Source organism: Pezoporus wallicus, unplaced genomic scaffold (genome assembly GCF_028554395.1).
Source record: "Pezoporus wallicus isolate ANWC-B61680 ecotype Strahan unplaced genomic scaffold, APGP_CSIRO_Pwel_v1 contig_13368, whole genome shotgun sequence".
Taxonomy (NCBI): domain Eukaryota; kingdom Metazoa; phylum Chordata; class Aves; order Psittaciformes; family Psittacidae; genus Pezoporus; species Pezoporus wallicus.
This window is the reverse complement of record NW_026641141.1, coordinates 169,953-458,310: the sequence shown is the minus strand read 5'-3', so window position 1 is coordinate 458,310 and position 288,358 is coordinate 169,953. Positions and strand designations below refer to the sequence as shown.

The 288,358-nt window shown below is 44.3% G+C and overlaps 2 protein-coding genes across 7 annotated transcripts; one reads left to right on the top strand and one right to left on the bottom strand.

The window, feature by feature from the left end:
- The first annotated feature begins 89,287 nt into the window (after positions 1–89,287).
- On the top strand, positions 89,288–141,059 carry NCALD (neurocalcin delta). Its single transcript, XM_057422153.1, has 4 exons — positions 89,288–89,357; positions 131,643–132,039; positions 138,834–138,939; positions 139,222–141,059. Exons 2-4 carry the CDS (start codon positions 131,662–131,664, stop codon positions 139,317–139,319), a joined length of 582 nt encoding a protein of 193 aa, XP_057278136.1. The 5' UTR covers positions 89,288–89,357; positions 131,643–131,661; the 3' UTR covers positions 139,320–141,059.
- Positions 141,060–151,424: 10,365 nt separating this feature from the next.
- On the bottom strand, positions 151,425–221,199 carry GRHL2 (grainyhead like transcription factor 2). 6 transcript variants are annotated; one of them, XM_057422147.1, is made up of 16 exons: positions 220,899–221,199; positions 207,915–208,104; positions 204,843–204,910; positions 202,922–203,306; positions 199,609–199,661; positions 196,080–196,236; positions 193,526–193,637; positions 185,865–185,959; positions 176,390–176,548; positions 170,417–170,504; positions 170,190–170,329; positions 167,951–167,982; positions 166,464–166,555; positions 161,618–161,703; positions 155,792–155,856; positions 151,425–154,603 (listed from the first exon to the last, which is right to left on the bottom strand). In XM_057422147.1, the coding sequence occupies exons 1-16, from the start codon at positions 220,916–220,918 to the stop codon at positions 154,489–154,491; spliced, it is 1,857 nt and encodes a 618-aa protein (XP_057278130.1). In that variant the 5' UTR covers positions 220,919–221,199; the 3' UTR covers positions 151,425–154,488. The 6 variants fall into 6 exon arrangements, with proteins under 6 accessions (XP_057278130.1, XP_057278128.1, XP_057278129.1 ...); XM_057422145.1 differs by having other exon boundaries at positions 166,464–166,558; positions 220,899–221,198; XM_057422146.1 differs by having other exon boundaries at positions 166,464–166,558; positions 196,080–196,233; positions 220,899–221,198.
- Between the last annotated feature and the right edge of the window lie 67,159 nt (positions 221,200–288,358).

The following is a 288,358-nucleotide window of genomic DNA, read 5'->3' as shown; positions in this document are numbered from 1 at the left end:
AGCTGGGAGGGGTTTGTGGAGGTAAAGAAGAAGGAGAGGAAGGAGAGCAGGAAGAACAGCGGGACAGGGACATGGAGGGATGGACGGATGGATGGATGCATCTAAGTCAGAGAGCCATTGAGCATAGGAGAGCTGGTACAAGTTTGACTGCTCGTGAAGAAAGGCTGGAAGATGGGATAGGATGGGCAGCTTAATGCTATGGGGACAGAAACAGAAGAGCTTCTTCAGTACCATGGTGACGTTTGGTGGGCATGACCTGGGCCTGGAGAGGTCCCACCTTGGCTGCTGCTGGGAGAAAGAGCAGATGGAGATGAAGACTGTCCCGGCAAGCTCCTCGGCATGTGTTTTCCCTTTCCCTCTGTTGAGAGACCCTCATGAGTTTCCCTGGTTGGGGTTAGTAAGCAAGACCTTCTTGTGTACCCCTGGGCAGCCCCTGGAAGGTGCCTGGCAATGCACAACCCTGCCCCAGTCCTGGTGTGCTGCTGCTGCTGCTGCAGCACTGCTGCTGCTGCTGCAGCACTGCTGCCATGCTCCTGCAGCTGCATGATGGTTGGGAGAGTAAACAACTAAATCAAATCTTGAGAAATCAAAAGGAAATGTGGTTTTCAAACAACACAGCTATATAAACGTTTCAAAATGAGCTTTAGTGCTGTGGTTCTGTGACCCCCAAAATGAATTAAATTGCTTTTACACCCACCAATGGAACAAGACTTGATTAGTTACAGCTCTCTTTCTTCTGTTTCATTAAATATTATGATTGTCAACAGCATGAATAGAGCTTTTGTTTGATAAAGAGATAGCCTACTAGTGAGAAGCGTTTGCTAAATACTGAGACTTAAAAGATTCATTTTTTCAAAGCCTGTGGTTCTCATGCACTGGAATTAATGGTTTTCAGGTCTAATGAATATGTAAGGTTTCCTGCTGGTGAAAGGATGCTGAAATGTGCTGCTGGTGGAGCATGTACATTTGTGGCCAATCTCCCTGCGGTGTCCTGGCAGTGCTCTAGGCACAGCACCACAGAACAGCAGTGTGCAGGGTATCAGCTGGAAACTGGAGTGCTAAAAAAGTGCTGTACTCAGATCTGCTCTAGCAAGCAGGCTTTTTTCATTGGTTGTGAAGCCAGAATTCAATTCATACCTGTAAGTATGCACTAGATTATTTGAGAGTATCATCAGGAAGAAAATAACCGTGCATAGTCCCAACTTCTCTTTCCCCATGCAGGCCTCCTTGTTATGCGTTTCCAATTCACCTGTTCTGATGAAAAGTTGGCTAAGGGGACTTGTTTTGTCAATACAATAGTCAGACTGTCCCTGATCTGAATTACAAATCCAGCAGACATGGCAACCTGTGGGTCTGGGTTGTGACTTTCCTCCTGAGAAAGGAGAAATACTGACTTTCTCCTCTCTGAATTTCTCTTCTGCTGAGTTTCTGCCTGCTGCTGTACTCTGCAATCTGCATCGGAGAGAGGCAGTGCTTTGCTCTGCCTGCCTCTTGTGGGACTCTTGTAGAAGGTGCTGAATCCTCAGAGATACAGGAGGAGCTGTGGACTGCCCCACAGATAAGAAGCGATGTGAAAGTCTGGGTTTTTTACTGCATCAGATTAGTTTCATAGCCTTTTAAGTTTGCTGTCTGTAAGAACATTCTGCTCCATGAAATGGGCTGCATAAGGCATGGTAGCAGCGGGAGGTCTGTGACTGCATTTCCCCATGATGTTCTTCTGCTTTCACAGGTGAAGTTCCTTAAGATTCATAACTTGCCTTCCTGCATCCCTTCTTTCCCATTTTCCCTTTCCTATCACTGTAGCTTAGAATATGTTAATATTGCTGACATTATTGGAGCATTCATGACCTGATAAAAAAACAGCTCCACTGTACTGCCCAGAGATAAAATAAGCCCTGAGTGGTACCATCGGCCACTGATACATTACTTATGGCAGGGCCTGGTAGCACTGTCCCTCTGGCAGGACCACAGGGCAGCAAGCATGCCCATACTGCCCAGCAGGGCTGCATTGTGTAGACCTGAATGGGAATTCACGTCTACATGTTTCATTGACTCCATTGCATTACATTGATGACTTGATGAGAAAATCAAAATGTGCAACAGGGACAACGTGAGATGACACTACATTTCCAGTGTCCTAACTTGTTAAAATAAAAGCATTTGTTCCAGTTATTGTTTTCTTTTACTAAATCAGAAGAAAATGTAAAAAATCACGCTTTCAGTTTCTCTGCAAGGAAGGTCAGAACCTCATTGAAATTACATGAGATACTTTTGATCAATAGAAAAATTCCTGGTTTTGAAGGCAGGAGAGCAATTTGAAGTAAGACAATCTAAACTATAAAGTTACTTTAATGAGACATTTTGTGACCTTGTGTTCTTCAGAGCTATGAAGTTAACTATGTTTCTGGTGGGTGGCTATACAGTGGAAATGAAAGAATATATTGTGGTGGGGGTGAGGGTGCTTGCTTGTTGTGATACCTAAGTGATGATTTAAGGTTGTTGAGGATGTTTACGTTGCCTTAGAGATTGCTTCCTTGAGTTATTTGGTGTCATTCATAAGAATTTGGATTGGGGTTCACATAGAGTTGCTGAAATGTAATATGCTGAGCTGCAAATCCAACAGTAGGATATAGACACAGTGACCCATATTTATCCTCTGCTAAATACTTCTGGTTGCTTCATGTGAATCCTGATCAGTTTAGTTCATAAAACTTCTGTTCATTTAAAAGTCTCCAGAACTAACTCACATGGGCTTTCTTGGATGGGGACTTGATGATGCAATATGTAAATGTGAGAATCCTTATGCTCATTTTGCCTTGAAGAACTTGTCCAAGCCAGGACCCAGCATCTGCCATTTTGTGTCTGCATGAGCAGTGGTTATCTGCTGGCTCCTTCGAGTTGGTGGGCATACCCTGATAACGAACAGGTATTTCAAACAGTAGACAAGCTCTTTTCTCTGGGCATATTTGCCTTAATGATGTAGACTTGTTAGCCTTTAGTGATGCTAGAGAGCAAGGAAATAACAGAAATTAGCTTCCTTCCTCAGTGTTCAGAATATCTCATCATTTTGCAGCCCCTGTGCCAGCTGTGACATACTTGCAGGCTGTGAGACCCCATTGAGAGATGAGCTCCTGCTGGGGACTGGGGACATGGCCAAGGCCTGGCTGTATGGGGGCCTGTCTGAGCTCTCTCAGACCTTATGGTGCAAACCAAGCTCTGGTTAGTCAGGTGTGTTCAAACACAGCACCTTCCTGCCTTCCTCTTGAAAAAGTAGAAATCAAAGTCCAGGTGTTGGCTGTGGACACTTCATTAGCTTGAACTTTCTTTCATCAAGAGGGACACCATACTTCTCCCAGCCCAGGAGAAATGGCCTCATGTAACTGAGGTATATGCTGGTGCCAGAACTGAAAGACCCCATTCGATTCACCCCACAGCCTATATGGTAAAAGCATGGTGGAGCTTTAAACTGCTGAGAAACACCTTTGTGGTGGTGTTCCCATTGCCAGTGCCCCTTTTTCCAATATACCACCTTGTCCCTGGCCTCCAGCTCCATCTCAGCTCCTGAGAAATCCCTGGTGTGAAGCACAGAGGATGGTGCAGGCAGTCGGTGGAGATGTGCCATGATCATGAGTTTGCTGGCCCAGCAGATCCAGGTGCACACTCTCTGGCCATGGGGCAGCAGGAGGATCCCAGCACCGTGGGAGAAGCAGGAGCAGCCCCAGTGCCTGCAGATCGCTGTGTCGCTGCTCATCTTGCTTACAAACCACCCAGCTCTTGGCTATTGTTAAGCAAGGAACATTTTTCAAAAAGACCCATGTTGTTTGTTTTAAGCTCGTAATTGACTGTCATTTATAAGATTATACATGAATGAAGGAAGAACAAGCTTAACAAATGCCCCAGGTTTACCCTTCATAGCATGGAAATATGTCTCTACTGTTTACAAGTGCTCCTTGTTTTGCATTTGGAGGCCGGATCTTTGACTTCCTTTTGGACTATTCTCCACTGGAAATGAATATTTGCTGCCAAAATAGTCCACCTTTTCCTGAAAGATTTGGTATTAATAGTTTTGACAGAACATCTTGTTCCTATGTAATACAGGAGTCAGTCTGGCAGCTGGTCCTGAACAGGGGTACAAAATACAGTTGCATAACTCTTATTTTGAGATGAAATATTTGCAGTTTAATAGAAAAAAGTGAGCTTTCGCCAGCAAACATCTCCTGAAGCTGGGAAGAAGTGTTGGTGTTAATGGTGTAGCAGATTGCTGTGCTTGCTTTCGCTTAAGGAAGCAAGTGATTTTTACTAAAATGTATTGCGTGGCTTGGAGTATTTCAGAAATGCAGTTGGGATGCTTCCACTCCCCAGAGAGGGCTTTTCTCGTCCCTCCCCCTGAGCCCCTGCCTGTGTGGGCAGCCCCAGTGCTGGCTCACTGCTGCCTGCCTGCCTCAGCCATAGCTCTGATGTGGGATGGGGACCAACCAGAGACCCTGCTGTGCCTGTGATGCACAACTTCCCCAGATGCCTTTGCTGAAATATGGTCAAGCTTAGATGCTTTTGACCTAGCACATGTAATAGGAGCAATCCCAGACTTGGCTAAAAGCTCCTTTGGCAAGGCTCATGACATCTTCTAATTTATTCTTTCTTGGTTTCCATTGTTTGATTTCGGTTGCAATTTTTTATTAGCAGTCATGGTAGCCATATGACAGGGGATGAATAATCTTTGATAAGGGTTATTTGTTTCATGTGGTAGGCAAAAAAAAAGCAATTTATATTGTTGCAAGACTTTTCCCAAACTGAGCTCAATGATTAATGCTGTAGACTGTAGTGCAATAAGTGCAATGGCATTTGTACGTTGTGACACCAACAGTTCCGGACTGTTAACAGGCAATTTTATTTTGGTCTGTGTCTGTGCTTTCTGAGTAGCTGTATGTGAGAGACTGAACTGAAATCAGCCTGACACTGTACACAAATATTTATAGGTATTATTTTAGTTTTCTAGCAATTAAACAATACTCTAATTTATTCTGCTAGGCAAAGATTTCCTCCGTGTACACAAAATTACACATATATATACCAGAAATGTATCCTCTTTCCTCTTCTGCATTGTAAAACACATTTTACACGTAAAAGATGAATGCAACTGTAGAAAGAAGAGTTGGTAGTGGCTTTAGAGGAATATCATTTTTACCAGTCCCTGTGACTGGTAAAATTCTGTAATGTCCCCTTTTACATTGCTGCTTAACTTTCCCTAAATTAATGGAGTGGACCAATTGATCAGTTCAGGCAGGTTTTAACCTGCTACTGTATGTGGTATAAGAAACTCGGCAAGATGATTGGCAGAATTTAATCATTTTTGTTGCTGTCTCCTTTATAAAACCGGCTCAGTAGCTGGGTTCCATTGGCAGTCTGGGACTGGGTTTCTGTACTACAAGTGAAAATAAGTTTTCTAAGTTGAACACAAACTTATTTTGTACCTACTGACTGATCAAAATCAGAAAGAAGGTACCTGGAAGATTTAAAGCTGAGAATATGAAATTCGTTTTAACACGAAGATATAATCCTTTTTACCTATCCTGATTTTTTATTTATAGACAACTTTTTCTAAAGAAAACAGCCTGACAATTGGTAAAAAATAAAAAGCATCAAGTGCCATTTGAGAAGGGGCATAAAGTGAATAAATGGTTGGTTCTGCTGATAGCTCTTGTGTTGATTTTAAACTCGTTTCTGAAGAAGAGGACAACTGGAGATAAATGAACATAAAGCAGAGAGAGGGACAGGGCACAAAGCACAGGGCTGCACTCTGGCTCTGGTGTTTGCAGTGCAGTTATTGCAGCTGCAGGAGGATTATGAAGATGAGTGTTTCAGCACAAATGACCATGGCCCTGAATTCACTGGCGGGTTTTTACCCTGGGTGCTACCTATCCAAAGATTCGCCAACTGATTTGCAGAAATGCACAATGACTGCAGGAATGATGAATTTGTCTTGTCAAAATAGGTCAGTAAAGGCATATTTCTCTGACACCATGCCATAAATCAGAAGATGGAAAGCAGAGGGAAAATATCTTGCTAGGAGTTCATGATGGGGAAAAGGGAAGCTCTTACATGTCGTGTTTTGAAAGCAGCGACAGTGTAGTAACCCCTAAGGGTGTGTTGGAGACCTGCTGATGAAAAGAGCTGCAAGCCTCAATTTTCACCTTTTCTTACTGATGCCTGAAGAAGTGGCATTTAGTTTTTTTTTTACAGTGAGCAGCACCTGACAGAAAAGAACAGCAGTTTGGGGTTTGTAGCTTGTTATAAACTTGATCTATGTTTGTAGCTCTCTGTACATTTGTCTTATTTTTCTCTCTCTGCAGGTAGCTTCTGAGCAGCCAGTGTAGCCAAACGGTTTGTACAACACTGGAAAGCATCCTGCTTGTAAGGGTAAGAGCACATCTTACCACTGATTTCAGTGGGCTGAGCCCAGAGAGAAAGCAGCAGGATGAAGCAGATCTATTAGATATGAATGGTGTGACTTTTCAGCATGGCAACAGTCTCATGAGGATTTCATTGAGTGCAGTGAGTGCATCTTCTGTTAGTTATGGAGCTGGAAGTGAGACTGGTCTAACAGTATGTGTATGGGAGTGATGCAGGCTCCAGGGTAACAAGTAACCAGTACTCCAGGGTAACCAGTAACGAGTGGTGGCCCTCAGGGATCGGTGTTGGGACTGGTCTTGTTCAACATCTTTGTCGCTGACACAGACAGTGGGATTGAGTGCGCCCTCAGCAAGTTTGCCGATGACACCAAGCTGTGTGGTTCGGTTGATACCCTGGAGGGAAGGAATGCCATCCAGAGGGACCTTGACATGCCTGTGAGGTGGGCTGATGTAACCTTATGAGGTTTAACCATGAGAAGTGCAAGGTCCTACACCTGGGTCAGAGCAATCCCAGGCACAGCTACAGGTTGGGCAGAGAAGAGATTCAGAGCAGCCCTGCGGAGAAGGACTTGGGGGTGTTCGTTGATGAGAAAATGAACATGAGCCGGCTTCAGTGTGCACTCGCAGCCCAGAAAGCCAACCGTATCCTGGGCTGCATCAAAAGGAGCGTGACCAGCAGGTCAAAGGAGGTGATCCTGCCCCTCTACTCTGTTCTCGTGAGACCTCACTTGGAGTATTGTGTGCAGTTCTGGTGTCCTGAACATAAAAAGGACATGGAACTGTTGGAACAAGTCCAGAGGAGGGCCATGAGGATGATCAGGGGACTGGAGCACCTCCCGTATGAAGACAGGCTGAGAAAGTTGGGGCTGTTGAGCCTGGAGAAGAGAAGGCTGCATGGAGACCTCATAGCAGCCTTCCAGTATCTGAAGGGGGCTTATGGGAATGCTGGGGAGGGACTCTTCATTAGAGACTGTAGTGATAGGACAAGGGGTGATGGGGTAAAATTTAAATAGGGGAAGTTTAGATTGGATATAAGGAAGAAGTTCTTTACTGTGAGGGTGGTGAGGCACTGGAATGGGTTGCCCAGGGAAGTTGTGAATGCTCCATCCCTGACGGTGTTCAAGGCCAGGTTGGACAGAGCCTTGGGTGGCCTGGTTTAGTGTGAGGTGTCCCTGCCCATGGCAGGGGGATTGGAACTAGATGATCTTAAGGTCCTTTCCAACCCTAACTATTCTATGATTCTATGGTCTTGCACAAAACCCAGTGCAAAGATGCTTCTGTACTGCTTGGAAGACACGTGTGCACATCCAGAGCAGACGGATAAGCATCCAGGTGACAAAGACTTGGATGGTCTGGCTGGCCCTAGACTGAGATGAGCAGCAGGGTGAAGTAGCTACTAGGCAGTAAAACTAAGCCTCTCTGATATCTTCAGTAGAAGGAAGGACATACTAACGTTGAGCCCTTTGAAAGTTGGTCTGAAATGCCAGGGGCTGTTTTGACCATGTAGTTCAAGCAAGACCTGAAAGAGGAGTGAGAGGATCAGGTTGAATGCTCAGCCACACCAAGGCAGGAGGTGACAGGGACACTAACGTTGACACTATCCATAAACAGGTGAGGGAGAAAAGTGAACAAGTTACTTGGGAGAGGATAAGGTGGCCCAACAGTATCTGTGTATGAGCAGCTGTAAATAAAGCAGACTACAGTTCAGAGGCATGTTGGTAAGTATCAGAGCAAGCAGCCTGAACTGTTCTAAGGCAACAAGGGTTTTTGCAAGGATCCCACGATCACAGCTGCAAGGTAAGGAACTAGACTTGCTAACTTGGTCTCTTTCAGTCATACAGTTTATGTTTATAAATTTTAAGTAATTCATACAGCTACATACTAATTATGCATATACATTTGTAGGTATTATCATACAGTATGTGACTGCATCACTTACCCTCTCCCTATGTGTAAATGTGTGTATGGGTATATGCATCTGCCTGTGAAGAAAGGCAGAGAAATGAAGGATACGGCAACTGAAAATGTTTATATGTTCGTAATTATCATCATGCAATTTTAACTCTGTATCTACTTCACTGAGTGTCTTTCTAACAGTAATACCTTCTCATTTTTTATAGCACTGTAGCTGAGAACAAAGAAGGGTGACCACATCCTGCATGACTTTTAAACAGTGCACCCTGGCAAGCGCTGCTGAGTACTGTGGTTTTACATTTGTCAGCTGCTGTGAGCTTTAGACACCGTAAATTAGTCATTAGTCTGATGGGTCACTCATTTCCTCATCCAATCTTTTCTTTTCTTTTTTTTTTTTTTTTAATTTTATTTGCATGTTCACTCCTATTGCAGGAGGGGATGCTCTTTCTGAAGTGTGGGTGCATCCCCACAGACAGAAGTGCTGATGAGGAAAGGAGACTCCTCTGACTCCAAGCTGCGTTTTCTCTCACTGATGTTTTATGAACAATCCTGTTTCTCTAGCAGGTGCTGGAAACTCAAAAATTGGCAGAGAACCCTGTTCTACTTCATCTCCTTTTTAGGTGAATGGTGAAAAATGAGGTTTTGGAGGTTTGTCCTATGTTACTTAAGATAAAGCTTAAAACAATACTTCTTGAATAGGTTCTGACTCCCCCTCTCCAATTACTGTCTTATTAAGGATCCTTGTCCATGGGTCACAAATCCTCTTGTACAGCATCAGCACTGTGCAAAGAAAGCACTGCAGGTCTGAAGGTGTCCTGGCTGTTTCTGAGCAATTGCTGTCCTAAGAAAGCCATTCTGTTCTTGCCTGATTCCATGGAAAGTACAGAGGGAGGTGAAGCTGGGTACTTCGCCCCATTGATCCTATATACTAATCCTAATGTATTAGCAAAATATTTAACAGTATCTTTCACCTCTGTAAGTATGTCTGTAATTATGTCTGTGCAAAACCCCACTGACAGGGTTTAAAGCTTAAAAATGAAAGTATCAGTGTCTGGAAAAAATCAAGCTAAGCTGGTAGGTTCCTGTTTGGAGAAGAACAGGAGGTGAAAGTAATAACCTTGCAGTGAATCCCTCACTTTTTGTAATTGCCACTAATTCAGTTTTTCATTGGTTTAACTGTTGCAGATCTGCAGTGTGATAGTTATCATGCTCACCTGCTACAATTAGGTTAGAATTGAGTTTGTTTCCCTGAAGGTAGGTATTGAGTACTCATACATTACTTTTTTTCTTAAATAGAGGAAAAAGTGATGACTTCTAAAGGGCTGTGTGGTTCATACAACACTGCTGATGTCTCCATTATTTTTGTTCTTCAAGTGATGTGTTACTCCCATCCTGCTAGTTGCTATTTTGTCAGCTTTCCTGGAGGAGGTTTCTCTGGAGTGTATTTATCTTTCAATTAGCAATGTTTTCTTTGCAGCCTTACTGATTAATTTATTTTGCCTAAGCATAAAACAAGTTGAATATACAGAATTGCAAATGTAGGAGTGAAACAGCAAAGACACTTCAGAACATTTTTCCAGCTTTATCTCAGATAATTTCCTGGGTTCTGCTTAAAAGCCTTTAGTCAAGTGCTCCCAATGGCAGGATGTGGGCCTTGCTAATTTGGTGATCTTGCATCTTACAGTAACATGCTGCAGTGCTACCTCTTGTCTGAGAGCTGTGCAGAGCTGTTGTAACTCCACCTGTATGCATTACTTTGCCGTCTCACTAACAGGGATATTAACTGCAGTGTGGCCATGGCCAATTTTAAAAACATATTTTGGCGTCTAGATGTATGCAGATGAAACCCTTGTAAGTTCTTACACATCTCATGCAAGTGGGGACAAGGGTGCGGAGGTGCTTTTGAGAGGTTCCGTGAGTGCACACCCAAATCCTAAGCTGTTAGCACCTTGTTTCCCACACTCAGCCCTTGGCAGTGGGGAGCTGCACAGCTGTGCACAGGAGCTCCTTCTCTTTCATCCTGTGCATTTTGACTGCTTGGGCCATCTAAGTGACCCTTCACTTGTTGACCCAACCTAGTCCTTCAGCCAGCACTTCTTCAGGGGGCAGGCTGCAAGCCTTGCAGGGCTTCTCTGATTTGGGAAGATACTTCTTCTCACCTTCAAGAATCAATGTTCATCCACTTCAGTTGCAAAGATAGCCTTGAAAATGCAGACTATTGATTAGGGATAGCAATGCACATCTGCAGGACCGCTCAGCATGGCATTTTTCCTTAGGCCACCCTTTTATAGATAAAGTGTCCATATGCAGCCTTAGTTCCCACAGCCAGTGTCTTCAGTCCTTCCAGGTCTTGTGTAGGGCAGTGTTTTAATATCCTGTCATTGAATAATAAAAATAGAAACGAGTTTTTAGGTTGTTCCGGCGTCTGTGGTTGCCTTGTAGTGCCTCTCTTACACATCTCTCCTTTGAACTGCTTTGGGCAGCCACATTTACAACTCTCATTCAGATGTCGTGCAGCTGGTGCAGAGCAGCAGTGTTCTGGGGCTGTGCTGGGGTGTGCTGGGGTGATGTGTGCTTGAGTGTGTTGGGGTGTGCTGGGGCTGTGTGGGGGCTGGGCACAGCCTAAGGCCAGATTGAATGACTGATGCTGGGAGAGTGAAGCTCTCAGAAAAGACTCCCGTGAGAAGCCTTTGTGACTCTGAAGTTGCATGCTTTGCCTGTGATAGGCTTGCACACAGCATCTCATCTTTTAAATGCAGCTCCCTACAAAGACAACACTTGTCACTCTCCCCTAGCTACATGAGAAACAGTCCTACCTGATAGGCTAGTGTATTCTGTGCCTGATCTGCTAAGCTCCTGGGAACAGGCTCTCTGCTGAGGATGGGAGTTTGAAAAGTGCCCAAGCTGCACCACAGACAGCTTTGAGTCCTGGACTCTGAGTGCTGAAATCATAGGTTTTAACTGGAGAGCTCCTCCAGCTGTGATCTGCAGCAGCACCACATTATTTTCTTCACTTACGGTAAGTATCTTCATTCCTCACAAGACACAAAGTGTATCTTCGATAAGCAAGGCCACACTGCAGGGGATGGACCCTGAAGTCTGGCACTGTGGGCAAAAGCAAATTCTGTCCTGAAAGCTGCTCATTGAAGGACATCAAAACCATCACAGTCCCACCTGTCTGCATGATTCCAGTGTAAGCACCAGCATTTGTCATTGCCTTTATTTCTGCCCTGATTGGTTATAAATAGTGGTGCTCCTTTTCTAGAGCAATTTGTACTACTCCTTGTCTCTGCTTCAAAGGCATTCTGAGTAAACAACCTTATTTTAACAAAGCAGATGGAAAACTTTTTATAGCTGTAGAGGCACTGGCAGTATATACACCCCTCAGCTAGCTCTGTTCTGCAGTACTGCTCTCTGCTGCACTAAGGAAACATTCAAAGTCACTTAAGTGTTGGATATAACCCATCCCACTTCAGAGAATGTGGATTATCGAGGTCATAATATTGCTGAATTAGTTTTACAGGTACTCCAAAGGTACCATCTCTCACTTCTCATTAGAAGCAGCTATCCAAAAGCTGAAAGCAAAGCAAAGCCATCAGACTTCCATGAGAAAGAAAAGCACCAGCACTCAGGAATCTTGTACATGCCTACGTTATGCTGGTTCCTCTGTGCTGGCCTGGCCCTTGTATCTTCCATCCATGGGATGATGCTCACCTTGTGCTGGAGCCAGCAGCAGCACTCAGATAGCTGCTGCTTTTGAAGAAGTGTCCTCCTGCAGTGCAGGAAGTTTGGCACTGGTGCCACAGGAGGTCAGAGAGTCCATTTCCTGCTGTTTCCTCCATCCCCATGGGCAGATGCACATTTTTGACCTTCTCCTCCATTCCTGCAGAACCGTATCCTGGCCTTCAACAAAAGAGCACTCTTGCTGGATGGGCGCATCATTAAACATGCCTGGATGGGTTATTGTAGTTAATCTCTGCCTTATGGCACAGGTCCTTCCCAGGTAGCTAGCATTATTTCTAGCAAAAAAACCACACATATAAGAATACTCCTCATTACTCTACAGAAAGTCAAACATTTGTTTATGCAGCAGATGTGCTGATGAAAGGCTGGCCTCAGACCTGCAGTGATTTTGTTACTTCAGACCCTATGGGGGAATGGACGTACATCCCTGAGTGCTGGGCTGAGTTGGAGGGAAGGACATGCTGTTTCTGAAGCCAGACTTTCAAGTGCAAGTTAATCACCTGGTCTGCACTTGTTTGAAGGGAAAAGACAAAGGGGAGTATGAGTAAAACATTGTTATTTTGTTATGTGAAGTGGCTTGAAGTAATTTCAACATTTGGTTTCTTGCCCATGACAGGAGCATTTGAGAATTTCCAGCTTTTGTCGGGAAGATGTTACTTTTTTCACTGCTGATTACCCTCCTGGTGTGAACTTCATTATTTCTTACTCAGAAGAAGATTATTGTAGCCATTTATTTTCTGGTTAAACTGGTGTAAATAAAACAATTTCACTGAAATGATTGAATTTGCTCTTTAACGTATGAAGCACAGATGCAGAATACACAGTTCATTTAAAAAAAGTCTTCCTGCTCCCAGTCAAATTTATATGAGGAAACAATCAACAAAAATATACTTTTTTGCTATCTGTTCTGGGAGAAAAACATAACGAGGCCATATGCTGTATGTGTCCATATTTTGTGGGGAATTCATGCAAGCAAATGAGCTTCTGCTTTTTGCTAGGAGACATGGAATTGTCCCTTTATTCCCACTGAGGGGCTTTCAGTGTTCAAGCTAATTATTCCTGTTGATAATGAACCATGAAGAAGGCAAGCAGCAAATGACAGTGCAGATGCTTTCCTTTTTGGGGGGGAAATATGGAAATGAAAAGAGGTCTAGGTAGGAAGCCTCCTCTGCTGATTGTTTTTGGGCTGGATAAATGAGCAGAGAGTTCCCAATCCAGCCACCACAGGGTTGCAGTAAGTGAGCAGAAACCTAACTCATTTTGAGCACACAATTACATGTCTGCTTTACTCCTTTCATGAAGGGTTATATGGCTTGGTTCTTCTTTCGATGTTAATTTAATTCTCATCAGCCTTTTATTGTAGCTCAGGGAAACAGGCATCAGTTCCTTGCAGGATGATAAGGAGCAAGTAATCACAGTCACTCCTGCGCAAGTGAGTAAAATGGCTTCTTTGCAATTGTGGTTAGCCTAAAGATGCCATCCTCTGATTTCTTACAGGGTGGTATTCCCACAGTGGGCATAAATACAGAATCACTTATTACATTTTGGACACCTTTTTGGTAAATCAAGACATGAAATTGACTGTGACAAGTTTCTGAAAAGCTGAGAAGCTGGTGACATTTTCTCTGTCTGTTAATAACATGAAATGTCTTCTTATCTTAAATGTTAGCAAAGTGTTTATTGGTCACCAGGGACTGCAGCTTGTGGTGAGCTTTCAAGAGAAGTGCCAAAGCCTCCCTGGTGCAGAAGGGTCAGGAATGATCAATTCTCTCCTGAAATATCTTCAGTGTTGGTCATTTGGGGCTGATCAGTGTGAAATAATTTAAGTTATAAAATAGGGACACACCACATCTCTTGCCTTTCCACTTCAGTGGTAGGATATTTTGGGTTTTCTACCTGCTCAGTGGATGACATGGAAACAAACGGCCATTTACCCTTTTTCTTGCAATAGGTGTTCTCTCCCTGCTATCCAGAAATAATATAATTTAATTTCTTGTTTGAGAACTAGAAAAGTCATTTCCAAGTGAAGGGAAAATATTACTATGGCAGACCAGGTGCATCATTATGGTCTATTTTTCTAATAGCTGTAATCAGCTCATACTTCTCAAGAAGTTGTACCCAAAATGTGTGAGGTAATATGTGACATATTTAAGTACTGTCCTGTGTCAGGGCCTACTGACCTGTCTGTGGCCCGAGATGACAGCATTGAAAGAAAGGTTTAGACTAAGCAGCTTTCAACTGTTATTGCTCATATAATTTTTCTAGCTTTCTGTAGCTGTATCGGAAAAGGTAAAGCTGCGGTTTCAACCCAGACGTTTACAAGGAAGTGTTTTTTTACTTTCAGATGCCATACTAGATGGCATGATTTTCATCAGATCTTATTAATGCCAATACATTTCAATGTGCAAATATGCAAAATGCAGGAAAGGAGCCGGTGGTCACCAGGGGACAAGCATCTCCCTGCAGGTCAAGGGCTTTTCCAGCTGCAGGGCAAGACCATCCCTTCCTTCCTTCACTTTCGAAACTGCATGACTCTGGGGTTGATTGCAAGCACCTTGCTTCAGCTACAGCAGCAGCAAAAGCCTTTCCCTAGACTGCCCATGAGGCTGCAGAGGAAGGTTGTGCAGATGCATTAAGAAAGAGAAGAATACCTTATTGTTTGCATTGGCCAGTGAAGTCAGATGCTATTTGGGCTCTGCTCTGTCAAGCAATTAAAATGATGGATTTAAGCATTTGATGTAAACTCTCTCACTTACAGAGAACATACAGATGAATTGTTTTTTTCCAGATGGAGTATGAATAGGGCTGAAACAGAAGTTGATTTTATTTCTTCTGCTCCCAGGTCCTACTCCTGCCCTGCTAACTTTTCAGCCTTAAAGTTTCTTTATTTCTCCCTCTGAACACACTGCTCCCAAGTCTTCTTCTTCATCTGCCTGGCCTCCTGATACCACTCACTCACTGCATAAATCCTCCCTTTACCTGAGGGGTTTCTCATCTGCCTGTGTGATCTGCTTTTTTTTTTTTTTTTTTTTTTGGGGGGGGGGGGGGGTTTCCCTGGTTTGGTTATTGGACCCCACATGATGATACTGACTATGTCTCATATTCTGCTGTGGTAAAGGCTTGCTCTCACACATCAAAGTCTCAGCTATAACAGGTCTGCAAGCATAGTTCTCCTTTAGAGTCATGTTGACCCAAAAGCAACAGGGATCGCTCATTTGTGCAGGAGGTGAATTTGAGCTACCCACCTGCATACACTGGCAAAAACAGCTTTACAGGCATATTGTCCTTTTGTTTCTTATTCCCTCATGCACCTACACATTTGCTGACAGCCTTCCTTCCATCCTTTCTCCAGATAGCCTCTCACCACACACCTCATAAGCAATCAGGGGCTCTTGAAGTGCTCACACAGCCCATGCACCTTCCTTTTGGCCACCTTCTCTCAAACTGCCCCCCCCACTCCTCCCACCCCTCACGCCTTCTCCTCCAGCCTGCCTCTACAGGACAGTTTACCTACTCTTCTGCTGTTTAGTAATTACTCATTTTTGTTTTAAACACCTCTGCAAGCTGACTTTCCTATTGCAGGGTGCAGCATCACAGACTGAATATATGAAACCATTCTGAAAGCTCTACCCCTTTCCTCTCCAAATCAGTCACCAACCAAGTCCCAGCCACAAACATGCATCCTCCACAAACATACCACCAGCATTCCTCCTCCATCCCCGGGGAGGCAGGCTGCCTAAACCAGGAATAATAATGCAAGAAAAGTAGGTCATCTGCTGTCTGAGAACATGAAATACAAAATTCAGCCACTGAGTGCTGGATGAGCACAAATAAGAAAGTTAAATGAACTATCAAATCAAACGGATGCAGGGCAGAAATTCCTTTGAATTTTAATACAAAGTGCTTGTCTCTTCACTTGTCTGTGAGTGCTGGCAGGCCTGGGCTGCCCCTGCTCTGCTGCTGCAGGCAGCTCCAGTGGCTTCTTTTGTAATCCGCTGACTGGACGTAGCAGCAAGGACTGTATTACCAATCTGGATCTGAAGGCACATTATTGCACTGCATGTTACCATGTTTCAGCATGGTAATTCAACATTTGGCAAAATGTTTTGGGTTTTTTTTTAAATACCTTTTTCTGCTCTTTCCCTATTCATTTTGCTGGGATGTGTTCTGTAGTATAATTTATTTTAAATGTGGCCAGAAGACACTGATTTTTCCTATGCACATACAGGGACAGGAAAGGGGATGGAATATATCACACACACAAATTGCAGTCCTTCTATTCCAGCACCATCTTTCCTGGGTGGAAGTGCCTCTGAGAAATGGAGAAATCCCATGAAATAATCAGAAATGGAATAATTTGCTCACCAAGAATGAGTCTTTCTAGCTGCCATTACTTCATGGGGACTTATGCCCTAAAGCTTAAAGCTTTATAGAGGTGCATGTAGAAAGAGCTGAAGAAAATTGTGTTGCCTTTGTCAGGGCTGCAATTTTACAACCAGCAGAGAGAGCACAGTGTCGCTGTATCTAGCCAAAGAGTCCCAATAATACTGAAAGATGTTATTATTAGCGAATCAGTGAGTACTTCACTGTTAGCCTGCCACAAAGCTTCTGAAAAGCATTTAATGGACTTTGGAGTTGGATTTCCACTGCTCTGTGATTGGTGCCTGACTTTCCCAGTGTGTTGTGCTTTGCCTGCTCTCCATTCTGCTTCCTGCCCTTCTTTAGGCAGAGCAGGTGCGTTTCTGCACACCTCAACTTTATGCCTCACTCATGCTCCACAACCTTTTTTCTTTACAGTGTCCTCTGTTTTTTCTGGTTCATACTAGACCCATCTCCTATTTGAAAGTCACACTTTCTTTCATTGAGTTAAATCCTGAGGAACAAAAAAACCTCTGATGTGACAGTGCAGTGCTGTAACAGCTGAGGAGACTTGAACAGTGTGAATGATCAAAGATGAAGGGGGAAGAGAAGCAGTTTGCCTTATTTTCATGCTTTCATCAAGACTGTTTATAGCATCTTTGACTTTGCATTTTCCTTGGGAACTTGTGTAGAGGAATGTTGACAGCATGAATGAAGTTACAGTTCTTCTGTGCAAAGCAGGAGCTACAGGAGATGCAATTAATGCTTCCTGTATCAAACATTTGGCTGGAAGGTTGGTGATTCACAATTCTTAATTTTTTTTTAAATCCTAAATCAATGTAAGCACAAGGCATACTTGATGTAGAAACCATCGTAATGCAAGAATAATGCAATTCCCTGTGTCTTCAGATTTGGTCAATATGACGTTCACTGCAGGTTGCCATAGAGATGCAATATTACTTTCTTAGCACAGTGATGTGCACTGAATTCTAATACTTTCATAGGAGTGGTATAAGTGAATAAAAGTTTTTATGGTTCAGAAAAAGCTTTTCTTGCTCATCCTTCAAATAACATTTGAAATCAAGGTTTTATTTAATGAACAGATTCCTCCAGTTTGAGTAAATTCTGATGACAGAATAATAGTATTTCATCTATGTAACTGTGTTTAAGTGTTCTGGCATACGTTCTGACATTGCTTATGAAGGATAAGCAAAGTCATAAAGGATAATGACTTTGCTGTTGCACAAAGGTGCGCTGGCTTCACTAAAATGGGGGATGAGAGGAAAGGAAGAATGAGAGTGATGGAAAAAACAAAGCTTCCCAGACCTAAAGTGTCCTTCCACATGAAGGCCTGAGTCTACACATGGCCAACTGCTTTCCAAAAGCCCATGAACAGTATTCAGTTATCATGAGAGTCAGTTCTTATGAGAGTCTCTGAACTCCTCATGAGATATCGTCCTTGAAACTGTTCCCTGAATTTATGGGTTAGTGGAAATAAAACCGGCTGCTGCTGAAGCCCAGGACCAGGCGCAGGGGTCTCCCTGCATGACATGGCAGCCGGAGGGGATGAAATGCAAAACACCAGCGTGGCTGCAGATGTCAAGCTCCCTACTCTCAGGTCAATATAAAGGAAGGAAGGAAATGTTTATGGCTTGTTGGAGTCAGAGCTGTAGTTTAGATGTATTTCTGGTGACAAATCTGAGCCAGAGGAATGTGTAGAGAGCTCAGGGCACTGAGGGAGCGTCTCTGTGGTCTGGCTTTTCTTGTTTGGTGGGGAAGATATGTTTTGTTTACTGAAACAAAGCACACTGGCTGAACATTAAGAGGCTATAGGTTTTTGTTGCTGAAATTATGACTTACCCATCTGCTCATCCCTTATGTAAATGTTGCTCACAGAAGTTCTCCAGATTGCTCTGCAACACAGCCATGATGGTTATCTCTGCAGCTTGCTGGGGCAGCAGATCTTCAGCTAAATTGTATTAAATACTGATACTTAATTTGTCAAGAGTGATCAGAAGCAGCACAAAATGAGTTTTTAGACAACACTGAAAACACTGTCAGAGCTTGAAATACGGAAACATTCCTGGGCAAGAAAAATATGTACCTCACTGAGCAACTCTTTGTGAAGGAAACCATCAGTTTGGTTACTGGCCCATTTCCTTGTTCTCTAGGGGTAGAGGATGCTGTGGGGAAGTAAGTGCTGGGCCTTCCTGCTGGGCAAATATCTGGTGGGACCCCCTCCTGGAAGCCAGTCATGATGTTGGCATTTGAGAACTTGCGCATCCGTCCAGAGGCCACGTTGCCACGCTGAGGCTGTGCCCGCTGCCTGGGCAGTTCACATCACAGCACCGGGGCTGCTGCGTGGGGAGCCCCGATGACCATGCCCCCTGACAGTGTGCTCGCTTTCAGGGATGGGGGGGACTTCTGAGTGCACTGAGGAACCCAAGCCCACCCACCCTGTGGAGCTCACAGCCACACACAAACCTTCTGCCTCTGCCCCCTCCCTCTGCCAGCGCCAGAGCACCACCTCTAGGAGGGACGACGTGCTGCTGTCTTGGTGAGCCAGTTTCCAGAGGGGGATGAGCCAGCACAGTAGTAAGTCAAATTCTCCCTTTGGAGCCTGTGAAGCGGGTGGCTGCTGGCATCTCCAAAGGCCAAATGTGCCAGGGGAAGAATAGTGTGTGCTGATGTTTATAAGGCAACTAAATGGCTCTGTATGAGACTCCCCTGGAAGCCTGCCATGGCTGACCTCGTTGCCTAAGGGCAATGTTAAGGAGTGAGGTTGCAGAGGCAGATGCTTTGGTGAACTCCAGGTTTATGATTTTATAGTGTCTTGCCCTTGCTAAACACTATCTACCCTCTAAAGTCCAATTGTTACTTGCCAGAAGGTGTTCTACAGGCAGTGGTTTTAAGTTTTGCAGACTACCCTGTAGCTGTTCCACCCAGTGGCCACATTTCCTTGAGAAAGACCCACTTGTGGCTGCTGCCAGGAGCCAGGGGAGCTGCCTGCCTTGCTGCCAGCGCTGCCTTCTCATGGGCTCTGAGCTGGCTCAGGAACCACTTGTTCCTGGTTCAGAATAAGTGGCTCAAAGAACAAGATTGCACCTGCGTGCTGTGAGGTGACTGGCTCAACAGCTCTCACCTCGTGGTTTCCCACTGGCTCTGGGCTCCTGGATGGGGGATGCTGCAGTGGGCCGGGCAGTGGTACTGTATGGTGTTGTGTGAGGGACCCTGCATGCAGCAGCACCCTCATGTTAGAGGCATCCCCTGGGCATTCCCTGGGACTCCCCTGGGTGTCCCTTACAATTATCGTCCTGGTGTTTCAGTGAATGCTGCTCTGTGATCCTGTTCATGTGTTTGACATGCCATGCCAGTCAAACAGCTGATGGTGCCCTGAGCTCTGGATGCTAGGAGTAGCACTAGGGACAAATACAGAAGGTGCAGTTGGGGACTGCATTTTGGATGGAAGCTCTGCATTGCAGATACAGATTTACCCCGAATTAGGAACGCATTTGCTTCTCTTCAGACCATTTTCAGAACAGTTCACAGACAGAGATTGCTTTGGCAGTGCCGCCTTTCATTAGCAGCAGGTATATTGACATGTGAGAGCCAAACACAGCCAGAGTATGAAGGCAAAGCTCCCTGCTGATGGTGATGCTGCTATATCACACAATGGCAAGCAGGCTGATGTGTGTAATACCATGAGCTGAGCTAGGAAAGAGCACACAGCACTTTTAGCCCCACAACAAAGCAGCACCTATACATGCTGGTAGCATCTGGATAGGTATCATCTCAGGAGTCCAGGGCCTGTCCTTTAAATGTTTTATTAAGCTCATGCTCTATGCAGTCTTTATTGTCTGCAGTTAGAGATAGAAAAGTTAGATACAGAACAGCAGCAGGTTTAGGATTTCCTCTATGTGGCTAATTAATGCCTCTACCATGGAGCTTGGTGCTCTGCATGACTTGTGAAGACTGGGAGTGTCCCATATCATACTATGCTACAACTTGCTATTGCTGCAGCCTGGTTGCCGGCTTTAACTGCTTCACCTTGCTCTTATGTATCTCTGAAATGTCACTTGTGCCGGATGGCAAGCGAAGGTGACAACCACAGTATTCAGTGGCATTTATGTGAGACACGATGCTATCACGAGAGGGCTTCCTCCTGCCAGGACATGAAAGGGCAAGGTGCTGAGCACTCACTTCCTCTGAAACTGAGCTTAACATGATCAGAATATTATAGGGTATTTTTTTTTTTAATCTGAATAATTGATTTACTAATTATTTGGTATCTAATTGATTTAATGTTGAATGATCGCATCAGAACTGGACCATGCTGGCTGCTGTACAGCTTCCCTGGTAAGAGCCAGGCCAGTCCCTCCAGGCTAAAGACAGCATGGACAACCAGATAAGAAAGTAAGTGTATATTTATTCAAGGTCACACCAATGTTTGGGAAATTATATCTCCCTCTCCTGTGTCCCAACCTACTGCTCTCTTCCTCAAGGCAAACTTTCTTTCTACTACTTGAGCAGACACAATCCGTGCGCTTATCTGAGGTCCAAATATGCATATGATGTAAAGAAAATTTCTAGCCCCATCCACAGTGAAAACCCAGTGAAGAAGTTGGTGGGGTTTCTAATATCTGGGTGTTCGTGGTCTTAAGATCATTATTTCACTGTATTAAAACTGCTGTCATTTGTTTAAGCATTTATATACCATCTTAAAATTCTCCTAGTATTTATTTCCAGGATCCTAGATGGTTAAAAGCTTGGGCTCAGTCTAGAATGTAAGTGTAGATATGATGGTAGGCTTCCTGTTTCTTTAAGAAGCCTTAATTTGTATCAGCTCATTTGATTTCCTTTACAGTAATATAAACCCACTAGTTTTTACATAGGGAGTGAAATATTGGCAGTGCCTGGACACTAGTATTGCTTCACATTGGATTGCAGAATTGTTTTCATTTTCTCTTGGGAAACCATCTGCTAAGAGGATTCTTAACCTTTTTTTGGTAGCAATCTAATTCAAAAGGATGGGCCTTCACAAACACGAAACCCCGAGGTGATAGTTTGTATGTCTTTGCTACAGGGAGTTAAATTCAATTGCACTCCAAAGGGTTATTAAAACTGAAGTATTTTAGGAATGCAAACTCAGGCTTACAAGCCCCACATGATCTAGCAATGTATTTTTCTTCTTTGCAATGCATATTTGCAGAAGTCAGAGCTGTGCTTCCCCCCCTGGAGCCTGGGAAACATCCAGCAGCACGTGAGTGAGCACAGGGCTGTTTCTGAGGAGCTTCATTATGGAAAGAAGTTCCTGATGAAGGACTACCCATGGGTAGGAGTGTTCATTCTTAGGGGCATCATCCCCACTGACCACTTTGAGTTTGTTTTTCAAATGATGAGGACTCTTCTTTCTCCATACCACGTGCCCTCACTTTTCACTGTCTCTGTGGGCTTGGGGAAGAGCTCAGTACCCCACAATGGGCTCTGAAAGCCCTGAGTGTGTGTCTTCACAGGACTGTTTCATGGTGGATATAAAGTGAATGCTAAAACCTGGGGTCTGTGCCTGGCTCTGGGGGCCAGGGCTTGCCCCTGCCTGCTGTGCAGCTGAGCTAATGGAGCCCATTGAGGTCTGTGCTGCAGGCTGTGGGCATGACTGGCAGAAGCTTGGGTATGATTTTTTAAACTGATGTAGCAGCATTCTCTTCAGTCCCTAGTGCATGTCAATAAAATCAGCCAGGCCTTATATCTGACCTAAATCTGTGTGACTGCTGCAGAACTGGTACCTGCTTGAGGTCTTGCATTGCTGCATCCACCAGCAAGGTCCCAGATCAGCTGAGAATCCCAAGCATTTGGAGATATGAATGCTTGTGGGTAGAGCACAGATGGCTTAATATCCTGGTGTGGCTGAGACTTGGCACCTAGGCTGTAGTGGGTGACCCGACCTCCTGCTTTCCTAGACTGTGTCCCTCTGCAAACCCTTCCTGTGGTGAGCTCATGGCGGGTACCTGGAGATGTCCATGCTGCCCCAGGAAAGCGCATGCTAGGGAGAAGGGCACCTTTCCCACTTTTGTTCTTTGGTTAGTTGGCAGGTGGGGAAAACCAGGTGAAGTTAAGCACTGTCTTTTGCCACTGGGTCCAATGGGTAGAGCAGTGACCCAGGGAACTGAAAGCATGGGTTTTACATTCAGAAGTCTTAATAAGACAAAAAGCCCTGCCAGTAGGCAAGCAGGATAAGATCTCTGTAACTGCATTCCTCCTTGTAGATCCAGCTACACGTGCATTCCAAAACAAGAGTACCATACCCCAGTCCTAGGGCAAAACTGACAACTTCATATCAGTAATCTCTGGCTGTTTAGAAACACACTTAAATGTTGGCTTGACCTGTGGGTTCACAACCCAAGCTAGACAGCAGCACAGCTGGAACTACTGTGTGGTGTTAAAATTGCCTTACACTTTCCATTAACGTACCACAGTTTCCCTTCCTTTTGACTTTGCCAGTTTCCAACTGTTGGGGCCAAAATTTTACATACCAGGTGTCTGCCCCAGGCTGGGAAAATCTGGAAAACATTCAGTGAAAAGGATATGTTCATTTCCAGGGATGAGGCAACAGGAGCATTCAGGTGAGCTGCCCATCTGAGATACCTGGAAGGGTTTTTCTCTGAGAGGCTCCTAGGCTCTGACTCTGCAAGCAGGGTCTCCATCTCTGCCATCCCACCACGTGTCAGGGAGCAGCTTTCTGCCTGCTCCAGGACAAGGTCTCAAATGAGGGGAGGTCTGTGCACACACTCCTGTTCCGGCAGCTGAAGCAGATGAGATTTCCCAAGTGTGGTGGACACCTGCCTGAGGCTGGACAGTGATCCAGTTTGTGCTGCCCTGGGCACTGGAATGAAGGAGGAGAAGCTGATCCTTCCCTTCACAGCCACGATGCAGTGCCAGAAGGAAGGCACAGATCATGGAGGAGGAGCAGGAGATGATGGCAATCAGGGAATCGGACAAATGCACTGATTTTGCTGCCAGGACTGCCAGAAAAAACACTGCTCCTCATCCTGCCCTTCCCACACAGGCAGCACGTGCTGTACCCTTCAAAGGAGAAAACAGAAGGTGCAGACGCTGACCTGAGTTGTTACTCCCTGGATCTGCCCGACCAGTATCATCAAGCTTCTGTCCTGCACAACTCTGCTTCAGTCCTTGCCTTCTCAATTCCCTGTATGCTGGGGCAGGTAGATTAACTGCATTCGGGTAACAGAAAGGTGGCAGCTTTGAGCCTTCAGATGCTAGGGATCAAGCAGTGCAGGCAGCATCCAGCCACCTTCACACTTCCTTCTGTGCACCCATGCTGTGAACAGGCAGTCCCCTGCCCCTTGCACTTGTACCCGGTCAGCAGTAACTCTGCTTGATGTGGGCAATTACCCAGAGCAGTGCTGCGGGAGTGAGGAGAGTGGGAGAGGTGAGTTTTATAACACAGATTAAAAATGCCGTTAGGAAATGGGACTGGAAAGTCTGCCGCCATGGATAGTAGTTTAGCAATAAGTTTGTTGGCTTTTTTTTGTTTAATCTGCTTTTTCTTTCCTGTTTTACTGCGGCTGTGTCCCAGGTGGAATCCTGCGTGGTGGGTTTTGGAAAATGACAGTGCTGCGTCCAGCCAGAAACTGTCTGCAATGTCTGCAGCAGTTATGGGCTGCCATCCACCCAAATGCCCACCACCAGGAAGTGGCAAAGATGCAGATTGTGTCTGAGGATACTGGGAAAATGTAGGACTGAAAAACATCTTTCTCTGTGTAGACACATGCAGCCATGATAGTGCTACTGATTCCTTCTAGTGTATACAAGGGTGCTAAAGACTGCTTTAAACCCAGCTGAGTTAAAACAAGCCTTTTTTTCCCCAGAAGGAGAGATCATTAGAGTGCCTAAGGGCTTGTTCCCAAGGCTGTATGTGTTCTTGCTTTCTTCTCTGTTTCTTTTTGATTGCTTTTTGGCTTCTTAGGCTGCACTCTCAGTCCAGCCTTGCTTGTTCGTGCATTCCTAGTTTATCCAATTATTGTGTTCTTCCTGGTAGTGAGGAAGCGCAATAGCCTCTTCGCTACCTGCAGCAAAAGCGAATGCCGGAGTAGAGTGTTTGTGTATGTGTGTGTGTGTATTTGTGACTACTAAAAGAAAGAAAAAGGGAGCAAGTACGGTTGCATAGAGAGCGTAGGTTGTTTACAACATTCTCTAAAGCCCTATGCTAAATAACAGAATATATTGTGTAGGTAAGAGTGAGTAGGAGGGGGTTCCTGATGGAACTACTCCTGCAGAATGACTCTTTGGTGTAGACAACTTTCCTGATCAGTTTATTCTTTTCAGAGAGATCCTGGAGATTTCCTGGTATGGTCCTACCATTGCTTCTAGCGCTGACCACACTTCAGAGCTGAGGCATCACCTCCCACTGTAACATCCACCTGCCTCAGCACTCCCTCTCACTTCCTTACATTGTGATCCTCAGTTTTGGGTCCAAAAGCTGTTAGGAGATGGTAAAAATAAAGAAACTAATCAGTTCCCTGCCTGCACTTAAACAGCAATGCTGAACACCAGAATAGAAATCGCTTTCCAAACACAATTAACTGCTGTGTATTGGCTATGCTGTTTGCAGACTGGTGGAGGGTCATGCAGTGCTGACTAGAGGGATTGTAGCAAAGTTTGCTTTTAATCAGTTTCTAAATGTTTTCACCTTGGGGTGTGAGGGCCCTATTCTCATGCTGTCTGTGCTATTAACAGTGCCTGCCTGGGGCTGGAGGAAGTTTCCATCACCACCACATTCGCATAACGTCAAAAACCACTGAGGAGTTGCAAAATAACAAACCCAGGCACTGCAGCTCCTTCCTTGGGGCTTTCTGCTCTCCTGCCTCTGCTTTCTTTTTCACCACCACTGCTGTGGAGACTGAACGCTGCTGCCCCCCAACGCCTTCTCCAGAGGTAATCCTGGGACCCTGGTATGCTCAACACCCTGCTGAGTACTGCAGAGGCTGGAGTTAGGGGCTGAGATGTGACCAGAGCTCCTTTGAAACCCCACAGAGACCTGCTCCCTCTGTGCCCATTGCAGCAGTGCCTTATTGGGATTGACAAAATCCAGCTCGCCTCTAGTGCGTTTTTCTTGGGGCTGGAAGGAAACCTTCTCTTTGTAGCTGATGACTGGAAGGGCTAACTAACACATCCGGGGCTCTGCTCCCCTTCCAGCTCAGGTCACAGGCTTTTTATAGTGCTCTCTTTTCACCCCAGACATTTTACAGGCCTCATAGGTTGAGAAGTTTGATGTTGTGTTGGTCAAAGTTTTATCGCAAGGGACTGGCATAAGTAGTTGGTGATTTCTGCCACCAGAACGATTGTAAGTCTTTCTGTAAATACACTGAAGACAAGGGCTGGCAAGGTGAGATCGTTTGGCCTTAAAATGGTGTAAGAGACACGTCCTGGTGGAATTTTCCAGTGATCCTTTGTTAGATCTCTTACTCAGTGCTCCCCTTTGCAGAGGGAATGCCCTTGGGGTGGCCCTGAGACAAAGTGGGGTGCATTTCCTTGTTTTCAGTGTAGAGGAAGTGTAACCTGTGGTGGGATGCAAACCAACAGGCAAAGGAGAAGATGACCTTTTGGGTTTGTTGTTCTTCTTTCTGTCTGCAGTGAGTACCCTTCATTTCCATCTTATGGACTACTCATTTCTACCTGAAGAGGAATTGAAAGCACATAATTGAAGAACTGGCTGTTAGCTAGGTGAAGTCTTTATGCTTGTCACCTCAGAAGAAATAAACCAGATTAAAAACTAAAGCTGACATGCTCTGGAACAAATTATATTGTCAAAACTCATGTATTCCTTTAGGAAAATAATTTACATGATGGTCTGATTTCTGGGGTGACAGTGAGAATTTGAAGCTATAGGAGTTAAATCCTACAAACTAAAAAATGACACTTGAAAAAAACCCATCCTAATCTGAAGCAAGGATGTATATAAGAAGGCCAGATAATGGCTGGGATAAAAATTAGATTTCATGTTTGAGGACATCTTTAGGATTCTATCTTTTTCAGGAAAGAATAGACTAATGAGTGCAATAACAACTGGCAGCTCTTTTCTGGCCATTTTAAAGTACTGTTCAGCTTGGAAGCTCTTAAATGAGATACATTACATCTGTCAGAGTAATGTACAATAGATCTTCTACTGAGGCTCTACATGTCTGTGGTCTTCAGTGCAATATTTCTTCAGTTACACGGTCATCAAATTGTTTATAGAGACAAAATGCTACCCAGTCAAAGCAAATACTTCAAAATAGCTTAGCTATTGTTGAGATATTTATTTGAAAACATGTAATTTATCACTTGGGTACTGTTTTGTTTTGGGCAATTTAGCGTGAACAGCACGGTTCCTGATTCAGCAGGAAGATCAGTATCAGGATCTTGTTTTGGAAAACAGATCAGGTAAAGCAGTAGTCCTCATTTTTAACCAAAAATCGGAAATATAGCGGAGGTTAATATGACCAAGTACTGGCTGCTGCTCTAGAACCAAGGAATTTGGGCTAAAGATATATCTCATCAGAGTTGTGGGATACACTGAGAGAATTATGTTGTTGTTTCAAGACTTGCCAAATACTTTTCAGACGAAAGTTGAATTCTCAAGAGCCCTATGACACTCTTACAATTTCAAACACTGAAACTGCATCTTGCAGAACTGAAGGTGCCTTCAGTCTGATAAGCATCAGCTGTCTTCCTTTGATCTAAATAAATATCGCCCGGCTGGGGCCCCCAGCACCTATACACAGTGCTGCTGCATCTTGCTGGGAGGAGGGACATGCACAACAGGGTTTGGAAAGAGAGGATGCCTCTTCCCATCTAGCAGGTGGACAACACCGACTTGCAGCTCAGCCCTTCTCCCCTCCATAGGGAAACTCAGCACCTGCTTTAGGTCACGTAAGTAGTTGGTGTCAGAAGATGCTTTCTGTGGTATGGCAAGATCCCAGCTGAGTGTTGTGAAGAGTCACTTCCCAAAAGAGGCCTAGGATTGGAATAGAGATATATAAAGCCTTCCAAAATGCTTTTCTGATGTGAATGGATAGGGCTGAGGGCAATTCTTCTCACCAGGAGGCTCCCCAACCATTCCCTGTCGGAGCACCCGGGTCCCAGCCAGGCTGTGCAACCCCCGGCAGCAGGTCCCACAGACATTGTTCTGTCCTTTCTGGGCCATAGGGAGTAGGAACAAGTGAAAGGTAACACAGGACATGAGAAATACTTTTCATGGGTGCCTGCAGTCAGAGCAAAGTTCCTTGCTATATTTCAGCTCTATGCCATGAGGAACCCATCATGTGAGACCTGCAGCATTTGCCAAGTAATGTACCTATTGATTTGTGAGGAAGATGGTTTCTGTACTAGGCTGGATTTAACTTTATGCTGAAACCTTGCTGCATTGATTTATCTTTGCAGGCTAGAAAATATCAGAGAACTTTGTTAATGATTTTTCTTGGTTATTACAAGTTTAGTGAAAGATCCAGTAACAAACCAGGTCACAGATCCTGTAACCTCACAGCAGCTGGTCCACAAGCCTTGCATTTTTTCCCTATAGATAAAATGCCTGAATTAATTTCCACTATATGTTGTGTTCCGACAAGATTTCCATGGCCATTGAATCCTCCTGTGGATGGCATTTTTTAACACATCTGATTTTGTTCTCAGATCACTGTTAAAATTGTTGATTATGATGGAAGTTCACATTAAAGCAATTTACAAAGAGCAGCAGCCCAGCTATATGTCAGCATGTGGGTGTCAGGGCACTTATTCCTGATGCTATCCTGCCATGTAAGACTTGCACTTGGGACTGTATCTTCCAACATCTATGAATGCTGTTTTGCTTGACTTCTTCAGTAAGTGGACCAGAGCATTGTGTAGACTTGGTCAGAGGAAATCTGTACGAATTCATTTTCCTCCTTGTGTCAGCTTCACTGAAAGCACTGACAAGAGAGAACTTCATTTCTGTTTCTTTGATGGCAGATGCTGAAACAAAGTAATAATTTAAAAAGAATGATTAATTACTGTTGTGTTTGTTAACTTGGTGCATACAAGTTATGGCAGCAAGCTGGTTTGGAGTGCATGCCCTTAGCTGAATGGCACAGTACTGCACAACTGCTCTCTGTGCTATTTCACCCCTGTGAAACCCTCAAAGGTTTTAATTCAACTTTTTGGCAACTTAAGATGTCACTAGTATTTTTTTTTTTAATTTAATCAGGTGTGTTCTTTTTATTTCTGCCAATATCTCTGACAAGACACACATGTAAACAGGTCAATTTGCTTCATGTGTTTCTGCTATGCATTTCAGCCTGATAGATGCCTGACAGTTACACAGGTATGGGAGTACAGTCTCCTGGGCCCTCTGCTAAATATGAGGCTGGCATGTGCCACTGACATCCCAAGAGCTGCTCTTGGAACCAAATGTTTTCCTGTTGAGATGTTTATATCGGTGCTCATGGCACGCTAAGTGTTCATTTTCAATATAATTTATTTTAATATCATAACTTTGATTAGGATGCAGTGCTTGGAACAGGTAACCAGATTTTTTAAAAATTATATTTTTGGGCAATACATTTGGGTTCTCCCGGTTCATTAAATACATAATTGCAGTTGCCATTCAATTATCTTTGCTTTAAAGCTTTGTCTTTTAAAAAGAGCAAACATGTCTTCTTCAAGCACTAAATAAATATGAAACATTTTGCCCCAAAGGATGAGCATCATAAATGAGGGTAAATAGGACCAGAGTTCTACAACAAAAACTGTTAAACACCATAAATATCATGAATGCCATGTACCATCTGCTTTGACTCAGGACTCTAGCAGCTCAGAGGAGTTGTGCCTAACCCTCCTGGCAGAGCTGAATTTGTGTCTTGTCAATGAGTTGTCTGCTCTTCAGCAGCTGAGAGGCAGTTTTTCTACAGGATCTATCTGCACTTTGAATTAAAAAGCCACAGCCTGCAGCAGCCACAGCAGGAGCAGGCTCCTGCCTCATGCACCAGCATGCAGGTTCTGCTGAGAAAGGTGTCTATGGCCTGGCCTCTCATAAATGTTATTTAATGAATTTATTGCGTTTGGAGGTGTCGTGGTTTAAACCAAACCAGACAACTCATTCACTCACTTCCCCTCCCTTCTTGCCCTCCCCCTACTCCTGGAGGGACAGAGAGTCAAAAAGAATGCAACTCCCACGGGTTGAGATAAGAACAGTTTAGTAACTAAGGTATAACACAAATCACTACTGCTACCACCAATAATAACAATGATAAAGGAAATAACAAGGGAAGAGAATACAACATCTCACCACCAGCTGACCGATAACTCGCCCCCTCCCAGCCCAACCAAGCACCAACCGATACCTCCTCCAACCCCGCAGACTACCAGCCCTTCCGGGTAACTCTCAGTTACATCCTGGGCATGACGTGCTGTGGTATGGAATACCTCTTTGGTCAGTTTGGGCCAGGTGTCCTGTCCCTGCTTCCTCCCGGCTTCCCCTCCTCCCTGGCAGAGCATGAGGCTCACAAAGTCCTTGGCCAGACCAAAACATCATTGTTATCAGCTCTGTTTCCGAGCTGAAAGTCAAAACACAGCAGTGCACCAGCTACCAAGAAGGAGAAAAATGACTGCTGCTGCTGAACCCAGGACAGGAGGAATATATGAGTCTTGACAAGACAGATGTGAGACCCCTCATCACTTCTGTTTGACTTGTTGCAGTAGCAAAGAGCTGCAGCAGTTATCTCCAGGCTGAGATGATTGACTAGAAGTGATTTTTCACCAGGTGACATTTGCAATAATTATATGGTGCTTTACTCGCTCGGGAGGAAATAATCAGCACAACCTTCGAAAGGCTCTGCGGAAAGAAGCTCTTGTAAAAACAATTATTTGAACCTCCTACTATGACTGCTCCCAGTACAGCTAGGAAATGAGGGGAGTGCACTGTGCGTACGGTAACTGCTGCTGGCTGATTAAAGACAAGCAGAGCCAGGCAGGAGTAAACTCGAGGGAAATCAGATTTCCTTCTGAAATCCTGCATGTTTTCAGCACCTGCTTCTCTCTGCCAGGCTGCAGGTGGTGGAAAAATCAAAACGAGTGGTTGGGGGATCAGATCTACTATGCAGGCTGGAGCAAGGCTAGAGGTCTGACCCCTCTGCTCCAGCCTCTGGGAAGAAACCTTGGGTACCACTTCATCCAGGATTCTACAGGGGCACGTAAAACAAGTAATTATGCTTTCTTCCCCAAGGGCAGGACTTTCCCCATGCTCCCATCCTGCTGTGGCCCTGACAAATTATCCATTTGTACAATGGCAAGACTGGGAAGCTTTCTGCGGAGCCAAGGGTAGGTGGCCCGTGCTGGGCCAGCATCCCCTATCATGTCCTGGGACACAGCCTGGTCACTGGGGAGCAGTATCCCCATTATAGCCTGCAGTAACATGTTGGACCCACTGTGTGTTTCCTTCCTTCTTCCATGCCAGTGACCATGAGGAATGTTTTACCCCCTGGGTGCCATGGGGCAGCCAAGGTTTCCAGCAGATGAAGGGGTTGGGGTGGGAGGAAAACTCCTTAGAGGTCCCCCGAAGCCTTGCAGCCTCATGGTGCAGCTCAAGACCCTCTTGCCATCCCTTGCAGTGCCTGGTATGCACAGCATGGGGTGCACTGCTCTGGCCCCCAAACAGAGCGTGTGACAGGAATCTTCTTCTCACCATGTCCTCCTAATACCAGGTTAGCAGAGCCATCGCCATGGCTCAATCATCAGTTTCCATAGCACAACATGACTTTCCTGAACTTCAGTGCAGCATTGGAACCTTGCAAGGAAAGCGCCAGGCAGGCAACTGCTTTCCTACGGCTACCTGCAAAGGCTGTGCTTTTGCAACCCTGCCCACGAAACTTTACTCCATCAGAGCGACAGACCCAGGACAAATCCTCGCGGTGTATCTCCTCCCCCTGTTATAGTGGTCCTGGCTGAAAACTAATCCTAGGTTGTCTGTTGAGGTGCCAGCCTTCTGGGCCACTTGGTTGGGATTTCAACAGGGTGTTGGCTGCCTAAACACCCTGTAAATGAAGGATCCTGGGTGCCTTCTAGTCCTATCCACTTAACCTGACTACTGCCTAATGCCTGCTGTGAAAAGCACCCCCATGCCAGGGGTGTCTCTCCTGCCTATGGGCACAGATATTGCCCCACAAGCGCTGGGTCCAAAGGGACCTGCTTCAATCACAACAAAGCTGCAGTGTATGCCAGCCCAGGCTTCAACTTTCTGAACTCAGACCTTTTTCACATAGGGTAGCACCATCTAAAAATAGCAGCCTACAGCTAACTGATGTATTGAACAATCTAGCACAAACAGCTAGCACAAAGTTTTCCAATATAAGTCATTCTTATGACATGCCCACACCCACCTTCTTGTTGTCAAGCTCAGACTAGCCTGGAATATTTAAAATGGGATTTTTTTTTTTTTCAGTGAAAATGTCCTTATTCTTTTATAACAATAAGAAAAAAAAAAGTCACTCTGAACAGACTTTAAATAAATCATAAATAATCATTCCCAAGCTGAGAGAAAGCTGGGAAAATGACTCATTTTGGGTGATCCTGAAAAAGAAGCCAGAAGTCCTGTCTCTCGTTCCAGCCAGGAAACTGTGCTGTATCATCAGAAAAAACTGATTAGCTTTTTATTTAAAAGGGGGTTCCTAGACATGTTATGTGAACATGGCACCAGAGCAACCTGCTGCTGACCCAGTACCCCTTGGCCTGGGAGACTGGTCCCAGCCTTTGCCTCACAGAAGAGGTGCTGGGAAGGCAGCCCATGGCACATCACTTGACAGGGAGAAGATATCGTTTTGGTTCATCAGCTGCTGGAAAGAAAGCAGAGTTCTGCTTTGGGCCACCCCAGGGTTTACACATGCTGCAGACATCCCTGGTGCTGGCACGGGGCTGTGCAATGCAGCAGGAGCTGCTGCTGGGTTGCTGAGCTGCACCCATGCCTTGTTTTGCCATACCCAGCCACATCACCAAGTCACCACAGCTAAGGGCAGCTGAGGGTTGCTGGATTAGAGCTTTGGATGAGGCACATTGTTATTTCTACAGCACCCATCCCTGGAGGCACCCTTCCCATCGATACAGCTGCTGGCTGTGGGAGAGCCAGCCACTCGAGTGGGGAGTTATAGCCACGTTTCTGGCCCTCCTTGTCTTCTCAGCAGCAGTGGGACAAAGTCCTCTGCAGTACTGGAGGTCCCTCTGTTTGCTCAGCTCCTTGGAGAGCACTGTCTGTGTTTGCTTATAGCTGCCTTGTGCAAATGCTGGCTGCACTCCAGTGGGAGTCCCCGAGCTGAGCCCGGGATGTGCCTTTGATGCTAGGGGTTTCCCCCCTTCCCATGGACTGTGCAGACTTTCTTCCACTTTAGGCTCTTCTTCAGGAAGAGACCCTGAAGGACAGCAGAGTTGCTTTAGCCTGCCCTGCAGGTAATGCAAAGCCTGTGTTGGTGCCCCCTTGATTCCCAGTGTCCTCGTTAATAAGACTATTGCCCACTGTTTTCCAAGGAGTGCACCCTTGTAAGGCGATGGAAGAGGTCTGTGAGCATGCCAATGCTTGGAGTTAAACTCCCCACACCTTCTGAACTGGAGCCCAACCATCTGCTGTACAACTGTGGATTGGTCAGAAAGCTGCTGGTGACTCAGTAGAGGAAGCCAAGGCATGGGTGGTCTATTTTTAGCTGTCATTAAATGTACTAAAGTGGCTTACTGCTGAGTTGAAGAAAGGACGGACAATCCCTGCTTGCCCTATTTAGGGAATAAATGTGAAATACTTACATCCATTTCTAGAGTCTAAATTATAGGTGCTGCTGAGGAGAAGGCTGTTGGAGAGGAGAAATCTCTGGCCATCCTTCTGCATGGCTCAGGACAGCCTTTCCTTTCCTGCAGCATCAATCCAAAAGGCAATCAGCATGTCTGCAGAAACAGAAGCAGAGGAAGACTGTGGCACTCACCTGGACACGTGCTGCAGCTACCTGGCTGTGCCCAAGTCTACTCAGCCTGTCTTGAAAAGGATGCAAATAAGTGATGGGTAGCAATGAGCCCAAGGGGACTGTTAAGCTCTTGTTTTACAAAGGGGAGCAGTAAGAAAGAAAATGATAAGCCAAATTTTGTGTGTGTATATATATATATATATATATATATATATATATATATATATATAAAATAGATAATGAATCTATAAAAAATAATAACATATGTATACTATATGTCTGTAAAAAAGTCTCTGTTCACCTTTTATCAGAATACAAAAAGATATCCCAGGAAACAGTTTGTAGATTCACAGCCAACAAAGACATTTTACTCACCCAGCAGAGAATTAGCCTGCAGATATAGCAAACATCAAGAGCGTAGTAAGGTTGCAAGAAGGATGAGCCATTAGTGTTTATGAAAGGACACACAGAGAGATGTTAGTAATTTTTGACAAATCCCATTTCTGCCTGAAATGTCTTCTATTACTGCCAACAGTAACTCTGGCTGAAAAGGAGAAGGAAAAATTCACTTTTCTTTGTATGTGGCCTTGCCTGTGCCATGCTGGCACAGTTCATTCTCTGGTCTTTGTCTGCAAGGCTCCCACACAACAGAAAGTGAGAAGCCTTTCAGATGGGGTAAAAGCTGACATCTTGAGGGGGGGAAGTTGGCAGGGATGAAGTGCTGTCCCCACAACTGCCATAAGGCTGCTTTGGAAATGGGCTGGCCAGGGCTGCTGCTGGGATAAGATGGCATAAAGTAGTGACCAGACCAGTATAGGAAATGAGGAGATGTTAAGAAAGGCAGGAAACAGGTCTTGGTAGGGCACCAGCATGAGAGTGGCTGGGGGTGAACTGAACTGAGATCTTCCTTCAGGAGGGATTTGTCTGATGGGAACTGCATCAGAGATTGGGTGGAGACATTTGGATTTGGTCTGTGGATTGTTGCCACAGTTGCATCTGTTCTTTAAAAAGAGACTAAGCCTATTCCACCTTCATCTGTCAGTGGCAGTGGGAAAGGCTGCTTTGCTGCAGGCACTGCTGCTCCTTTAAAGCTTCCAAATGCTCCTCCACTGAGATGTTGTCAAGGTTTATTTCCTTGTGGTGGCTGTGGTCAGAGCAGCGTGATGGGCTCACAGCGGTAGGAGGCAGAGCATCTGTACTGAAACAGCTGCAGAACTGTAAAATGAGTCAATACACCTAAAAAAAGAAAGCTTGTGGAGAACAGAAAGGAGGAAGGGCCCCTAAAATTGAAAAGGAAGAGGATAAATAGCCTTTTGGATTTACTTATTTTCTAAGCATTAGCAGTGAGCAGTGGAGATCTAGAGGGATCCATGCAGTGATCAATATTCAGGGGAGAGGGGAGTGTTAATGAAAAGTTCTGGAGCTGTAGGGATGGTCTGCTGGCTCTCCAAGACTGTTCACACACAGGCCTTGCCTAGCAGGTACTTGTGACCCACCCTTGAGAGCATCCTCATTGGCACTGAAGCAGGTGTAAAGAGCTGGTGCTGCTGCCCTGCCTGTGCCTGAAGCTATGCCTGAGGGCAGTGCTGCAGGGCAGTGGCTGAAACAGCCACTTCCAACCCCATGCTGCACTCCTGGTACTTGCACCACTGCCATTCACTGTGGCGTCCTTATCCACACCTGCCTGCCACTGATCACTTTTGTGGCTGGAAGAACAGGGCTTGTTTGTCTGCTCTGGCAGAAGAAGACACAGGAGCTATGCAGAAATAACACTTTGTGCTTTCCTATTCTATTAGTGGTGTAAATGTTGGTGAGAAACTGAACACTGAATGTTTAAAAGAATACTATGCATAGGAGACATTAGAGCTTACATGGATTTGGTGGCTGAACCACCTGACAATAATCTCTTTAACTTGCTGGGCCAGGAGGAGACATCTTCTGTCACATCTCTAGGAATGCCACAAGATAAAAAATCAATATTAAAGTCAATATTATTAACAATATTCCCTGCAGAGAGTCTGTCTGGGATTGTGTTTTCTTGTGGTTGGTCTTTCAGTATGAGATGTTCCTCATGGAGAGCTGCAGTTTCTGCTTGCCGTGTGTTTCCAAAGCACCAGTCCAAGACTGGTGAGGTGCAGCACCAACACCAAGGCACCAAGCCTTGTGCTGCTGCAAACCCCTATATGAATACTGCACTGATTCCTTCTTTTCAAAAGCAGCCTTGTGATCCCCTTCTCTCAGACTGTAAAAGACACTGTGCTGGATGTGAGCTGCTGTGCCAAGCCTGGTGCTCTCAGCTATGCTTGGCTGGAGGCAGTAGCATCAGTGCAGGCTCTCAGCACCCAATGTCTGCGGCCATTTCAGAGGCATCGCTCCCTTCCCTCCTGCACATTCTGGCAATTTGGGTCTCCAGGTGTACGGGGCTGCTTTGCAGCAGACTGATTTTTCCCTGGTGGCTGCCCAATGTTTTGGATCTGTTTGAATAGTTTGACTATCTGTTGGATAGTTTGAATGCTTGAAATTTTAGAGGCTGATTTCACTCCTCTGTTCTGACTGTCTATAATCATTCATTGATGGATCCTCAGTTAGAGAGAATTTCCTCTTCATTTTTTATTGGAAGAAATTGAATATTGATAAGAGCAGTGATTCTGATTGGTGGAGATGGAGAAGTTCTCTCCTGCTGCTGCATCTCTCCTGGCTTCACTCCAGTTTCCATCTGTGCAAAACCAGAGAGAGGACTGTGAAACACCCCAGCACACAGCAGTGGAAATGTCTTCCTTTTTGGGGCTTCAGCAACTTTGGGTGGAAAACTTGGGTTATTTCAGTGCTGGACATTACACAGCCCGCCTTATCTCTGATGCTATTTCAGTTCCTGTCTGAGACCCAACACGATCATCACATTGCCCCTGCAACCTGTCTTTAGGGGCATTTTTGACTTTGAATCACTCAGTTGTATAATTTGATCCTTCTCTTGTACTTGTCATGAAGTTGCATAGTCCAGGTACTCTTGCCGTGGGATCTTTTCATTTATATTTTCCTCTGGTTTTTGTTTTGCACAGTTTTACTTACAAAGTTCTTCATGAAGCTGCATGCTACTGTAGACAGTTGTTCATGTGTGTATGGGTGCTGCTTGCCATGCTAGAGAAATTCCCGTTGGCTCCAAGCATACCTATTTCGTCTTAAAAGAAGGAGTTTGGCTCTTTTTGGCAGTTGCTATGTAATGGTCTTTATTGTGGAGAAGGGATCAGTTGCGTGACTGCTGACTTTGTAGGTGATGTGTCCCTGTCTCAGAGCTGGATGTTCTGTTGCAAAGTGGTTGCTTGTGGATTTGTATTTTACCATTGCCACTTTATTTACCATCACTCCACTCTTTGGACATTCATTTCCTTCTATAGCTCTGAAGAGAAGCATTTTATTTAATTATTTTTCTTCTGTTATGTGGGAAAACACTTCTTCATCTGTCCGACCACTTGCACTTTGAAACGCTTTGCTTTGTTTTCACTGTATTGCTCTGTCTTGGCTGACCCAGAATGGCTCATCAGCTTTAACTGGTGAGAAAGCACAGGGTGTGTTTGCTTTTCCCTGAAAACCACTTTCTGCTCCATAACAAAATTTAAAGGTCAATAAAATGCATTAATAGCCTGCCTGAATGCAGCTGGTACTGAGGACAGCCGGGTGCGGTGCAGCCTGCCCTAAGGCAAGGCAGCAGGGAGCCCACCACCCTCCTCCCACTCTCTAAAGGCACCGTGTGTGTTACTTGGGGCTGGAAATGTTCACTTGATGAGTAACCCGGTGAGCAGCTGATCCTCTGCCTGCTGGTGGGATTTCTGCTTGGAAAAGGACATAGAGTATCTCCAGGAGTGGGTACAAGCTGTCTTTCCTCTTGACAGCCCCTCCACAAACTCCCAGCAGGGATGCGGGACCAGCAGGGCTGCCTGGAGGGGAGCAGTAGCTGCCTGCAGGAGGCTGGCAGAGTGACAGCACGATTTCAGCCCTCCTGTGGCTTAAAGGGGTAGAATTCACACGTTTTTTTTTTTATTTAGCTGTAGCTGAGCCCTCGGTGCTGCTGATTGTGCCCATACTGTAACTAGACAGCCACAAGCTGCTTTTTAAAGCTGCTCAGCCAGGGGATGGCAGCTTTGCTCCTCACCTGGTTTCTGTGACCCTGTGAGCCCCCACAAGTGTGCTCAGGTTGCATCTGGACTGGGCTGTGCACAAACCAGGGGCTGTGGAAGAGAGGGGAGAAATGCCACCTGGGGATGAAGCTGGCATCTGCCTTGTAGCAGGGACAGTGCCCATTGTTTGAGCCTTTCTGCTGAATATGGACTATGGACGAGCACCTTCAGCAGCTTTGGTGTTGGCTGGTCTGGTCTGAATTCTCCTTTGTAGTCCTGTCCTGTCCCCGAATGACCAGAGCTCCTCCTTTCCTGCTGACTGATTCCTTTCCATAAATGTTTACATTCAGATATTAAAGTTGTAGTGAGCAGAAAGATCAGTGCCTTTAATGCTTTCCTCCAGGATGCTGCTGAAGAAATGCTCCAGCCCCTCCACGCCTTCCCCTCCACTGCAAGAGAGACCTGCAGTTTTCCCAAGCAGGACTACAGCAGACTCTTAGTGCTTCCTTACTGGTTTGTCATGGCAACAAAGTCTTCCTGATCTTTTTGAACATTTTGTCTTCTCAGGGACCTTCAGGACTCTTAATTACAAATTTGTTTCAAAGTTCTGACTGTTAAACAGCGAAAATAGCAAAGTAAAGGTGTCTCCCATTGTTGCATTTTCTAAGTGGGACTTGCAATAACACCATGTAAGGGCTCATGTGGTCACAGTTGTGACCCAGGCTGTCCAGATTTCTCAGCCACGGAGGTTGATGCAATGGGTCTGCAGTAGTGAAACTGATCAAAAGTAGGGCAAAGGACCAGGGTGAGTTTAAGTACCTCAGGAGGGGGACAGAGAGAAGCCTCTGGCTGGCTGGGGCTGCTGGGCCACCAGTGGGATGGCCTGGGTGCAATAGGGATAAATATGGATACAGTCTGGGAGGAGATCAGCTGGGAAAGCCTGAGCTGTCTTTATACGCTGCTTGCAGAAGGACAGGTCCCTCGACTTGAAGGAATCACAGCTGGTATCTTAAAGCAAGGTGTACATCAACACCGTAATGCACTCCCTTCATCCCCTGCTCTGCTGGAAGCCCAGGTGAACGGTAGCTCGGCATTCATGTTCACTAATTGGCAGTCACAATTAGCATACCTCCGTGTAATTACAGCTCAGCACCTGGCCATGCCTATGAAGATGGAGCAGAAGCCAGGCTGGTGGGTGGAGGGTTCCCCAGAGGCCTGCTGAACTCGGGGTTGGACTATGCATTGATTACAGCTGTGTGTGAGTGGGTTAAAAATAACTCCAGCTTTCCAGAGGAATGTGTTTGTTATGGAGTCACTGAAAGGCTGTAGTAAGAGACCCGGGAGCAAGCAGCCACTTGGGAGCATGCCAAGAGACAGAACTACTGGGCAGGGTGCTCCCTGGAAAGGCAGGCTGGGCGGCTGAGCAAGGAACCTCCTCCTGTTTGTTTGCTCTCTGTGTTCAGGGAAACAAGACTGTGTATGTTATGTATGATAAATAAACATTCCTGCACCAAGGAAATAAGCTTGACTCTCCTCATCAGTTGTATTGTAGTTGAAGCAGCTTGGCAAGACCCCACCTACTGGCTAATCCTCAGGCCAGATAGAGGTTTAATATGTTAATTAACTACTTCGTTAACATTAATATGTTAATTAACTACTTCATTACACATCTGATTTTCTGTTTTAAGCAAATTGCTAAGGAGGCTTGTTTAACAAGTACAGTTACTAGTACATCCTGTTCATCACATGAGATCTCAGCAAAATTGGTAGCTTGGGTGTAACAGTAGAGCTAATCACTAACATACATGAAAGAGAGCCAAAAAACTGCCAATGGACAAGGAAAATGGCAGCGAACTGAAGTAAGAGACACACACCCCATTATTCTGCAAGAGATACAGTGCTCTGAGGTTTCCACACAGTGATCATAATTAACTCTTCATGACAGTGATGCGTTAGGATGAGAGGGGACTACCAAAAGTGTGGGATTCATGCAGAGACTCAGGTGAGTGTTTTCACAAAGAAGCTCCCTAAAATACATCCCCAGTGTACAATGGATGGAAAGGAAGGAAACAGTGACAGTCACGTTGGTCAGAGCAGCAAACCTGTGGTGTACTTTAGGTGTATCAGTGACTAGGCATGGCACGTGTTGGAAGCATTGCAGCAAGATGAGTTTTGAGGAGTTTGAAAGCAGATGTGATAGCTGCTGGGTGTGTTTTTCTGGAGTATCCTTCAACTTAGTCTCTTTTTTTTAGGGGGAAAAAAGTAAAAATGGAAATAAAAATAGAGATTTTACATTGGCTATGAAGCACTGTGTTGCTTCAGAAGTCTGGGCTGGAAAAGAAAAACCTGTACAGCAGAAATGTTGCTTGAAAAATAATTCCTTCCATGATACTTCACATAATCTGAATGAATTTTTCCATTGCTGCCTTTAGTTACATAGAGGCTTTTCATACACCCAGGTCTGTTGATCTCTAATACAATTGCACAAAGGAGGCATCTCATTAACTCTCATTCTGGACTGAGCATGTCTTGATGTGCAGATCACTGACAGCACAAAAAAAATCCTTTCTGACTGTGTAGGTAGGGGTAATAGCAGTACTGACAGTGTGTACCTGCTGCAGACAAAGCAGAGGGGATCCTCCATCTCCTCGGTGTTTCATCTGAGGAGTAATGACCAGGGAAGGTGATGAGTGATTGTGGAGCTGCAGCTAATATAAAACGCTCCTGTGATACCCCCTTACCAGAATGACGACACAGTTCCTACAATTCAACACACATTGCAGTGTTTCAAGTCAGACTGTTGATAAAAACACTAACATTTAAAAATTCCTGCCACTACCAGCTAGTCATTGATTAAAATAATCATACCTTTATAAACGTTTTCAAGCTCTGTGGGTACAGAAGGCTTCTCAAACATTTAACAATTCCAGGCATGAACAGTTTATCTGAACGTTTTACTTGCAATATTGCAAACAAAGCACTGTTGTGTTAGTGTGGGGAGCCAGAAAGCAAAACTGAAATACTTCCATTATCTAAAGTGGCTGGAATTTAACTGCATAAATGAGAAGAAAGTTTCATTTAATGTACAAACTTTATAACTAGAGGATGCTAGACATCAAAGGTGGGATATTTTAAAAGAGAAATTGATGGTCCCTGCCCATGGCAGGGGGGTTGAAACTTGATGATCTTAAGGTCCTTTCCAACCCTAACTATTCTATGGTTCTATGAATTCTATGTGTGTATGATGGGCATGCAACTTTGTGGTTTTGCTTTGATTTCTTTCTCTCTGCTCTGAAATCATAAAGGATCATGATGAGAGGTAAAATGACTCTGTTAGAGTTAAATGCTGGTGTTACTAATGGAGAAAAGATAAAAAGCAAAGAACAAATGCATTACTATGATGGTTTGGGTGCTTCATCATCTTAGTTAGTGTCCTTCTCTTTCCGTAAACTAGGAGAAGATGGCATTAGGCCCAGTTTAAGGTAGGATAAGTCTTGCCTCTGTAGATAAAAATATGATGGCTCATGCAGAGATAGAGGGCAGCTGTGCAGGTCTGGGGTAGCTGCTGCTGCGCCAGAGCTAATCCATCACATCAGATCCGCTGAGCCAGCAGAACCCATAGGTCTCCCCTCCTCTTTTTCCCTGCAGGGCTCCAAAGCCACACGAGTACCTGCCCCAGCACCGTGTATGCTGAGGAGCATGGTGAGGAGGCACACCCGCAGGCAGTGATCCTGGTAAGGGACATCCCCCATACCAAGGACTTGGTGGGCGCACAGGAACCTCCCCAGGACCCTGAACATCATGGAGCTGTGGCTAGTGGCACAGCTCTCCAAACTCAGCGCAGGAAGAAGCTGCTTTGCCCCTGCTCATGGCTCTTGCCAGTGCTCAGACGCTCACTCCAGGCTGGCACAGCCCTGACTCAGCCACAGCAGCTTCCAGAGACAGGCAGCAATGGTCTGCATCTGCATGGCCTAAGTTCCAGACTGGATCAGTCCAAGAAATTTTGTCTCTCAATAAGTGATGGCTGAAATTAGGCCTGAAGAAAGTAAATTTTTATGTCAAGTGGCACTCCTTCATTATGCAGATTTTTCCAAGCTGCAGCCAAACCAGTCCTGTGCTTCTTAATTGCTTAATATGATAAATCATGGCTTTTGCCAACTGCTTGCCTTATGTATTTTATTCATTGTAAACATCAGCTCTGAGAAGATGGAAGGGCGGCTGCACTGCATTTCTACAGCCAATCTGATGGGCTGTGAAACTATATTTAGCTTGCTCTCATTAATGTGGCTGAAATGGATCTCCAAGAAGTTGTCTTTTATACCCCTTCTTCAAAATGAAGACTCTTTTCACCATTTCTTCAGGGAAACTGTGTTTCTGAATCTATTATAAAAGGTTATTCATCTCATCTCCTGAAGACTTGCATATTGTCACAAAACATCATTTGGCCTCTTTCCGTGCTTTCAGTCCACTGTTTCAGGAATCAGTCCAGCTTCTGGCAAGACATGGAGGCTTCTCTCCATCTTAACTCCTGCTGCATCATCCCAAGACTTGTTCTCTGTGTGTGTTTGTGGCGCTCAGCACCAAGCAATTCTTAAAAACTGGAAAAAATATTGTTTCTGAAGCCACCAAAAGTTAAATTTCAGGTATGAGTAAATTAAACTTTTTTAAGCTGTAAATTAAGGTATAGGTTGAAGGTGGCAGGCACGTGGTGGTGCTAAGAGCTGTAGAGCCCTGATAGGCAGAAGCCCTCTGTCCTTGGGAACTCACAACCTGATGGATGTGAGCAGAAGGATGCTGTCTGTGCAGGGTATGCAGGAGGAAAGGGCAGGCAGTAGATGGAATAGGCATGATCTTAGCCCATCACCAAACCCAGTCCTCGTGAGGGTATCTGATCCAGAGCAGCACTGGTGGAAGAAGCAGCACCAAGTGTATTCCCACCACCAACTAGCCACAGGGGGTTTGCTTACACAACTTCAAAAACACTTCCATCCAGCACTGCCTTGTAAACAGAACACTGCTTTCATTTATTTAGGTTCATACATATTAATGTTCATATACTGACTGCTCTGTCTGATCTGCTTAAATCAAGAGATAAGCTGAATTTCTTATCTTGTTCTTCTGCAGTAGGAGTTGAATTTTGAAGCAGTACATTTTCCTGCTGTGTTCCAACTACATTTGAATTAAACATGGTCATAGTAGTGGAGAAAGTATCAATCTCTATATAATTGTACTGAGGGTGGTACATAACACAGCACTTTAAAGTGGTGATCATTAGAAATAACTGCTTGGGACATTCTAGTTGAGGAGAAGAGAATTCAAGCCATCCGTATTAGCACAGTAAAATATAAACATCTCTGTCTTATTTATAAACTGCTGAAAATGTAAGTTGTTTAACTTCAGGGGATTTAACATCACTTTAGAATTGTTTTCCCTCCCTCTGGTAGTGCACAAGATGAACAATGCCTGTTTGAGTTTTGAGATGATGGTTCCCCTCTTGCAGATACACTATACTTCGTTCAGAGAGAGCAGATCAGAGAAATGAAGGTCCACTTACAGAAGTACATATACAAGATGTGATCGTAGCTGCAGAAATTACAATTAGAGTTGCACATAGCAGTTGAAATACCCTGCACATAATTAGATAAATGGGCAGTTCCCCTGGCCGGCAGCTGCATGACGGGTGGCTGCAGCTCCCTGCACTGCAGCTGCACGGGCATCTTTGGTATCCGTTTTATGCACATTTGTTTCATGTGAACTGAGGCCACACTTCCTGTGCTGAAAACTACTTTAAAATTTATTTCCATAGACATTCCTAAAGTTATTAGATTTATTCTTGTATGTTGTGAGCAATGCCTCTGTGCTTCCTGGCTTCTTTCTTCTTTTTCTCCCTTTTTCTGAAGGAGCTGAATAATTCATCATAGAAAGAGGCACACAGGTTTTCATTTTCTGTTTTAGTAAAACAGTACTTCAAAGCAAGCACTGTCAGGGTTTTGCTCATTGTGACTCAGATCTGTGGAAAAGTCACTGCAAAGTCTCTGGGCTCTCATTTTAGTATGGCCGTATCCTCCTCACCTGTAGGTCTACTCTCAACCTTGTGTTTTCTCAGTATAATCTTGAAAAAAAAAATCCTCAAATTCAGGGAATTCTGCCAGTACAACCTCTGGATAGTTTGACTGAAAAACATCTCAACATTATGGATTTTCATTCTCTGGTCACAGCAGAAGTTTTTTAAAAGAACAAGGCTGTGACCTGGAAATCCTTACTGTTGGAGTTTGGGGGATTTTTCCTTTTTTTTTTGTGTATGTGTGTTTAGCTCATGCTGAATAACTTTGTGGGTTTCATCAAAGTCATCTGAGAACTCTACAGCTGAGAAAATGATGCATTTTTGGAGATATTATTAGCAATAAAACTGCTGATACAAGATTCCAAAGCTTTACCTTGTTCATCTCAGTCTGAGTTAAAAAGCAAATTTTGTAGATGTTCAAGAGTTTCACAATTCTGAGTTTGTAACATTGGCGGTTGAGTACTTCACATTAGACCCACATCAAATGCAAGTGTATCATCTTCAGAGTGAAGGCACTGATCAGCATGGATTGAGTTTGAAATGCTCTTCATTGCTGGTGACCTTCGGCACTTAAATCTGTCCAACACTTGATGTTCCCGTTAACCTGCCATAAACTCATAAGCCACTTGGAAAGTGTAAACACAGAGGGTCCCTAGCAAAATGTAAATCCTGTGTTTCTGATAGCACTGGCTGGAGTGAAAGGGTCTGGGGGAATGAAGAGCTGTGACCTGCAGACGTGCTGCAACTCCACTGACCACACAGGCTGTTGGCAAAGTGTCCTGGGTTCAGCAGTAGCAGCCATTTTTTCTCCTTCTTAGTAGCTGGTGCAGCACTGTGTTTTTGACTTTCGGCCTGGGAACGGTGCTGATAGCACCGATGTTTTTAGTTACTGCTCAAATGTTTGGTCTGGCCAAGGACTTTGTGAGCCTCATGCTCTGCCAGGGAGGAGGGAAGCCGGGAGGAAGCAGAGACAGGACATCTGACCTAAGCTAGCCAAAGAGGTATTCCATACCACAGCACATCATGCCCAGGAGGTAACTGGGAGTTACCCAGAAGGGCTGGGACTGCGGGGTTGGAGGAGGTATCAGTTGGTGCTTGGTCAGGCTGGGGGAGCGAGTTACCAGTCTGTGGGCGGTGAGATGTTGTGTTCTCTTCCCTTGTTATTTCCTTTATCATTGTTATTATTGGTGGTAGCAGTAGTGATTTGTGTTATACCTTAGTTACTAAACTGTTCTTATCTCAACCTCGGGGAGTTGCATTCTTTTGATTCTCCTTCCCATCCCTCTGGGAGTAGGGGGAGGGCAAAAAGGGGTGCAGTGAGAGAGCGACTGCATGATTTATGGCTGACTTTGTTTAAACCACAACTAATTCCGGAGGAGTAGATGGCAAATCTGTTCAGAAAGGCAGGATAAGGATGTGACGCTTTCACAGCACTTGAGAAATACCTGTGCTGTTGAGGCCTCCAGTTTGAACATGTCATCCTTTCCCAGTGACTTAGGATGACAAAGAGTGGCCAGCAAACAAACTGGAGCATGGCTACCCTGCCCTGTGGATGACATGCCTCTGAGCAGCCCTAGGCTCATGAAGTATGAGCAATTAACAATGACTTGTTCATTTCTGAATAGCAGCAGGGTCTTAACCGAGCTTTTCCAGAGAGGTTTTCCTCCCGTTTGCCCATGCCAGTCTAGTTCTGCTCTTAATATATTCAGGAACTAGATCACAGTCTTGGAGCCTGTGTTGTGTAGACACAGGCAAGTGTCTACACAAGTGTCTACAGAAGTGTCAAGACAAACTGTCAGACCCACGAAGAGGTCTGAAATAATGCCTCTGCAGTAGTAAAAACCCATTACTTCTAACTTGGCAGCCTGTAAGTTATGGGATGTTAAGCACAGGGCATGCTTTCAGTAGGGAGAGGTTGTTATCTCCAGATCTCTCACAGTGTCTTGGCAAATCCAGATCTGAAGGGGACCACTTCAGAGGCACCGGGTAGCTTTGTTTGGTTTTTGGCTCTGCTGTTGTCAGATAAGTGCAGTGCATACTCAGGTACTCAGTGCACACCTCAGATACCCTCTCGGTTTTGAGTACTTACTTTTTAAACCGTGCTGTTTAAATACCTGTTTTTTTCTCAAAAAGGTTAGCAAATCCTCCTCGCCTCCTGTGTCTTTGGGCATCACTGGCATTTGTCAGGGGATCTGACAGACTCAAGAGTGTAGTGCTTTAAGGCGCAGAGATATGGCTCTCCACCAAGAGCTATTATTTAGGGCTCAATTAATCTTTTGTCCATGCTTTGCCTTCAGCAGCTGAGTGAAGCTCCTCACAGTGTGCACTGTGTGCTGTGTGGTGGGTTGTTGCAAGGACTGTTCTGGCACTTGTCTAACATGCCGCTTGTCTCACTCTTTCTTGCATTATCTTCTTGCCTAAAGGTTCTTATCCAGCCGTAGCTGCCCCCAGGATTTCTCAGTCCCAGCAGTGCATATGGTGTTTATATAGGCTCAGAGGGGAGCTCTCAGTTGCAAGTGCGTAGGGGTTGACAGGGCCCTTTGTGTCTTCCTTACGCTTTGCATGTGAATTTTGTATTGTTTCCAGACAGGGTGAAGCTCAGCTGTGTGTGGTGTCTGGAGCACACTACATTTTTTTGTTTTCTTTCTCTTAGAATTACAAACTTGAAAGATGGTGCTATGCTCTTCTTAGGAGAAGCTGAGCTGATTTATCTGACTTCAGTAGCCTTACACAGGCACTGGAGACCCTTGTGCATGCAGAGCTGCAGAGGATTAAGTGCAGGGCTGCAGGCTTAAGCCAAAGGCCAGCTGTAACCAACACAGGTTTTTCTCACCTGAACTCTCCAGCTACAACAGCTAAGGATGTGCAAACTTTTCTGTGAAGCTCATCCATTTAGGGGATGGCCCTTATGCCCTTAAGGAACAAGCGAAGCACATTTTGAAGCAAATGCACCTCAGTGAAGTGCCCACAATGCTGCAGGGAAGGTGCTTTAAAAATTTAAACTTGGTTTGTAAAATTTTTGTTTGGTGTAGCTCTTGCTTTAAGTATTAGAAAAAAAAATATCAAGGCTCTGTGGGTGATGCTCAAAAATGTACTTCAGTCACTTTTAAAGCCTTGTAAATTTTTCCTTTGTAGTAGTAGATCCCTCATTTGCTTCCAGGCTGGGGTGAAAGCTAGGTTGCCCTGAGCCATGTGTGGCAGCTGGTCAGGTCTCCGTGCCACTTGTCAACTGCTGCCACCAGTGTAGTCCAGTGCATTGCTTCTCAGGGGAGTGGGGCTGCTGTTTGTGCTCACCTCTTGCATAATCAGCACATCAGTTAAATATTTAGTCTTTGTGACTGTGTCAAGTTCTTGAGTTGTTCGTGATCTCGTGGATCTTTTATGACCAATTCTATGTATTAGGCAGCATTTAGAAGAGGTGTTTTGATTTGATACAGCAGTGATGAGTGTCTTTCCTCATGCAGCATCCACTTGTGCCTGAGACAATTACCTCTTCCCTTACAAGCTGTCAGCCTTCTCTACAGAAATACATGCCTGAGAGAGAAGGGAGGCAAGGGACAGAATTCAGTTTACATGAAGATACACATGTAGAAATGCTTAGGAGTGCCTTTGAGGCTGGGAAACATGCAATTTTTGAATGCCATTCTTTCTGCTCCCTTACTTGTGGCTTATTTCCTCCTATTTCTGTGAAGCACAGAGACTAAAATACAGACTGAAAACAGGAGAATGGGACAGCCAAGCCAAAAATTGAAGAGAAAACTAGTCCAGCTTGGGATGCCCTTGGGAAATCAATAGAATGGGAAAGCTGATCCTTTCCTTCCTCCCATTTTCTAATTGAAAATGTTGGCCTCATCCTTCACCTTCTTTATTCTCAGTTTGCTTGACAGACAAAAGAGCAGGTTCTGCTCCCCAAGAAGATTCTGGCACTTCTGCCAAGCCAGCTTTTTGAGAGCTTTTTCTCTGGGCGCACGCTGAATAGGAGCGCTCAGGAAATGGGATTCCCATCTAGAGTACCCAAGAGAGCACATGTGTGGCTGGGGACCAGTCCCAGGCTGAGGGTCAGGCAGGATTTCAAATTGCCCCAGGGGCATGTGCATTACCTATGCAGCAACATCCAGGAATAATGCAAAATACAGAATATTGGTAACATATTCCTGGTGTGTGTGAAAGGAAATAGTGTGATCCCTGGCTTGGAAGTGGAGGTTTCCAACCTCTGTGGTCATGTTTGATACTACCAGGAGCCACATAGGTGTAAGATTAAACAGTGCCTCTCGCCTCTAAAGAGTTTGTGGTCAAAAGAGAGGGCGAGAGGGCAAGAGTCAAGACAGAGACTCCTGCAGGAGCACATAGAGTAAGGACATACTTGTGCTTCCAAAGTACCACAGCCTTGTTCTCAGGTGTATTCTCACTTCAAGGAGGTGTCTTGATAAAGAACCACTCTGCTCGGTCAAGGCTGAAGTTTGCTTCTCATTTTGAATCTGATATGAATGCCTTCCCCTGTCCAAAAGGACCCAGCTCCCTTGAGAAATCCCATAAACACAAGGATGCATTTACTTTTTCCTGCTGCAAGCCCTGCAGCTGGATACAAGATGGAAAAGAATGAAGACTTTTCTTACCTTGCCACCATGAGCTTAAGAACCAGTTCATTTGACTCTTAAAGGTCTGACAAGAGACACTGTCTCTGGCTAATCAGGGTGGTCTTCCAGCAGTGGCGTTCACCACCCCAGGAGCATCCTGCAGGATGGACATCAGCCTGGTGGGATAGGACACATCCTTAGGGATGGAGGTGATCCACTCCATTTGGCTTACCATCGTCAGTAATGCTAGGGAATGTAGGGAAGGATGCAGCTTAAAACAAACATGAGTTCCCCCAGCACCGTCCCCTCTCTTGAACACAAGAACCAGCCCCAGCCCTGGTGAGACGTATGTGACAGATCAAACCAGGCTCTGGCCAGAGGAATCCTTTCCTAACAGGGACTCCTCTACTGGTGTAGGAGTCCATGGGACCTGTGCAATGCTTTGTGTGTCTGCTGTTGTGGTTCTTTGGTTTCATACTTTAAGGTAGCTGATAAATGCTTTGACCTGTTTGATTTTTCTGTGTCCTTGCTACAGCACTGTTTTCTCCCTTTTTCAAAGCTCTGGTAATTCTCTGTATTGCTTGGTCCCCTGAGCAACTGCTCATTTCATCTTGGAAGGAAATTAATTTAGCAGTGTTTTTTAAACACTCATTCTGTGGCAGATAATGCTAATAACATATGCACTACTAAAGCAATATGTAAGTAGTTCATTGTGCTACTAAATAAAATCTTAGCACCCAGGGTTTTGATGACGTCAGGTAGGAAATCTTTTGCTCTGTTTTTTTCCTGTGCTTCATTTTCTGGTCATATATGCTCTTTATCTCTGGTACGGTTTGACTGGTGGATAGCTTTCATTTATAATGAACAAAATCACTCTGTGAATCTGTGATAAACAAAGGCCTCGCATAAGTGAAATTTACCGGGTCAGTAAGTCATAATAGCACTAACAAAATAAAATAAAGAAATCCAAATATACTCACTGCCAATCATGAGGTAGTGGCTGGTTGGCTGTATCTGAGCCTCTAAGAGTGCCTCTGTTTTGCTAAGGAACCCTTGGGTTCTGGCTGAGCATTTTAAACATTCTGATTTTTTCTCTTGAATTCATAAAAGTGTGCCTGTCATCTTAAAGATATTTACCCCTCACTTTTTGTGTTTGTTTTCTTTCACTGGTCTGGATTCTGATATTAAGATACTTCTGCATGGGTGGTCTCAGGCTTCTTCTGAAGCCTGCTCCTGCCATTATCCTGGCAAGGGAAAAAGCTCTGAGAAGCCTTTCCTGATAAATCTAAAGCCATGGCTTTTTCCAAAATGGCCTTTTCAGTTCCAAGAGAGAGCAATAACTATTTTAGCTACATGCTCCATTAGCCCAGTTATGGTTATGAACCACACTAAGGCTAACAGCTTCAGCTAATAAAATGCACAGTCTGAGCCTCAAGAACATTTCTAAGCAGTGAAGAAAATATGAATATTTATTAGGGGGCAGATATAGCTCTTTTTAAAGGGGGTGGGAAAAAAAGGGGGTTAACCATGACCTGGGGTAAAATACTGACCTAAATGCCAGGGTTTTACCCCAACTATCTTGCCTTGTGTTTATTTTTCATTCCCAAACCACAACAGATAAGGAGTATGCTAAACACAGGGCTATGTGCATGGTTTTCAAAGTGCCCTGTGGTATCACGTTGGGCTCCTGCCCTTCTGCTCTGCCTGCACCAGGGGGCACGACCTTGTCTGGTGAACAGCACAGCACTGCCAGCCACTTCTGAGGCCAGAGAAGAGGTGTTCAGTTGTTAAAGATATTCATCCTACTGCAAAAGCAGCCTGCACCCACACTGCCCTTTGGGACAGCAGGTGTTAAACTAGTTGTGAGAGGCTGAGCAGGAACAGGGAAGGGCTCTAGGAAGTTGTGGGCCAGCTGGGCACATTTTCTATCTCTCCCCTTTGACATCTGGTAACATTAAGTTTCCAACCCCAGATCAGATATGCTGGCTGGTAATAAACTCAGGTGCGGGGCAGCAGCTTGCCTGATGAAAATGCGTAATTACATTTCACTTTCCCTGACTGGAATTCTGATTGCCACAGACATGATGAATAGGATTTTTTCTTACCATTGCTTAAAGAAAGCTGTAACCCCCAGGAAGTTATTTAGCATATGGGAAATGTAAACAGACTTTAAACCACTGGCAAAGATGAGGGATAGCAAGTGACTGAGGGAGAGGCATCATAAGAGGAGGTCTGACATTTTACAAATGTCTTGGTGAATAAGCTGGGGGATAAGGAAGGAAACAGGACACACAACACTGCAGGTGGAAGTGCAAGGCATGGAGATCAGTGAGAGGAACGTGGGGAGAACTGGGAAACAAACTCAGACCTGAGATATCTTGGAGAAAACAATACCACCCTTTCTTTCCTCAGCAGAAAGCACAAGACTAGGGAGGAGTTAACATGAGCCAGATGTTCATGTTGATTTATTAATTTTATTACAAGCAGTGGACCAAACCATAGCTGAGTGTTGATGTGCCAAGCATGAAGGAATTGCACTGGGTTCTCAGAAAGCACTTTTCAAAAATAAGCATTTTGTCTTCTTCTCATTTGAAATTTCTAATGCTCAGTTTTGAACTGGCACTGTGGAAAGAAGCAGGATTCAAGGAAGGGGAGCATGGTTGCCATCAACGTGAACAGCTATGCGGCTTTCCATGCGCAACATGCTGCATGCGGTGAAGTCTGTGGTAGTCCAAAGAACTCCAGTGGCACTGGAGCTATTAAGGCTTGGGCTTTCTCACTGCTTGGTTGGCTTGGGTCTTGTGGCCACTTGACTTTGGTGACCTGGAGAGGGCAAGCTTTGACAGGAGCTTCTGCTGCACTGGGGACACCCATGGGTGTGCTATGTCAGTCCAGAGTTTGAATCCTGCTTACAGCTGAAACCCTGAAGCCCTGGGACATCTCCTGTGGGGAGCAGACAGCACTGGGGCTGGCAAGGGGTTCTGCCCTGCTGGCTGCTAGCTCAGACCTCCTGCCTGTATCAGGGCATTTGCCAGTCTGGCACCTCACAATGAGATTTTTGGGCAGCGTTAACAATATCAAATGTACTTGGGCAGCCCGTCAGATCAGTTGTCCGCTGTAGAGCAAAACACAACTCCAGCCTAACTGTGGGCCTTTGGGAGGAGCCTCATGATATGCATAAATAATTGAAAATATGCTGTGACATCTAGCTAATTCTTCAAAATGTAGATAACTGTGCAGTCACAGTGAAACCTGAGAAAATGTATGATTTCTTCAAAAAGGGAAGTCGTTTGTGAATGTTCAAGCCAAGTTAGGCATATGAAATGATATGAGAGGATTTTCTACTCATTAATAACATTCTTCTTGCAACTTCAGTTATGGTGACTTCATGATGCCTCCAAGACATTTCTCTCAATTTCCTCTGCCAGAAGAAACATTGCTGATAAAATATCAGACTGTGTGTGGGAGCACTTCAAAAATATCTACGTACGGCCTGAAACAAAATTATTCAGTCAGGAAAAGAACTTTCTTTACATCTTATCATTGTGTAGATGGAGGTAGCTGGCAAGGTGTGTGTACAGGTGTGCAGGGGCAATGGATGTGACTGGGGGAACTGGAATAGTTACAAAGAGGTTTGGAAAAGATCCAATTAAGAATCAGTTGCATTTCTGCAACCTGTATGTGCTCCCTGTGCTAGGGCAGACAAGAACCCTTTATCACTGTGCCCTTCCAAGGGAGGGTCAGGTCTGCTTGACTAGAATAGCTCTGGAAATGCAGAATTCTTCTGAAATGTACTATGCATTCAGGAAGCAATCACAGCACAGCTCCAGAGATATGTTGCAAGAGTCCTGCAGGACTTAATTCTTCTGAAGACATTTGTCATTATTTGGTATTAGTGCAGATGTCTTACAGAACTTTTTGTGCATCTTACAGAACTCCTAAGTTCTGTGCATCTTACAGATGCATCTTACAGATGCATCTTACAGATGCAACTCCTAAGTTTTGTGCATCTTACAGAACTCCTAAGTGCAGATGTCTTACAGAACTTTTTGTGCATCCTGTTAAGTTACCAAAATACAGAAATGAGGGGTGAGTAGGTAAAAAATGTTGATGATCAACGCTAATGGGAAAGTCAAATGTACTAAAATACTCTCAGCTGAAATGCATCATCCAAAATTCTTACCGGTTTGAGCTCTGCTGAATGACACTATGCAATGATTATTTTTTTTATCATTCCTTGCATGTTGTGCTGTAATTGATATTTTTTTTCTGGAGCCGTCATGCAAATCTTGCAGTAAATAAAAGTTGTAATACATCAGGTTATGAGTCAGCAGCTAGAGCAACACAATGCAGTTCACTGGCTTCGAAGGGTAACTCTTGCAACCCAGGTTTTGAGGGAAGATTTAAGAATTCCTGCATACTAGGCTAATTATTTTGAATCACATGCTGCTCCGCTTTTCTGAGGAGCTCCTGTGGGAATTGAGTAGACTGCATTTGGCTTTTTGTCATGGTTTAAGCTGGAGTGTTTGAGTTGTTGCTCTGAATGACTTGTGCCTGCCGCACCAGACAGTCAAGGGTTTTCAGCTTTAATGACTCTGGGAAAGAGAGCATGCCACAGCTCTCCAGAGTCTGCTCGTCAGTCTGCGGCTGGTGTGGAGATGACAACCCAAGGGGCTGGGGGCTATGTACGTCAGTACAGAAATAAGCTGTTAAAGCTGTGACAGAAGATGTTTGTGTTCCAAATGTACTTACGCTTTTTGGGTTTAGTACATCATATCTGTCTCCTTCAAAACAAGAATACATGCTGAAGCTACATGCAAGGGGGAAAGGCTTGTTCATCTTCTGGGAAACCACTTGAATGTGTGTATACATGAGAACAGCTAATGCAGAGCAAAGCAATCATTCTTTGGAAGGACTGAAAGCAGGTAGTTCATGTTATGAGTACCAGATGTGCCCTGAGTGTTTCTGTGCAAAACCAGCCACCACTCCAGGGCTGCATCACCACTTTGCCTTCGCAAACAGACCCAAATCTGTGGGTCCAGCTGGCTGTATCTTCCACCATGTGAATCTGGAAGACAGAGGAAGTCTCACCTGTAAAGGGATTTCTGCTTGCTCTGGCCTATTTTACCCTTCTGATAGGTCTCTTCCCAAACCCTTTCACTCTGCAACTATCCAAATGAGATTAGTGAGGCTCATGTATTCAATTTCCTGTGCTCCCTTGCCTGCCCTTGGAGAGAAGACCATGTTTGTATGGAGCCTACATACAGACTGAGGAGGGCAGGGTGTTGAGAGAACAACTAATCACACATAGTTAGGACCAAGTCAGCCCAACAAGTCAGGCATTAGTAAATCAGACCAAGGTTGGTTTCATTAGCTAGTGAGAGTATTTGGGATTGTGGCTGGAAGGTGCCTAAAAATGTCTCCTTTTTTTATTTGTAGTACATGGGGACAATTATCTTCTTGCACCCCCAAGAAATAATCCATGCACAATCTGTATTACAGTTTGTGAATTGAAAATATGGCCAGAGCCTAGTCTAGAGAGAAATGCATCTGTCATATCAAAGGGAAATGAAAAGACTTCAGGAAAGACATATTTTTCTGCAGGCTCACAGCATTTTGACTCCAATTCTGCTGTAGGGTTTTCCCCACATCAGCATCTTCTGAGTTGATTATGCCACCTAATCCATCTCCCCTTTGTTCTCTATGAAGGTGGAAGAGAGCCTTTATTTCCCTGGAAAATTAACTTTCTTCCTGATGATTGTTATGTAATCCAAAAATTTGACTTCTTGAGCTTTTCTCTCCCCAGATTCACAAGCTCTGTCCATGCTGAGAGAAGGGACCCTGGAAACGACAGAAATGTTTGTGCCTTTGCTCCTAACATGTGACTGATGCAGACTGCCTCCCTCGGCATAGTGCATTTCAATACTCAGGGTCTGGTACATCTGGCTGCTGTCTACCATGATAAGTCTGGTTTCAAAGGTGGCTTTTTCCCTTTGTGGCTGGTGGAGATACACTAACTCCAGGGACCACTTTTGTATGATATGTCTTTTATGTATGTGGCCCTGGAAAGATTTATCCTTGGCTGATATATAAAAATCTGCACTTCTACTTCAAAACTGCTTGCTCTAAAAGTAACAGAATCTATCCTCTAGCCATCCACACATATTCAGGATGCCTAAAACAGAGATCTTGGTCTTCCTCCTAAGCTGCATTTTCCTCATATATTGGGCGAACACCTTGCACTTGCAGTCTGCCCATCAGTGTCAGGTTGGATGGCTCTGCAGGTCCTCACATCCAGGTGATGCCCGATCCCCACATCATGCAGATTCTTTTAATGCAATTTCTTCACATTTCTGTCTGTCTGTTCTCCCTCCTAAGACTGTTACCCAGATTTTCAAATGTCTCAATTATCACAAGGTTAGTGCCCTACCATAATCCACCCAGATCTTGCTACAGAGCTTGTTTTCCTAGCTTGCTGTTTTGAATATGCCAGCTCTCTCTATCCATCCCACCATCAGTTTCCCTCCTCTCCTACAGTGATATTCCTTTCCTTTCCCAGGCATAATCTCTCATTTACTGTCAAAGCATCAGTGCCTTTCCCAGCAGGATCGCCTCCCACCTGCTCTCCCACCATCACTTGCATGTTCAGTTTTGTTACAAATGCTTATGTATTGCTTGTGCTGGAAGAAGTTCCTTGCAGGCATCAAAAATGCTTCTTTCTCATCCCTGAAACCTTTCTAAGCAAACTTTTAAACTCTGACACCTGTAACCAGGTCAGCCTGAGGGTTTTTATGAACCAAACACTTTTTGAAGTCCTTCAGCTGTGGAAATAAAAAGAAAGGAGCATGACTAGATGGAGAAAATAGTCAAACAGTCTCCTTTCCTTTTGAAAATTCACCCAAACTTAATGTTTGTTAATACTAGCACTATGTATTAATAAATGGTCAAGTGTTGGGTGCTTGAACAATGTGCCTCTAAGAACATGGTATTCATTTCAAAAATTTTTCAAAATACTTCATATGTTTATGTCTAATGGCTCAATAGTACATTATTACATCTGGGTCATTTCTCGATCATCACAAAGCACCACTTGAACACCAGCCACCATCACGCTGTGCACCTGCTCTGAAGGTCCAGGTGAACCCTTGGACAGAGCTGTGTGGAGTAGTCTGCTCCATTTTTCACAGTAGCTGCTCTGAAACACCTCTTTCCCCAAAGTTTGAGCAGTCCCTGCTTTCAGCATACCAGGGAAGGTGACACCCTTCGACCAAAGTAGAAAGCCCAACTCCTCTGAGCCATCATGGTCATGGGGCCCATGGCTCAGCAGTGACCAAAACCCCAGCCCTCCTGAGCCCCTGTCCTGAGATTTCAGTACCGGTCTGAGTACCCTAGCTCCCTGTGATGTGCTGCAGTGCTCCTTAAATGCTCCACATGAGAAAGAAGAAATCATGATTAGCAAAAGGCATGCTGATCATGTAAATGGTTTAATAATCTTGGTTAGTTCCAACTGCTTACCCTGCAGTGCCTGGCAATGCAGCTAGGCACATCTGGATCAGATGGCAGGGCATAGGGTGTAAGGGTTCCATGAAGGAGCTTGTAACAGGTGCATGTGAAATCAGAGGTACTTGCATTGGGAGCATGAAATGACATGTCTGTGAGGAGGAACTGAGCTGATCTGGGCTCCTCAGTTTGGAAACAGGATGGCAGTGGGGCATATGGTGCTACATAATACTCTGGTGAACTGCATGAAGGAAGTGGATCGGAAGGGATCACTCTCTCCTAAAACTCTTGAGTCAAATTTTCATGGGCAGCAAGCTACGAAAAAGCAGACAAAACATTTAAACCAAAGATCCCAGTGGCACAAGGTCTTCCAAGACCGTCTAATTCTGTGTGCAGAAAAGTTCTGTACATGACCACTTAACACAGTGCACCAGATGTGATCCATGACTCAGAAAAACTGATGTGCTGGTTGCTGGAAGCTAGAAGTCTCCTTCAGAGGATCCAGGGCTTGCTGATTATCTGGACTTTTTACTTTACCCTCAGCATCTCCTAGTTACTCTTGAGACAGGATGGTGGGACCCACTGTAGATGTTCTTACACACTAACAGCTGCATTTGGCTTAAAAACTGATGCTAATGAAATCTTGGTGCCTTCGGTGTCAGGTCCTTTTCTTTCCTACAGCTTCTTCAAAGTGCAGGAGCTAAAAACAAAAGGTATGAGAACTTAAAAAGCAAAAACTAATAAAAAGCTTCAATTTTTGAAATATTTTGTGTATTTCTGCTTTATTCAGGAAAGTTTAGAACACCTCCTTCTTAGGTAATGTTAAAACAAAAAACCACATCAAACATCTGATCATTTAAATGCCAGATTTGGGTTTGGGTTTGGTATAGGATTGCATGCTTTAAACTCATGTTTTCATCCTGCAGGCAGGACTGATGACTTCAGGGGGGATTTCTCCTTTGACATTCTAAAAACATAACCCAGAAATACAAGTAATGTCTCTTTTAAGGGAATATTGCCAAGAACAGTGGAGCTTGATAAAAGAAGACACAGAGTATGGCTTGTGTTGGAATATCAATATAGTTTTGATAGAGATATTTTTTGCTACTTTGCCCTCTTACAGCAAAGGAGTCCTCATTGCTGTACTCACCCACACACTTTCTATGGCTCCAGGAAATGAGACACGCAGCAGGTTTTGATGGGCTTTGTCTTGGAATGGAAATTTGTTCCTAGAATTAATCATTCTTCCAATCTGAAGCCAGTAGAAATTGGTCTTGAATTTCTGATCATCCCTCGGTGCTAACAGCCACATGAACTTTGAATATATTGCTGTATAAATTACAGTTTCGGATTGTACTTCTTGGCAATTGGCACACAAAGGAAAGAGAACACAGTTTAATACCAATGCAAAAATTGCTTTATATAGCTTAAAGCTGTCTTTTGAAGCATATTTTATTTTTAGCATTGCATCCATTATCTCCAAATATAGACTGAGGTGAAATGCAAACAGGGGAGAGAGGAACGAGTCCGCACATGTGGCTTTCCTGCTCCTGTGCTGTGTTGGTGCTGCTGGGAGCTGGGTCCCTGTCCTGCTGCTCTTCAGGTCCACCAGCTAGCTGCTCCCATGCTTTCCACTCCTTCCCAAAACCAGGGATTTGACCTGCCCTGTGCTGGGCCCAGCACTCCCATCCTACACCCACATGCAGGAGGTTGCAGTGTGGCACAGATGCTGGTGGGGCCAGGAGGAGGAGTGTGTGGCACGGTGCTGGTGATATTTTGGCACAGAATCTGGTGAATCAGAGATGCAGTGAGATGTGATGCTCCTCCTGCCCAGGCACCGGTGGGTCCCTCCCTGCTTTGTGCAGGACCTGGGGCAGGACAGACTCACCCTGAATGATTTCACAGGCTACACAGACTAGAATTCTAGCTCCCATCATAGCAACCTTTGCATTTCCTTGGGAAGGACCACCCATTTGCACGTTCTCCTGCTTTCTCATGCCTTGCTTCTACAGTCTCTTCTCTCATCCCCTAGCCCTCACGTCTACTGCCCTATTCGTGGGACACACGGGTGCAATGCTTGGGGCAGGGGTCTCTCAGCACTCCAAACCACTGCAGTGGGACAGAGCACATCACCTGTCTGCAGGCTGGAGTGGGACCTGCTCCTCAGCAGGAAAGGATGGGAGGTGCACAGGGCCTGAGGAAGAAGGTGCTTTGGCAGTACAGTGATGAAGACACTACCGTGATGGAGGGAAACCCTCATGTGAGTTTCTTCACTAGAGGGCATAGCTTCAACACCAGCATTGAAGAGCATTTCTCCTCCTTTGCTTGTTCATAAACCGGTGCTGGCCACCTCTTGGGGTAATGAGCTTTGCCATCCAGGTGGCTTTTTTACACCAGGGATGAAGGCTCTGCCTGGGGATGTGGCAGACCTCTGCCTGTGTCCCTGCTGCTGGTGAGCCAAGATACTGCACTGCATGGAAAGCAACAAGCTTTGCCTCAACCCTGGGCTTCAATACTTGTTCTGGTACAGGTACCACAGGGACTCGAAATTGAGTTTCCTTCATCCTTATAACCATTTGGCCATGCAATATCGTAGCCTGCTTCTCTTGCTTGTTTTTGTCTCCTCTTCATGCTGGCAGCACTGTGTGGGCTTGTGAACCACCTAGCCAAAAAAACAGCACCACAAAAGATGCAGCCCCTGGTCCTGGCTCAGGGGATGTAGGCAGCACTGCCTGGTGTGCTCTGTGGCACAATGAGCAGTGGCTGCTGTTTCCATCAGACATGGGTGGGAGGCCCAGGAGAACCAAAAGCTGCTGGTGGAATCAGAAGGGAGGACTCTTTTTAGCCATGTCATCGAATGACAGCTGCACTTCAGGTGTTCACCCACATTGTTTTCTGCTCCTTTGACCCAGATGCTCAGCGTGGCTTGGTGGGGAATTGCTCAGCCAGAAGCTCATAGTCCTTATCTGACTCCTCAGTGCAAAATTAAACCACTGCTGGAGGAAGGAGAAAGGCATGGCTCATGCCCCAGCTTGGTGGGATGATGGCGAGGAAAGGCTCCCCATAGCCAGGACAGAAAAGCTCCAGCGAAATCAATGAATTGGTGGCTTTGCTAGACACCATCACATCAAAGGCATTGCTAAGCTCCTTGTCTCTTCCTCCCCTCTGATTTCAGTTCACTTTTCTATGGTTTTCTGCCTCTCCTACATTTAAACTTCTTTTCAACCTTGCACTTACCTCTAGGCATTCCTCAGCATTTGGACTGACATTCAGGATAGCTCTTTTTGTTTTCAAATTGATTAAGTCACCTCTTGAGCTCTTAGCATAGGTGCTGTGTGTTACCTGGCAATGTTAAATCACACATGGGTTCTGCCAGAGAGATTAGAAATAAATGAGAAATTGGATATATTTCAATGCTCTCCCCACAGAAAGCCTGAGCTATCAAGTGTAGTAAGGATTCCCCAGCAGCCTTGTAACACAGCTTAAAAAGTAAATAAATACGCACGATTAAGCTTTCCTTGAGCTCTCCTTGTAATGGTGTTGGTGCCTGTAATGCTGCAGGCAGGTACCTCTAAGGGAATTCTATTTCTTAAAACCTCAGCCCCGTGTGCCTTGTCACCTGACTGTTCTGTGACTTCACACTCATCTTCTGGAATTCTCTGCGACACGGGACGTGACGGACCAGGGACATGACATAATACAGATTTTCCAGCCCTGATCTATGGAAAAAAGGGGCTTGATCCCATCCTGAGCAGCCAGACAACCCCCCAGGTTATGGTCTCATGATCTGTACCCACACTGCTATGCACCATGAGGACATGGGGGCAGCAGAAGTCCCTTCCTCCATTCTCTTGTGTTAAACCTGCTCATCTGCCTTTTTAAATGGTAATAATTATCAGCAAGCTAATTACTTTCCTTGTGCCACAGGCCTGGAGGATCGCAGCCATGTCTCACCCCTGATGAGGGTGATTTTGGGGACCTCCTCCTGCAAAGGTCAATGCATGGTTTGCATGTGCTCTCCCTGCAGTGACTCTGTTGCTCTCCTGGCTCCTTGGGAAATGGTGTTTTCAGCCCTGGGAAGGGTTTAACAATCCAACCTGGACTTAGTGAGTGAACTTTTACAATCTATGAAGTATTTTATAGATTTTACAGTAATTTGGTTTTATAAGGTACATCTGGGCAAGAAAAAAGTGCTCTACCACCAAGCCCAAGCTGCCCTGGAGTTCTGTTTGCTGGTGGGAGGTGGTGTCAGCTCAGCTGTTTGGAGCAGGAGGAAGGACACCTGCTGAGCATCAGCCTCTGGTTAAGCTGCAGCTGAGAGGTAGGCGAGGGAAAGCGGTCCTTCCCCCAGCATCTCAGCAGCCCTCTCCTTAAACCTCCCTCCAAGGTGATCCTCTCGCGGCGAGAGAGGCTTACTTATCTGTTGATGAGTTGCAGCAAAGACTTAAGAGATTTTTAAATGCTCTTGCCACTGACTGGCTGCTTCATTCAAACAGGAAATAAATTTTCCTACTCATTATTAACAGTTTGTCACTCGGCACAGAAAGCCTAACAATGGGTTCAGATCTCTCTGCATAGCCTGGATCTTGATCTGACCCCTGTAGCCCTGAAATTCTTCTAAAAGGCATTTTCTTCTTCATACATGGGGCTGTGCCAAGCCAGAGGATGATACTTCCATTTTAACTGCGTGGTTCAGGAGCTGTTCAGTGCAAGGTGTGGCTTCAAGCAAGAAGGCAAAGGTGGTGGTAGGTGAATGGGAGTGGACAGCACGGTTGTGGCGAAGGCCAAGGATGGGTCACCCTCTGTATGCTGAAGATGCCTGTCAGCTGGTGGAAGAAAAGGCAGAGTACCTGGTGTACCTCACCCCAGTCTTACCTTGACCTGGTTCAAAGAAATCCTCTGCCAAGGGATTGTCTTCCCTGCTGATTTAAATAGCAATGTCTTCATTAACCTAAGCCTTGCCTTGAGCCTTGTGGCTGCTCTTTCTCTGCCCAGCCTTTTCTGTTACCCCTGTCTCAGACTGACAGTCTAATCCTTCCTACACCTGCACTGGTGCTAAGGACTGCAGACCCAGGGAGATGGCTTAAAGCCCTGGCATGTGGTCCATGGGCTGTGGAGGTAGACCCTAGGAGAATTTCTCCAGTGGTCTACACAGAGCAGCAGAGAGCTGCTTGAGTCCCCTTTGCCTAGCCCATTCCTCCATCATCCCCAGTACATCCTTCTATCCCTTTTTCCTCTACCTAAAACATGGAATTCCCCCATAGAAACCTGTGCTGCAAAGAGCCTGGGCAGCTGTGTGGGTGTCAGGGAACAAGGGTTGATGTTCCCTGGGACCAGTGACAGTTACTCTCTGGTCTTTGCTGGGAGCTGCCCCAGATACACAATGATCCCAGCAGCTTCAGATATAGGACCCAATCTAAGGGTGAAAAGATCTTCCACTGTCACCCAGAGGTGTCACAACCTGCTCCCAAGACTCTGTATTTATTTCATCCAAAGAATGAACAAACTAATGAAAATATGGAGCCCTAGCCTTGAAACTGGCCCGGGTACCCTGGGCTCTTTCTGCTTCGCTTACCCCTCCAGACTGATTCTCCATGTATGGGTGGCCAGGTGGATAAGCTGGGTCAAGTGTGAGGTTCTTCGCCACTATGGTGTCTTGTACTTAAGGGGTGATTTCATCCCTCACCAGGAAGGCCATGAAAAATCCCATCATTACGGGTGTGATCTTACTTGGGCCCTGGGAACAGGGTGTACTGCCACTGTGTTTTGTAAAGCCATTGCCATTTTCAGTGCCACTGTGTTTCACAAAGCCAAAGCCATAGCCATTTTCAGATAGGCATGACAGCCCTATCTCACCCCCTGGGGTTTCGGGAAGGGAGGGAAATGGTCCTCACTCTTGCATGCATAATCCCGTTAGCTAACACCAGCAGGCAGAATGTGGAGCCACGAATTGCCTCCACCATCTCCAAATGACCTCTGAGAAGAGCCTTGAAACCGCCTAAGCACTAAAAGACAGTTTGGATGACCTCCAGTGAATGTACAGCAAAGGGTGAACCCCACAGCTCCCTTTACTGTGAAGGAGAAGTAGTATTTCAGCACAACAATGACAACCCACATTCACGCAGAGGTCTGAGCTACAGTGTTTGCATCTCTGCTAAACTGCCAAATAACCTCTCAGCACCCAGACCCACCTGCTGAGCGATAAGTGCTGTAGGAACGGGATAATTTAATTCCTCTCTTTGCTGGAGTCAAGCAAAGTAACAAAAAGCCCATTCATCTCTTTCATTAAATCTTTCCTCCTTTTTTGTAATCAATATGGGTCAGATCTCTTTTATGGAACACAAGGCTCTAATTCAGCTGAGTAAAAAATATAATGTAATTCTGAGAATCCACAAATGCTCTAAATGTGATGAATTTAACAATGTCAATTGGTAGCTAGGAAGCAGAGAAAAATACTTCTGTGACCATTAGAGATTTAATACTTACTACTTTACTATTTACTATTCTAGAGTAAACAGTGGTAATTTTACCTCACATATATTGGCAAATCCAGTGCTTTCTGATAGTGGAGAACACATGTTCCTTAGCCCTTTATTGTGTTGAAATAGGCATTGAAAAATAACTTTTGAGATGAGGAGTGATCTGATCCTTTCTGTTCTTCAAATGCATTCACACCCGGCACTGCTCAGTAGGCTAACCTGGTCTTCAACAAATGCTTCACAGATCTTTCACAGTTATCAAAAGCCCAGTTTCAAGACCACAGAGCATTTCACTCCTAAAGCATAGCAAATCAGCCAGGAGAGTGTGAAAGCGACTCTGGGCACTCTCACTTTCGTAGGGTAATTTACTTTCAGATGAGCAGAGAGAGGTATTAATGGACTCCGCACCATCCTCTCTGGCTCAGTGACAGACTCTCAGTCTGCCCAAGCCCCAGCCAGCAATTCAGTCTCCTCCTGAGGGCTCCTCAAAGAGGTCAGAGGATGGGAGATATCACAGCTCTGGACAGCCCAGTGGAGCTGACGCCCTGGGCCTGCTCCCTTCCCAGCTCCTTCCACATGCCACATGCAGGGCACTAGCAGCACCCTGCGAATCTGCAAATCCTGACCTAACTTAGTCTATTGCCCAGCATTGCTGTTCCTTTGGGGTTTACAAGCACAAAACAAGCTCCATTCCCCACTTGAGTTCAAGCTGCAGTTTGTATCCTTTTTCCTGCACTCAGCCATGGCTGGAGAACTGGAGATAAACTGCAGTTACTCTCAGGGTAGGAGCTGCCACTACCAGCAGTGCAGAGATGGGCCAGAGGAGAGGCTAAAGCCTTTCACTGCACACCATAGAGCAGACTTCATCCTTTAATTTTCTTTCCTTTATAGTTATTCACACATCCAAGGAAGACAGATGCTTCAGCAGAAAGGGCTGCCGAATGGCCCCTGTGTGGCTGAAGAGCTGCCTAGTGCTGCAGGCAGTACCTGCCTGGGGCTGCTGGCCCATGGGACACCATATCTCAGCAAGCAGGCGAGTGACACCCAATCATACCTCTTATTGTGGGGTGATTGCTAAGTGGAGGCAATTATGGAGCATGTCTGGAGCATGACATCTAAACATGTGTTTGATACTTTGTCCTAGAATTAGGACAGAATTACACCACTTTCCATTCTGATTAATTCTTTTAGCCTGCAACTGACTTCAGATTTGCATAAGCAGTGTAGTTCATGCTTTCTTCTACCAAAAGCCAAAAAGCAGGATATTTTTTAGCTATTATTTTGCTTTCAGTATTTAAGCTAATTTCTACAGTGCATTTGTCATTGTTCAAGAACAGCTCTGTCATTAATGCCAGCTCAATAGAATAGCATCAGAATGATGATGTCTTGTTTGAATTTCAGCTTTTCTGATAAAGTAAAAAATCCTGAGCCCTATGTGTAATGTTTTCTGACCCTGCATGTTGCTCTCTGCCCTAAGGATGCATGGGTCATCCTGTGAAAATAGATCTATTGACCTCCCCCCTGAGTCCTGAGCCTGTTGCTGGCACTTTTAGTGCTCATGGTTTTAAGACTGTTTACCCAAAACAGAAGCTTGCAGCTCCCATAACAGAAACACCACAACATTACAGTGCAAGGGCTTCAAGGTGGAGGTAATGCTCTCTGCAGGCTCTAGTGGGATGCTCTGGAGTACACGCATCTTCCTGTCACTGCCTGTCACCTAAGCAGGATAGAAGGAAAAGCACAGGCAAATCAATTGGAGTAAAGGAAGACCTGCTTTCTGCCCTCTAACTCAAGCTCCTTGGCTAGAAGAAGGGGTCTCTTATTTAGCCCAGCTCCTAGTTCATGGAGTACTTCTCTTTTTTGCCATACAACGTATACACAGTTCTTTGCTATTCTGTTACCTGCCAATAACACACACACACACACACACACCAAAGGGATATTTTCTTCATTTTGCAAGTGTAATTAAACAGCCTTGTTTTAAAGTCACATTTCCATATGAAACTTTTGTGCTTGTAACAAGTAGCACTTTCACCCAGGCGTGCTGCTAAGCATTTACCTGGTGGGGAGGAACCAGGGAAGCATTGCGTGCTTTTCTGCCAGAGGGCAGATGGTTTCCTGTAAACAGCAATGGGCAGTCAAGTGCAGACCCCTGACTGTTCAAACTGTTGTTTCTCTGAGAATGTTGAAGGATGACCTTATGCTCTGGGATGCTATAGTTGGTATTTCAGTACAGGTTTAAGTGTCACTGCTCTGGGTTCTGTGTAGTCTCCCTAACCCCAAGTGTAGGACTTGTGATGGAGATGAGGCATCTCCTGGTTTTCCCATGTGTTGCAGCTTAAGATGCTCCACCTGCAGCCTCCTGCTGCTGGTGACAGCGACAATCCTCCCTGTGTACCTGGATACTTATATGAGAAGTAAGCCTTACTAATAATTTCCTCATTTACAAGGAAAGGCAGACTTACGTCACCAGTAAAACAAGGCTTCCTTGCTGTAGTGCTTGTCCTGGAGATCAGCAATGCAGGTCTGCAAGTCATCAATGTGAAGGTAAATTAAGGAGCATGGTTCCTGCACTGCACTCCCCAGTGCCAAGCCTGGAGGAGCACTGGGCAGCCCAGCAAATCTTTGTCACTGAAGAACTTGCAAAGAGCAAGCAAGGGACTTAGCTGCTTTGCAAATCAAACCCTGTAATTTGGAACGAAGCAGGACACTGTGGCCAGCAGCAGTCGCAGAGCAGGGAACCAGGGAGCTGAAGAGCAGAGGTGGTTCTGCATGTCCAGTGTGGGCTGTGTAAGTGGTGGAGAGGGGAGAGCGTGACAGAAAAACTGAGGGGATCCAGGGGATATGAATCGGTGCAATAGGATGCTTCTTTAGGGAACAGAGCACAAAGGAAAAAATGCGTTTGATTTTGAGGATGAGGAAGACCTGTGTCAAAACAGGAGACACATGAAACTGCTTCTCAAAAGCCAGAGCTCCCTCTAAGCTCAGTGCATGCACTGAATAAAAATAGACACCAAGCTCCTCTGCTCAGGAGGTATCAGCAGGCTCACCGTGGCACTGCGGTTTTGCTGGTTGCATGCCCATTGCGGATGCTCAGGTTCACACCAGTGCTGTCACGGTGTTACAGACCTCTTGCTGGGCTGCAAGACAACTGGCAGAGCCAAACCCCAGTTGGTGTCCCTATTGCCCCTTTAAGTTTGGACTGCAGTGAATAAGAAAGAAGCTCAAGTGAAGGTTTATCTAGAAGCTCACACTGACGTTTTTATCCCATTACAGTCACATACACACTCAAACAGCACAAACACATCAGGCCAAGGGGCACCAAAAGAGTTCAGTTTCAGTCTCCTCTGCAGCTGCTCGGCCATGTTATATCTCAGTGCCTTCACAGAGTATGCTAGTCAAATTCAGACACAAAAGCTGTTTCTCCGCTCTCCTCCCTTGATTAAGATGCATGACCAGATTAAAATGTCGTAATTTCCGTGAGCGAATGTCAACAATTCCTGAAGAGCAGTGGGAAGCTGCTGGGATGTGCTTTCAGATGCCTACTTGCTGAGCTCTGAATTTACAGTATTGTTTATCAGATTTCTCAGTATTTACACTCACTTTCCATTCCAGTAAACAGATGACATATTATATGATACTACTGTTCAAAAACCCCAAGGAAATGAAAACCAGAAACTCTCTGCAGCAGAAACCCGCAGACACAAAAGATGCTGAGCTTAGGTTCCTTCCAATGTCTTTTTACTCTGTCCATTATTTATAGGCAACACAGTTCATTTGTATTTAAAGTAGCTACAAACACTGCTGGTAGACAGGCATTGCTCAGTAGGGTCAGACTCTCAGTATTTTTAACTCAGAACCTGTCTTCTACAGTGACAATTTCCAGATGCTTTAGAAGAAATATTTCTGTAACGGATGATAATAGGAAAGCCAGCCCCCAAATCAAATTCTTCTTTACTGAAGGAACTCAGCTTGTGACAAGGAGCCTGAGGAATACACTCTGTGTTTTGAAACGCAGTTGACTGGAGAAAGAGAGCATGTCCCTGTTTGTACACCCGTGCCTGGCTCTGACTGAATCCTGTGTGACTCTGGCACTCACTGGCATCCTGGAGCAGGTTGCCCAGGTGAGTGCCTTTCAGTGAACGAACTTGAGATCATTTACTGGAGTACAGTACCAGCAGTGCCCTTCATCTACTTCATATCATTTTTGCAATCTTCTTTACCTATGTTGACAGGCAAACCTACAGTGCTTGGTGATGCCATTTCACACACACTGGCAGGTGGCTCACCTGCCCTCTGCACAGTAAAGCCCTTTGGCAGCAGCCCAAGACAAAAGCTCTTCCTTAGAGGGTATTTTGTCTGCACTTTAAAAGCAAGGAGGACAATCCATGAAATAAGGAGGTGTTTCCAAATCTGTGCTGCCTCAGGATGGAGAGGCTGGGGGTGCCTGAGGGGGGTCCACGAGCCACACAGGATAACTCTGGTGAAAGCAGCTTCAGAGGGGACAGTGACTGAGTTCCTTGCTAGGACAGGCCTATGGTATGTGGCTTTTACCCTAGAAAGGGAAAATCCCACTTGCTTAATTGCAGGAAAGCTGTTGTTACTTTTGTATTGCACTCTCCCGTCCTTAATTAAATGGAATAATTTTACTTAATGAATTGAGCAGTACACCTGCAGTATGCAATATAGATTGGAAAAAATGTTCATTTTAGTTACACTGAGTTTATTCAACTGTGTTAATGCCAATAACTCCATCTGGCTGGAGCAGCAATCACAGTTTGGCATTTATTTCAAGGTATTCTAAGCTTTAGTTTCTGCAAACTGAAAGGAGGTGAGCCATCAAAGGGAATTTGATTGCAATGTTTGATTTAGCAAATTAATCTTGAGCTTTGAGAGCATGACAATAGCAAATAAAGCTATATCATCTTCACCTGCATTACATTATATGGGGACATTTCCTTAAAATGGAACTGTTTTTGGCAATTGCTCTGATTCAGTAATTCATACATCAAAGAGTTAAACAAATGAGGGGATTTGAAGTATTAAATTTGATTGAATATTAATGTGATACTTTTCATAATACAGACTAGCTGCTAAAGAATTCTCTTTAAAGACCATCTTTGAGCTCAGCCATGGTGAAGTGCAGTGTGTGCCTTTTTGTAGTAGGGGATAACCTCTCCTAAGAGGCTGTATTCAGTGTTTGCAAACTTAATTTTAAAATATCTCTATGTAGAGTAATTTTAGTAGAGGATCTGCTCTGATACATGTTAGCAAGAGGGTGACACTCCTTGTACTTCCATGGTAAGCCAACCTAGACCTCTACAGCTGCTGTTATTCTTGTGTTTCCTGTTTTGTATGCATTTATTTTTTGTTAACAGCAGAAGTTTTCCTCTTTCCTAGAGCACAGAAGAAGACAAACCATCAAAGACAAGCACATTCACGGAGGTGACAAAGCCATCGGTATGAGCTCATTCATTCTGCATCTGGACTTGAAGCATCTGCACAGCGATGAGGGCCCTATCTGAAAGAGCTGTGCGTTACTTTTTAAGGGAATGAGCAAGTGTACAACCTCATTAACATGAGTTACTGTTATTAAATGGCCAGGAGATATGAAAAGAAGAAGCAGGTTGGCAAGCTCTTGTGGTTCATGTGCCAAATGAGTATGGAATTGAAGAGGTTGCCATGAAAAGGAAACTTCTTCCACTAGTGATTTATACTAGTGCAAGAAACACTAGTGATTTATAGTGTGAGCGCCTAAGCATAAACCAGAAATACTTTAGGGGTTAAGAAAGACTGAGATTTAATATGTATTTCTGTGATGGTAAAGTAAATTCTTCTTTTTTTAATAACATCATCTGTAAAGCTTCTTTTTAAAGAGGTCAGTCCACTAGATATACAGCAGATACGGGATATGGAAAGCTCAGCTTTCTAAAAGCCACTACAGATGTAGTCCCTAGCCCGGTATCTGTGGCTAATCTCACAACTATTCACATATACTCTGCCCAAGATACATGATTTACAATATAAACCATAACCCAAAACAACCTTTTTATCAACCATCTGCTGCAGTCTGAGGTTTACCCAAATAAGAATGGTTATGGTGCTTAGTGCTCAGCTGATTTTGTGGAAAGCAGAAAACACATCCATTCCTCATCTTAAGGTCCAGGATATTCCATGACAAAGCTCCCATCCCTTTGTTAGAGAGCCCCGGTCCATGGGAAGCAAGAACTGAATTGTCTAACATTTATGGGACATAGCTGCAAGACAAACAAATCCCCTCTGGCAACCAGGCCCTTCTGTGCGAGGTGATGTTCATACGTGCTCAGGACGGGACTGTTCTGTTCCAAGGACCTCAACAGACTTGGGAAATGAAAAATTATAGGTGACTGCTAAGAAATGGTAAGCAGAAGGATGTGTACATTGCATGGCCAGTGCTCAGCCAGGGCTCAGCTTCACTGCAAAACTACATCCCTAAAGGAGATAACACTATGGAGGGAAATGGTGGAAAAACAGTTAGTACTAATGGCAACTCAGTAAATTAAACTTGCAGACTCAATTACATGGCACTCCATCTTCGTGGGGCTGTGGTGATCCCCAGACTGGCAGATAAATGGGTCTGGAGCATCCATTCACCAGCTGATGTTTGAGTTGAAGAATGGAGACACAAGTCCCACCATCGTAGCAGATGTGTTCACAGTCCCAGGGCATCCTTTAGACATGTGTTTTGGATACTGGCTTGTAGGTCAGTGTGGTGGATTGGACCTGGCTGGCTGACAGATGCCCACCAAGCCACTCTATCACTCCCCTCCTCAACTGGACAGGGAAAAAAACATATAACAAAAGGCTGATGGGTCAAGATAAGGACAGGGAGAGATTGTTCACCAATTACTGTTACTGGCAAAACAGACTTGACCTGGGGAAAGACATCACTTTATTACCCCCCAAATCAGAGTGGGACAAATGAGAAATAAAGCCAAATCTTAAAAAAAAAAAAAACAAACCAAAACAAAAAAAACCACCTTCCCCCTACCCTTCCCTTCTTCCCTGGCTTAACATGGTCAGTTCATCACATGTTGTTTCTGCTGTTCCTTCCTCCTCAGGGGAGGACTCCTCGCACTCTTCCCCTGCTTCAGTGTGGGTCCCTTCCATGGGGTGCAGTCCTTCAGGAACAGATTGTTCCACTGTGCATCCCCTATGGGGTCACAAGTCCTGCAGCAAACTTGGTCCAGCACAGGCTCCTCTCTCCATGGGGTCACAGGTCCTGCCAGGAGCCTGCTCCAGCACGAGCTTCCCACAGGAACACAGCCTCCTTCAGGCATCCCCCTGCTCTGGTGTGGGGTCCTCCATAGGCTGCAGGTGGAGACCTGTGTTGGTGCCTGGAGCTCCTCCTCCACTCCTTCTGCATTGATCGGCGTCTGCAGGGCTGCCACTCTCACGTTCTCACTCCTCTCTCCAGCTACAATTGCTGTTGTGTTTCTCCCTCCCTTCCGCCCCCTTAAATATGTTATTCTAGAGGTGCTACCACCATTGCTGGTGTACCATCAGTGGGTCCATCTTGGAGCTGGCTGTTATTGTCTCTATCAGACATAAGGGAAGCTTCTAGCAGTTTCTCACAGAAGCCACCCCAGTAGGCTCCCATCTGCCAAAACCTTGTCACACAAACCCAGTACAGTCAGACCAGGGGGAGAATTTCTCACCACATGCTGCCTTTGAAGGAGCATGGAGGGATGGAGGATGCAGAGGTTGAGCTGCATCTCTGGATTGGGATTGGGATGCAGCGTCATAAGGGGCAGAGGGAGCAGGCTGCACACTGCTCTCTGTCCTTGAAGAAGGCAGACTCTGTCCATCTCCACTGCAGCATGAAACAAATGCTGGAAAAACCCTTGAGAGGAAAGCAGGGGTCTGGTTTGGATCATTGCTGTGTCAAAGCCTGCAGAATAGGGCCATCATTGTGCTGGAGGACAAAAACTGTTTGTCAGCCTCTGAAGAGCGCAGAGAGATGGTGGGAGCTGGGCTGCTGCCCAGGCTTAGCGTGCCCCTGCAGTGGCCTGCATTTAGTCCCAGATCATCCCAGAGAGGTTGAGCACTTTCCTGTCTGCTCATGGTGGTGACCATGCAACTCATCCCAAGGCACACAGCAGCCCTGACAGGGCAGGGGGAGCAAAGAAACACCCGGGGCAGAGAGCTTCCTTTTTTACTGACTGTCACAGGGGCGGTGATGGACTGTTTGAGCCTGCCCCACTTGACCCTTCCCTTGCAGGACCCCTGTTCCTCATTTCTCTCTGCGCCTGCTGCTGTCTGCTTGGTGCACCCCGGGTGCTGTGGCTCTGCTGGCGGCAGCCCTGGCCCCAGCAGAAGCTCTGCTCCCCAGCAAGCGGCCTCCTTGCAGGGTCGGTGCCCTCGCAGCCGCGCAGGGACATCAATCCCCTTCACTCAATGCGTGTTCTCCACAGCAGCTTTATTTACAGGAGAAGATGCAGGAAGAGGGAAGCTGAGCGGTTCTGGTGGACTCGGGCCAGTGGCTGGCTGCTGAGGCATTCCTCTATACCTTGGTGCTTATTTTTGTTTAATATCTTGCCCTTCTGTGTTTATTTTGCAGGTGTTTATTTTGGAAAGGGCTCTGTTTACATTTCTGTTTTTACGTGGAGCGCACATATGGTGATATTTGCTTTGCCGGGACTTAGCATTCCTCCTCCTCCCCTTCCATGCAGCCCTCACTCCAGCTTAGCTGCTGGTTACAGCCAGCAAGTGAAAGGCTCCTTTTGCTTTCAGCCTGTGCTCCCACACAGCAGCCCTCAGCCTTCTCACGCAGGCAGCTCAGACAAAGCACATTCGTGCTGGGAAGTCCTCTGAAGCATGGCTGATACCAGCACTCCCCACCCTCCCCACCTCCGGTACATCAGAGGAGGACAGATGTGATGTTCTTCACACATAAAGCATCTGAATTGCTTCACTGCAAAAGGCCTTTCTCCCTCCTCACCTGGGCTCAGCCTGGAGCCTCACATACACCCTGGGATGTGCTCGCACAAACCTGGCTGCAGTTTTAACCCTGGTTTGTGCTGAAGTGGTGAAAAAACAGATAAATCAGATCTTCCATGTCCAGCCTGAGAAGTTAGCCAGGTGGAGTTTAACTATCTCTTCAGCAGGAAGGAAGCCACTGAAGACCTTGTACATAAGGTTTGTCCCTCCATGCCAACTAAAAAAGCTCTGGGTTATATCATCTTTCTCACCAAACCCCACAGTTGAAGTTTCTAGGAAATGGGGAATAATACTCACCCAGCCTTCACTTCTGAAGGAGCTCACTTGTTTTCTCCAGTTTCTGTTTGCAGCAGGCTCCTGTCAGTGGTACCCTTTCACTGGCAGTTGCAGTGAATTTCTGTTGTTGGAATCTTTGGGTTCTCCACTTCTTGCCTGATGTGTGGGCTTTCCTCTGCAGGTCCTCTCTGACAGTAGGCCACCAACCCTTGCCCTTGTACAGCAGTTTCTGTTGGGTTCACCCAGAGCTCTAAGGATGGGAAATCCAGCTGGTCAGTTGAGGGCATTGCAGATCTCTTCAGAGCAAAACTTGGAGTGATGCTGAGGAAGGGCTTTGTGAAATTTGCAAGTTCCCTTCTGTCTGAGAGGACATAGGTGCTAAGACCTCTTGGCTCAGGGGATCTCCCACCATGTGAGGATACCTTCCCTTCTACCCTGGGCTTGCTACACTTTGCCTGTCTTTCCCACAGCTCTGCTGGTGCAGGAGCAGCTCAAGAGCTTGGAAAAACTGGTGCCTGGAAGTTTCACTTATGAACCCTCAGCACCAAGCTCAGGAATTGTAGAAAATATATATTAACTAAACATTATAGATGATTTCTGTATTTTATGTGCAGCTGATCTTTGAATACTCCTAGGTTGTGGACATCCCTAGAATTGGCTATTTGCAGAGATCTGTGATGAGCGCATTAATATTCTTTGTTTAATCTTGCCACTGAGCTCATGAAAAAAACAGGAGCAAATTTGCATTCATCTCCCTCCTGCCCTTGTCTGCTCAGAAGAATGAAGCACAGGGAAGCTACCATCTTGGAAATACAAGAGTAGCAAGATCAGGATTTGAAAACTCCATGGGAGTTCAGAAATGAGAGCTAGAGCTTTCATTCCTGATGTGCTCCCTTCATTCACACAGTGTTAGTTGTCTCAACAGTTTGTGAAGGGTTCATGTCTCCACTGCCCAGTGAAGATACTGCTTGTAGCCTGATGCTGCAGGAGTGTTCATGGTGTAAGTCAGGGTCCTAAAAATGGTCCGCAGCTGCTTTTCAGACTGTAGTGTCAGCGCAGAAGCAAAGCGGGGAGGGCTCTCAAGTACGAAAGACGTGGTGCCTGCTCAGCCATTAAGACCGGTGGAAATGCAGCCACAGTCTCTGATCTTTTATGAAAACACACTGATTAGAAATACAACTTCCATGAGAAGCATGAAGTCTAGTGCAAAGATAAGCTAATGTCTGGAAGCCTGTGACTCCTTCACTTAGTGCTGAGGCATCCTGCACCAGGGGGTATCCCTCTTCCAAGCCTGAAGCCTGGACCCCAGCAGCAGTCCCTGCTGTCCCAGCAAACCTCCTTGCAGCTCTGCACAAGTGCTGTTTGGGAGGACCCCTGTCCTCTGTCTCCTGGGAGACCCCAGGGTCTCAGGAATCCTGATGGGCCCCAGCAATTTAGTGATGACTCCTCCCTTGTCCAGCCCTCATCTCCCCCATGGCCATCAGACCCCTCAGTTTGCTCCTCAGCAGCAGACAGGCGGTCACACTCATTGCAAGGAGACAGGGAGTCACTCTGGAGAGCCTGGCGACCTCATACTGGTTTCTGTGGGTTTTGTGACATACATGGGACACAGATGTGGTCAAAATGCCTTTAAGTGCATGCACTAGGAAGAGATAAATTGCTCTCTGAAGGTGCCTGTCTCCCCTCTGTGACTGAAGCAGGGGATGATAGCATCATACCTAGCCTTTGGAGATGGGCATTAAGGGCAGTGATTAAGCATATCTTATATATAGTTATACACTCATGCAATTAAAACTCATTTCAGACCATTATTGGTGAGCTCTGACACTTGAAGAGCATGAAAATATCCCCCGATTTATCCTGGTTCCAGACTGAAGGGATGCCCAATTTAGGATTTTTAATAGAATTTCTCATTACGTGTTTGTGACTTCATACAACCTCTGCTATATTCACATCAATTGATATCTATTTATCTGAATTTATTTTCAGAAGCACTTGCTCCCCTTTCTCTGCATGCCCCACCTGTGTTCAGATCAGCTTTTTTGGCTCAGAAATGTACAGTTTGGGTTCTATGCTTTCAGACTCAGCATGTTTCAAAACACTTAGTGACAATAGGCATCTTTTAAAGTTAATTACTGAAGAGAAAGTGAATGGAGTTTTTTTCATATTCCTGCAAATATGCCCCACGCCTCTATTTCAAATATTGTACTTGTTAGTCACTCAGGCCCTTATCCAACAACTTTTAATGTCAGTGGAAAGGATGATGCTGGCTGCAGGGACTGTTGGATTAGGTTTTACAGTGCAATAGCACTGACACCTGCAAGATTTTTTAAACTGCTTTCATTACCCCAAGCTGTGGGGCTGGCTGTGTCCCTAGCTCCTTGTATAAGAGGACGAACAGCGTAGGGGGACCCTCTGGCACTACAGTCCTCATTGCTATCCAGTTTCTCAGCTTCTCACTTAACAATAATTGAGAGCTTTGGTCCTCATAGCTCCAGTGGGGGCTGTTCCCAACTAGCAAAACTATATTAAATAAGCAGGCATGAGGCTGGACAATCTTTCAGGGCAGCTGACAGTGACTGGAAAACCTTTGTAAAGGCTCCTGCCACTCACTTCCCAAACACTCCTGTAAGTCAGTGATTAAGTGCTCAGACAGCAGATTAGGGAGGCTGTTGGGGACAGTTCTCCCTAGCCACTGCTGGCAGCACAGGCAGAGGTGTAAACAGGCGTAGGCATCAGCATGTGTCTCCCAAAGGGCTGCAAATGTGTGAAACAAGGCTCTTAAATCATCGTGTCAGTGCCTGAACATGCCAGAGATGTGGTTTTGTTCCAACACAGTCTGGTGAACAGTAAAATTAAGCCAGGTCTTGAGGCAGCTTTTGGAAAACACCACAGCCAGGTGCTGCCTCTGATGCCACCATACCTGCTGGAGCGGGGCTCTCCTTAGCAAACACTTGTCATCCTCTTTCTTTTTTTTTTCCTCCTTTTCCTCCTCCTTCTTCTCCTCCTGGCTGCCCACCCAGGGCATCCAACCTCCCAGCGTTCAGCCACAGCCCAGTTGCACATTCCCATCCCCAGAGCCAGCTGATATTGGCAGTACATCCCTGCTCCTTCTTGTTATTAAGCTGCTACTAATATAGAAAACGTTCCTAGAATTTAGCTGAAATCTTAACATTCTGCATTTAAAGAGGACTCGCTGTTCCACAAAGCAGCTAAAAGGCTGTGCAGAAGCCCTTTTACAGAGAGGTTGGTCTGGGCTGTGGGACCTCCTTGTGTGCAGTAAGCCATTCTTTGTGTTTGGGTACTGGTGTCTGGCTGGAGGGACTGGCTGGTCAGAGACCTCAGCAGGGAAACCCGTGAGAGATCATTTCTCATCACTGAGCAGCCTACAAGTGTGCTGGACATTTCTCGTCCTTCCTGCCCTCCTGCTCCTATGACAGATGCTGACACCTTTTCCTCCTGAGGTGTACTGCTTGAATACATCTCAGGATGTATTCGAGCTTCATTCATTCATCTTCTCATCAAAAGGGGGACAGGTTCACTTCTAATTAACACTCAAAATAATTTGCAATGCTCTGTTCAGGCAGGGTTTTAAAAGGCATGGTGGGAGGATTAGAAACAGAAATATATGGACACCCATTGCTTTCCAGTGTAGGTAAACTTTCAGTAGGGGGTGAAGCTGCTGGGAGGGGGATGCCAAACCTGCCAGTCCTGGAGTGTCTGTGATGTCTGCAGTGCTAAGCACACAGATGCCGAAAACAAGCCCCAGTCTCCTGAACTGGTTAAATATGTCAGCACAGTGGAGCTGGGCTGAAACACCTTTAACAGGCTGATTCTGGATACATTTCCACCCTTCTTAGTCCAAAATCTGTCTTTAGCTATGGTGAGCTAAGTAGTATGTGTCTGAAAAAACAAATCGTTTCCAAATGTTTCAGGGTTGTTCATAAACACTGTCCATATAAAGAAGCCTCTCATAAATGTCACTGAGACTTTACTACTAACCTCTGATATAATTCATTTACTGAAATGAAGGTCTGACTTGCAGCTGTAACTCTGTACCCTGAGCCACTGAAGATGTAAACAGTATTTAGATGGAGCTACATCTTTCTTGCATTTCTTGAGGTGCTCTCGCAGGGTTGTTTTCAGCTTTGGGTACTGGCATGAATCCCTTCAGATACTCAGTGTGCCCACTGCAATGGCTGTGTTCCTGCAGTCTTTCATCCTGCTACTGATTACATCTGGACAAGTTCCACTGGGCAGGAGAGCCCAGTAAGAGAAGGAATTAACTCTGCATGTTGAAGGCTCTGGCAGAAGGAGCTGAATCCCACTTACGCTGCATTTCTGTAATGGGGTCTCTGGTGGTACCACTAATGAAAATAACCACCCTACTTAATGCTTCAGTACATTCTCCCCTTTTCCACAGTAAATATCATTTGTATCATGACAATGTGGAGGGACCAGAGACCTTCAGGCTGCCCAAACTCCACTGGTTTTAGTCCTGTTCAGCCCTGGCTCCATGTGATGCAACTTGAGCCCATCCTGGATCTGGCTGCTCTTTGGCACTCCAGGGAACCTCCAGTCATCTGGGCAGTTACTCCTTACTTACACCCACATAAGTAGAAATGGGAATGCAGAAGATATGTTTACTTTTTTTTTTTTTTTTTTTTAAGCTGAGTAGGTAACAAAGCCAGAAACAGAGACAGCTTTGGTTATAGTGAAACGCTAGATTTTTCCAGACTTCCGACGCAGTTTTATCCCACAAGCCCTAACTTCTGGATTGTCACTGGACTTCCTGCTCCTCCACAGTAAGAGGTAATCTCAGTACATGCATGACAGGCAGGAATTCCCTTCAACCCAGGGCTGTGTGCTGGTGTTGGTTTCCCTGGGCTCCTGTCTGGGAGCACGGGCTCAAAGTGCTGGGCTAGGAGATGAACAGAGAACAGAGAATGGTAAGGACCATTTCAGCAGGTTCAGCAGTTATCTGCGCTGTGGCCCAAGTATATTGGATTGTACATTATTTGGAGAAAGACTAGAAAAATCTGCTAAGCTTTAAGTTCAAGACTAAGAGAATGAACCAGCATCTGGCACCTCAGCGCAAGCTCTACTCACATCGCCCAGGAGACCTTTGCACAACAAACCGTCCTGACAAGAGAGACTTGAGCTGGAGTTGCAAGCAGCAACCAAACTGAGGAAGGTCATTTGCATGAAAAGCTTTAAAAATGACTGATAACCTTTCCATTTACGTTGTCTCTTGCCTCTTTTGGAGTAAAAAGTTGAACGACCAGCTTGTGCAAGATGACAAGGTGCTGTAGCTCTTCCTGATTGCAGCAAACCCACTTGAAAATTCAGAGCTTCACCTTGAAGAATGCTCCAGACAACACTGGAAATATTTCCCCATGCTTGATAGAGGTGTGAGGTACTTCCTGGAAGTATGGTTTGTGCCAGAGGACAGCGAAGGGATGTGTAGCAGGCTGTGAGCCCCAACGGGATCAGTCCTAGTTGCAGCATGGTTATACTGGGTCTGATCGGGATGGAGTTAACTTCCTTATGTCAATCTACCACAGCAGTTAGTAACAGGCTTTGGAGTTACTGTGCACAGGGAGCAAATTAGGCCAATATCTTTCCCAATATGCAAAATACTCTGGGATGTAGAGAGCTCTTCTGAAAGTCTCTGCTTTTGTTGTCTTATCCTGGTGTTAAAAAAGCTGTAGCTGGCTGAAAGATTCACTTCTTTTTCTTGCCAACTTGCCAATTTCAATAATTTTGACACCCTGTGGTTTGTTTCTCAGAACCTTCAGATTATGTGATCTCCAGCAGGCCTCCTAGCACGAGTAGGGCTGCAGGAGAGGAGTGTGGCTCACTCAGCATGGCTTCTGCAATGGCAGTATACCAGGCTGGGAAATGCATCCAGGATCTGCTGTATTGCATATTAGCAAGAATGGAGGAGTGCTCCTTTCGCCCTGATTGTCAATCAAAATGGGATTTCTTTGAGCATGCTGTCTCCCTGAGCATGTCTTCAACTTTTGTCTCGCTTTCCCCTCCATCCCCCAAAGAGCTTTTGAAACCGCTGCCTAGATCCGGGCTGGCAGACGGGTAGAAATTTCAAGGAGAACAGGTTCTTCTATATTTTGTGAAAACTGGTAGCTTTGTAAAAGAAACCAAAATGAACAATATCCCACCCAAGGAAGCACAGAGAGACTCCAGGTCTTCTTTATGCAGTTTAATCTGTTAAGACATACTGCTAAAGCAGTCCGGCAGAGGTCCACCATTGCTACCAGCATCATTTCTGGTTCAGCTAACATGTCCAAAACTGTTAACATGGAATAGCAGGGGGTCAAAGACAGAGCATGGCTGGCCTATGGACCCTTGGGATGAGCTGGGCACCCCATGGAAGCAGATTGGAAACAGCAGGGAAGAACTGGGAGGATTTTGGAGCTGTCTGCAGATGTGGGAGAGAATTGGGTGCCCTGTAATGAAGAGTCATATGGACATGGAGCATGTCTGGAGTCACAGCAGTGGGGAGTGTAGTGACCATATGATGTGACTCCAGAGGAATTTGAGTTTCACTCTTGATCCTTGGAGATAACACTTTTCCAATAATCAGATAATAGTGAGTTTGCTTCGGCACTATAAGGAGAAAATAAAAAAAAAAATAAATTTCTTTTTTTGTTTACTTTGCCCCCTTTCATAGTAAAATGGATTTATTCCAACCAGTAGTGGGAATCAGTTCTTACTCATCCTAGGGGCTTCCACTGTTCCCTCTACTAACAATATTTTCATTTTAAAGATGCATTTCTAATGGCTTATCTGCTTTGCTGGCTGTTTTAAAAATCAAAGGCAATGATCATGATAATGCGAGGCAATGGCTTTTTCCGTTTCATTTTGTCCTACCCCCTTCTTTGGATCAACTACATTGATCTAGTTCTTGCCTGTCAGTGTGAAGGTGGCACTGACTTCTCTGCTGTGTAGATGCCATTTACTATATACCCCCAGCTTAACTGCCTTATGCTCTCTGTGTTTATTGCTGCTAATCCACCAAAGACCTTAAAATCCAATCGAATTTGCCCCTTGGCAATGTGAAAATCTCCTTCATCCAATTCATTTTCCAACACAGAATTTCCAGGAGATAAATCCAGGCTTATTTTATATTGTTTTTGTTTTTGCACTGCCTAGTTATGAGATGTTGCATGACAACAGCTTAAAACAGTGAGTAATTACGAGCATAGTGGAACACGCTTCTTTTGCCTTTTAGGAATGATTTCTGCCTTTTTCCAGGACAGAAGTACCTTTCAGTAAAACAATTCAAAAGAGATAAATATGCAGACAGTTAACAGAAGTCAAATATTTGAACTGCTTTCCCCCTTCATTGTGGATTGTAGTTTCAAGGAACCCGCGCTCTTTGCCAGACACCTTGAAAAGGAAAGTTGCACGTCCAAGTCATAGAATCATAGAACCATAGAATGGTTTGGGTTGGAAAGGACCTTAAGATCATCTACTTCCAACTCCCCCGCCATGGGCAAGGACACCTCACACTGAACCATGTTGCCCATGGCTCTGTCCAGCTGCCAGAGATGGAGCATTCACCACTTCTTTAGGCAACCTGTTCCAGTGCCTCACCACCCTCACAGTAAAGAACTTCTTCCTTATATCTAATCGGGACTTCCCCTTCTTTAGTTTAAACCCATAACCTGCTGCCTTATTGCTACAGTCCCTGATGAAGAGTCCCTCTCTGCCATCCAACCTAGCAGTAGAGTGAATGGGAAGATGTGTCATTGCCTGCCTTGTGTCCTCAGGGCAATGCCTGTAGGAAAAGCTGGATGTATTTCGAATCAGTGATGGTACTGCTCCATACCCTCATGCCTTCTTGGAAAATGCATTTTAGCCCCACCAGTCTGACTGGAACTGAAGGGAATAGTATCAAGAACTGCCTTTGTTTCCTCCAGCCAGGTAGGCTTCCCATCCCAGGCATCTCCATCCCTTCCTAGTTTGAGTTTCTCCATCCAGCTCTTCCTCTTTGACACTGTGTCCATCTTCCATGTTGGCATCACATTCCACCAGCAAAATACTGGGGTTTGTGCCACATTAAATCAGAGCACTCCTAAGCCTAAGTCTCTGAGGAGCTCTGCAGTGTACACTTGCCAGCCCCCTCCAGGCTCAGCAAGGTGTTGCCTGCTGTCCAGTTCCTTCTCACCTCATGATTCTTGTATTAGTTTGCATCATCTCCATTTTCAGTAATAATTTCTTTTTGGTGTCCCTGCCCATGGTGGGGGGGTTGGGACTAGATGATCTTAAGGTCTTTTCCAACCCTAACTATGCTATGATTCCATATTGTGCCATGTTGGATGGTTTAGCAGAGTCTAGGTAAATCTCATTTTTTTTGACCAGTGAAATCCTTTTCTCAAAAATAGATATTGGCTAAACTGGACACATCTGTTTAAGAAAGGTATGGACTTGTATTCTCTTTCTCTGTGTTTGTTCTCCCCTTAAAGTTTTGCCTTATGCTTTACATGCTACATAGCCCAGATAAAGGGGCCCACATTTGTGCATATTACTTACAGTTCTTTTATTAGAGACAGCCTGAGAAGTAGAACTATTTGTTAGAAATACTTGCTGCCAGATTTACCATTTCATTTGCCAACTCTTTCATTATTCTGTGATTCTTAAATATAGATCATCTGGTCTTTCGATTCAGGCACATTAAAACTCTTCAAATTTTATTCCATTTCAGGTCAGTGATTTTCATCCCCATATTCTTAGTCTAATTAGCAACCCTGTCTTTGCCCCTGTGCTCACTGCCCTTTCTTAATGCAAACTGAGATGAAGGATTAAGTTTGTTTGGGACTATACCTAGATCACCTTCAATTTGGATTTTTTTCTGTCTGCATAACTTCTCTCTCTCCTTCTTCTTGTCTTTCAGGGCACTCTCACAGCATTATACTACTTGGGTGAGTTTCATTTGCAAAGTTAACACTGTTCTGGGGCAGCTTTTTCTTGACCCATTGCAAAATTTTCAATTTCTTGTTCATCAGTTTTGGGTAACAGTTCATTAAATTCAGTATTAATAAAATATTACTCTCTTACCTGAATCTTCCTGAAGGAGATAAAATACGCCTTGCACCTAATCACCTTCTGGAGAGGAGATTGCAGGGCTTTGCTCTCTGGCCATGGGATAAGACTCCAGGGAGAAGGGCAGAGAAGGAGCAGGCTGCAGCAAGAGGTGCCCCTCAATCCTTGTAGGGTCTGTGATCCCCTTGTGAGTGGGTGGCTGAGCAGGACTGGGTGGCAGCAGTGCTCAGGCTCCATGGGTCAGGAGCACAGGTTCTTGCATCTGTCCATATTTGTCTTCTCTTTGCCTCTTCTTAAAAAGTTAATTCATTCATAACCTAGAAGCCATCCTCAAACAGCTGGGTGGCGTTCACCCCCTGACGTTAAAAACAGGGTATGCCAGCTGGAAAATAATGCTCTTGCCCGCAGTGCAAAGGCAGTGCAGGTAAGGGCTTGATGCACAGCATCCAGCCATGGCTGGCCATCTGTCTCACTGAAGCCATGTCCCTCTTGTTATGTTGACAGCTTCATGTTTGCTCTGGTTCGTTTTGTTTTGCCGAGTTAGGTTGCTGGGATTTAGCACAGCTGGGAGACTTGCATTATCCCACTCAGGGATAAGATGGGAAAACAGCCTTAGCTTTCACTTGCTCCAAGGAGGCTGGGGACATCTGTTGTGGCTGGATAGGGTCATCTCAGCAAAGGACTGAAAGGTACTTCATGCAGTGAGGCCTCTCACTCGAAGGATGACACAGTTCTTGGTTCCTGTTAAAGACAAACTAGAGCATTAAATACAGCAAGTATTGGTAACTGGATCTTACAGCATTTGGTTGCTCCTGTCTTACATTCATTTATTTTTGGGGTATTTCTGCATGGTTTTGGCAGGCAGTTGTTGGCTTGATCTTGCATGTGCTCTACAGCAACTAAACACTGAGTGTGGTTACGCTCTTCACTTGCTTTTAGTAGCTTTTTTTTTCCATGCAAACCATACTCATGAAGCTTCCAGTCAATTCAAACCAGGGACAGAGTGAGCTCAGACCTGCCTGCAAAACACTGCAAACCCATGGAGACTGCTAGGTCAGCTAGGTCAACAGAAAGACTGACAGATTGGGTGGATTTGTGGGAGTCTTGACTATATGTTCAGATTCACATAAACCACTGCTGGGCTCAGAGCACAGCCACCATATGCTTGTTTGTTTACCTGGTGGAAGCCAGCCATGAAGTTGCCTCATGTGCAGCGTTGCTTTTATAAATGGGCATGCTAGGAGAGCAAGCTGTGGTGCCAGGTCTGGTTTCAGGGAAGAGCACTCAAGAGAGACACAGAGCACCAGCCGGTGCCTGAAAAAATCTAAAACATGGAACAGATTCCATGTTTGTCATCACCTGTGGGGAAGGGGTGGGAGATGATTAGGGATGGGCTGTTTTGCTCTTCTCTCCCCAGAGATCAGCACCTTTGGGTTTTGCTGCTGCCACAGATGCCCGATTGCTTCTGCTGCTTCATGCCCACTTCCTGTTGCAGTGCCAGGCTGTGCCGGGGATGCAGAGCCTGTGGTATGCAAACAGCTCATGCGCTTGCCTTTGTGCAAGTGCTGTGAGCTTGCATCACAGGTATGTAACTAACTGGTGTCCTTCTCAAACCAAGGTCAGGGACACAGGCAGGCACCAGCAGTGCAGCCTCTGGGGCTGGAGAGATGGAAGCATTGGGTGCTAGAAAAGGTGAAAGGGAGAAGTGGGATGTGAAGGGATGCAGTTGGCTGGGCTGCTGCCAGAGTCAATCCTCCTGATTAGCTTGAGAAGAGCTGCTGCTGAAGTAGCAAGGATCCTCCACGTCCCAACACGATACCCCCTCCAGCTCCTACTCCTGTGTTTAGGAAATTTATGACAAATTTATCACCATTTACCTCTTGGGTATCAAAGGGAGAAAGGGGAAAATTACTTGTTATCAAGGAAAGGGTAAAGATGCCTGGTGTAAGCCAGAAAACTGATGCCAAAAATGCTTTCATTCCTATCTATCTCCTCAGCAGCTACTGACAGTAGGAAACCTTTCTCTATTATCTGTGGAGGAAAAAGTTAAGGAAGCTCCAGACAGGAACACTGTATAATGATGCATGCAAGGACAGTGAGTTCCACTCCCAAGAGCAAAAGTCCAGGGCTTTCTTCTAAACTGACCTTTTTGTTTTGCTCCAGACGCTGCCTGACCACTGATAAAAAGCTGGGCAAGGCTTTACCCATCTAGCGTTGAGGAGCAGAGATTGGCTGCTGGGATGCGCTGGGTGACTGGGAAGGACATGGACATGTCCTGGTCAGGACTGGCAAGGAACTGGAGCAGACTCAGATTTTAAATTTTTAAATTCTAAAATTTTATTTTTTTTTTTAATTCAACCCAATATGATTTTCCCTATGGGCAGGTAACAGCTGGGTGTCAAGCTGGGGCTGGGCGAGGGTGGGGCAGTGTTGAGCACAGGCTGAAGACCCACCGCTGGGGGGTTCCTTTAGGGACAGGGTGCAGGAATCTGCCTGCTTTGCAGGGATGTGCACACAGGCACCAGCTGGGCTCCCCAGAGTGGGCCGCAAAACACCACTGCAGAGGAAAACAGGTCTCCAGTGCCAAGAGCTGACCTGCCTCCAAGCTCCTTGGAGCCATGGGAAGTGCTGGGATGGTGATGTGTCCATGAAGGAAGGATAACGTCACGCTCTTGTTCCTGAGCGTGGGCACTGAAACACCATGTTAAAGGTTCATTTTTTTAATAAATGGGGCTATTCACACGCTGGTGTATTTTGCAGGAGTGTGATACAGTATTTCGGTTGAGTGTGCAGGCTGCTGATTTGTTACTACAAATTAAATACTAGCAGCTACTTGGATAAGATAAGCTACACAGAAGTGGATAGCAGCAACTCCAGGAAGGGAGAAGAAAAATAGGGAGTGGAAGCGCAGGAAAAGAAAGAAGAAAACAGCAAAAACATTTGAAATTTGCCAAGTGTGATAAACACTGCAAACACTTTTTGAAAAACTGGAAATGTTCTTTTTTCATATAGGTGGGACTAAAATACAGATGACAGAATTCCTGTCACTGATTCCTGTTCCTTTCTCCTTAGTGGAGAAAGATTTATTTGGGAGCAAAAGGGTATTTCTATCTTGTTTCTTTGTTTTTCTTCACTCACTATCGCTGCGTGCATGGTTGGTTTCCATGATGGTGTCAGGCACTTGGGCTCTGATCCAGCAAATACTTAAGCACACGTGTAACATCCCAGCCAAGGTTATCCATGTGCTTAGATGATTTTGGGTCAGGATCTTAATATGTCTGAGGCTCAGATGTGACTTCCACACAGCAAGGAGGAGATGCAGAAGAGCCAGACAATTAGAAAATGTTACTGTGAGACCACAGAGATCTTCACAAGGGGCTAAGGGGTAAATTGCTACCTGAAGTATTATTTTGGGCTGGGGGGGGGGGGGTGAATTGGTAAATCAATCATTCTCCAGAAAGTGCTGCTTTTGGAAGCAATCAGCAAATTCAGTCCAAATGAGACAGCTTAGGTTAAACTGTGCAGAGTTTGGGAGGAGAGGGTGGGCAGAGCTTCCTGGCCAGGCAGTCACCAAGGACAAGGGAGGATGACTGCCTGTGGGGCAAGCAACCGTGACCCTTCCTGCCCACACAGGTCTTTGCTGAAGCCCTACTGCAGATGAAGACCTTTGTTTCCAAATAACCTTGGCTTGTTTTAAAAGTGCCCCAAACGTTTTCTTTGATCCAAAGTGCATTTGTTTCTCCCTGCATGCTGCCAAGAAATCAATTTTTGTTTGATCCAAATGACTTTCCCCTGTTTTCTTTCAGTTTGGCCCCCAGATAAGTGCACACAACTCAAGTGCATCCATTAACAGGAAGCATTCACATTCAGCAGCAGAGCCTTCTGGCTGGGCCCTTAGGAGGTACTGATCATGATTGCTAGATGATGGGAATTTTTTCCAGCTAAGAGTATTTCTGTTTCCATCTGCTCTCTTAAGTTTCTGAGCTGCCCTCCTGGTGCCTCAGTGCCACTGAGGTGGGATCCCTGCAAGGGTGATTCGCATCCAGCACACTTGCTACTCCCTGGAGGTGTAAATGATGTGGCAGCCAACCTCAACTCCTCTTGCTTTCCCAGCTGTGGTTTGGGGGACAGCACAGGCCTTAGGTCCTTCCTAACAGGCATGAAGGGATGAGGCCACCCTGTGGGGGGAGAGACTTAGCACTGCAGGCTCCAGCGGCATTCTGACAGCAAGTCTCCAGGCCAGGGAATGGGCCCTGGCTCCTTTTAGCTGCCAGAGTAGATGTACCCCTGGAAATGTACAAAATGGCAGAAAGTGTATTGCATCTTGCTCGTGGCTCAAAATGCTTTCCCATCTAACCACCAAGCAGTGCAGGGTGAGGCTGAATTAAAGGCATTGCAGGGAAAATCCAGGAGAATGAGCAGAAAGAGGAGATGATGTAGGGACATTGGCATATGGGAGGAGATGCGGAAGAGATGCACCAGCCCCAAAAGTGATTAGCTTCTGTGAGGAGGCAGGTGCAAGCAAAAGTTTTATAAGGCCATGTGAGAAGCTATTGCATATCCCAACACAATACTGCCTAAGGGTAGATGATGGCATTATTTAGGCTCAAATGCCAGGAAAGGTGTTGCAGACCAAGTGATCCTTTCTACAGAATATATCACAAAAATCTGACTCATGGTGCAAGAGCTTCCACCACCCCTCAGCAGCACCTATCAGATGTCTTTGCTTGGGAACAGGTCCTCACTGCTGATGCTCACACCCTCTCATCACTCCAGTCCAGTGGCTAAAATGGGTGCTGTGTGAATCTACAAAGCTGCTGGTGCTGTACAGGAACCCAAAGGTATTGCTTCTGAAAAGGAGCTTCCTTCATTCACGCTTCCTGGGAACAGGAATTAGTGGCACTAAAGAGCCGTGACAGACACATGTGGAGGTTAGGATTTTCTTACACTGCTGCATTCCTGGGAAACCATCTTCCACCTGATTTGACTGTAACAATAATTCTTTCACTGAGCCACTGTCAGTGAACAGGGTGGGCTGAACCACTTTCCCTTCTTGTTTTTGTTTCAACCCCCCTGTGCTGGTAGTGCCATGTTAGTTGTATCAAAACTAAAATGTCTTTTCCTGTGGGGTTTTTTCCACCCTGTTTTTCTACAAGAGAAAAAGTCAACGTAACAGCATTTTGCTGAGCCCTGTTTCTGTCTCTTTTTTATCTGTGTAACCGATGCCAATGGAAACATTAGCTACTCTTTCAAACAGCAAGCTGCAGAGGCCAGCAGAATACATGTGGGTTTGTATATATATATATATATATGTATATAAAACATTAAAATAATGCCTACTTGCTTTTTTTCTTCATTTTATTTTTTAAAACAGAAAAAAAAGCCATAGATGTTTGAGGGAAGATTTCAAGACGAAGCACTTTTCTGAGTGTTGTTTTGGTCAGAGGGAAGCCAAGAGTAGATTCTCAGCTGCTTACATGGATGTGGCTCCTTTCTGAGAGCAAGGACTGATACCAGGGAAGTTCTAGTCTTTTGTGGGTTCAAAGATCAACCCATATAGAGTTTCTGCTCCCTGCATGACTTCCATTTTATGGGCACACAAATGTTATCTATTGTTAGCTCTGCAGAGCCAAAAGAAGTTGGGGAGGAAATGCTGGATTGTGTCCCACCTTGTAACACCATATTTGTCTGTAATTTATTACAGAGGTCCTGATACATGTATTTTATAAGCAGGTTTAGGTATTACATATATCTATGTATATATTATGAGATATATGTAATACACATTACTGCAGTCAGTGAAGCTCTAGCAGAGTGTCCATCACATTAGGGGTGAGGCAACCAACTCATGTCCCCTGGTAGTGCTCCCCACAGGCTCCAGACGTGGAGGGGTTGAAGAGAGGAGAACAGAGACCTCTCCTCTGTCCCCAGTGCAGGACAGAGACCTTTCCCCATGATGCATCATGTCCCTGTAGCAGGAGGAGGAGTGTGAGTCTTTGTACGATGGTCCCAGGTGGATGCAAGGCATTTGTTCCTCAGTAGGCTTTAAACTTTAAATATCTTTTATGTATTTTTCCAGTCTGTGCCCATGTCTCATTGCTTTGCATTCACTTGGATGATTGACACTACAAAAGAGACTGCTTTGACACTGGGGGCTTTACTGTGGGAAAGTTAATCTTATTCAGGGAATATAGGCTTTTGTGCCACTTTTAGGAGGATTCGGATCTCCAAGTGATGGATGCCATTGCTTTTGTTTCTGTGTCCATCTATGTGGTTTAAGGTCTCCCTTGTTCCTTGTCCCAGGAAGCTTGGTGGGTTACAGCAAGTGCTGGGGAGAAGCAGAAATTTCAGGTGCAAATTCAGAAAATCTCCCTGTTGTGGAGACATCCCCAGCCACCATCTATGGGGGGGCACAGCAGGACCTCTGACCAGCCCTGGGAACTGGAAGCAGCACACTTCAGACTGCAGTTATCATATGTTTTTCAGAGCCTTGGTCTTTTCTTTTTTCACTTAGCATCTTTCAACCAGCTGAAAATTACAACCTTCCAAACACATAATGAGTGCGTCCTTACAAACACCATGAATGATTTAAAAACCTCTCTGGGCTCTTGTCCTGCAGCAGAAATACCCCATGAAAGAGAGTGGAAGGGTTATTTTTATGCTGGAAGACAGAGGTGCTTTGCACAACCATGTGTTTGTAGGTGTGGGGACCAGACTTGGGGAACAGAGCAGGCACGGGTCCCTAGGTGGTTTATGTGGGGAGCTCCCAGGAACCCTGCCTAGACACCTCCACCAGTCCTTTAGGGCATCAGCAAAATGGCTATTGAAAAGTTTTGTGACCATTAAAATGCATGTCTTGTGTAGTCCACTTTTGTGGTAGGGACTTTAGAAGAATAAAACCCATTAAAATCTCCCCCAGGTGCACACTTTTGACAGACTAATAGGAAGTGGTGCACTAGGCAGTGTTGAGGGGTATCTTTTTTAATGGCAATCCCCAGCTTTCTGTTGTATTGTACAAACCTTGCCATTAAATGAAAAAAATAACCCATCTGTATGTTATGGTACAATTTTATCAGTAGGTATTGACATGAAGTTTCACCTTCTATAGTGGATTAATATGTGTGATTATATGTAACTTGTAGTAATCAGTGGGGGTTTTAAAATTCATTGCATTATTCTTGTTCTGTTAAAGAGTCACGGGTCTCCCAGCAAATTATGAATACTTTTAAGGCATGGATTTTAGGCACTGAGGCTGCCTTATTTTGTTGTAAAACTCTTTGAGCCCTCTTTACTGCTTTGCACTGAGGCCTGGGGTGCAGCTCCTGATCCCAGAGGCCTTTGCCCCTTAATATGAATGGCCTCAGGAAGCCCCAGCATGGTGATGGTGATGGGAAGGTGGTCTGTAAGCTGTGCTGGAGGGAGAGATGCACATCTCACTAAATGCTACATAAACCAGCTCTGGCTGTTAGTGTTGAGCTAAATGTCCCAGGTGCCTGCTGCTCTCACACTAGAGAGGGATGCAGAGGAGGGCAATGGGGCTCTGTAGTCCCTGCACTGCCCACCAGTCAGTGTTCCCATCATCCTCCCTCTGCCTCGGATGGGGGAAGCCATTCCCAGCACCCCGTCACCATCCCAGGTTGTCTTTTCCTTTTTAATACTTTCTCTTTTGCCTGTTGCAGAAGGGCCAAAGTCAACTTCAGCTGCGGATGCCCCAGTGTTTGCATTTGCAGACCCCATGTGGCTTTACATCTGCTTCTACTTTCACCAGAGCTGTCTACTGCAGTTTGTTCCTGGTATTTCATATCCGGGCACTGGTCAGTAACTATCACCAACTCAGTTAAGTACAGGAGTATTTTCTTGTTGCTGACACTTTGTCTTTCCTCCCTGCTTCTTGCAGGTGAATGTGTTTCCCTCCTCCTGGCATCTCCCGCGTTCTGCCCCTGGTGTGTGCATGTGCTGCGGGGCTCTGGTAAGGCAATGTGCAGAGAGGGAAAAAGGAAATTTGGGGGAAGAAGTGGATTTCAGCTAGAGTTACAAAGAAATCTGAGACACTGGTGTCATGTCTTTGCCTGCAGGATAAGGCTGCAGAGGTGCGTCGGAGCCAGGTCTAGGCAGGCACTGCTTTGTCCTCTTCCTGGGACGTTTTGCCAGGAGCAGCAGGAGAAGCATCACAGGCAGGTGAGCAGGAGGGACTGGTGGCCGAGGCTCAGGGACTTGAGGCCACGCTGGCCAGGAAGCTTAGAGGTTTGGCCAGCAGCCCCACACGGCTGCTGCCCCACATCACTTCAGTAAGGACCGCTGCTGCCTCACCCCAAACCCGCGCAGAGATGCTGGTGACCAAATGTGCATCTCTGTGACTATGAATAAAGCCCCAGCTGCGTGTCATTTTGAAAGACCCTAATTTTAGCTAGCCAGTGCAGCGCCCGGCTGCGCATCACTGAGGTGCCGTGGCACACGCGGAGGGCAGAGCTTTCACCCTTCCTCTTGGGTGAAGGGGTTCTTTCTGTCAGAGGCTGGGGACGCAGGAGGACGGGGAAGAGGGAGGTGCATTTTCTCATGGGGACAGGGTAAGGAGAGTGCCGGGCATGGGGCCGTGCCCCGGCGCAGCCCGCTCCAGCGAGCGCTGCGTGCCTGTGTTCAGCGTGCGCGCAGTGTGACAGATGACCTATGGAAACCGTTTCGGAGCACTGCTGGGGTTGCCAGGACAACCCGTGCTCCCTGGGCCTGCGCCTGGCCATGTGACAGCCGCCTTGACGTCAGCTGGAGGCAGAGCCTGCGGTTTCGGCCGCGCAGTCAAAGCCGTGTGAGCCCGGTGGATGCAGGAGTTATCTCCGCCGCCGCTGCCGCCGCTTCTCGGGCTGCCGGAGCATGGACTATTAACAACTTGCATTTCTGCAGTGTGAGGTAACCGTTTGCTTTACGTTCTCATCAGGTATTTCTTGTTCTTTCCTAAAAAAAAAAAGAAAAAAAAAAAAGAATAGAAAGCAGCTTATCGGGACTGGTATTTTTTTCACTTGTTTGTTTTGGCTGGAAGTTTGCCTTGATGAACAAGCCCGGCACCATCAGATAAATGCAGAGCGGCTTCCAGTTACTAATTCTGTGTGCAGACTGCAAAGTGGACTTAAATTTAGATTAATGATCCATGAAAGGGGAAGAAAATGATATTGTTCTCATTTGACACTTTAGGAATACAAATGAACACGAGTAATCCTAGGCTAATGCGTTCAGGAGTTGTAAGAAATTCTGTTTAGGTTTTCTGTTGATTGGGGCATCTCTACAGCTTTATAACTCCGTTGGAGCTTAGATAATTAGGTTTTTAAAGCTGCCCAATTCAGGCGGGTTTGTACCTAACGTGTTCGCTGATGGGGAAGCCCACAGCCGATGCCGTTAGTTACAGCTTGAAATCCAACTCCCAAAGTTCGAGTCTTTAAACCATCTTTGTTCACACAGAGTCCCTGCATGCTCCCCGGGTTTTCTGTCCCTCTCCTGGGGCACGCGGCACTCTTGACCGTATAGCGTTTACAAAGGGAAGGATCAAGAGCTTCCTGAAAAATTGTCTGAAACATGCCCAGAGAGCAGCGCTGCTGAACATGGGCTTTTACCCTTTCCCTCGCATGCACACACACGGCTTGGGTTTTGCCTTTTTTTTCTGTTGTGGGTTGAGAGCGTTTAGAATAGCCAAAAAAAGAACTGCAGCATGAACTGCATCACAGTCATTGAAAAATGAAACGCTATTTGGGTCCTTTCGTCAAAAGAAGAGCTGGTTTGGGTCTGTTTCTGTATTACATGTACTCCGAGGGGGCTGTTGCGGGGAAAGAAATCACAGGGCTCCTGAAGTTTAGTGCCACAGCCTGAGTTTGTTTGTGTGGGAACATATAGATTCATTTTAAGAACAGATTACAGCTGAAGCATCGTGTGCGTTGTTTCCTGGAAAAGTATGCTCAATCGGTTTTATCTTCTCTAATTATATGCTCCTGTTCCGTTCCTCCCAAAGTTCAAAGGGTTTATTGATAATGGTAATGATTTTCTAAAGCAGCTGCCACCCTGAAACAATCACAGAGCTACAAAACAATTTGAAACACAGAGCAATAAAAGATAAAAAATTCTATGAAAATTATTTGAATGTGACCAAATGCAGCAGAAGCAATTGTTTCAGAAAGGGAGGCAAGGCAGAGATTAAAACTGAAAACACTTCTGTAAGGAAAGTTATGGCTTAATGCTCTGGATTTCACTGCATTTCCTATTATTAACAGAGCAACAAGGATAAATGCATCTGAAACCTCTAAACCATTCCACTTGCTGTTATCTCATATGCTCTTTCCAATTTAACTCTTGTGCTTAGAATATCAATGTTAGGGAGGCTGGAATATTTTTAATTTCCTTTATTAAATTCTTTACCTGATGCCAATGCATCAGTGCATGAGGAATCTTGACTGGCTCCTTGCAAGTGAGTTTAACCAAGGTTTACAGGAGTCTTGGAGCTTCCCTGTGGAGGTGCTAGCACCCCATGTGCAGCCTTCCTGTGGGGAGTGGGAGTCTCAGTGTTCTCATAGGGGTGCAAACCAGTGTGAAGAGCTGTGTTTTGGCTGATGGTGGTCCCTGCCCCTCACCTGCATGGGCGGGTCTCCTCAGAATCTGTGGAGTGGGGCAGGAGGGGAGGGCAAAAGGAGGCAGTTGATGTGACCCACCAGCCTGTTCACCAGCACACACCAGTGGGGTAAGTCCAGTGAGGGACTGAGGCATGGAGTCTGGGGATTGATTCCTGCTGAGCAGCACCTGCCATTCGAGAGAAGTCATTAATTTCCAGTCTGGAGAATTTGGCTTCATGTATAGCTGCAGTCTCCTGGTAGGTTTGACTTGAGTTGTCAGTGTGGCAGTGATGCTCACGAAGGGCTGGGGCTTCACCTCATTCATTTAGGCTTGCATACAGTGTCTTGTAGCTTTTGATGCCTTGAAAACACCTGCAAGGGCAAAAATAATTGATGCAACTTTTGCTGAAGAGCTGTTAATTAGAAATATTTATAAACAGCTGGAATGGACATATCTTGCATTAGTGGTAACTGAGCAAGTCTTCTAAAAGCTCTAGCTTGACCTGAGAGAGGAGGATGATTAATTCCTTCACATTTTACCAGGAGGGTCCCAGCCATGGTGTGGCAGGAGGCAGCTGGTGAGTGCTGCTGAGGTTTCACAGGGGTGTGTCCTGCTTGGCAGTGACCACCTCTGCCCCCTCTCTTTGAGCCTCTGGGGGCTTTGGGAATCCCATCAGCCCAGGCAGGCTTGTTTGAGCCCCAGAGGTGGGGATGGCTGAGATGTGGTCAAGCAGGCAGCTTCAGGCAGTGCCAGAGTGTGCAGCTGGAGGAAAAGGCAGAGGGGAATAGCAGGGGACAGTGTCTGAGCTGTCCCACGGCTGCATGCCTCTGCTCAGTGGTTTCATGCTCTCGTTTTCGCTGGTCAGCTGTGTACCAAATCCTTTTGACAGACACCTGGATTTTACCCTGTATGTGTGTGAAGTTGCCAGGCAATGTAATGCTAAGCATCCCAAAATCTCCGCCCTGCCCTGATTTGACCCACCATTAGAAAAGAGCAAACAGCCTGTAGGTTCCTTCCTACCGCTGAGAGAGGGGAAAGGTGGCTGCCCCCCATCCCTCATCCTCTGCCCAGCGCCGCAACCGTGACACTGCCAGCTTAGCTGGACTTGAAATCCTCTGACGTAAAGAGAAAAACGTAAGACTACACATGGGCTCGGTGAGAAACCACCTTCTTCTGGGGTGGTCAGATTGACCCTCATACCTCCCATCAGCCTTCATATCATTTACAAATGTCACCCCTTTGCACACACACAAGGAGGAGACGGTTTCTATTGACAGCCTCCTTGTCCATGGAGAAGGGTGAGGAAACTGAGAATTCCTAAAGAATTCAAGCATTTCACCTTAGGAAATATCTTGGCTAAAACCAGGACTGAGATTTCCTTAAGTCACTTCTCACACAACTGGATACATACAGGGAAATTAAAAAAAGACATGATCTGTTGATGCCTCTAGCCTAGTAATAATAACACACTCAAACCTTTTGTGTGCTCTGCCTTGTTCTGGTTGAGTTGATGGGCAATGACAATCTAAATTTAGGTTAGAAGCATAATAAAACCTAAAAACAACTTGCAAAGCAGAATGCTGAGTCCTTGCATTTTTCAAACAGAATGAGATTTCTGTCTTTTTAAAGGTCCTAGTTGTTACTCAAGGCAATAATTCAAGGGGAATAAAATCCCCTGTATAAGGGGGAAGAATTGTCAGACTAGGAACTGATGTAGGATTATGGAATTTCAGGCTCTTAAATTACATATTGCTGAAGTTGGTTTCCACCCTGCTAAAAATCGTTACATTGTGCTAATTTAATGTCCTGCATCAACGTTAGCAACAACTGGTTTAAATGATAACTGAGCTGCAGTACAGATTTGGTATTTTAATCAACAGTTGCTTTTCCAATTAAAAGCAGATGCCATGGGTATGGTACTCTGAATGCAAAATAAAAGTTGAGCTGGTTGTCGGTTCCAAGTTAAAGCAACAAAAATCCTAACTCTGGAATGTTTTTGGTAGTCATATTTTAGAAGTAATCTTCCATGGTGAGCCAAAATCTGTGCAGACAGTTATAGTCAGATAACAGTTAAAAAAATAGACAATGTTTTGGCTGTACTTTCACTGCTGTTAAATTTATCTTCTTAAATAGCAGCTAGTATGAGTTGAGGTTTGAGAAACAGTAATTTTGTAATTATTTTACATGGATCGAATTATTCTGTCATCAAATTTGCATTTCAGACAGCATTACAGTATGAAAATATAATTAGAAACTGTACTTCAGGAATTGCTGAATGTGGTGTTTCCTAGGGGAGCACTGTGAAGAAGCTGCCCTCACTACAACTTTAGCAAATGTCAAAATCCTATAGGTGGAAAATGTAAAGGCTGAGTTGTAAAGTTCTTCTCCCTTCTGCAGTCTGCAGTCACTGTGAGCTTTCTGCCAAACTTCATTTTTCTGTAAGATTAATTTCCACAGAAACATCTGATCATTAAAAGCTGAAGTGCTCGGATCCTGCTCAGCTGAATTTCAGCCTGGCTGTGCTGAGAGCTGCTGAATTGCTTTCAGCCACAAAATGACACTGTGATAATGTAAGGATCTGATTAACACACAGGAAAGCCAAGAAGCTTGTACTTCAGGCTGAAATGCTGGTTTTAATCTGCCCAGAGCGTGGAATTCCCAGCAATGCCTCCTATCACAGGACAGAGCAGAGGCTGGGTCTCAGTTTACATCTATTTCTCTTCTTTTGTAATTCAAGACTTTTTGCTGTGCATGTTCACAATGTTATGCAAGCTTTTAGCTGTGTAAATCTCATTGATGTCAATCCTTACCTTTTTTTTTCTATCCTTGTTATGATCTTTGGCTTATCATAAACAAATTAGCTGTAAATGAGCATATCTTTTCTTTTTAGTTGTGTTGATAAATCCTGTCCAACTTTGTCAGAGACACACACTTCGGGGAGCATCATGGCCAGTTTTTCTGACCACCTTGTTGGGATGTTGGACAGGACCATATGTGGAGCAAAGCCTGTGATGCGTGGAGCGAAGCCTGTGATGCACAAAGCAAAGCTGGAATTGGGAGGAGGTAGAAGCTGACTGTGGGGCATGTTTGATGCTTCAATGTCCCTATAGGTCTCTCGCAGTCCTGCTGAGAGACAACCCCAGTGCTCTTCCAGAGGAAATGTCAGGGCCAGGCAGGAAAAGGAGCAGTGTGGACCTGTGAACTCAGGACCGCATGGATGATTGGGCGGGCTGGTTCCCAGTGACTCAGGGATACAGGTGCTCCCAAAATACTCTGTGGAACAAGACCACGTGCCTCCCAAAGCCACCTTCCTGCACTTACCTACAGCCAGCCCTGGTGCTTTGCATGGGCACAGGGGGGACACCTGCCCCATTGGTCACATTTTGTGTGATACGTGTCTTGCAGTCTGGATCAGGTATTTGCAATGTGAGCAAAGGGCAGGATTTGCAGCGTGTCACTGACAATGACCTGAGAAGGCATTTTTGGGTGTAATAACACAGGTTGGCTCTTTATGGACAAATGGCCTTGCCTGGGGATCCGTGCGTGAGTCCTGTTTTGCAGGTGGGACATGAGCAGCTCCTGAGCATCACACCCATAGTTTTGCAAATTTCATAGAATCATGGAGTCATAGTCATAAAGGCATGGAATTATGGAATGGCTTGGGTTGGAAGGGACCTTACGTATCATCTAGTTCTAATCCCTCTGCCATGGACAGGGTCACCTTCCACTAGACCAGGCTGATCAAAGCCCCATCGAACCTGGCATTGAACACTGCCATCGATGGGGCAGCCACAGCTTCTCTGAGCAACCTGTGCCACTACCTCACTGCCCTCACAGTAAAGAACTTCTTCTTTATATCTAATCTAAATCTACTTAGAACTCCAGAGGGGTAGGAGACTTTCAGCCGGCTTTGTCTGTGCACAGAAGCAGGTGGACACTGGGGCTGAAAGCTTTGAGACAGGTTTATACCTGCCACATTTGTCACAAAGCCTCTTAGCAGTGTGCTGAATTTCACTGTCAAGAGAACAGGGCCCCAGGAGTGTGCCAGAGCCACGCTGACTCTGTTGGACCAGGTGGGACAGGGCAAGTGGGGGAAGGAGAGCCCTGGGCAGGACTAACTGACCAGATAGGAGAGCTGGGTTTGTCCAGCCTAAAGAGAAGAAGGCTTAGGGGAAGCTGTGTTCCAGTAGTTAAAGGGTGGCTACAAAGAAGATGGAGTCTCCCTTTCTACAAGGAGTCACATGGAAAAGACATGGGGTGATGGGCACAAGTTATGGCTGGGGAGATTCCAACTGGGCACAAGAGAAAAATAATTCACCATCATGACAGTCAGCCATTGGAATGATTTCCCCAGGGAAGTGGTGGACTACTGAACATCCCCACTGCTAAGATTCAGCCAGACAGGGCACTGGGACATCTAGTCTATGTCATGGTTTGCCTAGAAAAGTTGGACCAGATGATCCTTGAGGGCCCTTCCACCCTGGTATTCTATGATTCTATGGTCATTGAGCTGATAGTGGGATGAGGCCAGGGGCAGCCTTGCCACTTCTTGGTTGTTCTGCTGTCACTGTTCCTGCACTGCTGCATTTGCCCCAGCAGGGACCTCTAGTAAGGTTGCCCAGTGTCGCTGGGCATCTGCAGTACAGGCCAAGAGTTGTGTGAAACAGGACTGTCTGAGGGAGTTAGGAAAGCTAAATGCTTCCTCTTAATAGTGGTGCTCTGTCATTTTGATGCCATCTGATATGGCTAAACAGGCTGTGGTCTCTGCTCAGTACTGGGTACAAAACAGCACTGGAGAAACATGGCGTAGTCAACCCTCACACAGTAGGTGCTACTGGAGGACAAAGGTGTTTTATTCGATTAAAGAGCTTCATGCTTGTTCTCATGTTATAGACCAGATTTTGGAGATAGCCAAGACTACATGTACAGAGGTTTTATGAGACAAGCAGATCAGGTAGTTTATAGGGTTTCACTTCAGAGAAGACAAGTTAAAGGCAAAGAAGGTCAAGTTAGCGTCTTTCCTTGCTAAATTCCCTTGCTCCTAGAGCAGGTAGATTCCCTGATTATGCCTCACATAGCCTTTCTGCATCTCCTCCAGGACTGCAAAAACACAATGGATCCCGCTCATTTGAAGTATCTAACTTCAGCTGAATAATACTCAAAAAGACTTCAGCCATGAAGCAGTTCAGCCCTAGAACTTTTAACTCTAAAGAAAATATTCTGCTCGTGTTGTGTGCATGTTCCTAATGGCAAATCCAAGAGACCAAGGAAAAGCGAGCACAAAGCCGTTGATTATTTCCACAACTGCTATATGCTTCCTATCACAACACTATTCTTTTGTGCAGAATGGCAGCGTGATTGCACAGTCCTCTTTAACTTCACCATTTTAGCGAGCCCAGGTCCAATTAGAGCAATTATATCTCAGCAGAAACACTGTCTGTTGTTCTCTGGACTTGTCTGTCAAGCGTCCTATTCAGAGCTGTTTATCTTTTGTGAGGTTTTTCATGTAAAGTCGGTCTGACCCTAGAACAGCCTCATCTGAAGGGCACCCTGCATTTTTTGTATACTTATTTCACAGGCTGATGTGAATAATAAGAAGAAGCTGGCCAAGGACACCTCTTTCAGTCTAACCACAACCTCCTCTTGCTTGAACATTATTGCTGATTTGATACAGCACGCAGATTTCACTTTCAATTATTTCACTTCACCTTTCACTTTCAATTAGTTTACTGCTAAAAATTGAGAACACTGTCAAAATTTGCAGTTCTTCCTTGCCGCATTGAAGGGTTTCCTTAATCAAAATCCCCACCGTGAGTTGCAAGGCATGTAATGTTTTATGGCATGTGATTTTAAACCACTTACAGCTCTGGGGTCTATTTGGGACTGTCTGGTCTCCTAGTTATTGAAGAGCCTTTGCGTACTTCTGCAGAAAGACTATGTTCTGCTTTACCTCTGCTGTCTGAGCCTGACAAAGGGGCTGAGTGACTCCTGCCAAGGAAGTCCCCCTTGTCCCCATGAAGGTAAAAGCTGAAGAAGCAGAGCTCTCAGTGAAAGGCAGAAGTGCTGAGGCTTGGGAAGGTGAGGGGCAGTGGAAAGAGGAACCCTTCTCTTCCTGAACAAAAAATAGATTTCTATTTTCTCAGGCTTCTCCTGGAACTGAAAATCCATTGTCTGGAGTCACCTACCGGAGACAAGATGAGCTCTTTTCTGACAATTCAGAAGTGAGATTGCCTGCGAGAAAGCATCCCCCATCGCTGCCACTGGCTTTGTGGCATCTATGGGAGTCCCGGCAAACATGCATAGCAGGGCAGTGTTGCTTTAGGAACTGAAAACATGAGCCCAGGCCTTAGTCATTCTTCCTCCAACATCAACAGGGCAGTGATTCTGCCATACTCATTTCCTATTTTGCCTGTTTTCTGCTAGGTTTTAGCCCACGGTGGAAGATGGCTGGTTGCTTTTGTCAGGAGGACCTGCAGAGCTACCTGCAGTGGTGTCACAGATGTCACCAGTGCTTTCCCGTGGCACAGGATGCCACAAGCAGGAGAGCCATGCCGGTGCTGACCGGGGCTGCAAAGGCACCTTGCAGACTTGGTCACAACAGTGGCAAGGGTGAATGGGAGCTGACAAAACAGCAGTATAACATGCTCCACCGCAGCTCCACTGGAGTCTTGGTGAATTTGTTAAGATAAGTTTATGTTTACCTGGATTTACAGCCATAGAGATTCAGTTTCTCTTTTTGCAGCGGTGATGGCCTTTTCTCTGTGAACCATTGGCAGTGGGCTGCTGTGCAGGGCTAGACCCCCACAGTCACCATGTCCACATAATGCTTGCAATGCCCCAATTAGAAAAGCACAATTCTTTCAGAGATGACAAAAGGTGACAGAAGTGGTAGTAAGGTGACTGCTTGCCTGACTTTCACTCATTTTATTAGACACAGAACCCCCACCTGACTTAATTCAAAGTGTCTGATTAAAAATTTAAGTGTATTTCACTATCAATTCACCCTATATCAGCTATTATTCCACTGTGGTGTTGCTTCCATACCAAGAGTCTGTAGTAAAACACACCTTTGCTGCATGTGGCTCCCACAGTGCTTGCAGATGGCACTTAAGGCAAGGCATTGCAGAAAGAGCTGGGAGAGAACGGGTTAAGACAAGCCAGTTACCAGTTTGAGGCATTTTCAAAAATAGCAGCTTTTCTTTTGTTTGTTGAATGCCCTGTGCTTTTCCAGCACTGTTCCCATTATTCATTTCTTTCCCAAAATAACATTTTTAAGCAGAGGAATGGCTTAAGTGGAGAGAGGAGGGGATCTGCAGCCTGAGACGGACAGCTGCATGTGCTCCTGTGTCTATACCAAGGGGACTCAGAGCTGCCCTTGGATGCTAATGGCAAACTCTCAGGCAGGTGGCAATCCCAGTATTTCAGGCAATTTCACCTCCTCAGGGTCAAGCCTGACAATTCCTTCCTGAAAGACCTCAGCAGTGCTTCTTCAGGGCAAGCTTTGGGTTTGCATGGCTTGCAGCTGCCCTTGCAGAGGAACGGTTATTATTCTTCTTTCAGAGGGGAAGCCTGAACATGTCAGGATGGCTTCCGGCTACACAGGGGATGTGCTCATAGCCAGCACAGTGGGAAGGTGCCCTGGCAGGCGGCATGCTTCTCCTAACCAGGTTCTCTGTAGCCCAATGTGACCGGAAGCATCTCTTGATAGTGGATGCTTCTTCGAAGGAGAAGGAGGGGAAGCCTCTGGGAAGATAAGCCCAAGGGAGCCTGGCCCCAGGACGAATGATGCAGGCAGATCCCACTGAGCCAGGATGCAGCCCTGGCCCTTCAGGTGTCTGGTCAGTGAATGCTGACCTGGGAAAGCAGCTGCTCTGGAGGGGCTCCCTGGCAGCACCACCAGGGCTGGCTGGGGACACCCCTCTTTCATCCCTCATGGTCAGGCATGCAGCCAAACAGCCCCAGAGACAGGTGCTGGCAGCATTCCCCGGGGGTGCCAGGAGACGGTGGAAAAGAAGCCCTGAGAGCAATTAAAAATTAAATGCCCGGTGGCAGCACTTGCTGTCACTGCATCCAGCAGTTCACCTCACTGTGGATGGCTGGCACCCAAGTGATGAGCAGGAGGAGAGGAGCATCCCATCCTTGCTGTGCTCACTGAAGACCAGCCAGCCCTCTTGCTGCCCTAATGGAGGGTGGAGAGGAGCTGCCACGTGCTGTGTGCGGGACCCCCAGCTCTGCCCCACCAGAGCCAGCAGTGCCTGCCTCTCTGTGGAAATCCCCAGAGTCATAGTGAAAGGCACCACGTGAGGAGGTGGACAGACCCAAATGAGTCACACACTGCTTGGACAGATGCTGCTGCTAAATACGGGGTGCTGGGGAGCTGGACTGGCCATACCACAGCCCTCTGTCTGGTCTGAGGTCTGGAATAACCCCAGCAATGGGCTTTCATAGTGCGGGTAGAAGCTGAGCCTACTGGCACTGGCATTTGGGGTGCCAAGGTCAAGCCTACCACGGCTGATATTACGGGATACAAGGGCCGAGCCTCACTGGGGTTGGCATTCACGGGTTCCACTGATGCATATGTAAAAAGCAGCATCCATTGTGGTGGAGAGCAGGACCCACATATACACAGTGTCGGAGCAAGGCTGTAGGCTCTGTGTTGCTGTCAGCAGAGGGTTGCCAAAATAAGGCAGAAGCCTGGGTGCAGAGCTGAGATGGAGATGTTTTGACCCCTGCCTGCCTATCTCACCAGAAAGCATCAGCACCTGGCAGATGTCATCCCCCAGTGCCCTCCTCCTTCCCAGCAGGGGCTGGACTGCCCACCCCACCATTCCCACCTCCCCTAGCCCTTCCTGCTGGTATTTTCCTCACCAGTGGTGCATTCGGCCTTCCATGGCATCCCAGTCAAACTCCTTGGTCTTCAAATGCCTTGAAAGGCCTTCAGAGCCCCAGAAAGCCCATGAAAGAGCCTGCGGCCACTTGCAGACCATGTCCCAGATGATTCCGACTTTGGGTATAATTCGTAATCCCTTCTTAATACCCCTTTCCCAGTAGGTAAACTTGCTCCCCCCCAAGCCTTGACATTTCTTACTTTATCACTAACATTCCAGTAAGTGACAAGCTATCTGGTTTCATAAGATAATGGCTGTGTTTGTACCATGGATGCTGGTTGTGTCCATGCTGCACGAAATAGGGAGCATCCCCAGCACTGGAGCTCAGTGATGAAAACTGCTCTCCACCTACAGCTGCTCCTATTCCAGTTTTTCTTTCCACCAATTCATATCCTCCCAGTCTGGGACTTAGTCTGTGCCACTGGGACCATCCGAAGGGGCAGATGGTATACAGTCACTCTTCAGGAACGTGCAAATTGAACTAGAGTGGATGAGGGAACTTGTACGCCAGTTGGTCCCAGTGCTGGGGAATGAAGTCAGATGCATTTGTGTTGTAGTCACAGGTGATGTGGTAAATGTCATCATGCATAACTGGGTGGGAATCCTTGGGAAAAAAAAAAAAAAACAAACACACACCCCCCCCCAAACAAACCTAGAAAAAACAATAAAAACCCAATAAAAAAACAGTAGAAATGTGTTTTTTTCTGGAGCCCAAAGCTGGGGAGAGATCATGAGCTGTGCACTCTTGCCATGGCCACCAGCAGGAAACCAGCCCACTGGAGCATGACAAAAAGGCTGACAGCTCCAGTCTGTCAAATGAAGTGGTGGGGTTTTAATAGGACCAAAGCAAAAGAAGTGAGGAACGTGACTAGAAAGAAGGATAAAGAAAAACCTTCGGTCTACAGAGAAACAGGCTTTTTACTCAGCCATCTGTATAGAGGGACATTATTACATACACTGCTGACCTGACTGTACAGAGGTTTCTTTCCCCCGTGTGTGGGTTTGATGCTGATTTCCTTGGTACACACTCTTCATCCTGCCTGGTTCAGTTATAAACCTTTTCTAGTTTACAATCCATTTATTTAAAGATGTGAAAATTGCAGAGGTGAATATCCAGTACTGTACTGCTTTGCTCCACAGTTTCCCCAGAATGAGGGAATTGTTATCATCTGTATTAACCTTCTCAATGAGAGACTGACATGATCCACTTTTCTAATGCTGTGTTGTGCCTAGTATCTCTTTTTTAAGCCCCCTTGCCTGGAGCAAAAACTGTGCTCTGCATAATGCTGCTGCTGCTCCCCAACTCCCACAGCACCTCGCAGCACTGCATCTGCTGTGCAGCGTGCTCAAGTATTTTGTATTTCGCTCTGCAAGAGGGAAGTGAGGTCCAAGGGCTCTCTTTGTAAACCTGCAGGGCTGAAAGAGGCAAAAAGCAAAGGAGATTTCTGAACGCAGTTTTTTGGTGGTGCTTCTGATTTTGTGGAGTTCAACCTTCACCTTTTCGTTCTTGCGAGAGCCGGGGAGCATTTACCTATCTATCTCCTTCCCTGCAGCTTTTCAGTGAGGTTTGGTTGTTTGTGTTACTTCCTCTGTTAGACATGGAGTGTTTTCCACTTTCCTGGGTTTCTCAGTCAGGTCCGCTGCCCATACCTCTGTTCTGGTAGCAGCCTCCTGTCCTGGGGACATCGTTGGCTGTGCAGCCACTGGAATGGGACTTGCCTTCCACCTTGCTGCACGTTGGAAATGCAGCTCATTTATGAGATACTGAGCGGAAGTAGGCTATGTCACTTGGTAGAGGGCAAAATCTGTCACTTTGGGACTCTTTAGGCTGGGGTCTTCCTTTAAACCTCTCCACGGACTGACTTGTAACCCCAGGCAAATCACTTAATGTCAGTGGCTGTCCCAGTCAGATCAACGTGACCATGACTATGATGTCATGGCAGGTCCTTTCATCCTTTCATTGCATGGCACTCTGATTTTATTTGCAGCTTTACATCAAAGCCCTGCACAGCAAGAGGGTATTGGCTGGGTTTAGTAAGGCAGAACACAGCTTTTAGTGAAGCAGGGCATGGCCATGATGGTTTGAAAGTGTCAAGTCTTCACCTTCCACTTGAAAACAGAAGTTACTGTGCTCATATTGCTCCAAATAATACGGGGGATTTAGGAAGACTAGCATTAAGACATTTTTCAGAGTCGTTGAATATGTTTTAATCCTTATTAGCCTTGAGCAAACTCACGGAAGGATAGGTATGATTAAAGATCTGTCCTGTGCAGCCTGCCATGCATTTTTAGCCACACAATTGCTCTCACTAGTGAAACAGAAATATGCCTTTCTAAAGGAAAGTTCAACAACAGGAAATATTTCTTTCACAAAACTGTACAGAAGTGTTTTTTCCAAGCATCATTAGGTGATGGCAAAATCTGTCTGAAGTTTTTAGTTCCACTAAGCACCTGGCTCTAATGTACAATGTTCATTTTTTAACCAAAATGTGATCCTGTTTTAAAGCAGAGTTTTTTTGTCTGGTAATAAAAGCCTGTTCAATCATCTGTGTGTTTCATCAGTGTTTGCATTCCTTATTCTGTATCATATTTTGCGTAGTGCTTCAATCTTTCCACTGAAGCATCAGTGTTGTCCAAATTGCCACTGCTCAACTGGACATAACTCCCTATTCCTTTCTACTTCAAGCTTGTTATCTAATTCTGCTGGTGGGTAATTTTGGTCAAGTTTCACAGCATGCTAAATTTGTCTGTGCAGACAATACAGTGGCAGGCTTTTCTCCCAGCCATTGCTGCAATCACCCACCCCACCCGCTGCAGAGGTTTATGATCGCTGCCTCTCAGGCATCTGGCACAAATGGAAGCAGCACCATTGTGTGACATGCTCATTACTTCAGGCATTAGTCTTGAGAAGTGCTGGGTAATTGAATGGTTTGTCATGTCTGTTTAAGCACATTATTCCTGAAACTGCTCCTCCTCCAATCAATAAAAGACTCCATAAAATTGTTTAAACATATTAAGAAAAATGTGATTTGCTCCAGGAATCTTTATTGCATTTTATTATAAGCAGCTGAATCTAATATACAAAGAGGATCATTTTAATTATAAGTGGGTAAAAGGAAGATCTATGCTACATTCCCACTATGCAACTATAAGCACCATGCACCTTCTCCATCTAATGCAGTTACATAAACTAATTAGGTTTGGTGTTTCTAATGGGAACAATGGTTAACTATACTACACAGCGCCCAAGAGAAGTTGGCATCAGATGAATTTGTTAGGTATTGTGGTATCTGTTCTCAGCTATTTTTTCCTGCCCTGAGGAGACTCATGAGATAGATGATAGTCAAAATGTGGGCAGAGAGTTCAGATGATGGGATGCCAATCTCTCCATCTCATCTAAAATCAGGTTCACTGCTCTTTGTCCTGCCCTCTGGGCGCTCATGGGATAGCAGAGCACTGTGGTGTTCCTCTAGCTGCAGACCCATGCAAGGCTAAGTTTTGTCTGCAACAGGAAGTGCCTTTGTGTCATTCACTACTGTTTTGTTCTGTATTGCTATTTCAAGTCCTGAGCAGACACTTTCTGCAGGAGGAAAAAAGAAGACTCAGTCCAAGGTGGTGTTCTGGAGCAACAGCTCCCTTCCACCTGTGTTCTTCCCATTAAGTGGACAGTTGACAACTTTCTTGACTTTTTCGCATGTAAGCACCTGATAGATGAACAGCAGAATCAAGCATCTCCTGTACCCTGCAGCATCCAAAGGGTCATGTGTTAGTTGCTGCAGGAGCAGCCCTCCTTAAAACTCTCATTTATAGTGTTTGAAACGTAAAGAAGATACATCAAAGGGTGATTGCTTGACTTCACGAACGAAGATTTGGGAAGGGCTTTGCCCGTGCTTACTACAAGCATGCTGATGACTAAAAAAGCCAATGTGGGATAGGCAAATCCGATTGCAAAAAGCACAGCGAAAGGTCTCCTTGGGTGGCATAGGCGAGGCACAGTTCTTTGTACATTGTCTTTTCTCCTTGAGACTAATTCTGCATGTGTTCTCAAAGGAGACAACAGCATTATGTATGGTGTGTCTCCAGGTCTCCCGATTGGAGGCCAAGGTGGACCACTGATGGTAGTCAATATGGCTAAGGCTGAGGTATTGTTTCAGGGAGTCCTTATATTTCCTCTTTGGGGCACTTCTCTTGCGGCAGCCGGTGACGAGTTCACCATAAAACACAATCTTAGGGAGGCGGTGATCCTCCATCCTGGAGACGTGCCCTGCCCAGCGCAGCTGCAATTTCAGCAGCAACATCAAAGGGTGAATATTGGGTTATATGAAGTACTTTCTAACCGTGAATATCTGAGGGTCATTTTAATCCCTGTGGAGGAGTGGGTGTGCTGAAGGTCACGAGGAAAGAAGGAGGCCCAGCAGCAGAGTGATATGTGATGCAACACCAGAAATGTGTGTTTGGGAGAACAGGGATGTGGAAGTGCAAAGCCTTAGCAATGAAGCAGCAGCTTGTGGCTGTGGGAGCAGCCCCCTGCATTCGTAGCGCTGCTATGTGAAGGTAATAAACAAAGGGGTTACTCCATGTCTGTCATGGTGTGGCTTAGGGGGAGCACAGTCTGTCCCCCCCATCGCAACTGAGACAGTCCTGGGCATATCCTGAAGCAGAAGGAAGTCAGGAGGTTTAAATGCCAGCAACTTCTACACCCTGATGTTCCTCTGTGAGTCCCAGTCAACCCAGGAACCTTGAAAACTGACCCCAAGTGGTCCAGGAGCACAGGACCAGCTGATACGAAAAGCCATACAGAAAATCCTTTCCTCCCCCTTCCAGTCAACACTGAAATGCAGCTGTCACGCTGTAATCTTTGTGAAGTGGACAGATGAAAAATTATACAGCATTGATAAGTTATTGTGTTCCCTGTAGAAGACAAATGGATTACATTAAGGAAGAAAAATTTTGTAGAAAGTGTGAATTGTTCCATCAACGCTGAATAGAAACTGGGGACATGATTCACTTTCGAAGAAAATGGAAAACTTATTATTTCACAGATTTGGACAACATAATCTGCCAATCCTCTTGACTCCAAGGTTAAGCCCAACCAGCTGTGAATTTTACTGAGGTTACTTGTAAATCTTAATTTCAGTTAAATTTCTTGCAATAATCGTGTTGCTGTTCCCAGTGCTCTCTGATGCTTGAATTGACAGAGCTGGCCGGCTCTCCCGACCTGTCTGCTGCATCCTGGCACTCACTCCTTTGCTTGTATAACCCTCCACTCACATTCCTGCTGCTCCACATTCTGGTGTGCGGCAGTGGGAGATTACGTACAGCAGAGGAAAACAGAGATATTGTGAACATGTTTACTTAGCGTTACTGCCTTTTTATCTTCTCTTGGTGATCCTTTGTGCCAGAAAGACTCTGCCTACTGTAAGAAGTGCTCTTGGTTTTTAGGATGCTGTTTCTCTTCTAGAGGAAGGCAGGGCAAGAGCGGACCTCCTCACTCATCCAGCCCACTGCAGGTATCTACACCATATAGAGCCTATCTGTGATTTTTCAAACTCTGTTTTCACATGGGCTAGGCCATTTGTCTTGTGATCTTCAGAAAAGGCCATTCCACAGACTTCAGTGCTCTAGTGGTTAGAGATCTGCTCTTATTCCCAGCCAAAATTTATTCATGGCTAGTTTCTACCCATTTGTTCCTGTGCCAGCATTGTCCTTCAGTTTAAATAGCTTTTCTCCTTCCCTAGTGTTTACCCCCTCTGATGTATTTATAGACTACAACCATATCCCCTCTTGGCCTTTCTTTAGCTAGGCTAAACAGCCGAGTGCCTCTGGCCTCCTCTGAGAGCACAGGAGGCACAGCTTTCCATTCCCTTATTTGGCTTAACATCCCTGCTCTGCAGCCACTGCGGGCCAAATTCCCTTTTCCTGAGCATGTTTTCCTGGCCACATATTACAGCAACCAGGTGAGCCCTCATATCTGCAAGCCCTCGTACAACCTGCTGTGTTTCCATTAATAGCACTGGTACTTCTGCCTCCCAGACTTACCCCGTCAGTCTCAGTAGGTTCATTAGGAAGCATTGTTTGTCTGCTGCAGGTCATATCATTTTTGTATTTTCCAGTTATCTTACAGCTGTGTAAGATCATCAGCTCTTCCTTCTGCTTCATCATTTCTAGTTAAAGCATCAATTCTTCCTCCTAGTTCCTCAGAAATTGAACTTTGTAATAAAGAAATTCATCCCATTGTACTGTTTCAGTGCTAAGGTCTTCCCGTTCTTCTTGTGTGGTAGCCTGGCTGTCCAACAGTGCATCTCACCTTGGTGTCATCAGCAACTGCACTGCTTTGGATGAAATGAAGATGTTAAATACGATTCATCCTGAGACTCATTTTTGAAGAACTCTACTGTAACCAACTTCCACTTGGGATTTCCTCTTGCATTTCCCCCAGTGATCCTTAAAGGGGAAACATTTATCTGACACTGTCCATCATATCCTCCAACAGGAATGATTTACTCTTATTTTACTTAAGTGGTTTTGAACTGATCTTTCTGTATACATCTATATATCTGTTAGAAATGAAACTGATGTGCTGGTCTGAAAGCCAGTGCAGGCCGACTTTCTAGGGGGCTTCCATATAAGGTCTGTTCTGCCAAGAAACTTCAGTTCTAACCTCTAACATTTCTACAACTTTAGTCTGAGATGTCTCCTCAGCAGGACTTGCCAATTGTGGTGCTCAAGTCCGGGTGTTAGCAGACATGTTTTGCTCTGCTTCAGTCTCCCAGTGGGTTATGAAGCCAAATTGATGATTCAAATGACTAACCTCATTATTTAGGCTTAGTACACTTTTTTATGGGAATTTGGAATGGGGTGAAAATTCTTTTGTGCTCTGGCCTGTCTTCCTCAGATCTTGGCCTGCAGAGGAATAGCAAAAATTGAATTTATACCCTTTACATTCAGTATGGGTGAGAGTATAAATATCTTGTAGTCCTAAAACAACATTCCTGCCAGTTCTTCAATAAAGACTGAAAGACTTCTCCTCCAACTTCTCCATACAATTCCTCACAAAGATCTGACTGTCTTCTTTTCTTCATTGTGCCGAAGGGTTTAGAGACTTTTGGAGGGGTTAGTGGTAACCTCCCGCACACCAAAGAACAAAGCTACTTCTGTTTGAGGCTCAAATAAAGCAAAAGAGGAGAAGTTACTGAATATTTGTCTGCCCTTTTGATGTCAGGAAAAGCAGTCCTTACCTTCCTTCCCTTGAACAGTTCAGGTTTTAGCTATCTCTCAATGTTATCATCTAGTTCTTCTGAATGTGCTGAATAAATGAGAACTGAATGATTCTACCATTAAAAAGATGAAAAAAGCCTTCAGAAATACCATTTCAGTCTCATCAAGCCTCTTCACTGCATTATAATTTAGCTGGTTTTATTAACATTAGAGCATTTTCTAATCAGAAAAATAAGCCTTCACCTTAGCGTATTGAAGGCTGGCTGACAAGCCTTCACCTTGTACGTACATCTGAGATGTAAAGCCAAGGACCAGATACTCCCATGATACTCCAGACTTCATCTTATTTGCTTGGAGGACAGTTATCCTGGCTGCAGCTCTAAGAGCAATCAATTCGAGGAATTGTCTGCTGAGCAATCGGGCAGAAAAGGCTTTAATTTGGCATGAGGTTGCATTTTCCAGATCTTTTTGCTAAAATGAAGGAAGTCCACAGCAACAAATTACATAATTCAATTTGACATTGGATGCTGAGCAAACTGAGACTGTCAAGCAGTTTTGTGAAATGAGCCTTCAATATTTCTGTTTCTGCCTGAAATCAGCCCAAGAACTGGAGTTTGTTCAGTCACTCTCCAGAGGTGGTATTGACTAGACTTCCGTAGTCAATATTGCTGGAGACAGCAAAATTTAGGTTTCTGAATCAGTAGTTTTATGTCCCCTACTTTCTGTAGGCAAGTAATGTGATAATTTGATATTAAAATGGTCACCTCCTGAGCTGCTGTCAAAGGAAGTAACTTGGAAAAGATTGTTTCTAGATTCAAGGCGTTGAGTGTGCACCTGCACACATTCTCTGTCCTAGTCCAGCCTGCTTGCTCTGTTCAGGCAACAGGCTCTGTTCTGGGGGCTCTGGCTGTGAATTTCCAGCAGCAGATCCCTTCCACCAAGGAAGCTCCCTGCTGATCTGCACCCAGCAAAAGAGAACACTTCTGCTGGTCTCTGCCTCGCCTGTCAATAGAGGACACTGGCTAAAGATGAGCAGACCCAGGCAGCTGTTTTCCCAGCACATAAGGAGCTCATAATATCAATCAGAGATGTCCCTCGGAGCTGCAGACCCCAAACCAGTGCACCAGTCAGTGCAGAGTCATAGTGTGCAGCCAGGTGCCTGGAGCCAAATTTCTCCCCCTGTCCACTTCTTCTTTCCCAGAGTATCATCTGTTGGTGAGAAAACTTGAATGTAGGAAGCATCTGAACGACAACCATAGGAAGGGTACTGTACCAGCATGCAGCTGCTTAGCATCTCAAAGGGAAGACTGAATTCCTTGTATCTGGCAATTGAGATACAGGCAGTCACATTATTGGCAGAATTAGTTCATATTCTAGTCCATCATGTGTACAGGTAATGCACTCTGGGATTAAGCTTCTGTAGCAATAAATTTGCTAACCTAATTTTAAAAGATAAAAGCTCCAGTGAGGCATGGCTTCATAGCATACTCCATTCCATTCAATTTCTAACACTTAGGAGGAGCAGGCAAGAAAGCCCTCCCTCAGGTAGCTGCTACATGCCTCTAACCTCCTTCAAAAGCAAATCTTCTAGGAAGAAAATAGAGCGGCACTAAAACTCCCCTCCCTCTGGGTACCAGCATCTGCTGTCAGTCTTAGCAGCTCATGTGAAAGGTCATACGGAGCAGGACTTGGAGAATCCCTTTCAGGAAAATAAGAAGTGCTGTTCTGCATCAGAAGACCTCCCTCACTCCATCCTCCCCACTTCTGCAGCAGTATCTGACTGCCCTCTTGCCCCCATGAGTGCCAATAGCTGTGTGCACTGCCAGCCCAGCCCCTGGATCTCTTACTGGGCTGGAAACAGGAAGCTTCTGAGTACTGATAGCACAAGAGATGCTCATTCCCACAGGCTGTTGCAGCTCAGCATCAAGAAGTGGCACAGAAGGAGGAAGGATTGAGTAGCCTGTGGCACGGTGGTGCTGGGCAGACACCTCAGGGCTTTGTACATGTTTCAGGATAGGGATGATTGAACGTGCTGGACGTTGTATGAGGTGGGATGGTGTCCGGGAATTGCTCTGTACCTGCAGGCCTCCTGTGACAGCAATTCAGGGATAGATATTGCAGCTGGTAAGGAAACCCCAAGAGCTGGGTGTTTCAAACTGGATGGCAGCTCAGATCTCAGCAGAGGAACCACTGAACCTCGGCAGTCTCAGAGGTGGGAATGGCTCTACCGCAGTGTGGCCAAGACCTAGAGAAGAAGTATCTGCCTGTGCATGGGGCTGCTGTGCAAAAGGCAGTTAGGTATTTTGTGCCCCCCAATGCATCACGGCTCTTGACAGGTCATTGATTTTTCACTCAAGATTGAGCTGCCTGGTGCTGCTAGCGGGACCAGAGTTTCTGATGCAATTTAACTGACTTAAATCTCTCATCTGGCTACGCTGCAAGGATGGCATTGTCAGAAACCACAGGCATGAAATATTGGTGGCAGTAGCTTTATTTCTCTTGGCCATGCTGGGAGAGTTTGCAAGCTACTCCAAACATTCCCTAGCATTTGCTTGTCTTCATATTTGAAAAGGCAGTATTTACACTGCAGGTTCTAGCAATGTGCTTAGTATGTGCTAGTTTAATATCATTTTAAGTAATTGATCAGGACAGAAAGAAATCCTTGTGTTGATATGCTGTCTTCATGTACGAAGGCTCAAACGTGTGATGCTCCAAATGGTGTGCTAAAAGCATCTGCAGTAAGGTGTGGTTGTCACACAGATGCATAAAACAGTGCACTCAGGGAAGTCCTTTCCTTCACTGCTGGCTTTTGGCACAAGCAGTTTGAGTCATCCTGCATGGCGCCTGGAACTGATTATCAGCTCTGTGTGCAGCAAATCCGTATTATCCCCAACCACCTCTGTCTCAGCTTGTCCTGCCCCAATCTGCTGTGATTTTTATTTTGTTGAGCTTCATTTGACTAATGGCCATTTTCTTCTCCACTTGTGTGTGCCAGAGTAGCTCCAGTGCCTGGTGGAATGCAAGGTGGTGGACTACCCAAACCATGGCCCCAGGCAGGACAGTGTTAAAGGAGGCACTGGAGGCAGTGAGCAGGGTTTGGTAAGGGCAGGTGTTTTTGAGGAATCTCATCAGTTTCTGTCAGTTCTGCCTTGGCCAAGACAAGAAGGTCTCCAGGCTCAGCTCTTCGGGATCCTCCAGGAATGCTGCTTATAGCTGCGGGGCTTCACCCTGGTAGAAGCTGCTATCACATCACTGGTGTAGGAGAAGAAGACAGATGAATGTTAGGGGAAGATATGGGCCCCTTTCATCATGCTACATGATCATTTCCACAGAAGCATTTACCAGCAATTGCTCTAATCCATTGCCAAAAAAAGAGCAGTTTTTCTTCCTTCAAATGCAAGTGAATGTAGCACTTGAGTCACACCATGTTCTTATAAATGGTAGTTTCTCACAACAAATGTGCTACATGCATAGGAAGAAATCATAATAGAGGGACCAGAACACACGTCAAGGCTTTGATTGTAAACTTCCAGCTCTGGGAAGGAGATGAGCAATCTTTATGTTGAATTATAACTGCAGATATTTCCTTTTTCCTAAGCTAGTGTCTGTTACCATGGCCACAACCTTCAGAATTTTCTGGCTATTTACACTCATTAATAGGAGTGAAAGAGCAGATGTTTAATTACATTCTTCTTATTCCATTCACTAGCGTACAGCTGACATTTTAGGAATCTTCAGTAAAAATAAATCAATTTTTACTGTTTATACTTTTCCTAAAGAAAAATAGCAGAGGTTAATTAATATATACCAGCATGCACTTCAACTTCTATGTAGAGGTGAAGAAATCAGTGTCTTGACTCGTTAAAGACAGAATATTAGACTGGTACTAGCAGCACTCGGGGGTAGATGAAAACCATGCGGAAGAAAACAGACAGGGAGTTTCCATCTCTTGTCCTGGCCACCAACAGCCCAAAAGGACTGAGCGTGTCCTTTGAACCCTCTGGTTTCCACACAAAGAAATGCTGTTGAGGCAGGGCCCCTCTCTCTGTATCTGTACATCACCAGCAGAGTCCTGCACAGATGCTGCAGGACCTCCTGGTGAGCCGCCACCAGTCACGACTGTATGTTCCCAGTATCACCACTGTGCTGACCCCCCCACCCCTCCCCGGCATTTCTTAAAACATGAAACCTTGCAAGAAGCTTCTTTGCCACATTGTAGCGCTTCCAATTTGTGATAAGAGACAAAAATTACCCAGGAGATTGTTTAGTCAACAGGACTGCAATATGAGGTAACTTAGACAATGTTACCTCATGTGTCACAGTATAGATCTCTCCATTAAAGCTTTTTGGACAGAGAAACCCAAATACGGGGTTGCCTGAGTTTAATATTTTATCTTTAAATGGTGACTCAAACATGTCATGGGAGACTTGGCATCTCTCTGTGCATGTGTCCCCACTAGACTTTCTCTGGGCAAAGGAACACCTGGTTTCTGGTTCACAAGAAAGATCAAGTGTGAGGTAGGTGCTGAGTGCTGCTGAGATGGGTGTGTAATTTGGTTTATGCAGAGAAATGTGATAAGAAGGCACACTTCCAGGGACAAATAACTGCAGAGCCAGGAAGGACTTCCGGCTGTTTGGCTTGAGCATGTTTGCACGGAGGGGCCCTAATCCTCATCTCACACTTACTTTCTATGTCTAAACTTATTTGGATCTATTGCCATGCTGCTCTGTAACTGAGCTCTTCACCAGAGACTTCTTCAATGTGCTGAAGTGTTGGGAAAGTGAATGCCCTAAAGGAGTGGTTCCCGAGATGTGAATTCAGTTCTGCATATGCAGGCTGCTCTCCCATTCCCTTCTAAAGACAGTTGCTCTAGTCCAATGCTGTTTAAGTCCATCATCAGTATTTTCTTGACCTAGAGCTGCTAGGTATCACGTTTTTGATGAGTTACAAGTTGTCATTGTTTTGCTGTTGTTGCCCAGCTCCTCTTGAGCTAGTACCGCTTTCTGACTGGAAGCTATTAATGTACTAAATTGACCACAATCTCAGCAGCAATTATGCTGATGAACACTGATCTAAAGATCTTGCAAACCAGGGCAAAGGACAGTGCTGTTTTGCCCTCAAAAGCAGAACACAGGCTATGGAGGGAGATCCAGCATGGCATTCTCACTGAAACCCCAAATGGAAACGGAGATGCTAAAAGCGGGATTTTAGGTCAGGGTCAATGACTGCAGAAAGTCCCACAATGAGAGATGTGGTCAGCGTGTAGCTGCTTATCACAATCCCTGCTACTATATAGTGCTTACAGCATCCCCACCGCACCACTGCCTCTAGGCAGGCAGGGGAATAGCTCACTGATGACAGATGTGCCTCTCTGCCGTGGTGGGGAGCAGGCTAGCTGTCCAACACTGCCTTCTCCTTTGACCATGCGCAGGTTGGCTGCCATGGTTTTGCATTTATTTTTGGCTATGAAGTTATTTTTTAAGTTGCAGTCCATTTTGATGCTGTAAAAACTTGCCTTTGTGTATGAAATATCTGTAATTAAATGTGTCCCCTCATTACTTCATGCCTGCAGGGTACTATCCGCTATCTAAAACTCTAGTTTTCCTACTTTTTCCCATTCACCTGTTTCTCAAAGGTAGCATAATTTCCCTGGTGGTAGTAAGTCCAGCTGATAGAGGGCTTGATCTTTGGGCTTTAGGAACTGATTCTTTCTACAACAGTAGTAATGCTACAGACATATCCTAAATAACTTGGTGAAAACTTAATACCATGCTGCCTAGCATGGCTGAGTTGATGTAGGAAAGAAATAACGTTACCCATGTGGAGGAGGAACATAAGCTCCCTGGAGCAGGAAAGGAAGCAGAAGAGGATTCGTTCAGTAGGCAGCACATTTTTAGGCAATCCCTTATTCAGGGCACATTTTTAATTTACAGTAGTGGAAAAAGCAAGTCCCCAGCTTCCAACATCTGCTTCACACTCCACGCTTGACTGATCACATCTCTCACTGCAGCAGCTCAACAGGCCTGCAGCACCAAGGTCACACGAAGGTGCAGTCAGTCCTGTGCAAAGCAGCTCTGACGGGTGACCTAAAGTTTGTCCCATCTAGCACATCTGAAGAACCCATTTGGTTCTCTACTCAAGTCATTCACAGTTCAGTCTGGCATCCCACCTCTGCAGCCTGATCTACACTCTGATTTATACTCACCTATCTGGTAACCTAACCAGGGAGTCTCTTGTTTTGTTCTCTTGAAAGTGTCCATCTTTCTATATTATTTAAGCTAATGGTGTGTGTATATACATATATATATATACACACACATACACACATATGCACACATATATATACATATATATTCTATATACATAATTCATACATGTACATATACATAAACTACATCAAAAGATAAAGCGGAATTTTCAAAGTCAAATGCTTGGAAAAGTCGCAGTTTCCGTGATCTGTGCTTTCATCTCTCAACTCTTCTAGCTTGCAACTATTTCCATGTAATTAAAGCATATATATTATTGCAATGAGATCTGCCTTTCCTTTATGTTTCATTTCGGTAACACACCTTAGAAACTAGTTGCAGAAATTCAAGACCAAGATCTCTGTGAGTAAGGAAGATCTCTTGAGATGATAGGGAATTTACTTTTAATTCCAAAGCTGTGCACCCCAAACCTTTTATTCAGTGCTTCTTCAAATGTAGAGTCTTTACGTGCAGCTTGGTGGAACCTCCCCTGCATTGCACCACAACTCTCCCCCTGCAAAGCAGTTTGAGTATTTCTGTGTGTGAGCGTACAAGGGGGACTTACACATATTATCACCCCATCAAGTGCAACTTTGCACATTGACTTGAGTGTGGGTCTGTGAGTATCTCAGTAAATATCTGGAGAGCTTCCTATTTTGAACAATCCGATCTAAGTGTCTTTCTTAGAAATAATAAGATTCATCCAGACATCTTTGTTCCATGGTGATTATGATGCGCTGTTCAGTAGGGTCTTGGTGTGTTTCTAGATCATCTCATTGAGGAGCCATAATTTCCTCTGTGAATGAGATATTCTAGACATTTTTCAGTCAAATTTAATTGAATACACTTTTGATCTCAGCTAGCTCTGTAAATGAATGGGTTTGGAATATATGAGAGCTACAGAACTCCCAGATGAAATATGTGGTTTCCTAAGTGGCAATTCAATGGAGACAAGAGTGGTAATCTGCTAAAATAGACTTCTGCAGAAAGAAGAACCCAGTAGAGTAGTGCGTTTTTGTTTGAGTCAACTTTCAAAGTTCATGTATTTAATTTTTTAGGAAACAACATACTGTTGATTTTAGTGATGATATTTTTATCCCTCTTTGCACCAATTAATTGCTTTGCTTAAATCTGGTTGTTAGATCTGGCAACAGTACTGGAAAAAACAGTCTGTGCTTTGTGTATAATGTGTGTATATGTAACACAGGAAGATTATACAAATTTAAATAAACTGTTTTTTCACCTCTGTGACTATTAGTATGTTGCTAATTCAGCAGTTATATATAGAATGAGTCAGAAATGACAGATGGAATCATCCTAGGGTTTTATCAAACCTCTGTCAAATTTAGCATTTTTTTCTTTCCAAAAAGTAGCTTCTTTCACCATTTCTCCAGCCCAGCTACTACATACAGAGGCTACTTTGAGCATCCTGTGTGTATTCTGAAGAACAAATAATTTAATGATAAACTTGAACTGCCTAACCTATCCTGAATCTTTCCTTTTTTATGTTGGGCCCACTTAGAAGCTAAGCTTATAAAGACTGACATTTATTTAAAAAAGAGTAAAAATAGATTCTAAGTGAAATGTGTAAAATACTAGGATGTCCATGCTCATGATTCTAGGGGGAGTTGGACAGCTCATGCTCTGTTCAGTGTAAGGCCCTATGTGCTGCTGAATACGGTGGGTATTTGGAGGTATGTCCTCAAGTTGCTGCTATATGTTTGGCCTGGTCAGTCCAGTTCTGCCTTCTGTCTTGGGCAGAAGGGAAAAAAAAACCCTTTATTTTCTATGCCCTGTAAATGTGCAAAGATGGGTGACTCAAACCTTTTAGCTGATAAGATGCTGGAAAAACTGAGCATCTGCTTGTCTTTGAGTTGCCTGTGTTTAGATCTTCAGGAGTTGCCTTCTCTGTTTCTTCATTCTATACTTTATCATCATCAGTCAAGAATTAGACAGGTCAATACATATGTGCGTGGATATATCTGCCCATATAGTGTGATACAGGTGTTGTCACTATGATGGTTTAAGAGAATGAGAGATTAATAAGGGAGAAAATATTTTTATATAGTGTAAAAAAGCAGAATGTACCTTTTGGCTTATACTGGTGAGTTTTACAGGCTGCTACCTACATGGAGAAATCATTGAAGAATTTCAGTCTGGGCTGGTCACACCTGGAAATAAGCTTTTTCCTGAGGTCTTCCACTTAGTTTCAAGTAGTCTCCAACCTCACCCAGTTCATCAGCAGAAGTCAATTGTCCCAAGAACCAAGAAGCATCAGGTGAAATCAGGCCTTGCCAAAGCCCCCAAGGTCTTCAAAATCAGTGGGTTTCATACATGTTTGTCACCAGGTGTCTTCTAATCCATCATCTGCTGCCTTTAAAATGAAGAAGATGAAGCTGCGTAAGGTCTGCTGGTCAGTATCAGCTCACATGGACAGCTGAGACCTACCAAGACGTATAATCATGATTAGGAAAACGTTCTTTTGTAAAATGGCTACTCTAATACCAGCCTTGAAGTTCTGATCCTAAAGAGAAGGCCTATATAAAATCCTTAAAATGAGCTTAAGGTGTCTAAACCAGCCTTAGGTTGGTACAATTTGTGTGCAATACGTCTTTCACCACACTTGCTAATCCACTGCTTTGCAGGTACTAACTGCCTGCCTGTCACCTGCTCCATGGAGGTTAATGGCCACCTCCCCGTACACTAATATCCCTCTCAGTTCCAGATGTGCTGGTTACCCTTTTCTGTCTTGTTTGTAGTGCATTAACAATGATTAATTTGCAGGCAACCTGTTTCTCTCCTGTGTTTAGCTTGGACCTCACTGTTTTGTCTGGACCCACTAAGGTACCTGTCAGTCCATTTGTTTTTACCTCATTAGGTGGTCAAGTAAAAGATTTTTGAAGACCTTTCTTCACAAATATGGCTTCTTAGCAGTGTTTTTTAAGCATTCTTACGAAGTTCTGCTGTATTTATACTTCTCTGTCCACATCATGTGCAAAAGAGGGTGAGGACACACAAGGATTGTGACTTCAAGGACTACCTATACTGCAAAGGGGCAGCATACGAGGCCTTCCAGGAATGCTAATACAGACCTCCAGTCAGAAAACAAACCCATTATCTGATTTATAGATGCATATCTAAGCAGTGGGTGGAGAAGGGAATGAAAAACTTGTTTCAGAAGACCTTTTTTTCCCCTGCATAAGCAACAGGAAAAGTCTAAGCAATAAGACTTGCATCATTTTACAGCAGCTCCCCAACATTCAACTTCATGCTTGAGGTGGCTACAACTGATGTGCCAGGACTCAAGGAGACCATGTCACTGCCAGCATTGACACTCACTTTTTGACCAATACAGGGGTTTTACCACTCATTAGCCACACGCAAATGGCTCAGCCACCACCATGGAGCATGAATTTTCCTCCATGCACTCATGTTCCTGGTACCTGATAGCCCTGTTAGAGGCCCTAATATGCCTGTGTCCCAGGCTTCTTTGGAAGGGTCAAGAAGACTACTTCCAGGTCTCTGTGTGAAAGATCAGGATTTATGCAGCGACTGGGAACTGGGGGTTCACCACAGGATGTGCTTCTACACACATAGCACTGATGCACACTTGTTTCTGCACACATATGAAACTCAGAGTATAGTATTTATGTGAGGTACATGTTAGATGAACTTTGACCTGACCACAGCAGAAAACAAGGGTCTAAAAATAAGGAAAAGTTTGCCTCTTGGAAATTTTATGAGCAATTAATCTAAGAATTATTGATGTTTCTAATTTTGTGAGCACAGGGAGGAGCATCAGTCACGCTCAGAAATGCCAGCTCTTTGCTGATAACTCATAAAGTGAAATGGCTTTTTAATGAAGTTGCCAAAAGAAGGGTTTGCTGCCAAAATCAAGGATATTGCTTCATCCCACTCCTACTCCTTCATCAAGGAAACTTCCAAGAAAACTCTGGCTTTCTCCCAGAGTTGTTGTGTGGGTTTGTTGTTGGTTTTTTTTTTAAGTGGCTGAAAACCAACTCCAAAGCCAACTTTACTGCCAACCTTTTAAAAATCAGAAGAATGACAAGATATGATGATAGGAGGTTTCACAAATCAGTATGAGATCACTGAAACCGGTTCCCATCTGATCACGAATGAACGATGTGTGGCTTTGAACTCTGTTCATGGTGTGATAATCGCTACGTCTTCCATTTAGATTGAGATCAAATTAATCCTACCAAGTGCTGGGTGGTAAACTGTTGATAAGTGGCTGGCTTATCATCCTGTGGAGGCTAATGTAAAAACATCCTTGTTTTAATTTAACTGGGTGATAGATGTTAGAGCACCTTGCAACAAAATATATACATATATCATGAATGGCTCCCTTTCCTGAAACATTCATTAAAAAGTAGTAAGCCTCATGGGGAGCATCCTTCTTTTAATAAAGAAAAAGCAAATAGGAAATCAGAGGTTTTACATATATATATATATATATATATATGCATAGTTATCAACTTCTCAATCTTTCTTGGAGGATTCCTTTGGCAATTCACAGGAGAATCCCTGTGTTGCTCACTGATTTAAGTGACTTTCCAGTGAATCATGAAAACATTATGAGACATGTTTGGTGTCACAGGATGTGCTTTTATTATTGAATAAGTGATTTGTGTGGTGATTTTATGACACTTTATGAAGAGTGGGCTGATTCTTCAGTGTTCATCCTGTTTCTAAGCAGTGAAATTTCACTGGTTTTCACATCATCAGTAGCAGAAGAGAGGATTAGGAAATATTTGATGCATGTAATGAGAGGAAGCATGGAGTGTCCAGGGAGTGGGTTGGGACAGACCTTACTGGTGAAGATGATGTGGAAGACAGAATTGTAAATTGAAAATATTTTAAGGACATCTTAAGAGCTATAAGTAGCAAGCAGTGAGAGGGAGACATTTCAAGTACCAGGCCTTTATTTTTATAAGGCATGATACTGAGAATGCAAGAGGTTAAGATTACTGTAGAACAAATGGGCATATGGGGTGCACAGAGTAAGAAAATCAACTGGAACAAATAATGCCAGAGATAGAGATCTATTGGTGAGATTATGATTGCATAAAAACGTGCATTGCTGAATGGATCTGAAATATTTGTCATCATGTAATTGGTGAATCTTCCATTAGCCACATGCAAAAAACTCTGATTAGAGTCAGCATCTCACACACTCACGTATGTTTCCACTTCTTTCTATGTCTGAAAAGTGTTTCCCAGGAAAAGGAATCAGCTCATCAAAATCTGTATTTCTAATCAAATGTTCAGAAACTGCTCCTAATAACAGCAGCACTGCTACTCTACCATTAAGACAAAAGCAGCGAGGCAAAAAATATGGTGTATGAAATGGTAATAATCTGCTAGGAGTTAGATACAGAATAAGTCTTCCCTACCCATGTCTGCTGGATGATTTGATTGGATAAAAGGACACAAAGAGTAAGCCATAGATGGTTTTCTTCCAGGGTTTCTAAAATCTGCTGCATCAGTCATGATACATTTCATTGTTAAGGTACTGTTTCAACACATTGCATGGTATGGAAACACCAATATTTGGAAATGCTAATAGTGGGAACACAAATACAGAAATAGAGAAGAATTTTGGAGAAATTATTTGGCGTGGACTTTTTCAAAGGCAATAAAAAAGTCAGAAAGATGGTGTCTGTTCTAGGGAGCTCAGAAAGAGTAGTGAAAAGTAAGAGATAAGGGAAAAAGAGAAAGAAAACTTTGAAGGAAGAACAAAATTCTATACATTAACACAAGAAATAAAAGTCCTAGGAAGAGGCAAATGGGGAGAGGCACTAGAAGTCATATACAAGAAGTCTCAGAGAAACTGACATCTTGAGAACAGCAAAGAGGCAAAAGTAAACTGGCCTAAAAATATAACAGAATCAGCATTTCTGTTTATTTACAGTCATTAGGAAGTGGTGAAAAGTGGTATTTTATTCCATGTTGGATAAAAGCTGGTTTTCCTGAAATTAAACTTTGGAAGAAGATTTCTGGTTCTGCCACTTCTATTTTTCTACAACAATAAAACAAATTGTTTGTTGTTCATATGAGAAAAAAAATTGTTTGTCTGAAAACAGTTGTCTGATCAGCTTTGTTTACCTCCTCCTCGGATGTTAACAGTGAAGGCAGAAATGCTGTTAACCCTTTAATTTGTGGAGGAGTTCATCTTAGTTGAATTTACAGAAAATGTGATGGCAGAAAAGTTTTCAAACTGATAATTAAGATTTTTCAGTCTAGATTCAGTCCTAGGCTTTGTACAGTGTTTCTCATTGCAGTCTGTGTAATGATATCAACATGTCAACCATTTCTGTTGACTCCTGCAAGCAATTTAATTTTTTTACTACAGTCTCTATTATGGCTATATGATAGATGCCATTACAAAGGTTCTGTTGTAGAACAGTATCGTTTATATGAGTGCCTTCTATCTACACTTAAGTAATAGTAAGAACATAAAGATTATTCAAGCATTTGTTTATATGTGTGTGTGAGAGATGGACAAAGAAGCCCAGCAAATTATTTTTGCACTTAATTTGTAAAATGTTTTTCTATGCCTCTTAAGGGAGTTTGCTTACCGACCTTTACCATGTTGTTCAAACTCCCAAATTCATTCCTGTTGAGTAATTTCTAAAATCAGGCAGCACACTGTGTTATGCATGAAATAGCAGCCGGGTAAGACACGGGGCTGTGTTTTTCATGGCGGGCTGTCAGGACTGGATGTCATTCTGACTTTCAAAATGAGTACAAGTCAGAATCTTCTTCAGTAACCTTGTAGGTAATATTGAAGTGAAGTTTCCCATCAGGTTAGTACAGAAGTTGTGCTCAGAGTGAACAGAAAGCAGCATCTCCACATTAAACACCTCATATACACTCTGAGACCCAGCCCTCCCAAGTCAGCTGCCCACATAGAGTGCAGAGAAGTGGGTACCCTGAGGTGGCTTGAGTAATCATCAGATTGTTAAGAAGAAGAGGGGATGCTGTCCTCACCAAAGGTAACTGCGTTCTTGTCCACAGGAAACTTTTCAGGGGGCACAGCAAAGTGCCTGAACTTTGGGGGTCCCTGGCTGAGCTTAGCAAGCAAACCGGATCACTGGAGCAGCCTGGGGACATGTGGTTTTCCTGCATCTTACCTGCAGCATGAGGACCGCATCTGTGAAGAGAAAAGTTTTTAGGAAAAATAACAAAGACACCGTCTTAAACCAGAATTAAAACCAGATTTAAACTAGAATTAAAAGGTTACTTTAGTTTGTTGGTGCTAAAGTCCTTCATGTCAATATGACTTCTCAAATAGAGTTCAAATTATGACTCATCTGGGTGAAGTTATCTTTTGAAAACAAGTAGATTTATCTTCCTCTGAATGTTCAAAAATGGACATTTAACATGGAACAAATATTTATATTATCAATTAAAAACCTTTGTAAAATGAAAGTAGCTTACTGCACTGTAATTTGGGAATTACAGGTTCCCTTCAGATGTAGGGGCTGTAGGCTGTGCCATATGTCACTGGGAGGATGTTTCCTCATACATTTGCAGGAAAATCTTGGGTTTGAATGATGAATTCTGTGAATTTGGCAAGACAGCATGAAGAATAAAATGAAAGTGGATAGCATCAAACTTCCCTAGACAACTAGGAGCTAGAAACTTGCCATATGTCACTGACTTCCATAAGCAATGCTGAACACTAGAATATTACCCTGTTCTGCAGCATTACGTATTGCCCTAAATCATTAATACAAAGCAGATGGCTTTTGTTGCTGATTAGAGCTGGTTAGAATCTGAAATTCCCATTCCAAAGGAAATTTTGACATTTATATTTATTTTCACTGCAAATTGGAACAAAACATCGAAATTTCCCAGTGGAATGGAATTAAAAATGATCTGGAAACACCGAGTGGTTTCACTTCATTGGCAATGAATTTCTCAATAATGTCAAAACCACTGTAATGCTAAAATTAACATCCAATAGAAACGCCAACACAAAATTAATAAAAAGATAAAGTCACATTGAAACTCTTTGCTTTATTAAAAGGAAAAGATGAAGTTGAGATTATAAATCCTAACATTTTCCCAGAATTTGTTTTCCATTTCCACAAAACATTTTTATTTCAGCTAAGATGCATTACCTGATGGAAATGGGTTCCACTCAAAAAACGTTCACCCAGTGCTATTCTTCCAGTGCCAGTAATTCAGGCTCATGTTGTAAGTTCCAGTACGTAAAGAACCTGAGAAATAAGACATGCACAAACTTATTTGAAAACTGATTTTAAAAATCCCTACAACTCACAAGATTTGTTTAGGTAACCATATCATTTCTTACATTCGATCCCTTGTGTTCAGGCACACTCAACAGTGCTGGGTGCTGGACAGATCATCCCTAGCATGGACCTTCATCTTTATGAACTTGTAAACTCTGTCATTATTTCAGTGCATCTTGTTTCCATCCCCCTAGCAAAATTCTGGTCCTGGCAGCCAGGACCTCCCACTCCCACTCTCCTGTTGCCTGCTTTCCCAGAGAACGTTCCGCTAGATTTCTTCAATATGGAACGAAAGCCCACAGTTACTTTCCAGGTAGGAATCTCCACTATCATTCCTTTTGCCATCACAAGAACATCATTAAAATTACCTAGTTTGCCAGTTAATGGCTCCATTTTTCCAATATCATGCTTTTATTTTATCTGTCAACCCTAATTCTCTGCTGTGAGATAGAAGACCATCTGTTAACCATTTTTTTAAGGGTAGAGTAAGCACAAATATTGCTCTTTGGGAGTCGCATGCTATTTATTTACAAAGATAAAAAAATCAAGATCATGAATTCACATCAGCTTCTTGTGTTACTTTCTGCAACAGTAGCTTTCTGCTTGAGTTTCCACTACTCTCCACCAAGGTGTTGTATATATGGTTACATAAAAGGACCAAACAAGATGTAGGACAGATCAGAAGTCTGATAAAGTTGCTGCTAGATGAGTTTGACGACTGCTGCGCTTGTGTGCATTGGGGAAGATTACGTTACTACCAATGAGTGCCTTACACAAAGGAGAGAAGCACTTCAGAAGAAAGGAGAATAAACTGAGTTTGACATGGCTGGAGATGTGAGTATCAGGATAAAGACAAATTGCAGTGACACAGGTGTGTAGGAAAGATGGCTTTTCTAAAGTGCTCAGGCTCTCACTAGGTACTGAAATAAGTGCTGCTATTTTCTGGGAGGTCTCAGTTTACCGGCTACAGACGCTTTTTGAAAAGCTGCCTGTTACACAGGTGCCCAAAAGGAAGATGTGCCTCTTTTGAGAAGCCTGAGTTTAATTGTGGGTAGCGAGGACTTGGGAAATTGATCCTTGAGCATTTTAAGAAATGTGGTCCGGAAAGGGATGGTTAAACAAAGAGACTTTAGGCTCACAAGCTGCTGTCATGATAGGAGACACAGTAACTGCAGAAAATGTCTGTCATTTGGATCTTGAAATATGGTCCCCTTTTGAAAGAATGCTGCTAGATAAAAGTCACCCCCAGCTGGAACAGGGCTGAGAGATTTTGCCAGCTCCCCTGCTGTTAGCTTAACACCCATGTTTATAAATACTACAAATGTCCTGTGCTTAGTGAAGCAGTCCAGTGCGGTAAAATCTGGAAAAGCTGCCTCCTGAGGGTGGATGTCCTAATGTACGCTGTTAGCAAAGTCCTTCATGCCCTTTAGCATACAAAATTAGGCACAGGCAAACATAGTGTTACAAAAATATTATTTCCATAGAGTTTGAAAAAATCAGGTATATAAATATATATCTAATTCCCAAAAGAGCCATCTGAAGTCAGCCAAGACAAAGAGTTACTTATTTTAAAGACCTAGATGATTCTACTAAGGATTAACAAACAAAAGTTTTTTCTTACAAAGCGTGTGGTAAACTGTTGCTCCTAATGCTTCACAAAAAAAAAATATTATGAACAGAAAAGCACATGAATATTGGCATGATTTTTATTGTGATTGCTTAAAGAATGAGTAATTAAATTAACTGGTGAGACCCCTTGGGAGTGTGGGAAGAGGGTTTCACCAAGGCTGTGTGAGTTTTCCCCCTTTTGTCTGGTTCCTGTTTTCTATTTCCTTACTTCTCATTTAGCAGAGAGCACGTTACTTTCAAGCTGTTCTGGGTGGGTGAAACCTTTGCTGGCCAGCCCTGGGGAATGACTGACTAATGCTTAATGCATCCTTTTTCACACTGCTTATAAGGTGGTGGTCATCGCTTCCCAAAGAGGGCCAGGCTCCCATTTACACCCGCTTACACCTTGGAGAGTCACTGTAGGACTTGGGAGCACTGACTGTGTTCTCTCATACCGCATGCTCAGCCTTACAGGAAACACTCGGAAACAGAGACCTTGTCTGGAAACCCAAATGATGCTGAAACCGATGCAGAGGTGAGGAGGTGTGGGCCCCTTTTGCTGCTCAAGACTGAAACACGACTTGCTTGTCTCACAGCAATTCCAGCCAAGACCATGGGCATTGCTGAGAGTAATGTGATAAGCACTAGGCTGTTACCTGGTTTACCCATTGATGCTGAAGACCCTGATGGTAATGTACTAGGAAATGTACTAGGATTTACTGACAGGGGCTTTCTGCTGCTTCTCCCTCCTCCACCCCCACACCAGCCCTCATTGCTAAAATGCACAAAAGAATTATGATAAAGAGAAACAGGAGACAGCATGGAGCAGCTGTAGCATTCCTCTGCCAGGGCAAATCCGAAGGGGTAAGAGCCTGGGCTTTTGATGTTCGATATCTGTAAGTGCCTCCAAGTTTGAAACACATGAACTCTGTGCAGCTGCTCCTGCTTGGACTGCCCACCTCAACTAAAACAGAGCTATGAAGGTTTTACTTTTATTTCCTGTCTTAAGTTTCTCCTGGGGGCTGTAGCAGGAAAGCCCAGAACAAACACTGTCAAAGGAGCACTTAGAAGCACCTTTTGTAGGGGAGGAATCCCCAGTATGGGGGGTATAGGAGTAGAAAGGTGACACAAAACAGAACAATGACTTGCAGCACTGAAAATATCAGGATCCTGGAATCACACTAAGAGCCTAATACAAAATGAGTGAAATTTATTGTGACAAATAGGTTATGCAGTACTAGTGGGTACCTAGATGCCATGTGTCCCCTAATGCTTCTAATGACAAAGCATAAATACTGAATTATGATCCCATCCACACCTTCTATTTTTTCCCCTTCATTTCTTCATTATTCTTCCTTCCTGTTCTTTAACATGAGGTATAATTTTAGCCAGAAGTTTTACACCATAGTAAACGTTTCAGGCATTGTGTACTTGTTATCCTGCCCTGCAAATCTGTTTACTGCTGTTTCTCATGAGTATTGATAACACTGTCAGATTTTTTTAATGAATCTTGCTCATGAATTTTATCCATTTCCTGCTCTTTGCCAATATAAGCAGATTAAACTAGGATGGCAAGGCTCAAGATTTTATTCCGCATGTATTTATTCTCTTGCTAAGTCTCTCTGTGATTTTTAATAAGTTTGGATTTCTTTCAAAAATATGTTCCAAGATGCTGGGTTTTAAGTAATTAAATAAAAGCCTTTTTTGGCAAGCATTACCACACTGGTTACTCAAATGAACATGTGAAAACAGACTAGAGACGGACACAAGGAAACACAGTGGCTGCTTCCAAAAACCTGTGGCACAGTTTTCTGTGGGACCAAGAAGAAAAAATCTCGACCAGGTAGCACTTGTCCTTCACAATTATTCTTCCCAGCACCACTGCTGCTGTAACCAAAAGAACTTTTTCCCACAGGTGGAATCCTGTGCTGGCACTGGAATTTCCAGTGGGAAAGTGAAGAGTAGCACCAGAGGTGGCTCTGAGGTTGTGAATATCAGAAAGGCAAAATCACAGCAATGCAAAGAAGAGAGCTCTGCCCGATGTGCTTGTAAGGAGTTCAGTGCATGATTACAACTTTCCCGGTGCTAAGGCACATCAGATATCACTGATCTGCCTTCATTTTTACACAGCTGGTCTCTGTAGCCAAGCCTATGGTGTGATTTACCTTACTGTCCCCACTGGAGATATATCAGGCAGGATTTGTCTTTAAACTGATTCTTTGTACCTTCCAGGTGTTTTGTGTCTTGTAAGGTACAAAGTACCCGATATTCTAAATTCTCCACTTCTAAAGCAATATTTCCCTTTTGCTCTAAAGTGTCCCTTTCTCATTATACTTTTTCTCAGCATAGGATTTTACTTCAGATTTAAGCCTAAATCAAAATGAAGACATTTTGTCTTTAGCAGACTGATCTCAATCAAAAACAAAAAGGAAAAGGGGGTGGGGGAGTTGTCTTTGTATAGAATCATTGAATCATAGAATAGTTAGGGTTGGAAAGGACCTAAAGATCATCAAGTTCCCCCCCCCTGCCGTGGGCAGGGACACCTCACACTAAACCATGTCACACAAGGCTCTGTCCAACCTGGCCTTGAACACCACCAGGGATGGAGCATTCACAACTTCCCTGGGCAACCTATTCCAGTGCCTCAGCACCCTCACAAGAAAGAACTTCTTCCTTATATCCAATCTAAACTTCCCCTGTTTAAGTTTTAACCCGTTACCCTTTGTCCTATCACTACAGTCTCTAATGAAGAGTCCCTCCCCAGCATCCCTACAGGCCCCCTTCAGATACTGGAAGGCTGCTATGAGGTCTCCACACAGCCTTCTCTTCTCCAGGCTGAACAGCCCCAACTTCCTTAGCCTGTCTTCATACAGGAGGTGCTCCAGTCCCCTGATCATCCTCATGGCCCTCCTCTGGACTTGTTCCAACAGTTCCATGTCCTTTTTATGTTGAGGACACCAGAACGGCACACAATACTCCAGGTGAGGTCTCACATGAGCAGAGTAGAGGGGCAGGATCACCTCCTTTGCCCTGCTGGTCACGCTCCTTTTGATGCAGCCCAGGATACGGTTGGCTTTCTGGGCTGCAAGCGCACACTGAAGCTGGCTCATGTTCATTTTCTCATCGACCAGCACCCCCAAGTCCTTCTCCACAGGGCTGCTCTGAATCTCTTCTCTGCCAAACCTGTAGCTGTGCCTGGAGTTACTCCGACCCAGGTGTAGGACCTTGCAGTTGGCATGGTAGCAAGCTTCATGAGGTTGGCATCAGCCCACTCATAAGTGTGTCAAGGTCCCTCTGGATGGCATTCCTTCCCTCCAGGGTATCAACCAAACCACACAGCTTGGTGTCATCGGCAAACTTGCTGAGTGCGCACTCAATCCCACTGTCCATGTCAGTGACAAAGTTGTTGAACAAGACCGGTCCCAACACCAATCCCTGAGGGACACCACTCGTTACTCGTCTCCAGCCGGACATTGAGCCATTGACCACAACTCTTTGTGTGCAGCCATCCAGCCAGTTCTTTATCCACCGAGTGGTCCATCCATCAAATTGATGTCTCTCCAATTTAGAGACAAGGATGTTGTGTGGGACAGTGTCGAACGCTTTGCACAAGTCCAGGTAGATGACATCAACTGCTCTACCCCTGTCCATCAGTTCCGTAGCCCCATCATAGAAGGCCACCAAATTGGTCAGGCAGGATTTCCCCTTAGTGAAGCCATGCTGGCTGTCACCAAGCACCTTGTTGTTTTTCATGTGCCTTAGCATGCCATCCAGGAGAATGTGCTCCAAGATTTTGCCAGGCACAGAGGTGAGACTGACTGGTCTGTAATTCCCCGGGTCATCCATTTTCCCCTTCTTGAAAATGGGGGTTATATTTCCCTTTTTCCAGTCATCAGGAACTCCACCCGACTGCCATGATTTTTCAAATACGATGGACAGCGGCTTAGCAACTTCATTTGCCAGCACCCTCAGGACCCACAGATGGATTTCATCAGGTCCCATGGACTTGTGCATGTTCAGGTTCTTAAGATGGTCTCGATCCAGATCCTTTCCTACAGTGGGCCCGAGGTCTTCATTCTCACAGTCCCTGCATCTGCCTTCCAAGACTTGGGTGCTGTGGTCAGAGCCTTTGGCAGTGAAGACTGAGGCAAAGAAGTCATTCAGAACCTCAGCCTTCTCCAAATCCAGGGTAGCCAGTTCTCCTGATAGCTTCAGGAGAGGGCCCACGTTGTCCCTAATCTGTCTTTTATTTCAATGTAACCATAGAGTCCCTTCCTGTTATCTTTAACATCCCTAGCCAAGTTTAATTCTAACTGGACCTTAGCTTTCCTAACCTGGTCCCTAACTTCCTGGACAATGGATGGGTCTCAATGTTGAAAAGCAGAAGTGTTGTTAGAAATGTGTTGCGCACACTTGCTTATTATAGTGAACCCCCAACAGAAAAAATAAATTTGATTTCTTATAAGGAAATGTGTTTTGATGCTTCATTGCATTCACACAGCTGTGGGATAGCTGCATGCTCTTGGCTGCTGCAGCTTCCCAGCTCCTGCAAGGCTGTTGCCTATGGTTGCCTTACCCTGAGGTTTCAGATCGAGGTAAAAGTTGTAAATGAGCAGCAGCAAAGTGCTGACAAGGGGCACATGACAGAATAATTGTTCATTACCTTCCTGTCCAGTCAGCTCTCCCTGTTTGAGGAGAAGGGTGCAACAGCATTGATGTCCTGTCAACACACAACCTACCACATGGCAGGAAAGTCAGTCAGTGTGGTGTCAGTCGCTACTTATTTATTCTGTTAGACGTTGAATTGCCACAGCCTGTCAAATAGCTCTGTCTTCAGTCTCATCTTAAAAACTCCTCACCTAGACCTGATTTGAGCAAGCTCTAAGTGTTTGCTGTATGGAGTGGTACCTGTGACATTTCCTACAATAGCCAAGGAAGAAAGATTCTTTCCATAGCAACAACACAGCAGTGATGTTTTTCTTTCTGATCGTCTATGGTTGTTGGCTGAAATAGTATCAACCCTTCAAGACACGAACATGTTTTTACTAAACAATATTGCCTTCAGAATTAAGACCTTAATATTTTTGTGCACCATATAGGAAGCTGTTTGTGTGTGTTATGTGTAACACCATTTTATCAGAGGAAGAAATTGTAGAAATGCAGTTAAACATAATCATTAGACACTTTATCTTTGTTTTGTATACCGCCAACATCTGTTCCTCAGTATTGTCAATGTTTTACTTTGCCACCATGATTGCCATTCACTGTTTACTTGCTGCATTTTTAACATTTAATTATTCATTAGAAATTTTAAAGATCTACAGAGGTGATAAACTGTGAAAAAATGCCTAAAATCGGGTTGAATTTTATTTCATTCTGTGCATTTATTGCTGTCATTGTTAGTTGAGATTCCCTTAGCACACTATACTCTGCCTGTAATCTAATCTGTCCTGAAGAGGCAGGCAGCAGTGTATGAAGTGATTATAAGGATCTTCAAGTGTCCTCAAGGATTTTCTGTACTTGGACTGCAAAAGCATTTTGCTTTGTGTTGATAGAATAGGCACAATAAATCCCACCGTTACAGTTCCTAGAACACCAACTATTAATAAGGAATAATCTAGAGGCCAAAGAACATGATACAAATTCATCACAAGTGGACTCAGAAATAATCCTATTGGGTTTGACTGTGTTGCCTGGCATCACAGTGGCTGTGAATTTCAACCCTTTGCTGCACGTCAGATAAGGTTAGCTCTTCCTCCTGCCTGGAGAACATAGATTTTTCTGACTGCAGTGTTTTGCAATGCAGTGCTTTCTGCAGTTCTCTATTTTTTTTATTATTTGGTATAAATACGTTGCACCTGCAGCCATGTGCAGCTATAAAGGCATCATTTTTTTGGACTGGAACACATTCTTTCTTGCTACCTCTTAAAGGCCACTGCCTGCATGTTACCTCACTGCTTCATTTGCCATAAGACTCTGGAAGTGTGAAAGCTGAGTTTTGCATTTTCAGATATTTGGGATATTAAAAAGCAGCAAGGGATTATATCACTACTGCCCGCTCATTCCCACTGCAACTGGCTTGTACATTAGTCAGAGATCTTCCCTTTCTACTCTAATGGTCTGAAAAGTGTGCAGTCCCTGGGGCTCTGGAATAGCTGCTCACGTGGGTGTGGGTAGCTGCTGCCTACTCAGGGGATTTTACTGGTTTGTTTTGTATTAAACTGGTGCTGCTCTAAACTAAGCCCGACTACTTCATTTGTCCAGTTGCTTTTCCATCCTGCTGGCAGACCCTGCTCTTGTTGTTTTGCTTGATATAAACCCGTCTGGCTGCCCTAATGTAATCCGTTCACTCAGCTAATTCCCAGGTTGTTTATTATGGACCCTGTCCAACTCCTGCCGAAGACAACACAACCTTCAGCTGCCTCGGCAGCTGTTGGACCAGGCCTATAAAACAGGGATTTTTTGCTATTTTCAAGATATTAAGAGCTTGGGTTACTTAAAAACTGTACAGTATGTTTTGATGAGGATGAAAGGTAATTGAAAAAATTGCCTATGAGGTGCACCTTCCATTTTCTAAGCTGTTTGTAGACACTTTGGAGGAAAAGACATTATTTGGAACAAGGTAGTCACCCAGAACCCTGAAATGGTCAGGAGATGGAGATACTCCCATCAGGAAGGACTTCTCACCCCTTTCAGCCTCCTCTCTGTAAGCAGGGGAGCCTATTGTCCTTCAGTTGTGTAGGCAACAAGTTTAGACTAGATATCTGTTCTACCAGACAGCCGCCAGTGGATCCTATGAAAACAGGAAGATCTAGGATGGATCCCACCATTTTACCCTTGTGAAATAAAACTTTTTGGTTATTTTGATCCAAGAACACAGGAGGTTGAGGATACAATCCTCTAGGTCCCTTGGGGAGCTCAAATTCACCTCGGGGAGAAAGGGAGCTTCTCACCACAGGAAAAAATTCACATCAACTGGGGGGAGCATCAATTTCTTCTTCCCAGTTCCAAAGAGGAAAGACAGTAGATTTGCTTCAAACAGTGGTACATGTCTCGCTATCTGCTGCTGACATGTAATGATACTGTATTATTCTTCATTTTTAAAAGTATTACCTTGGTCTAGAACAGACATTTTATTGAATGCTCATTAGACACTCCAGTGTTCATAAATCCATCTCTGTGGCCCAGAGACTCTATTCTAACAACAGTGTGAAAGTCTTGTATAAATTATTTTGTAGTTCTACTTAAGTTATCCATACATCATAATTTATTTGTGACTGTCATTCACATGACAAATTCTCAGGCAGGTTTGTCGATAGCGAATAGCTAATTCAGGTATAATGCTAAGCTTCCAGTAAAACTGATGATGTTGCCTTTTGGAGCCAACTCATTCCGGCTCCAAATCTTAAACCCAAAGGGCATCAGTCATTAGTAAATCTGCTGCACAATGTGGTATGTAGCAACTTGCCTTAAATAAAATATAATTAAGGTGATTTAACGTAAGGTGTATCCAATAGTATTCCTTAACGGTTCATTTAAGGGAAACGAATTGCCAGTTTTATTGTTTGGGTACGTTCTCTTTTTTTTTTTTTTTTAAGAGGTTTTTGTTTGTTTTTTTTTTCTCAAAGACCTGTGACTACCCAGATTACTATTACTTAGTAATAGATCCAATTTGTGGCTAAAAGGAGAATAAAAAAACACAGTAATAGTTTAGGGTAAGGGAATCCATCTTTGGTAAAATCTTTTTAGATTTTATCTGCATTTTGAATTAAAATTGAAATTTGTCTTTACCAAGTAAGAGGCAACTTCTGGGTTGTTCTGTTTGATTCTGGCTATAAAGGTTTATCTAGAAGGGCTTTCGAGCTCTTTGGTTTCAGTGTACACTGCAGTCACTCCATGTTTGGAGTAAGACCAACTGAACATAGCCGTTTGTAGCAACCTGGTTTCCACCAGAGGTACAAACAAATGTATCTATCTCATTCAGCTCAGATCCTTCAGAGGGGTGACTGGGATGGAGGGCATGCTGCAGCACAAAGCTACTGGTGAGCAACACCTTGCAGCATCCATTGCTTACCTAGTGACTTCAAAGGCAAAGTAGGATGGCAAAAAATTCAACGTAAGTACAGTTTTCCAGACCATGAAAAGACAATCCAATCAACATGCATTTAAGGCTTGTTAGTTTTCATACAGTATACACGTAGTAGTGGATGCTGCCCAAAGTTTCGACCCATTCCCAAGAGTGACCTATCATCAGAAAACTCAGAATCCAGCACACTGCTTTTCTACAGCCTCCAAGCTAATAGTTATTAATTATTAATAATTAAAATACCAATTCATATGTGGGTTTTTTTCCTCTGCAGGTAACATTTTGACACCAATATGGGAAAGCAAAACAGCAAACTACGCCCTGAAGTCATGCAGGATTTGCTAGAAAGTACAGACTTTACAGAACACGAGATCCAGGAGTGGTACAAAGGCTTCTTGAGAGACTGTCCAAGTGGGCATTTATCTATGGAGGAGTTTAAAAAAATATATGGGAACTTTTTCCCTTATGGGGACGCTTCTAAGTTTGCGGAACACGTATTCCGCACTTTTGACGCCAATGGAGATGGAACAATAGATTTCAGAGAATTCATCATAGCCTTGAGCGTAACGTCAAGAGGGAAACTGGAGCAGAAGCTGAAGTGGGCATTCAGCATGTATGACCTGGACGGGAACGGCTACATCAGTAAGTCAGAGATGCTGGAAATCGTGCAGGTATGTGCTGCTTAGAGGCACCGCTTGGCCTCCCTCCTTGCAAGCAAATTATGAAGTAATGTTGCAATGAGATACTGAACGAAAAACTCTGGCAACATTTGGGGGTTTATGATCTTGGTTATAACTGCTTGAATATAAAATGTTATTTCACTTGGCAAAGATCATCTCACAATTCAGACTACAGCATTTGATATCCATTGCAAGTCCTTCCTGAACAACATGCTGGGAAGTCGTCCCTTGGGAGCTCTGCTGGGCTGGAGCACAGCAACTAACCTGATGATAAATGTGATTCTGTCCTCTGGGAAATCACTGACAATTAATTGCAGTTAATTACATTTGGACCGAGTAGACATCCTAGATCAACCAGGTATTGTACTTTTAAGGAAAGCAGGCTGCTTACACAGTAACAAACAAATCTCATTTGAAATCATGCTGTTATGAAGAACCAGCTCACATATTTTAAAAGGTGTCTGTCTGCCTATTTCCAGTAAGGTCTGCATACTTACCATCATGCTAGCTGTCTTTGTATTAAGTGCCAGGATAGACAAACCTTATCTGGGTAGACAATGATTCCATACGCAGCTTCTCAAGGTGTATTTTCTTGTGGTGCTAGTAGGAGTCCCACCTCATTTTGGCTTCCCGTAACATGTTTTTGTCCTTGAGGCACATCACTCCACTAAAAGCTTTAAAACATTTTTGATATGACAGTGTATTTACACGTCTTGAAGCTGTATAGTGCAGCCCTGTTAAAAAAAAAAGAAAAAAATAAAAGGCTGTTATCAAGATCCTTTCTTTCCACAGAAATTTTGAAGTGCTAACGGTGGAGTGTATTATTCAGACTTCTATTTGTTCTGGAAATCAAGGGAAAGGAATGCCCACAAATTACAGGCTGTGATGGCAAACTGCACATATGGAGTCAGCCTACTCCATTGTCCTTCTACCTTGGGCTTGTCTTTCTACCAGATGCCCTTGTCTTTCTACCAGGGCTCTTCTCGTGTCCTCCAAACAGTAGCTAACAACAGCACTTTCACTGGTTCAGCAGTACCAGATACAATTCTCAGCTGCAAATGTAGGGTTGTGTCTTTCACTTACTCTGTTTTGCCTTCCTGTGTCTGAGTAGCAAAGCAGATAGTGTTCAGATGCAGAGACCTCTGTGCCTCTGTGCCATGACAAGCCCCATGCAATATTTGAATTAGAAGATCCTCTGTTCCTCACAAATCTTCCTCTCCCCTGGGTAAGGTAAACAGGTTGTCATTTATTGTTTTTCTAGCGGTATTTCTCCTCTTGAGAAAACAGAGAATCCCAAAAGAACTAGCAAAGTACAAAGCAAACACAAGGAGCCAGCAAGCTCCTGCTCCTCAGGAGGAGACGCCCCAAGGACCACAGGACTCCTGGCTGCTGTTGAGCAGCCCAGGAAGGCCTCAGTGCTGAACGGCAGCACAAACCCCTAGATCAGAAGATTCACAAAGAGGAAGGACAATAAACACATCAGTGGCTGTATTCTCTGTAAGGAGCCAAGCAAGGAGCAGCAAAGCTGGCAGCATTTTCCAGTTAGCCCCGATCAGCTCGTGAGCATATTTAGAGGTTGAAATGCTCTGACTCCTCTTCATAATCATGTTGGTACCAAATTGTAGCATTGTGCTTTACAGTCATGATGCCATCATCAAATGAACCTGAAGCTTAGGGATCAGTGTAGGACAACATACAGCCAGTTTGTACATCCAACCCAAAGCAGCACTGGAGCCTGGCACTCTTGGGAGATTTGGCTCTCTCCTCCTTTCAGATTGCAGCTGAGTGATTCTCTCTCACATTTGCTCTCACTCCACATTTTGAGGGACCCCACAAACAGCAATTATAGAAGTAAACAGCCTCGTTTGCCTGAGCAACAGTGATTTCTGTACCATGGACCATCAACAGTTTCCCAGAGCTGCCATTTCTGTGATGGAGCTTCTCCCAAGGCAATGTTCTTGTTATCTCACCTTGTTCTCTTCTTCCAGTTTTTATGGCCACAGTGACCTGCCTGTATTGCACTGGTCACCTGTAGCTCCTCCCGGTGGGATAAGATTTGTGTAGTCTCTGGAAGCATGTTTGGATGACATGTGAAGCTGAAGTAGATGAGCACATTTTCTGGCTTTATCAAGAGGTCCCCTTGATATAGAGTGATTAGACCTAAAAAAAAAACAAACCAAAAAACAGCTAGCAACTATCACTTTCATTTAGAAAAGATTATTAGTTTTTAATATGGGAAGACAGGATTCTGTATCAAATGTCTTCCTAGAAGCCCTTAGCCATAACAGTTTCTATAGTGAAAACCAGAACTCTGCTATATCTCTGATACATGCCTCAGAAGAAACTACTACAAGTCCCTTATCTAGCATACATTTGCATATTGGTATAGCAGGATTTATTATGTTTTCATTGGGATTTTTGCATGAGACAATACATCAAAATGAATGCTAATGAAACACCATCAATCTAAAAGTCTTAGTTTCAGAGAAAAATACTGCCCTCTGTTACTGTGGGATTACTGTATCTTAAATAGCATAGTGACAAAGCATGCTTTTCTTCTTTTTCGGTCTGCTTTTCTTTGTGCTTTGAAAGTTGTCTCTGTAGTGATTTTCAGTGTTTTGCTGAGGGTCACTCACATTGCCTTTCCCATGCTCTGGCTTAATCTAACGCCACTGCAGGCAATGCTGGCACTGAACCCTTGCTCAGCATTGCAAGAAAGCCCTTGTGGTAACAGTGGTAACAGCAGCAGCACTGGAAAAGCAGAGCTACTATAGGATAAGATGGCTCATACCCCACAGAAGCCCTAATAATGGGTCAGCTGCCAAGGAAATAAACATGAATGGTCCATATGAAGCCTGTTTTCTCTGCAAAGGATGGGACAGAGGGCAAAGCACCTCCATTCTGTTAAACTCCGTTTACCTGAAATGCTGTTAACCATGTTTGCATAGCCTATCATGGACTCACCATGCCTGTCCATGCCCTTAGGCAAGTCTCCAAAAGCAGCTCTCTGCTTAGAGCTGGCTGCACGCTTTGGAGGATCACATAACATGAAGGACTTTACTGGTGGGCTGATTAGGCTCTGATGATTGCAGAGCTTAATGAAAGAAGGTCCATGGGATACTGCTCCACCTACCAGGCATAGCACATCTGCCAAGTACTGTGGGAAGATGCTTCCTAGCCTGCCCCCTTGACAGACCTCACCACAGACCCTCTCAGATTCTCCTGCTCTAGAAATGCTTTTCATGTCTGCCATATGTTTACCTATAATCTAAATAGCCCAGTCCACTCAAAAATAGCTGCAAACCAGCTAGAATATTTGTGTTTGTTCCACTTGCTGAAATGGGAAATATTTGGTGAGTCTCTTAAAATAAGAGTTCAAATAAGAGATGGAAACCTTGTTCTAAGGATACGTTTTTTCACCATATGGAGTCATAAGGCATCTTAAGAATACTGAACTGAGAGACGAGAATAACACTTCCAGTTTAATACAGACAGAGCACACACGTTTCACTTGCTGGGCTAGCTTATTTGTAAGCCAGGAAGAAACAGAAGCTGATAGGGGAAGAAGCAGAAGCTGATTGGGCTCTCAGTAAAGACAGTGTCAAAAATCCCCATGAGATTGAGAGGAAAGTAATTATTTCAGGCTGATTATTCATTTAATGAGATTTTTAGCTGTCAAGATTTATTTCAACAGAGTGAAAAAGCTCTACTGAAAATTTGTGCTGTCATTGCTGCCATTACTGAAAGTTGCTCTGACACTTTGCCAGCTATAGCGGGAAAGTGTAGCCCCAACAAAGGTTTCTGGGTGGCAGCTAGTGACTAGGAACCAAACCTGTGAGCATGGGCAAAGGGGTGAAATTTTCCCTAAATCACCCCTCACTGCTCATCCACATGCAGGTGGGAAATCCAAGGGGAGAGCCCAGCAGAGAACCAGCCAGTCCAGATGAAGCTGGAGGCTGTGCTCACTCCATCAATGCACACAGGGCTCTAGAGGCACAGTGTCTGTCTTGGTGGCATTGAGGAGCCCTACTAACAGAAGGTCACCCTGACTCGGATGGCTGATAGATAACAACCTCCAAACCTCCTGCTGCTGAATACCACCAATGGCTTTCATTCAGCCCAAGTGCTGCAAGGCTGAGGAGTCATACTCCACATGAAGTGGAGGCCCTGCAGCCTTTCAGTACCAGGTTACAGCCCAGGGTTAGTACAGCCCAGCTCCACGTAATTACCACATGAAACCAGCTTCCTTTCAAAGCTTGCTCTTTCAGACATGCAATAAAGAGCTCTGTGTAGCTTCTCTGAATTAATATGGGGCAAGGCTCAAAATTCTTAAGCTGGCTTTAGCTGGCTTTTACTTTGGGAAAACTTCCCACTGAACTTCTGAGTAAGGACACAAGAATTTGTCCAGAGTAACCATTTTCAGCATGAAAGGAACGCTTACTATGTTATTCCCATCTGGCTTTCCTAGAATATCTCATCTGTTATTCCCTTCACACGCCTCTGTGAAAAGGACTCTGTAGGATGAAGTCATCCTGAAGTGCTTTTTTTTTTGTCCTAAAAATCTGCATATTCTTACTATGGTTACTTTGATCAGGGTAAACACGCCTGTGCTCCCGGTTCGGGCATTCCTCCCACACTTTCTATGCAGATTCTCTGCTTTGCCATGCTCTCACCCAGAGTGAGGGAATGACCCCTCCAACTCTCTTCCTACCCCAGACAAAAGCCAGAAAGCTTAAGATGCTAAACTTTGGCAGATTTACAAGCCTCATCCCTGCAAGCCTTGCATTCTGATGAGGATGAGGAAGGTAGTAAACTCTTACTGTCCACCCCCTTTTTCTTCCCTAATTGCCTCCCTCCCCCAGCTCCCTCATCCCCATGTTCGTGTGCTTGCATGTTCATCCTTCTGATTCCCTGGTTATGAGATAATCAGGGTTGTGTGGACAGCATCCCTGCCTCTACTGAGACTCTGCCCAATATTGCAGCACCTTAATTCTCTTGAGAGTCTTTGGGCACTTCTGCAGCGCAAAACATTACGATAACAGTGATAGTGATGATGCTGGTGGTGATGATGATGGTGATGATTAAAAGGGTGCCCACCACTTTTCCGTTCAGCCAGCAGCTGTTCTTGCTGAAATGTTCTGCTACATTCCCCTGGTTGCACCCATAGCCAGCATTGCAGACTTACCAGAGGGCAGACCAGGAAATCCAGTTCCAGTGTTGGTGACGTAACTGAGGAGCAGATGTTTGATTGCGCTGAGCATAAACCAGAAATAATTAATTAAACAGAAAAATGCCTTTCTCACTGTGTAACTCTTCAAGTTATTTAAAGGCCAGGAGCCTGAAAGGTGAGCTGCTGGCAGAGGAGAAGCCAGCAAGATGGCCAAGGAAGCGGATGCTCCCTAGTCGGGATGTAAATATCTGTGCTGCTTAGCAGCAACCTCCAGCTGGCGAATTTGTGCTGTTACGTTCCTGAAGTCAGCCCTTGTGGGCTGTGGGCCAGACGATGGGAGTGTGCTAGGAAGAATGGGGATAGGGGAGATCCAGTGAGCAATCTTGGACTTGAACCAAGGACCCCCCTTTCCAGATCAGGAGGAAGTGGAGAACAAACAGCTAAAGAAATCATACCCTACAGCAACCACATCTGCCCTAAGTTATCAACTGATGGCTGCAGGCACCGTGTTTTGAGGGCGGAACAAGAATTTGAATCTTTGAAAGCAAGCTACCCACATCTATAGAGCAGGGTTGGAGGGCAAAGTGACTGCTCAGTGCAGTGCCTGTCAACCAGAGCTGTGATTGGAAGCAGAAGGACCTGGTCAGCCCAGGGCAAGGCTGCCTTGGCTGGGATGTGCCAAGGGGCCAGAAGGGGCCAGAAGGCTCCCCCGAGGCCACCACCCTGCAGTCATCTGACTGCTTCTGTTCTCACAGCTGTGTGGCACCACAAAGGTATCTGAGGAAAAAAACACTTGAGTACTGGTACTGCATGCTCACATGTGCAGGCAACATTTGGATGACCAGTTCAGAGACAACTACTCATCCTTGGTTTAAAATTAACAGTACCTCTCATTTAGGGGCAGCTAGTACCATCCGTGACTAATGGATTTGTCTGTGCAGAGAATAGCTATGGGTAGCACCAGTGCCATGTGGGATTAGACACCTGCTCTCTGTGGAATGAATTGTGAATGGGGTTTTGGGCTGTGCATGCATGCCAATCCCTGACAAGGAGGAAAAGGCCACCTCCTTGCTGGTCAAGTCTTCATTAGCTGTGAGACATGGCAAATGCAGGAGCGAGTCACTGCCTCCCTGTGGGCAGGGTGCTGACCAAGAGGGGAGAGACAGGAGATAAGGGAAGCAAAGACAGAATGAGGGGGATAGGGTGGTGAGGGTGGAGCCTGAGTAGTTGAAGCATGGAGACACATCACAGAATGGGACAAAACCTCAGCGGTCTCACCATTCCCCCCGGGCTCTGGGATCTGCCAGGGCCTAATGTGCTGTGAAAGTGATAAATTCATCTGAAGTCTGGTTTAATACAGAAAAATGTAACCTCGGTCCAAACCCAGATCGTGTTAGACCATGACTAAATAAGGAAACACAGTATTCCATAAATGAGCGTCCCACTGAGGAGGGCAGCTGCATGCACTGGTGCCACGCGACTCCCTTCAGCATCCAGAGAGGAGGTCTAAGCCAATGTTCCTGGGATATTTTCTGCCTGTTTCTGTCACCGGGAGAAAATCTGCATTAAGATAATGTGTTTCTTACCAGCTCTTTGCTCCTGTCATATCACACAGGCAATCTATAAGATGGTTTCATCTGTAATGAAGATGCCGGAAGATGAGTCGACACCAGAGAAGAGGACAGAGAAGATCTTCCGCCAGATGGACACCAACCGTGATGGTAGGCACCCTCCAGATGCCTCTGCCCCCGTGCTGGGTGGCTGGGGTGTCCTGCCTACACGGGGTGACCCCTCAAACCCACCACTCCTCCCTCGGCTCCCCAGGCAAAGCCACACCACACACAGCCAGTGGGGTGCAGGCAGGCAGGGCTTTGCCTCATGGGGCTGCTTTCCCAGGGATTTTCCTGGAGTTCTCCCCATTTCCTTCCACCATGCTTGTTCAAAGGCTTGGCACGTGTGCTGCAACCAACCGCATGTGCTAAGCAAACGTGTTTCTCTTCTAGGAAAGCTCTCTCTGGAGGAGTTCATCCGAGGCGCCAAGAGCGATCCATCCATAGTCCGTCTCCTGCAGTGTGATCCCAGCAGCGCCGGGCAGTTCTGAACCCATTTTTGGATGAATACTGTATCTGCTTTTTTTTTTCCTTGCCAAACAACATTCATGGTAGTGTTGCCTCTGTACGGCCAATTATGCCTTCATTTGTGGCATCTTATAGCTTCTTTTGTTGTGGATTAATTATAAGAATGCTGAATTGCTCTTAACAAGTTGTCCAGAGCACAGGCAGTACTGTTTTAAACAGATATTGTGGTGTTATAATCGTTTTAAAGATTTCCTTTTGGACTTTTCTGTTTTAACGTGTCTGTTTTGGAAAGTACACGTTGAGAAGGAGTGAACCAACAACAAAGCCCTTGGCAGCAAGACACACTGACAGATTTTAGATTGCTGCTTTAGTCACTGAGTATTCACCCGCAGGACCCAAAAGCGTAGTAAAGAATGAACTAAAGTGGTTGTGATGGGTTGGGTAGGATTCACCTGGAGCTCTTCCTCTCCTGTCCAGGAGGCACCAGTTGACGTCAAAGACAGGATAGGGAGGAAGTATGAAAGTGCAAATCATGTGTGGGGTGTATTGCCTGCACCCCTGCTCCAATGCCTCATTGTTTCAATGCTGTGAACATTTTCCAGGTTGTGAAGGAGAAGGGGCAAAAACAAAGGTTGACTTTTTTACTAGGTTTACAGTGGTTGATTTCACATGGCTTTGTCTGAAAATTCAGCAATCTGCAATCCTGATCCCCAAATCCACAACTGACGATACCTCTTGCCATTTGGGATCAGCAAAGGCAGACACAGAATATGGAAAACTGGGTCTTGACAATGAATTTAAGGGAGATACATGTTGAATGTGAAACTTTCAGGTTAGTAATAAAGCAGTTTCTACTAAGGAGAGTGGGCATTCATGTGAGGAACTCACAGACACCTGCAAGCAGCTCCAGCTGAGGCACATCTGCTGCCCTGAATGCTCTTGCATAGAAGAAAGTTTTGAGGGTTGTTTTGTCTCTCTCCACATAGCTAACAGAGTTTCTAGGCCTGCTCTTAGGGAAAGGCTGTCATCAAAACTTGTTTTAAACATAAAATTGTAGCATTTACATTTCATTTATTTAGTAAAGTTCAAAAACTCTGTACTGAAAAGAGGAAATGGTACGCTTTATGGTATATTTATATATATAAAATTAAAACAAAAAAAAAGATCAGCTCTTGAGAGAAATGTTGAATGTTTATCTTTTCGCCTAGATGCAGGAGTTCTGAAATCTGCTGCTGCAAAACTTCAACCTTTGGTCAAAGTTGCTGTAAGCAAAGCTAGTTCACATACATGGGATTTCTTAGGGACCTTATCAGCACTGCTGCAACAGAAAAGCTTTAGCGACAGGAGGCATTATGCTGACTAAATTGGCATTAATCTGTCATTAGCTGAAGCCTGCTCTGTGATCCTGTTGGAGAGGTACCCGTGTTGGCAGTGCACAGCGCTGGGAATTCATGAGCTCGTTAGAGTAACCCTTTGTCTGATCGGCAAGGTTGGCGTTGTGTCAAGTGACCTTGTAGATGCTAATCCCCAGTAGCCTTAATTTAAAATAAACTAAGTAAAATAAGTCTGCTTTGCAGATGTTGGTTAGCTAAGTACTAATTAGAAGTCATGAAGAAGTAGCTGAGTATGAAGAATTTTTTGTTGAACACTAGCTAGCATGTACGATAACTGAGAGAAAAGAATCCTAGACTTCCCTTTTCCCTACCGTCTGCTTTGCCAGGTGTGAAGTGCAGAGTATATTAAAATAAAACATAAATCGAAAATAACATTGCTAATCAGTTGTAATAAAATTATTAGGAGTGGCTAATTACACTCATCCGGCACACACCTTTGTCTCAAATGATGTGTGTGGGAAAATGAGAAAGCATCAGAGGCCCAACCACAGACACAAACAGGTTTCAATACGTTGGATTTTTAGCTGTTACGAGCATCCCTGACAAATTTTGCACCGGTTCTTCCAGCTGATAGAGAAATCTTCCCTATATCTTTCTCCCTAATATTCATTAGACATCCTGTGCACAAATCTAACCCTTCAAAGGACAGCCTGTGCCTGCCTCCTCCAAGGTAATTTTCAGGTTTATCTGGAGAGGTTCTGGCCTGTATCCATCTCCCATATCCATCGCCTCATGGTTATTGAAAGCCGTGTTCTCTCTTAGTGCTTTGAGGGCAGTTTTCCAGCAGGACGAGCCTGGCCAGCCTGCTGGGATTGCTGCAGGAAGGTCAGTGGGCATGCACTGATCAGCACCCACTCTACCAGACAGCAACAACCAGTCCCGCTGTCCCCACCACTCCCAGGCACTCCATTGCCACTGCTGCACAGGCAGGACTAGGTGGCACTAGTGGAACCCTCCTGAACTTCTAAGGTACTGGCTCAGTGCAGACACCCACATCCAAAGCAGCCCAGACCTACAGCATTTACTGAAGGTGAACTGGGACACCTTCCACAGTTCCATCTTCTTCTTAATGTTGTGAGAGCAGATGCATGTGACTGAAACTTTTAAATCCTTGCTTTTTATTGAAGCAACTGCATTCCAGCTCTTCTTATAAGATATTTCTAGCCCAGAACCTCATCTCTCCATTTGTTTATGCTCGGTAGTTTTGGGGCTTTAAGGCCAGGTTTGCTTCACGTGTTAGAACCGTACAGCACGTGTTTGAAAAAAAACCCTGTGATATAACCCCAGGCCAGTGGAGGTGTAATTCTTCCCACAGTTCACAAAATCTGGAAGAATAAGAATTAGCCTACAGCTGCAGAGGATATAGCTGGAGATAAGACTATTGTGTAAACATTTACAGAGTGAAATAAGGTTATTCTTTTACCTAGCTACCACTGATGATTGGTATTGGTTTATATTATTAGCTATTCTTTTATTTGTCTGCCTCTGCATGTACTTTAAAAGTGATTGATAGCTGGAGTTGTGATAGGAGCATCTGCAGACCTCTGTCAGCAGGACAGAAGTACTGAGATCCACCTTGACTGGAATTTTATGCTTTGCTGCTATTCCCATTTGCGATCATAACTGCCTTCATAAACATAGAGACAAAATTAGCTATCCTGTAGGAAACAGCACAGCAAGTCAGGCACTTCAGGCAATCAGTTAGCAGTATTCCATACAGGAAGGACGGCAGGCAGCAGCTATTGCTTCACATCACCTCTCAGTTTTGTAGATGCATTCTCCAGTAGTAGTGCATGTGAAAGAGGTAGCCTTCACTCATGTTCCAACCCTAACTGTTCTATGATTCTATGTGTTGTCCAAAGGAATTACTGAGTACATCCTGCATGTTGACTGAATCCATGGAAAATGCCAGTCCCATTTATTCAGCATTCCCAATCAGCTTGCCATGCTCTGGGCCAGAAGATGTGAAGTGATGACTGTGGCTTGTGTGATCTGCAGGAGCCTGATTTGGTTTAGGGTGTTTTGGGAAGGGAAAAGGGAACACTACGCTTGCAAAACTGGCATCCATGTTTTTGTGAGCACTTAAAGTTTGAGAGACACTGAAGAAAGGTCTGTGTTTCAAGATTGTTTGAAGCCGTGCGAGTTCACAGCAGTGGATGTTCCTGAGGTACACAGGGCTGTGCTGTTCCTCTTGCTGTTCTTAGGAGCTTGTAGGATTTTTGTCTTACTGTTAGTGCATTTTGTCTCTTGTTGCTCTGTTACAAAGCGTGACCTACACATTTTCTAGACACTGCTGATTAAAACAGTCAGCCGGAAGTGTGTTAACTTCTGTAGCTGAGCTCTATGTGCGGAAGTATTGGACATCGGCACCAGAAATGGTCACACATGACCAGGTCCCCATGGTTTAATAACTGCCCCTGCAGGCTGAACCCCTGCACTTCTCAGCATGTGCTCTGTTCAGTGATGGCAAACGTGCAATAGTGCAGCTTACCTTAATTTTCTTTCACTGCAGACCAGGCTAAGTCGCATTACTTTGCATTTGCTGTGGGCTAGAGTGCACACATGGGCAGAAACCTCGGCTCAGCTGACTCATGGAAACTTGGTGAGCTCTGGTAACTGATGTTGAGCCCTAATCCACAGACTAATCTGAGAACGTGGCCGTGGCTGAACGTCTCTCAGTCCATGTGAACCAGGGAACACGGTGACAACTGGCAGGTTCCTGGGGACACGTGGCGGTGGGGATGGAGCTCCTGCCTCGGAACAAATGGTTTGAGCTCAGCTGTCCGCCTTTTAAAACTCTCTACAATTTTTTAGCCACACTGGTGCAGATGCAATATGACAGCAGTGTAGCATGGTCAGGATACAGGAGGCAGCCTTCAAAAGGTCTTCCTTTTGAAGCCTAGTGTACAAGTGCCAAGTGAAACACGTGTAGGGGAGGGCTGGACAACCCGCACCTCTCTTTGTCTTTCTCATGGTGTGCCCTCGGTTTCCTGGCAGGGTCTTTGGGCTTGGAGTTGGGCATCAGGTAACTGGTGTCTAGTTCACCTAGAAGACTAGTTCACCTGCCCTTTGCGCAACCATTTGGATGTGTTCTTTGCTCTGTGTCTTACTGGGTGGGATCTCATGTAGGAGTCTTACAGTGGGGGAAGTCAGTTTCCTTGGTATCATGGGTAGAACTTGTGCTTAGAAATGCAGAGACACTTGGCAAGCACAGACAGCAGTGCTCAGAGCTGCATGCGGAGTTTTCCATTGACTGTGCAGTGAGCAGATAAGATACAAAGCAGTGATATGTCAGTCTCATGGTGTGATGTGCTCTGAGATATGGCTAGACCAGAAATGGCACCGTCTAGCTGAGCAGCTCTGTCTGCTGTGTATTCAGGCAGAGGCACTGACAAAATATGCATTTGAATATCTTCATCATGAGCATGCAGCTGCAGGAGAAGCTCTTTCTTACATATAAGCAACAGTGCTGTTCTCCAGGCCCAGGTTAGGAGCTGAACAAACAGCTTCCAGGAAGAGCATAAGGCATTTCCTAAGTGTATTTGAGGGCAAAACATTGCCTACAGGAGCTTTCTTCCTGGTTTGGTAAGCAACAAGGAAAAGCTCTGTTTGGTTCTCAAATCCCAGGTAATATTTTGCAGGCTGGGGAAGGTGAGAAGAACAGCTGTGTTTTAAGCAAAGGGAGGGAAAAAGCAGCAGGGTTTGTGAATTGACATGGAAAGCAGTGACACTAGAAATCACAGCCATCACTGAGGGGCTGCAGAAGCCATCAGGTGCCTCTGGCATTCAGAGCAGTAGAATGATCTGTTGGATGCAAAGTCAATCTCCTTGTTCCTTGCAGAAACCCACCCTGGCTACCATGGGTGTCTCAGTTAGCAGCACCCCTTACTCCAGCCTGGCATTTGCTGCTGTTGCTTCCAAATCATCCATATTGAGAAGTTGTTTCAGGAGTGGAGATTTTCACAGGATAAAATACGAAGCCTTTCAGATATACTCTCCTTATCTTAAGAAGTAACAGCTGAAAGGGCCAGATGTGAGGGGCTTCTCACAATGTACGGAGTTGATTTCCTCATTACTCTCACAGGTCAAAAGTTATTTTAATGTGTTTACTTGGGATTAAGCTATCACATGTAAAATGCTGACTAATGCACAAGAAATAAGACAAAAACAAGCTTGGGTTGTAGTGAACAATGTGAAAAGGCTAGAGAAATTAAACACTCTAAGAGACATCACTGCCTTCAGATCAGGGGCTGAATTTGAAGGTGAAGCCCCCTTAAGCAAGTCAGCACAGAATAGCTCCTCTGCACCAGCCCAGTCTGTGGGACCTCCTGGGCTGCTCCATCCCCACGTCACCATGTGATGAGGATGGGAACTCTGGCTCAGATCATATCTGAGGTCATCTGAGCTTATTCAGCCTGATGAGTGCTTCTGAGATCTCAAGGCACACAATGGTCACCGTCTCCGTAGCATTCTCTTACTGTGCAGCTGAGACACATCTTAGATCTTCCCCTCTTGCCCTGACCTTACACCAAAGATGTTCTCACCTTCCAGGGCAGGCGCTCAGCGTGTCTGGCTCTCCGAGGCTTTGCTCCCATCTCCTGGTTGGCATGCCCACCCTCATGTGAATGGGTAACAAACATCAGCCCTTGATATCTGGAGGAGCCAACCTTGATGTGCTTGGATTGAACAGGTTCTGATTTGGTTTCCAGGCTTTGGTCCTCCTGTGTGTACCTTGCCAACCACACTATTTATTTCCCACTGTTAAGTAATGGCAGTACGAAGCATTTCAAGAACACACTGAACCTCTGGAACAATGCGGTTTTCATGACCGTGTATGTGTTTGTTGATGCACTGCAGGCTGAACCTGACCGGTGCTCGCTCTCCGCTCCCATGGTTCATTCCACAGGGTGCTGATTTCTTCCAGGCAGGAGCAGTATCTTCCAATGCATCACCATTCAGCGTGCAGTGCCCCAGTGCTGCCTGGAGCACCCACGGGCTGTGCACCAAGAGATTATTTTGTTGCGGCAATGTCAGGTGGAAACTGTCAAAAACACGTGTCGAGAGTGTGACCTCTGGGTTTCTCCTCCCTGGGGACAGGGGCTTCAGCTGTACTCGGGGTTGGCCTCAGGCTCCCGCACGGAGCGGGATGGTGGTGATTAGCAAACCCACCTGAGACAATCCTCTTAGATTCTAAACTTCATTTGTGCTGTTAATTGGCTGCTCTCCGAGGGAAGATTAACAGGTCCTGTGTGGTTGGTTCGGGAGAAGTCACAGTTCCCTGACAGCACCAGCTTTTTATTTCCTGTCAGGAGCTTATTCCCATTTCCAGGGCAACCAAATAGTTTTATGAGTATCTGGGAGAAAAGGAAAAACAGAGTTCCAGGAAAAACTGAGTTCCAATCAGATAAGGATCTAAGGAAACTGTCTAAAGACATCATGCTCCATGTTAGCCGTGCAAAAGCGCTGCAAGATCATGTTGCTTCGGTATTTTTTGTTTAATTTCCTCATTTGTGTTTTAGTTGTATTCATGGTTCGTTTATTTATTAATTTTGGACTATCTCACATTCAGCCCTGACGGTTGTTTAGCTCCTGTGCTAGCAAAAGTCCCAACGATCCCAAAAGCAGAGCTGCCTGAGCAGCCACTAGCAAGGTGGGCTTACTGTGCCTAGTAAAAACTAAGTGCTTAGTTATGTTAGGGATTATTTTTGTCTGCACATATGTTGCAAGGGGACAGATTGAGCCACATTTCAATATGCTTATCTCTTCCACTTGCTCACTTCAATTCTGTCTGAACAGCCTTGTAGTTAATATTTGTATATTCAGTTCTGTTCTGCTCTTGAACCAGAGGAGACCAATATTGGCCTCTTCTGATGGAAGTACTTGATCCCTTTTGAGTTTTAAATAGTGCTGAGTGAATGACGTGATGGATGCAACAGTAAATAGTTGTACATTTGTGTGCTGGTTTTGGCTGGGGTAGAGTTAATTTACTTCATAGTAGCTGGTAGGGGCTATGTTTTGGATTTGTGTTGGAAACAGAGTTGATAACACAGAGATGTTTTCCTTACTGCTGAGCAGTGCTCACACAGAGTCAAGGCCATTTCTGCTCCTCACCCCACCCCACCAGTGACTATGCTGGGGGTGCACAGGAAGCTGGAAGGGGACACATTCAGAAGAGCTGACCCCAACTGACCAAAAGGGATGTTCCATACTGAGTGATGTCATGCTTACCATAAAAAGGGGGGGGGGGATAAGAAGGAAGGGGGATGTTTGGAGTGATGGTGTTTGTCTTCCCAAGTAACTGTTACGCATGATGGAGCCCTGCTTTCCTGGGAATGGTTGAGCACCTGCCTGCCCATGGGAAGTGGAGAATGAATTCCTTGTTTTGCTTTGCTTCTGTGCGCAGCTTTTGCTTTACCTGTTGATCTGTCTATATCTCAACACACAGGTTTTCTCACTTTTACCTTTCCAGTCCTCACCCCCATCCCACCATGGGGATGAGTAAGCAGCTGTGTGGGGCTTAGCGACAGCTGGGGTTAAACCACAACAATTTGTTTGCGTAAACTGGGGCAGATGTTTTGATGCTGTAGAGACTAATAAATTGAGATAAGCCATGACCAAAATCTGAATAGATCCAACTGTCGTGTTCCTGTTCCATGACCATTCCACAAGGAGAGCTTTATTTCTGTTCCCTCAGGCTGTTTCTGCATTGCAGTGTACAGTAGAGATACCAGATCTAACTTTCAATAAGCTACCATGGGCAAACTAACTGCAGCAGCATGGAGTTCAGCATATCCTGTGTCTTGGCAAAAACCAGATACCTCTCTAGGTGAACGCTTTGTAAGCAAACCTACATATTCTAAGGAAGACTTTTATGACTCAGAAAGAAGAGGGATGACTATGAATTAAATTAATTTGGTCCTCATATTTTTCTTATGGCTGTCTAGAATTGCTAGTGTCCTGCGTGCAGCTGCCTATAGCTATTGTGATGTGTTAATCCCTGCCCCCCCAGGTTCTGCTGTGAGCAAATTTGGTGATACTCCAAGTCTCCAGCCAGCTGTCAGCCAGGCAAAGCCCATGGAAAGGACTCTTGTCAGGGAGACTGAGGACAGCTCTTGCTGCATCCTTTGGAAGCAGGTAACTGCAGAGCGACATGTTAAACCTACCTGGTAAAATGGGAGTAGAGGATTAGGCCATCAGAGGAGGTGGAGAACTTGGCGAAGGGCAAAGTATGTGTTTTGTGCCCCCCAGCATGTGCACCAGTTCCCCTGTTATTAACTTCCAGTTAGGACCTTTCTTGAACTCTTAGTGTCTGAGTAAAATTTTCTTATGCTGATAATGTATTTGTATTATGCAACGTACTCAGAACAAAACAGATTATCTCTCTATGCCCATCCTCTTGAGAAACTGTTCTCTCTGTGCATACAATATGCAGAATGTATAGAAGTCTTACCAGCGTTGGTTTGCATTTTTAAGACTGTACTACTTAATGTGTGACACTGTTGTGTTCTCGTAGTGGCATCTTTGGTGTAAGATGTAAAAACTATTTTAAATGATTCTTCTTTTTATTGTTCAGCTTTTAGTGGCAGCACCAAGGACTGCATGTTCACTAGAATCTATCGGCCTTTTCAAGGACCGTCATAGCTGCACACAGGCACGGGTGTTGCACCCGGAGCATAGCACCTGTGTTCTCAGTTTAACAGGGGTCAGTTTTCAGCAGAAACTAATTCTTCCTGAAAAGTCTTGTTTTCCGTCCTTCCCTCTCTCACACTCAAGCTCCGTCCTCTCTCCTCCTTGCTATGTGCAAGTCCTGGCCCCCAAGGAGACCTGAGAGAAGGGTCCCCTAACTCGGAGCACCCTGTGGGCCCAAGTATCAGGCTTCCTTCTCCCTCAGCTCACCCGTGTGTATGCTCAGATTTCCTTGGCAGTGCTGGCTATACCAGGACAAAGCCAATGGATTCACATTTTAAGATTATTTGTACAGGTGACTAAAATTAATTAACTAAAATCTTGAGGAATTAAGCAATTAAAGAACCTGATTGGCACGTTTGGGTTGGGGTCAGAATCTTATTGGGGTGCTTAATATACAGTGAGAGCTCGGGGTCAAGTCTCTAAAAGACAGGACCATTCAGGGGGCTCAGGTCTACGCTTCTTGTCTGATTTGGAGAAGGAAGAGGGGCTCAGATCCAGCCTTCCAGGCAGGACTGACTTACTCAATGAATCAAGTCACAGGGAGATGCTTCTCCAGACCATGTCCTGGGCCAAAAGACAAGACAAGCTGCAGCTTAGGAGGTTTACTTCTTATAGCTGTTTCATTTTTAATGGAGAAAGCAGTTCAAACTGCTCCTGGCAAAACGACTGACTTCAAAAGCATGTTTTTCCTTGTATATAGACACTCACAAAACAGCATTGTGTGGTTAAAAAGGTGAGTTGGTGGTAGTTTCTTTTTCAGTGCCAAATATATAAGCAGTATCGTTTGAAGGGAAGTAAGAATTTTTTTACTGTATTGTTATTACTGTTGAACAAATCGTTTTAAATGTTAGATTTTGAAGACTTTTGTATTGTAAACTGTTTTGTGACATGGTGCTTTTTCATACTGGAATTACTGATTGCACCTAAATATGAATTATTGTTTTCTTATATAAATATGTAACCTTGAACAATCTTGATGAAAACCAGTGTATGGTGGATACCAATGGTTCAAACCAATTCTCCAACTGAAACCCCCTAAATGTCCTTTCCTACTAATAAACATTCTGCTGCAGCTAGCTGTGATGTGCCATGCCTTGTTACTCCCCTCACACCAGAGCCTTAAAGGCTCATGGAGCTCCATGGACTGGTGAGCAAACCTCAGGGAAGCCTCTGCTGCTGTCAGGGAACAGGATGTGGGATGGGATCATGCGCTGGGGGGGTGGTAGCTGTGGTTGGTCACTCTGAAACATGGCTCATGGGGTGGCAGCAGAGCCTGTCACAGCAGGGGCTCCTGCCAGCCTCAGCCGGGCTCTCAAGAGGGCTGGCTCATGCTCCTGTGTGCGCTCCCTAAGCTCCTCAAACTTTTACCTACTTTTACCTAGGTTAAACGTGGAGCTGGGATTAGCACCAGGGTGCTAAAAGGAGTTGATATCCTGCTGGACGGTAACTGAAACCAGTGCTATTTCCTCTTGAGATTAAACCCCCACCCAGACTATTTGTGGAACTGCACATTAATCCAGGCTTGAAGCAGGCTGGAGGAGCATCAGTCACATTGTCCAGGTACCCTGTGTGCTCAGTGCACCTTCAGACCAGCTTTATTGTACGAGCTTCCAGTGTGACAAATTTCCCCAGATACACATTCTCCTCACTCTCCCATTAAGGCCATAATACAATTTAGCATTAAACCCAACTTGTATTATGGCATAATTACAGTAAAAAAAGGCAAAGTATAAGGAGGTGTTTAGTTGCATGGGGATTCTAAAATCCTCCATATACCACCTTTGCTGGCCTGTGCATCCCACTGTGCAAAGCCAAAGGCTTCTGTCTCATGGCAGGGAAGTGGACAGGCTCCCAGCAGAGCCTGGCTTCAGGGGATGCCCATCCTCAGGCAATGGAGCACATGTCGCACCCCAGCAGGCTGGGACTGACCCCTGGGGTACACTTCTAGTCACTGGCGTCCAGCTAGATTTCGTGCTGCTGATCGCCACCCTCTGGGCCCAGGAGTTCAGCCTTCAATCCACCTCACTGTCTGCTCATCCAGCCCACACACCAACAGCTTCTCTGTGAGGATCTTACAGGAGACAGCATTGAAGGCCTTACTGATCTCCAGGTAGCAATATGCACTGCTCTCCCCCATCCACCAGGCCAGTCATTGAAGCCATTTTTGGTGATTATTTTTTTCAGTCTCTGTTCTTGTTCCCTCAGTAGAATGAATTTATATTTTCTTCTTTTTGAAGTTTTCTGGGCTCAGAAATGGGAACTCAATCCCAGCACGGAGCAATACACACCTCAGCACGCAACTGTTTTCTCATACATAGGAATATTTATTTTTTTCCTTCTTAAAAATGTACAAAAAAATAAAATAACTGTATTTACAGTTTATCAAACCCCTCTCCCACTTGCAACACTATTAAGTTACATGAGCTATTTTCTTAATATAAAAGCACACTATTTATACATAGTTTCCTTGCTTGCCAGAAAGAAGGCTTGTCACAAACTTTGGCACAAACATTCTTGTTTGTATCTTGTCTCAATTCATAGGAAATGGAAGAGCATATAAACATTTCATAAGCTTTACATTTTAAAAGTCCTAAGGTACTCCTGTCCTGTTCATATGAATCAATATACAGCATCTCTAACAGCTGGAGAGTTTAGTTTTTGATAACTGAATTAAATTACAACATTTAAACAATTCATAGACTGAAAGAGGAAAACATACAAGAAAGACACTCGAGCTCTGAATTCCATTGACTGAAAACTTCATGAGAGGACACACAGGAAAGAAAAAAAGAGCTCTTCTTGGTGGTTTACATTCGGTGGTAAAAATCCTCCAAAATGTCTTGATGGAGACACCACTGTACATCAACAAAGCTTCACTGAAAGGATGTACTTGATTATGGGGATATCAGCAACCGACTATGTAGAAAGAAACTAAAATTTGAGGTTTGGGGTTTCATAATAAAACATCGAATGGACAGACATGGTGCCAAATCTGTAGCAGGGATGAAAATTAGGGCTTCGAAGGCTATTTTCCTTTTGCACATCTCTATCAGTCTCTCGATACACATCTACAGACACTGCACAGCTCTAATTCTTCATAGGGAAAACAAGCTGAGGAGAAAGCCACCCTTCAGGCTGCACTGGTTCAGATTCAAGACTACTGTCTTGAAGAAGGAGAGGAAATGGGAGTTTTGTTCCTTTAAATAAATAACCACAGTAGTGCCACGAAGAGATAAAGGAAGCAAGGCAGATATTCCTGTCCCCTGCTGAACAGCAGCCAAATCCTACTTCCATTTAACTCATAATATTTGGAAGATCCAGCAGTAATCAATATTTTTCATTAAACAAAAGCAACATGTATATTTTAAACAATATGCATGCCAGCACTTCGTACTCCTCAAGACCTTTGAATCAAGCAGGGCATGAGGCAGGCCACTGCTTCAGAAGTTTGCATTACTCTTCCTAGCCCTTCCCTATCACTCTGATAGCCTGGTTTTGACCAACAAGGTGAACCCTCAGAGCTTGTAGCTGGCCAGGACCGGCATCCAGGGTTCAAGTGCTCCTGCAGCAGCTGATGCTGCAACTACAACTGAAGGCGTGAAAGGGGATGTGCTGTTTGTAACGTCTTGGGTGCTCACAATGCATCTGCATCTGGAGCAGAGAAATGAAGCTCTCAGACCCCAGCAGATAAAGCTAAGGGAGACCATCTTTAACTAGCTCTAGCTGTTACTTTAAAAATAAACTTACTATCAGGGTAAATCCTACTCATCTTCCTCAACCCTGCTACCTTCACTGAGACTGTATAAGGAACTAAAGGCAGAAGTGCAAGTTCTTTTGTACCAGGAATTCACACACTTTAAGATGTATTTAGAAAAGCTTCCAATTAATCTTGAAAGCAACCTTCCTTCCATGGACAGCCCCTGATCAAAACCTCCTGAAAAGGCAATGAAAAGAGCTCCTTCAGCCTCAGCATTTCTTACTGATCCTACACTGCTCCTCGGTACAAGATGCTGAAGCATCCAACAGATCCCAGCACATCTCCACCCATGTGTAAGACAAGAACGTCCCATTTACCTGAGCGCTGGTGCTGCCAGGACATCCCCGTCTTTCTCTGTGAAACCCAAATTCTCACTGTTCTCTCTTAAGGCAGCACATCCCAGCCCAGGCCAGCCCCAGATGCCACAGGCATTCCCTATAAGCAAGAAAGCTTAGATGGCAGGGTTGAGTGCTGAACCAGGGCTCAACTCCTGCATACATTTACTTCTATGCTTCACCTGCAGCTTCTGCCCAGACATGATGACCAACTGAGAGAGCCCAGCTGCTATCCTTAGGATCCCAAACACCATTAAAAAAACAGAGAAATACATGAACTAACACCAGTGCTCACCAGTCCTATGTGCTGGTCCCAGTTCCTAATGCCACCTGCCAAAACTGTCCTCTGTTTTTCTTTAGGAAAAAAGCATCTGGGCTAAGTCAGCATAGACATTTTATCTCAGCCTGAGCCAAGCAGAAACAAGCTGAACCACCATAAATCCCCTGTATTCATTCCCAGGATGTCTGCTCTTAAGCAAGGTAGCAAGAGCATCTTTGCTGGAGTACATAATTATAAAAAGATACAGGAATTACTACAAAACTCTTCATCAAAAGGAGAAAGAGCACACGACAAAGGAAGAGGGAGGGAGGGAGAACAGACAAATTCAGGCCTTGAACCCTTTTCCTATTACGATTTTAGCATGCACTATTTTCTCTCTTCACAGAATTCATGAGACAGTGGTGAAATTTGACAGGATAACCCTGTAGTTCGACTTGGGTTCAGATTCAGCCCTTGTGAGAGAGACCAATCTCCACACCTCAGTTGTGGGATATTCAGTCTCCACTGGTAAAATTGTTCCAGTTTTGATAAAATATTTACATCATGCCCAGGTTTATACCTCACCCAACTGTCCTAAAAGTCAAAACAGAAACATTCAATGGAGATACAAGAGCAAGTACCCTTAAGGAGAGTTTTAAGTCCTGTTTCTTACAGTCTAAAGGAATGCTTTAATGAGCAGGCTGCTGCAGAAAGCACCTTTTCCTCCACAGGCTTGAGAAAAGCCCACTTTGAGAGTCTCCATTTCATCAACAGAACAGGAGAAATCCCTTCTGTACCTCTAGGCACACCAGGCAGCAGACACGTGGTACCTCTTGGATTTGGTGACAGCTGGATGGGACACTCAGGGATCCACAGCTGGGACTTGGGCACCTAAGGTGGGTACCATTGTGCCAGAGCACTCCAGACCCTGTAGCACTGTAAGACTAGCTGGCCAAAGGTGGAGCATATGGGTGCAGATGCAGTTATCAGCTTCTCAGTACACACTCCTCAACAGATTTCAGCAATCTAATCCTCTAGGAAAGATCCTGTTAAACCCTAAACCCAATACATAAAAAACCATAGTGGCAGTAAACATGCCTGCATACAGTAGTTAAAATATATTATTGCATATTATAAACATTATATACAAGGTTAAAATGGTTTCTTTACCATTTACTTACAAGTGACATTTGTAGCTGAATGCCTTACTTACAAGTCCTCATTGCTACGTGCTGAGAACTACCAGAGGTATTTGGCAAGACTATACACTAGAGAGAGATACGGACCAGTATGAGTGAGTGAACTCTGTCAGCCACTTTCCCCATGTTTAGCACTGCACCAGGTTTTAGCAACAATGGAGAGAACTACTGGTAAAGTGATTTACACCAGATTTCTGAAACTAGACCAGTATGGTTCCTTAACATGTTTTAGAATGAGCTTGTCCACACTAAAGTATGGATTAAAATGCTGCACTTCACACTTGCAGTGGGTCATCTGGTTACAAATCTGGGGGCTGGTAACTGCTCATACATTAGAGAATGGGGAACAATAAATAAGGGACCAGGTTAACATGAGTGGCCTTGTGCCTGACAAACCCAAGCCTATATGCAGTGAGTGCACATGTGCAGAACGGACAGTATTTTCAAAGCAGTCTTGTAACAGTTTCTCTGATCAATATGTGTCAAGCTCCTGGGGAATCTTCTGCTTTCCAAGAAGGATGAAATGCTGTGGTTCCTTACAAAAAGGTTCTGCCTGAGGCTATATTTCTGTCAGTGTGATCTTGAAGCCTTCAACCATGCTCTCCATGTGCAGGATGAACGTGTCTTCGTTGGAGTAGTGCTCAATAATGTTGTCGTCCATGTTTACCAAGATACTGGTGACAAAGGCAAAAACCACTTTTACATACCAGGACTCTGAAAGGGAAAGCCATGCACTCCACTGCACGTGCTCGCTTCACTACAATGCAAAACCAGACTCCAGCACAGGGACAACAACGGGAATCAGCATCAAGATCTGCCCCATAGTCTTTGGATTAGAAGCTGCTTCTTCCCAAAGTAGTTAAGGTAAGAGACGTGCCAGTGCTGGGATGTTAACACACTTAAGCTGCCTACAAGGTGAACTGCACTCCAGATCCCTGGCAGACACAGTAGCTGGTGCTGCCCATGCCTGGTGTATCTCCCCCAGCTACACCTCCGTGCTGCTACTCAGCCACGCTGCGTGAGGTGCTGCACCTCCATGGTGTGCGTTGCTAACATGAGGAAGCAGTGTAATTTGTGCTTGGCACACAGCTCACAGGCCTAGGCTCAGCTTGGATGTGAGAATATCAACAACTATTAGAAGTGTATATGAGTGTTTTCCTCACTTTTTACTGTAAAGTGTTTCTTCCAAGAAAATATCACTTGGAAACAGTGTTAGAAAGAAGCAAAACATGAGAAGTTTCACCTGTCTTCTCAAAAGCTAAAGAAATCCCCAGACACAATTCCCTAAGCTAGAGTTACAGCTGAAAATAAGTGATAGATTTAAAATTATATCACTACAGTACTGCAGTTATTTAGAAGTGAAAAAAGTTAAAGTGAAGAGATTCAGATTTATGATGAGGAGTAGTAGCCTAGCTATTCTGAAATCACAGCTGTGATGCCCATGTCTAAATTTACCCAGCAGAAACCCCTGCAGCAAACATTGCCTGCCTGCCTTTCAGACTCAGACAGTAGCCTACTTCTTCCTAATACTGCAGAGAAACTCCACACTAGCACCTCTCCCATGCTACTGCTTCACCGTTATTAAGCATATGGTCTACAAAACAGACTTTATCCGAATATGTTTTCCAAACATAAACTCTGTTTCTTCACAGTAAGTCTGTGAACACTGGTCAGACACAGACGGGAGATCCATATTTCCTCCTCTACCATCCCTTTCTGCCTCCATAGACATTAAGATTTCAAGCATATGGGCAAGTCTCCTAGAAGAGTTTATGCTACCCAGCATCATGAGGCCCAGGCATAGTTGGGATCTCCATGTACTTCTAAAGGACCTTGCAATAGCCCCTAGTTAGTTCACTTACCCCTTTTTGCTCTTCTTATAAAGTTTTGCAATCTTTTCAACTGGCAGCCCATATTTCTCAGAGATCTGAAATCATAAAAATACACAAAACTATCATTAAAGACTAATAACAAATATGAAATTATTACCTCTTGCTTCACATAATGCATTAAAACAGTATCTCTGCAGATTTTGATAGGATAGCTATACAGAAAAGTCACATGCAACCATACCATAGCTTCATTTAAGGATGATTCAGGGAGAATAATCCTAAACATCTTGATCAGAAAAAAAACAATCATTTCCATCCAGAAACTTGAGGATTATAGTTTTCATATGGTGTGAGTCATCAGAACTGCTTCAGCATCTCCTACTGCTCTGCTCAAGGAGTCAACACTCTTACCAGGGAATTTCAATCTGATCAGCTGCCTTTCTGCTGTTTCTTACTCTGATTTTCTGAGCTCATGGAAGCAAAGGCTTCTTCCACCAAAAGGAAGAACTACTCAGCTGACAAATTACCAACACCAACAAGCACTTCACTGGGGTTCTTTGGCATTGCTTTGCAGCAGTGCGTTAGTAACTTTTTTGGATGTCTATTCTGAGCCAGTGGTGGAGATATGTCCCGAGACTCTCCATCTGATCCATGTTTCCACCCCAAATCATAACTCTTCTTTGAGGAAACAGGTCTCACAGCTCATACTTTAGAAAAGGATTGTCCCATAATGGAAAATAATTACAGAAAAATGACTTTTTGTCAGTGATAAATGTTCTGTGTTACTCCACTGCCAACTGAACTATGCTTCCTACTCTTCCCAGGTGAAATGAAGTTACAGCCAAATAGCACACGACTTATCTTCCGCATTAGAGAACCAAAATACACAATTAAAAACCCATTTAAAGACTGCCAAACACCAGCCACTGTGAAATCCTTCCTTTGTGTTTGTGTTCAGGCTTCCATTAAGAAAAAGTGATAATTAGAGAAGTAAATTAAATCAATAATCATGAAGTAGAAAATGGAAAGAAAGCAATGGATCAACTCAGCACCAAGGACAGATTCAAACAGCCACAGGTTGAACCCAAGCACGGCTCCCATCCTGAGAGCCAGAATTCTCTAAGAGAGAGAATTAATTAGCCTGTACTTGCCTACCTCACCTATATTTGTATAATTGTCATCTCACCTAAGATACAATGTTTTATTTAAAAAGTATAGCACAACTCCAAGATTTTGAACAACCAATAAAACTTCTCTTACACTGCAGCTTCCTCTGACCGCAGTGTGCATCTGTGGCTAAGAGAAAGGAGAGGATGTAAACAAAGAGTAACTGATAAGGTTACCCATCCAGTCCTTAAGTTTTGCACCTAGCAGAGAATAAAATACAAAATAAGTTGTGGATTGTATAAATACAATAGTAAACTACTTCAGTTTTACTCGCACCAGCTGTTTCACCGCCATTTTGGATATGGTGCTAGAGATGCTGATGGTAGTCCTGGTTCCATATTCTTCCTTGCCTTGAGAGAGGCCTAATTCAGCATCAAGGCTGCGCAAGCTCACATGCTATATGGTCACACTCTCCCTGCTGTGGGGAGTTGTCCACTTCGTACACTTAGGAGAAGAGGGGCTTCACGCCACTTGTCTTATCTCACAATATCAAGCATCCTATCAGATTACAAAACAATCTTTTTCACTCTGAGCTTCCTGTAGCCTATGCAAAAGGCTATGTAGCCTACAGAAAAGCTAGGTAACCACATGCACAGGGCAGAAATGCATCCTACACAGAAGCTCCATTACATACCTCATCTAAAGCAAGTTCAAGTCTTTGCTCTAAAGAGGGCAGAATAACAGTGATTTGAACCCAGGGTTTGTCATAACCCTGTGTGGGATGCCCTAACCTATTCCAGCTACTCTCCATCACAGATGGGACAGCATGCCCCACCTAGTCTTTGTGAACTCCTGACCCAGCCTACACACATGAATCCAAGGGAGGGCCCACAGGCATGATCCCTAGTAGAAGGAATCACCTATCTCTAACCAGAAGTACTTGTGTAGGTAACCACACTTTGCCCTTCACTCACACTCTACCCCTGTCTACCACTATATTTCCAAGTCTCCCTTCCTTCAATGCCTCATCCTGTGTTGTCCAGCTGCAGCTGCCTGACCCAAGACTGGTGACTCCTCTGGGGTGTCCAGGTGCCACACTGTGAGGGTAAATCTTGACTGTCTTAGAAAAGTTCTCAGAGAAACTTTCATGTTCTCCTCTTTTTCTTTCTCAACCTCTAGCTTTGCTTACCAAGAACAGAATGACGCCAGATCAGCAATCTGGTGCTGGACTTTAATGTCTGTATTTTTGTTGTACCCCTAAATTAAAGCTTTCATGTAAAGTGATAATAAAAATTTCCGCAATCACCAGATTGTTGAAAAAATCCTTCATTACAGGCATCAGAGAAAAACTGCAACCTGAAACTGCAGAAAATGTCACAACTGTGCAAACATAAAGGAAACAATATACCTTCCTCTCTGGGTTAATAACTCTGAAGTGATATTGTGGTGGTATTGTAGAGATTGGTACTTGAAGACACTACTAACTGACTCCATGCAAATAAACAAGCAAGGAGAAACATTCCTGCGCCAAGAAGGTTTAATAGCAGCTAATATACAACATTCTGCACATTCCAGCGTAAAACTTCCCTAGGATATTTAGGATACCTAACACACATTCCAAATGTTGCTCAAAGTGGTCTGGGACTCTGGGACACCACTTCCTACATAAGCTATGAGTGGTAGGTCTGAGAAAGCCTTGCCTGTCACACTGCCTATGACAGGTGTAGGATTTATATAACATGGAGGGATTAATGAGCTTTGTGAAAGACTTCCAGCTGACTGAATAAGCACATTTCTCAGCAACCCCTAGGGATTCAACCAATTATACCAAACGGCAAGCTGGGGAAGCAAGGCTGGAAGTAGGGGTATGGGAGGGCCTCCCCCTCACAGGCTCAGAAAATGAGTCTCCAGTGCAAATGTGCTAAGTCCTGCTGCAGAATCTGAGAAAGCAGAGAGCTAGCATCTGCTAGGACATCTCACTTAACACCCTCTTCTGAAACACATTTGTTGCCAACTCAGGGGGAACACCACTACTGCCAACTTCCATATAAAACAACAGGATTTCTCACCTGGCCCCAAGCAGGCTACAATAACATTTAAAAATATATCTTTATTTGGAGGAATATTTTCCTTTATAATCTCCATTATCATTCTTCAATCATCTGAGCAAAGAATTCTTTCCTTCTCTTAGGATGCCTGACAAAGTGGGACAGCCTTCAGAGTGGCACTGAAATAACGGTCAGGGTATCCGTTTGGGTGCAGTCCCCTGGCATGGCAAGTTTGTCTGCAGCACATATCTGATTGCAGGAGGCACCAGAAATGCTTTCTCTACTGGAGTCAGGAAGACAGGGCAACACTGGGGCTAGTTGAGGCATGTAGGAAAACATCTTTTCCAACTTATTTCTATGGAATGGTCCAGTCTGTTGCCCTCCTTTGGTTGGAAAGATACATACATAGACAGGTATCTATGAAACTTTGGTCTAAGCCAGCTCTGTTAAGTTCAGCTGTTCAGTTGTAATTTTAGCAACACTTTGGGAGATGCTTGTATTTCCCAGTTTAGATTGCCTTCTGTAATTTGAATTAATCTATGAATCTGCACAATGTAAGACTGGGGGCCTAGTGAGATCCACAAAGTTAACCTGATTTTGGATAAGGCTGAAAGCAGGCTTTAGAGCTGGTCAGTCATCACATGTGTGTAATGGTTTGTGATGGGCAATTGTTTCACTATTTTCTGTTGATCAAGACTGACCAGAGTAGGATGCAAACATCTAAAAAGCCAAACAGTTGTATCACATTCTGAGATGTACTGTATCTCTGAAACCTGAGACCTGTAGATATCTGCCAGAAGAAAGAAATCTGAGAAGGAATCTAATTGTTCATTTGGAATGGTGGTATAGGAGAGAATAAAATAAACATCGTATCTGAGAAAGCAGTATCATTAATCATGGAAAATTAGAAGAAAGCCACAGACCAGGAAGAGCGATCAACAAAAAAAAAAAAAAAAACAAAAATCACCCCCAAACCAAAACGAAGCCAAAACACCAAAAATCCATAAACAAAGGAAGAGGGTATGATTCCAGATCCTTGGTGCTGTCTCTCTTAGCTGGGGCTCTGTAATATTCAGAGCCTCAGTTTCTAAGTTCTTATACTGAATTTAGAGTTAAGCATTTAGGATGTGCACAATTACAAAATCACATGCATGCTGAAATGACTGTAGAGAGAATTTTGAGATTATGCAGTTTGACAGCTTTTTGGCATCGATTTATCCACATTATCCTACTAAAGAGAATTCAAATTTTCTGAATGTGTGCCTTCCAGTGAACTGGGACATTTTACAACAGATCAGATTTCTCTGGTGCTGCAAACATGCCACTGAGTCAGTAGCTGTGCTTACAGAGGTATGCAGAAACCTCTCTTGCTTCTGCACCAGCTTTGTTTTTATGCTACACAGTGGCTGGGGAATAGGCATGGAGAGGCACAGACTAATGGAGATAAAATATTCATGTTAGCTTGAAAGCTTATAGAAGGATTATAGTATGCTTTTAACTTCCATACAGAGACAAGATGGAACTATGTTACAGCTTATCATGAATCAGACTGCAGCCTCTTCAAGTGAATCCTGGCTGTTATTACACGTGTGCTCTGCATAACAACTGAGCTGCAGTCACAGCTAACAGTGGTGGCGAAAGCACAGTTAGGACATCCTTAGAATGCAGCTGACTCTCCCCAGAGATACCCTGATCTGAATGGGTGCTTTAAACAACTTCATTAACCCACAAATCTTTTTTGCCTTCTGCTACTGGCCAAATACTGACCAAATAACTCAGTCTTTACTGCATTTGAAGTGCCCACATGCAACAAGACACTGTGACAGTTTATGAGTACGAGTACACACACTTCTAACACTCAGCTGAACTTTCTAGGAATAGTCCTAGGGAAAGTTCTAGGGACACTTTCATCCATTCCTGTCTTCTCTGCTACATGTAAGAAAGGCTGGAAATCAACTCGGCTCCTACATCAGTCACACATTAGTCCCCTCACTGAACTGAGACATGTGGTTGCTTCTTAACTCTTCCCTCCCCAAATTTCATGTATCTACTAGCCTTCAGCTCCTATGAACAGGATTGAATGTGGAAATTATCACAATTCATAGATAGCAAGCAAAAAATTCAAGTCAAAGAAGCAGCAAAGAGGCAGGCTGGTAGGTAGGTCACTCTGTGAGTGAGGGCTAGAGAAGGAAGTAGACTGAAGGTATGAATGACTAGTCTGCAATGGCTCAGCAGCTGCTTCTGATATGCTAAGAACAGCAATTGCACAAAAGCCATATAGATTCACACAGAAACAGTGCATTCTTGCGCCTCTTCTTTAAAAGACAGCTGTGAACACAATCAATGGGCATTACAGAAGATTCAACAGGCAACTGAACAGAATTATCAGTTCAGAAAGAAACACTTCAGACAATGGAGTCTGAACCTCTCTACATCCCTGACACTGGTTAATTACCTCCATTCCTCAAGGCACAGGTCTCCAACAGATCAGCTCTATGACACTATTTAATCCCAGCAACTTGCTGACAGCACTGAATTCAGAACATGCCAGCATTTCAGAGGCATGCCTCAGAAAGCCTCTTGCTTTAAATGTATTTGAGAATAATTTCATCTTTAGATTATGTTTTATCTCAATAATACATTGAAAGCCACAAGATTTTCTTGCTAAGAAAGAAACAATGTGAGGACATCAGATACTTACCGCTTCCATTAGCCCCTTTACTGTGGGTGATTTCAGCATCAAAGCATCAAACACCTCATCTGTCTCCTTCCTCACATACAAAAGCACTGAAACAAAAAAAGTCAAACTTGGAGAAGGTTCAGTCAATTGAACAGATGAAACAACCCACACTGAGTAGAAAAACAAATATTAATCCATGTCAGATAAAATGAAGTGCTGAAGACAGTCTGCACTTTAAAAAGATATGCTCTTATATCATTAGTGATCTAAATGGGGAAGACACATCATAGTTGCTTTGAAAGCACACAAAGATGCAGCAAATTTAATGTAAGGAAGGAATGTAAGGAATATCTTCCAGAATTTCAACCTCCCTCTACTGAAAGCAGAGAAACTAAAAAGCACTGGGGACCTGTCCTTGGGTCAGAGCAAATCACACAAGCTAGGTCTTCCTAAAACTGTGTCTTGTCTCGCACCTCTCCAGGCTTCTTCCAAAACGCTGGGAAAGGACATTCAGAAAAGCTAAGTCTGGTTTACCTTTGGCTGAGCCTTTGAAAGCAAAATCAACAGCAAGGAAAAGAAACAGCTCTCTGGCATTACCACACAGATGACTGCAAATGGGTCTGGCCAGTCTAAAAATAAACACTGGAAAGAACAAGTCCAAAGTCATTTGAGACTTTATACAGGGGAGATATTCAAAAGCACAGCTGGCAGGCAGGCATTTGCATGTGTGCCCACACCTGCTCAGGTACCCAAATGACATTTGTACCCCTGAAGATGTCCTCTTCCTCCCTCAGATGTCCTGCTGGGTACCAGTGGCTCACAGGCACAGTGCTCTGCCCTGTCCAGCTCTGTTCTCCTCTCTCTGACTTGTACAGGTAGGAGGGAGAAACTTGCTGACATAACAAAAGCAAAGCAGGCAGCTACAAAGCAAATAAACATAAACACTAGAGAAGTGGTTAGGCGTAATCTCACATGACGGATAAAGTAGCAAGTTAACCAAGATGTTCCAGAACTTATTTTGTTCCCTAAATAAAATGCCTTTTCAAATAGCAGTGCTGCATGTGAGGTACAAATATGCATGCACTGTTAGGTATTTTAAGTCTGAGTGAGAAACACATTGGTAATCATCTCTCTTTTTTGGTACACAGAAAAAGATATCTTTTGGACTGCAGGTCTTAAAAGACATCTTCACCAGGTAACTCAATGGATGACTTGCAGATTAAACAACAGAGATAATGGTATTTTTCATGCAAAAGCAGTTATTTGGAACCTAACTCTCAGGTCAAGCCTGTAGCAGGGTGGACTCCCATTTGCAGAGAAATGTACTTTCTTTGTATCTTCTTTGCTCAGGTTTCGAAATGACTGAAAATAAAGACGTAATACATGAGCAGATCAGTCCTCTGCCTTGGGTTACACACCAGATGTGCAGGATAATGGTGGGTTTTTAAATCTCTAATTCAAACTACTACCACAGGCATGCAGAGCTGACATCCCATTCACCCATGTTTTAACAGTTCTTTGGCACCTGCCTGAGAGTGTCCTCTTAAAGGGCTTAGAAGCTGAGATTACTGTTGGGTCACAACCTAAATAATTGTCAGAATGTAAGAGAACAAAAAAAAAATCTGCATCAGTAGTTAGATTTTACTGGGTTCACTTGCATGAGCAAGCACTTGCTCAATGTGCTACTTTCACCAGTAATTATCTCCTTATGATTAGAGAGCTGTCCTGTAACTCCTGGCTTGTCAATCATGTGGACTTCTGTAATTAATTAATAATTACAAACATATCTGAATGGAGCAAAAAAAAATCACTCGATCTGAGGTTAAAGTTGTGCTTGAGCTTTAAATCTCTTGTGCTTGGCATGTCAGGCAATGATATGCTCAATGATGGATCCATTACAAGGATAACGGGAAACTTGAATCACTGTTATACACACAGAGAGCCAGGATTAGTAAACATATGGGGGGTTGTTGGTTTTTAATTTCCCCCAACAGGTGTGAAAATCTCAGCTTTGATTCACTAGGGCACTCTTCCATAAATAACTTCTGGTGACAGGGATGCCTTAAGAAGCTCCTGTCTCATCCCTGCCCTTATGCTCTGTTACTCTGGCCCGTCTTAGTGAATTTTCCTGGATGATGAACTCTCTCAAACAGCAGATGTGAGTGAAAAAACAACCCTTTTTTCTGAGTTGTTCTTCAGACAAATCAGGTCCTTGCTTCAGCTTACAATGCAGCCCCACAAGCCTTCATGCTGGCATAACCACGGAGAGAAGGCCAGCTGGCATGCAGCAGCAAGCACAGTCAGAATGGAAGAAAAGGGGCTGCAAAGGCTCTACTGGGCTCAGCAGCATTGCCACTGAATGCCAAGCCATAGTTGTGACAATGTAATATAACTCATACTTGATGCCCCCTGATCCTGCTGTCACCAGGTTTTTTAATAATACAGTTTGCAATATATATAGACAAAAATATGGCTTTCTTCAAGCTGAGAACTAGAGGACTGGAAATCTCCCCGACCTGTAATGCAGCTGCTGGATTTATAATCAACGGGAAACTCCCTATGAAATCCAAAAGGGAAAGTGATTTGAAAACTCTGAGAACTCAAAACAGGAACAGGCCACAAGTCTAGCTAAGTGACTAGCTGCATTGCACACTTGCTGCAGATTAACATACTCTACATTTCTGCACTGAGCACTTGTATCCCCCTTAGAGGTCAAGGAGATGAAGGAATAATCCACAAAGACACAGCTACCTGAGAATATGAACCCTGTTCCCTGTTTTACCAATGGTTTGCAAACCCCTTTAGATCTGTTCTCTTGCATGCTGCTCCTTAATACTTGTGATTCCACCAGAGAGTACTACAATTAGGTCCATCAGGCAGAGGCGAGGCCTTACACTGTCACTTCAGTTCTTCAGCAGGACCTGAACACCTCACCAGGTGATACTTACCGATAGCGAGCTGCCTTGCGATTACATTGCTTTTAATGCATATTTTCACATATCAGACCTGCTCTCTCTCAAAGATTACACCAGTGCTCCATCTATACCTGCTCTTCTAAGAGCTACTGATTCTGCTGGACCAAATAAACCTAGGAGAACAAAAAGAGCTTCTAGTATGGCTAAGCCTGGGAAAAACAGCAAAACATTTTAATTCCTGATGATTCCTGTGGCAAAGACAGTATTGTCAAATGGGCAGATTCAGCTGAGCTTTACTCTACCAGTACAATCCCAGATGCAGAATTCCCTGTGGCAGGAAGTTCAAAGAGCAAAGGCCATGCTGGAAGAGGCTTGGCCTCCAGCCAGCATAGTCCAAATTGCAAGAAACACTGAACAGGAAGGGGATGTGAAGAGAGCATCCTCCAGCTTCCCTGCTCCCGTGCCTGTCCTGGATTTAATTACTTAGCATAGTTTTGCCACTAGGTGAAAAACTTTTTTTTTCTTTGAAATCTTCCCCTTGAAATGGTTGCAAATCCTGGATGATATTAAAACAACTTACCACAGCAAAGGGCAGAAATAATCAAAGCAAACCAATACCTTCTTGCAGTCAGCATTCCAGGCTTCCAGTTCTGACAGTTCCTTATGCAGCCCTTGTGGCTGTGCAATTCTGCTTGATGGAGCCCTGATAGTGTGAATTTGGTCAACGCCTTGAGTCAGCCAGATGCAAGTCTGCACTTAGCTGACCTCACGTAATTCATTGAGGATTTATTTAAAACAAGAATATGTTCACATTTAGTCCAGGAAGATAATCCGTCTCCATCCTGTCATCCTGTATGCTTCCCCTCATTCAAGAACACCACCCCAACCAACAGAGAAACTTTGCAAATGCTCATGGGAAACTGTTTCTAAAGCTCAGATGAGTCTTACAAATGGTGCAGCTAAGAACAATTCAGCTCACTTCTCTACCTTGTTGCTTTGTTGTCTCACAAACCGATGTGGAAACCTCAAAACATCTGCAAGTCTGAGTTATACAAGTTGGTCAAAATCCTGGAGTTTCCAATAAACATACACGAGAGAACTCATGAGATTGAAGGAATGGCAAATATTCTCCAGGCTGTCTAACTGTGGCAGTATAGGAAGTTGTCACGTATAGCACTGCACTGAAAGTGAGGGTACACAAAGCAGATTTTGTGGACAAAATCACTGTCAGCTTATCCTTACCTTTAGCGCAAAGTTTAGCAGCAATACCTAAACCATTGCTTCAATGTTACTTACTCAACTTAAGCTTCATTGTAGCAGACTGGAAAACAGGGATTGGTATAGCATATGAAACATGATCATAATATTCACTCAGGGTAGTAAAAACAGTTAAGGGAAGCAAACTCTTAAACAATTCAGTTAGGTCTGCTGGAAGATGTCTCTCCATGACTTATATTTCTAATTTGTTAGGAAATTTCTAAGGTTTTATTCAGTCTAATTCAAGTCTGCAGTCAGCAGGAGCTTGCCTGCGTTAGGTCTCTGTATTTGACCCAGTGCATCCTGCATATTTGCTTGTGATCCCATCCAGAACAGAAAAGATGAGCAGAAGTTAAAAATAGACAACCACAGATTTGCTTCTGGAACATTTATGAACTATGTAGCTTGGCCAAGGATCAAGAAGCTTTCTCATTTTTTTTATATTTTATATACACTTTTGTCTTCATCCCTTCTTGAGATAGCACAGTCCTTTCTAATTTGTTTTCTGCTTCTAAGTCATTACTAGGACTTGTTTACATGTCTCCTTGTACACTGGCAGGTGTAATGATCTCTTCTCCCATCTACTCCACATTTGACTAGCGTCTAAAAACTGACTTGGTCCGAGCCACACCTGCCCTTCCCAGCTTGAAGTCATGAGTACCATAGCATTATTTCTAGCTGTTAAGAATTATTACCTCTTTTCAGGCCTTCTTCTTTCATTTGTTTCAAAGGGGATGGACCAAACTCCTCCTCCACAGGCCGGAACATCCTTTTGACCAGGACACTGCTACTAGAAAACACACAACAGGAACCATGTCAGTAACAGTGCTCCCAGCAGGGGAGGAGACCCACTCACAACAGCAGCAGTCATGACTCACTTTGTACTCTGGCAAAAACCCCACTAGATACTCAAGCAGCACCAGACCAGAGAATGCAAGGATTTAGCTTTTGATGTTCAACTGAACTCTCCAGCCCTCTCAAACTGATTGGCTGGGACAGGTGACAGAGAAATACATTCCAACATTACATACTATTTTGAAAACCCCAAAGGCCCTCAACTGTTTAAATATTGAGGGAAGGGGGCGGGGGAAAGAAACAGCTAAGGAGCTGAACCCACATTTACACATTGATTCACTTTCTCCGTGGGGTCAAGGAGACAGTCTCAGGTTACACCAGCAGTATTTCTAATATCGAAGACCATACATGCCAGCAAGTTCGAAAGCAATAACATGCTGGGCCAGATCCACCCCAAAGCTGTGAAACACTCTGCTGGGGAAGCTGAAGGCTGAAGGCACTACAGCTGCCCCCTCCCCTTGGCAGAACTCTGGCAGAACTCGTTGCCTCCTTTCAGTGTTGGAGGAGAGAACTGAACCAATGTGCTTAGTTCAAACCCTTTGTTTCCCTCATTCCACTGTGAGCCTTATGAACAACATTAGCTTCATAAAAGAAGAAAAAGGGCCTCGTGTTTTCAAGTCAATGCTAGCTTCAGGTGCCTGGCCAATCCCAGCCACAGGACACTTGGAGGCTTACGTGAGTCCAAGTTTACGTTACTCCACGCTCTCAGATTTGAGGGTGCTCACTCAGGATTCAAGCTTGCACACATTGCAGTTAACACTAGCTGAACTTTAGCCACACATGTTAAGGCCTTTATTTCATAACTATTTCAGGGACTTCATGCAATTCCTCCAGTCCCTCCAAAGCCAAATATGGATGCTTCCATTTCCAACCATCTCCCTTCCCAGGATTTCCTCTTCTGGAACACTTGGGTATTCTCTCTGCAGTTACTGTTTGTTGCATACAGACACACATGTGTACATGTGCACTGGTAAACAGCTTTCAGGAATGCTTTCAGAAATTCAGCACTTCATTTATATATGTAAGTATTTTATTATCAAATACATTGTCTTGTCCCTGTATTGAACCTTGGGGTTCTTTAAAATGTTTCACTTGGAAATGTAATAAAAAAACAGATATAAAAAGCAGCCAGCTCACCTGAAGGAAAACAAAGTTACTATAAAATAAACCTCCTTCTACCAGTTCTCCATATTATTCACCTACTGTTAGCACGTGGGGAACATAGGGGGAGAAAGGGGAGCAGCTTTATCTGATTTCATGTTTTGTGTCTGCTTTCTATGAGTTTGAACTGCTAACTGCAAAGTTTGTGAAACAACAGACGTCTTACCCTTCTCTCTCATCATCTGTATTATAGTAAACCTAGAAGGGTGGGGAAATAAAAAAACAAACAGTTACTCCCAAAACTCAGACACCTGCTTATCAGAATAACTTCAAAAGGGAGAAAAGATAACAAGTGGTTTGCAGTTTATCTGTTAAAAATACTTTTCCTTCTATAAAATACAAACATCTCTAGCTCTGATTGTGATCTGGAAAAAGTGTAGCTTAAAACCACTGCTGTTGAATATCATCTAGTGGAAAAATACTGAAGCATTTTGACAGACATTGCCCTCTCCCTGGTTTATATCATTTTCCCAGCTATTTTACGATCCTCTAAATTAGATCACAGCTCACCTGAATTACACCTAATACAATTATAGCCACAACACTCACAAGCTTTTTGTATGTATTTAACATTGTCTGAAAATCTAATTAAACTATAAAGACTAACATATAAACTACAGCCCTAATGGAAATACAATTACTAATGCAGAGCTGAACTGTAGCAGAACTGTGCTGTGGGCAGAAGCTCAAGTCCTGACCATTGTTTTCTGCAAATCAGTATAGCTCACAGTCATTGAGACCAAACTGACAACAGCAGCAAATGCAGCTAACAGCAGGGGAGGCATAAAATCACAGTCTGTTGCCAAAAGGTTTACAGAACAATCAGTCAAGTTCCTCACAACGTGCCTGCACCGAGGGTGTGCACCAACAATAGCGCCAGCATTCCAGCTGCTGAGTTACTGTGCAAGCATGGGGCAAAGCAGGGCACCGGAACCCCATGTTCTGCTGGGGCAGAGCAGGGAATCTCAGGCAGGTTCCAGCACTTGTGCTGGCAACACTCAAGAGCACACACAGCTCTTCGCTTCTGAACCTGTACAATGAAGATAGCTCAGACCCATGTGTATGCAAAGTTGAGGTCTGTAACTCATTCTGTGATCAGGACCTGAAAGTGGCTACACTTTCATAATAGAACATTCATAAATAGTAAACTGTTATCATACTACATCATTCTTATGTTAACTAATATACAATTAAATTGGCAAGCTCAGGACTGCAAGAATGCCAAAACTTCAACTTCTACAGCAGCAAAAGAGACAGGATTGAACATTGCTCAAGAGCTAGCAAACAAGGGCATCTTCCAGTTAGTTTAGAAAATTATTTACAGGATTATATATACCAAGGAATGCTTCCACCTTCCCCTGTTTTGAGACAAATCCACATTCTGGTTTGAAAGTCATGAGGACAGAAGGTACCAGCACTGATATGTATGTGAGTGGGTGTCTTTCCAAGTTTGGAGAGTCAATCAGTGACAGCTGTGACTGCAGTGTCTGCACTCCCTGTGCTTCGCTCTACCACAAATCTCACTGCTTTAAAATAAATGACAATTCTAACACTCACTATCATTTAAACTTCATTATTTTAATATTTGGCAGCAAGACGCATATAAAATTTCCTCATCTATTATTTGTCTTTATAAACACATGCATAAAGGTCTCATTCTGTTCTCCAAGTTGTCAATAAATATCAGGTTCATATTCAAAAAAATGCCAGAGTTGACCCTTCAATTCAGGTTTGCAATTTCCCAGCAAGTAATAAAGCATGTCTTAAAAAGTCAAGTCATCCAAGACTTCTTCACATTTACTGGTGATAATGACTGCCAATACTGAATATTAACATTAGCATGAGAGATTTTTACTTTGTAGAGTGAAAACATTTTCTTCCAAGAAATTCCCAGATCTCCAGGTGATGCTGACACAAAATGGGCAGTGGTATTTCGTGAGCCTCCTCTGGACCTCCTTACACATGTAAGAGCTTGGTCTTTGCGTTCCGTAGGGACAGGGAGGGTGATCACTGCTACCACAAGGTGGCACTTTATCTCATCAAGCCATATAGCACATTCACTTTCAGTCACAACCTCTTCTTTCAAAATTTCTGACTCTTTCATTCTTCCTTCTTAGCAAAAGAAGGTCAAAACCATAACAAACACAAACCAGTTGGTTTTTAATGAAGCATAAACTCCTTTTTCTCACTCAGAACTTAGAAAGGCACTTGTCTTTTGTAAGGTCTTTTTAAGTGACTCACCAGGAGCTACATTTACCAAAACAAGAGCTCAAACAAGGGGTCCCTGGGAACAGTGATTTATTTTCCTAAACCCTGCCTCAGAGCACAAGAGCCAGACAGCAAGTGGGCACTGGCTCCTCTCATTATCATTTCCTACCTGTCCAGTTCTCATTATCATTTCCTACCTGTCCAGTTCTTTGTAGGTTTCCAAAGTGAACATCCGGTATGAAGAGAACTGGCTGGGAATCCAGGTCAGCCATTGTTTTGAAGAAGGTGATATCACTCTTTTTTTGCAGAGAGAGTGCACTCAACTTCCCTTCTGCTGCTAGGAGGATCACACAGCAACATGGTTATGAGAGAAGGCATGTTAAGTGTGACTTAGTCCCAAACCAGAAAGGCACATCTTACTCACAGTTATTACACGAGGCTTGAGATGCCTGGCCTTTGCCTTTCTTCCTGTTCTGCTTCCTTTCTTCATCTCTGATTTTCCTTTCTGCTCCCTGATGCAAAAAAAACAACCCACAGATATTATCCAAAGAGGAACCACTGTGAACGTTGTACCCTGCAATGCCTGGCACTACAGCAACACACATCAGAAATGCTGAAATAGAGACTGGTCATCCCATTAGATAAATCTGTCCGGATTGTGGGGAATATACCACCTTTGGATGGATCACCAATGCCCAAAACTCAGGCTGGCACATCCAGCATCCCCCCAGGACTGGAAACAGCAAGAGGAGCATATCCACATGCTGGCTTGGATGGGATGGGATGGATGGCTCAGGCAGTGTGCAGTCTGTATGGGGCTGTTGCCACCACATCCTGTGCATAGGACATCCTGAGCCAAGCGCCCCTGCAATGGATAGAGCACTCAGACCAAATACCTTGCATATGTACTGACGTAAAACACCTGCAGGAACGCTATCATCTTGGATTATGTCTGTGCTAAGCTTTTTCCTAAACAATCCTCCACCCACCTCATCTGGGGGTGGCATATTTCCACTGTGGCCAGCTTTGTAGAGGCCTTTGAGATTTGCCAGTGCAGGAAGGCTAAACTGACAGCTTGCCAACAGTACAAAGGCTCCTACAGAAAAATATAGGAATTTCAAACTGGGAGAAGCACTCCAGAAACTGGAAAGCAATGTAGCACTGCCCTATTAGGGTCCAGGAACTCCTGGGAAGTTGCGGGCTTCTGTTATGTAAATACACTCTCAACAAGTTTAGAAAATAAAACTTGTTATTGACATAAAAAGCAGCAACACCTCCTTTGAAGTTCTCCTAATTTACTTTATAAATACAAATCATCACATTGTGAAGGGTATTAAAGATCCATATGCTCCCAGACAGTCAGCATGGAAAATTAAAGATCTTTTTCCAAATTAAAATTAGAACTTTCTTTAAAAGAAAGCAGGGAGGGAGGTAAGGAAAGCCAAAAATATCCACTCAAGATGGCAAAATTCACACATGAGCCATTGAACCAAGCTGGAAAAGAATGTAAGGAAAGGTGTACTCTTGGCTGTGATCTATCAATAGATCTATAAAGGCTGAAAAAGGTGGAGAAAGAAACGGCTCTTTAACAAACATGAAGGCGTCTAACAGACACATTGCCTCCAGACCCAGGACCCAATCCAGCTGTCATTAACCTCAGCCGTGGAACTTCAGGGATTCAGAGATCTGCCCCTACCAAAACTGATTCTAGGGCATCTCCCGTATGAAGATAGGCTGAGAAAGTTGGGGCTGTTCAGCCTGGAGAAGAGAAGGCTTCTTGGAGACCTTATAGCAACCTTCCAGTATCTGAAGGGGGCCTATAGGATGCTGGGGAGGCACTATTCATAAGGACTGTAGTGATAAGACAAGGGGTAATGGGTTAAAATTTAAACAGGGGAAGTTTAGATTGGATATAAGGAAGAAGTTCTTTACTGTGAGGGTGGTGAGGCACTGGAACGGGGCTGCCCAAGGAAGCTGTGGCTGCCCCATCCCTGGCAATGTTCAAGGCAAGGTTGGATTGGGCTTTGAGCAACCTGGTCCAGTGGAAGATGTCCCTGCCCATGGCAGGGGGTTAGAAGTAGATGATCTTAAGGTCCTTTCCAACCCAAACAGTTCTATGATTCTATTTGTGTCTTTAAAGGCCACTTGTTCTTTAGCAAAAAGGAGTAAAAGTATACCTCACAGACTCTGTCCTGCAGAAGGCACATCCTTAAGAGCCCAGTGCTGCACAGCAGCCCTGTCAGGTGGTCACAGCCCTACCTCAGTGCTGCCATGCTGCTGCTCTCAGGCAGCAGGATGAAGTGTGAAAGTTATTTTGTGCATGGCAGCAAGCGCAAGTTTCCTCTCAGGAAAGCAGAAACTGAGGAGGACTCAGCCTTTTTATATACAATAGAGTATATGTTTTACTGGGGTTTTTTATACACACTGTAGCTATGACCTTGGTAAAGCTTCACACCTTTGTCTTCACTCATCCAAGGCAAGACACCCCCAATTCCCCTGGGGGGCAGGCAGTCTCCAAGCAGGGCAGCCATTCCCACCTGCCAGTGCTCATTTGTGCCACAGTCACTTTACAAATACAGCAACTCCATACCCACAAAACTACCTACCAGCCCTTCTGAGCTAGGAGCATTCCACATAGCACAGTGCAGGGGCCAGCCAAGTCTACACAACGTACATTATTGCTGTAGGGGCTGAGACAATAGACCACAATCAGGTTTTTGCATACAGGAGCATTTCTGCTGGAGAGTTTTCACAGCTGAGCTATCTGACACATATCTAGTAAATCAGAATGTGCATATCTTCAGGACAAAAGAAATAACCCAGTCATAGGGAACTATAAATTAGACTCCAACCAGTCAAACTGAATGAATTTTTGATTTTTTTTCATTGATGCATGGACCTAGTATAAACACAAGTGTTTCTGCTACAAGCCATCAGAAAAACACAGCCTATGAATATCAGCTGATTCTAAATACCTTTTTTCCAAGTCCCTTAAGCTTTAGACTCACTTAAGCTTACGTTTTGCATCGTAGCTCCAGCCTACCAAAGCCTTTATCATCATAAGTACCACTCCCTCGACCATTATGAAGCTCATGTGTACACCTGTTCCTAGTTCAAGGCCACAGCACTCCACATCTGGTAGGAAAGGCACATAGACTTCAGCCTTCTCTCTAAAGCTTAATAGGCAATTAGACTTGCTCAATATGCTACGATAATCCATTTTCTCTGTGACAATCCACACTGAAGACAAGATGGCAGGAACTGTATAAAGAAAAGAGGATTCATTTATTTGATTTTGGAACGTTGTATTTGCCAAGCCAAATGCTTCTGGTTCTTTTCAGCAAAGTTAATCACATATAGAAAAATCAAAATATCTCTGAATCCCTAGTTCCTTCTCACACAGTGGCTAAAGCATCTTGCAATATATAAATATAAATAAGCCTGGTAGCAAGTTTCCCTGACAACCTACTTAAGGAATAAAAACTGTATTTTCTTATCATATGCAGCATCAGTGATCTGCACATGATAAAAAGACTGCAAGGGCAGAGAGAATTAGCACTGACAAATAAGATGTGCACTGTACCAGTTGCTTTGAAGATAATCTACTGGAAAATAACACAGACAAAAGACTGGAGAATAAATAGCAAGCAAGCACACAATTACAACCTTTGAAGTCTTTATCTCATACATTTATGTCACAAAGCACACACAAGGTCTGAGGCGGCGCTACTCTCTAGTTTACATGTAAATGAATACTAAATTTAAGCAACTGCTTGAGTAAATACTAATACTACATATATATATATATATGTACCACTCAGCTAAATCCAGGTTTATTTCTTCAGGGGTACTCTTTCCACAACAGCTACACTGCATTTCAGCTAGAAGACATTGATTTATCAGCAACTGTTTCTTGAAAACTGGACACCTCTGCCTGTGATTTATTCAAGTTAACATACAAATGTGCCTGGTGCTCCTAAAGAGGCACCATCGCTGCAGAAACACCATTTGCAAGAACACTGTCAGGCACAGAAACATTTTTTTTCTTCCACATTTAAAACTAAGATACATTTCAGTACTTAGGTGGGAGGAATTTACTGCACACTTCCTCTGATCCAGATGATTGTAATAAATCAGGCACTTTTCTCACCACCTTCTCTTCAGGGTTGTCAGACTGGGTTATAACGGTGGAATTCACACTCTCAAAATGTATAAAAAATATTGTATGTTTGCTGGTGGATTTTGGGGTGGTTTTTTTTTTGTTTATTTGGGGGGGTGTTTATGGTTGGTTGGTTGTTTTTTTTTTTAGTGGCCCCAAAATATTTCTTTATTTGATCATGAGAAAGAGCCGGGCAATAATTGCCTCAGCTTCACGGCCTTTCTCAAACAAACAGCACACCCTGTCCTGTCACTAGAGGGCGAGTTTAGCAGCGCTTTCACCAGTGCCAGGGTTTTATTTTGGCACCTTGGGAAGATGAGGGCACCCACTCCATGAGCTACCTTCCTCTGAGCTCGATCACGTCTCCCAGTGCCACCAGCAAGTGAATTCTCCAACCATTTATTTACTTACAAAAGCACAGAGACAAACAGTGTCGGTAAAGATACAGCAGCATGAGAGGGGAGAAGAACGCCTCCGTCTCCTTCCCAGTGCCAATTAGCACTAACTGTTATGTGAATTGACCTTGATAATTTCCATTCATTCAACTCATTTTCAGCCGCGCATTAAGTTAAAAAGCTCTGTGTGCATGTATACATTTATATTAGACAGATACATATCCCATTATCAACACCCTTGAGTCCTCTAGTTCCCATTCTCAATAGTTTAGATGTGGATAATGTTTTAACTACCCCTGTGATCTTTTTCTTCTACTTTGAATCAGTGTTGATTAAAAGACTCAACATTCATTTCCTGCTGGATATCTGAAGTACCAATTAAGCAAATAGATGCAATGAACATGTATTATTGAAAATCTCCATCAGTTGTGTCTACAGGTCACCCTTGATGAGTTTGTGCTCTGAATTTCCTTCCTTTTTTAAATAATTCAGATTTTCCTAATTGCTTTTCAAAAACAGGTAGATGAAAATGACTCGTTACTTTGATATTTACTGAGCTTTTAACATCCAGCTGTAGCTTCAAATCTCTAAATATTTGACATTCAAAGTTAGAATTGAAAGCATAACATTTTGACTGCAAGAAGACCTCAGTGCATACATTTACATTCATTACTTTCAAAGTTTTTGCTCCACTAACACAACTGACTGATTAGTCCTCAAGATCCCCTTGTCAAGACAGCAACAGGGGAATGAACTCTGAAAGGGAAAGGAGCAGCAGCAGAAAGAGCTGGAACAGCTGAACTTTTACCCTTTCCATTAAAAAGTTAATGCTACGTATTGCCTGGGGCATGGCCTTTTGCCTTTCTGTTCCTGTCTGTAAGATGGCAAGACTAATTTGGATAAATTTCCAAGTCACTTAAATAGATGCAGGCTCCTGAATCCCTGAACCTTGACTAGAATCCAGGCAGCAGCTCCCCACTGAAAGACCTTTCCCAGCAGGTCTAAGGTCATCGGCTGGCAGGTGTTAAACGCAGCTGAAATGTGGCCACACTCACTTCTAAGAATCATCACTGACAGCTGACCTGACACTCCTCATTAAGTAGTCAGACTCATTAAGGCATGATCTATGTTTTGGTGCTGAAAAATCTTAAACAGAAGTAGGGAAATGTAAAGGAAGAAAATTTTGCAAGAGGGAGTGCGAAACAGAAAAAAGTTAACAATTACTGAACTACAAAATGGGAACTGCTAATATAGTTTGTAGTTTACTTTTAATAAGAAAATCCTAGCAATATAAAAGTCTCATTGAAGCTTCCAAAACAACGGCTTGTAATCAAGTGGGAAAACCCCTTCAAACAGTTGCATTAGGTAATGCATCAGTTTTCCACTGTATTATAAAAGAGAGCTTAGCAGGCCTTTACTGGAAGGTACATTTCTCTGTCAGAGACCTCTCCACCACATTTACTTATTCTGGCTATTGGAGCCAGAAGGGGTAACATCAGATTGACACTTGTGCAAGTATATGATCAGCACTGACCTACCAAGTAGGGATCTTTACATTTGTACATTCTCACTTTTCTGATATTCTTATATCATGACCTGCAGCATCCTGTCCTTAAGCAGTCCAACTGTCCTTACAAGGTGAGGAATCAGAGCCAAAAAAATAAAATCAAAAAAAGCAGTAAAATAATTACATGATGATCTGTTAGATTTATGGTCCAAATTCTACCATGAAACATAATTCTTTAGGGAAAGAAAGACCATTTAATTAGGTCTAAAATATAGCAATAACAAACTGTGTAACAAGGTTCTTCCTCTATCTGTGGCAACTGTGCTTTCCACTTACCTTGTCACAAAAAACCTTGATCTGGCAGTAGGCTCTGTGGATGGGTTTATTGCTGCGGTTGTTGTAGCTGTATGTATCAATCTGAATCATCAAAGGAAGTCCCTTTACTCCTTTTTGAGAGGAGAAGTCTGTGCTCAAGCAATTCACTGTGATGAAAATCTGTGTGCCAGAGAGATTATTTTTAAGATGTGATGCAAACAACCATTAAACTTAGGAAACACATGACAACAAATAAGAAAATAAAAGCATATACCCCCATCTATGACCCACACTGGCAATCCACACATTTATTCTCTGCTTCTGTCCCAAGTCCAGCAAAGATGCTACCACAATAGGAAGAAGGAGAAACTTTGGAGGCATGTGTCAGTGCTTCCATTTGGATCAGAAGCTCATATTTGAGGTGAATCATTTGATTGTCCCGACTTACCATGCTTTGGTTCACACCTGGGAGCTCAGAGTGCATGATCTGGATTCTTTGTGGAAGAGTCAGACCAGAAGATGTGTCCTAGGAGTACACCTTACATGCGCCAGGTGCTAGTGGTTGCTCAGTCTTTGGGAACTGACTAAAGAAAATCTGAAATAAAACCTCCTAAAATGCACCTCATGTGAATGTCAGGTCTTTAGCCCTGACTTGTTTCACTCTACAGGCGCGTTCTGTATGTTTGTACTATTTGCTAATATAGAAATAGCAAGATCATTTGTGTCATCCTTTCCACTTGTCCTTTGGTCTGGTTTGCTCTTCTGACAGCTCACAATTCAAATTCAGTGTGGCAAAAACAAGTCCTAACCTTTTTTTTTTTTATTATTTTACAAACTGTTTTCACCCTCTCATCAGCCACTTCCTTCAGCTCATCAAGACACTCCTGATCTTTACTTTGTGTCCTTCACTGTCAGTCTTCAATTTCAAAACTGCATTTCACCCTGTCTTTCAAACTGGGGAGGAACTTCTCAAGCATTCATAAAACTACTTCCTACCTCTTCTCAAAAGTCTTTTTACCCTGTAGCAGCAACACAGCTTGACACTGCCCTCCATTCCTGGCAACCGCACTGCCTGCTTTTCCTTCCAAAATCCACAGCATGCTTTTCTTCTACAACTTGTGCGCTGATATCCATTAGTCAGCTCCTCTCCTCTAATCTCCATCTTACCACGGGACAAGCTTTGTGTCATCTGCCATGTGTTAGTACAGGTCCTGGGAGAAGGGTCTCCCACCACCAAGTCTCCCAAGGACTATTCTCATGCAAAGTAAGCATTGTGAACTGAGTATCACTGGTATCTTTCAGTCAGGATAGTGTGCATGAAACTTGAGAGATGAAACTGGATTAAAAATACAGCTATTCTTCCAGTGAGGAATATACGCACTACACAGTAATTTGGGCCAATTATGTATTGACCCAACTCTACTTTTCACTTTCAATTTAAAAAAAAAAAAAAAACAAGAAAGAAAGAAACAAACAAAAAAACCCACTGAAACTGTGAACTAAGGAAAAGGACAGAGAAAACTACCACTATGTACAGCCTGAACCAGGATGATGTGAAACCTGCTCCAGCAGAATAAGTACACTCAGGAAGGGATCTCAAACAGGTCTCTCAAACAGACCTGATGCACATCTTGCTGGGCAAAGGGGAATCCAACAGGTGCCTGGGCTCTGGGAGGATTCAGGAAGGGTGAGCATGAAGGAACCTCTCCCCATTCACAAGCAGGGAAACCAAACCAAACCAACAGTTTGAGTGACCAGAATATACCAGAAAGAGAAAGACAGCTGAGAATAAAGGGCCCTGATAGGGCTGGGAGGGGCAGGGGGTTGGAATACTTTACCCTAATGGCAGAAGTTAACATTACAGTCAGGGTTTTTTTATGATGGAGCCTGAGCAGCTTGTTTGCCTGACTGAGCTAATGGCCCCTCTGCATTTCTGCTTCTGATTGTATCACAGACCTGCATTTACAAATGAAATAGTTGAACTTTAACTTCGGGGAAAGGAGGGAGGTGGGGAAGGGCCCTAGGTGAAACTCTGATTTTGAAGCTGATAGTGTTACTTCTGTTTCATATTACAACTTGGTCTCCAGCTCCAAAGGTAAGCATGGCTATGGGTGCATATACCTTTGAAATACGATGGCCTGAATTTTCATTAGCCTTCAGACTCCTTTACAGTGTCAGCAACGCTTTAAACTGTGCCTGAAGACACAGCAGTGGAATGAGGTCTGACATAAAACAGAATCTAATAAATATTTTAGCCCATACTTTAGCAAAAGTATCTCAGTGAATACTTTAGCCCATACTTGTGCACAAGGGAGTTTCAAACTGTACGTTAAAATGTGAGAGGGGATGTGCAGGCTTTGCACCTAACCAGCAGTTTGTGCATCAACTACCTTTGCTGCACGCTCAGCAGAGAAGTAAAAGAAAGATCTTGTCCCACTGTAATCAACTACATACACGGTGTGTCATCTCTTCTGCTGCCTCCAGAAACACAGAGCAGAATAGAAGCGGCTAGGAAAGACAGACTGTCGTTTCCAGAGTCTCCATACAGCAACAACAGATTATTCAGCATGAATAATAGATTGATGCTGTAAGATTCAATATCCTTGTCCAACACTGCAATGCATCAGGACCTCCCTGAGGAGCAGTGACTTAGGTTCATGCTCATGAAGTGCACTATACTTCCTGTCGTATCATCTGCACCTCACAGATGGATTTGAATTAACACAGATCATTTATTTTGGGGAAAAATTTCTGTCTCCACACAATCTTCTGCTAGCTTTCCTGTAAAGCACAACACTGACTTTGGATTTGGAAAATGGAGGGGCTGTGCAAACGGAAGGGCAAGAGGGCCTAAGTTCTGTTATAAAGTTTATTTTAGGTTTTGTTTGGATTTGGTTTTATATTTTGAATGACTGAAGATTTGCACCGGTTTTAACACCATGGTGCAGCAGCCTCCTGTGGTGAACAGGACCTGGAGAACCATCTGGACAGTCCCCTGTTCAGACCGGAAACCTTCATCTCCCCAAAGCAGTAACCAAGACATGCCACCTGCTCTAAGCAGCAATGATTTTAACCCACCTGTCCAAGCACAGCCTGCTTTGCCCTTTACAACCCCCATCTTCCCTTCCTTTGCAGCTTCTGTCCTTAATACTCATACACTCAATGCAACAATGAGCAAAACAACCCCACTGGCAGCCACAGAAAAGATGCAGTCCTCCTCTACCTCTCCTGGAAAACATCCAGGATTAAGGTCCTCCTTGCTCTGGTCTCTTGCATAGTACAGTTAAACAGCTAGAAAACGTAGAGTTAAGTAGAAATAACTGTAGCAGGAATAGAAATCACTACTTTTTTTTCCCTAGGGCCCTGCCTACACTTGACTTAGAACTATTTTAATGGATGTGACTATAGCTGTACCTGAATTAATTTGCAAACTTTATTTTTCCTGTGCAAACTAGATTTTAGCAATGTTTTGCTATTGGGAATACATTTGGGTTGTAGTTATAGTGATGTCTCTTTTTATTTAATGTCAGCATATCTTAGATTAGAGCAATTAATGACAGAGTTCCACCCATCTAGTCTCCAGCTCAGGCATGCCATTGGCAATGAAAAAAATCATTTGGAGAAACATCTGGTGCCTGAGAAAGTTTCAAAAGTGGCCTAAGATAACGACAACTCTTCTGTTTGGTTTAGAGCCTGTCTAGAAAAAGCACTGTCTCTTTCAGGGAAGGCGTTCCTCCAAAGTGTAGCTGTTATTATGTGAATTACTGACTGTTTGTTAAATACTGCAGCATAATTAGTGATGTACAAGACACAAACACAGTAACATGTCTTAAGAGAAAGCAAGACTCAGAAATGCATTTCCCCTTTTATCATTTAATCCAGCCAACATGACTCCTGCTGTGGTCTCTGAGCTTATACACTTTAAAGGTCTATTGTTACGAAACTTCTAATATAAGCCTTTTATTACTATTTACATATTTACATTTCTGGCTCTCACTGTCTCAGGAAGAGCCAAGAGCAGAAAGGAGGGAAAAGTGTGTTACAGCACAAAACCAGAAACTTAAAACAATTTCTCCACTGACTACTGGAAATTGCATTGATTCTATGGCAATGCATTGAATCTAGGCATGGGTGATGGGTCTTTGCAAAATCCTATTTTGAAATGGTTCATCCCTTCAGACTGTAACAGCGAAGAGTTAAATGACTTGTCTCTCAAATGACTAACATCAATCCCATCATTCCCCTCATATACACAAAAAGTGTGGTTTTATAGTTTCTCCTGCCAGCCGTTACCTTATAAATCCCATACAAAGCTAAGACCTTTGTTTTATTTCAATACAAATGTCTCCAGCAAATGTTTACACTACTCTTTTGAAGCTTCCTCAACCCACACCCCACCCTGGCAACTACATAAAAATGCCATTTGCCTTGAATCTCAGATATATACTTACCAAGCCATTTGTACACACTGAAATTTCAACATTATTTGCTACCACAGGTTAACTCTTCTTTAATAGATACATTGTGTGTGTATATATATTGCCTGGCATTATATAATATATATACTTACATATATATTATATATGCACGCTTGCATACACAGACATGGTTTAATAAAGCAGCTGCAAAGTCTAATCCTACATAATTTCTAGTACTAGCTGCCCAAAATGAAGTATCTTTTCCTCCAACCTTTAAATTTTGAGTAGAGAAAACGTTAATTTCCTTCCTAATTATATGAAATTTGATGTAAGTTAAGAAGGAAATTAATTAAGAATAATTCTTATACTAGTCAAAACCTGACCTTAGCAACACTACCAACATTAAAGAAATATGAATTGCCACAATACGAATTATTGGTAGAAACTGTGCTGCTCTATAAGCTTGATTTTACCGTTGTGCCCACTGGTATCATAGCTCACTTTGGCCCACAGTATCCAAAAACCTAATCCTGAAAATAACTCAATCATTGAAAACAGCTTATTACTGTATGGGTTGTGCCAAAACTCATTAAATAACTGGAAAGGTTCCCAGAGGCTTCAGCATACTTTGGATTAAAGATCAGTTAAATATAGCAGGACAGTGATTGCATGCAAGTACACACAACAAATATGCAGCACACAACTACTGTACACACTAAAAAGCATGTGACAGCATCTGCCTGAATAACATATCCACCAATGTCTGTTCTGTGCATGTCTAAATTGTAGTGCTTAGCAGATACCAGTAATTTCTTGGTATCACTGAAAAGTAATTTTGTCTACTTTAAGATGACTTTGAATTTAAGGTTAAAAAGTGCTTTCCATAAAAATATACAATTAATATATTGTTTCAGAAGTAATATCATCCTAATCATTTTAAATTATTGAAGTGTTAATCAGAGAGAAGATGCATCTCAAACGGCTGGCATGATTTATGACAAAGATAGTCACCTTTGACCAGGAGGTTTCTGGTTCTTAATTATCTTTCTTGCAAACTAATTTCTGTCAGCAGTAAGAATGCAAGGAGGCAGATATAGGTCTATCAAAAACAAAACTAATCTCTCTGTTCAAAAGCCTCCACTAGAACTTTGTCAACCAGCCAGATGCTGTAGCAAATCTTCTGTAGGGCATCAGCAAGGCAACTAACTACCTTCTAGCATATCATGAAAAGACTTTTAAAAGGTGGTTAAAAAGTTAGCCGTCCTGGTAAACTGCTGTTTGTTTCCTCATCATGTTTAAAGAACCCTTTTAAAAATACCAGACATAGCATTCAGGTTAAACCAAAGGCAGCCAACAAATCACCTTGCCCATAAATGTTGCATATTTATACATAAAGTAAATAATGGGAGCAAAAACAAAGATGGACTGTACATAAAATGTTCTTCATTGAATCATAGAATTATAGAATCGTTAGGGTTGGAAAGGACCTTAAGATCATCTAGTTCCAACCCCCCTGCCATGGGCAGGGACACCTCACACTAAACCATGTCACCCAAGGCTCTCTCCAACCTGGCCTTGAACACCACCAGGGATGGAGCATTCACAGCTTCCTTGAGCAACCCATTCCAGTGCCTCACCACCCTCACAGTAAAGAACTTCCTCCTTATATCCAGTCTAAACTTCCCCTGTTGAAGTTTAAACCCGTTACCCCTTGTCCTATCACTACAGTCCCTAATGAAGTGTCCTTCCCCAGCATCATTATAGGCCCTCTTCAGATAGTGGAAGGCTGCTACGAGGTCTCCAGACAGCCTTCTCTACCTCACTTCCTAGCCACACAGTATGTTTGTGCATAAGAAGCATAAGGAAGAGTTGAACATGGCTGTGGACCTTTCCCCTCATTTCCCTGTGTCCTGCTCTGAACCACAAGCCTCAGAGTGACCTCTAAACAACGGCCCCAGCACAAAAGGATGTTGCTCTAGAAAAAGATAAGGATGTGCAAGGCCCAACTCTGCTCTGCCAGAAGGCCAGGGACTGCTTGTCGCCTTGTATCTGTTGTTGACCAGATACAGCTGAGGAAATTAGTGTACTGGTGTTTCTGCCTTTGGTGCAGCTCCCTTAGTCCACAGAAAGCAACAGTGAGATTATTCCATAGCTCAACAGTGCTGTACAAGATTCCCTCTTCCAGTGAATTGTTCTGCCAGGCAACAGTCAGAACACAAGGGACAAAGCACAGAGAGCTGGAGCCAACACCCCAGTTCCCTTAATGGTACTGAGAGAGGCTTCTGCTTGTACACTCTGAATGTCTGTTGCTTCCACATAAGATCCAGGTGCAGTGCTGCCTTACAAACCCTTAGCAGGCTCACTGTTAGCAGGCAGATCCTGGATGTCACACCCACACTGTTATACCCTCATCCTGATGGGCTTCCAGGAGGAGGATACTGCTCTGCTTGTGTGGGGGAAGAGAAATCTGGCTTTAAATCACCTGCCCTCTAGGAGGAATAGGAAAGTGAGAAACCCAATGCTCCAGATGTCTTCCTAGATGCACAATTTAGTCTCCCAGGAGAGACAGGGATGTTTGGTTTGGTGATTTTTTGTTAGATGATTTCTGCTTCTTCTGTTTGATTTTTCAAGATCGTTCCCCTGTGCATTTCCAATGACCAGCCTGTTTTCTTTCTTTCTTCCCAGCCGCTTCATCACATCAGATCTCAGAGGCCCTGGAAAGAACTGCTCTGTGCCGCTTTTGTCTGACTCGGAAGAGAAAGGCCTTTGTGCCTGTGAGGTTAAGTTTTAATCTTGAAATTGTGGTTGAAAAGGGAAAACAACACTGAGCAGAAACAATGGAGCCAGTTAAAAGATCATCATTCCAAAAGCTTAAGAGTCTGTAATTAAGCCTTGAAATTCTTCATTTCTCTTGGATGAAGTAATTGCTGGAGAAAAAAAACAGCCTTCAGTGACGTGCCTCCGAGTCCACAGCTTTCAAACAACCGCAGGGCCATCCTATGGGAATCCCCAGACCCAGTGCAACTGGTTATTGTATTAGACTAACAGGAGCGAGCATGCGGGTACGTGTATACACGCGTGTGGGGAAGGAAACATTTTCGTGCATGGTGATAACCTTTCAGGTACAACCTGATTTATGTTTGATAGCCCAATACCAAAGCATGTTATGAATCCTCTTACTTTTATCAATACATTTGCAGTTCAAGCTCCTAAAAGTTCAAATATTCGATAACTAACCCCCAAATAAATATGCATAAGGTAATTTGCATTTTAATGACTACTTCCTGCAGAAATACATGTGGTTTTCTTAACATTTTACTCCTGGCACTTTTTTAATCCAGCAACAGTAAGAGAGCCATTATTTTAACATCTTACTCTGTTATATTTCCAGTGATCACTGCAAGACTTGTGTTCTTAATGTTCTGGCACCTAAGGCAAGAGCAACATGAATGGTGCAAGATCAGAAAAAATGGCCAAGCATAACACCTGACATTAGTGGAATTCTTGCTCCTAGATCAAAATGGTGTCTTGCTAAGTCTGGCTTGCAGCTGCAAATGTATACATGTTAAAGAACTGGCCGCACTGGCAATGGGGTTGGTGCCAGTGGGGCAAGACAGCCCTAGCCCTTGGTGTTTCTGTAAAAGTCCTTGGGAAAGTCCATTGCATTAGAGATCCCAAACCTGCATTTGCTTGCATAATGATCACATGCACACAGCAGTCATCTGTTGTGACTGCAGAGGACAACATACCACTGTATTTTGAAATGGAATCACATAATGGGGGAATATCTGCAGCAGTGAGAATGTAATCATTACATGAGTAAATACAGCACCATTAGCAACCAGGACAAGCACAACTCTGTTTACCAAGGCCAGCTTTTGAAAGAGCTAGGTGGTTTTCAGCTATTGTATTTTCTTTAGTGCTTTATTCTTTTAAAATGTGCATCAGAGATGAAAATCCCTGTTAGTACAGACCTCAGCACCTTCAGTCAACAAGTCAGGACAGTGAGTGTTAATGCTACCACTCTGTACTCAATGCAGTCTCTCACAGGATGACTTGCTTGCGCAATGCAATGCAATCTCTGTAATGCTTTGTTAGAAATGCAGTGAGGAATCATGCATGAAGATGTCTCTGTATTTGAAAAGATCCTTAGCATTACTTGAACTCTGGGCACTTTCTATTCAACATGAAAAGAGTATCAGGAGTTTGCTAAGCTCAACAATGCTTGTTGTTTATTATTTCTAAATCACCAGGAATTCTGCATTATCCCCACACATTTTACACAGCCTATTTCCAGGAGACAACTTCTTATAATTACCAGCAGCTTCTCATTTCTCCTACACTAGTCCATGCATCTGAAACACTCTGTCACCCCTTTGGATAACCTTATCTGTGAGAAACTTCCTGAAGTGCTCTCTGGTTTATAAATCCCTGGTTTATAATTCCACTGTAGCAGTCACATCCCTGAATGCAAAACCCCATGTCTGAGGGTACTCAAACACCACCAGGGACAGACAGAATGCACCAGTCCTCAAAAATATGTTCATTCCCAATTACAAGGATAGTCTGTGCAAAATAAAAAATAATGGTACCAACACAAGGGAAGGAATAGTCTAGATTACAGAATATTGATTACTGGAGAGGCTAATAGTACAGAAAGGAAAGAGAAAGAAAACGTTCACCTTTTCTTCTAAACTGACTTTGCAAAAAGGAAAAAAAAAAAACCTTTACTCTTTCTCAGGCAGGGCATATTTTAAATGGAAAAAAATCACTGAGAGGTCACAAGTAAGAAACTGCATTGCAAGAGCCCTGCAGGCTTTCTTCAGAAGTCTCTTTGTCAGTGACACAGGTGTGAACACAACATCATCCCACCAACCATTACACACCCTCTTGCCTTTTACAGATGGCCAGAATCCCTGGGGCCAGTGGAAGACCACAATTTGCCTAGCTTTGCAGAGGCTGAGCCCCGCTCACCTCCACCCACCCTTCTTCTTATTTGTTAAAAGGAGAAAAGTGGAACAGTGACTAAGGATGGATGGTACTTATATAAGGATGCCATTCTCATGGCTTTTCCTCACCTTTGCTTCCTCATTGACATCCCAGGTAAAGGACACAGCATTGAATGCGATTTCTTCAATATTCCCAATGGTATTAAAACTCTCCTTGTAATCAGCTGTAAGAAACAACAAACAAACAAAAGACTCACAAAAAATATTTGGCCTTTCTCTTTTACAACGTATAGTAGATCTTTGCTTTTTCAGCTGGGCTGTCTAATGCATCAAAACTACCACTTGTATTGTTTGTGTTGAATTATTAATAAGCTTAATTGCAAAGAAGTAATATACTGCAGCTTTAGTCTTATACATACACATCACCAGCTAATGTTCTTGCAAAATACTGCTTGCCCTTAAAAAGGAATCCGTGACTGTAGTGGGAATGAGTGGGCACATTCATTAGCTTGGCTAAGGAATAGCCAAATCTGGAAAATTATCTAGGAGCTACTGAAACACTTAAATCTTTAGGTAAATAAACAAGCTAAAGAAGCTTTCTAAAAGGCTAAGAGCTATCACTGGAGGAAATTATCAGTAGCGCACATTTCTTGTCGAGCCATTTGAAGTTTCCCAGGAATTACTGCCGTGAATGCTGGATTTCTATTTTTTAAAAATAAAACAAAACAGACAAAAAAAAAGTAAAAAAAAATCCTTTCCCTAACGTGTGCATGATACTAAAATAGCAAACAAAGTATTTTTAAATTGTCTGACTACAAATTCTGCAGCCTCTTCACACTTCTTTCCCATGGGCTGTTAATACTACCAATGAGCTAACATTTCAGAAGGAATGCGAAGCAAGAGGGAGGAAGCCCAAATTTCAAAGATGACCCAACCCTTCCCCCAGAACAGTAAGGGTGGAACACCACATAAAATAGACAATTTCCAGGTCTTCTTTATAATGAGAAAAAACAAGCCCACTTTTTCTCTCCCTTTGCCAACCAAACACACCTTTTTCTTTTTGATGACAGATTAAGAGAAAGACCCAGTTTGCAAGTAAGTAATATCTGCTTGATTAAAGGAACTTCCAGATTGTTCACGCGAATGCATCAACTCTCTCTGGGACATATACATTTCCTGAGAATCCCTGAGGGCTGTAATTGGACTCAATGCCAGAGGGCTGAGCTTATATCATGCAGCAATCTTGATCTAATATTGCCTAAATCTGTGCTTCAGAAGCACGCTGGTTCTTAGCTTTGTAATCAGTTAAAGAAAGAGGATGGTTTTGTATTCTATAAATATAGAAATTCTATAACTCAAATGGTTTCAGTATTCATTTCCTTTGCCCTTCTAAAAATACACTGTTGCTCTCTAAAAAAAATAAATTTCTAAGTAATAACAATTTTAAATTAATTTATAACAAAACCATGGCTGCAATAAGAATTTTTTTAACATTTGAGAGGTGCAATCAGTATGCTTGTCTCTCACCACGAAACACAGGCATGCTGGCATGGTTTTGGATCCAGTAAAAATTCACTGCTCTGACCATAAGAACAACACATATTTGGTGATGCAGCACGTGAATACAGTTTGAGAGGGCAGTAGGCTTTTCATTCCCATCATGAACTCAGATCTCCTTTCTAACTGAAGTAATTGGCTTCACTATCTTAATTCAGTACGGGAATGCAAATAAGATTTAGAAGACACATAAGTAGTTTGATATGCATGTGCACACATCCACCCACGCCTTAAATTTATGATTCACCAGAGAGTGCCTTGTGCAACTGACTGCTGCATATGGGCGTGCTGTGTAGGTGCACTTTGGAAAGACACGAACAACATGTCTTGTAAAGACACATGTTTTCTTCTCTTAAAAGGCTGTCAAGAACCTCACATCCCACCAGCCCTTCCCTTCCCCCAACACATGCCTCCACTTCATTAATTGCCATACACAAATCTCATGGAGCATCTATGGACATGCTGTTTAAAAGCAGAACTGCATCCTATTCCCCTCAATTTATAGTTATTTAAAGAAGGATTCTCAGTTGATTAAGACAGCATTTATACCCAAGGATATCTGAAAGTTGCCAGTGTGACTACATTTTTTCCTCTTCTGCTGTTGTGACTTACCAGAAAACTGGGGTTCTTCCACATGCAAGAAAATGGCTCTACAGGAATTCTTTCCTTTTTGTTGGGTAAACTGCATATTAAACTATGGCAAATTACAACATTAAACACTAATAATTCACATGCACTACATACCATTGTAGTAGGTTTTGTATTGTGCACATAATTAATACAAACTGTCCTGCAAAACAAATATGGACAAGACTCTAGAGCACAAATAACCCCAGTCCAAAACTTCCACACCCATTCTTTTGTCCATGTTTGAACCCACTCCAGTATTTGTCAGATTATGTTACTGATTCTAAATAATTAGTATTTGCTGCAATCCAATATTATATTCTATATAGAATCATAAAATAGGGTTGGAAAGGACCTAAAGATCATCTAGTTCCAGCCCTCCTGCCGTGGGCAGGGACATCTCACACTAAACCATGTCACCCAAGGTTCTGTCCAACCTAGCCTTGAACACCGCCAGGGATGCAGCATTCACAGCTTCTCTGGGCAACCCATTCCAGTGCCTCACCACCCTCACAATAAAGAACTTCCTCCTTATATCCAATCTAAACTTCCCCTGTTTAAGTTTTAACCTGTTACCCCTTATCCTGTCACTACAGTCCCTAATGAAAAGTCCCTCCCCAGCATCCCTATAGCCCCCATTCAGATGCTGGAAGGCTGCTATGAGGTCTCCAAGCAGCCTTCTCTTCTCCAGGCTGAACAGCCCCAACTTTCTCAGCCTGTCTTCATACAGAAGGTGCTCCAGTCCCCCGATCATCCTCGTGGCCCTCCTCTGGACTTGTTTCAACAGTTCCATGTCCTTTTTATGTTGAGGACACCAGAACTGTGCACAATACTCCAAGTGAGGTCTCACAAGAGCAGAGTAGATTTTAAAAGAAAAAAAAAATAAAAGTAGTAATTCAATGTCACAGCATGACACTGGAAAAATCAGGGTTTTGTAGTGGGAGGGATTTTTTTTAAGCTAAAAACAGTGAAAGTGCCGCCTCCTTCAGAAAAATCCACAGCAGCACTTAAGCTAAATTATGGAAAACACCTTTCCTTCCTGCTTATTAAGTGTCAAGTCCTCAGGTTTCTTCCTCAAGTAGCAAGGACTTCCTTACATGTAAGTACATGCTTATCCTATTAAAGTCAATGCATCTTCAGACCCAGTACTGCATATATCTGTTCAACTATCCTTCCTCCCAGGAGGCACACTAGCAGCCAGGACACAAAACAAATGAAAGCAGTGACCCCTGCACGTCTGGAGTGAGGGAACAAGTCACTCTCTTTCCTCAGATCTCCAGAATATAACTGCAAGGCAAAAGGCAGGCAGACAGACCTGTACCACCAGGGAAAGCAGCACAAGCAGAGTCATCATCCCAATCAGAAGACAGAATAGCAGGATCCCAGAACTAGAACATCACAAGTTCAGCTGGTTCTCTGCCTGCTAAGGACCAAGTCATGCTCTAGACAAAAGGTGTGTTCATAAACAATTAAAAAGGATTCACAGATGTTAAACATATGCTACAAACATTAAGTTAAACTAATACTAATGATTATAAACATGTATGGAACTGATTTATGGCTATTCAGACAGTTCTGAAGACCCCAATACATGATTAACCCTTCATATTTTCCTGCTCGACATCCTTGTCCCTAAATTGGAGGGACATCAATTTGATGGATGGACCACTTGGGGGATAAAGAAGTGGCTGGATGGCCACACGCAAAGAGTTGTGGTCAATGGCTCAATGTCCGGCTGGAGACCAGCAACGAGTGGTGTCCCTCAGGGATCGGTGTTGGGACCGGTCTTGTTCAACAACTTTGTTGGTGACAGGGACAGTGGGATTGAGTGCGCCCTCAGTAAATTTGCCGATGACACCAAGCTGTGTGGTTCGGTTGATACGCTGGAGGGAAGGAATGCCATCCAGAGAGACCTCAACACGCTTGTGAGGTGGGCTGGTGCCAACCTTATGAAGTTTAACCATGCCAAGTGCAAGGTTCTACACCAGGGTTGGAGCAATCCCAGGCACAGCTACAGGTTGGGCAGAGAAGAGATTCAGAGCAGCCCTGTGGAGAAGGACTTAGGGGTGCTGGTCAACGAGAAACTGAACATGAACTGGCTTCAGTGTGCGCTTGCAGCCCAGAAAGCCAACCGTACCCTGGGCTGCATCAAAAGGAGTGTGACCAGCAGGTCGAAGGAGGTGATCCTGCCCCTCTACTCTGCTCTTGTGAGACCTCACCTGGAGTATTGTGTGCAGTTCTGGTGTCCTCAACATAAAAAGGACATGGAACTGTTGAAACAAGTCCAGAGGAGGGCCACGAGGATGATCGGGGGACTGGAGCATCTCCTGTATGAAGATAGGCTGAGAAAGTTGGTGCTGTTCAGCCTGGAGAAGAGAAGGCTGTGTGGAGACCTCATAGCAGCCTACCAGTATCTGAACGGGGCCTACAAGGATGCTGCAGAGGGACTCTTCATTAGGTACTCTAATGATAGGACAAGGGTCAATGGGTTAAAACTTAAAATAGGGGAAGTTTAGATTGGATATAAGGAGGAAGTTCTTTATTGTGAGGGTGGTGAGGCACTGGAATGGGTTGCCCAGAGAAGCTGTGAATGCTCCATCCCTGGTGGTGTTCAAGACCAGGTTGGACAGAGCCTTGGGTGACGTGGTTTAGTGTGAGATGTCCCTGCCCATGGCAGGAGGGCTGGAACTAGATGATCTTTAGGTCCTTTCCAACCCTAACTATTCTATGACACTTGATAATCAGAGCTAAATCCAAAATAAGAGAGAAGTGGGGCTACCAGCAGATTGCCAGACCATCTCCTGAAGATGGAACAAATCTAATACATACTCCTGTCCTTAGCAAGCTTCTCTTACTGCCTGATTAAATAGTACTCCATGGCATATCCTGGCATTTGCTGATCTCCCTCATAGACTTGTAATTCCCTCTGTTAAACTACACAGGGCTTGGACATTAATTCAGTATTCCTTTAAAGGAGCTCTTTAGGGATCTGAATTTTTAATGTAAAGGGAAATCTCCATAAAGCCACACAATAATTTAGTTTTGAAGGGACCCCTGGAGGTTATCTGGTTCAACTTCTACCCTATTTCCACTCAAAGTGGAACTCCAAATTTGGATAAAGTTGCTCAGATTATCTGATGATAAAACAAGAGGAGTTTGCTAAATGCAGCTTGAGACTTGTAAGAGAAATGCAGTTGGGAACCATTCTTCCTTAATAAGCCAAATATCCACAACTATCCTGGTTTTGGTTGGGATAGAGTTCATTTCCTCCCTAGTAGCTGGTGCAGTGCTGTGTTTTGGCTTTAGTCTGAGAACAATGCTGATAACACACCAATGTTTAGTTTTTGCTAAGTAATGCGTACTCTGATTAAGGACTTTTCAGTCTCTCATGCTCTGCCAGTGAGGAGGGGCACAAGAAATTGAATGGGAGCAGAGAGAGGACACCTGACTCAAACTAGCATAGGGGCATTCCACACCACAGCGTGTCATGTCCAGTATATAAACTGGGGGAAGTCACCCTGGAGGGACCCATCACTGCTCAGGCTGGGCTGGGTATCGTTCAGTGGGTGGTAAGCAATGGTATTGTGCATCATTGCTGTTTTGTTGTGTTGGGTTTGGGTTTTCTTTTTATTGGCTTGGGTTTTTGGTTTTATCTCTCTGTTATCTCCTTGTTATTAATAGTATTATATTGTACTTTAATTATTACACTGTTCTTATCTCAACCAATGGGTTTTACCTGTTTTCTGATCCTCCTCCACATCCCACTGGGTGGACAGGGGAGTGGAAGGGAGCAGGGGGAGTGAGTGAGCAGCTGTGTGGTACTGAGTTGCCAGCTGGGGTTAAACCACAACAACAGTGCAGGTCCCAAAGAAAGTGAGATGTAATTCAGAAACATTGTACTTGGTAGGAACCAAGGCCATATTTCAGTTGTTCTCAGAAAACACCAGTGAGCACATATAAGTCTTTCTTCTGAAAACGCTGAGGAGAACTCTTTAAATTCTCACATCTGTCAGGGAGTGCTGTATCAATAATTCTTACTATACCACCTTTGCCTGTATTTGCAGTCCAAATAAAGACTAGTACGCAAGAGCGCCTCAAAAGTCAGCACAGACCTATTTCATCTCAAACTTGCGGAAACAAAAGACATTCACTTTAATAGAGATAAACACACAGTTCATGCACATCACTTGTGCTGCAGAGCACTATTTTACAGAATATGTGTCATAAACTGACTTGTTCAGGTAAGGGGACTGAAATGCGGTGGTACACTGCAAGTGCAATGGAGTCAGAGGGTGTTGGCACTGCAGTGGAACAAGCTCCTAAGCACATACCTTCAAAGGTATGAGCACAAGCACTACAAGCTTGTAGGGACTAGCACACAAAAACAGGCAGCCTTCAGAAATAGCTGTGACGCGGCATACTTGCTCTTTTAACATGTCATCATAAGAGTCATCTGGTCTGGGGTGGAGTTTTTACTCCTTAACTACCCCAAAGGACAGGGAAAAAAAGAAAACAAGAAAAGTTGGGAAAACAGTTCAGCCAGAACTATACTGATAAGACAAGAGGCAGAGAGGAGATTCGGGAAGAGCTGCTTTGACCAAATAGCCTGACTTTAAATAATGCCAGCCTCAGTGGAGGCTGGAGCATTTCAAAGTGGAAAGGCAGTGCATGAGTAGAAACACTTTGGGACTGATCACCCTGTTCAATCACCCTGAAGTCTTACAGTGCTCTCTTCAAGTAACCCCACTTTTTTTCCCTCCTCCTCGTCTCTGCCCCCTCTCATTCCTGCCATTCAATGGTTTGGTTCCCTCAGGCGGTCAAAACAAGATAGACTTTATCTGCTTTGGTCTTGCCGACTCCTTTGACTGGAATGTGCTGCAGATGTCTGCATGTGTAAACTGCATGTGGGAGGGGAGAAGCGCTTGATGTCTAGACACTCCCACAGATTTCAACTTCAGGCTCCTTGGCAGCAGGAACCTGTTCTTCCTTTGCTAAAATCTCCCAAGCATGTGGATAGGGCAGTTGTGGCTGAAATTGGCTTGTAAATACTTTGGATGGGATGAACAGTAAACAGGTCTCTCTGGATAGCACACCAGAGCTCACTTCTCCTTCACTTCTTCCTGACACCAACAAGACCCCAAAACTGGGGTGCAGGAGTCCTGCGTGCTCCTTTGTGGTCATCATATTGATGGCATCTTCACTCTCAGGCTGCACTTACACACCTGATTAGCTAACATAACTGTTACGTGAGCTGCTGCTGTTACTGGATCAAACAGTGCATCAGCCTTTGAAAAAATAAAGGAAACAAACACTGCCACTCCTGCAGAGGTGCAGACCTTGACTTCCTAGCAGCAGAAGGTGAAACACCACTAAATATGCATGCAAGAGGCAGCTCTTCTTTGTGACTACTGAAAACAACTCCCTCTGCATCCTGCTTCCTTCATAGAGCCCATAGCCTAGTCCTAGCAGTCCTAGCTATTGCTAAAAACTGTGGCACAAGCCTTGCAGCCATTGCCAATATATCCCACCACATCCCAGTGTAAGGTACTAGAGCTTCCCATATCCTGCAATCTTCCCTGCAACATAAGAGGATCTCTTATACTCACCAATGTCAAGGACCCTCTGTTTAGCTGTGTGCTGCCGAGAATGCCAGTATTTCCAGTATTTCAGTTGTTCGTCCCTGTTTTTATCCTCACTGAAAACAACCATGACCACGCTCTAAGAAAACCAACACCAGAAATTACATCAGTTAATACAATTAATAGTCAGAAACACAAAAATTAAAATCTCTGATATGCCTCTAATGCTGATCCAGTTACCACCCTCCCTCAGTATATTGGTTGTAAAAGATTGCTGATTTATATTCCAGTGAAATATTGCCATGTGCTTAAAGACTCAGGGCAGAAGAAATGTAGTTTGAAAATAATGCAGGGCCTAGAATTATGGTTTTGATAGTCCAAATAGAATTTAATTGCATTCTTTGATTTAAGAAGTCTAAGTTCCCTAAAGTAAAAAGTGGTCACTTCAAAGTCAGAGAATTTAGATTCCTTGCCACTCTGGAAGATGACATTACACTGTAAAGGAATGTGCTCTTATGGAGTTTAGGCTCACTGGCTAAAGGCAGGACATTTTCAAGTTTAGCATACACAGTCCAAATACCCTGCTTGGAGCAGGACTCTTGCATACATGCATTAATAACAAAATCAGCGTGACTACTGAGTTTTGCTGAGCTTTCTGTCAGTTCAAGATCTGAATTCCTTTTGTTAAACTGTGTGATTCAAAGGGAGCAAATTGAAACTTCAAGAAAAACTTTGCATGTGTAATAAAGGCTTTTTTTAAAAGCCCTGTTGTAGGCAAGCAAAACAAACAAAAAAAAACCCCCACAAAATAGTGAAAAAATGCTCATACTAGGTAAAATGAAGTGAAAAGAAATCACAAAGAGCAGAAATTTAAATACTTCTAAATATCCTCTTTTGTTTCCATTTTTCATTTAACCCTGAGTCACTAAGCTCATAAAAAAACATCATCAAGCTGTTTCATAAGCCAAGGAGCTGGATCACAACTGATTCACAATCTATGACTGTTCACACAATCACCACCATAACTCTTCACATGCTCTGTGACCTTCCCCATTCCACCTATAAAAGCTGAAAGTCATCACTGTGCCTCCCATGCCTTGCTACTGTGTGGGTATATGCGTGGATGAGTCCTGAGCTACGCATGTGCATGCTGGCTGGCCAGCTGATGCACAAACCAGAACTGACAGTACAGACTGCAGCTCTTCTACCAACGAGACAATCTTTCTTCTATGAAACACTTATATGGAATTTACAGAGGTTTAATACTTTGAGAACCGCTTGCACCTATCAGGTTTGTATGGAACTGGCAATAAATTCAACAGTTCCTTGGCTGGGAGCCTGACAAACAGAACATGATCATGAAAGTATGAAAGTTGCATGTGGTTTCACAACCTTCTGTAAACTGTACATCCTCTAAAAGAAGTGGTCTCATCTCTTCTTTACAATTTTCCATTCTATGATTCTGCTGCCACAGCTTCAAAACTCATGTGGCTGTGCACTGAACAAGACTTATGAGGACTGGTTTTCAGCCAGACCAGTGAGCTCCTGACTCCTGTTGTAGCTGTACAAGTACTACAGCTGGCACCACAAAGTGGGAAAGAACAAGTGGCTGGCAGGGAGAGAGACTTTTCAGCAGCAGAGAAGTCTTAAATCAGCTTCAGCCAACAATAAAACACCATCATCAGCCTCATGTCCCTAGGAAACCAGGCTGAAAATTAACTGCTGTTCAGGTTTACAAATCATCACTTCTCTTTAGGAAGTCTCTCCAAATTTTATGTATGATAGAAACATAGATTGTTGTCTGCTTCACATTGACTTTTCACTGGTTCCTTCGACTAAAGTCACAATATCTTGCTGGTACTTCATTTATTTGGATGGAAACACTTTTGCAGCCTCATATATATGCAGCCCTTCCAGCTTCAGGGTGAAATTTGCAGGGCAGCAACTCTGAAGCTCATTGTTCATTGCAAGGTTACTGGGTTAGGATTTGCTTACTCAAAAACATTACCAGGGAAAACAGAAGGCCTGTTCACCCAGTTTCTGAGTACTCAAGCTCCAGTTCCACCTGTGGAATCTAAGATGCAAGTAATCCATTTTGTCATACTTCTGGGTGAACATCAAGTGAAAGCTCACACTTACGCTATGTAAATTATTTAAAAGTTATGTCACAAAGGATGGCTTCAATTCTTCACATTTTGGCTGAAAAACAGCTGTTGAAGAGCACGAGTGAGTGAAGATGGACTTACACAGCAGATGCAGCAATTCTTTGACTTTTTCTTTAATCACAGCAAAGGTAAATTCACCAGTGTCAAGTGCGGTATCTATGCAATTACCATTCTGCCAATTCATAAACTGAGGCAGCTATGTGTATGATTAACTCATAAGATCACACTTTGAAAAAACAGACCCCAAGATATTTGAGAACATCACCAATATGACTCTCCCACCTCTGCATGAGGTGTTAACAGTAAGTTTGCTTTGTCCTCTCCCACAAGAAAAAACATAATAATAAAAACAACCAACCACAACTGCATTTATCTGCAGAACTGCATTTCTACCTAGGAAAGAAATGGAACTATACCCTGACTTTGCTGATGGGATGACGGAAACATTTGTTGTCACCCGTCTCGCTCAGGGTGATGGCGTAGAACTGTCCTTTGTTCAAGTAGGTCATAGGCCCCTCCCCTTGCTTCTGACGCAGAGATTTGGTAGCTTCTAGCGTGTACTGAAATGTGCTGCTGAAAAGACAGGGAGAGAAACACCAACAAAATCCACATCACTTTCTCCTTTTCTGTTTCTCTCCATTTATTACTTATTTCATGCATTGTATAAGCAAGGCAGAATAAGCTAATAATAAAATTGCAAGAAAAGGTTATACAGGTATTTAAAAAAGTAATTTTTCCAAGTCCATCATATCTGGCAATCAAGCATAAAACCAACTGGACTTAAAGTCTCTTGGATCAAAGACTATATCTTTACTTCCTCTGAAAAGAATTAAAAAGTACAAGACTACATACCCACAGTAAGAGTTTCAAATACCGGGAGGAGATTTAGTATGATTTACAGGAAATCAGCTGCTTCCACAGACATTTAAACTTAGGAGCATCACAAAAAGGGAAACAACAACAAAAAAAACAAAACACCTACCCCCCAAAAAAACCAAAATATGGATATGGAGAACAGAAAGTCCAACTGTTACTTTCAGCACAGCGCAGAGAAGGAGTACAACCAGAAGGTTCATTTGTTTAGAGAACATGCAATCAAGGTTTTTACAAGCAGTCTTTTCAAAATTAATCAGACAGAACAAAGTACCTGCATTTAGTTGTATCTGCAATCAAGTAACCCTCCTTTAGAAAAAGACAAAAATTAGAGAAAAAGAGTTTGCTCTTGTGGTAGAAGTCAGATTTCAGAAGACACTCCTTCAAAGGAGAACCTTCCACCTTTAAAGCAGCTCTTGAACCATGAAATGTCAAAGCTCCGTTAACTAGTGAACTGTTAGCTGAACAGCATTCTCAAAAAGCCTCTTCCAACTGCCTCCTCCAATAATGGGCTTGAACAATAATCCAATAAAAATGATGCCTGCAGCTCCTCACATTCTCTTAAATAAAAAATAATGTTAACCTTGCAGAATAAATCTCTTCAAACTGCATTTGGAAGCTTAATGCAAGGAGTCATTTTCAGGATGTCCTCACAAATTGGAGTTACAGGGGAAAGCATTTTCACAAAGGTCCTAATTCAGCAAAAGTGTTTAAGCAATATTGGAGTAGAACCAAAAGGACAACTATCCTGGTCTAAAACAAGAATGCATGTTTAACTTACTAGCTCAAGCAAATACTTTGGATCATCATAACACTGCCATAGCAATATGGAAATAAACGGAAGACAAAAACATTTTTAATTATCCAATAGAAAAAAAAAATCATTAAAATACATGAATACCATTTAAATCCCCACTGAAGAGAACGCAGAAGAAAATGTGATCCACTGTAAGAAGTTTCAGAAAGTTTAGTATCAATTATTTATTTTAGTATCATTCAAGCAAATGAAGACTATTTCTAAATGTTTCTCAGCTTATAAATGGAAATCCAGTCATTTTTCTAATTGCTTAAAAGTTAGAAATCAGAACAAAACTAAGGTAAAAAGCAAAAAACTTCACCTAAGGTAAAAAACCATACCTATCCAACTCACTGACAACTGTACCACCACTTCCCAACAATGGAGTTGCTCCCGACACAAAGGTTTTTGCACACAATGTGAAGGCAGCATGATGGGGACTGCACTCCCCTCCACTGCCACCCACCATGGTGTGTGCTGCTGCAGTCCCTCTGTCCTGTGTGCAAGGGGAACAGAGGCTCTGTCATCACTGGCAAGCAACACATGTCCATCCAAGCACACTGGAAGAGCAGAACCACTGGTACTGTGGACCCAGCACCCATCCTGCTGCATATGCTTGTCCAGCAGACTGACCTCCTATCAGCAGTGGGGGCACATCCTCAGATCTAGTGTCACACAAAGAGGCTGCAGGTTGCACGCAGCAAGGCGCCTACCAAACATGCTGAGTGCCCTGGGAGATGCACCTCAAAACCTCCTTCCATACAGAAGGCCTGACATGGATGTGTACTGAGAAGGGCTTCAGATAAACTAAAGGTAGACACACAGTGTCTTAACAGAGCTGCCTACAGTCTGCCACAGTCTGGTCTTCTGTTTCTTGGCACTGTTTCAGAAAGACGTCAAAAAATGCAAGCCCCAGACACACCGCACCTGGCCGATTTTGCAATCTCTGCGTGGTAATACTTGAGAATCTTCTTCTTGTTTCCAATCAAAGTGTGCCCTATAGCAGGAGGATTACTCTTACCCCTAAAACTTATTGCAGTCACTCAAATTATTATAATACTATTCTGATTCTCACCACGAGTCTTAACTAAAGCCCCCTGCAGTCATTAAAGGATCTTCTACCAGCCTTTCAATTACTTTCATGTTCACCACTTCTTTCTTTCAACCTGAAGTTTTCATTCCTGAGAACCTATCACTTCCAGGTAGCTCCCAGGAAAGATGTATTTTGTTTTTGTGAATGAGCATTTGGATGTTTCGTTCTAATGCAGACCTGGGCCATAGCATGAAAGACAATGTCCAAGAATTGTTAACAATACCAATGCATCAGGATTCAATTTTACAAATATCCAATGTAGTAAGCGAACAGTCTTTGCTAAGTGTCTGTTTCATATGTACTGCCTATACAATGACTTGGTTCTGACCTCACTGCAGTTACTGATTGTTTTAATATTCCTCAGGAAAAAGATCAAGCTGTAAGGAACCTCCACTACAGCAGCAGTCATATGCCTACTCTAGGAAAAATACATAGGCATGTTCCTGTTGCTGAAGTGAGAGTAAACTCTCAGACATCAACAGAACCATTCACAAACATAAAATGAAGCACCAGCTTGTAAACTTTACTAATCACAGTCTTTGTTAGTTAAAGTGACTCTGCAATGTTTGCTCATTCTGTGCATGCATTTTTCTGTGCTTAAGGAGGACACTAATCTTTTCAAACTTCAGTTTTTGAAACCTTGTAAAAAACTTCTGGAATTCTTAGGGTCTTTTACATGGTTTGTAACAGATGCTTCATTTGTTTTACAGGTAAACATGAAGTAGTATAACAAACAGTGTAAAACGTCATGGGGTGTTCTTAGAAAACCTACTAGAAGTAGCTAGAAAAAAAGAGAAGGGAAAAATAAAGATGGGAATTCCACAAGGTTGGTGGAGCCAGAGCAACCACCCTGGACATCAAAATTGTGTATCCTACCATCCTGAAAGGTGGGGAAGATACTGTCAAAGCCCTATTACCTGGGGACCTCTCTCAACAGTTTTAATCTCCATACCTCCAGGGAGCTTCAGAAGAATTACTAACTTAAAACGGTGCTTAGGTAAGATAACAGATGAAGATATAAACTGGTCAGATATAAAAGCACAGGAGAAGAAGGGGAAAGTCAAGGGAGCCCTGCAGGTGCCTCAGTGTGATGAAAGAGAGGGTGGAAAGTGGATACAGGCAGCCTCTCCTCAATACTTTCCCACATGATGCCAGTCAACACATTTCAAAGCTTATGCCATACCTTGTTTGTTCATAAATATATTCTTCAGCCCCCACTGACACACTGCGATACTTCTGAAAAATAAAAACAACAATTAAATATGATTTGATACAATCAAAATACAAATGCCAACAAAAGTAGAATTACATTTAAGGACCCCTCAGAAGAAACTATAAACTATTAAAACTAAAATCCCCCAAAACTGGAGTGAATCCTACATGGTCTTTACATTAGAAATTCATAATACATTTATGTCAGACTTTTAGAGTTTTGCAGAACCTAACTGCTCCAAGAACGTAGCTGAAAAACATCTGGCTTATGAAACCGCTTGCTTACACATTAATATATTCTAAAACAAACCGTAAAAATGCACCAAGTCTCAAAGATAAGCAGATTTTCAAGTTAAATCAGTTTTTCCTACAGGCTTCACTTTTTGTTTTATTTTGCTGTATTTAAAAATGCATGTAGTCAGCTGTCCTTACTGCCTACAATTAAATGCTTACAAAAGTTCAGATTGCTATGCTGTCTTTATTGAATAGGAGTGGTGACGGGCTAAGAAAGTATTTTACCTTTAACATAATAATAAAGTATTTTTCCTTCAAGATCAGGTTGGATGGGCTTTAAGCAACCTGGTCTAGTGAAAGGTGTCCCTGCCCATGGCAGGGGGATTGGAAACAGGTGATCTTTAAGGTCCCTTCCAACCCAAACCATTGTGTGATTCTCTAAGACTCTGTTTGAGCAGAATGCAGGCTTTACCAAATGAAAGAAGATGTGTTCTAATTTTTTAAGGAGTGACTGCACATCAAAAACAATTACATTAAGGTAGAAATCTGGAGAAAAAAAAATAGAACTCTTTTTGCACAGACTAAGCAAGGATGCGTACTCTGTCTTTTTGAGCAAATCCCTATAGCGATGCTGGGGAGGGACTCTTCATTAAGGACTGTAGTGATAGGACAAAGGATAACGGGTTAAAACTTAAACAGGGGAAGTTTAGATTGGGTATAAGGAGGAAATTCTTTCCTGTTAGGGTGGTGAGGCACTGGAATAGGTTGACCAGGGAAGTTGTGAATGCTCCACCCCTGGCGGTGTTCAAGGCCAGGTTGGATGAAGCCTTGGGTGACATGGTTTAGTGTGAGGTGTCCCTGCCCACGGCAAGGGGGTTAGAACTAGATGATCTTAAGGTCCTTTCCAACCCTGACTATTATATAATTCTATAAATGAGCCCATTCATACTGTATTACATAAGCATTGCTGCTGCTGCTTCTTGGCTTGACTGTTGTCCAAAACACGTTTTTGCTGATGTGTCTGATTCACTGATGGATCATTACATTTAATCATCAGAACTTCTTTTGTGATCACGAAGTTAACAATTAAAAGCTGTTTTGTGTCCAGAAGTTTCCAGAAGCCAACAGTATCCTGCGGTGCATCAAAAGGAGCATGACCAGCAGGTCAAAGGAGGTGATCCTGCCCCTCTACTCTGCTCTTGTGAGACCCCACCTGGAGTATTGTGTGCAGTTCTGGTGTCCTCAACATAAAAAGGACATGGAACTGTTGGAACAAGTCCAGAGGAGGACCACGAGGATGATCAGGGGACTGGAGCACCTCCTGTATGAAGACAGGCTGAGAAAGTTGGGGTATATTTACATAATTGTTGAAATTGTATCTGAATAATATAGGAAGTGACTGACTGAAGTGTGCACTACCACAGGAGTCTATAAATACTCAGCACTCTTCAGTATAACAGAACTAAGTCACTCAAGAAGTATTTTGAAACTTTTTCTTAATACATATTCATAATGTTTTTAAATTTTGAGCAAGTATCAGAGCAAATCTACTGCAGCCAATATCACCAAGTGAACAGGGAAACTAGTAAGAACAACTGTAATCCATACCTTAAACACTAACTTAGCACAAGTTTCTCTTTCGGTACATTTTAACATTTTGCTTTATGCTTTCCCATATCTTCATACAGCTGTCCTTACACAACGGCACAAGGCTGGAAAAGCAGTCACAGCACGCAGGGGCTAAGTGGAGTCTGGGATGCAAGGCCAACGTATGGATCTAAATTCCCTCCAAGTTAAACAACTTTGCATATTTGATAGCACTTTGCAGTGTGTCCCAGAACAAACCAATGTGATGGAATCACTCAGCTACAGCACCTCTGGGAAAACCACAGGTACAGTACCACTGGAGTCACATAAAGAGCCATTAGCAATAACAATAAAAAATAGCTGATGTGATTTGATAATGCAGAGCAATGTTTCTAATCCAAAGTTTGATCTTACTTATTTTTCAATGGCAGGCTAGATTTCTCCATTAATTACTCATGTAGTTGACCTAGATGTGTTCTATATCTGAAAATTGATTTCACCTCCAGACATCCTGATCCATGACACTTGTGTGGAGACAATTTACTTTTCTATAATACACATACAAACAGTAAATGTCTTATATATCCAGTCAGACTAACTCAGCCCTAATATAGTTTGCCTTGTACTTTTGTTACATTAACAATTTCATAAGAGTTAGAGGAGAAAACACCAATGAGATCTTTACCCCCTAATATCTCTCATTATTTGCAGAGCTACTGTCAGCTTTAAATAATTTCTACCTTTCTACATTTCTGGCTTGTTTGCATTATTCTGCAGCAGGCAAAAGCAGAGAGAAGGTACCCACCATATTAAAGCTAACCCTATAATTAGTCTGCCTCAGCATAACTGTAAAATAGTTACAAGGTAGCTTCTTATCTCTCTTCTCATTCCCCTACATATACACCCACCAAAGTCTCCCTACCTGTTAACTTCTCCATTCCCCTTTAGTCACCTAATATTACTACTTTTTCTCACTCACCCATGTTGCAGAGTTAAAGCTTAGTGCAACAGACAGCTTCTGAACAAATTACTTGGGTTTATCTAGCAGCAGAGACTCATTTGCACTTTCAGAAGAACATTAAGAACTTCCCAGTCACAAAGTGGCTGCTATTTCTTACTGTTACGAATAGCTCAGAAGGCAGATCTTGCTAATAGCAAACAAATCTTCTTTCAGAGTGGCAACTATCCTCTACTCGAGGCGATACCCCAGAAGACAAAAGATCAGGGTCTGTTATTCTCAGAGTTTCCAATAAACAACTTTAAATCTGCCTTCTGAAATGCCTCATGATTCTCCCCTATAATCAGAGCACAGACTGACAGGAACAGAGCAAGAAGTAGAATTGAATTTGTTGAAACAAGCATCACTGTTGCTCTAATGGCACTTGTGGACAGCTCAAATCACCTTATCTTGTTTACAGCTTTTTATTGAGTTTTTAGATGCTAACTGGAGGTGAAAAACTTACTTCTGTTCCTCCATCTTTGAAGGTGTCACTGTACGTACTGTCAGGAGTACTGCGCTGGTCTTCTTTGAGATAATTTGTGTGGGGAGCAATGTTGGACACTTCATATGGTTCAAAGATAACACCTCGGTGCTCCTCATTTTCTCCTCTTGCATAGTGTGCTTGTGGGGTCATGAAAACAGGGGTGAACTCCTCTGCTTTAACCACAGTCACTCCAGTCCCAGTGATGGGTGTTGAGCTCCCAGACACATTTGCGTTGTATTCCCTTTTGGATGACTCCAAAGGATCTTGATTCAAGGAAAGGTTAACTGGCACCGTCTTCAGGACTTGCACACGGTTCTCTCCCCCACTCAAATTACTCTGAGCTTCTGTGGTATTAAGACAATTTCTGTGAGATAAAACCAAAAAATATTATGAAGTGTCCTGATAAGAGTAAACCTCCTCCTTAAATAGCTTAATGTTCTTAGATGGCCAGGAAGGAGATCTTTCAATTCTGATAAGCCATTGCCGTAAGATGTAGTACACTAACAAATACTAGGCAAAAGACATTGTGAGGCAAGCAGAGAGATCCAGAGCTCTAACAGCTAGAGAAAGGTTATGCATTTGGATTTGACTTATAATCAGTATGACCTGTTGCAATAAATTCTGAGTATCCAAGGTTGCTTTGGCCTTGTTTTATAATCTGGATGTAAAATCAAACCATCAGTGCAACAGCCTTTGGGCATAAAACAAGCATAAAGAGTAAGGTGAGGGATGGATTACTCACAGTAAATAATTTGCATATGAAATAGGCAGAATATCAACAGCAACGTTCATATGCTGATGCATGCTCTTTCAGACTGTTGACAGGGCACTACTGTTTGTGTAACTCTGGTACCAACACTCTTCTGTAAGGGCAAGCCCAGGAATCTCATTGTATCAGAGTAGATCAGTAACTACAACAGCTGCGAGGTAATCTCAAACTGCATTCCCACATCTACCCACATCTGCTGTTGAAAGCAATGTGACTGCTGATAGCAGTTGCACTCACATGAAATTATTAGTTCATAAAACTTTTAGTAGGTGCAACACACTGCTTTCTTTTCAACACAGGAGATACACTCTGACATTACAGTTCTTCTCTCTTGGCTTTCCACCAAAGGCAATCACACTCAACTCGGGAATTTCTCTGGTGCTTACAGAAGAAAACCTGTCCCTCAAAAAAAAGGTTCATATTCTATTTTGAAACAGTGAATTTATGCCACTACCTATTTAAATTTCCACTTTGCACAGCCAGTATAATCTATCTTAGGTTGTCCCAAATTAGCTACATCGAAATAAATCTTACAAAGCCTCTCTCCATTTTACATGAAGATAACTTCATATATGTAGAAACTTAGATCTTTCTACATAAATATACACTCTCTCTTGTCCACAAGTCTTAACAAAGGCAGGAGTCAGCTTCCTCTGACTCTTCAAGTAACTTTTAGCCTGAGGGAGGCTGAAATCAGAAGAGTAAGAAAATAATTTCGAGCAAATGATTTTAAAGAGTCACTTTATTTGCTTCTGGGCAGACCGTAGGTTATGTTAAATAAAACTGAATAAATCAGGTTACTGAGGCCAAACTATGTACTTTTTATTCTAGAAGAAAATTGAAAGAAAAGCAGCCAATAGCCAACTGTCCATATAATCTGATTTTACTATTCTCAGCAGCAGCAAAACAAGACACAAACAAATAATGATACTTTCTGCATGTTTAATAATAATGTTCAAATTTTCTAATAAATTAGAAGTAAAAAGGAGTAAAGTTTGCTTCCCAAAACAGTCTTCATTCTTTTTACCTTCTGAAAGAAACCCATAAACCCTCGGGTTATCATAGTTCCTTCAGTTCATAACTGATCAACACTGTTAGTAGCTGGGTGTATGATTTTGAATAATACTGTACCTTTTATCTTGGTCTTCTTGATTATCACTCACTTTGTTAACAGACAACAGCCTTTTATCTCTGGGAACCTGAGAACAACACCAGGCATGGGGTCAGGTAAACACAACTGTCAGGTATTTGCAGCTTCAGACTGCTCTACTGCAACAACTAGAAGAATGTAACCACATCAGTTTTGTCTAGTTCACAGATGCCAGGAGCTGTTTTTCTTTGGGAGGCTAACTGTGAACAGAAATAAAAAATCCAAAGGGGAAAACAGTGTAGGTATTGTTTTCTTTTCTAGTTCTTGGGCACATCAGTCTGGAGCAAAGCACTCTATGTCCTTACCTTTGCAATACCAAGCTAGGCCAAGCTATCTTAAAATCAAAGCTTATATTCCCAAACACACAGACACTTTTCACTGAATAGTAAAAGATGAGAAGAAATACATGATGCTTTGATGAGCTCTGCATGGAGACCCTTTCAGCTCAGGGAAAAAATGGTTTTCAATTAAACCACAAGCACCAGCTAACTCCTCCTGTTATAGAGCAGTCTGGAGGGTGCAGAACTTGTACCTAGGGGAAGTTTGTGAATCCTTCACTTTCCCAGCATGCAGACAGGTCAGGGCATGTTGACATGTCATCAGAGAACACTTAATTCTGCTTTGCTGAGTACATCAACAGCCATGAGAATTAAAAATCCAGTAAAATCTGTCCCCTCAACAGATTCAAAATTGACACCAAGCAACTTAAAAGATTTGTCTTCCCACATACCAGTTTCCCGACACCACCATAGATATGAAATCTCCAAGGGCAAAGCTGCTGCCATGACCATATTGTTTTCTTGCTGAACCAGCAATTTGGGAGCTAAAACTTCTGTCTTTTACAAAAGAACATGTATCAACTCTGTCTCAGCAGTTAACTCCAGATTAAAGGGCAAGAATAGATCTAAGAATGGGCTAAAGCTGTGCCTTTTATCTTTAAATACTTCCAGGAAGTATCAGGAAAATACCTGAATTTAGAGGAAAACCAATACTACAATGCACTACAGTAGCCAAGGTTAACACCAGCTGTATCTGCAGGACAACAGCAGAGTCAGAGTGCTAGCCAGAGCTTTTCCTTCTCTAGAGACATCCTCTCTCCCTATTAAGCATCCTGCTGGTTAAAAAAAACCCAACTCTTTCATGTATTATAGAAGTGGGATTCAAGCCACATTTTGCACAAGTTGGTTCCCTTGTTAAGATCATATATTTATCCCTAAAGGGGGGTGTATGTTTAGGTAAATATTAGTACAAGAAAAAGGAGAAGAAAAATAAAAAAAACCCAAACAGTTACATTCAGATAGTTCCTACTGACTGCAAAAAGTACTTCAAAAAATTACCCAGCATGTCAGAACAAATGAGCCAGATGATAAATAAGGGCAATTCAATAAAATCTGGTGTACTGGAATTTCTCTACATTTCCACATTACAGCACAGAGGTTTAAATTATGTTTAAAGTTCCTGTTCGAGAGCATCAACATCAACACATAACAAAGTTAAGCTTTTCTCCCAGTTTAAGACAGAAATAGTTACATTAAATGCTGGAAATGGCTTTGGGATTAACACAGCTTACTCCATCTGAACTCCAAGTCTTTTACAATTGTTTGGAACAAGGAAGAGACATGTCTCTTAGAAGATAGTTTTGAGAACAAAAAGGGCTGTTCTCTGGTTTTGTTTAAAAAATCCAGCAGATTAATGAACTGCTACATACAAAGGTATTATTAAGACAGAAGCCAACACTCCAGATGCTCATTCACATCCCAAATATTACAAATTCACATTAACTTCAGACTGGCACTGTGGCAACTCTGTCAAGTAGAGAAAAGAACCTTTCTTCTTTCTCGCTGGGATAAGCTTTTTGATACTGACAAAAACAAAAGCAAGAAACATCCCTTGAAATATAATCAGTAAAGAAATTAAAGTAATATTTAGCCATAGGGCTGGTAAATGGCATCTTGCCTACGCCCCCTTCTCCTGACTACACATTTAGTGATCGCAGCAGAGACTAAAAGAGGAGCCCATTCTCTAAAAAGCATTTATACTAATAAATACTAAAAGAAAAGGTTTTTAAAAGATTTTTGATTTTGAATTTTCACTCCTGCTACTTCTTTATGAATTACAAGGGGGGCTGGCATTGTTCTGCTGGCTTTCACAGATTGTGTCCCCAGTGCAGGCATAGGTAGCTTCAGGTGTACTGAGTTCAGCAATTTCATACTTCAGTGTTTAGTAGGCAACACTGATTCCACTTGCAGAGTACAAAGGGGTCAGCCTGGGTTTCCAAGAGAAATTTCTGTATTACACAGAGATCCTCCCTGCAGGATTCTCCTCTGATTTCAGCAGAAATCTCAAATATAGCTCTACTTAAATACTACGAAATACACAAAATGGAAAGGTGGTATCAAAATGGTAGGTGAAGTCCTGGGCTTATAACCTGGTATAAAATGAAACCCTGTGTCAGTGTTCCCTCTTGCAAACTGACTTAGATCCCTGCCTCTGTGTCCAGCTCCATTTCTGTCCTCCACCTTTCTACTTAAACTGCAAGCTTACAGTGCAAGGGCTAGACCTCACTGTTTGTACACAGCCTACTGCAATCATTATGCAAATAAAAATAACATGGGAAACTGTCAGATGAGAGATACTGCAGTTAAAGAGCAAACTAAAACATGTGTGGAATGAACCAGAAAAGCAGACAAACCTACAGATGGACAAGGCCTCCCCTTTTGCACTTTTTAAAGTATACTGCATGTATCCAAGCACAAATAAAAAGGGAGCTAATTCAACCAATGCTCTTACAAGGGAAGAGGAAGAACATTATGCTCAAAAAGAAACCATGGTTGCAAATTTAATATGGAGTTCTGGCTTTTTCTCTCCAGAACTAAACACATAACAACCTCAGACAGGCTCCCTAAAACAGAAAGAGTGCCTGGTGCAAATATGAGACAAAAAAAAAAAAACAAGATGCAGTGACTTCTGCTTTTGAAAAGAGGCTCTTTTGATGCCTCTTAGAGAAGTCCCCTGCTAGTGCAGCAGGGAGGATTAACAATGGAGTTACCTACTTTATAATAGTCATACAATAGGCCAAGAGCAGCAGCACTGTCCTCATCACCATTTATGCTCATCATAGCCTTGGTGGCTGCTGTTAGGGGATTCTCCAAATACGACTTCCAGGCTTCATCTTCACTGGTGTAGGCTCGTCTGGTGTTGAATGAAGTGTCATTTGGCACTAAGGCCACAAGTCGCTTGTTACTGCATAGACAGGAAGAATAAAATGGTGATCCAGAAGGGATTACTTTATTAATAAGACATGTCAAAGAACATCACATAGCTCAGTGAAAGTGACAGGATTACATCAAGCACCTCTGTATTAAATTTGGTGACACAAATATTTATCAGCATTATGTTTCTTCAGTACTTAAGAAAAAGTTAAATGTGTGCAGATGTTGTGATAACAATTCAAATGTATTTTTACTAATATACAGAGAGAGTGATGAAAATATTTAAAAACTATTTGGAAAAAAAAAGTAAAAATAAAAGAATATTTTGCCCCAGTATTTTTGTTAGATGTACACTTGATTAAGGAAAAATACATTTAACTGAAATGTTAAAATAAGAAGACATGAATGAAAATAAAAGTATCTAATACTAATCCTGTGTTCACCTAAATAGAGTATAATTCAGTATTTAACAACTGGTACACCCTGTAATTGAGCTATTCTCTGCTTTTGTCCCTAATTTCAGAGAGGTTTTCTGTAATGAGACATGAGTAATGGGTCCAGTGGATGGAGCAGAAGTTACCATATTTCATATCAGTTCACACTTTATCACTCACCACATCTAGCTAAAGACCCATAGCAATACAAGACCATTAGTAAGTGGGATTTGCAGCAGAGCAGTATCCTTCAGCCTGAATGTGGTACAAACTGACCAGTGCCTGAGTACATCACAAGCAAAGCTGCTGCACCACAGCTATGGCTGAAATCTACAGTATAATGGAAGCATAAATAAAGACAATAGTACCTGCTTTTGTAAAATGTTCAGTAAAATTATGGATAAAAGAGTTATAAAAAAAAAATAATTGCATTCCTATTACACAAGACAGTAGGCAAACAGATTAGGCAGGGTAACAAGGGGAGCAAGGGGTGTATGTTGCAACAGTCAAGAATTGTGGCTCAAGTTACAAGGATCAATTTTTAACAGATTGCATTTGAAAGCTGCAAAGATGGCAGAATACCTGAACATATCGCTTTAACTGGCAAAACTAGGAGCTATTCCTGGTGACCTTCATAAACATTTCTTGCCATCTTCCGTATAAAACCTATTATTCAGTCTCCTCTTTTTGCTCTCCCCTACCTGCAGCAGTGCCAGCTCCCCAGACATAATCCAGCAAATGGCTGCTGTAGCTCAGAGAGTGGCATTCAAACACTGTCCAACCGAGCACTTTATTTGATTTCAGAAACAGAATTTGATAAAAGCACAACTGAACACACACAGTAAATGCTCTTGGATGCAGGGAGCATGTCTTGCCTGGCCCCCAAGCTGCAGTGACCACCAGGCTGGGACTTCACTCCAGGGCTCTGCTGCTGCCTGAGCCCAACCTGCAAAGTGCGTGCTGCTGTGTTTAAGGAAGAGAAGGGGGACACTGGAGATTATCATCTCTATGGTACAGAGCGCTGTTTACAAGTTTCTTTATTTAACGAAAAACAAAATAATCCTTCTGGCACACAGAGCACAGTTTTATGAGCTCTGTGGGGGGGAAAGAGCATTTTGTAGCTTTGTATCACAAAAGACAGCCAATAATCTCAGCTCAGATTATATTTTCCTTTCATCTAAAATATCTGGATTTTTAGAAGTGTCCTTTCTTTTCCAAGGGCCTTTCTGCTTGACCTTCTGCCATCTCTTCTACAGATTTTTATGCTTTTTGTTTTCACATATACATTTGTGCTGTCCCAGGTTTGCTTCAGCAGGTGAAGCTGAAGCATAAATTGGAAGCTCAAGGGAAGACAGAGAATGCTAGGTCTGCTTGCCTTTTCAATCCCTTATTGTTAGCGACTCAAATCAGATTTGCAACAGCCCCACTGTTTGTGCCAGAGGTAGCTGAGGGCCTGTCCCCACTCTGGAGTAGCCAGTTCTCCCTGGCTCGGAGGCAATTATTCCAGGAAAGGATTCTCCTTTCCTCAACAAAGCTCCCCTTCAGTTAAACCCGAGCTGCTTCACTACATAGGTATCTACCCATTGCAAGGCACAAAATATCACTCATTCTCCTTCCTGCAGCAATATTCCCTTACAATCAATAACTGCCTTTTGTTACTCAGAGCACCCATAGCCACACAATAGTCATAACTGAGTCATGAGCACTACAGACGGACTGTGATATGCCCTTTAAAAACACATTTTAAGACCTGGGCTGTGCTTGTCTGCAGAAGTGCTGGAGGGAAGGAGTCAATCTCTGCTGCTCTAACTTACTCAAGACAATCTTAAATCAATGAAGAGAGTGTTGTCCCTCAGAGGTGTTGTATATGATTGTGTTGAAGAAAACCTAAACTAGAGGAGATAAATACTCTAGGAACAGCCACTCACTAAATAAACAGTTGGGATGGCTGGAAAGGCCACAGGTACATAGACACAGAGCCTCCCCAACACCTCCCCAGAGCACATTTTCTGTAAAACCCAGGTTTTCACGTTTAAAAACTAAATACTTGTCTCCTCTGTCTTGAGAGATGGTCTGCAGCATAATCAACCGACACACTCATTATGTTTACCCTGCAAACAGACTCAAACAATAGCACTAAGAAAAATAAAAAACTTCCTCATCACCCCCATGCCCATAATCAGCTCTGTGGGAGGTTAATGGTCAGATCTAATTATCGTGATTCCCAAGATTATACTCAAAGCACTCAGCCAAAACAACTGCCATAGCTTCAAGAAAACTACTCTATTAATTAAGGTCATTTGGATGGGAAGGAGGGTTTCTCCTGAGAAATGAGACGTGTGCACCCAAATTCCCTTTCCTTTTCCACAGCTGGTAAATCTCCTGGACAATTTTAGCCAAACGTGACAGAAGGGTAGCAAAGCCCCCCCATAACCAAAGGAGATAAATATTTTCTATTTTTATATATGCCAAGAAAACAAAGCCTCCTGAGTGAGGCTCTGCACAGGTAAGCTCCCCTGGTCCCATCAGGCACTCTTCCATGATGGGGCACCCCTAGCTATTCCAGCTGTGTAACTGATTACATCAGGCAGCTGCTTCGAGGAGGGTAACTCTGGTGGCACCTGAACCAGGGAGAAGATTAAAGGGTGACACACTACAAGAAACACAAGAGAAACCACCAGAGAGAGATGCTCTGAACACCCCACCTATGAGAAATGCCTCAGTTGGAACCTGCAATTAGCAACACATCTATAAATCTTATCACAAGCTGCAAACCCATCAGTGACCATATCCATGGAGAACCACCCACTTAAGAAAGGAAGATAAGACAAGATTGCCAGTGGAAGACCTCATCTAGCCTGGCCAGCAGTATCAGCAAATATCTACTGTAGCCCCAGGAACGTCTAAACCAGCCTGCAAAGGCTGCTGCACAGACCAGACCAGCCCTGACCACCATGCCCATTCTCCACCGACCCCTCTCTCTGGCAGTCAGAATACGTGCTAACCGGAGCACAGCTAGGAAGGATGTGCCTGCACAGCTGAAATCATACCATTATTTTACCATGGAGATACAGCTTACCAATTGTGCCTATAAAGTATGTTTCCCTTCAAACTATCAGTTTTGCTCCTAATAAATGCAAAATTGTTTCTGTTGGTTTAAGCTAAAGAGTAGTAGCAGTTAGGTATCTTAACTTACAGGTATGTGAGGATGAAAGGTGTTTTCTGGGGAATGATCTAGCTTAGCTCAATTACTCTGACACTTCAGTGTTTATGTAAAGACTGAACTTCAGATGTCCTTTATTTTGCAAAATCTCTCCCGCCCTGTCTCCCCGTCCTCCCCAGCTGTTTAGTAGAGATCTTGTTTGTACCATCTTACATGATTTGTGTGCTTTCCTCATAAGAAAAGTTATACAAAAGTTTTCCAGACTTATACCGGTTATGGTGATTTCTGCATCTGGTAAACTGATTTTTTTTTATTTACTTAAAATAATGATAATGCAATTTTATAAAACCTATACAAGTGTAGTGTATAAACAGAGATGTCCAAAACTGTGCTCACTTAGTTTCATCTCAGTTGCTGCAGTAAACACAGATTGGAGAGGTACATTGTACTTAAAGAAACGGGTTGGCTTTTCAAGCTCTTCTTCAGACTAGAGATAATGAACTTTCAACAGCCAGCACTTGGGGCTGTAAAATCCTACCAGGCAAATTCTCACCCAACTTGATGCAATTTGTGAATTAGCTTACACAGCATCAGCAAGGTCCATTAACACATTCATAAACAATGGCAAAAAAACAGTTCCTTGAAGAAAGCTTTCTTTTTACTCAGAAACAAGATGTCCTGCCTGCCAGTCTGTCAGCCAGTTGTGATGCTCAAAAGCTTCCTGCTGAATTTGCAGTTTGTGCAGCTTTCAACCTCTTTGCTAAATCTGCCACTGAACATAAAGCAGACTGATGCAGCGAGGCTGCATCAAGTACAGCTGCATTCTCCTCTTCTCCCAATCACATGCTCAGCTTTACAACCTGATCCAGTTGGTGCTTCCAGTAAGGAAGAAAGCCTCATCCTGCCTGCCCCCCAGCTTTTGCTCTGACCAGGAAAATTCATCCCCTGAAATCCAAAGCAGACTGTTAAAAAGTGACTTGGGAAGCAACCAGCCCCAGCATTTCCTGGGGGATGAGGGATTTTGCTTTTTTGGATATTGCATTTGTTCCTTCAATAACCTTATAAAAAAAAGTAAGAATAAAGCTGCTCCATACATACCCTTGTGGACTTCTTTGTCCCCTGATTATGCATTAGGGCTTTGCCCTCCCTGCAAAGGTTAGGTGTCAGAGGGGAACAAGCAGTGTAAGGCAGCAGAATAGGAGGAATACCTGTTCCCAGGTTTCAGCCCAAGCCTGAGCCTGCCTATTCTTTGTGAGACAAAAGCACCAAGCACATCTTCACATATCCGCTGCAAACTGTCCCTTAGGGAGAAGAGATAGGAGGCTGTGGTCCATACAGCTGTTAGAAATTGCATAGAAATTCTAGCACCTGTCAAATAACTGGAAAAGGCAAGAGAGACTCATGTCATCCTGGCTCACAGCCCAGCACGTCAAGGCCATAGGATATTTTTCACAAGCTCTTTTTTCAATTGGATGATAAATAAGAAGGTGCACAGGGCAACTGCTCCCAATCCAGAAACCCTGGAAAAAAACACAAGTTTTCTAAACTGAGATGCTAGTCAAAGGGACACTTCTATATTGCATGCAGACATGTACCACACACCATGTCACATCCTGGGTTCCTGATCCCTTAACTGTTCAGATCAGAGACATGGCTGAACTATGCTGTAACTCGGTGTCCTATGAGTTACAGAAAGAACACCTGCCTGCTTAGTTTCTCCTCCAACGCAAAATAAGAAATGGGGATCTTCAAGAACATGTGTTTCACTTGGTACTATAAAAGGTAAATGATCACACTCCAGCCACATCTAAGAGCTGCAAAAAGAGCTAAAAGCTTCTACTTCAGTTTTGACATAGCCAAAGAGGGCAGAGTGTGGCCATTTACAAGCATTTCAGTAGCTCTAAAGACCTTCAGTTAAAGTTACTTTACACTTATACAAATCTCAATTCAGCTGTCAGAATGCTATAAAACAGATTTAGAACAGATGGTCATCTAATTTGACTTACAACTAATGTACATACATATGAATTCATAGGCACAAATTGAACTACTATGACCATTTAAAAAGCAGCTAAGGACAGATCCTACAGAAGCTGGGATCTGTTAACTTAATCTAAAGTTAACAGACATTAGATTCCAGATGACAAATTTCTGTCTATTCTCATTTATACAAAGATGTATAAATCAAAGCTAGCCCTAGTGCTTGAAACAATTGATTTTAAAGATTCTAATGTTACTCCAAATTCACTACCTTCAGCATACCACTTTGCCTAGACATCAAATGAAAAACAGAGTAAAAAACAACACGCCACACCAACATGGGTGACTCACTGCAAGTTTTGATTTATTCAGCTAAAAAAAGGTTTAGACTCCTCAGGATTTATTGCTGAAAGTATAATTAAAAAGTCAGCAACACTGTTGTTTGAATTAAATAATAGTAGTCCATTGAAACTACAAAGGAGCACAAACGTTTAATGAACAGGAAAACTACAGCCCATGTGTCTTGATATTTTGTCTTTCACTATCTACAACCAAATCATTCCTAGAAGCAGTAACAGGTCTCCAGAATGCATTTAGCCCAATCCAAGCACATAAATATGCAAATGACTTGAGAATGAAGGAAAATCAAAGCACTTAGGCCACCAGGAAACGAGAAGATAAGATGCCCTCTGGGCCACCCAGCAGTCCATACCAAGGAAAAAACTCCCATTAAAGAGGCTAAGTAATTCTGCCTACTAATGAACACAGGTTTGGGACTCTGGCAATTTTGGGACAATTATTCCTTTTGAGCACAAGACAAATCTGAACAAGATTACACATGCTAAATGATTAACAGAAATTATTTTACCTTTACCAAACATTCTGAGAGGAAGTAAAATAATATACTGAGAGCAGAAACAGTGAATGGCAAAAAAGGCTAATTCAACAATTAGATGCTTACTAGAAATTTTGTTTTTACTCAGAAGCAACATAACTTGAGCATGTAACAGCGATTAAAAAGATTAAAACAAATAGGTGACTCATTGACAAAAATATTATTGACTGTGTCAAAGTGGAAGTACAAAAAAGAAATCTGACACAAGGATTAAATACACACAGTAAATGCCTACTGAAGACTAGTTCAAGTAGGCAATTACTCACCCTGAGACAAACTTTTTATACCTATGATTTCAGAGACTGGTTTCACTTTAATTAAATATTATTTCTACCAGACAATTTTTTGTTATTAGCACACTAAGCCTGTTGCCTTTTTTTTTTAACCAGAAAAACAGTCTCAAAAAGGCAAGTTTAAGCATATTTGTAGAACACGACTGACATCTCAAAAAAGAGGATATTCTGAAACTCGCATTACTGCAGTAGCCAAAGAGCTGATCAGACAACTAGCAATTACTTAGCAGCTTCACACCATGCCATGCTCTATTTTGCTAAGCATATTTCCAGCGTGCATAGCACTCAAGGTTGTTTTAGCAACCAGCAGTAGGCTTTAAAATTAAAAACAGGTCATGACAAGGCTTCTCAGACCTGCTGCAGTTTGACCTGACCCTTGGCCCTGTGGCCTTTATTCATTCATTGCTTCCACAGAGTTAATGGAAATGGAATAATTGCTGCACTGATAGCACTGATCGCTGCTTTTTCAGAATATGAAGTCTTCTGTACAGTCAGCAGGAAAACCCGCATTCAGCAACTGAGCAATCCTGGGAGTCAAGATTTCCCATGAATATTTCTTAAAAAAACACACACAAAAAATTACATATACTTTACAGGACAACTAAAATACAGAATTATGAAAGATGCCATTATGCCCCATTATTAAGAAAACTAATGGATCTACAGACACATGTAATCTTCAAGGTTGGAGACATATTCTTAAGCTACAGGTATGTTGCAATATTTGAATTCTCCACAGTTCACATGCACTTAATATGATTTCCTTGGTTAAATATTTCGTAAGCAACTGTTCTCTTCTTAATGAAGTTAGTTCAGGTATATTAGAATGGCTAAAATACTTATTCTTTCAATTAGCTACTACTGCCCCAATCACCGATTTAAATGCTAATTAAGTTTATCCCAGGATGAATTCCTACATAAGCATTTGAAAGAGCTTGTGCTGTGCGTGTATGTGCCTGCACATACAAAAAAGGGCAGCTTCACTGGCTGCTCCACAATCATGGAGAAACAAATATTTAGGGTAACCATCAGTGGTCTGGACTGGATTAATATTTGTGAAAATATTTGACAACAAATGTCAACTGGTGTAATATCATTTCCCCTTCAGATGTCCCTGCCAGACAAAAATGATGTCTCGGCTGACCATTCCAAGGGAAGAGGTTATGTGAGCATTACAATCAAGTTAAGTGACCTGGGAAAATCCCCTCCCATCTTCTCTGCTTTGATCTTCAGCCCAGCCTCAGACTTCAGCACCAGAGAGACAGCAGTGTTAGCAGCAAAACATAATCATTTGATACCCTGACTCCTCTCAGTCAAACTTATGGTTGCAGATTCTGTAAGGTTCTGCACACTTGATTTTCCACCTACTTTGCAGAGGATGGTTTTGCGGGGAACATCTGCGACAGCACGTCTGCCACCTGAAAAGCACAAGCACCAAAAACCTCCAATTCCTGATCTCCATTCGTCTACAGATGAGCAAGACGTTGGAAAATTCATCTTAGGGGACACACTGAGGAATGCAGCAGTCTGTGACCTAACTGCTACTCAAAATCTGCTGACTGGAAATGTGTTTGGCCCTCAATGAAAAAATTAAGAACAAGTCACAGAATCACCCAGCAAACCATAAGTTATAATTGTTATAGTACTAGATGCTTAAGCTAAATATTATGAAGGCAGCATCTTCATTTACATACTGAGGAAGAAAAAGGAAACCAGGGCAAAATTACTCTGTAACAAAGTCCAAGATCAAGTTCTTCCACAGACACTAAGTAGCAAGCTGATGTGAACATGCCCCCACTGACACATGGGAGCAGGTCTGAACCCATTCCCACCTCTGAGCTCACTCTCTTGGTTATTTACCCACAAGCACATGCTCAGCTGCAGACCCAGGCTGCCCCAAGTCCTCCTTAATGTGGTCAGTCTAAGCATGCCCCAGCCCCATCTACTTGGTGTCCTGAGTAGCTCTTGCATGTACTGGGGGTGTTGGGAGCCCGACTGACAGCACAGTCACGTGGCTGGCCAGCTAGCAAGAAGCACAGCAACCAGCATTCTCAGGCCTGCTACCAAGCCTGCTCTTCATACAACTGCAATCCCAGCCTACATGGAACTCTTGACTTTACACAACACCAGGAGCAGCAGAGGCACAGCTGTAGCACTTACCAGGCAGATCCCAAGTGGTTGTACAATTGCTGCTCCTCATTCACAGAAGTACTGACAATCTCTAAAACCCTGTTAAGCCTCACAAGTATTGAGGTCACTGATTAGCTTCACTAATGCACTAGAGCCATTACTCTGGAGTTCTGCAGTGATAATTTTTTCCTGCATACCACAGTGTGAAATGCTTTTCAGCCTGTAAATGCAGAAGTGAACCCTGGAATCATCTTTACATCCTGTAAAGGGGATGCTCCCTCTTCCCACCCTGTGCCCCCTTGTGATTGCCCTGAGAACTGAATAGTAACAGAAGCAGCTGCATGGACCTCCAAAATATTCACAGACAGGCAGGGACACACATTTCCTTCTTCAGAGGTTCTAGTTTGAGCAGTTCTGTCTTTAACACCTGTCATTTGCTTGTACCCTACCTGCATATGAAGCACCCAGACCGATGAAAAACAGATGTTAAAAATAACCTCTAAGAGGAGATCAGGCTACTCTCAACCCAACACGCCCCTGAGCCAGTTCTCTAGCTGCACAAACAGTTCTACTGACACAGCTAAGAGGCTGGAATGGAGGCAGGGACAAGTGGCCACAGCCTGCTTAAGTCGGTACGACCTCTGAAAAATGCATGTGAAATCATGCCTTATCTCTTCTGGCTGATAGCAGTTTGTGGAAGCAAGCAGGCAAGACTCAGCTAAGGCAGAAAGACTAAAGAGAAGGACAGGAAGATACGCACACTGTTCTTAAGGATAATCTCCTCTTCCAAGCTCCTCAGCATTAGAATCAAACGACTTTAGCATTTTCACCCAAGGTTCCATCTTCCTTTCTTAAAGCTGGCACAGGTGGTACTACAGCACCCTGTCCCTGCTCCTCCCTCCAAAGAGGGACCCTGCAGGCAGCCTGCGGAGCTGTTGTGCAATGAGATGTATCACCTCTCCAGAAAACCCAGCAAATCCCACTGAAGGATGAGACAGGAACATACTTTTCGTACTTTCTATATCCCCTCAGCTGCTTACTCCTCTACATCAACACTTTACTAGCACAAACCCTACAAAAACGTGTCCAATCACACTGATAAATTAACTGACCTCGAAATAATGAGCTTCCCTTTCCAGTCCTACCTGTAGGGAAGAGCTGTTTTTAAGTAAAAGAAAGGCCATGTGGAGGAAAAGAATGTTGTGCTCTCTGGACTAGGTTTTAACTGGATATAATTAAAGCAAAAAAAAAAAAAAAAACCGTAAAACAACAACAACAAAAAAAAACCCCACCCACCTTCCCATGAAAACTCCCTCCACCAGTCTAATATCTCATTCCACCTGGTCATCTTTTCTGAAAACAAATGTATTTGTCTTCTCATGTTACACTTGTGTACAGAGAGCCCAGAGGATTTCTTTACTTCTATTTCCTTTTCAAACTTTTACCTAGCACCTATGAATTTTCTAAACACCTTTCTAAACACCAGAAACAGATCACAGGCATACCTGCAACAGGGGAAGAGCTGTTACTTCAGGGTACATGCTCACAGTGGTAACTGCAGCAGCACTACACAGAGCAGGGGATGAAGGGCATTAATGCTTCAGTCTCAGTAGCTTACACCTATGCCATACTGCTCCTGTTGGGAAGGAAGCATAGTCCTGTAGCTTAGTAGTGTCCTAGACCCAGAAGGGAACCACTTTTGTCCTAGTTTTTTTGTATGAGTTGGGTTTCCACTGTGCTGTTGTTCTGTTTCACAGATGTGATACAAAATTGTTCTCCCCCATATTCCATGCCCATATTCCTCTCTGGCAGTGAGTGGAAAGGAAGTTTAAGCACTTGCATTTGACCTGTTGCAGCTTAGTTTCCATTTGCTGAAACTGACAACCAGGCTTGTCCAGGGAGTAACTTAATGGCCCCTTTCCACCTTTGTGCAGCTCTGAAATCGACAGTTGGTTTGGGGTGCCCTACATCACTGCTTCTTGTCAGTTCTCAGCTCTTTCGCAGTTCACCTGGTTCCCCTCCCTACTCAGTAACTGCTCCTTCAGCTCTTCCTCTCGGCCCCACCAGCATCCCTCGGGGCTCTGTCCTTATTCCCTGCCTTCTACTTAAATGATTTACCGGTTTTATCTGGCCACCGAAGGCCTAAGTTCCCAACCCAGCTCAGAGCAAACTGCCAAACTTCACTTTGTTCCCAACTCCTACCACAATTAATTTCATGCCATGACTACCTTTTTGCACTATCCCACTGTCAACTGTTGTTTGAAAAAGGACAGGAATACAATTATTTTTTTAATCTTTCTCATCTGAACCGTCCTGTCTCTTTCCTCTCCGGGCAGCCAACCCTGCTGTTTTCTTTTGTCGGATAATCTCTTTCTTTCATTCCTTGACAGGCAGGCTGTCACCAAGCCTCTCTCAGTCGACGTCTCCAGCATCAGGCTCCTCCTCTCTACCTCCTTTGCCAAAGGTTCCTGGGGAGCCCAACAAGAGCTTGTATCCGAGCACCACCAAGGGTAGCCGAGATTACATTCATGACCTGGGTTCCTACCTGCACCGTAGCAGCAGTAACACAAAACTGCCATTTCCTGCCCTCCATCTTCCTCGCCCCGTTACTCTCCCCACCCGCCTCCCGCGGAAGCACTAATAACCTAAGCAGGTAAAATGGCCTTCCCGCCTGGCTGCCTCACGGCGGCTCCCCAGCGCTACACAGCTCCAGCCGCCGCCACCGCGCTCCCAGCCAGGCCGCGGCCCTCACGCCCATCCGCCTCGCCGCCACCGCGGAACAGGCATCGCCTTTACCCCGCGGCGCATGGGGGCAGGCGGGGAAGAGGTAAATACAAACAGCCCCTGGTTCGTGCCCGACCGGCACGAAGCGTTGGTGGAACTGGACACCCACCCCGGACAGGCCCCGCTCCCGCCGAGCCCACCGCTGGCTCCGTCTCAGTCCCGCTGCGTGCCCCGGGGGAACCTGGCACCACAGCCCGTGTACCCCAGGAGGCACGGGGGCCTTCCCACGTCATCGCCGCTCTGCCCTTGGCCTCGCCGGCCTCGGGGCACGCAGCCCCGCACGCCTCGCTGCACCCGGGCCCGTCCGCCGCGGCCTGCGGCCCCCGCAGCCGTGCCCCGCCGGGGCGGGAGAAGGGCTGCGGCGGGCGCGGGCCCAGCAGCTTCCACCTCCTCTTCTTTCTCCTTCGGTGACGCTACTGCGAAAGTTACTTTTTAACCTCGGGCGGAGGCGCCGGTCTCCGGGCAGCCGCGGCCCCGCCGGGGCGGCCCGCCGGGAAAACAAGGTCAGGACGCTGAGGCTGAAGGCGCCGCATGCAGCGTCTGGGGCAGCCGAAGCCAGCGAGCGCACGGGCAGGGCCGGAGCACTTTGTGCCGCGGGTGACGGGAGAGACCCAGGCCTCCACAAGCCCACGGCTCTGCCTTGCCCGGCCGGTACTGGCCAAGGGGAGGAAGATGGCCGTACCCGGCCCGGGATAAAAGCCCTTTGTTGCGCTAACACAAAAGCCAAGAAGCAGTTTTAAGTCCACGGCCTTCGGCGGGCGGAGGCCGCTCCGCTCTTCTCGGGCGAGGAGAAGAGAGCTCCTTCCCGAAAAGTGACCCTCGAGGTGAGGGGAAGGAAAAAAAACACAACCCTAAAAAAACAAACAAAAAAAAAACCAAAAAACCCCAAACATATCAAAGGGGAGCTAAAAATAATAATATCGAGAAACCCCACAGCCAGATGGAAAGCGAGGTGGGCGGCGAGCCTCAGCGTGTCCTCGGGCGCTCTGAGAGTTGCTGTGCCGCCCGGTCCGGCTTCGCTTTCCGGAGGGAGAAGCGCAGTCCCGGCAGGTCCGCGTCCGCCACCGGCAAGAGGGAAACCCGACCAGCCCGACGGGCCGGCCAGCCCCGCGCAGCGGGAGCAGCGGCGTGCCTGCGATCACTTACTTGTCCGTCTCTTGTGACATGTTTGATCCAATGAACTCTCTCCCCTTTTCCCGGTGCCTCCGTCTCCCTGGCGGAACTGGACTTTCAGGTCTGTGCAGGTGAAGGTGTGTGTGTGAACGCCCGGGACGGCAGAACCAGAGCTACTGGTAATTCTGCTTTCCTTCCCCCCCTTCTCCCGGCTCCGCAGCCAGCCGCCGAGGTAGGACAGGTAGAGCCCGAGCCCCAGCCCCCTCCCCCTCGCATGTGGGGCTCGCCGGGCAGAGAGCGGCCGGGCCGGGCGCGCACAGGTAACTTTCCGAGCGGCGCTGGATTCTTTCACTAAAGGCGCGGGGCAGAGGGACGAGCCGCCAGCTGATTGGGCGGCGCGGGCCGGCAGGTGCGCTGCCATTGGAAGAGGCGCGCACAGGTAAGACTGCCACCGAGCTCCAGGTAACGCACCTCGCTCCCGCGCCGCTCCGCGCCGGGAGGCAGCCGCGGGGCCCGGCGCCGCCGAGGGGAAGGAAGGAAGGGAGGGAGGGAGGGCGGGCAGGCAGGCAGGCAGGCAGGCAGGCAGGCAGGCAGGCGGGTGAAAGGGGGAGCTGCGGCGGCGGGCAGTTCCACCGTCACAGAAATTCTTTCTCCTTTCCTCCCCGCTTTCCCCCGCCGCGAACGGAGCGGGCTGAGGCAGCGCAGCGCTGTGAGGCGCAGGGCCGTTGACGCCTCGCCCGGCGGCCGTTACCGCTGAGTCGAGGTTCCTGGAGCGTGGGGCAGGAAACGTGCCCTTCGGAACGCAGTAGCCGTGCCCGGAACCCACCGGCCGCCGCGGCTGGCCCTTGCCTGCCGTTGGGTGGTGCCCCGGGAGACATCGGCCTTTGAAGACAATTTCATAGGAGATTTTTTTATGGATTTCTGGCATATTTTTTTTCCTCTTTTACCACGGTTGGGACCTGCCAGGCTTGAAGTTGGTGAATGCCTCGGTGCCGAAGGCATCTCACGGCAGAAGGATGTAGTGGTGCCAGGAGCTGACACCCATTGCTTGATCTGAGAGCTAACAGTCGATCTGGGCAGGCTGAAGGGTCTATTATGTCAGCAGGGGAAATCTGCAGATAAAATCGGGAAGTGGGAGCAGGGTGTTTATTGAGTGGATAAGGATGTCTGCACCATCAGCCTGCCAGTCACCATCAGCTTTACTGGTACTTTGCTTGAAGACCCGAGTGTGGTTACACGGGACGGGATCGGGCTGTGTGGGCAGCAGCTTTGTCCGTGGTGGGGAAGGTGGGGGAGAGGACCTCTCCCCCGCTGAGTCAGTTTGTGAAGAGGGAGTGGAAGGGTAGCAGAGAGACTTCCATCTGGTCTCACCCATTCTCAGTCTCCGTTCCTCTACCTGAGACAGATCAGAACCCCACTAATTATTCCTGCTATGACCTGTCCTCTTGGAGACATCTCTCTTTATAGGCATCCAGCTTGACTGCTGATAACCTCTGCTGTACAGATAGAGTTGTATGTGCAAAGAACGTAGCATTATGTGGGGTAGACCATTATATAGCTTAGTGATCTTTGCAAGAAAACTAGTTGAATCATGTCCAAGCCATCAAATTTGTACTGTCTTAGGTGAAGGCATTTTCCATTTTCTATCTTTGATTTTACCTGTCAGGAGAATGTAGGGATATTCACAGAAGTATATATGTTTGTATAACCAAATATATAAGTATGCATACATATATATATAAAACATGAGGTATTGTGATCTGGAGCCTGATCTTTTTTTCACCTACTCTTGCAGTCAAAATCAAATTTGACTGTGTAAAGTCTTTGGTATTACGTGATTGCAGTCATGCACAAATATCTATTACTGAGTCTCAGGCCTTATCCATATTTACAGTAACTAACCAAATTAAGCCAGTTCAGTATAAATCAGATATAAGTCGGCTAAAACATAGCCCCATGAAGATTCCTGTCACTTTAACTAAACAGAATTAGGAAAATACCTTAGTGGGATCAATGACACTTTGATTGAGCAGCAGGTATTAGCTAGCTGTCCTCCTCTTCCATTTACCAGTCACAGGAAAGAAACATTATTATATAATCTGTAAATCCAATCAGAAGTTGCTAATGTGGCCTGGATTTTGAATAAAAAATACTGTTATTGAACTTGGAGACCATTATTCACAACAATGTTTCTAGGAATTATTTTGTATAATACATTTTGAGGAAGCCATAAGGCTACATAAAAAAAAAACCAGGAGAGAAACAGAGTAATTTATCCATTGCAAATAATGCAGTTGTTTCAAACACAGGATTACAATGTAATCTTAAAACGAGTTGAGTCTTTCAGGCACATTGTTGTGAGTTGGTACACATTTGTAGAATGCTGTAACAGTTAAAAGCCCCCCTATTAACTTCAGAAATTATAAAGTTTCCCAAATATTTGTTATGCTGAAAGAAACTTTGAGACCTGAAAAGGTTACCTGTTTGAGCACCACCAATAGGATTAACGCCAATTCAGGTATCCTCTTTCTCTTTTTAAATTTTTCAATTATGAGAAACATTTGGATGTTATTGTTTCTTCCCTCCTCTCCCCCGTTTTTTCCTGTATGAAATATAAAAGAAGAAGGAGAGGAAGATCAGTGATAAGCACTTTTGAAAATGCCATCTTCCCCAAGGTAGAAATGCTGCTGATGTGTGATTTTACAAGAAGGAAGCTGCATTTGATGCCATCTGCAGTTCTGGACCAAACCCAAACTGTAACTCAAACTGAAATGGAGCTTGTTGTTCTAGTACTGGGTCAAATACAAAACTGCCTTTAGCAGCCTGCTCTCAGGAGAGATTCTCTTAGAATGAGGTAGTTGGGAGACTGAATTACTACTGCTCACCATCTTAGACAGTGTTCCAAGGTCAAAGTTAGGAATGCAAGTGGAATATGCAGTAATGAACTCTTGATTTGAGGTTGTTAACTGTTATTCAGTTGGAACTTGCTTAGTTGGAAAAATATATCCTGAAACTTAATTTAACTGGGTAGGCAGACATAGGGCTTATCGTTTTCTGGATGAGCCTTTTGCTTCAGACTGCAGACTGGAATCAAATTGAAAGTGTCAGAGTCCACCTTTAACTGAGCAGGTCGAACAAGTCCTACCTAATCCAGCCTGATGCTCATTCTTCATGATCTACAAGATTATTATAAACTAATCTGTTAGTCGTTGAAAACTCAGCTAATGTTATTTCTGGCCAGACCAGTCTTGCTTCCTGTAGAGCAAAAAGTGAAACAGTCATGTCATACATTATTGAAAATCTAGGACTTGTCTTTAGGGTGTAATGGAGAAATTTAAAACAGTAAACTACTATTTTTTTATACTGTGCTTGCTTCTTTGTTTGCAACTGATCATTTTTTTTTGTGGTGGTGTTGTAAGGTGTTGTAAGGATTCAGTGTAGAATTCAACTGTCTAATGCTTCACCTTATGTTTACACTATTTACTTCATAGCAGCTACCATCAATGTTGTTTGGACTTGCCACGGCTGGCTAAAGGAAATAGAATGTACAAATAAGGCTCAAGTAGGCTTACTAATTGCACTAAGTACCTAAAATATCTTTCAGAATACTATTAAAAGAAGCCTATGTGATAAAAGATGTTACAGAGATATTTATGTCAAAACAGTGTTGTAAAGTAGTTCAGTGAGAGAGCAGATGTTTGAAAACAACTGTTTTCAGTAGGCAATGATTACTGGGTATTTTTATTTGTGTCTTTCTATGTCATTGATGGCTGTTGATATAAAATGTATTCTCTCACAATAAGTTCAAAGACAACCACCCACCTACTAATCCTGTGATATGCAACATTTACTGTTAATCCTCCCCTTGGTCTTTCCTTTGTAGTTGCCTTCTGCATGAAAAAATATATTTATTGGAATTTGCAGACCTTGATCCTCAACTGACTTCAATGAACCCATCATGTACATCAAAATAAGCTAAAAATTTTTCAGTGCAACCCTCATATACCCCAAATAGATCTTTCAGATGCTGTAAGAATTAATCACTGCACTGTTAACTTTAAGGAAGTAATTCTAGTTAACCAAGATCCTGATAAGAGTTTACTCCTAATGCTTCACAATGAAACTGCAGTTTGTGCTCCCCAAAGAGGTCTGCTGGGATCCCTTTAGCAGCCTCAAGCTCTCAGGTGCATCCACATCTTGTACAACAGCAGCAGTTCAGCTGTGTGGAGGACCATAAGTATTTCCTGGCCACAGGGTAAGGTGTAGAGCCAAGCGTGGCACTTTCTATTTGAAATACGGATTTGCATTGGAAATGTATAAGAAAAAGAGGGAGGGGCTTTATTTTTGTTTTGCTCATTGTGAGTGTAGAATTCATGGTCTGAAATTTATGACTATCCTGTGTATCTGCAACACTGAATCTAGGCACTGGGGCACACACAATATTATTTCAGTTTAGAACAGGAGAAATAATTTTTAGCAACGAAAACAGCTCACAGCATGGAAATCCTTTCAGGATTGAGACACCGTCACAGCCAAGAAGCCAGCAAAGTCTGACAACAGATGGGAATATTAGGTTCATACTTGATTAGCAGACATTAAAGTACCAATCCATTTCATAAAGATTACTCAACAGTTTTGGAACCAATCCAACATAATTTAATGTAGAATGATAGCTTTTCTGCAGATGCTTTGATCTACCTGATAGTGTTTTTTAGTGATTCACACAAGCATTTTGAAACATTTGGAAAATACACTTAGGTCACCTAATGACGGTAGTTTTCCTTTTAGTGTAAAACCATAGTATGAAAGAGAGTAAGAAGGCATCTCTGAAAGACAGTATAATGTGATGTGGGATCTGGGATTTTGCAAATATAATTAAGTTGACATTAAAATCGTGTGATGCCATTATGGGGCAGAGTTAGAGATCCTAAATAACCTGGCCTGTGAGAAAAATGTTGAGTATGTCTTCCTGAAGCTGTGTCCAGCTTCCTGGATTAATCAACAGGATATTTGCAACATCGTAGAACAAAACTGCAAACAAAAATGTGTTCATAGACACATTTTGAGTAATCTTAATTTAAACTATTTGGGGATGAAGGTGAAATGCTGTTAGTTTGTTCAGGCTGTGAACAGTTCCTGGGGAATGGAAGAAAAAATTGTTCTAATAGCTATAGATTTTTTTTTTATCTTTAATTACTAGAACATTTTTAATTGACAGTAGTAGTTTAAAACCAACTTTTTCTCTAAATTCCAGTTTTTCTGTTTATTTAATTTCCTCCCTTCCACCCCTTCTTTTCCAACACAAATTCCCTCAGTTGTACAAATGAGCCCACAATTCTTGGTACTGCAGTGGGTGCCTGGTGGAGGTGGGCTGGCCTTCTAGGTTCCATGGAGGCTGGGACTGAAGGGCTCTCACTGGAGAGTGGGAATGGCCAAGTCTGTTTGCCACTGAGGCTGCTGTTCCTAGCTCTTACCAGTAAGTTCTTGAGCCATTATGACATCCAGAACATCATTTTAAAGGAATCTGTAACAGGGATATGATCAACATGTGGAAAACCCAAGAGCTTTAACCACCTTTGCATTGGTTATAAGCACGTTGAGGGTTTCAAAAAAATAGAGAAGCTCTACAGGTCTAAAATACTGCACTGCAATGATAAGCATTCTAAAAACAATGACAAATGTGTCTCTTTTTGCTCTAACAGTCTATCCTGAAATAGGTGTAAGTGTTCCAGCATGCAGAAGGTGAAGGATGGCATATAAACAATTGCTTGTTTACTTTTCCCACACTGAGGAACTAGAGTAAATGCAGCCCAAAGAATCCACAGAAATACTTTCCAGCAGCAGGAGTTGGGAAACAAAGCTGTGGATGTATTATCCTGTTCACTTAAAATAAATGCAGTTTTCCCTCAAAATAGGTCACTAATCAAATAGCAAGGTACTTAAGAAATCACAGGAAATGCAAAAAGTTGCTTTCAGGATCTGCTGAATAAGAGGTGGGGTTGATAGCCCCTGTGCAGTTGCTCATTTATCCTTGTGTCTGCCTTCAGCAGCAGGCAAATGTTATTTCATTTGAAGGGGTAAAGGATAAAGAGGACTGTCTGGTGGCACAAAAGGAACCAGTGTAGGAGCCAGGAGATCTCTGCAGTGCCTTGTTCTATGTAAAGGTCACTAGACCCTGTGTCTCTGTATTTCTGTTTAAGCTTTGTCAACTCTGCTTTTAGTAACTTTACAGACAGGTGTAGCGGTGTCACTCTCTTACTATTTGTTGCTATTCTCTTTTAAACAGAGGAGTATTTCAGAAGAAAGCCTCCAACTGGTTTAGTTCATATACATAAAGGCAGTATATAATATTACTCCATCAAGCTTTTGGGGCAGTGTAGAAGAGCTTGTTGACATAATCTTTAACCTTTCTTACTGCCTGGGTTTGGTTCTTCAATGCTCAGAACCTTCAAGATCATTTAGTCCGTGTTTTGGGGAAGACCCCAGTTCTAGATCCCCTGGAGCTGCTTCGTCATCCTGTCCTATCAGGTTCACCATCTCAGTGATACCGTGTTTATACAGTGCACATGCCCTGCATGCACCTACAAGCCTGCTTTATCTCAGAGTGCTGTGAAAGTAGATTCTGCTATGCCTCTGCTGCTGGAAGGACTTCCCTGACACCCAGGGAGATGTGATAGCTACTCTGTCTTGTTCCACCTCTGTGTTGTGGGATAGCCAGACCCAGAAATCGGGCTTTCATCGCCTCACTTTGACATGTTGCTTCCAATTCCTTTACATCTCATTTTTCTTCTGTAGTATCTCTTATTACCTGTGTGCATTATTACACTGCCTAATGCAGTATTGGTTTTTTTTCATTGTTTTTTAGTGCAGATTGGAGTAACTATGTAATTCCGAGGCCTTTAACAGTGTTCCATGACTGTAGCATATGCTGCTTTTAACCCTGCCTTTGTTTCTCTGAGTTATTTAAGAGAAGGTACAGATAAAACATTAATGTTTTCTCAATTTTCAGGATGCAGAAACTTCTTACTGTGTCATCCCCTAGACACTGTGTGTAAATAGGAGTTGCACTGTAGATTTTGCTTCCTCCATTTCAGTACAGAAACCAAATCTCTTGGAATAAACAGATTTAGAACATCTGTGCTTTTCCCTTACACTTTTGTTTCTTTTCCTTTTTTCCCCAACTAAGTGGAAATTTTAGCTTCAGGAAGAAACAAGGTGAAAGTATTCTGCAGTGAAGAAGTTTTATGTGGCTCCAGGAAAGAGATGCTGAGTATTTGCTTGTCTCTGACTGAAAACAGTACCTGGAGATGGCTGTTTGTTTATATGCAGTGTTTGGGTGTGAGGGGCAAAGCAGGCTCCATTTCTTTACTGCTTTTTTCTCTAGCTCCCACACATGAGCAATAGCCCTGCGGGGAAGGGTGGGGGCGAGATGTGTATGTTGCTCCTTATTTCACCATAAACTTTGCTCTAAGTACTAGCACTTCTCAGGGGAAAGCAAATCCTGCATTACCATCATTGGGGGTATAAATCACTTCTCTGAATAATAGATACTGTGGTTAAGGTGCTTGAGGGAGAGAGGCAAAATCATGTACTTAGGCTGTGTCATTCCAGAGTGAACTAGGTGCAGGAAGACACATTCAAAGGTTCAGGATGCCTGTGTGAGAGGGAGGCCAAACTGACACCCTGCATTCTCCTAGCCCCAAGGCAAAGACATCTGGTATCACAGAGAAGTTGCTCAAGCTCCCACAGTCCAGGCACAAACTGCCAGAGACAAGTTCCTGACCTCTGAAGGTTTCAAAGGAGGTGTGTAAGGCAGACGTGGGGAGGTAGGTGTAGCACCTCTCCATTTTATACATGAGGTTTTTGAGCAACAGATTTGCCAAAGATTATGTGGGGAATTTGTGCAGAGCCAGGAATTTAGTACCCCTTGCCCAAATCTCAGGCTGGTGGCAGATGCAGGCAGGTAGGCTGCAGAATGCTCCAACCTGACTCCTGGAAAGTACTCTTGCATTTCCAGTAAAACCAGTGAGTTTCCCAGTTTAGAATACATTTATTTTTAAACTGCACAGGCAGGGATTATATGTTTTGACAAACTTGTGTTGATTGCAGATTCTTAGGCCCTGAAACATCATCATGCCTAACTGCTTGTTAAACTTTCTGCCTATCAGAATCCCTTAGCCCTCCCGTGGTCTCCCAGACAGTGCCTGAGAGAGTGCAAAACACCTTTCTCAGGTCAGCCTTGCCCTTTTTTTGTTTAAATCACTAGCAAATGTGAAGGTAGAGTTTACAGGGAGAGGAGAGGGAAATTCAGGGTGAATTGCACTCACGAAGTAGACAAACAGCATTTGAAATGTGGGATATTTAACCCAAATGTCTTTATCTCATATCAGAGCTAATTGGTTCAGCCTATGAGCAGCATAGGTTGAATTTTAAATGTTGCACTGGTAACTCTAAGCTGAAATCAGTATCTAGACAGGACAACTGATGATGCAGTATCATAGCTGGCTTCAAGGACAGGTTTTACCTTGGGCATAGTGGAGTCCATTCTCACCAGAGTTTTATAACTCTTGATGAAATTTTTTCTCAGACTTATGTCTGTATGAAGTGCAGGCGGCTGACACTGAGCTTGGTACCACAACGCAGTGGAGGTGGAGGGAGCAGGAAGTAATCCTGTATCAGGGATTCCCATGGCATCCCCAAGGTCACACCGAGGAACAGGCAGCAACTTGAGCAGGATACGAGAATGTCAGAAAGTCCTGTCACCCAGGCTTTCCTGGGATCTTTTTTGTAAGGTGAGAGGTGTGTGCTTCAACCCTCCCTACAGTGAAGTTGAATAAAGCATATTTTGTTGAGATTCCTAACAGATAAACACATTAGAGTCATCAGTGGTTGGCTTAGCCAGGTAGAAGAGCATGTGCCTAGCATGTGCCTACCCAAAGGGGCTTTTTCTTTCTTACCTTAGGTCATACATTTCTGCCCTCTTGTGTCACAGCAGCAGCCTTGCTTTTTCATCTTCCTGAAAACTGGTTTAGTTTGTTTTTCGTAGTACGGTTAGTTTTCAAGCAGGTAAGTAGGCTGGCTTGACCCCCTAAAACTCCATTCCTAAGTTGTGGGAGTGCTGGAGCCAATAGAAGGAAAGGGATAGCAGTTGTAGGACAGGTCCACCTCTTTTGGCAGCAGCCTGGTTTTAGCTTGGAGTTAAAGTGATTGTGAAAGTACATGCAAAACAGTCTTTTCTGTTGGAGTGAATGAAAGCCTTCCAGGTGTAAGCAGCGGAATTAATTACAGTATTTGCACAGCCCAGTTCTGGAGTCTCACACAATGTAAGAGAGGCTCAGCATTAGAGACACGTGGCATCACCAGGAGCTCTGGCAACATCTGTTTCTTTCAGCCTTGTCCAGTGGCTGGAGTGGTGGTGAATTTCTGCAACTGCAAGACAATCCATAGCATCAGCACCACTGTAGACCCAGGGAAGCTGAATTCATACAAGTGCATGCATGAGTGCAGCAATCTGATCAGGAAGGTATTTTATAAGCCACAAGTGAAATGACCATCTTTTCTTCAGAAGATAGACATGTAGAAGGTGTTGTGCCTGTTCTTTATAGACACTGTTATGCAGAATGTTAATCACTCAAGTTGTCCTTTGCACTACATCTCCATTTTTTGCTTTGGAAGTGACTTCACAGCTGGGTAGGTCTCAAATTCTGTTAGCTTCAGACAGTGAGATGCCTGGGGTTAAATTTGATGGTTTTGCCCTCCAAACCCAGCCTTGGAAGATGGGGGCAGGGAAGGGTGGATTTCTCCTTCATCTGTGGTGTTCCCTTTAGGTTTTGGAATTTCCATAAGGGAAGGGAGGGGGAAGGGAGACCTAGGATATCTGAGAATCTTCAGTGTAAACAAGGCCAATTATACACACACCAATTACCTCAGTGTAAACAACCAATAGCACTATAATGGGGAGAACCTTTTGAGTCTGAGGAGGGTGCTTTGAAGTGCCTCCCCTTAGTGACTGCCTATTTATGCAGAGAATTGCACCAACAGCTGGTGTTGGCTCCAGTGAGTAGAGCTTGGTGGCAGTGACAATGGGGCTGGGTGGACTGAGAGTTGGATGCTCTGATATGACAATACAGTAGTTAGAATTCCAACAGGAATGAGGCAGTAGCTAGTGGCAGCCTGGCTTGAGGTTTGCCTGTGTCACTGATGGCAGTGTGAAGGAATTGGAATTTTTTGTTATACATACATGTGTAGTCATTGCCTTTGTGCCCAGGAAACTGCTTGACTTGCACTTTACTGACAGATTACTTTCCCAGAAAGTCTGCAGCCTCCTCTGGCTTTAGGTCTCTCTAAGATCCAAGTGTCATTTTCTCCTTTGAAGCACTTCTTCAGAAGGCCTGATCCTGTGGTGGATGGGGTCAACTGAGAACCTTTCTAATTCTGTAAGCTGATGATCAGGCCCAAAAGGGTTGAGTTCAGTGTTTGCAGGTGCGTGCTGCTACCTGTGTAGTACCAAAGGCTGCAGCATGTTTGTCAGCCCTGGGCTCTGGTTCTAGAAGAGGAATCAAACACAATGACTTCTTTGCAGGCTCTTCTTTCCATGCCTGCTCCCCAACTAATGTTCCCTTAACATGTGCTGCATACAGCCCCTGTTCAGTCTGGGACCCGTGTGTGGGTTTTGCCCTCCTTCATTCAGCAGACCCGTGTCACCTACCTCTAGAAATGACAAATCAATGCAGTAAGGGCAGACATTTCTCCTGTACATGCTGCAGTGAATTCCACTTCTGTAGCAGCACCTACATGATTTCTCACATTTTCTGTGAAAGAATTCAAGTCAGTCATACCCAGGTTAACACAAATGTGTTAGTTCTGAGCTGGCAGATTATGTCAGTTTAGGCTAATAGCTGTCAAATAACAGACACAGATAGTCTTAAATTGGTTTAATTTACTCTGTCTGCTGGCCCTGACAATTGAAGGAGAAGATAAATATACACAAAGCATTCAAAGCTTGGAGTGTTATAATGCTAATTGAAAATTCACCAAAGGCAGCCTGCACAGTGCGTGGGAATCTCAGTGCATGAGATTAGTGGCTAATGAGTGCTGGGAGCTGCAGTGCACTCCTCTCAGCTATCTCACACCAAAACCAGGCAGCCTGGCCTATGCAAACAATTCTTGCCCCTGATACCGGCAGTGAAACACCTATTGTGAACAACAGACAGCTTGATGATGGGAAGATACAAGTAGTGTTGGTGCTGTAGCAGCCTTCCCTAAGGTGCACAGGAGCAGTGGCAGAGATACTGCTGTCTAGGTGACATGCTGTGTCCTGAGCCATAGCAAAGATACAGGCATTTGAGAACTGAGCTCTTTTCTTTTTAGCAAACACAAGAATCTTGTTATCTTACTTCCTGCCTCTTTCATGCCATGTTTGCAGCAGATGACAGAACACACTCTGGAGGCCCTGAGCTTCAAACTCCGCTTTAGACTCTGAAGTGAACGCTTACAGGTGGTGGTACCCCCTTCCTTGCATCGTGTTTTAGAATCGTGACATTTGAAAAATAGAGGTTTCATCCATCTGTCAGTGTCTCAGTATTTCCCTCTCAAGCTTTTCCCTGGTGTAAAAATGAAGTGTAAGAATCAGTTAAATAATACACTTTTGTCATATAAATTTAAGAGGTTGGTCTTTAGAAAAAGATAAACAAAACTGTAAGGGTTGGTGTCACTGGTGCACCCCTGCCACCACTGAACTAATCAGGGCTTTGTTTGATTAGGCACAGATCTATTTTTCTCGGTTGTTTTGCATTCATTTGTGAGAATCCCTTATTTATTTCTTCATTTAAGAAGGTGGTTTTGTAGCTCTGAAGAGTTGTATGTTTTCTTCTTTTCTCTAATTTTGCTTTTCCGAATCTCAAACAAATGTAAACACAGCTTTACTGCACACCCTCTCAATTACACTAACAGGTATTAAACCCCACACAGGCATAGAGTAGCAATGCCAGGATGGTTCACTTCTGAACATTACAGGAGTTGGAAAACTTTCTCTCTGTGTCACCAGCTCTCTGAGTAACACAGTTTTGCTCAAGATGGAGTCGGGAGTGGAATAATGTAAGTGGCCCATGGTCACAGGCAGCGGCCTGAGACTGTGTGAACTGGTGGTTATAGTCAGCTTTTCCGGTGATCAGTGCATGGGCACTCATAGTCCAGTTTCCTTAACCTTCCAGTCAACCAACCCTCTTCTTCAGCTGTTGAGAAAAAGCTAAATCATCCATGGTCTCCCCAGTAAGAGCTAATTACAAAGAGGACATCCTTCATATGTTAAACATGTTGTAAAAGTGATGCTGGGGGGAGAGGTCAGGTTTGCTAGCAGAGCTAATATCTTGTTTGTTCACATATGTAGTTGGGAAAAATTAAGACACAGAAGTTCTACAGGTCTGAAAGAGAAAACTCAAACTTTGAGCTATTCTGGCCCTTTCTCAAAACTCCTGTAGGGAGAACAGACAATCAGCTCCACCATGGATAAAGCCAGCTTGCAGGGACCCCCAAGAGCCCAGGTGCTCCAGGGATCTTAATAGCCTATGTGGAGCAACAAAATCCTGAAACCTTGCTCTTTGTTCAGTAAATGGTTGTCAAAACTGGAATGAGAGATACAGAAAAAGTCAGCATTTTCTGGCCAAATTATTTCCACCTGCTTCTAGATGGGTATCAGTAATGCAGCTGTCCATTTTCATGTGATGGTTTTCAAACAGACACATTTTATTAGTCATATTTTAAGATATCTTCCCTTTTATCTTAAGCAAAATACCTGTGGGTACCATTACTGGTGGTTTCAGATACTACTGGACAGGAACATTAAGGTGATACCCAGTGAAAGCTGGTCAGTGCAATGCCTGTGACAGTGCTAGAAGCTGAAAGACGTTCCATGCTGGAACCTGGCAAGGAGCTAGGAGCAGACAGGACATCTGTTTAATCTCACTGTGAGGTGAAAAGGGGGAAGAATCCCAAATCAAGTAAATTCAGCTGAATGGAGCTTGTGAAGAGACCACTGTTGGGTTGAACAGCTTTTGAGAGGACTCTTGAGAGGACTCTGGCCTGGTGCTCAGGTTGCCTCTGTCAAGATGCTGCCTCCTCTTGGAAGCCACAAGAGAAAACATTTGCCTTTCTTCCTGGCCAAACCAAAACAGCCCCTTCTCCTCCCGTCCCACTCCCTGCCAAGCTTGGGCTATCTCCTGTTGCCAGGCAGGGAGCAGTGGGGCCAACACTAACTGCTTCTTCACAGTATCCATTTAAAGTCAAGGCTTGATAATGTTTGTTGGTCCCTCGGCTCCTCTTCACTTAGGGGAACAGCTTTGTCACAAAGGAGCCACAGACAATGTAGGTGGGTGTCAGCTGACAGCAAACAGTCCAGCCATGTCCTCAGGGTGCAGAGGAGGCTCTGGAGAGGAAGTCATCCTCGTACTGATCTTTGGATTCTGTGTTTGATCATTTCCTGAATTGCTGTGGAGTTTTGTGGGGTTCTGGTAGGCTATGTGTGAGAGAAGAAGACAGGAGAACTCCTCTGTACTTGGCACATTGGGTCTGTGAGAGCCCAAAACTGTGCTCAGCTCCATGAAACCTCGTAGCTCAGCTGTAAATCCCAGGATTTCTCTGGTTTCTGAGCCAATCCCTCAGCAGTTAGAGAAGGCATGGGACTGAGCTGGAGTTCTGCTAGCATATCTGATCTCATAAAACCCCCTAAAAATCATCTTAAAGCACTAGCCTCTTCCAAAGAAATGTGCCAGCCTCGGTCTGGAGGTTCTGTTAAGTTAAAGCCAGAAATGCGTCTTCAAATGGAGCATCAAAAGCCAGTTTGTTTTGCAAATGGTCTCTCTAACAACTGCTTGCTTCAGGTAACTTCCAAAAACTATAATTAATATTAAAAAATATAATGATAATCTATTCCAAGATAAAATTCAATGTCTAAGATGGCATCTGGGACATCTACAGGATTGTGGTTTAACTGGGGTAAAGCTAAAGTAAGAGGTCAAAATCAGTGGAGGCTGTCTGCAACCTTTGTGGAGAAAGATTACTGCCTTGGTGGGGAGAGAGATCGTGGTGCTATTATTATCAATAACAGTCTGGTTTATACGCTTTATCTTCTCTTTCATAGGCCATCACCTCTGACAGCTGGGAGACTCAACACAACACCTAGGGTGAAGCTATGGTGAGACTGAATCATGTTATGGAGGCAGAAGCGTCGTCAGATCGTGTCATTTGCTGTGAGAACGTGTAGGTACTGTGGCCTTCACCCCAAAGCACTTATAGTCCAAGCCAGATTGCTTGTAAAGAGGAGGGTCACAGTAAAGCAGGGACATCTGTGCTGTTTGGAATGTTGTGATTTATAGCTGTATTTTTTCAATAAAGCCCATTTTTTTCTTTTATCACATTTGGATGTAGAAACATACGAAAACTCACGGTAAGAGCAAGCTGCCCTTCCATGGATGCTTCTGCATGGGAATGTGTTTTTTGTGCAATTAGCCAGGAGGATCAAGCCTTATGATGGGGAAGTTTGATCTGAACTGCTTTCCGTAGCTGGCCTATTTAGAAAGCACAAAGTTTTGCCCAAGTCTTTACAGCCTCACTGGGCAACAGTAACAGGCTTCTGCCTATGGCTGTGTGCAGAGACCCTCCTGCTCCACAGGAGCTGATCCTGTTAACACTTTGCAGAGCAAGTCTGAGCAGGGCGAATTGAAGAGGAAATGCCAGTTCCAGCCCTCCCAGATAGCTCTGGGCTATTTTGTACACCAACTTTTTCAGCCTCGGGAGGTTTTGCATATTAATTCCTACCATTCACCTTCTGGATCAGCACTGTGCTGCCAAGATCTTGGAAAGCCACCCGACTTGTGTGATTTGGGAGATGTGAGCTATGCCATGTGTATTGGGCTGCCTGCTCTGCTCTCCTGTTCTGATAATCCTCTGGTCTCCTGCAGGTATTAACACGTACAAGAAAGCTTTGTCAAAATAAACAATAGCCAACATGCCACTTTTTTTATGTCCATCAAAGATACCATCATACTTTTAAATCAGTCCCAGCAAAAATCAATAGTGGGGCTGCAGAAAGGTCAAAGGTTTGCTGGTTTAGGATTTCGTGGGAATATACACTTGTTTGGACTTGGCCCAAGAGCTTCATTTACCTGTTTGACAGGTAACAATTAGTGAGTAATAGCTCTGCCGGCTGGAATGTGGCTGCGAGGGCCAGCGGGCACTGGGTTACCTGGTGGGCAGGTGTGGGTGCAGAGCCCAGATAGGTATGTGCATGCACAGCATTCCTGGGAATCAGTTTTCCCTTAAAAGATGCAGCGATGACTGCAGGGCACAAAAGGGCTGGGCTTAGCCCAGGCTCCAAGACGTTGAGCTGTTTGCAAGGTAAAGAAGTAAGGTAAACAGTGGGAGAGGAGCTGAAAAAGGGTTGTAAGAAGCAGCTGCCTCCTTTTTTTCCTTGCTCGGAGAGAGGAAGGTTTTGATTCTTCCCTGAGAATCTCAATAACGGAGAATTCAGTGTGATTACAATGTCTTGGGAGATAAAAAAGAAGGGAAAAGGTGAGCTATGGTAGAGCTGATTTGAGGAGATCTGCACGTCTCTGGAAAAGTTCTGCAGGCGGGTGGCCAGCACGTTCAGGAGCGGTCTGTCTTTTGTGTGCATTGCTCCCCAGTGGCAGCCCAGCACAGGTACAGCAGCATAGAGCAGAGCCCAGCAGCACACTTGGCATGGTATAAATGTGAAGTGGGGAAATCCTGTACCAATTGATTTAGAAACAGTTAAACAGCTCATGACTGCAGTTGACTGATCCCCTCAACTCTACCACTAGCAAGAATCCAAGCCTCCTGAATTTATCGAATAAAACCACCTTATCTGTGGCAAATGGCCCCGTTTCCAGCTCCTGCAGCAGTCGGGGAAGATTCCTGCATCAGCCCCTCCCAACCTCGAGTCCCTAGAGGGAATCTGGTGTAAATTATGTGGATAGCCGAGGACTTTGCAGGTGTTTTTTAGATGTTTGGTTTTGTTTTACCACAGCAGATGACCCTTCTCTTTCGGGAACAGAAAGGTTTGCTCATTCTTGTCATATTTTATTCCCATTTGTGAACAGGCTTCTGTGTTTGTCTATTTCCACTTACGTGTTTCATACTTGACAATTGAGCTATTGTGTGACTTTGGAGAAGCCACATCCTCTTTCCTGGTCTCTGTGTTTTCACCTGCAGAGTTGAAGTAGTGAGTCCCATGATATTAACCATGAGAGACACGGATGGGAATTACAAACATGTATGCTATTATAGATATATATTTGCTTACATCACAAACTAACTCCTTTGAACCTTATTTCACTAAGATGATAAACTATTTTGTATTTTTAATAAAAATCCTGTATTTTTTACCTATAAATGGCCTCCCTGGCTGAAAGGACTTTATGTCACTAGTACACTTTGGTGTACTAGTCGATGTCATTTAAGGAAGGAGAAATCCAAGTATAATTAGAGACCATTTTCCTTGATCTTAAAGGACCCAGCATCACTTTGAGTCATTAAGCATTATTTGTACACTGTTATTTAGTATGACCTTCATTAAAAGGGAGTCTCTTTGCTCAATAGTGTATGGGCTAATAAATGGTCATTAAGCCTGACTAGTAGCTGACACAATAGTGAGCTCTGTATTTATTCTCACAAACTCCTCATGAGCTACAAGCAAGCACCAGAGAAGCACAGAGACATCTCTGCGCTGCTGGCCAGACTGAAGTGAAAATACAACCATTCCTTAGAAAGTGCTGAGAGATGTGTGACAAGCCCTTCCCTCAGCCCACAACTGCTTCGTAAGAAGATGCAATTCTCTGTCCTGGGTTGGACAACAGGCTTGTACGCTGCACTGTGCACCTCTGAGAGTTCCTGCCCTGGCCTGGCCACTTTGGGAAGAAGTACGCAGCATTCTTCCTGTGCCAAGCATCTTCCCTTCCATGTCTCAGACTTCCTCAGCTGGAGCTTGGATCTACACCTCTAAGTCAACGCTTCATGGACCTGCCTGACCACCATTTGAACCCCTGTATACTTTTGACTTCCATATTGTTATGTGGCCTTGAACCCCACCAGTTACGAGATTCTTCAAATAATCATTTTGTTTCTTATAAACCACATTTCTGATTGTGGCATTTGGCATCTGTGGCACTGTGTGAAACAGCGGGCAAACTGTTCCTTCTGTCTCCCATTTGTTGTTGGCCATTACAGCATGCAGAGTCCTGCACATTTTGGTGTGACTTCCTACCACAGACATTTTGACCTTGTAACATTTCTGATTGCCTCCTCTTTGGGCATGGGGACAGGACCTACATGCAGAGTTCCAGATCTGGGGCACTCTAGATTTACCCAGAGGTGTAATAATGCTTTCTGTCCCTTACATTCCTGATGTTGCTTCAGCCTTGCTGAGAATGAGAGCAACCTGAGCATGCCAAGCAACAATTTCCTCAGACTTTATGGTCAAGACTGTGCTGCACAGTCACTCTGAATATGCACAAATGCCTTGGAGTCAAGTGAAGAACTCTCCTCCCTCCTACAGCTTTCTGCTCACGTCTAGGTTTTGTGTCCCTGTGTGGGCTTGATCACCCTTGATCACTCGCTTGAAGTGAATGGAAAGAGTTCCCCTGATTCCTGCCAGACTGGAAGTTGTGGGAACATCTCTTGTTAATGTCAAGGGGAGCTACATGGAGAACCTGAGCCATGGCTAGTGCTGAGTGGCAGGCTCTTCTGGTCCTTCAGAATGGGAAATTTCATGCTCAGAGGAAGACCAGACTCATTATGAAGGTAGAAGAGGAATGAAATGTAGTACCAGTGGTGGTCTTGCGAGAAAGTTTTGCCTCACCTTTTGCTTTCCTGACTGCTTTCTGTGAACACAAGGAATTCAGCCTTTCAGTTTGGTGCTGCTTTCCACTGTGTCAGCACTTTAGCCAGAACAGTTGCAAACATGTAAAGAACAGTGTCAATTAAAGGTGACTCAGGAACAAATGTGAGATGAAGACTTTGGAAAGACGAAGAATAGCCATTGTGCCAAATGCTTTTCTAAATGGTTACCTGGAGGAACGAAGCTATGGAGATGATGGTTTGGGAGGCAGCCTCTCCACTTCAGAGGTGCAGTCATGGTGATTAAACATGCCTTTTGGAAGCACACTCTATTTTGAAGGGGATTCCAGCCATCACCAAATAAAGCCTACGATGGATGACGCATTGCGTGTTAAGAGGCAGGGTGAACTCCACCTGCTATTTGGGTTCTGTATGAAAGGCTGGCAGTACTTCAGGCTGAACATGGGGACTCTGGAGAATATGACAAGGGTTCTGTTGTTCACTGGCAACTCAATGGAGTCCACTAAATAAAGTGGATCATAAATGGCATCTGAAGGAGTCTTTCACCCCAGCAAAGGATATTCCAGGAGAGCAACATAGGAAAAGGACAAACTCAAAAGAATTCACCACCACAGATGATTCCCAGGCAGCACCACACTGCATAAGGAGGAGCAGAAAACAGGTGGCCTTATTCCCTGTGAAGTGTTTGTGTAGTTTTTTGTCACCATAGTACCGAGTCACCAAATACAGAAAGGTCCCTCCCAGGATCCGTAACTGAACCCACAGTGGCTGTTGCCATTTCTAGCAGACCTTCTCACCCTGCCCAGAGTGCAGTAGCTGAATTGAGCAATGCTGGACACTTAGAGGCTTCACCATCCTTCCAGCATGTTGCAAACAGATTACTACACCCAGCAGCTCTTTATGAGCTTTTCTGGGCAGGTGAAAAGAGCAGATAGTTCAGATGATTTCATACAACCACAGGTATGCCTGGTGTCACCTGCTTTTACCAGGGTAAGGATTCATGGAACACTGAATTGTGAGACCTTGGTTTCAGCTCTTAATCACCAGACTTGATGTATTTGGGAAGAAGTTTTCCAAAACACTTACCAGCCTGAGGCCGATAACCTACTATTAAGAAATTTTTAGCCAGGATGGTTCTGTGCATATGGCAGTAAGGATAGATAAAACTATGCTATTTTGTCCAATTTTATTGTTTTCATATTTACAAACAGTTCTGCTATTCCCATGTGTCAGAGGAAGACGCTGAAAGTTAGCACAGCATCAGGAGAGGCAGAAGGAAAATAAAACAGACTGCTTCATGAGTCTACTTTGAAAATCCCTTTGAAATCCACATTTGCTCAGCAGTAGTGTTGCTAATATCAGTGCTGAATATATGTGGGTTTCCATGCACACTGAGCACATGCCAGGCTACATGTGGCCTAAGAGCAGATGCCTCTTCCACTCCAGAACTCTCCTGCTCGGAGACCATCCTGAAGGCAGAAGACCCTGTGAAGATTGGTAGAAGCCTAGTCTGAACAAGACCAGTGACTGTGGGTGGCCTTCTGGCTCAGCAGCCATGTTTTCTGCCTTCTCCTGGTGCTGGATTGCACAGAGATCTCAACATTACTGACACTAACTATACTACCACGCGCTGCATCACTGCAGGAAAGTAATTTCCCAGATGCAAGCTGGACCACAGTCAGATGCTGTTTGAAATGGTAGAATCACAGAACAGCCCAGGTTGGAAGGAACCTTGAAAGATTGATCATCTAGTCCAGCCTTTCACAGGAAAGGGAGCCTTGATGAGATTTTCTAGCACCTGTTCAGCTGCATATTTAAAACCTCTAGTGATGACCCTACCACATCCCTGGGCAGGTTGTAGAACTAGACACTTTGGCTGAAACAAGAAACTCGAGAAGTGGAATAATAGTAAGTGGATGTGTGAGTGCTGTTGTGGTACAAGATGTGGGAGGTCATCAGTTGCAGCATGCAGACAAGCAGAGAGGCCAGCTCGCTTTCCTTGCCAACAGCATGGCAATGAGCAAAGCACTGCTGTACTGCCGCAGGAAGGCATCTCCAGCCAGCCACAGCAGTGCTGAGGCCACTGAGGAAATGAGTGGTGAGACCCCCCTGGGCATGACCTGCCTCATCCTGCCCTAGGAAGGGTGTCCCAGACTTGTTCAGCACAAAAAGGAAAGGCTGCAAGAAGATACTAATACCTCAAGGAAGTAAATACCAGGAAATAAACTGCATTTAAATTAAAGGGCAGCGTTGGCATGACAATATGACAAACAGACCTTGACATATTTGAGGTGGTAAAGAAAAGGTGTCATCTAACCAGGTGAGAAGTGAATTACTGGAAGAAATCCCCAGGAGGAGCAGTGCGAATGAGGGCTGCAAGGGTTTGGGATGGAGTTTGGTTGGGAAATCCTGCTAGCACCACCCAGAGCCAGGGCTCAGTGCAGCACAGGAGCCCTTCCAGACCACTTCAGCAACTTCAATTTTAGCATCTCCTAACTTTAGAGCTGTCAATGCTCTTCCAGGGCACTCAGGAGAGCTTCATACTGGGTCTTCTACAGCTTTAGCTATTTTATGTCAGTGACTAAGGTAGCTCTCATATAGGCGTAATTATGTACTAGCAGTAGAAAAAGAGAAACAGAAAAAGGAAACTGTGCTTAACAAAGGTGATCTGCTGCCATCAAGGATTAAGTCCTGACATAAAGAACTTGATTTACCCAAGCCTGGTTGGGACAAAGCAAACAATGCACTGTTTGACTACAGCCCAGCTAGTGATGGCAAGCCTTTGCAGAAAATAAACTACAGCCATCATAGCTCAGGAGATTCTTTCTGCGGCACAGATAACAAACGTTATGAAGTATGAGAAGAAACATCCCTTGGATAGTCACTGTAGTACATAGTCTCTCCTTCAGACTGGGGAAAGATCATCATGAAGGAGTAATGCCTTCCCAAGGAATATTTTATGACGGAAGAATTTAGACTGTAAAGGATTTGTTACTTCACGGGGCACACATCAACTCCTTTCAGTTCTGTGAAATAAAGGGTAAATACGAGTCCTCACACCCGAGCAAACACACAGATAGGTTCTTGTGCAACTCCACCCCCTGTGGCTGCTTTCTGCCAGTTTCCGCAATGCCTTAATTTAAACAAAATCCCAGGACAGAGGCACTCCAGAAGGCTGCAGCGTAACCTCAGCCTGAGCTTCCCTTTAAAGTGGCAGGTCCCTGGGTTTTCCTTCAAAGGCATGCGTGCTTATTAGCATCCCAGCTTGTCTAAGGGAAGCTAATGAGAGCCATCTTATTCTGAGGTCTGTGTAAGTCATGATAACAGCTGTGCTGCTAGGGACTGCTGTGGATGTTTGTTTCTTTGTAAGAAGAAAGCATTGGGGATTAGCACTGCCACCAGGCTCACTTCTTCCCTCCTCTCCCCACTGCAAGCCTTACACAAGGAGCACAGAGACAAACACAGCCTTGGCGTTGCACAAAGCTAATATTCAATCCAGTACTTTGCAAGTAGATCAGTAACTGAGAAAATTTTCTATATCACCATTGAACATAGTAATAATGCTTTCCTTCTTGAGCAGTGTATGTGACACTGTGTAAGACTTTAAACCTGGATCCCAACTATCACAGATTAATAACTGTGTGAATAACTGGTGATATTCCAGATCACCAAAATGGAAAGACAAGTTTACAACTATTTCCAGTTCTGAAAACCGCCACCCTGTGCTTTGCTTTTCCTCCCTATCACCTTGCCAGGGTCTTCCAAGCCTTCTTCACTGTGGCTTCTCTAGAAGCTCTCATGACAGTTCCTACTCAGGATAACTTTCAGGATTTATCAGCAGGATTTGGAGTCCTGCTCCAAGAACGGTGGGGAGACTGCTCTTGGTTCAGGCCCATGCCAGCATAAGCGTGCTGGCAAGCACTGCTGAATAGAAGCCTGGGGAGAAATGCCTCCTCCCGTTAGGAGACCTGGTGGTTTTCATAAAATAACAGGTAATACCATTTTCCTCCCTTTATTTCAGCTTTTGACTTCATAAAGAGAGGACCATTATGATCATTTAGTACAAAAGAAAGATACACAGGAAAGTTTAATAGAGTGCTGTCTTTGAATGGAAACAGCAGATGCTCTGGAGTCTCAGCCATACAGATTTTTTTTAAATGAAGACTCCCTTTGTCCTTGTCACAAAGGAAAAATAAATCATGTATGTGTTTCAAAAAGATGTCACCATCCACTCTTGGAATATGACATTAAAATGCAACCTGAAATTATGTTTCAATTATGAAGCTAAAATATTAACCTAAAATGATGGTGCTGACCAAAGGTGGAGCTGACCCAGGAACGAAGGTTGTGAATCTGGCCTATTAGGCTACTGGAGTTGTGATCACTAAAGAAACTGAGCACAACTAAGCTTGGGCAGCAAGACAGCTACATGACTGTGTCCAGAAATGTGTCTGTCTCTGTCCCATCCTGTCCTGTCCCATCCCGTCCTTGCCACTGGAGAGGAGCAGTAGTGCAGCATGGCCTGCAGGAAGGCTCTTGGGACAGTAAGGCAGCTTTTTTTGTAAACCATTAGCAGCATAACAGTGTCTCTGTCTGTAAGAGGGGGCAGGGATGGTGAATTTGGTGCTTTGCTGTTGGAGCCAGCAGAAAAAAGTGATCACCAAGTGCTTCGGGTAATAGTCAAGGCTTCTGTCAACACCACCCAAATTACCAGAGTACTTACCATAGCGGCAAACCTTGGGAAATCACGTCAAGTGTTTAGCAACCAGTGATCTCATAGGGGTTTTTATTTGAGCAGCGCAGGATGAAAGCCTCCTATGAAGCCTGAGCAGACAACTGACATGTCCCAGCCTGTTTCCTTCAGTGGCTAAAAGAAGTCAGGGCAGACATTAAAATAAAATCTTCCTCCATATGTGCAATTATCTCTGAAGCTGCAGTGGGGCTGATTGCCTCCATGGGCAGCCTTCGCAGGCAGGAGTGATATTTGAGGACCTGTGCAGCACTTTGGGTTTGGGAAGAAGCTTAATCTGGTCTTGAAATGTCTCATTGCACTCACTTGAAAGAGAACACTTGCCCAGGATGTCAAACTTTTGAGGACAAGTGGTTCTGCACAGGTCAGCCCACGCTGGAGACGACAAACACTGTGAGGAGGAAAATCCGAGTGTGTTTCTTTACAGACCCTTATTCTCCAAGCCCTTCTAAGCCTCCTTCTCTGTCACCCACCAAGCCCCAATGTCTATGCCAAGGCAGGGCTTGCAAAGGACAGTTATGTGACAAGAGTTATTAGGAAATAAACCAGGAGCATCTGATTTCACCAAGCACCCCACAAAACATGCAATACAGGATTATCAGGTTCAATCTCCATTCCAGAGCCAAGGGTAATGTGATGCTGGTGAACACCTCCACGGCCCACTCCTTCTCTTTCTCAGATGCTGCTGTGTCAATCCAGCCTCAGGACCTATGAACCAGAGAAGAGTTTGATTCCATTTATCCCTAGCATATTGTGAAAACTCTTACGGTCTTTACAAATGCTCACTGTGAAAGGCTGAATGAAGCAGAAAATCACCTTTCTACCCCAAATAAATGTCCTGCCAAGAACTGAAATAAGCTAAGAAGGTGACTTCCAGATATTCCCCCCCCCGCCTGCCCCCCCCCCCCCCCCAATTCACAGACTGCATTTTTTGTTTTAAAAATGAATGTTTTTATTTCAGTGTGAGAATTTTCCCATCAGATGTTCCTTCATGTCCTAGTGATTCAAATCCTCAGTGAAATGTCAGGTGGCTTTTGTATATAACCTGGAAGTAAACTGTTTCAAGCATTCCTTCTCTTTCCCCAGGAGCATAGCCAGAGCTGTGAGGTACCCTGGGAGAAACGACTGCTGTGCAGCAAGTTACAACTTTATGATAGTGTCAAAATCTAAAGAAAGCCCCAAATAATTAATGTTATACCTGACACTTATTTACAAGTGCACAGAAGCAGCCTGAAAGCTGTAAAATCCCTCACCAGACTTGTTTAAGCTCACCCTGGGAAAGACATGGATAGTAGTCACTTTTATTACCAGCAGTGCAGGGACTGAGTGTTTTAGAGCTTATTAAATGAGTTGGGGCAGATCCGCAGATGGTGTAAATCAAACTTTTGTAGTTACTCCAACATATCTATGGGCACAGAGGGCTCTCTGGAGTCATTGCACAACCGGTGCTGCCTTAGGGAGCTCTTACATCAGGTGCAAGCTCCATAAGCTGCAGACATGCCAGCCTCCTGCCGCCAGTACAGAGCTCCCCACCCTGCATCCCCAGCAGAGGTACTGGAGGAAGCGGCCAAGCTGCTGTGGGCTCTGTCTGCCAGCCAGGACAAGGCTGGGATTTCAGCCTTGCCTGGAGCTGGTCCCCAGCCCCATCTTGCTCTACTGAAGTCTCTGCTGGATCCCTTTGGCCGAACCTCATCCACTCCCATCCCCTCACTGCTGTAGTGCTATGTTTGTGATCACGAAAATGGCATCTGAACAGATTTAGCCAAAGGTGGAGAAATGATAATTTTCAGGGGAACGTAAGAGTAAAGACTAATGATTGGAATGTGTTTCTCTCCACCGGGAAGGGGAGGAGGAGCTGGCTGCTGGCACCAGGTTGTGTTAGCATAACGCTTCAGGATGACTAAATCGCTCAAGGTAAAAGGGTGGTGAAATTTGATTTGAGTTGCTGTCAACTGCAGAAATGCACTTATCACAGACTTCTCTCACAGTCATGGAAAGAGCCTGTGCATCTAAGTTGGCAGCACCTGGTACAGCTCCTACTCCGTCCACTCTCAATCTCCATGAGATGAGAGTGACATGGATATGACACTCCAGCCACTGTCTCCCCCGGCTGTGCTCAAGCCAGAGGCAACTGGACGCAGTCTGCAGTTGGGTTATTATCTCCCATGAAGCAATGCAAGTCATAAAAGCCACCTCATGAAATGTTATAAAAAGCACCTCTCAGCTCTTTCCCTCAATTTCTGAGGTTTAATTGTCTCTTTATGGGTGTCTATGCCCATATCATCCTCACCCTTGAAGAGCCATCAGTGTCACAGTGCTCAGAGTTGCATCCCAGCAGCTACCAGCTCAGCTGAGCTCTCCTAGAGAAGCCACAGGGAGCGTTTGGTGTTGAAGTGAGACTCCCCCAGCAGTGCTCTAATGGGAAGGCCACTTCTTGTAGTCAAGAGAAGTCCCAGAGGGTCTGCCTTTGCAGATCTGTAAATGCCCAGCGACTGCAGCCTCAGCCTGTGGCAAGAGGAGCAGACTTGTTCTCAGTTTTCTGTTGAACAGCAGCATCACAGGTGACAGTTCTGGCTCTGCCAGTGCCATGCAGTCGTAAATTCAAATCAGAGTCTGACTCTGCATCTTCCCTCATGGATTTTATCTGCCGGGTCACTCTTTCCCAGCAATTGAGGGATGAGCGGTTACATGTCTGAACTCGCAATCATCATTCTGCAGACAGTTATCAGACATGATATGTGAAGTAGCTGCATCTGGTTAAAGAGGACTGTGTACACAAGCCTCCTTTTTAGCTGCAGTGTTCTTCAGTCATGCCAAATGTGTGAACTCATGAATGATGCTCATGTGAATAATCATCTAGAACCACTGGATGTGTTTTCCAGCTGTCTCACCCAGATCTGCCTCTGCCTTTGCTCCAGAAGCCTCATTTCCCCTTGTTCACAGTGTGAGCACTGCCACTTAGCTTTGCCTGTATTTTAGGTGCACACTGCAAGTGCCAAGTGATTTCTCCAGTGCTTTTGTACAGAGCTGGTGAGAAACACCATTGGTATTTATCTCAGATTTTTCACTCATGACCTGACTTTCAAATGTCCTTTTTTCCTTGCTTTCACACAACCCTAACCCTGATCTTGATGGTCCAGAGCATGCTGGGGTTCTGGGTTTCATCTGGTTTGAAACACACTAACACAGTTGCGGCCTTTGCTCCCTGTGTGTCAGCCTGGAGCACTGGAGGCTCCTTCACCCACCAGCCCGTGCCACGTCCGTGCCTGGCTTTCACATAATGGGTTAGTTGTTAGCGGTATCCTGGGAGGGCTGGAGCTTGTTTGCAAAGCTCCTCTTGGCAAGGGGACAGGGCGCTTACAGCCGCTGCCAAATAACACAGGCCTCCCAACTATAAAATCATGTTCCTTTTTCACCTCTGGACTCTGACAGAGGTGAGGACGACTCCGCCTGCAGCGCGTTACATGAACTGGGTGAGCATCCACCTCCCAGCTGCTGTGGGGTGGATCCCCACCCCTTCTCCTGCCAGCACAGCCTCATAGGCCATGGGGCCGTGTCACGCTTTATGTCGTTAATCACCGGTGTTTGCATATCGGGATGCACGAACCTGCCAGGATTTGAAGTCTTCAGACATATATTTGGCACCAGGGAGCAAGGTGAGATCTCACATCTCACTGTGAAAATGACTCCAGTGAGCAATCAGACTTCCGTGAGACCGTGGTGCAGGGTGATGGGGTGGGGGCTGGCAGCAGTTCCAGTCTCCGGGCCGCCGCCTCCCCTTTCCTAGGAAGCGCCTCAGCAGCACTTGTGTGTCAGGGATTCTCTGGAAGTATTCCTGCATTGCTTCATGCCCCAGACAATTGCTCAAGCCCTGTCCCTGCACCATTCACTCACTCCAACTCCTGCTGTCCCGCTTGCCTGTTCTCCTCAGGCCTCGTTGCACGAAGCAGGAGTTGCGTGCTACAGCGTGGCACCTGCTCCCTCCCTCCCTTCCCCTGCTGCCCCACAAGTGGTGCCTTTGGCATTTGGGCCAGCATACCATACCATACCATACCATACCATACCATACCATACCATACCATACCATACCATACCCATACCAACCATACCATACCATAACCATACCAACCATACCATACTATACCATAACCATACCAACCATACCATACCATACCATAACCATACCAACCATACCATACCATAACCATACCATAACCATACCAACCATACCATACCATAACCATATCAACCATACCATACCATACCATAACCATACCAACCATACCATAACCATACCAACCATACCATACCATACCATAACCATACCAACCATACCATACCATACCATAACCATATCAACCATACCATAACCATACCAACCATACCATACCATACCCATACCAACCATACCATACCATAACCATATCAACCATACCATACCATAACCATATCAACCATACCATACCATACCATAACCATACCAACCATACTATACCATACCATAACCATATCAACCATACCATAACCATACCAACCATACCATACCATACCCATACCAATCATACCATACCATAACCATACCAACCATACCATACCATATCATAACCATATCAACCATACCATACCATACCAACCATACCATACCATACCCATACCAACCATACCATACCATACCATACCATAACCATATCAACCATACCATAACCATACCAACCATACCATACCATACCAACTATACCATACCATACCCATACCAACCATACCATACCAACCATACCATACCATAACCATACCAACCATACCATACCATACCATAACCATACCAACCATACCATAACCATACCAACCATACCATACCAACCATACCATACCATACCATACCATACCATAACCATACCAACCATACCATAACCATACCATACCATAACCATACCAACCATACCATAACCATACCATACCATAACCATGCCAACCATACCATACCATAACCATACCAACTATACCATACCATACCATATCATAACCATACCAACCATACCAACCATACCAACCATACCATACCATAACCATACCAACCATACCATACCATACCATAACCATACCAACTATACCATACCATAACCATACCATAACCATACCAACCATACCATAACCATACCATAACCATACCATACCATACCATACCATAACCATACCAACCATACCATACCATACCATATGATACCATAACCATACCAACCATACCATACGATACCATAACCATACCAACCATACCATAACCATACCATAACCATACCAACCATACCATACCATAACCATACCAACCATACCATACCATACCATAACCATACCAACCATACCATATGATAGCATACCATAACCATACCATACCATACCATAACCATACCAACCATACCATACCATAACCATACCAACCATACCATAACCATACCAACCATACCATATGATAGCATACCATAACCATACCATACCATACCATACCATAACCATACCAACCATACCATACCATAACCATACCAACCATACCATACCATACCATAACCATACCAACCATACCATATGATACCATACCATAACCATACCATAACCATACCATAACCATACCATAACCATACCAACCATACCATAACCATACCAACCATACCATACCATACCATACCATAACCATACCGACCATACCATACCATACCATAGCATAACCATACCATAACCATACCAACCATACCATAACCATACCAACCATACCATACCCTACCGTAACCATACCAACCATACCCTACCATACCCTACCATAACCATACCAACCATACTATACCATACCATAACCATACCAACCATACCATACCATATCATACCATACCCATACCAACCATACCATACCAACCATACCATACCATAACCATACCAACCATACCATACCATAACCGTACCAACCATACCATACCATACCATAACCATACCAACCATACCATACCATACCATAGCATAACCATACCAACCATACCATACCATACCATAACCGTACCATATCATACCATAACCATACCAACCATACCATACCAAACCATAAGCATACCAACCATACCGTACCATAACCGTACCAACCATACCATACCATAACCATAGCAACCATACCATACCATAACCATACCATAACCATACCAACCATACCATAACCATACCATAACCATACCAACCATACCACACCATACCATAACCATAGCAACCATACCATACCATACCACACCATACCCCATACCATACCCCATACCATACCCCATGCCATACCATACCCCTTCTAGAGCAGCCAACCCCAGAGCCAGCCAGAGGGCCTACCTCTTTCTCTCCTGCTTGCTGCCAGCAGCACTCGCCCTAGTTTTCCTCCCAGTCTTTTGCACCGAAGGGCTTAATTCTGGCACATGGCCTCAGGGGACAGATGGGCATGGCTGGGGTTTGCAATGGAGGAGGCATGGCATGGGTGTCCCTCTGGACACTGCAGCTGCTGGCAAGGTGAAACAGCCAGGGTGAGGACTCAACTACTGGCCACATAGGCTCAATAGGGTATTATTTCTTACTGCACTCTCCTGGTGTGGATCTGAGCAGTCTCCATGCCAGAGCCCAGGACTGGGCAGGAGAGAGCCGGATCAGTGAGGTCACCCTTTTTTGGGGACAGGAGGGAACCTCACCATATGGACAGGAGCTGTGCTCTCATCCCCAAGCCAGAAAGCACACACAGGCCTATTTTATTTACTGGTAGAGGCACAGGCATCCCCAGCTTCCCATCTGATGCCAGTTTGTGTGTCCAGCCTGGACGCAGTGCCCTGCACAGGTCTGCCTCTTCCCAGTACCAAGCTTCCTCCAAGCCCCCACTCCCAGAGCCTGCTGCAGCACTGGCTAACATTCAGCCCATGTAGTGCTTGCCAGTGTCACCTGCTCCTCTCTGCTCCTGGTAGCTGTTTTAAGCTGAATCTGTCCTCTGGGTATCCACCTCCAGTATGTATTTGAGACTCAGCCAGCGCTGGTGGAAAGGCCTCGCCATTCCCAAGAGAAGGCTCTGGCCACTGGAGTGGAAGAGCACAGAGCTTATGGCTTTAGCACCTTTCCCATGAGATGTGTTTGTGTTGCTGCAGCAGCTTGACATGAGATAATGGCCCTCCCATGCCTGTGCCACCCAGCCATGTTAAAAGCCATTTAAAGCAGCCCCCATCTCCAGAGCAGATGTGATTTCCTACGGGGTTTTGTGTTGCTGATGGCTGATGTGGTTTCCAGGAACAAGTAAGTGCCAACTGGCAGCTCTTCTTGTGGCAGGAGCATTTTGAAAACACCTATCCCATGCAGACCCTCTGGTAAATGATAAATTTCAACCTCCTGTGGCTGCTTTTCCATGGTTTGGGATTTTCTTGTGTCTCTTGCCTCCCTCTGCTCCCTTATTTTGTTAAACTAACTGAGAGTTAATTGTATGCGTGACATGTGATTGAGTCAGGCAGTAGCTTCACAGCTTAGCAGGGGATGACAGGCAGATAAACAACCAGACACGAAGACACACATGCCCACACATGTATGCACACACACTCACATGTGATTGCATAAGCCATTTCTCTTAGAAACCTGGATCCACCGCAGTGATATCCCACGTTTTTGCCCAGCGGTGGATGTTCGTCCAAGGCAGTGACCCTCAGCCAGGCCAATGAGATGTCACCCAAGGGAAACGGGACTGGCTCTTTCTTTTGCCCTTAAAAAAAAACCCAACAACTTGTGAACTGTACTTCAAAGACTTCGTGGTGACAACACAAAGTACATTACTCAGAAGTAAGGAAGTGGGGAAGCTATTTGGCCTGATGCCACAAGGACCCCTGCTCAGGCTACCCCAGGCTGTGCCCAGGCACCACCTGGGGAGGGTGCTTTTGGCTTGAGCTGAGACTTAACGCTTACTGCACCTATGCTTGGGCCCTGGTCCTGACACTGCTCAGTTTACATGCACTTCTTTGTGCCTCTGTGTCTAAAGCTGTGACAATGCTGGTTGGGTTTTTTACAAAAGCAGTTACAAGAATAGTTCCACTGATCTCTGTGGGGTGTGTCTGTGCTTGGAGCTGGAGCACTACAGGACAGCCCAAAGCAAGGGCAATCCTGAGTTCAGAGCAAGGTTTAATTAGGGAGTTATAAATCCAGCACAGGGCTACACACCAGGAATAGATGGGTCACCAATGTCAGTGTGTGGGCATCCTTCACTTTTCCACTGGCTTCAGCAGGGGTCCTGTGCAAAGCAGATACATAGGCATCATTGAAAAGGGACCCCTAATGTATGCAAGTGAGAGAAGCAGGGGAGCCTGACTTCCACAGCCACCTAAATTTTGGGAGGAGGTGACAGAAAAATAGGGAAATTTGATTTTTCTATCATGCTGATAATCTCTTGAGTAACAGAAAAGGGTCTGCTGCCTGTAGAGACTGTACTTCCAAACAGGCTGTTTGCTGCTATAGCATTCAGTCCTGGTGCAAAAGATGACAGCTTTAATCCCTCTGGGAAAAGCAAAGCCACAGAGGTTAATCAAGGCAGTCTGCAGCATCGAGGCACAACAGAGCAGTTTTAAGATTCAGGTTTATTTTTATTATTACGCTCCTGCAGGACTGATTGCAGCTGGTAATCATGGTTTGGCACTCCAGGGAGAGCACAGATAGTCACAGAGTTTGTAGGCACAAGAGGAGGTGACTTGGTCCTCAGCAGCTGCCTATTCTGGGTTTGTGGCCATGCTGAAGCTCTGCAGACTCCCAGGCTTCATAGCCTAGAGAAATGAAACCTCTATCAAGAGCGAGGAAAGAAGTGAAGGCTGGCAAAGCACTCTGGAGGAGTTCGTGATTGCTTTGGTCTCACAAGCACTGTGCAGAAAAGCCTCAGCCAGCTTCACATATGATGGCTGGAGACTGTTGTGGTTTAACTGCAACCATCAGCTGAGCCCCACACAGCTGCTCATTCACCCACCCCGGTGGGATGGGGGAGAGAATCATCAGGGCAAAACAGGAAACCCATGGGTTGAGATATAGGCACTTCAAGGGTAAAGAAAAAGCTACGTGCACAAGGAAAGCAAAATAAGGAATTCATTCACCACTTTCCACAGGCAAGCAGGTATTCAGCCATTCCCAAGACAGCAGGGCTCCATCATGTGTAACGGGTACTTGGGAAGACAAACACCATAACAAATGCCCCCCCACCCTTCTTTTTCCCCCACTTTATATGCTGAGCATAATGCTATATGGTGTGGAATATCCTTTTGGTCAGTTGGGGTCAGCTGTCCTGGCTGTGTCCCAACTCCTTCTGCACCCCCAGCCTGCTCAAAGGTGGGGTGGGGTGAGGAGCAGAAAAGGCCTCGTCCTCCACTGATTCAGGTGGTTCCTGGAATAGTAACTCCTGTAACATGCAACTCAAATCATGGATTACAACAGTTTAAAGATACATCCATTACAATATCCACCCCTGATCCCTTTGAGCCAGGTTATAGGGTTTAAAATTGCAGTGAACTCCTCCCTTTGCTCCCAGCCTGGCTAACAACGAGAGGTTCCTGGAACAGTAATTCCTGTAACGTGCAACTCAAATCACGGGTTAACACAATTTAAAGGTATACGCATTAAAATCTTGGCCCTTTTAGACCAGACCGTAAGTTTTAACATTGCAATGAACTCCTCCCCTTGCCCCTGCTCCTGCTGGACTTCTTATCCACAGACTGCAGTCCCTTTGGGGTGTGCCTGCTCCAAGTGGAGCCTTATGTAGGAGCCACAGTCTCTTCAGGGGTGTACCTACTGCTGCATGGATGTACCCACACCCACAGTCACTGAGGTGCACCTGCTCCAGCATGGCCTTATCCATGGGCCACAATGCCTTCAGACATGTAACTGCTCCAGTGTGGCCTTACCCACAGCCGCAGTCTCTTCAGAATTAAACCTGCTCCAACACAGTCATGAATGCGGTCCCGCCAAGGGCGTACCTGCTCTGTTGTGGGCTTATCCATGGCCACACACTTTGAGGTGCTCCAGCATGACCTCATGCACAGCCACTGATGCTTCAAGGTGTAGCTGCGGCATCATGGACTCATCCACAGCCACAGGTGTTTCGAGGTGTACCTTCTCCAACATGGACATACCCCTGGGCCACAATCCCTTCAGAGGTACACCTGCTGTGGCACAGCCACATTACCATGATTACAGATGCTTCGAGATGTACCTGCTCTGCTCTGGGCTTATTCATGACCACAGACACTTCAGGATGTCCTGTTCCTATGTGCACTCATCCACAGGTCAGTCCCTTCGACTTGAGGTCACACTGGCGTTCCAGCCTGTCCAGCTCAATAGCACAGAAACAGGAGTGATGCCCTGGCCATCTGTCCACCCAGACACATCACCATTGCTGTTAGCAAAACATTCCCAGGCACAGCACACTGAGATGATGAGCAGCACAGCCGTACAGCAAACAGAGAAAGCAAAGAGCAGCCACTAATTAGTACTAGACTCTAATATACACTAAGGCAAGCAAGCCCTATGACAAGCACAGAAGTATGTCAGTTAATAGCTAAACAGCAATAACAGCTATAAATTCGATCTAGCACATTACAATCAGATCTATCATTATCTCAAACCCTTTGAGCCTCAGGCACCATAAAGGACTGTCACAGTTTAACCCCACCCGGCAACTGTGCCCCACACAGCTGCTTGCTCACACCCCCTGGTGGGATGGAGGAAAGGACTGGAAGGGTAAAACTGGGAGAACTCATGGATTGAGATAAAGGCAGTTTAATAGGTAAAGCAAAAGCCACGTGCTCAAACAAAGCAAACGGAATTCATTCAGCACTTCCCATGGGCAGGCAGGTGTTCAGCCATTCCCACGAATGCTGGGCTCCGTCACGTGTAACAGTTACTTGGGAAGACAAACACCGTCACTCTGAACATCCCCCCTTCCTTTTATTCCCCCCGCTTTATATGCTGAGCATGACATAGTATTCCATGCCATGGAATATCCCTTTGGTCAGCTGGGGTCAGCTCCAGTACCATCTGCCAGAGCAAGGAATAGTGTCCAAAGCCGTCTGCATCAGGCTAAACGAGGAGCTGATCGCCACATGGCCTGTTGAGAAACAAGTCCAAACACTTCAGGATTTGCTCTCAGTCAGCCTCTAATTGCACAGTCCAGTAATCATCAACTGATGGGATCTGAAATGTGGATCAAGCAACAGCTGAAGCAACTGAGCATTGCAGCAAAAACACAGAATCCATGCACGGACATTATTAAGAATGAAGCAAAGCTCCTCACTGCGCCGGTAGTGTGCGGCAGCGCTGGTCATTGTCAGAAGTAGAGTTGGAGGTGCTCACACTCCACAGAGGGCATTAACTGCTCATATGTGGTGAGGCGTAAAGGATCCACTTTCAGTGTGAGCACAGATTACCTGCAGAGCCAGGCTTCTGTACCTGGCTCGTGTTCAGCTATTGCTGGCTTCATGCAAGGATGCAAGGGCAGGAAACTTGACCAAGCAGTCCCTGCTAATGCGCTTGCACATTTAGAAGGCAGTGAAGCAAAACCACACTGGAGTCACAGCTGAACACACTTGATGGGGGAGACACTGATGTATTTCACCATATTTCCATCAGCCTGGATCACCTGAAAGAGCATAAACAACAAACAAAGAAGGAGGACAGGAAGACATTTCGTTTCATAAGGCTGTTAAAGTGAGTGAGAAATGAAAAGGGCAAATAAAATATTAACACTTACTTTGCATCTCTGGCTGCCAGAGAACAGGTATTTTCTTAAGCAAGATTCTGATTGCTGAGAGCAGAATATGAGGAATTAAGAAACTGGGAGATAAGATCGGGAATAGTTAATAAAAAGCCTGGGATCTGTAAAACCAGTAAAAGGTTTTATGCTGCATGCATGCATGCTGAATGAAATGAGGAAAGAAATTAGAGACGCTTTAGCAAACCTTTTCGAAGTTCAAGAGAAATCCCTTGGGACGGGAAAATGTAACAGAAAGGGGGAGAGCAGCCTGGGGGCAAACCAAGGCTACATCTCATCAGTCTGCAAAGTCTTAAAGCTCTTTAAAAGATCGCTTCGGAGAAATACACAGAAGAGCATAAGAGCACCTCAGTGAGTTGCCTGAATGCTGAGGTTGTTACTGGCAGAGCAGAGCAAAGCAGTGGTACATGCTGAGAACTTCTGGCTGGACAGCTATTTTTAAAAAGAGAAGATGAGAAAGGGACCTGAGTAGACACCAGACGTATGCAAGAAGAGAAAACCTTGCTAAGACATATTTGTCTCAATTGTTCTCTCGGCTTCGAACCCTGGACAAATTACATTGCAACTCCAAGTGTTAACATGAGAGTTTTGTAAAGCAGTTCTAAGTTACGTTAAAAATGGTAACACTGCCTATAACATCACAAAGACAACCATCCCTGTCCAGCCCCAGGTCACACGTAGAAATGTTAAGCTGACATTTAGCTAAACAAAACTCCCTGGTCTTTGCCTGGATGACAGCATGGATGGTGCGAGATAGCAAGAGTCATACAGCTGTGGTATCATAAACAATACTGAAGCAATAGGCTTTGCACTGCTTTAATTGAAGTAGATGTGGTTTATTAATGAATAAAAACAAAGCTAGCAAACTCTGACCATAGAAATATGAAAAGATAAAGACAAAAGTAATAATAGACATAGACTCATAGAATAGTTTGGGTTGGAAGGAACCTTCAAAGGTCATCTAATCCAGGCCCCTGCAATGACCAGGGACACCTCCAACTAGACCAGGTTGCCCAGAAGCCTGGCCCTGAATGTCTCCAGGGATGGCTCACCCATCACCTCTCTGGGCAACCTGTGCCAGTGTTTTACCACCCTCATTGTAAAGAGTTTCTTCCTCACATCCAGTCTGAATCTCCTTCTTTTATAGAATCATAGAAAAAAAACTCAGAAGACTAATTTTTTAAAGAGTTTTAATATTGGTGTAATATTTAACTAGGGGATAATATTTTGTCATTTCTATCTAAGCTATCCCAGCAGGATCAATTCACAGGAAGTGACATAAAGTTAATGTATCTCCAGTTTCTACTGCTTCATTTTCTACCACTGTGTAGTGTTGTAATTCCTCTAAAGCAAAGTGGTGCAGCTTATATTCTCAGTGTTGCAAAAATGCTTTGCAACTTCTGTCTGTGCTAATATTTCAGAAGTAGCTAACTGGAGGATAGAAGTCTAATACCAGTGTTGTAATGAATTCTCATTAGGCAGCAGCATCTTATAAAACAGGGATCAGAGTGACCTCGTCCATGTGTCCTGCTAAGGATGCCATCCCGCTGCACCAGTGTGCCTGTGGCTGGCCACACAGCCCTGCAGTTTGCTGAGGCAGTCACCTGCTTGAAACATTAACTCAAATGCTGACACAAAAAGCCAATGCAAGGACAGATGAGAAAAGGACTATGAAGAGGAAGCACCAGCAGGTGCTGCATCTGTGCATGTAAAAGACCAGCAGCAGTGTGCCCCTTGTAAGGGCATGTGGCAGTGGAGCTGCCCAAAATCACCTTTCTCCTTAGCAAGAGCATGCTCAGGCTGGAAGGGCAGTGATGCAGCCATATAACCACTGACAACGGTGGCCAGCACAGCCAGGACACAAGCCCAGTAAATCTATGGGCATCAGAGCTGCAGAAACCCAGGTGAGGAGCTGCAGCAGGGGCTGAGACCCCAGCACTGCCAGCTCAGCAGCCCCAGGGTTGCTGGAGGAGTCTACAAGGGACTTCACACTTAGTGGGTGCCCTGAGAGCAGCAGTAGGGAAGAGCTCACCTAAAACAATGCAGTGATATAGATACTATACAACTCAAATGTAAGTGGAAAAGTGACTTGAAATACAAGGGGGAAAAGGAGACAGCAGTGAATGTCTGACTCCTAGAAACATCCAGCCAGTGAATCAGCACTGATGGGGACTGGTGCTGAGCTGTGGCTCTAAAGTGAGGATCATGTACACAGAAAAGCCATCAGGCTGACAGGGCTTGGAGAGAGGCACGTTTCACGAGTCGTGGAGAATTGCAGCCAGGATGGTTGTAACTGTAGCACAGGGATACCAGGACATGGGGCAGGTAACGAGACAACCTCATGGTGCTTCACCTCAGACCCTGAAGTCAGAGGTGAAAAATTACAGTCAGCTTTGATCATGTCAGTGCGACGTTCAGGGTGTGGGGCTGAATGACTTCCAGTACAAGGAACTACTACTGTAAGGCTTGTATGGCAAGTGAATGGAAAACATGGTGACCATCCATACTTACCTCCACATCTGTATCACCTATCAGAGCTTTGGATATGAAGGAAGAAGAATTAATTTTTCAAGAGAATCCAGGCACATATAAAAAGCAAATCTTTCCAAAGCTTTCAGGGATGCCACTGGAAAATCCTTTGACAGTTTTGCTAGCTGCACAATACATGCTAAGATAAAATACATCAAGTAAGCACTTAACGCACCTGCATCCTCTTATATTCCTCTCTGCATGTGCGGAAACTGGGTAAACTGTGGAGCACACAGGGCAGATCTGTGATGGCAGTGACTAGGGGAATGCCGGGGCCCTTATGGGACATAATCACAGAGTCAGTGCTGCTGAGACTGGCAGCCACCACTGGAGACTGTCCAACCCTAAGCCTTGTTCCTTCAGGGTCAGACAGAGCAGGCTGCTCACAGATGCATCCAGTCAGGGTTTGAGTATCTCCAAGGGTGAGAATCCACACTTCTGTGTGCAACCTGTGCCTGTGTTGAACCACCTGCACAGTACAAATGGGTGTTCTTGCCTACAGTCACAATATCCTGTATGTCTTTGTGTGCCACTGCCTTTGTCCTGTATCACAGCATATGTTCAGATGCCTGCATTTTTCTATGTAAATCCAGAGTTGTTCTCTATACACTGTGTAATGGAAAAAGCTGTTTCTTTGCATGGCTTTTTCCTTCACTGCAGTTAGGTGTCTTAGCAGAACCCAAGGGTCATGTGCCATCCCGCTGGGGGAAGCCAGGTAGAAGAGAATAGGGTCAAGCCAATAGGTAACAATTTCAACTGCATTCATGTGTGTCCAGTTTATTCATAACTGGAATTCTCCTAGATTTGGCAAAGTAACAGGAGACTCAACAGGATGTGTGTAGTTCCAGCATGGCCTGTCTCTGTTGGAAGAACTTGCCGAAATAATGCCTAGAGGTCTGTCTCGGGGGCACTCTGGGGAGGTAGAAGTTATATCCTTATTGCTTTCTAGGTAAAAAGGGAGCAATTAAAGGCCTGGATTGGAACAGGCTCTTTTACAGAGAAACAGAAATTGCAATCCCAATTTTGAAGTTCAGCCCCAAAGGGGATCTGGAAACAAATTTCTGAAAGAAGCAAGGCAGCTTTTTACGGACCCCTTCCACCTTCAGGGCTGCTGAATCCTTCTCCTACCTCTTAATCCCAAAGCAAACTGGCAGAGTGAGGAAAAGAGGTTTATTCAAAAGCCAAGCAGAGGCCTGGGGATGCAGCACCTTCAGCATCACTTTCCTCCGGGTCCACAACAACAGCATGTGCAGAGGGCTCAGAGCAGGACAGACCCTCTATGTCTCTCTCCCATCCTCTAAACTGCTCTTCTGATGAGCCCCTTTTCCTTCCCATCCTGCCGTGCAGCTCCATGCCCTAAAAGTGGAGTCTGTCCCCCAGATCCTTACAAGCAAGCCCAACAAATGCTGCTGCAGCTCCTGCATTTCTCTCCAAGTTGCCGATGGACGCCCAGGCATTGAGGAAGGAGCACTTTCTGCTAAAGCTCAGCCAGCTGGGGCTTCACAGAGCAAAATCAACCTGAAACTGCAGACAACAATTCTCAGACAGACCACGGAGCCTTCAACTTCAGAAGCAGTACAAGAGATAAGTGTTAATTTGTGGTTAAGTCCTGTTTATCTGGAACAGCACTGGAGGGTGGCTTGGCCTTTCCTGTAGTGTAGCAGTTGGAACTGCCAGAAGAAAGAGGCATTAAAAGTTAATAAAAAAGTCTGAAACACGCTCATTAAAATACTTGGGAAACTTCACAGTTTGGCTTCATACCATGGAGTGAGTATGTGAGAACCTGACTGGGCTTGCCTGCCTCCCTTCCAGACCGCCTTGACTTAATGCTGCAGAAAAAAATCACCTGGCGTCTGATGGGGTGCTGAAAAGCCCCTTCCATGTCAGAGGCTGTTGTAATTTGCCCTGGAAATGCATCTGAAGCACAGGAATGCATGAGCACAAGTCCAGAGCTCGCACAAGGGAAACACTGGGTGTTCTGCAGATCAGCGCATACAGATGGTATTTTATTTAGCCCCCAAAGTTGCAGGGGCTGGTGACTGTCATCCTGCTCTGGATCACCCAGCCTCTGGATGGCTGGATGCTGCAGCTAGTGCTCCCAGAGCAGGATCTCTGGATACCACACTATCGAGCAGCCTGGCCATAGCTGGAGTAATTTCCAGGAAAATCTAGCCCTGTATTTGACCTCATTGTTCTATTTACTCACCACACTAATTGGGCCAGGCAGAGGGAAGGCCAACAAGACAGGCAGGATGGACTATTTGCATAGCTGTGAGCGGTTTCTATCTGATCCAGTGGAGTGGATTGAACCTTAGGTGGATTGTGAGTCAAGAGGTTGTTTGAGTTTCACATTCATGGATGCACTCTCCACAGCCAGTGTTTTTGTTACGCCACTCCATAGCACTCTGCCTTGGCTGCTAGGTCATGAACTGAGGCCTGGACCTTGAGCTGCTGAGGATCAGGACCACTGTGATTATGCATCCATGTGGCACCCTGAGGACAAACCGTACTGTGGTTCAGTGAAGGCTGCCCACTTTTTCTCTCAGCCACATAGCCTTCCTGAACGTGTGAGCTTTGGGGGTGTTAGACACTGATTTACCAACAGATGAAGCCACCGTTGATCTAGTGCTTAGTTCTAGCGTAAAATTTAAAAGATACAGGAAGTACCAGCTTGGGATTCTTTGCCTAATCCTTGTACCTCCTACCCCACCATTTCTCAGGGATGCAGAGCCTTTGGCTAACATTCCACTAACACGTTTGGGATTATCCTGCAGAACACTATGTTTATCCTGCTTCCTTCAAAGTGCAATGACTACCTTGGGACCAGCACGTAGTATTGAACTTTGCACTCATTGTAGTTTCTGTGGATGCAAGGTGTTGGATTTGGTGGCCTTTGGCCTTTTTCCTAGATGAGCTCTCAGGTTTTCAGGTATAATATATAGAGATTTATGGCGTGTTTTACGGTAAGGCTTATTTTACTGATGAATGTAACTTTTTCTTTTGCCTAGGCTGTATTACGAGTGTATGATTACACAGCACTTCTTTAGCAGTGGACTGCTGTTCCCAGACAGGCTTTGGGAGCCTGCTATAGAAGATCTGACCTGCATGTCCAGCATCCTGCAAATCCCAAGGCAGGGCTATGAGGAGGCAAGTTCAGAACAGGCAGGCTGTGCAGGGGTCAGTGGGATCCGTGCAATACCATGGGTAAAGAAGACAGGAGGGAAAGGACTTTTAGCCTCACCACCCATGTTCTCTGCACAAAAGGACTTCTGCTTGAAGAGCATCACAGTCCTGAACAGCCAGCATCTTGCTTAGTTTGGGTGACTGAACCCAAAATCTCTGTGGAGGAAGCACACCTTAGCATCCTTACATGGCAATGCCTGCTCTTAGGGCAGTCCTAACTGTAAACACTGCTACAGGCCTCTGAAAGCACACAGCACATAGTATCAGGTATGACCTGTTCACAAGACATCCAGAGGACAGATTCCTGGCAAAACCAAGAGCAGCACCCAGCTTCTCCAGACCCCTTTGTCCTCTTCCTACACAGGAAGCTCCCTGAAGGACTTCTTGGTAGGAAAAGGCTGCTGCTGAAGGGATGGAAAGAAGCCCACACAGTGGAAGGTATGCACATGCCTGCCTTCTACAACTTCTCTATCATCAGTAAAGAACAAAGAAATAGCAGATGTATATCTGATGTGTTTACATGAAAGCTGCAGTATTTACTGATGCTTTTAAGGTCATATTTTACTTCAGTCTAGCATCGAAAAAAATGCGGCCAATATATTGCAGTTAGTTAGCTAAACACCCTTCCTGGCTGTGGATTGGGTCAGACAGATACTCACAATAAACTTTATCTGGGGGACCGGTCAAGGAATTGGCAAGAGAGTCCAAAATCCACTAACTCAAGGTCACTCATCCACTCAAGGAGCCCATGCTGGCTGAGCAGTGACCGTAAATCATCACAGTTGACACTAATTTGGTGGCCTAGGTAAAGCATGAGTGAATCTGCACACAGCTCCCATGGGAGGAGCAGCTACACAGGCAGTAACTGGTCACTTCTGTGAAGAGGCCCAGACTGCACTGGGCATGGAAAGATAATTTTCCACCTAATTGCTGGGAGTTCTAGTGAAAGCATGTATATACATAGGAGTGAGGCCAAATCTGCCCATGCTGATGGAGCTATAAATCCAAGAAATCACAGTCGGCAAACACAGCAGGACACGCTCTGGGTCCTCCTGCCTGTCACACCAAGTCCTAGCAAGGGATGTAATGTGTCATTTCCTCTTGGCATCCTAACAATTCTACGGGAGCTATGTGGGCACCATCACTACGCTATTCCAGTATGCCCCAGTGACCCAGTAAGATGGAGTTTTACAAATGGGAAACTGAGACAGCAAAAGCAAATTACCTAAGGGGTTTTGGCAATCCATGGTTCAGACACAAGATATTGCTGGATATTCTTGAATAGAAGTTTAATGTCTCATGCACTGAAACCCCTCCTCAGCAAATGCACTCCCAGGCTTAGTAGTTAAAGCTCCCCACTTCCTTGTCGGGGTGTGAAGAAATTACATGTATGGCCAAGCAGTTTCCACAGTCAGCTCTGAGGTGAAAGGCCCTGGTTGGTGTGAGAGGCAGCATACAACTAAACAGACCCTTCTCATCCAGCAGTTGTCCTGTTATGGTGCTACTTGAAGCCTCCATGGGAAAATCAGGAGAAAAAGCAGACAGTTCCTTTTAGTCCTTTGGAATATGAAGTCTGAAGCCATTGTGCACTGTTGCATCCCAGTTATCATTCCAGACTATCCACAACACATGAAAACTATGATGCGGTGTGAGCTAGAGCAAAGTTTTTTGGGACCTACTATGGCAAAAATAGAAACCTCCTACGCTACATGAAAGGAGCGCTCTGCATGCACTGAGATGTGTGAGAGAGGTTGCTTGTAAATATTCTCTGCTTCTGCGTAGGAGTTGTATGGAGGAAGACCTCCAGCAGCAGAAAAAGGAGATAAATAGTACTTTATTTGGCTGAGCCTCTGCGGAGAAGGGTTTTAATATGTGCTAGAAGGAACTGGGCATTGAAGTAACCAAACTGTGTCCTGATGAACTTAAATAATAAAGGCCTGAGCTATGCACTGCTGCCTTGCACAGCTCCTGTTCCATGAGGAGGGTTTCAGAAAGGTCAGGAAGTGCCTCTCAGCTTATCTGTTCTTTCTTCACTTGGCAGCTTTCAGTGCTTCTTAGCTAGAATCTCATAGAAAGGAGTCACAGATTTATGTGTGCAGCAAGCTTCCATTAGCTGGAAATGCTCTTCCCAGCTGACAGACTCTGTGAAACACTGGGAAATAATTAAGCTATGTGAACAATAGTGCTGAGTTCTGCCCAGGCTGGGCTAATCCCCACTTCTCATAAGAGGACACACGAGCGGTGCTCATGCACGCACAGCAGAGCTCACGTGCACACACCCAGATGTGTGTGCATGGTAAGCAGTGCTGCCAGCACCTCCTCAGTAGCAGCTACTCCATGCTTCCTCCTGCACCGCTCCTTACACCCTGCCAGCCTCTGCCTCTTTTTCCTATGGCTCCAATTCTCCTATGCTGCCTCAGGCAGTTTCATTCACTTTCTACTTATCTGGGGTTTATATCTTCAGCCAAAAAAGTTCAGGTGCTACCAAGAAAGGGCAGGGAAGGGGGGGGGGGGGGGGGGGGGGGGGGGGGGCTTTCCAAAATTGAATAAATGTAAGCAATTTTTTAATGATATTTATGCAAATGTGATTTCTTACCCTTTTTCATTTTTCTTCCCACCAATGCTAGTCCCTGCAGTTTCCCCAGGGCCAGAAAACATGTGCTTGTCTCTGGGTTTTTGACAAATAGTTCAATAATCCAATTTAACAATTTTCTTTTTAAAAATCAGACAAAATCCAACATCTTGGAGAAACCACTTCAAACCAAAAGCCATACATTTGACAGGTGATAACTAACCAAAAATAGCATTACGAAGGAGGAATTTCAGGCACAGAATCATAGAATCATAGAACAGTTAGGGTTAGAAAGGACCTTAAGATCATCAAGTTCCAACACCCCTGCCATGGGCAGGGACACCTCACACTAAACCATGTTTATTCCAAAAGGATTTAGTGACCAATAGCAGGCACATCCATCTTAGAAGAAGGATTGAATACACTTAAGCAAACTGTTTATATATATTACATGACTTTGTTTTGTTGATTGCAGTAGCTTTCTAGCTTCAGCAGGTCTGAAAGCTCATGAACATTAAATCTGAATTAACCTCACCAAGGCAAGTGTCTTTGGTTGTAATTTATCTTCATCTTGGCACACCATGGAGAGACCCAGGAGCTCACAGAGGTGTACCCGGCAGCTGGACCAGAGCAATGGGAATATTCCCAGTTGTGTGGAAAGGGGTGGGAAAACTGAAGCCAGCTCTGCGAAGAAGGATCTCTACTTCGTTGTCGTTATCCATCTACAACAGTTCTGCTGGTACAATTAAACTGCCAGGTATGGGTGCAGCCTAAGCAGGCTCCCCATATAAAACAACGGAGCACATTGCTAGTGTAATCATGTGTCATTGGAACTGGGGATTTGACAGGTTCGCTTGCAAGCTGGGTCTTACTAATACCTTCAAGGATACAGTCATGCAGGATTTCTCCTATCTTAACATCCCCTCCTACTCTGGTCTTTGGACACTGATTTCTGTCACACTTCTAGATCACTGTTTGTCTCTGAGGTGGAATGGAACTGTGGGCCATCCTGGTATCATAGGGGACACTGCCAAGGAAGCATGGGAATGTCCCTTGGGCTTCATTGTACTGATGTCTGCAATTCAACTACAACAGTATCTTCCCAGTGGTCTCTCCAGAAGGGGAAGCAAGATCACCTTTGAAACTATAATGTCCTATACTGTAGACATGTAAAATTAGTATACCTATATTTGAACCTAGACACCTAAGTGTTCAAAGCCAGGTTGGATGGGGCTTTGAGTAACCTGATCTTGTGAAAGATGTCCCTGCCTAACTCCCAAGGGGAGTTTGACTAGATGATCTTTAGACATCCCCTCCAACTCAACCATTCTGTGATACTATGGTTCTATGACCTCCTCCGCACCCCTGTGCTTATTTTGGATGCCTATACACATAAATACACATGCATGCATATATATGCGTGCAAGGATACAGGCATACACTGGCCAAAATGAGACTTTGGAAGCACCAGCACGAACATGTGCAAGTACTGGTACGAAAAAATACATAGCATGTTCTTTTTCCTGCTTCTTCAATGCAGTGTACTGCTGGTATGACATGCCAGTATCCATTGGGTCATTCTCAGCCCTGCATATGAACACACACACCCTGGAAACAGCGCTGGCTGAAGAGCGGATAGAATTTATGAATCAATGTCCATTGTGGCTCCTTCAGTGGCACTAAAGCAGGAGATGCATCATTTCCTCCTTGCTGCTGTGATATTCCCAGAGACTTGGGTGTTTCACGAAGGGAGGAACATTTCTCAAATTGACTCAAGGACAGCTATATGCTTTGACTGACTGCTTGACATTTCACATCTTTAAAACATGTCCTGCTGGAAATAACAGCAGCTCATAAAGAACTAGAAGATGCATGGCAAGAAGGGACCTCTGCCCTGAGCCCTGATGTCAGTTATCATAGGTAAATACATAATACAAATGCTCGTAAACAAGCCAAGTACCATTTAAAACATGTTAGGTTGCTCACCCCATACTGTCAGAAGTCTAATCTGATGTCTTGATTTATCTGTGGTCAGCTCTGTCTTTTACCTTTGGTCTTACCTCACCTCTGCCCAGACTGAAATGCTCACACCCTTTGATGGGCAGCAGTTACATCCCCCTTCACCTCGTCCTGCCAGTTGAAACAAGCCTGACTCTTGAATCTCCTCTTACAACATAGGCTTTTCCACCCCCTGCTCATTTGTGATGCTCTTCTCTGCACCTTCAACAAATCCCTTACAAATGCAGGTGAACACAGCTTGCCAAACACTCAAAAGAGTTGTGGACCAGGGCATTAAACCTGCCCTTGCTCTGCTGGTCAGCCTTACATTCTATATGCACTAGAACTATGCTTCCTGTATATCAGTGGCTCCTACTCATGCTGTGACTGACTAACGCAGCATGACGCAGTTTGTGCACCAGCTCCAGCATAGCACGCTCCCATTCAGCCAGTCGTCTTCTTCCCATGGTAAATGGCTCTTTTCATAGCAAAGGGTGCCCAAGAACTGAACACCTTTACCCTTCCAGAAGCCGGCTTAGAACCTATAGCTCTTGTTCCATCCCTGTGCATTGGAGAAGGAATTGGGAAAATGCATTATCCTCTTGCGGTGCCTGGCTAGAGTTTCTGCCACATTACTGGGGGAAAAAGGAGCATCCAACAGAAGCTGGAGTGGCTGTCATGTCCAGTCAAGGGGAAAAAGAGTGCTCTCAGGACAGCCTGTCCTCTTGCAAGTCTGTTTGTGCAAGGGATGACAGAGTGTGGTCACAAAGGCCTGAGCCACAGCTGTTACTGCCACGATCTATGAAGCAAGGGAAGGACAAAGTGTTCCAAGTCTTGATCACAGCAGAGTTTGAACTGCCCTGGATTAATACATGCATAGATCTTCTCCACCCCTCTATTTCCAGCTGAAAAACATCTATACGGCTGATGACAGAGCTTCCTGTTAGAAGTTCTCAGATCAGGCCCTATGCTCTGCACTATTATGTTTAACCTCATTTGCATTACTACCCTCCATTTCTCATTACTCAAACCAACAAGATTTCTGTGGGTAGCATTTCATGTGCTCCCTTACTGGAAGTACTGAACACTGTGTCATCAGTTAATGCCAACATCTCCTTTTGAATTAAAATTTGTGTTTCTCCAGTATAAGAAATAACTTCTTGGGTTTATTTTAACTTTTTAGTGCAAACTGGCTGCGCCTGCCCTGTCTGAAAAGGCCAATTATCTTAGAAAAGAAAGGCACTGTGTTAATTTGGTATGCTCTACCTCAAGCAAATTCATGTTGTGTGTCACCCCATTTCCAGTTATCTCTCATCTCTTTCCTTTGGCATAGTTTTTGTGTCCAGCTGATCCACATATCTAATCTGAGAGGAGAAGGAATAAAAAGAGAAGGCAGCTGGTGCTTACCTCCCCTCTGTACTCTGCTGTGTGTCTGTGACACTGCAGCTGCTGGAGTCCACGCAGGCAGCCTAAAACAGAAGGAACAAAACGAGGAGTAGAGTCAGGAGCTCTCCAATGAAGCTCTCCCATGGAGCATGGACTGCACATCCTTCCTGACAGAACCTGTTGCCTCATGAAACTTGGAGCCTGAGGGGCTTAGCCAAGTATCTTAGAGATGAAAAGCTAGCAATTATTAAAAGACAATTAAAAGGATTATCTTTCCTCATATTCCATAAGCTGTTCTCTAGCTGGGCCAGGAGGACATGAACTCCTTGGTTAAAGAGCTCTTCATGCAGTGCACAACTTAAATTTAACATTTTCTGCACTGTTTGGCCACTGTCTCGGAGAAGATATCACTGCAGATGAAGCACTTCACCAGGAAAATGGCTGCATCCTCATTACAAACTCCATAGTGCATCTCCATTGCAGAGACACACCGCTACTGGGGAGTGTGGGGGTGCACAGGTACAGTTTGCTTTCCACACACTGCATTTGGAACTACACAGTGTGGGAAAGCCCTTGTGCAAACTCCATGCCAAGCAAGAGTGTGCCTGTGTGGCATGGGTGCTGGGTTCAGTGAGCAAGGAGGCTCTGTAGCAACTTGTTGATGCTTAAGGAAAGGGCAATGTCAACTGATTAGGGCATGCAGTCAGATGAGCTGCAGACATGGAGCAGGGTTTAAGGATCTGCAGCTCTCTGGGAGTGGCTTGCTTGGGACACCACTGGCAGATGCAGCTGTGTGTAGCCAGCTGTGCACAGAGGTGCAGCAATTCGCCAAGGAAGACCCTCCTCACTCTGCCCCTCGGGCACGCAGGCATGCACTGCACCAGCAGCATGGGGAGCTCACACAATGCAGGCGCCAGCAGGCAGTGCACCTCCAGCTTCCTCCGTGCTGGAGGAGCCTGGGTTGGGTGCTCCACAAAGGGTGCAGCCCAGCCAACCAAACCCCATATGCCCCACAAGCTGGCAGTGGGGTAGGCAAAAGAAATCATCACTACCTGTGTTTCCCAACAGCCACAACAGTGCAGAGGTGTGCCCAGCCTTCCCAGACACATGCTCAGCCCAGGCCTTAGTCTCCTATGGCCCTTTCTCTTTGCAAAAAGAAAGCTTTGTGCTGGCTGCTAGCCTGTTCTCCTCTTCAGCAAGCCAGAGATGCTGAAGGGAGAGTACAAGGAGGTCTTGCGGTACAGCGTGAAACGTCTTCTCCAGCAGACACAAGATTCTATGACCTGCCTCCTTCTCCTCCGCGCGCGCAGCCGCTTGGGGGAGCACTGCTTCGTGTGCAGATGGACGCCAATGTTGTGCTAAGCGCGGCCTCTGGCACTAGCCCTTGCTGCCCAACCCGGCAGCAGCAGCCTCTCTGGGTTGCGTGTACCCACCTCTCCCACCAGCTGCCGACACGTGAATTTGGAGAAAAGGCGATGAGCCTGCTTCCAGGCACCTCCGGGCTGCTGCTGCAGCCCTGTCCCCTTCAGGAAGCAGACCCCCGAGAGCGGTGCGATGGCATCTTTTCACAGAATCATAGAATCACAGCATGGTCTGGATTGGAAGAGACCTTAAAGCTCATCCAGTTCCAACCCCAAGCTCATCCAGTTCCAACCCCCTGACACAGGAAGGGACACTTTACACTAGAACAGGTTGCTCCAAGCCTCTTCCAACCTGGGCCTTGACCACTGCCAGGGATGGGGCAGCCACAGCTTCTCTGGGCAACCTGTGTCAGTGTCTCAGCACCCCTTCAGTACTTTTTTCTAATATCTAATCTAAATTTACCCACTTTCAGTTTAAAGCCATTCCCCCTTGTCCCTATCCCTTGTAAAAAGTCCCTCTCCAGCTTTCTTATAACTCCCTTTAGGTACTGGAAGGCTGCCCAGGAGCCTTCTCTAACCCAGGCTAAACAAGCCCAGCTCTCTCAGCCTGTCTTCACAGGAGACATTCTCCAGCCCACATATTGTACGTTTCTTAGTCTCAAGCTATGTGCATATTCTGTTGATCGCGATGCTCTTTCCCAGGGGCGTATAGTGGAACCCAATATGCCTGGGAAGGGCAGTTTAAGACCACTTAGTCCTTCAAAACCACTCCATGTGTATTTATCCAGCTGCTGTTTCTTAAACTGACATGACTTTCTATGACTGCAAACCCTTCTAACATTCAGTGAACAACAACAATAACAAAAAACCCCAACAATTCTTGTTTAATCTTTTTATGAGCTTGACAACTATTACAAAAGAGAGTAGAACCTTTGAGCACTTTTGATATTGGATAATTGTAAACCTTCTATTTAAAGAGCAAACTTAAAACATGTTGAGAATACTTTCCTTCCTGCTGTGAAATTAATGTACTGGCTCCCTCCTGGCCAAGTGATAAAGAAATATAAAAGTGATTTTCCCCAAATACTGTTTCCTCTGTTGCAGTTTGTTAAGTAGAGCCAATACATCACTTACAGTGTTCTCTTCAGATAATGTCAAACCATAACGAGGCAGAACATGCAGACTTCAAATAAGGTGGGACAATAATACTACGAGAGCTTATAATAAAACAGTTGGCTCAGGGTTTCTTTAACAACATTTATCTTTAAACAACTGCACTGAAATCCACCTCAGTTTACCAGCTTTTAAATGAAACAATGAACAGTCCCTAAACGGCTGACATTCTGACTATGACTTTTAGAAAAAGAACATAAATATGCATTCATCTCTATAAAGGTTCATCTAAAACATCTTGAGAGCTCCCTCACTTTATTTCAACTAGTTCTAGTCCCTTGGCAACCAGGACTTAGTCACTGCATATAAACTATGACTCCTAGGTGCTAGATCTGTAAAAGGATCTTGCCCCAGAAGATACTGCATATGGCAGCAAGGAACAGGTGTGTTTTACTCAGTATTTTCACAGCTTGGCATTTCAGAGAAAAAAGGACTCACTAAACACCTTGTTAATATGCCGGGAATGACCTTGCAAAGAGAAAAGAGCATGAGAATAAAGTTCTCACAAAACTTGTATTTATGTATGTCAGCCTGGGTAGATTGAAAAAGGATGGAAAACAGTATGGAGTGTCCAAAGCCCCGATCCACCTGCCCCTGGCTTTGCCCTGGCAAGCTGTCCAGCTGCCTTCCTCTGTAACGGTTTTATGGCCAGATCTTACCTCTGTAAGAAGGCTGGTGTTACATGATGGTCACCCTGGATGCTAGGCTTCAACTTGTGGCCTTCGTTTCAGCTGGTGATCCCCAGTCTGTCCTGACCATAGCAGGAGGAGTTTCTCCCAGGCAAGATTTGGTGTAATGGACCAAATCATGTTTTAATTCAAAATGACTGAAAAATGGAGTCCAGCATGTGGAGAAAATGCCTCTGGAGAAGAAAACATGGCTGCAGTCTGAGTCCAATCAGATCCCTCTGGCTTGAGTGTTCCACTGTTTGATGAGAGAACATGCCCTTCCCTGAGGACTTAATACAGATGAAACCTTTAGAGACCAGATTCTCAGCTGGCATAATCTCATAAATTGAACCAGCTAGGCCCTAATCTCTGGTTGCTGCAAGCTGCATCTGGGATACTTCTCCTAAGGTTTGCTGGATGAACTAGCATCTTTCTGTCTGACTATCATTATGTTAACCACAGAACAGTGTGTTTTCCCCTAGATGTGATTTTCTATCTGACCAAAAGGCCACCAGGAAAGAGCTGGCAGAAGCCTCAGGAAATCAGCTATCCCATCATCTACCCTGCAGCAGGGTATACTTGCACTGTAGACTTGTTCCATATCTTCAGATATCACAAGCGTTTTGTTTTTTTTTAATGACCAAGCAATTTCATCCACAGCAAGACAAAAAGCAAAGGGAATCTGAATCCCTACAGGTTTAGAGACAGCTTCTCACCAAGATTCCACCTGGACATTAGAGTGGGACTGGGCTAGGCAGTAGCAAGGAACTCAAACTGCAAATGCAGGGATCCACCAGCAGCATTTTTTCACACATTCATAAGCAAAGGTAGCAACCAGGCTCTGGCTGCCGGCATCAGCTTCCATGCTGAAAGCTCGGAAGATATTTGTGTGGCTGGGGCAAAGGATTATTTGGGTTCAGGTGATGTGCACGGACTGAGGACTTAACAGCACTCTGAAGCTGCGGGCCCCTGTGCCCCCTGCATGGGAGTTTAATGATCGTTCTCCATTCTTGTGCATGCTGTAAGTTGTTACTCCAGCTGTTACACACAGCTGTCTCTTAGCTCTCTCCAGACCTTTCTTCTTAATGTGGCACTATGTTCCTAATGGATTCATTCAATGATTTATCAAGCACAAACTAGCCAGAAGCGTAAGCCTGAGATTTATGAAAGATCATTTCAAGTAAAACCTGTGAAACTGAATTACTGAATGCAAAAAGCCCTCCAGGGAGAGCACTTCTCTGCAGAAGAAAATAACTGCCATTTTTCATTTGTTCTACCAACATTTTTATCTTATGCTCAGCTGCAGTTTGCACACCTAAACCAATACATAGACCAAGTGTCCCAACCATCCTACACACCCTTGCAGTAACACACCCACAGCTGAAATACCGAATCCAGGATGCTGGCAGAAGTCCTTGCCATCAGAACCACCAACCATACGCTCATTAATTTACTTTAAGATCAGTAAATCACCCTTCAGTAATTTCCAGTTTAATCTATCTTGCTTGCCTTTTAACGCCCAATTAAAAAGGTGGATACCAGAATAAGCACAAGTCAGGACCAAAAAAATTTAGTCACATTTTTCTGGAGCACCCTCAGGGAGATGGTATTGTGTGTACTCCTCTGCTCCAAGGACTTGGTAGAGAGATTTAGGTGGAATTGGTATCCTCCAGGATTTCCTTCAGCCCAAACCTGGACACAGCAAGTGAGGTACAGCCTACTGAGGCTCATTTGAGGACCTGGATCTGGGCATTTGTGTGAGCATGTACATGCTTGCCTGTGGAAGGGGGAAGGCAAATAAAGTCAGAAAACAACATAATATCTCAAGACATTTATTATTTTTTTCCAGCAATTACACAAAGTCTACATCATTAATTAAAATTACATTAAACTAACTCCAGACTTCTGACCCGTGTCAGGAAAGAGAGTCAACAGCTGCCTGATCTCCAAGGGGTCAGTTTTAAGATGAAGATCTCAGCTGAACCACCACTACGTATGACTTGGAAAGCGGCATACTACTTGCTTGGTACTGTAGAAATACAATAAATATTACCACAGTAGCTCATAAAAACCTTCAGGGCATAATTAGAGTCCAAGCCCCTGTTCCTGTTGGGTGACAATAATGCCCTGTAAAGAGGGGCCCTGACTCTGCACCTCTGCCGTCATGAGAAGACTGCACAGCAGGACAAGGGCATGGGGAAAGGCTCAGAAGTCACCATTCAGCTCCCACCACAGGCAGTATATCCCCTAAAGCTTGTGTTCCCAGGGCCACCACAGCAAGTGGCAGCATCAGTTAGGTGGGGCTCTCTCAGAGTCGGTGGAGGGAACAGAGTATCTCCACAGGTGATGCCATGCTTCCATGCACTAAGCAAGCATTACAAGGCACAGCCTGAGATCCTGACCCTCTCCTCCTTCCTTTTTGCACTTTGCCTTCTTGAAATTCAGAGTCTTCTCATAAAGCAGACACTTGGTTGAGCTGAGCACTACTCTTCCCAAAACAGCCAAGGAGAAGGCAGAGAGGACCGTCAACCCATTATGAGCCAATTCAGTGACTGGAGAGCACTTGCTCTCAAAATGGAAGACTACCTCTCAGCTCCCCTTCCTCAGCATGATCATAATCCAGGTTTTCCTCCACCTACCTACCTACACCCTCAGGCTTTTTCTCTTCCTGCTCCAGATCTGCTTTTCTGTCTGAGCCCAGCTCTGCTTTTGCCACCCCCAGTCCTGGTGGTTAGAGAACACAAATCATAATGAAAACTGTGGGTTTGAATGCCTTCAGGCTGAAAAGAACATTGGATCCAGGTGCTTCCCAATGCTGAGCAAGATTGCCAGCCACTACGCTTATTCCCAACAGCAAGCAGCAGTGCCACTGAAAAGGGTCACATTCTTATGACAGCAGCTACAGTGCTTTGTGGTGAACTCAGAGATACACATACAGGCAAAACCAAGATGGAAACTGGTGGATTCCAGGTTTCTTCATACTAGTTTAGATTTTGAGGGAGTTTACATGTGCCTACTTTCTCAGTGCATTCCCTTCATTTCCTGAATGCCTAGGGAACTAGGGAATATAGGTACTTTAGATTTAGGCGGTGCTGTGAGATGGTATTTTGGATTGCTTTCTGGAGGTAAGGCACCTACATTCCACCAAAACCCAGTTTAAAGCACTCTGACTCTCACTGAAAGTTGCTAGTAAAACAGACACCCAAAGAGCTTTATGTCACAATAGCAATAAAGTGCCTTGGGTTTTTTGAATAGGAATTAGACATGGCATTAAATTAATTTTAAATAAACCTAAGTAAAACGTGGAGAAATAAATACTGTCACTCTTCCAGGGTGCTTCACATGATGTGTTTCATGCCTGGTTCTAAGCTTTGGAGCTTAGATGTTAAAGACAAAGGTATATAAAGTGCCCCAGAAGAGTGCAGCAAACCCCTTTTTCTAAGAAGTGGTTCATATTACAACTAATTTAGCCCTGGTATAATTCTGCTGCTTTCAATCCCAGGAGTTTATTTTGCTTGCTGTGTGTTTACAAGATGAGAAAAGACTCAGGAAAGAACAGGAAAAGCACCTTTCCATGTGACAGCATCTATGTTAAAGCCTAGGCATATACACAAAATCTGTGGGATATTTAGCGTACTGTAGCCCAGGGAACTATATCTTGCAAGGGATTGCCCAAGATCAAAACATACTATGTGACCTTGGGAAAAGCACTTAAGTCTTTCTCTGATTAGGTCTATCAAATAAATTAAACCCTACTAGGGTATGTTCCAGGGCATTGGAATTCAACCCTCTATAAACTGTTGACATAATCCTTGGCATCAGTTTCATTGAAGCCAACTGGCAGTGTCCCAGACAATTCCCCACACAGCTCAGGAGTCAGCACAACCCACCACCATCCCCAGAAGCCATGCAGAAGGCAATCAATCACTCTGCTTTGGAGGGATTGCAGGGAGCACAGGCTGCTCCACGCCAGCCACCCTGAGTGCTCAACAGCGAGCATGGGCATGTTTTGGTGACCAGTACAAACACAAGCAATGCACCTCAAATGGGGATAATGTATCACTTTCTTTATGAAATGCTTTGCGATTTAAGCATGTGACTACCGTTATAATCCTTGCAGACATGTAACTGGACTACCCATGAGATTATTTGAAAGCACCTGTATGTAAAGGTGTCTTTCCCTTCTCAGAGCACTATATAGGGAACAGCTGCCAGAAAACACATCCTGTAGGAAGCTCATGCTCACTCCTACAGGTATTGACTGCCTGAAGAAAAAAAAACAAAAGGTAGCAGCATGGTCACCTATGGGGGCAACATTTCCTGATCTTTGGAAGTGCAGAAGATGTTTATGCATCACCCCTCTCCCTGTGAGAGAGCAGGATGGCCTTGTCCTTCTCCAGAGATCCTTGGCTTTCTCTGGCACACTCTATCCCACAGTCTTGCCATGGCCATAGGAGCTTGTGTGATGTATGCTAACAAGCCACCTGTGCTTGTGTGATGGATGCACTTTCAGCACTGGAATACATTTGAGCCAAGCATCCTCCTTTCCAAAAAGGGTTCAAGTGGAGAGCAGTTAGTGATGCTGCAAATCTTCTCTAGAGGCCAGCAAGCAATAACATGGAATTTAAAGCAGGAGGGATGGAAAGAAGGCAGAAGTGGAGAGAAAGCACTCTCCTCCTTCTAGAGCCACTGCATCCCCTCAACCCTGCCCAGTATGCTGGAGCTCCTCACCCTGTTTGTGCCTTTCACTTGATAACATTTTGCTTACTGATCCTGCCAGACACACAAAAAATGGGAGTCTCCTCCAGCTGCTTTGAACTTCAGTGGGCTAGGAGCTGGGTTCAAAATACAGGTCATAGTTCATCCGTCATATTTCAGCTGTCAATAAAAGACAGCTACTGATGAAATGGGATGATGAAGGTTTGCAACAACTCATACTGGCATTAATTACCAGTCTCCACAGTCAAAAGCTAAATGGACACGTAAGTGGTTGACATTTCTAAGCCTCTACTGTTTGCTCATCCTAAAGCAACAGACTCCATCACTAGCCCACACTCCTCCTGCCAAACAGAATAGAATCAGTTATTCTTGACTTAAATTTGTGCAACTTTACATGTATGTAGTCCTTTTAGTAAAAAATGCATATGTATATCTGCTTACCAATGTAGGATAACATGCTATACAGTATGATCCATCCAGGGGAAACAATCCTATTTTGGAAATGGGGTATCGTGAGATGTCTGTTCACAGCAGTTTGCACAACCTCCATCAAAGCTATTAGCCCACACCTCTATCAGGCGTTGTGTGCAGGTGCATCAGCCCACAGATGGAGCTGTTTAGTATGTAATGCTTTCTATGTACAAACACAACAGAAAAATGGAACTGGTGATACTTATCATGACAGTTCGTTTTCTAAGATTTTGGAAGAAAAAGGTTTCTGACAAAGGGAGGCACTCAGCCATGTCTTCACCCAGGGAACAGTTGCCTAAGCATTCACTAGCCCATTTTACAGAGAGGACGGGACTGAGAGAGGCTTTCCTCCTGAAATAATGCCCTTTTCATAGATGTTCCTGCGGTTTTCATCATCCCCTGATCTTTCATTTCACCTCTGAATGAAGGAATAAACATACATTTGCACACTTGGAAGGACCAACTTCCAAGGAAACATTACTGCTGCAGGGAAGACAGACCTGTTCAGCTGCTAGAGAACTGCTGGGCTCGCTGTAGAACTTACTTCATTATTACACCTCTCTCACTTCAGATGGCAATACAGAAGTAAATAATCACCCTACAAATACCTAACTTTGTAAAAAAAATGAGGATGTTTCATTTCTTTCAGTAATTATTGAATTAGATGGATTAAAAGCTACAAGGCCACGTTTTTTGAAGTGTTCTTTTGGCCAAGTGCCACTGCAGACTATCATGAACTGTCGAACTCCAACACCCTCCTCTCCTCGCTATTCCCAAAGCTGCAAGTTTCTCCAGCATTTACAAACAGCTGCAGTTTTCTGAAAGGCAGAAAAAACACCCTCAAATTTAGCCACATGTTCGACATCATCTGCCTCAGATGTTCACAGGACTCCAAACATGGCCTCTCCAACCTCTCAAATGGAACTCCTTTTGACTGACAGAGGCTGAATCTATGTCCCTGACTCAGCTCTTTCCACAGCCAAACCACTGCACAGTACATGAAATACATGGCCAGATGGCACCAGCTCACTCCTGCAGTTGATGGTACCTGCCCTTCAGATTTCCCAAAGGAGAGTAACCCCTGCTTCACATTATTCAAGGCCTCTTTTGTTCTGGTTTTAATCCTGTTTCCAGCCATTGGCTTATTTGACTCCTGAATTGCTGTCAGCAAGAATGATGCCACTTGGTACCATTCACAAGAGATCCAGCACCTGCAGGCTCAACCTATGAGTCAAGAAAGATAATTATGGGAAAGTAATTATGCGCAAAGCAGGAAAAGTAAGTGGCAGTATGTTAAAGGGTTTTATCTAGAGAGAAGTCAGTGAGGTGAGGGCAACTGAGTTGTTACGTAGACAGATGAGGAGAGAATGTAGGTGTATAGCCTAAAACCAGCTTATACTCTAAAAAAAAAAAAAATCAAGTGAAACAAAAAGGTGGGTTTTTTTTCATTGGTTTGGGGTTTTTTTGTTCCCCCCCCCTACAGAGAAAGGAGACACTTGGGCCAAGTCACATTATTTGCATGAAGCATGCAAATTAAGTTACGTCACTTGTTTTTAACGCACACAGTACTTCTACCAGCTGTGGAAGAGGATGGCCGGATATGACTGGCCCAGCTGCCGCCGAGGGGAGGCCGGAGGAGCAGTTGCAAGCACCTCTCCTTCGGGAATGACATCGGCAATGCACCATGGCCAGCCTGGTGCGACCGCCTCAGAGGGTGCTGCTTCTTACTACCGCGGGTGAGGAGGAAGGCAGAGGAGGAAAGCCGCTGACACACGCCAAAAAGGCAGCACAAGGCCAGCACCCGTAAGGGTGCTCCGGAGCTTCCCTCCACCCAGGCGAAGCCATTCCCTATAACCTCTCAGACCTCAGCTCCAGGGAGCCGGCACAGAGCTCGGGAGCCGGCTGTGAGGCGCTGCGGTTTGGAGGCTGAGAAAGGGGCCGTGACCGCCGGCCGCACCGGACCCGCTGGTCGCCATCTTCGCCGCTCCGCCCGCTGCGTGTCCCCACGGCCGCACCCTCACTCCCCTGCGCCCCCCGGTGATTTCTTTGCCCGGGTAACTCCAGGCTGGGACGTGAGGTCGAGCGAACGATCCGTTCTGCGCTGTTACGTCCGCCTCCCCTTCGCCTTTCACCCCCAAGCACACCCCGCGATCCGTGGCGGCGAAGCTGGCGGCGGCGCAACGCCGCCATCTCGCGGCTGGGAGCTCGGAGCGCGCCGCCGCCGGCAAAATGGCGCCCGCGGGAGCTCGGGCCGCCGGTCACCGCAAAGACCGTGTGTGAGGGAGGCTGGGGGAATGGACCGGGAACGAAGGAGTGATAAAACCTTTGCACATAGAAATTAACATCTGTCTGGAAAAATTAGGAAAAGGCTTGGGAAAAAACAAACCAAACCAACCAAACAAAAAAAAACCAACAAAAAAAACACAAACCAAAACCCAAGGATTAGGGGAGTTTTCAAAACTATGAAGGCAAACCTCCGTCTGATGGGAAGGACTTTCTCGCTCTCTGCTGGTTTCGTAACAGCCGGATGCATTCCGGTGTTCCTTCCGAGTTTGCAGATGGCAGGGTTTAGGGAGAAGGCTGCTCCACACCCCATTTCCCTGCCAAACTTAATTTCTTTGAAATCTCTCATACTACTTGTCTGCCTCAGGCTGAATTTCAGCTTTAAATCTTCCTAAAAATAGTTCAGACAGAACCAGAACTAGGTAGTGTGAAACAGTTGTTGCCCATGTTCAGCTCACATACAGTCATTTCGTACCATCACAACACACAAGTTAGTATGAGCTAGAGTGCTCCTGTGCACTGAGGCATGAATTTGGCAAGAGCCAGCAATGTAACTTTAGCCCAAACTATTAAAACATTAAAAGCTGTGGAAAATATTCTTCCTAGTGGGGACGTTTTAGAATTTGGCAGCTAAAATCCTTGAAGATGCATTAAATTCCAGTGTAGGACCACCATGGATAAAGGAGACTCTCCCTGTCCGTGCTGCATGCGGCTGCTGCAGGCTGCCGCTGTGATGTCGGGTGCCTCAAATCACAGTGTGATTTACGTGCTTAATTGCCCGCAGTGTTGGTTCACAGAGAGCTCAGTGCCATCAGCTCAGGGTCCGTTACAGCCTCTGCTCACGCAGAGGTAGGGATCCTGATGTTTCAGTCCCGCTCACAACTTACAGAGATGTAGGTATGGGGCCATGTGGTGGATTTGTTTTCCATTTGTTCTTTGAAAACCCGAGCAGTTAAACATTCACAAAAGTTAATGGTAAGGTCACATAGCCACATAAACCACTCCACGATGCAGAGGTTGACTGTGCAACCATTATTGCGTCCTTTGTGCATGTGCATTAAGGTGTGCTTGCTTCTGTTGGATGGGGTTCATGTCTGTGGTACCTCCTGTATCATGACAGAAACCCCGGCCAGGTAAAGATCGGTGCCGTAACAGTCCAAGTGAAACAAGTAGCAGACCCGGGGAACCATACAGCTTAGTATTGTTCGGTGACTGAGCAGCCGGAGCTCCACCTGCAGACAGTCCACAGTCCTGCCTTTTGATAGCTGCACATATCACTTCATCTCACCGGTTTGGGAGTCTCTTACTCTTCATGTGCATGATCAGGACAGGTAATTTTGCAGTCTATGAGATGTCAGATGTTTGCAAACCCAAGGCGGGCGCTGAGAACCCAGCATTTTCTGATGGTTCAAAGAAATCCATCTCCAAAATAAGGGAGATGACTGAAATTCTTAAAAAAAAAAAAAAAGCCTTTATTTTCAGTTTGCAGTGAGCTTTGCTACTGAGACCTCTGTGACTTGTCTCCCAGGACATTTGACTTCTATCAGGGAAGCCAGCTTTCACCCACCGCACGCACACAGCAGTACAGCCCTAGAAATGTGGGCTGATCCACCCCACTTCTTTTCCACCACGAAATCAATGAGCCTGCAGCAGGGATTTCCCTTTCCCGGAGCTGCAGCAGCTCTTTCCCTGCGCTGTCGGAGACCACCACCTGCTGGGGGCTCGGCTCCGTGCTGCCGGCGCTGCTGCTGCAGCCGCATGGCCTCCCCTCAGCCTCGCTCTGTTCAGGCTCATGGCATTTGTACCCGCATCACACAATTCCCGTCTGTCTGCACAGCAAGCGGTTCTCTGGAGCTAACAAATACACTATTTGAGCTGACAGCGCGCTGCTTTCCTACACCCAGTCATGCTCTGCTGTCTCCATCAAGACGCAAGAAGAGACTGTTGCTGTTACATCTCATTTTCCTTACTCTTCAAGCCATTAATTTGGAGGATTTTTGGCAATATCAGAAGAATTTTTCTCTCCCATTCTTTGTTATATGCATTTAGTTGTGGTTTTGGTTTGGGTGTTTTGTTTGTTTGTATGTTAGTTTTTAATATTTCTTCTACAGTTTTGGAGTTCACTCAAGATGTATGGGTATTGCACAGCATTGCTATAGCTCCAGCAGGGAAGCAGAGTATCTGGAGGGTCACAAAAATCACAGCTTAAGATTGCTTTGGTTTCTTTCAGTGAGGAAGGAATGCTGAGGCAATGAAAATGAGCTGCTCTTTGTCACTGGAAATCTTACAGGTTTGCCAAATGACTAGGCTGTGGTTTTGTCTTTGGGAGACTACCTTGTATAGATGGATAAAAATAAAAGAATTTTCGATTTTGTAAAGTTAGAGATCAACAAACTGAAAATTATAGCAGAGCTCTGGAAAACCTCTATCTCTGGTTCTCTGTGAGGGCCAGGAGGGTAGAGAGGAGGCACAGCAGATTGTGGAAACATTTGCTTGCATAGGTTTGGCTTCTGGGATTGATTCTTCCCATGAACACGGGAGCAATTTCAAGCCCCAAACCCCAAGTTTTTAGTGAGCTGCAGGTTTTCCTTTATGTACAGCTGTGATGCACATGAAAACACTGAACAGATTAAGTTGGCCGTGGGAAGGTAGACCAGGTATGCTTCATAGGGCATGTAATGAAGACCTTAATAATCTGTATCTAGAACAAACTAGGAACCAGAAAATGCTGTCAGTTGACCAGTTTCCGTTCAGATATATTTATATAATCATGTTACCATGCAGTTCCCATGACAAATTACTAACAGTGTGGAGAGAGCTCCTTAGAGTTCCCGTCTTGCCCATTCAGTATCACAAGAAATGTCTTTGGGAGTGTCTGGTGGGAGACCATTTCCACTGTAGCCTGAGATTGGGTAGACCACAAGGCTTCCAGCAGAAACTGCTGCTCCAGGAGGTCTCACAGATCAGCTTTCTAAGCAGAGCAAGTCTTTCTGCATAACTTCTGTTTGCAGCAGTGCTCATATTTCTCACTGAAAGGAATCAGTTTGAACCAGCTTGGTGCTGATGCTGTCTTGGACCCACAGGATATAATTTCTGGTTAGATGTAGCCTTTCCTGTATGCCAGCACATTTAGTGGTGGCTTTCTGCATTTCTGAGACCCATAGGTTATAATTTCTAGTAAAATAAACTATTTCTTACTTTTTTTTTTTTGCAGTGTGAATCAGTAAATGACTGGAACTCCAATGTCAGGCATTGCTGTACAGTGCCTAGAAGCCTCAGCAGTGAGAACTTCCACCTGCAGGACTCATGTCACCTTCAGCTTCTGTTCTCACATTTGGCTCGCCTAAATGTAGCACCTCTGGGCTAGGAGCTGACTTTTGCCATGTGTTCATCCTACCCCCATGGCAAAGGGATCACATTCCCCAGCCTTAAACAAAAGGGCTTTGGGTTCATTAACATTTATAATAGCCCCATGAGAACCCTCAAGCCTGACTGGGGTGAGAGGTACCACATTACCAAACAGCCTTCAGGCTATGTGATGGGTAGTTTATTGGCACAAAATTACAGGGTGAGCAGGGCTGATCTGAGCCTTAGCCTGCTGCTGCATATCCAGCCAGGAGGTCTGTGGTGTTCTTCCTGAATTTTCTGATTTGCTGGTTTGGCAGGGTTCAGCTTTTTTGACAAAGTTACAACCTCAGTTTACAGATTAACCCAAAATAAGGTCAAAGCAGACCAGAAAATATAATTGCAAATAAATGTTAGCATCTCTGATGTTTAAATAAAAGCAAGACGTTGAATTCTGCCTCACTTCCCACCAGGGCAGCTAGCAAGAATACACAGTACATAGCTTGGGTTGGGGTTGTATGAGCATTGATAGGAGCCAGGAACTGAGCAGTGTTCAGTGTACATCACAGTGGGATGGAAGCAAGCCTCCAGCTGGACCTTAATGTAAATAAGTACTTACATTCCATCTCCACCATAAGTGACAAACAAGCTATGGAAGCAGTAAGATTGAATTGTGTCATTTTTGAGCACTGTATGCTCCTAGTGCTTTGACATTTGTACTACTATTGTTGAAATTAGCATGCAGGTTATTTCACACTCTGCAGTAACTATGCATTTGTTAACTTCTCAGATGTCATGAGAGTGGCCTATTCTCACTCTCCTTTTCTTTATCTTTGACAGCCCAAAGTACAGCCAAGACACTTTGCTCCGGATGTAAGCTGCCCTGATTATACCTCCTGCACACTGTTAAGGGGCTTCAGTAAGCTTGGAAACCAGCATAAACCACAGATTTCTCTGAACTTTCTAACTTTGAGTTTTTACAGTGTGTTATGCTTCTGGCAGGAAATCTGGATGAGCTGCCAAGTTTGTAGAAAATTCAATATCCCACTATAAAAAGAAGTTTATTGTTTGCGTGTATATCTAAGCGCACCTTCCTGTTGCTAAGTTAACATGATTAAAAGAATCCCCCATCTGAGACTTAACTATCCAGCTGCACAGTTCAGTGAAATGACTTTCAGTAAACAGTGCAAGCGTGAGGGAGCCATTCCTGTCAAGGCTGCAGATCCAGAGTATCCCCCAGGATCTTCTGCAGGACCTCAGCATGTCCTGTGTAGAAATGAACTTCTGTTTAGTTCATCCTTTTAAATAGTCACAGGACCATTATTAAAACTAGGATAGGACATGTCATTTGCTTTCACAATATGAACCAGAAGATACAAGCTTGATCTTAAGTTAACAAAGCCAGATCCTTAGTAGTTCTTATATCACAACCGTAGCAATAACTAAAGACAAACATCAGATTTCTTTTTTCTCTCCCCAAATATGTGTTTTAATTTGAAGAAGCATAACATCTGCATGTGCATTTTTAAACCATATATGTGGCTCAGTTTCACAGAACAGTGCAGCTTCTTATACTAGGTAATGTATTTATGTTACAGTATGACTAGAACTATAGGGTTAGTAAAGATTAGCTTTACAAATATGCTGTCCTCATTCATATCCCATGAGGGCATGCTAAACCATCTCCATTATGTAGTTTGCATACATACCAAACTACTGTTTAAGTATACTCTATAGTTAAATGATCACTATTCCATGAGCAGGACCTGTGTGATCTTCCTTACATTAAAAGAAACCATTTTATACCTATTTCACTTTTATATCCAAACATATTTGCTCATTTGCAGAAACTAAAATAAGTTTTAGTGAGCCTTCTCACAAGTATCCTTGATTTCTGTTTGTTACCTGGAAGGCCTTTATCTGAAGTGTCTTGCTAAGGAGACTTGATGCCACATGCTCCAGGAGGTTCACTCACATGTGCGTGAAGCACACACTTCTACAAAGCTGCCATATATCGCTGCACAGGCTTTGCGGCTGCCCCAGCTAGGGGTGGTTTTAGTCTGGGTGCCTTCAAGAGTTCCCACTGACTGTTCAGTGTCTCAGGCCTTGCTGAAGTACCTCTGACTGAAGACCAGATCCACGATGGCTGTTACCTGTGGCTGCATGATGGTTGTGTCACGAACCATCCTGTAGCCTGCACGCTGCTTACAAGTGGTCACGATGACAGTGCATTTGGTTCTGGCATAGTCCCTTTTTATGTGTCTCAGGCTCCCCATAGAGTATGGCACATTGAGCAATCAGCTGAGCAAATTAGGCCCAGGAGCGCAGTAGCACATACTCCAGATAAAGACAGCAAGCTGCTGGGAAAGCTGTGTGTGTGACCTTACCCAGCACTTGGCTTTTCATGGCTGGCTGAGGGCAGCGATACTCCCACAAGGACAGCTCTGCGCTCGCTTCTGAGGGGCTGGTGCCAGGTCACCGGAATTCTGCCACTGGAACTAATGAACTCACTCAGGAACCTCTGAGTTACGTTGAACATTTTGCAAAATGCGTTAATTCCCAGACACACTGGTAAGGATGTCCCGCTGGTCTGATACACACGCTGGTCTGATACACACGACTTCACAGTACCCAGACTACACAGCCAAAGGTTAATAAAGCTAAGGTACAAACTTGGAATCACATTAATTCTTGGAATAGTTCGCCAGATGATGAAATTTTGCACCAAATAAGCAGCAGATGAATTACCAAGGTTCTGTTGTGTCTGACGTAAAGCCTGTGCTTGAGGAAAGGAAGAACCTTTACATGCTGTAAGGATACTAGAGACATGCAAACTGGGGGGCATTGCTACCTCATGGTAAGCCGCTGAGACAGCAAAGTGATGCAGAGAACACCCCTCTCCAGCACAAACTCAGACTCAGCTAAAACACTTGCCTTTGCGGTCTTTGCTAAATTCCCTAAATGCTGGCTGTAAGAGTGATCAGTAAATACACAGTGTGGAAGTCGACCGTGTGCATTTAGTCTACTGCGTGCCTGTAGAACTGAATCTCTTACAGTGCAATTAGTGTCTAGAGAAAGCCCTTTGTGATAATCCAGTCCATTTCCTTGGCACAAAACAAGCACTAACGCTTGTGCAAAAGAGCATGTACATAGTTTATAGCTCTGTTCAGCTCCAAGCAAGCAAAAAGCACTCTGCAAACACAGAATGCTATTAAAGCCAAAGGGAATTTTGATGTTGGCTTTGATGAATACAAAAGCAGACCCTTTACGTCAAAGATTCACTCCATTGTCGACAGAAGGAGGCTTCCAGGCCCTCCTGCTGCCCCCTGCGGGTAAATTCGGATGCATGGTTTAGCCTCAGCCTAAGCCAAAGGCTTTGACTAAAAGAGTTTTATTTCCCAATATAGCTGCTTCCTTAGGTACTTTGACAGTAGCTTCCTTGGAGTTTAATATACCGTTTTCAGCCTCATGCTGGCAGGACTCTTCATTTCTCTCTCAAAGTTCATCAACAGAGAGATCTGTATATTTGTAAAACCTTGCAGTGCTTTAAGTAGGTGAAAAAGTGAATAGTAGGAGGTGGTCTTGTATGTAACGCTATCTCTACACAATGATGTTTGTCTTTTCAGAGGGGACCTGCAGTAGCTGTTATAATTCACACAAAGAAGGAATTCTTTCTTCCCTGCTCTGGCTACACCAGAAAATGAAGCTAGGGTGGCTGGTTGAAAAAAAGGTGGAGACATAGGGAGAACCATGAGTGAAGTGGGAGAGAAGCTCACAGCATTTAGTGTGCTCAAACTGAGAGAAGAAATAGAATTATCCGCATCAGGAGTTTTGAAGAATTGGTGTATAAAGCTGCTGTTCCAGGAACAGAGACTTTAAAAATTAGGAGTGCTCCAGTCTGACAGCAGAACAGTAAGCACCGTACCCATGCTTATTAAAAAGACAAAGATTATCTTGACAGCAAAGACTTATCAGTCTTTCTACAACCGTGGGCAATCTTCAGAACAAATTTTGAAGGAAAGAATAATTAAGACCTGAAGGTAAGTAGAAAATGATGTAGATAAAATGATTAGGGCGAACCTAGCTGGTGTCTCTTGTTGATTTTCCAGGCTAAACTGTCAAGTAACTTGCTAAGCCGTATTGATTTGAATACCTGTGATAATACTTGTCTTGGACTGGACAAGACACCCTTGGAACCGGGTATCAGAGAGAGTGAGGAGCCAGCACAGGTCAACTTGGGCAAAGAATTACTGAGTGGGATGAAAATTAATATCAAAATTTCTCAAGGTGTTGGGCCTGATCTTCTTCAAGATTTTCATTTCTTGGCAGGGCAGATGCTAAGGAAGTTTTGAGGTACTGTCAGCATGGAAAAGAGATGGAATATTAAAAGCACTGCATGGTACTGGTGATTAAAGCAATGGCAATGAGGTGGCATTTGCTAGGGCAGAATACAAGTTATGTATGAGGGTAGGAGCTATTTGGATGTTAAATGTCAAAACCAAACAGCTATTAAGGCATCTTTATCAGTGATACAGAAAGAAAAGCCCTTCTGGAAGTTCAGTCTTAGCGCCTGAGACAATGATCTGGAGTGAATCACCTGTAGGAGATGTCTCTCCTGCACTGTTCAGTCAGCAGAAGCTACAGCACATCAGTCACAGCTTAAGAAGGGTATCTGCTCCTAAAAGGCCACCCATAGCTCTGCGGGCTGCAGCAAGGAAGGAATGAGGATAATAGTTGATTGTATCATGACTATGATGGGATGGTAATGAGAAAGGCAAACAGATACTTTATGTATCTGAAGAGGTCTTTCTAAAGCAGAGTTTTGACCTATTCCCCAGGCATGTATACCCAAAACTCATCTGTGTGCAGTTCTGTGCTCAAGGCAGATGAGCTCAAGACTGCACCATGACAGAGAAAGCTGCAGTTTTATTAACAGAGCCTAAAGTAGGTGGGCTTGTTGAGCCTCAGAGAGTGAAGGTTGAGGTGGACTCTGCTGCCTTTTTAAATCCTTCAGAGCAAAGGAAGAGCTTTTAAAATTCTTAACATGGTGCTGGTAAAGGATCACAGTTGGGCTAAAAATAAATTTGAATTCAAAATATAAAGTTCTGTCACTATCGGAGCAGTTGCTATTGCCCAACAGCCATTTCCAAAATGTTGCTTGGTATGTTTGTAATCCGAGGTTTTTCTGGTTTGTTTTTTTCTCTGAATTAAATGTCATAGTGAGGAGTCCTACAGAAACAAGAATTTTTCACTATTAGTAAGACCCTTATAATGAGATTCTACTATGTCCTCTGTACTTCTGGTTCAAGCCTTAGTGCTGTACATTCACCAGCATGTTCTCAATATCAGCCTATTAAAGAAGTTTTAACTGTAAAGGTTACTTTCTGATAACAGGTGAGTCTTGCTGAGCTGATGGAATACTTGCCAGTGGCTAACTCCAAGGAACTCCTGGGCACAAGAGAAACGATGTCAGGGGTGTTCTGGTGCTTGGGCAACATTAATAGCAAGGCAACAGACATTAGAAATCCTTGGTAGGCAATAAACTGGTCTTTGTCTGTGACAACATAAATGGAAGGGTAAACTTCCAGTCTGTTTATGTCCTCCTTTACCCTTACAGACAGGAGATAACTCATAAACAAGCCTGTGTTGGAAGCTGAATGAGTGAATGATGCTTTTTGACTGGTTGCAAACGTGCCAACTTGTGGCTGCCATTAGGAATCAGCCCCACATCATTACTAGCCTGGTTCCAGTGTGTAAGTGGTACTTCATATTGTGCTGGCTTTTTTTACAGCATCCTCAGATAGAAATTTGCAAGTGTAAATGAAGTGTAGGGAAGAAAAGAAGCATACTAAAAATCTGCTTTACAGAATTTCAACTGAGTTCTTTTCAGGATCTTTAAAGGGTCTTAATTTCAGTGGTACAGGTAGTGCTTAATGTTTGATTAAGATCTAACATACAGACATATTAGAGTTGTGAATTCAAAGTGATTGCTACTTACTGGGAAGTGAGGACTGTGTCCTCCTGCCAATATAGTCCAGTTGGTCCTTTCTCCTCGTATGGGGAAAGTCCAGGATTTGCAGAGATAAAGAAGATGGAATCAGACTATTCTCAGTGCCACCCAGTGAAAGGACAAGAAGGAATGAGCATAAATTGAAATACAGGGGATTCCACTTAAAGGTAAGAAAAAAGGTTTTTAATGTAAAAATGGCTAAACACTGGCACAGATTGCCCAAGGAGGTTCTAGAGCCTCTGTACTTGGAGATACTCAAAACCCAACTGGACACAGTCCAGAGCAGCCTGCTCTAGCTGACTCTGCTTGAGCAGGGCATTGGAAACAGTGTCCAGAGGTACCTGCAAGCCTGGGTTGTTCTAGGACTCTCTGAAAGGTAGAGGAATTCCTCAGTCAGCAGGGATTTTCTGCAGAGACTGTTGAGACCAGTGTACATTTAACATCAGTTCCTTACTGTTGGTTAAGGAGACTATATTGCTACCCTCAGTCATGTTTAATAGAAGCAAAAACCAGGGACAAAGCAATGGAGTTATGTGGCATCCCTAAGCAGAAATTTATCTGCATCTGCTGAGGGATTATCTGCTGTCAGCTGGGGTGTTAGGTGGATACCCAAGAGACATTGTACTCACCAGCCCGCACACAGGGGCCAGGTCACATTGTGTGTGATAGGGCTGTTCCAAATTAACTCTGTGTGTCTCAGGGTCAGGAACAGAGTTTAAGAAAAGCAACCAGCCCTTTCCATCTTATGCAGGAATTACCTCAGTATAAACCACATAAAGCAGGTGGGTAGAAAACAGAGCAAGTACAGTTAGGGGACTTTCTTTCACTAAAGTTTATTTTGTTTCAGCCCCAAAAGTACAGATTAACTTGGTCTCAGAGGAGTGAGTCTGCCCTGCCCAGGGAGCCTCCTCTGGCCTCAGAGGGAAAACACAATTGATTTTTTTCTGAAATTCTGATAGTGCATTGTTTTGCTACAACTAAAAGTTCTTGTTTGAGAGCCAGGTAGCTCTGAAAGGAAGGGCAAACTGGATGGGATGCAGCAGAACAAATAACTCAGTTCTCTGTTGTTTTCCCATCACCCTGTTGCCCAAGGACCATAGAGGCATGGTCAAGTGTGTCTTGCCACCTGTAGGATGAAAGTCTGCAGGTTGGGTCATAGAATCATAGAACGGTTTGGGTTGGAAGGCACCTTAAAGCTCATCTGGTTCCAACCCCCCCTGCCATCGGCAGGACACCTTCTACTACACCAGGTTGCTCAAAGCTCCATCCTACCTGGCCTTGAACACTGCCAGGGATGGGGCAGCCACAATTTCTCTGGGCAACCTGTGCCAGTGCCTCACCACCCTCACAGTGAAGAGTACCTTCCTATTAGATAATCTAAAT

Coding starts and splice junctions, on each gene's coding strand:
- NCALD (XM_057422153.1), top strand. CDS start 131,662: ATGGGAAAGCAAAACAGCAAACTACGCCCTGAAGTCATGCAGGATTTG. Junction 132,040..138,833: donor AGATGCTGGAAATCGTGCAG/GTATGTGCTGCT, acceptor CATATCACACAG/GCAATCTATAAGATGGTTTC. Junction 138,940..139,221: donor GATGGACACCAACCGTGATG/GTAGGCACCCTC, acceptor TTTCTCTTCTAG/GAAAGCTCTCTCTGGAGGAG.
- GRHL2 (XM_057422145.1), bottom strand. CDS start 220,918: ATGTCACAAGAGACGGACAA. Junction 185,960..193,525: donor ACAGAGGGTCCTTGACATTG/GTGAGTATAAGA, acceptor TGTTTCTTACAG/CTGATTACAAGGAGAGTTTT. Junction 161,704..166,463: donor AGAAGAAGGCCTGAAAAGAG/GTAATAATTCTT, acceptor TTTTTGTTTCAG/TGCTTTTGTATGTGAGGAAG.